Genomic DNA, 288,358 nt, shown 5'->3' with positions numbered 1-288,358 from the left:
AGATAATTTATTCCATTTTGGAATGAGACTGTAACATAACAAAATGTGGAAAAAGAGAAGCGCTGTGAATACTTTCCGGATACACTGTATGTACCTCAAGTACAGAAATATAGGAAAACTGGCGCTCCAACTCGATAGTGCTTCAACAAATGCTGAGGTGGTCACTTTCACCTCCAAACAGTTCAAAAGAAAAAGTTCAGATACTTGCAATTGTGCGCACCCTCTAGGAGATCAGTATGGAGTTATGTCCCAAGTCTGTTCTTAGTCCACCCCTGAATACTATGTCTACTCTAAAATGTTCCGGACATCCAAACTGCAGGTATAATCCTGACTTGTATATACGTACCCTCCCTTCTGGTGGTGTGACCTGTATTGCTCTTAGGATCCACACTCATTCACACATATGAAGAAAGAGAGGGTATATATAGTGAAGTACAGTTTAAATTGACATTGCATAAAACAAATGTTACTTTCTGCAGCGGGGTACACTGGTATTCCACAGTGAATAACATCAAGGTGTAGAGTTGGATCTTGATCCGAGGAACCAACAGGCTAAAGCTTTGACTGTTCCCAGGATGCACTGCACCACCTCCTCTATAGCCCCGCCTCCAGGCACTGGAGCTCAGTTTGTAAGTTGGTGCCTGCAGTGTAGGTCACTTACAGGGGGGGATGCACTAGGCAGCCCTGAAAAGAGCGTTTTTAGAAGACTTCAAGGGCCGTAGCACAAGCATTAGATGCAGTGTATGTCATGTTAACATTCTGTGCTGCGGCTCCATCACCTCCCTCAGCGGCGCTGTATACTCCCGCGGCCTGGTTCCCGGGTACTTACAGCGGAGGCGCTCCGGTCATCAGGCACACATCACCGCTGCTGCTCTCCTGGATCGCGTGGCTGCACTTCAGGGAGGAGGTAAGAGGGTCCCCCAGGTGGGACCTGTTGGTAAATCGTGATCCGGTCGCGGTCCCAGGAGACAGACCGCGCCGCTGGCATGGACACTGTGGCCGTGCACGTACCCCACTATATCCACCGGGGCAGGGAGCACAGGTCGGATTTAGAAAAATCCATTTGCTATAGGCTCCATAGCACTCGGTGGTGAAGTCCAGTAGAGGGGATAAGGTGCTGACCTGTAGCCCCTCCCCCAGCTCCAGGCACCATCTACAGCAGGTGTTCCCGCCCTGGATCTGCATTTCTCTCTCTCTCCCTCACTCCTTGTCAGCGTTTGGGTGCCATTTCACATAGCTGCGCTGATCCTGGGACTGTTGGGCACTGTCTCCTCTGTAAAGCCGCCTGCCTCATCAGCGCTGTGCATTTACAGGACACTTAAGTATTCTACATGTCGTTTAGACAGCGTTAGTTAAGAACAAGTGCACTACTATATGAATATTTAGTACAAGTATTCTGTGATATACATCCAGTGTTTACTGTGCATTGTTATATCTGCATACATACATATCTATATATAGATTTACTAGTCCAGTGCAGTCTTATTGTTTATATGTAATAAAAGCTGCATTGTACCTGTGACTGTGTGTATTATAGTCTGTGTATCACACGTATTGCTATCATTATAATCTGTACCCTAGGGGTCTAAGTGCGTCAGGGTCTCATTTCAAATATAGTGTTCCACAGTATATACTGTTTTGTATTTTTCACTGTATGTTTCAGTCACCTCACACCGCGTAAATCCTCTGTTTTGTGTTTTGCATTTGCTATCACAAAACACAGGTTTTTTTTTGCAGGTATTGTGTTTGTCTGGCTATATTGTACTGCTGCGCCATAAGGCTACATTCCCAATAATGTCTGCTACACAGGGCGGGAAATCAGCAGACGCTCCTGCATCATGCAGTGCTGGCGCTACGGATTTGTCTGAGGAAAAGGTTTCAGCTGAGGGTTCAGGTACTGCGTGCCCTGCACCTTCCAGTCAGTTTGCAGTGCCTGGGGCAAATCAAGACCCACCTTGGGCTGCTTTTTCAAATATGTTGTTGACACTTGTAATGCGGTTTACGCCACCTGTGGGACCTCCTCTGCCATTGCAGCCACATATTGTCCTTGTACTCAACTCACCTTGGGCGGATGCTCTGTCTACCCAGTTAAACAAAAACCTACCCCTTGCTCTGTTGGGGCCAAGGGGTCATCTAAACGGGCCATTTCTTACTCACAATCCGCTAATATTTTGGATGATTCTTCCGATGAGTATGGGGATTATACTGATCCGTCAGACACTGACACAGTTGCTTCTGATGAGGAATCTACAACTCGAGTTGATGTTCCTGACCTAGTGGAGGCTATCAAGCTGATTCTCCAGATTGATGATGATATTGAGCCTCCTGCCCCCCCCCCCCCCACTATGTCTAAGAAACCTGATAGGTTTGAACATCAGAAAGTCGCTAAAGTAGTTCTACCGCATTCTGATCTTTTAATTGACATACGACAGGTATCCTGGTCATCTCCAGGGAAGAAATTTTCCCTGTCCAACAAGATGATAGTTTGTTACCCTATCCCTGCAGAGTTGAGTAACAAGTGGGAAACTCCACTGCCGGTGGACTCTTATGTCGCCGGTCTAGTGGTATCTTCTACTCTGCCTGTCACCACTGTCACCTCACTGAAGGAACCGACGGATAAGCGCGTGGAGGGATGCCTGAAGTTTATTTACACACTTACCGGTGCTGTAGATAGACCCACTATGGCAGCCTCATGGGCTGCAAAAGCTGTTGAAGCATGGGTTCAGGCAATAGAGGAGGAGCTACCTCTAAATTTTTCTGACACTGCCAGACAATATCTGTCGTAGATTACCACAGCCTCTCACTATATTCAGGAGGCGGCCTCTGATGCAGGCGTAGTGGCGGCCAAGGCGTCTACTACGTCGATCCTGGCTTGCCGGATTTTGTGGTTAAGGTCCTGGAAAGTGGACCTGGACTCCAAAAAGACCTTGGAGGTTCTCCCTTTTAAGGGAGACATACTATTTGGAGAGGATCTGAACAAGATCGTGACTGACTTGGCAACAGCTAAGACTGCTTTTCTCCCAAGTATTAATCCTTCTGCTCCGAAGGCTAAGAGTACCACTTTTCGTTCCTTTTGACCTCCAGGTAAAGCAAAGGGTCAGGTGAACCCAAGACAGGCTCATACTTCCAAAACCACCAAGCTCAAGTCTAAGCAATCTTGGGCCGCCCGTCAGCCTGCTTCCAAACAGGACAAGCCTGCGGCATGACGGGGCGGGCCTCCCCCTGGGGGACCCCAGGGTGGGAGGCTGACTTCTGCAGTTCGCCCAGGCCTGGTTAAAGACCACTTCAGATGCCTGGGTGTGGGAAGTTGTCTCTCATGGGTACGCGATCTCCTTCAATAGACATCCCCCTCACCAGTTCTGTTCGACGGTTATCCCTTCGGATCCGCTGAAAGCACAGACTATACACTTGGTTGTACAATCTCTCCTAGATACTGGAGTGATTGTGCTGGTACCTCTGTCTCAAAGAGGCAGGGGCTACTATTCAACCCTGTTTCTAGTCCCAAGACCAAATGGGTCCTCCCGGCCTATCCTCAACCTCAAATCTTTGATCAAATTTGTGAGGGTATCCAAATTCCGTATGGAAACTCTGCATTCCATTGTACTGGCCATGGAACCCAAAGACTATTTGGTATCCCTGGACATGCAGGATGCTTACCTGCACATTCCCATTGCCATGTCGCATCAGCATTATCTGTGGTTTGCTATAGGCAACCTACATTATCAATTCCAGGCCTTGCCTTTTGGACTTACCACAGCTCCTCGGATCTTCACCAAGGTCATGGCAGTCATGACGGCTCTTCTCCGCCCTCAGGAAATCATGATCCTGCCTGGACAACTTCCTGATCCTGGCGAACTCCCCAGAGGTTCTCCTCAGTCATCTGGAACTGATGGTCCAATTCCTACAAGCCCACAGGTGGCTCATCAACTGGTAGAAGTCCTCGCTGGTCCCTGCTCAGAGCATGGTGCACCTGGGGGCATTGTTGGACACACATAACCAACAATTGTTCTTGTCTCCAGAGAAAGTCCTGAAACTTCAGGACAGGATCAGATACTTCCTCTCTCGCCAAAGAGTGTCAGTACACTGCGCGATGCAAGTACTAGGCTTCATGGTGTCAGCATTCAACATGGTAGAGTACGCTCAATTTAATTCCTGCCCTCTGCAGAGGTTAATCCTTTCCTAGTGGGATGGCCTGCCTCACCGGATCAGGTCTGAAATGATCTCCTTGACTCCGGAGGTTCGTCTGTCACTGAGCTGATGGATACAGGACCAACAGTTGAGCAGGGGCCATCCCTTCTGGATAAACAACTGGGTCCTCCTGACAATGGATGCCAGTATGTGAGGTTGGGGCGTGGTGTTGGAGCAACACTCTATCCAGAGTTAGTGGACCAGAGAGGAGTCTATCCTCCCAATAAACATTCTGGAATTGTGGGCAGTGTTCAATGCATTGACACTGGCCCTGCCTCTGGCACAGAACAGGTCTGTTCAAGTACAATCAGACAACGCCACCACGGTGGCATACATAAATCACCAAGGCGGCACTCGAAGCCGCAGGGCAATGATGGAAGTGTCAAAAATCCTCCAATGGGCGGAACGACATCTGCCAGCCATCTCAGCAGTGTTCATTCCAGGAGTCCTCAACTGGGAAGCAGACTTCCTCAGTCATCAGGACGTGCACGCCGGAGAGTGGAGCCGTCATCCTGAAGTCTTTCAACTCCTAGTGGACAAGTGGGGCCTACCAGATGTAGACCTGATGGCATCTCGACACAATCACAAGGTTACGGTCTTCGGAGCAAGGACAAGGGATCCTCAAGCAGCGTTCGTGGATGCACTGGCAATTCCATGGAACTTTTGGCTGCCATATGTGTTCCCTCCAGTGTCACTCCTGCCCAGGGTAATACAGAAGTTCAAGCAAGAAGGAGGAATACTACTTCTAATTGCTCCAGCGTGGCCTAGACGGCATTGGTTCTCAGACCTGCAGGGTCTCTCGATAGGGCGTCCTCTTCTACTTCCTCAATGCCCAGACCTCCTTGTTCAGAGCCCTTGTGTCTACCCGGACCTGGCCAGACTGGCTTTGACGGCGTGGCTCTTGAAGCATCACTCCTGAGAGCAAAAGGATTCTCTGAGGTAGTCATTCAAACTATGCTGAAAGCCCAAAAACCAGCTTCTGCAGTTTTATTACAGGGTTTGGAATTCTTGAGGAGTAACGTATATAAGGTAAAGTTGTACTACTGTGTGATGTAACGTGAATTAGGGACACTATCGCATGATAAAATGTGAAAAAAGTTGCACTACTGTGTGACGTAATTTGAATTGGGGGTACTATTGTGTGGCCCTGCCCCTTCCCAGCAAGAACACATCCCTTTTTGGGCTGTGCGCCGAATGTGCGCACTGTTCCTATTTAAAATATAGGGGATAGGAGCACCAAAATGAGGACTCCTATGAGTGAGGGGTAATGGTGCTGAGAAAGGGATGCAGGGTCAGAAGCAGAACTAGTGCTGGTGCTAGGGGGCACCAGCCAAAATCTTGCCTATAGCATCATATTGGTTAGGGCTGATTCTGGAAGCCAATAAGGTTATTAATAGGAACCAACATGGATTTGTGAAGGATAGATTATGTCAAACAAACTTACTAGGCTTTTATTAAACGGTTAGTGTGAACCTTGATCAGGGCAAGGAGGTGGATGTAATCTTTTTAGACTTCGCTAAAGCTTTTGAAACAGTACCGCACTTGAGTCTTATCTATAAGTTGCAAGAACTAGGGCTAGGGAGCACAATATGCACTTGGGTCAGAAATTGGTTAGATAATAGGGAGCAGCGCGTTGTGGTAAACGGAACTTTTTCAAATAGGACTGAAGTACTAAGTGTTGTGCCACAAGGGTCTGTACTTGGACCACTATTGTTCAACATTTTAATTAACAATCTAGCAGTAGATCTAGAGAGCATGGTGTCAATTTTTTCAGATGATACCAAATTGTGTAAGGTTATAAATACGGGGGAGATGCTGAGTCTCTTCAGAACGACTTACTGTAGTTAAACTGGAAGCATGGGCAGCAAAATGGAGAATGAGCTTCAATACAGACAAGTGTAAGTTAATGCACTTTGGTAGCATGAACAAAAATAACACCTACACACTAAATGGGGTAAAATTAGGGGATTTTGTACTGGAAAAAGACTTAGGAGTTCACATAGATAGCAAACTAAGCAGCAGTACCCAAAGTAGGATTGCAGCAAAGAAGGTCAACAAGGTATAAGCATGTATAAAGCGGGGAATTGACGCAAGGATGAGAGTGTTATACTCCCATTATATAAATCCCTAGTGAGGCCACATCTTGAATACTGTGCACAATTTTGGGCACCATACTACAAAAAGGATATCCTGGAACTAGAAAACTTTCAGACCAAACTAATTAAGGGGATGGAGACACTGGAATTCGAGGAAAGGCTTGCAAGGCTAGCCATGTTTACACTGGAAAAGAGGAGACTAAGAGGGGACATGATCAACATTTACAAATATATAAGGGGACAATACACAGAGCTTGCGGGGGATCTGTTTTTGGTAAGATCAACACAGAGGACACGTGGACACTCACTTAGGTTAGAGGAGAGGAGATTTAACACACAGACTTAAAGGTTTCTTCCCAGTAAGGACAATACGTGTTTGGTATTCCCTGCCAGAGAGAGTAGTAATGGTGGACTCGGTCAACACTTTTAAGATTGGGCTAGATAAGTACCTAATGGATAAGGCTATACAGGGTCATGGTGTAAAGTTACACAGTATAGTTATTTAAAAAAAAAAGAGGAATAAACACAATGGCCAACATTAGCAGCCGACAAAATTAGTCGTAAAAATAATACAGCAGAGAAGACGACAAATAGGTTGCCCTCGATGGACAAATTGTCTTTTTTCAACCTCAGAAACTATGGGGGTCACAGTTGATCATAGCTGTGCTAAATTCTGCACAGCTATGATCACCTTCCCAGACATGCGGGGGACGACCAGCACAGGGCTAGTCCGTCCCGCATGTCAGACCGCCCCCCCCTCCCCACAAGTACAAAATCATCGCACAGTGTCGATGCTTTTGTACTTGAAGAGTAATCCTGGCCGGTGCAGCTCCTGGGGCTGGCTGGCAGTTACTCGTCGCTGCCCCAGGTCGCAGCGGCTGCGTGTGATGTCACGCAGCTGCTGCGGCCCGCCGCCCGCATGGTCCGGCCATGGCGCCCCCTTCCGCCCAGTGAACGCCTCTACCTGTCAACAGGGGCGTCGGAATGGGGAAGGCAAGGGGGCAACTCTCTCCCCCCAAATCATGAGAGAGGCGCCATTCACTCGGACCCACAACTGAATGCCTGTGCAGCCGCTATCAGCGCTGCCTGCGCTGTATACAGCAGGCAGCGCTGATGCTGCCTTACCCGTATGGTCTGGCCAGCGCCGGTGCAAAGCATACGCGGGCTTTGCAAGCCGCGTAGAGCGCCGGTCAGTGGAGGGCACAGCGCGCGGCCGCCCGCCAGCTCCCAGCGGCTACATAGTGATGTGCCTCCTCCGCCCAGCCCTCCTCTCCTGCCTGTCTGTCTGGTCGCCAGCCACTGCTCTCAGCGGCTCCATGATGGCGGTCCTCCTCCGCCCAGCCCTCCTCTCCTGTCTGTCTGTCTGGTCGCCAGCCGCGGCTCCCAGCGGCTCCATGATGGCGGTCCTCCTCCGCCCAGCCCTCCACTCCAGAGGCTCACACTACAGACTAGACACAGGTTAGAGGGGTCTGGGGGAAGGGGACATAAGGAGATGCTGTGGGACACAAAGGCAAAGAGCTTGCGGAGGGACAGGGAGCTGGGACCATGTCAGAGAAGGTCACTCTCTCCCCTCTCTCTCACCCCCCCTTCACTCTCTCACCCCCCCCTTCACTCTCTCACCCTCCCCTCTCTCTCCCCTCCCCCCCCCTTCTCTTTTCCTCTCTCCCCTACTGTGTAACGTAACGGATACTACACTATGCGGTGTGATGTGACAGACGCTACTCTGCGGTGTAATGTGACAGACGCTACTCTGCGGTGTAATGTGACAGACGCTACTCTGCGGTGTAATGTGATAGACGCTACTCTGCGGTGTAATGTGACAGACGCTACTCTGCGGTGTAATGTGACAGACGCTACTCTGCGGTGTAATGTGACAGACGCTACTCTGCGGTGTAATGTGATAGACGCAACTCTGCGGTGTAATGTGACAGACGCTACTGCGCGGTGTAATGTGACGTATGCTACTGTGCGGTGTAATGTGACAGACACTGATGTGCGGAGTAATGTGACAGACGCTACTGTGCGGTGTAATGTGACAGATGCTACTGTGCGGAGTAATATGACAGACGCTACTCTGCAGAGTAATGTGACAGACGCTACTCTGCGGTGTAATGTGACAGACGCTACTGTGCAGTGTAATGTGACGGACGCTACTGCGCGGTGTAATGTGACGGACGCTACTGTGCGGAGAAATGTGACAGACACTGATGTGCGGAGTGATGTGACAGACGCTACTGTGCGGTGTAATGTGACGGACGCTACTGCGCGGTGTAATGTGACGGACGCTACTGCGCGGTGTAATATGACGGACGCTACTCTGCGGTGTAATATGACGGACGCTACTCTGCAGTTTAATGTGACAGACGCTACTCTGCGGTGTAATGTGACAGACGCTACTGTGCGGTGTAATGTGACAGACGCTACTCTGTGGTGTAATGTGACAGACGCTACTGTGCGGTGTAATGTAATGAATGCTACTGCGCGGTGTAATGTGACGGACGCTACTGTGCGGTGTAATGTAACGTACGCTACTGTGCGGTGTAATGTGACAGACACTACTCTGCGGTGTAATGTGACGGACGCTACTGCGCGGTGTAATATGACGGACGCTACTCTGCAGTGTAATGTGACAGACGCTACTCTGCGGTGTAATGTGACAGACGCTACTGTGCGGTGTAACGTATGCTACTCTGCGGTGTAATGTAACGTACGCTACTGTGCGGTGTAATGTGACGGACGCTACTGTACGGTGTAATGTGATGGATGCTACTGTACGGTGTAATGTGACGGACGCTACTGTGCGGTGTAATGTGACGGACGCTACTGTGCGGTGTAATGTGACAGACGCTACTGTGCGGTGTAACGTACGCTGCTGTGCGGTGTAATGTAACGTACGCTACTGTGCGGTGTAATGTGACGGACGCTACTGTGCGGTGTAATGTGACGGACGCTACTGCGTGGTGTAATATGGCGGACGCTACTCTGCAGTGTAGTGTGACAGACGCTACTCTGCGGTGTAATGTGACAGACGCTACTGTGCGGTGTAATGTGACAGACGCTACTCTGCGGTGTAATGTGACAGACGCTACTGTGCGGTGTAATGTGACAGACGCTACTTTGCGGTGTAATGTGATAGACGCTACTGTGCGGTGTAATATAACGAACGCTACTGCGCAGTGTAATGTGACGGACGCTACTGCGCGGTGTAATGTGACGGATGCTACTGTACGGTGTAATGTGACGGACGCTACTGTGCTGTGTAATGTGATGGACGCTACTGTACGGTGTAATGTGACAGACGTTACTCTGCGGTGTAATGTGACAGATGCTACTCTGCGGTGTAATGTGACAGACGCTACTCTGCGGTGTAATGTGACAGACGCTACTCTGCGGTGTAATGTAACAGACGCTACTCTGCGGTGTAATGTGACAGACGCTACTGCGCGGTGTAATATGACGGATGCTACTCTGCGGTGTAATGTGACAGACGCTACTGTACGGTGTAATGTGACAGACGCTACTCTGCGGTGTAATGTGACAGACGCTACTGTGCGGTGTAATGTAACGTACGCTACTGTGCGGTGTAATTTGACAGACACTACTGTGCGGTGTAATGTGATGGACGCTACTGTGCCGTGTAATGTGACGGACGCTACTGCGCGGTGTAATATGACGGACGCTACTCTGCAGTGTAGTGTGACAGACGCTACTCTGCGGTGTAATGTGACAGACGCTACTCTGCGGTGTAATGTGACAGACGCTACTGTGCGGTGTAACATATGCTACTGTGCGGTGTAATGTAACGTACGCTACTGTGCGGTGTAATGTGACGGACGCTACTGTGCGGTGTAATGTGACGGACGCTACTGTACGGTGTAATGTGATGGATGCTACTGTGCGGTGTAATGTGACGGACGTTACTTACAGACGCTACTGTGCGGAGTAATGTGGCAGACGCTACCCTGCGGTGTAATATGACAGACGCTACTCTGCGGTGTAATGCGATGGATGCTACTGTGCGGAGTAATGCGCAGACACTACTATGTGGTGTAATGCAACGGACGCTACTGTGCGGAGAAATGTGACAGACATTGATGTGCGGAGTAATGTGACAGACGCTACTGTGGGGAGTAATGTGACAGACGCTACTCTGCTGAGTAACGTGGCAGACGCTACTGTGCGGTGTAATGTGACAGACGCTACTCTGCGGTGTAATGTAACGGATGGTACTGTGCGGAGTAATGTGACAGACGCTACTGTGAGGTGTAACATGACAGACGCTACTGTGCGGTGTAACGTACGCTACTGTGAGGTGTAACCTACGCAACTGTGAGGTGTAACCTACGCTACTGTGCGGTGTAATGTGACGGATGCTACTGTGCAGGGTAATGCGACAGACACTACTGTATGGTGTAATGTGACGGACGCTACTATGCTGTGTAATGGGACGGACGCTACTGTGCGGTGTAATGTGACAGACGTTACTCTGCGGTGTAATGTAACAGACGCTACTCTGCAGTGTAATGTGACAGACGCTACTCTGCGGTGTAATGTGACAGACGCTACTCTGCGGTGTAATGTGACAGACGCTACTGTGAGGTGTAACATGACAGACGCTACTCTGCGGTGTAACGTAAGCTACTGTGAGGTGTAACGTATGCTACTGTGCGGTGTAATGTGACGGATGCTACTGTGCGGTGTAATGTGATGGACGCTACTGTGCGGTGTAATGTGACGGACGCTACTATGCGGTGTAATGTGAGTAATGGATGCTACTGTGCGGTGTAATGTGAATAACGGATGCTACTGTGCACTGTAATGTGAGTAATGGATGCTACTGTGCGCTGTAATGTGAGTAACGGATGCTACTGTGCGCTGTAATGTGAGTATCTGATGTTACTGTGAGGTGTAAAGTGAATTGGTACTTTTCTGTGGCCATGCCTCTTCCACATGAAACCATGCCCCTATATATTCCATTAAGGAGCGCCAAAATATATTTTCGCTTACCAAAAAAATTAGGCTCGGGCCAGCCCTGGCTCCGCCAACCCCACCCCATTTCCTGAAGTATCTACGCTCTGCAGAGACGTGCTGCTCGTGGCAGCAGAGGTAAGCAGCAACATAGCTGCTGGCTGTGGGGAAGGAGTAGCGAGAGGAGCAAGGAGGAGGAGGAGTCGCTCTATCTAGCAGATGTGTATAATGGTCTCTGTCTGACGTAATGTGTAACATGTGTTTTGGGCTCTACAAGGCGTAATGTGTATAATGGGTAACTAGGCATAATGTGTAACGTGTAATGGGCTCTACCAGGTGTAATGTGTATAATAGGCTCTACCTTGTGTAATGTGTACAAGTGGCTCTACCTGGCATAATGTGTATAATGGGCTATATTTGGCGTAATATGTATAATGGGCTCTACCAGGCGTAATGTGTAATGGGCTCTACCAGGCGTAATCTGTAATATGTGTAATGTGCTCTACCAGGCGTAATGTGTACCATGTGTAATGGGCTCTACCAGGCGTAATGTGTAACGTGTAATGGGCTCTACCAGGCGTAATGTGTAACGTGTAATGGGCTCTATCAGGCGTAATGTGTAACGTCTAATGAGCTCTACCAGGCGTAATGTGTAACGTGTAATGAGCTCTACCAGGCGTAATGTGTAGCGTGTAATGGGCTCTACCAGGCATAATGTGTAACGTGTAATGGGCTCTACCAGGCGTAATGTGTAACATATGTAATGGGCTCTACCAGGTGTAATGTGTAACGTGTAATGAGCTCTACCAGGCGTAATGTGTAACGTGTAATGGGCTCTACCAGGCGTAATGTGTAACGTGTAATGGGCTCTACCAGGCGTAATGTGTAACATATGTAATGGGCTCTACCAAGTGTAATGTGTAACGTGTAATGAGCTCTACCAGGCGTAATGTGTAACGTGAAATGGGCTGTACCAGGCATAATGTGTAATGTGTAATGGGCTCTACCAGGCGTAATGTGTAACATGTGCAATGGGCTCTACCAGGTGTAATGTGTAATGAGCTCTACCAGGCGTAATGTGTAATGGGCTCTACCAGGCGTCATATGTAACATGTGTAATGGGCTCTACCAGGCGTCATATGTAACATGTGTAATGGGCTGTACCAGGCGAAATGTGTATAATGGGCTGTACCAGGCATAATCTGTAACATGTGTAATGGGCTCTACCAGGCATAATGTGTAACATGTTATGGGCTCTGCCTGGCGTAATGTGTAATGGGCTCTACCAGGCGTAATATGTAACGTATAATTGGCTCTACCAGGCGTAATGTGTAACATATGTAATGGGCTCTACCAGGCGTAATGTGTAGCGTGTAATGGGCTGTACCAGGCGTAATGTGTAACATGTGTAATGGGCTCTACCAGGCGTAATGTGTACCATGTGTAATGGGCTCTACCAGGCGTAATGTGTAACGTGTAATGGGCTGTACCAGGCGTAATGTGTAACGTGTAATGGGCTCTACCAGGCGTAATGTGTAACATGTGCAATGGGCTCTACCAGGTGTAATGTGTAATGAGCTCTACCAGGCGTAATGTGTAATGGGCTCTACCAGGCGTCATATGTAACATGTGTAATGGGCTCTACCAGGCGTCATATGTAACATGTGTAATGGGCTGTACCAGGCGAAATGTGTATAATGGGCTGTACCAGGCATAATCTGTAACATGTGTAATGGGCTCTACCAGGCATAATGTGTAACATGTAATGGGCTCTGCCTGGCGTAATATGTAACGTATAATTGGCTCTACCAGGCGTAATGTGTAACATATGTAATGGGCTCTACCAGGCGTAATGTGTAGCGTGTAATGGGCTGTACCAGGCGTAATGTGTAACATGTGTAATGGGCTCTACCAGGCGTAATGTGTACCATGTGTAATGGGCTCTACCAGGCGTAATGTGTAACGTGTAATGGGCTGTACCAGGCGTAATGTGTAACGTGTAATGGGCTCTACCAGGCGTAATGTGTAACATGTGCAATGGGCTCTACCAGGTGTAATGTGTAATGAGCTCTACCAGGCGTAATGTGTAATGGGCTCTACCAGGCGTCATATGTAACATGTGTAATGGGCTCTACCAGGCGTCATATGTAACATGTGTAATGGGCTCTACCAGGCATCATATGTAACATGTGTAATGGCTGTACCAGGCGAAATGTGTATAATGGGCTGTACCAGGCATAATGTGTATAATGGGCTCTACCTGGCATAATGTGTGTAATGGGCTCTACCAGGTGTAATGTATACAAGAGGCCACTCACTTCCAGCTGCTCTAGAGTGCCGTGCAGGTGCAAGCGACCCATCTATGGTGGCCAGAAGCTAGGGGCGCCAAAAAGAGATTTTATCTTGGCCCCCCCCAAGCAAAAAACGTTCTGACGCCCCTGCCTGTCAATCAGGCAGAGGTGATTGCTAGGTAATGATGGCCTTTGGCCATCTGGCATGCGCTGCGAACTGCAGCGTGTGATCGGGTCGGAATGACCCCCTATGTTACTATGTTACAGAGAGATACATAGTCAGGGCCCTCTTAACTTATGGGCACACTGGGCAGTTGCCCAGGGTCCTAAGATTCTAGGAGCCTTCCAGCAAGGGCTGGTGCCCCCGGAGCTTTTTGGGAGGAATGTAGAGAATGCTGCCCAGCCTCACTGATTGGCCAGGCAGCAGTCTCTATCTGCTTCCCAGCCTGCAGCCAGACCGTGAACAGCTGTCAGCATGCTGATTGGTAAATGGCTGGAGCTATCCACCAATTAGTGCTGACAGCCATTCGGTGTATGGAAGCATGTGGAGAGACAGAACAAGACAACAGGTAAGTTATGATTTATTTTTTCATTTAATCCTATGAATGGGTGGATAGAGGTCCCAGTGCATTGCTTTGCCCAGGGACAGCCCTGTATATAGTGGAAGGAGCAGGGTCCCCCAACAGCACAGAAAATATCAGGAGATCAGTGATGCATTAGAGATGACAAGGCTGCATGTGATGGGGCATCGTCTGTCATGGTATACAAAAAAGAATACCAAGAACTAGCGCAATATTTAGATTACAGTAAAACTGATATGGATATTGCCACGTAGAAATCCCCTGTACGGTCTCTCCCCTGGAAAAACACTTACAGGTTGTTTCTTTCACGTGTGTCCATGAAGGTATCTTTTATCAGCACATGGATTTCAACCCACTGGCACCACAGTATTCTTTCACTGATAACTGACAGTATTACAACTTACATTGCACTTCTGTCCCACGTGCCCATAAAGGTATATTTCTCCTCTCCTTTCAAGACTTCTTGAAAAAGGGGAGTGAACTCCCTGAAACGCGTTGAAGCCGTCCTGTGTCTGTGTTTAGAAGGTCCTGGAAGTCGGTGATTCGGACTCCGTACTGTGCGCTGACCTGTCTGCAGCCGGTGCGTTCTTCTACGGGGTTTTCCATCAGCTGCCGATACCCAGTTCCTGTTGATGCATGTGGACTTTTTTTTATGAATTTTGTATTTTAATAAAACCCTTTTGGAAACAAGCTTGTCCGACTGGAAATCAACACACAGAGAGGAGAAAGATACCTTTATGGGCACGCGGGACAAAAGTGCAATGTAAGTTGTAATACTGTCAGTTATCAGTGAAAGAATACTGTGCTGCCAGTGGGTTGAAATCCATGTGCTGATAAAAGATACCTTTATGGACACACGTGAAAGAAACAACCTGTAAGTGTTTTTCCAGGGGAGAGACCGTATAGGGGATTTCTACGTGGCAATATCCATATCAGTTTTACTGTAATCTAAATATAGCGCTAGTTCTTGGTATTCTTTTTTGTATAACCTGTGGAAAATAGGAGGTGTTGGGTGTTTCCTCCACTACCTAAGAACAAGCAGCAATTAGCAAGCGCAGGGCTGCTATCAATCTCTCTTTTGAATGTCTGTCATGGTATGTTGAGGGGAATGGAGCCAGCAGGAAACCATAGACAAGAGTTATATAGTGGAAATATCAGTGTCCCCCTAGTGACCCAGATAACTGATATGAGGCCCCTGTCACACTGATACTGGTATGTTATGGTATCAAACAAAACAAACTGTACACCCATAAAGATGCATACTGTGGGTATATAGGTTTGTTTCTTTTCTCATTTAAAATTTGTGCTTTGAAAAATTTGCTTCCATCTCAGGGTTGGCATCATTATTTGACAGAAAAAAATGCAGAAATTTATTCACTTAGGTTTTATACATTTTAAAAGTTACTATTTTAATGATGGAATACAAAGGATCTTCAAGGTTGTGTTAACTTGCTGAATGATGCAATATAATAATTTACTGCATAAAGCAATGCTAACACTAGCTTTACTTTTCATAAATGATCTCTGCAGTGCCTATAATGTCCTCTACCTTGTCTGTGTCACTGGCAGAGCAAGGTTTCACAGCAGAACTGCAATGGATATAAACAAACATCAGTGAAAGGTTTTTTCATATTATGTTTGTGAGTGAGTCTGCCATATGTTCTACTAAAAAATGCATGTTAATTACTGAAGATAAATTACATCAAAAGAAATGCAAACTGCTACAGATTGACTGAGTTGTTGATCAACAGGACATTACAGATGTGCTATGGGAATAATCATTTTTGTATCTGCCCAAAATGTACAGTCACTATAAATGCCCTCATTTGAAGTAGATCACACAGATTTTTTTTTGGAAAACAACAGTTACAATCTTAATATATTCATTCAGCTCGAAAATTTATTTTCATGCTATATTAAAAATTCTAATAAGCTTATTCTGATCTTACATTGAAGTACACTTTCCGGTCAGGGGCCAGGCTGCCCCTATGCACAACATTATCGGTCGCCCCCCCATCATGTCACTGCCACCTTCATGTTAGGGTCTCCCGACTGACAAAGCAGCACCAACCTCAGTCCCCCCTCTACCACCACAATTTACAGACCATTGCCTCCCCCCCCCCCCGCCCCCTTTCCTCACCAGTTGCAAAAAAAAAAGAAGCTGTAATGGCAAAAACAAAACAAAAATTACCTGGCCACATCTGGCCATCGGTCTAGCAGGGCTCTCATGCAAGTGAGCATGCTGTGCCGCCCCGCCCCCCCTCCCCCCCCCAGCAAGTGTCACCCCTAGGCACGTGCCTCCTGGTACATCCACCACTGATTACAGGGGCATAGACAGAACTTTGTGGGCCCCATAGCAACATTTTGAAGAGGTCCCGTCCCAATGCTTCTAGAGAGACACTTCTCTGCAGCAGTTGTTAATTTTATGCCCTATAATAATGCCCTAGTTCATTTTCTGAACCATAGTAGAGCCTTATTTAATGTTTTGCCCCATAGTAGTGCTCTAGTTTCTTTTATGAATCGTATTAGTGCTTAAGTTCACCCTATGTCACATTTCGGAGCTGCCAGTACACATTATGCCTCACAGGACCCCCAATTCACATTATGATATATAGTGCTCCCCGTTCATATTGTGCCTCATTACAGTGCCCCGGTTCATATTATATAACATTAAAATGCCCTCCAGTTGATTTTATACCACACAACAATGAGCAGGTCCAGGGGTATACCTAGATATATTCCAGGCCCCAAGGAAAAACTTTGAAAGGACCCCTATGTACCACCCAATGGCACAAAATGTATATAACACATGTAACTTTGGCAGGGAAGGTGGGCCCCTCTCAGCTCTGGGCCCCATAGCAGCTGCACTGCCTGCACCTATTGTAACTACACCCTTGACTGGTTATGGTTATAACAGAGGCATCACCGGATGTGGTGACACCCGGAGCACATCCTTGATCTCCCAGCGCCAAGGGAACGCTTGTGGATAAAAGGGGGCGTGGCTGTATATAAAGGGGTGTGACCTCGCTGGGGTCCCGAGGGTCATCTCCGGAGATGCTGGGCTGTACTGGGCTGCCCCGCTTTCGGCTTCTCTTCTATGACAAGAGCCGGGTGCTGTAGGAGACTTTCACACTGCAGCATCTGGCTCTTGTTACTGTTGTGGAGCCAAGATTTTGGTGTCACACCAGGGTGGGTCGCACTTCCAACACCGCCTTGTGACGCCACTGGGTTATAATACAGTTCTTAGACAATATTGACATACAAGAGGTCTGCCAGGTGTTGGCAACTGGTTAAGGAAGGGGGGTTGGCACCTCAGATTTTTTTTTTAAGTTGCAAGCTTTTAAAAATGCTTTCCCTTGTAATAGCAAGTTCTGCAGCTCTTTAATAAGAAGCTGTAGCTGTCATTTTTTTAAACAGTTTAGCTAGATGCACACTATACAATTAATGGACTGATTTGGGAATAATTGAGTGATCATCCTGGTTTTTTTGTATTGTGTAGAAATTAGCATTTTGGCCAAACTTCAATAAAATGGTCCAAGAATGCACAGAAATGTGTGGCTTTTATTGTCAAATCGGTTAGACCTGCCAGAAAATATTGAGCCAATACACTACGATGTTGTGCAGTCTGTGGGCATTCATGTTAATCAGACCATGGGGTAATTCAGACCTGATCATAGCAGCAAATATGTTAGCAGTTGGGCAAAACCATGTGCACTGCAGGGGGAGCAGATATAACATGTGCAGAGAGAGTTAGATTTGGGTGGGGTGTGTTCAAACTGAAATCTAAATTACAGTGTAAAAATAAAGCAGCCAGTATTTACCCTGCACAGAAACAAAATAACCTACCCAAATCTAACTCTCTCTGCAAATGTTTTTGCATGACCGCAAACAAATTTGCTGCTGTGATCAACTCTGAATTACCACCCAGATTTTTTATGATTTTTCCAGTTTGGCTCATCCTCCTTGTGGGCAGACATATGCAATTTCACCAGAAAATTGGCAGATTCTTATAAAAAATTGCTTATTGTGTGCCGCCGATATTGGGTGCTTCCACTGGCAGAAAAATTGTGCTGATTGTCGGTTTGACCAAAAAATTGGATAGTGTGTTTAGCTTTAGAATTCAGTGTTCCCATTGAACTGATAACATTTATTTTCTACATACTGTACATACAGGAAGGGTTAATACTGAGGTGATCATGCTTTATAAAAAAACAACGTAGGCAGAAATTGCATGGAAAAATTACGCAATTTGCAGTGTAAGCAGCATTGCACGTTATAATGCAGTTTCTGTAATTTACACAAATTGTCTAAGATTTGCAACTTATGTTAGTAAACCTAATAGCTTAAGAGACAATGCAGTGTGTATCTTATGATATCAGAGTGGCTCTGTAGTATACTACAGTGGGGATTTCCTAAAGGCAGAGCCGGCCCTAACCAATATGATGCCCTAGGCAAGATTTTGGCCCCCTAGCACCACCGCTGGTTCCGCCTCTGAACTTGCACCTCTTTCCCAGCACCATCTCCCCTCACGTATAGCAGTCCTTATTTTGGTGTTTGTACCCCCTATATTTTAAATAGGAACAGTTCGCACATTTGGCGCACAGCCCAAAAGGGGGCGTGTTTTTGCTGGCAAGGGTCATGGCCACACAATAGTAACCCCAATTCCAATTACACCACACAGTACTGCAACTTTATTCACATTTTATCATGCGATAGTGTCCATAATTCATATTACATCCCACAGAAGTATCACTTTACCTTATAAACGTTACTCCTCACAGTAGAGCGCCTTATTCACATTACATCACACTGAATTGCTCCTTATTCACATTACAGCACACCCTATTGCTCTTTATTCACATTAGATGACACTGTAGTGCCCTTTCTATACACAATGCCACATAGTAGAGCACCTTATACACATAATGCCACACATTAGTAATGCATGTATACACATAATTCCACACAGTAATGCCCCTTACACATATGAGACACATTATTAATGTCCTTATAAACATAATGTGCCTTACACATGACAACCTTTATTAATGCCCTTTTTTTTTTTTTTTTTTTTTGCAAAACTGGTTTTTATTAAGTTTTTCGAGTGCAAATGTAACAATACAATCGACAATCAAAAATACAAGAGCGTTGAGGTAAGTACAACTTAACAGCCTATTGTCTCAGGGTATTGGATCTCTGCGAATAGTGGTGTTATGTAGTTGTAGGCTATCGTAGGTGAGAACCAGACAGTTTGAGGCAAAAAGTTAACAAATAACATCGAGTCTTAGAGAGAGAATTTGGGGTAAGGGGTTTAGAAGGGTAGGGAGGAGAAGAGCGAGGTGAGAGGGGGGGGGGGGGGTAGGTAGAGTCAGAGCACTAACAATTGATGTATACCTACTTGAGTAGGGTGTCTCCCAGGCGTGAACCCGGGATGTCGGGTAAGAGGGGGGATGCTACAACACTCGACATTAATGTTCATAGAGTGAAGGCCGACATATAGAGTTAGAGGTAAATATATTGAGAGTGAGAGTGTAAAGAGAAAGAAAAAGAAGGTATGTGGGTAGGTATGGCATGGAAGCTAGAAAGGTGATATGCCAGGGGTGTAACCAAGGAGGGGAAGAAGGGAGGATGAAAAGTTGTTATTTAGAACAGAGGTATAGTACAATCCTATAAACGGCATCATCTAGTGATTCCTTTAGACATCTTCCAGAGGGGATTCTCAAAAACTGAAGTTATCTGTGCTTGGGTGTCCTGATCAAGTGTGGACAGATATGGACTCCATTTTTTGTGAAACCCCGCAAGGCCGGAATAACCTGTGATAACAGTGGTCTTGCGGTCAAAATAAATATATGTCAACATAACTTTTAAAACTTCAGATAGAGAGGGGATGGATTTAACAACCCAGCGCTTCAGGATCATCTTTTTTGCGATTGTAAATAGCATGGTAAACATAGGATACAATGACTTAACCCCAGGAATGGAGTTCCACGTGGAAAAATTCATACAAAGACATGCCCTCGGGTCAGGCCGTAGGGAGATGTGGAATTTGGTATTAATGAATCCCATTACTTTGTTCCAAAAGCGCTGGATCCTAGCACAACTCCAGAGACAGTGGTAGAATGTGGCTTTAGCCCCTTTGCATTTAGGGCATTTGTTGGGGTTGGAGGGGTTGTCGGCATCCTGATTATAAGGTGGCAAGTATGCCCTATGTATGGTTTTAAGATGTACTTCCTGAAGGTATGCGGAGTTCAAAATGGATAGGGTGCGCTGGTGGTGGCTTAGCAAATGTTCGTAGGAGGTGATGTCTGAAACCTCTGATTGCCATGCGGCAACTAGTTTTGGGAGATATGTTGTGGAGGGAATGTTCACTAAATGAGTATATAACTGTTTAATTTTATAGGGTTTAGTCTCCCATTGCTTCATGACTTTTGCTAGTGGGGATAGGTGAGTTGTAGAAGAGGTGCTGAGATTGAGTGATGTGAGGTAGTGTCTCATTTGAAGAAACATGAAGAAGTGGGAGGAGAGTAGAGAATATCTGTCTCTCAGCGTTTCAAATTGTGTAATGTGTCCACCTGGGTCGAAAACCTGTGAAGCGGAGCACAGCCCCCTCTCCCGCCATTGGAGAAATAGAGTGTTGTGAAGAGAAGGAGGGAAGGATGGATTCCCCCAGAGAGGTATATATGTAGAGGTAGTATGGTCTAGTTTCAATTTCTTATGAATTTTCACCCAGCTAAAATAGGTGTCCCTGAATAGAGGGTGTTCCAAGATGGAGGATGGGATCAGGGCCTTTTTTGTGTGTAGAAGAGCGCCAGGGGAGAATGGGCTAAAGGCGTCAGTGTCTAGTGTAAGGTCTGTATAAGTGCTCTTACCCAGTAGCCAGTCTGAGGCATATCGCATGAAAATTGAAAGGGAATACGATATAAAGTCTGGGACTCCAAACCCTCCTTCCGACCTGTCCATCACCAGCTTCGCAAAAGCTATTTTAGGCTTTTTCCCTTGCCAGATAAAACGGGTCATGGCTCTGCGCAGCTTGGTGTTGTCCAGGTCTCTGAGGCCAATTGGGAGAGACTGCATGATATAAAAGATTTTTGGGAAGATTACTGATTTAAGGACTGCGATCCGTCCCAACATAGATAGGGGGAGAATAGCCCAGCCCTCAAGTTTGGTGAGGACAGCAGAGATAACCGTGGAAAAATGTAGCTCATAGATACGTGTGTTGTCTCGTGGAATGTTTATTCCCAGGTATTTAAAGTGTGATTGAGTGATCGTGAAGGTAGTGGTTTGCGTAAGTGTGGTGAGCAAGGAGGGGGTAATATTTAGAGGAAGTAGTTCTGATTTTTCAGCATTAATCTTGTAGCCTGCTGTTGCACCAAAGTCCGAGATTAGGCGTAAAATTTCGGGGATAGACGAAAGTGGGTTGGATATAAATAAGAGCATGTCGTCTGCAAATAGGGCGACCTTAAGTTCAGTTTTGCCAACAAATATACCGGTGTAAGAGGTAGAGAGTCTGAGGGCAATGGCTAAGGGCTCTAGGGCAATGGCGAATAGGAGAGGGGATAGGGGGCAGCCTTGTCTTGTGCCTTTCCCAATAGAGAAGGGGTTTGAGAGGAAGCCGTTGCAGGATATTTGGGTGGCTGGGGATGAATAGAGGGTACTGATAGCTTTGATAAAGGGATCCGGGTAGCCAAATCGGTGTAGGGTAGCATAAAGATGTGGCCATTCGACTAGGTCGAAGGCTTTTTCTGCGTCTAGAGAGAGGATGGCAGAGTCCAAATTAGGTGAATCTGGTTGACGGGAGTGCAATGCTGCTATCACCTTTCTCACATTGACCACTGAATGTCTGCCGACTATGAAGCCGGTTTGATCCGGGTGTATGGTGTGGGGGAGTGTGAGTTTTAGACGGTCAGCTAAAATTTTTGCAAACAGCTTGTAATCCAGGTTCAGCAGGGATATTGGGCGATAAGAGCCAGGAAGCGACAAATCCCTTCCAGGTTTGGGGAGTAATTTAAGGATGGCTGAGTTGAAATGTGGAGGGGGTGTCTTCCCTAGCAACAAGGAATTGAAAACCTCGACTAAGATGTAATCAAATTTGTGTTGGAGGAGTTTATAAAATTCCCCAGTATAGCCATCCGGGCCTGGGGCCTTATGAGGTTTCAATTGCCCTATTGCCAGGCGGACTTCAGTTAGAGTGATTGGGGATAGAAGTTGAGAAGCTATTTCTGTCGATAGGACAGGGTAAGGGAGAGCCTCCCAAAAGGAGGGGGAGGACTGGTGTGTCCCTGAAGGGGTTGGAGGGTGAGTGGGCTCCGGAGGGTGAGAGAGGGTGTTGGACTGGGGTTTTATTAATTGTGGAGGCACGTTTGGTCCTTTTGACGTATAAAGCTGTGAGTAGAAAGTATGCATAATCTGGGCTATCTGTTTGTTCGTAGAGGTTAGAGTACCTTGTGTGGTGCGAAGGGGGTGCACGATCGCTGGGGAATAAGTGCCCTTTAGTAAATTGGAGAGTAACCGTCCCGTTTTATTGCCAAACTTGTGAAATTTATGATGAACTGAGAACAGATACCTGTCGCCCATTTCCGATAGGAATTCATCAAAGTGGGTTTTGGATGTCAGGTATGCCTGTTTTGTGGTTGGTGAGGGGGATGATTTATATATCTGAAAAGATTGGGATAAGGCGTCTTGTAGTGATATGTATTGAGCCGAGTATTTCTTGTTGGAAGCTGCGGTAAAAGAAAAAATTGCACCTCTGAGTACTGCTTTTGCCGACATCCAGAACAGAAATGGATCGGAATTAATGTGTTCAGAGTTGTTGGTGCAATAGTCGTCCCAGGCAGCCTCCAAGAAGGACTTGAAAGTGAGAGACTTGCAGAATCTGGAGGGGAATCTCCATAGTTTGGTGGTGTCTCTGTCATCAGGGAAATGGGCAGTAAAGGTAACCAGGGCGTGATCAGAGAGGGAAATGGGGGCAATGGTGCATTGAGTGACTTGAGGAAAGAGAGTATGGGAGATAAAGAAGTAGTCAATGCGGGAGAGAGAGCCGTGCGCCGCTGAGAGGCAGGTGTATTCCCTTTCTGTTGGATTTAGGGCTCGCCAGAGGTCAATAACCTGTAGAGTGGATGAGAAAAAGGGGATGCCTATTTTGGGGAGTGTAGTGTGCTGGATCTTACGTGTTGAGGATTTGTCTAGGAGTGGAGAAGAGATCAAATTAAAATCTCCTCCAATGATGAGATTATCTCCCATGAAAGGAGTCAGGAGGGCAATTAGTTGTCGGAGGTAGGACTTGGAGCAAGGGGGGGGTGCATATATGTTAGCTAGAATAAATTTTTTGCCCAACAAATCTACAGATACTACTACAAATCTACCTGAGTCGTCTGCAGTGATGTTGTGTATTTCAAATGGTAGAGATCGGCGCACCAGGATGGCTACACCACGGGCTCTGGAGTTGTAGGAGGAGAATGCCAATACGGACCAGCCTAATATTCCCAGCTTTAATGTTTCAGATGGGGTCAGGTGAGTTTCCTGGAGGAATGCCACGTCAACGCCACTTTTTTGTAAATATATCAGGAGTTTTCTCCTTTTCGCTGGGGAGTTTATACCTCCAACATTCCATGTAGCGTAGCGGAGATCAGGCATCCCTCCTGGAAACAGGGAGAAACAGGAAAAATGGTTTAAAACATAGAGGGTCAAGGGTAGCAGCCTTCAGCATGAGCGTATTATGCATTATTGCAGCATCCAACCATTTCACAGAACTTAGAGTAGTGCTGAAATGAAAAGGGGGGTAAAGGGTGTCAGCAGAAATAGGGGGAGAGATACAGGGAAAAAGGGGAAGAGCATACATGAGAGAGGGCAACCAGATGTTAGAGTCTGGTGCCGCACTTCCGCAATAGTTGAATAATAACAGTGTGCAAAACAAGAAATACATCCGGCGGGGAGGGGTAGATCCGTCCCTGCTCCCCAGTGTGCAACTAAATATATAAGGGTGACCAGGAGGTCCCCGCAGTACACCATATGGTATATAAATGAACATATAAACATATCATAATTCTTAGAACTTAATCTGCATATGCAGCAAACGGCAATGTAGATGCTTTTCATTTAAAAAGTCAAAGCATAGTATAACTAGGTTAGGGCCTTAAAACGTCATTCTGTGGAATCAGTGATGTCGGCTTCTTTCGCCTGGGACAGCTCCTGGAGATATGCCAATGCATCCGGGGGGTTGGAGAAGTCCTTGAATGAGGAACCCTCGTAGATGCGGAGCCTCGCCGGGTATAACAGGCCGAATTTGCGTCCTTCTGCCACCAGTCTAGAGCATACAGGGGAAAAACCTTTTCTGGCGCGCGACAGCTCTGCCGAATAATCCTGGAATATGTGCAGTTTATGTCCCTCCCACGACAGGGTTTTGGCCTTGCGAGAGGCCGACCAGATCTCCATCTTATGTAAATAGTTGAGGCAGCGGAACAGAGTAACGCGGGGTCTCGGTCTGTTAGGGGTCGGTGTCGGGCCCACCCTGTGTACCCTCTCTATAACCATGTCCTGGCAAACTGACTCTATGCCTAGGAGCGAGGGGAGGGTGTTGCGGACAAAATGGGCCAGTGCCGGTCCCTTGACAGATTCGGGCAGACCGACCAGCCTAATGTTATTACGACGCGATCTGTTCTCAATGTCGTCAATCTTGTTCCATAGCTGGTAATTGTCATTAGTGAGGCGTTTTACTGTATGCTGCAAGCCCTCGACGTCATGGGAGACTACAGTGATTTGCTGTTCTGTTTTAGAGACTCTGTGTGTTAGGTGTTGAAGTTGGCTGGTGATGTCAGCTACAGCCTTGGAGAGGAGTGGTGTCATGGTGGCTGTTATGGCTGCCACTACATCTGTGTAGGTCACAGGGGTTTCATTACCGGCACATACTTGGCCCCCAGAAGCAGGTCCCTCAGCTGCAGACTTTTTGTGGAGGGGGGGAGCGCTATCACCAGCGGTGTCCGCCGTCATCGTCCCTGCAGCACGTCGCTTCTCCTGGCGTGGAGGCTGCGGCTGCTGCTGTGAGTCCGGCTGGGGGTGCGCCGTCATCGGGGCCAGAAACTTATCCATTTGCTGCAGGATAGGTAGCTGGGGCACTGCGGGGCACTCCGGAGTCAAAACGAGGCTTTAAAAGCCGTGAAAATGGTATTTGTTGGGGAGCAGTGAGCGGAGCTCAAAACGGAGCTCAGTACTCCATGAGGCCGGAACCGGAAGTCCTATTAATGCCCTTTTACACATAATGTCCCTTACACATATGCCGCACATTATTAACGCCCTTATACACATAATGACACACACAGTGCCCCCTACACATTTGCGCACATTATTAGTGCCCCTATACACATAATGACACACATACAGTAGTACCCTGTTACACATATGCCGCACATTATTAATGCCCTTATACATATAATGACACGCATAGTGCCCCTTACACATATGTTGCACATTATTAATGCATTTTTACATGACACACATAATGCTCCTTACACATACTCCAAACACTACTGCACAACCAACCCACTCACATGCACACAGCACTCACACTGCCACTAACACTGTGACCTCTGCCTCTGCTTGGATACAGATGTGTCCTCATAAATCTTGCCTCAGTGCTAATGTCTGGCATCTTTTTTCTATGAAAATGCATCTTATTTGCATTGCTATGTGGCTAGGATGCACAAGCAGCTTCTGCTGATTAAAATGATATGCAGCATGCCTATATACTGTGTGAGACTGTGGCTGTATCTGCATATGAAATGCTACACACAGAATATAGGCATGCCGCATATCATTTTAATCAGCAAAAGCTGCTGATGCCCCTAGGCATATCAAATGCCCTAGGCAATTGCCTAGTTTGCCTATGCCTATGGCCGGCTGTGCCTAAAGGAGAGGCTGCAAGAATACACCATACACCGTGGTTCTCCACTAGTGGAGAATGATAGGTGTGGCCTATAACACACCTTGTAGCCTAAGAACATGTTTGAATTCTAATATCCCACAGTAAGTAGGTAGCAGTATTTTTAATAAATGGACAAAAAAGATCACTTGCCCAAAGTCCACTGTGACACAATGCTGAACTGGTAATAGACCCTGAAAGTGGAGTCGGTTTTGAAGAGACCTCAGATCCCTGACTTTATAGAAACACTATTTTGAAAGAGGGTCTTCTGTATTGTTATTAGTGATGTGCATCGGACATTTTTCGGGTTTTGTGTTTTGGTTTTGGATTCGGTTCCGCGGCCGTGTTTTGGATTCGGACGCGTTTTGGCAAAACCTTCCTGAAAATCTTTTGTCGGATTCGGGTGTGTTTTGGATTCGGGTGTTTTTTACAAAAAACCCTCAAAAACAGCTTAAATCATAGAATTTGGGGGTCATTTTGATCCCATAGTATTATTAACCTCAATAACCATAATTTACACTCATTTTCAGTCTATTCTGAACACCTCACACCTCACAATATTATTTTTAGTCCTAAAATTTGCACCGAGGTCGCTGGATGGCTAAGCTAAGCAACCCAAGTGGCCGACACAAACACCTGGCCCATCTAGGAGTGGCACTGCAGTGTCAGGCAGGATGGCACTTAAAAAAAATAGTCCCCAAACAGCACATGATGCAAAGAAAAAAAGAGGCGCACCAAGGTCGCTGTGTGACTAAGCTAAGCGACACAAGTGGCCGACACAAACACCTGGCCCATCTAGGAGTGGCACTGCAGTGTCAGGCAGGATGGCACTTCAAAAAAATAGTCCCCAAACAGCACATGATGCAAAGAAAAAAAGAGGCGCACCAAGGTCGCTGTGTGACTAAGCTAAGCGACACAAGTGGCCGACACAAACACCTGGCCCATCTAGGAGTGGCACTGCAGTGTCAGGCAGGATGGCACTTCAAAAAAATAGTCCCGAAACAGCACATGATGCAAAGAAAAAAAGAGGCGCACCAAGGTCGCTGTGTGACTAAGCTAAGCGACACAAGTGGCCGACACAAACACCTGGCCCATCTAGGAGTGGCACTGCAGTGTCAGGCAGGATGGCACTTCAAAAAAATTGTCCCCAAACAGCACATGATGCAAAGAAAAATGAAAGAAAAAAGAGGTGCAAGATGGAATTGTCCTTGGGCCCTCCCACCCACCCTTATGTTGTATAAACAGGACATGCACACTTTAACGAACCCTTTATTTCAGCGACAGGGTCTGCCACACGACTGTGACTGAAATGACTGGTTGGTTTGGGCCCCCACCAAAAAAGAAGCAATCAATCTCTCCTTGCACAAACTGGCTCTACAGAGGCAAGATGTCCACCTCATCATCATCCTCCGATTCCTCACCCCTTTCACTGTGTACATCCCCCTCCTCACAGATTATTAATTTGTCCCCACTGGAATCCACCATCTCAGATCCCTGTGTACTTTCTGGAGGCAATTACTGCTGGTGAATGTCTCCACGGAGGAATTGATTATAATTCATTTTGATGAATATCATCTTCTCCACATTTTCTGGAAGTAACCTCGTACGCCGATTGCTGACAAGGTGAGCGGCTGCACTAAACACTCTTTCGGAGTACACACTGGAGGGAGGGCAACTTAGGTAGAATAAAGCCAGTTTGTGCAAGGGCCTCCAAATTGCCTCTTTTTCCAGCCAGTATACGTACGGACTGTCTGACGTGCCTACTTGGATGCCGTCACTCATATAATCCTCCACCATTCTTTCAATGGTGAGAGAATCATATGCAGTGACAGTAGACGACATGTCAGTAATCGTTGGCAGGTCCTTCAGTCCGGACCAGATGTCAGCACTCGCTCCAGACTGCCCTGCATCACCGCCAGCGGGTGGGCTCGGAATTCTTAGCTTTTTCCTCGCACCCCCAGTTGCGGGAGAATGTGAAGGAGGAGATGTTGACGGGTCACGTTCCGCTTGACTTGACAATTTTCTCACCAGCAGGTCTTTGAACCTCTGCAGACTTGTGTCTGCCGGAAAGAGAGATACAACGTAGGTTTTAAATCTAGGATCGAGCACGGTGGCCAAAATGTAGTGCTCTGATTTCAACAGATTGACCACCCGTGAATCCTGGTTAAGCGAATTAAGGGCTCTATCCACAAGTCCCACATGCCTAGCGGAATCGCTCTGTTTTAGCTCCTCCTTCAATGTCTCCAGCTTCTTCTGCAAAAGCCTGATGAGGGGAATGACCTGACTCAGGCTGGCAGTGTCTGAACTGACTTCACGTGTGGCAAGTTCAAAGGGTTGCAGAACCTTGCACAACGTTGAAATCATTCTCCACTGCGCTTGAGTCAGGTGCATTCCCCCTCCTTTGCCTATATCGTGGGCAGATGTATAGGCTTGAATGGCCTTTTGCTGCTCCTCCATCCTCTGAAGCATATAGAGGGTTGAATTCCACCTCGTTACCAACTCTTGCTTCAGATGATGGCAGGGCAGGTTCAGGAATGTTTGGTGGTGCTCCAGTCTTCGGCACGCGGTGGCTGAATGCCGAAAGTGGCCCGCAATTCTACGGGCCACCGACAGCATCTCTTGCACGCCCCTGTCGTTTTTTAAATAATTCTGCACCACCTAATTCAATATATGTGCAAAACATGGGACGTGCTGGAATTTGCCCAGATGTAGTGCACGCACAATATTGGTGGTGTTGTCCGATGTCACAAATCCCCAGGAGAGTCCAATTGGGGTAAGCCATTCTGCGATGATGTTCCTCAGTTTCCGTAAGAGGTTGTCAGCTGTGTGCCTCTTATGGAAAGCGGTGATACAAAGCATAGCCTGCCTAGGAACGAGTTGGCGTTTGCGAGATGCTGCTACTGGTGCCGCCGCTGCTGTTCTTGCTGCGGGAGGCAATACATCTACACAGTGGGCTGTCACAGTCATATAGTCCTGAGTCTGCCCTGCTCCACTTGTCCACATGTCCGTGGTTAAGTGGACATTGGGTACAACTGCATTTTTTAGGACACTGGTGACTCTTTTTCTGAGGTCTGTGTACAATTTCAGTATCGCCTGCCTAGAGAAATGGAACCTAGATGGTATTTGGTACCGGGGACACAGTACCTCAATCAAGTCTCTAGTTGCCTCTGAATTAACGGTGGATACCGGAACCACGTTTCTCACCGCCCAGGCTGCCAAGGCCTGAGTTATCCGCTTTGCAGCAGGATGACTGCTGTGATATTTCATCTTCCTCGCAAAGGACTGTTGGACAGTCAATTGCTTACTGGAAGTAGTACAAGTGGTCTTCCGACTTCCCCTCTGGGATGACGATCGACTCCCAGCAGCAACAACAGCAGCGCCAGCAGCAGAAGGCGTTACACTCAAGGATGCATCGGAGGAATCCCAGGCAGGAGAGGACTCGTCAGACTTGCCAGTGACATGGCCTGCAGGACTATTGGCTTTCCTGTGTAAGGTGGAAATTGACACTGAGGGAGTTGGTGGTGTGGTTTGCAGGAGCTTGGTTACAACAAGAGGAAGGGATTTAGTGGTCAGTGGACTGCTTCCGCTGTCATCCAAAGTTTTTTAACTTGTCACTGACTTATGATGAATGTGCTGCAGGTGACGTATAAGGGAGGATGTTCCGAGGTGGTTAACGTCCTTACCCCTACTTATTACAGCTTGACAAAGGCAACACACGGCTTGACACCTGTTGTCCGCATTTGTGTTGAAATAATTCCACACCGAAGAGCTGATTTTTTTTGTATTTTGACCAGGCATGTCAATTGGCCATATTCGTCCCACGGACAACAGGTGTCTCCCCGGGTGCCTGACTTAAACAAACCACCTCACCATCAGAATCCTCCTTGTCAATTTCCTCCCCAGCGCCAGCAACACCCAAATCCTCATCCTGGTGTACTTCAACAGTGACATCTTCAATTTGACTATCAGGAACTGGACTGCGGGTGCTCCTTCCAGCACTTGCAGGGGGCGTGCAAATGGTGGAAGGCGCAAGCTCTTCCCATCCAGTGTTGGGAAGATCAGGCATCGCAACCGACACAATTGGACTCTCCTTGGGGATTTGTGATTTAGAAGAACGCACAGTTCTTTGCTGTGCTTTTGCCAGCGTAAGTCTTTTCATTTTTCTAGCGAGAGGATGAGTGCTTCCATCCTCATGTGAATCTGAACCACTAGCCATGAACATAGGCCAGGGCCTCAGCCGTTCCTTGCCACTCCGTGTCGTAAATGGCATATTGGCAAGTTTACGCTTCTCATCAGACGCTTTCAATTTTGATTTTTGGGTCATTTTACTGAACTTTTGTTTTTTGGATTTTACATGCTCTCTACTATTACATTGGGCATCGGCCTTGGCAGACGACGTTGATGGCATTTCATCGTCTCGGCCATGACTAGTGGCAGCAGCTTCAGCACGAGGTGGAAGTGGATCTTGATCTTTCCCTATTTTAACCTCCACATTTTTGTTCACCATTTTTTAATGTGTGGAATTATATGCCAGTATCAATAGCAATGGCCTACTACTATATATACTGCGCACAACTGAAATGCACCACAGGTATGGATGGATAGTATACTTGACGACACAGAGGTAGGTACAGCAGTGGCCTACTGTACTGTAATGCTATTTATTATATACTGGTGGTCAGCAAACTGTGCAAAACTGAAATGCACCACAGGTATGGATGGATAGTATACTTGACGACACAGAGGTAGGTAGAGCAGTGGCCTACTGTACCGTAATGCTATATATTATATACTGGTGGTCAGCAAACTGTGCAAAACTGAAATGCACCACAGGTATGGATGGATAGTATACTTGACGACACAGCGGTAGGTACAGCAGTGGCCTACTGTACCGTAATGCTATATATTATATACTGGTGGTCAGCAAACTGTGCAAAACTGAAATGCACCACAGGTATGGATGGATAGTATACTTGACGACACAGAGGTAGGTACAGCAGTGGCCTACTGTACCGTAATGCTATATATTATATACTGGTGGTCAGCAAACTGTGCAAAACTGAAATGCACCACAGGTATGGATGGATAGTATACTTGACGACACAGAGGTAGGTACAGCAGTGGCCTTCTGTACCGTACTCCTATATATTATATACTGGTGGTCAGCAAAATTATGCACTGTACTCCTACTATATACTACAATGCAGCACAGATATGGAGTGTTTTTCGGGCAGACAACGTATACTGGTGGTCACAGGTCAGCAAAACTCTGCACTGTACTCCTCCTATATAATACTGCTGGTCCCCAGTCCCCACAATAAAGCAGTGTGAGCACAGATATATGCAGCACACTGAGCACAGATATGGAGTGTTTTTCAGGTAGACAACATATACTGGTGGTCACTGTCAGCAAAACTCTGCACTGTACTCCTCCTATATAATATGCTGGTGGTCCCCAGTCCCCACAATAAAGCAGTGTGAGCACACTGAGCACAGATATGGAGTGTTTTTCAGGCAGACAACGTATACTGGTGGTCACTGTCAGCAAAACTCTGCACTGTACTCCTCCTATATAATACAGCTGCTCCCCAGTCCCCACAATAAAGCAGTGTGAGCACAGATATATGCAGCACACTGAGCACAGATATGGAGTGTTTTTCAGGCAGACAACGTATACTGGTGCTCACTGTCAGCAAAACTCTGCACTGTACTCCTCCTATATAATATACTGGTGGTCCCCAGTCCCCACAATAAAGCAGTGTGAGCACAGATATATGCAGCACACTGAGCACAGATATGGAGTGTTTTTCAGGCAGACAACGTATACTGGTGGTCACTGTCAGCAAAACTCTGCACTGTACTCCTCCTATATAATACAGCTGCTCCCCAGTCCCCACAATAAAGCAGTGTGAGCACAGATATATGCAGCACACTGAGCACAGATATGGAGCGTTTTTTTCAGGCAGAGAATGGATAAAACTGGTGGTCACTGATCAGCAAAACTCTGCACTGTACTCCTCCTATATTAATAATACAGCTGCTCCCCAGTCCCCACAATTAAGATATAAGCAAGCACAAATATTTGCATCAACAATGAATAAACGGAGAGGACGCCAGCCACGTCCTCTCCCTAACATTTCCAATGCACGAGTGAAAATGGCGGCGACGCGCGGCTGCTTATATAGAATCCGAATCTCGCGAGAATCCGACAGTGGGATGATGACGTTCGGGCGCGCTCGGGTTAACCGAGCCATACGGGAGAATCCGAGTATGCCTCGGACCCGTGTAAAATGGGTGAAGTTCGGGGGGGTTCGGTTTCCGAGGAACCGAACCCGCTCATCACTAATTGTTATTAAGATAAAACATTTATTCAGTCAAAGTAAGTGGCCAAGGAAGATGTGCTCAGATTAATTCTAGAATAATGCAATGCAATGATGTGGATTCAAGTTACCTTTATTATCATGGGTGCCCAAAGAAACTGTAAGTGTGTTCCTAGGTTTAGTATTAGATGGGACAGACAGTAACAGTGGGGCAGATGTATTAACCTGGAGAAGGCATAAGGAAGTGATAAACCAGTGATATGTGCAAGGTGATAAAGGCACCCGCCAATCAGATCCTAACTGTTAATTTACATATTGGAGCTGATTGGCTGGTGCATTTATCACCTTGCACATATCACTGGTTTATCACTTCCTTATGCCTTCTCCAGGTTAATACATCTGCCCCTGAGTCCACTCAAATAAGGGGAATAGTCATGGTCACTTACAGCACTTTCCAGAGCCTATGTGACATGTGTGGCAAAGGGTTAATCACAGAAAGCCCAACTGGTTTATCTAGCAATAAATGAAAACCGACTTTTTACATCACATGATCACAATTAATTCCAAAACTATTATTTCAAACAAATTCCAAAACACCACCACAAAGTGGTGACAGGAAGCCTTAGGTTACACCCTGACATATCTCAAACTACAAACATTACATGCCTAAATCAGCCAAAGCTAACATTGGGCCTAATTCAGACTGGATCGCTGCAGCGGCAGCGACCACAGTCTGAATCCCTATGTGGAGTGTGATCTGGAGCTCAATGGGGCTGCGATCGCCTGATTGACAGGCAGAGGCAATCGCGGGGTGGGAGGGGGCGTGCCAATGGTGTTAGAATGCCATTGGTGGGGCGTGGTCCAGACAACACAAGCGTGTCCGGACCGTTGGAGGGGGCTGGATGTCACACGCAGACGCTGCAACCTGGGACACGGCTGCGCTGGAAGGGAGCTACTCACCAGGTGCAAAAGCATTGCTGTCGTGCGATGCCTTTGCACCTGTGCGAGGGGGGGGGGGGGTGTAGGGCCTGACATGCGGGAAAGACTAGCCCTGTGCTGGGCGTCCCCCCACATGTCAGAGTAAATGATCGTAGATGTGCTAAATTTAGCACATCTATGATCAGATCTGAATTACCCCCATTAACCAAAGTAACACCCTGTATTACAGTGATATAGCACATATCATATATAAGCTACTTACTTCATGAATTTGATAAGAACACATAAACAGATTGTTATTAAATGGAAATGACTATGGCAAAATAGTCACAATGACTAGAGTAACAATATAAACAATACAGTAATACAGTATTAACTTGCAAATACATACACAAAAAAGGAATAGAAAGATATGTCACTTAGGGCCTAATTCAGACATGATCACTAGCAAGCGATTTTTGCACTGCTGCGATCAGATAGTCGCCGCCCACAGGGGATTGTACTTTAGCTGTGCAAGTGTGAGAACGCATGTGTAGCAGAGCTGTACAAACTGATTTTGTGCAGTCTCTGCACAGCCCAGGACTTACTCAGCCGCTGCGATCACTTCAGCCTGTCCGGGACAGGAATTGATGTCAGGAACCTCCCTGCAAATGCTTGGACACGCCTGCGTTTTTCCAACCACTCCCAGAAAATGGTCAGTTGACACCCACAAACGCCTTCTTCCTGTCAATCTCCTTGCGATCGCCCATGCAAATGGATCCCTCACACAAACCCATCGCTGACCGGCGATCTGCTTTGTACCCGTGATATGCGCATTGCGATGCGCCTGCGCATTGCAGTGCATACACATGCGCAATTTGGATCTGATCACCTGCTGTGTGAAAACAGTAGCGATCAGGTCTGAATTACCCCCTTATTTACATGTAGCTGCGCCTGTGAGAGGTTGGAAAAGTGAACAAATCTTCAATATGAAATTGACTCACAAATAAATTACAATTAACTAACAAATACAGAAGTGGCCTTTTAAACATGCTTCTTCAGCCATCCAGTGAAGTCACTCAGAGAGTCAGTGTATATACTAATATGAGAGAAAATTCTAACTTGGGTGTGAATCAGTCTATTCAGGAATAGCCAGAAAGTGTTACACTGTACATAGGTCATATGTTTCCTCTAGAACAATACAGAATTTACCCTTTAATTTAAATGAGTTTAAATGTATCCACAGATGTGTCTTCATACACTATTGCTCAAGTTTCTTTACATGCATAACCTCAATAAAGATTTAAGGGGACATTTACTTAGCAGTGATAAGAGAGGAGAAGTGAGCCATTGGAGAAGTGCCCATGGCAACCAATCAGCACTGAAGTAACATCTATTTGCATACTATAAAATTATACAGAGCTGCTTATTGGTTGGCATGGGCAACTTCTCCTTAGGCTCACTTCTCCGCTCTTATCACTGCTTAGTAAATGCCCCCCTTAATGTTGATAAAAATAATAAAGTGAATCAAATTTCTTTGCAATCTACAATATCACAAGTTTTGTCTGAGGAAGAGGCATGGCAGTATTTTTTGGAGATTAAAAGATTTAAGAAGCGAAAGAAAGGGAAAAAAATAAAAGGATGTTCAACTATTGCTCAGGTTGCGGCAAATAACCCCTTTTGATGCACCATGTCCCAGGTGTCTTGGCTATGCTGCGCGTCTGTCTCATTCACAATGTGCGACTGGTTCACATAAATAAAACAGCTTGGAGCAACAGATCTACTTTGCAAGATTACGCTTAAACAAAACAAGGGTTGTCTATTGGCACACTTATATGGGTTTTATAGCAAGAAAGGTTCCCCCTAAGATTACAAAATTTTGAATCAAACAAGGAGAAAAAGTACTGTACAATGGGGCTAATTCAGTAAGGATCGTAAAAAGTACAAATTAGCAAAAACTGAGACCAAGCGCAAAATTGCTAAAGAACGCCCAAACGGAAAATCTGCAACACTAATTTAATGTTGCAAAAAAAAGGTGGATGTGTCAAATTTGCAAATTTTGTGATTAGATTTAAAAATCCGCATTTTTTTGCGTAAAAAACTTACACTTAGTTGCATTTTTTGCGTAAAGGTCTCTGATGTCACAATTTAACATCAGCCACACATAACATTGAGCCAACCATGCCTACTGACAGGATGCGTCAAACAACAAGACGAGCTACATCCGCTGGTGAATCCACAAACGCAGGCAGAAAAAGGAAGAAAATAATAGTTTTTTTAATGTTGAAAGTTTACATACATGACATATTAATGTTTCTTTGTTATTATTAACGTTCCTTATGTTATTGTTTAATGTGAAAATATTTTAGAAAAAAAAAAGTGGTGCATAATTAAAATGTCCACAAAATCACAATTATTGTGGTGATGTTATTGAACATATGTTTCTTTGTCAATGGTAAAAGAAAAAAAAAAACTTACACATGTATGTGGGTATGATTTTTGAAGATAATAATTGTTTGTTGTTTTAAATCATAAAAAACTCAGCTTTTAAACAAAAAGACATTAACCAAACAAGAAAAAAAAATCTTGCTTGTAAATGTTATTGTACATGTTTGAAGGAAAACAAGTGTGTTCTTGACAAACCTGCATTGTTATTAACTTCAAGAATTATTAGGTTACTACTAACATATATTTTAGAGTAATACAGGTGTTAAATAGTTTAAAGCTCCCTTACATGTTGTTAAGTTTCAATGCAGCTGAATAAACTGAATTGTGGTCAGCAGTGTGAGCTGCAATGATTGCAGTATGCATCGAACATTCTACAACTGAGGTCAGCTTGTGCAGATTTTAAGGTTGACCTGTAGTCAACCAGAAACTGCACACCATAAATGTGCATTCGGTTGCAAAAAATGTGTATGCTCCGCCTATCTAAAATCTGCATACACCCACAACACACCCCTGCTCGTAGTTTTTGCGAGTCCAGCCCTTTAGTACGCCCCCTACACGCCTAGTTTTCGTAGTGCATATGCAGTTTTTGCTATGTCTCAGAAGTTGTATTTTTTATCTCAGAAATTTTATTTTTTGTCTCAGATTTAATGTATTTTCGGAATTTTTGCGATTTTTGCAGTTTTGCGTTCCTTGTTGAATTAGCCCCAATGGGCGCATACATTTTTGTGTGCCCATTATAAAATACTTTTTCTCCTTGTTTGATTCAAGATTACACTTATCAATTTGATGTGTGACATTTGTATTTCAGTGTGCAAAAGAGTCTGAATCTGTGTAAAATGGTCTCCAATGCAGAGGCCGGGGCTTTTTCTTATGCCAAGGTCTGTTTTGTGTTTCTTCTGTGACTTTGCACTTGTTTAGTGAAATGCAATCTCAGTTTGATTGACAGGAAGTGACCATTTGTGGGTGTTAACATGGCTTTTATGGGGCGTGCATCTGACATCAACTGCGATTGCTGCAATTAAAAACATGGCACCCGGTGCAACTGCATTCTCATTATTCTGAGTCAACCGCAACTGTCAATGGTACTCGATTTTTGCGATGAATTCACAATTCTGCAGCTGTATTCACGGAATTCACGGAATTGCGAATGCATCGGTGGGCGGCTTGTTCTGTGCTGGCCAGACTTTTGAACATGCTGGGCGGCTCTTGCTGTGCGATTCTCAGCAGTTGAAGTTCTGCTATAGTCGCAGAACTGAAACTGAAGCTGAATAAGGTCCAAATTGCAGAATGGAGCGGCTGCACATGCCATTGGCAGCAGATTTCCTACCAACTCTGCTGTGTGTGTGTTTCTGGATATGAGTGCTCAATCATTGCCTCCAGAGAAAGAATCTGGTACGTGGCTTACTGTGATCATTGAGCCTGAACACATTTGATGTACTGTATTATATAAACTGCACTTAGTTTGGGGCAGACTACAGCTTGTTACGGGATCGGTATGAGATCCCGCCGCCCGGGATGCCGAACGTCAGGATCCCGACATCGTCATCCCGAGTGGCAGAATGCCGGCAGAGGGGTGAGTGCAACGAAGCCCCTTGTGGGCTCTCTGCGGGCTCTGTGGAGAGCTACGCTCACCACAGGTTCTATTCTCCCTCTATGGGTGTCATGGACACCCATAGAGGGGGTATCAGTATCACCTACCTCGCCGGTATACCGGTGGCATTATGGTGGCCCTGACGGGATCCCGGCGTCGGTATTGTGACAGCCAGGATCCCGACTATCGGGATGCTAACTGCATACCCTTGTTACATGCTAATTATGCATCCTTCATGGGCCTGCGACAGTCGCTCTAAAATTAACCTTTGGAAGACCCTTGCTCCAGCAATCCTGCATTTGCCCCTGCAGGTGCAACGTTACTCCTTTTTTATTTGCTTGAATCATCTCCGGGGTTCTCACATGTACTCCTTTCTTGGGGAGTGCACGTTTATTTTTCCATCATTTTTATTTAGCATATGGCTAAGCCTCAACCATGACAGTCATATTTAAGATCCCGGCGGTATGAAAAGTAACATTGGGATTCTGTTTGGCAGTTACAGGCAAGCAGCTGAGGTAATAGAAAGTGCCATATGCTATGTGCTGTAAATGCTTCTAAATTTTAGCTGACTGCTCGGCAAAATAATTTTACATATTAAAAGGTTGCTATCTTTCATTATCCTCATCTGGGTCTTGTTAATATAAAGAATTATGACTACAGATAATACATGTCAACATTTTGGGTGAATTTTAAACAAAGATGACACTGATATATTTTTTTTATTATTAAGCCGTTTTATTATTTAATTTTTTTAATGTAATGTTTGTATTTTGTTGTTGTAATTCTTGGTGGTAATTAAACCAGTTGTCTTATTATTATCTCCTATATAATTGCCCAGATCTGTCACTCTGTGACTGTGTGGCTAACGCTGGGCGGAGTCACAGTCACAGAGTCACAGAGCTAGGCCACTAGGAAGAGGAGGAGGAGGACGGCGCCCCTCAGTCAGTGCGCCGCTGTATGTATGGCCGAACTGTCTCCCGCCCCGCCTCCTCCTCTCTCCCCCCGCCCTCTCTCCCCCGTTACATCTCCCCCTCCCCGGCCGGCAGTGACTCCCAGGCTAAGGGCTGTAACACACACTCCGGTTTTTCCCGGATGGCAAAAAGCCGGACAAACTTTGTCCGGCTTTTTGCCATCCGGGAGAAACCAGCAGAGTCTGTCACACAGGACGGCTTTGAGCCGTGTGTGATGCTGTGCGCATGCACAGCATTAGACACGGCTTGGGAAAAAAACGTTGTGTGTGCAAGCTCCCCTTCACACACACGGTTCACTGGCTGCAAAGACGGCCAGGCGCCCGCCCGGCAGCCGGACCTTCCAGTGGTGAGACCCGGCTGCAACCCGGCAGCCGGGCCGGGACCGTGCCGTGTGTAAGGACACATTGCGCTGCATGTGTCTTTACATCACGGCAGCGGTTTAAAGCCGGCCGGGTGTTTGCCGGGCGGCGCCAGCCGCCTCGTGTGTTTCGGCCTGAGGCGGAGAGAAGCCGCCCAGCCGCGGTCAGTCTCACTGCTGCCGCTGGGCGCCCACCGCTCCCCGGAAATCCGCGATCAGCTCTCAGCTACAGGCCGCCCGTCGACCACTGCCCTCAGCCCGTGGACAGCTCTCACTGCTGCCTTGTCCCGCATGCTCCCCTAATTCGGCCACGAACAGCGCTCACTGCTGCCGCGTGCCGCACAGCACTCCCCTGTTTCGCCCGCGGACAGCTACACTGCTGCCGTGGCCAGCCATCCCCGCTCTCCGCAGTGGCATAGCTAAGGGGGAGATAGCACTTGGTACCTGGGCACAAATTGCAAGACCGCAGCTCACATACAAACGGTGGGGGGAGAGTCATGGCGGCGATTCACACAATACATATATATATACATACATACAGTGCACATATACACTACATACATACACTGCACAAATGAAATACAGTATATATATATATATATATATATATACATACATATACACTGCACACGTTGCATACATACACTGTACTGCTGCACACCATCCATATATACATACATACATACATCATACACTGCATTACTATACATAATACATACACTGCATTACTACACACATTACATACACTGCACACCATATCTGCCCCATCCGCTGCACCCCCAGACCCGCCCCTTCCCGACCCGAGGCACCTCAGGACCCCCTAGCCCAGCCGCAACAACCCCACACCCGTCCCTCTCACACCCGCGCCACCCCTGCAACCATCCCTCCCCCACCCACGGCACCCCCGCATCCACTCCTCCCCCTCCCGCAGTGGCTCTGGACTCCCACCCCCGGCACACCCGCACGCGTCCCTCCCCCACCCACGGTGGCTTCGGATTCCCACCCCCACCCACAGCACACCTGCATGTGGCCCTCCCCCATCCGCCGCTCCACCGAAACTGCCCCTCCGCCACCCGCAGCACCCCTGCAACCGCCCCTCCCCCACCCACGGTACCCCCGGACCCCCTCCCCCATCCACGTCTCCACCGCACCCACCACTCCCCCAACCACATCACCTACTAGGTGATTCATCGTCCCCTGCGTGCGGTGTTCACGATGTCACAAGGGGCTACGGCTCCTTAACCATCGCACGCCCTTTGTCCGTGCAGTATTTAACCACACAGAATTATGATCGGAGTAATACCCCATATAAATATTGCATGGCCCAAGGGCGTGCAAGGGTTAAGGGGGTGTAGCCTCTTGTGATGGTGTGAAGAGCGCCCGTAGGGCGCGATGAGTTACCTAGTTTAGTATAAAGATAATTAAAGCCCTACAGTTCGTTTCATGGGCATTTTTACTTTTTGGGATTTGGGATAGTTCTATTTTTAGTGGATTAATTTAAGATTCTTTTATAAATGGTTAAAAAACAATTAGTTTCACTGTAGCTTTTGCGGATTTGCTGGCAAAGGACACTGAAATTTCAGGACAGATATAATACCTTTTCTGGCTGCTCCACCTTCTCCCTCCCCACAGCCCTTCTCTGTCTGCTTCCAGGGTTATACTCAGCCCTGCATCCAGCTTCAACCCCTACAGTGTGTGGCTAGTTACTGTGAGATGGCCCTCTATTAGGACCAGCCCTATGTCCTTCTCACCTCCCACTTCCTACAGGTGAAACTCAGAAAATGTGAATATCGTGCAAAAGTGCATTTATTTCAGTAATTCAACTTAAAAAGGTGAAACTAATATATTATATAGACTCATTACATGCAAAGTGAGATATTTCAAGCCTTTATTTGTTATAATTTTGATGATTTTCATTTACAGCTTAAGAAAACCCCAAATCCAAAATCTCAGAAAATTTTAATATTACATAAAATCAATAAAAAAGGATTTTAAATACAGAAATGTCGGTTCTCTGAAAAGTATAATCATGCATATCTACTCAGTACTTGGTTGGGCCTCTTTTGCATGAATTGCTGCCTCAATGCGGCATGGCATGGATTCTATCAGCCTGTGGCATTGCTGAGGTGTTATGGAAGACCAAGATGCTTCAATAGTGGCCTTCAGCTCTTCTGCATTGTTCGGTCTCATGTCTCTCATATTTCTCTTGGCAATGCCCCATAGATTCTCTTTTTTCTTTAGCCCAGGTAAGACGCTTCTGACGTTATTTGTTGTTCAGTAGTGGCTTCACAAGAGGAATACATTTGAAGCCCATGTCCTGAATCCGTCTGTGTGTGGTGGCTCTTGATGCACTAACTCCAGCCTCAGTCCACTCCTTGTGAAGCTCCCCCACACATTAGAATGGCCTTTTCTTGACAAGAAAAAAAGAACTGGTCTGTTGCTCAGTGGTTCAAAGTCCTCTTTTCTGATGAGAGCAAATTTTGCATCTCATTTGGAAACCAAGGTCCCAGAATATGGAGGAAGAGTGGAGAGGCACACAATCCAAGATGCTTGAAGTCTAGTGTGAAGTTTCCACAGTCTGTGTTGATTTGGGGAGCCATGTCATCTGCTGGTTTTGGTCCACTGTGCTGTATTAAGTCCAGAGTCAACACAGCCATCTACCAGGACATTTTAGAGCACTTCATGCTTCCTTCAGCAGACAAGCTTTATGGAGATGCTGACTTCATTTTCTAGCAGGACTTGGCACCTGCCCACACTTCCAAAAGTACCAAAACCTGTTTCAATGACCATGGGATTACTGTGCTGGATTGGCCAGCAAACTCGACTGACCTGAACCCCATAGAGAATCTATGGGGTATTGCCAAGATAAAGATGAGAGACATAAGACCGAACAATGCAGATAAGCTGAAGCATCCTGGTCTTCCAAAACACCTCAGCAGTGGCACAGGCTGAAAGAATCCATGCCATGCCGCATTGAGGCAGTAATTCATGCAAAAGGGGCACAAACCAAGTACTGAGTACATATGCATGATTATGCTTTTCAGAGGGCCGACATTTATGTATCTAAAATCCTTTTTTTATTGATTTTATGTAATATTCTAATTTTCTGAGATTTTGGATTTGGGGTTTTCTTAGGCTGTAAGGCACGATCATCAAAATGATAACAAATAAATACTTGAAATATGTATCTCACTTTGCATGTAATGAGCCTATATAATGTATTAGTTTCACCTTGTAAGTTGAATTACTGAAATAAATTAACTTTTGCACGATATTCTAATTTTCTAAGTTTCACCTGTATGTTCTTTACCTCTTCCCCCTCAGCTCCCCTTTGTCCTCCCACCCCATTCACTCCCGTCACCCCCCCCAGAAATCAGGGATACCCTTAAAATGTAAGTATCCTTTCATAATATTACAGGTGTTCCGCATCAGCTATCAAAGATATCTGCTGCACTTTCCCTGTTCCCCATCGCAATAGCGATGGCATTAGCAATTGTAGACTGTGGGCTACATAACGCACAATTTACTTGGAGAGGACGCCCCTGTCTCTATGTATAACACATGACCTGATAAGCCAAGTCTTATTAAGGATAACAATACTAAGCACTTGGTTTAAGGTATTACACTCACAGTAGATATCCATTGACTAATGTAGTACTAGCAATGGAGTACAGATGAAGATGACTATGAGGTGAGCGGTAGAAAAGATTTATGTTCAACTTTATGCTTATGTAAGTATTCAAGGACATAAAAACAATTCTGCAGACAAGTATGTTCTTTATTACCATTACAAAGTGACATTACATAAGGAAGAATGGAGGCGGTATATCCTGTACCCTTGTTGTCTTAGTAATTGTACAATGGGGGTCATTCCGAGTTGATCGCTCGCTGCCGTTTTTCGCAGCATAGCGATCAGGCTAAAAACTGGCTGTTCTGCGCATGCGTATGGGCCGCAGGGCGCACACGCCAAGTAATTTCACACAAAACTAAGCAATTCTACACAGGGGACAGTGACGCTTTTCAGTCGCTCTGCTGATCGGTGTGTGATTGACAGGAAGTGGGTGTTTCTGGGAAGAAACTGACCATTTTCCGGGAGTGTGCTAAAAAACGCAGGCGTGTCAGGCTAAAACGCAGGAGTGGCTGGGGAAACGGGGGAGTGGCTGGCCGAACGCAGGGCCTGTTTGTGACGTCAAACCAGGAACTAAATGGACTGAGGTGATCGCAATCTAGGAGTAGGTCTGGAGCTACTCAGAAACTGCAGGAAAAGATTTTCGAGCAATTCTGCTAATCTTTCGTTCGCTATTCTGCTAAGCTAAGATACACTCACAAAGGGCGGCGGCCTAGCGTTTGCAATGCTGCTAAAAGCAACTAGCGAGCGATCAACTCGGAATGAGGGCCATTAGGTAGAGGACACCTTGTAAAAAAGTACAAAGATCATGTAATACACAGGAATGAATAAACATTTTTTGCATTATAGGCCGCTCTGTTTTTGTACATTGTTATGCAATAAACCGTCATGGTTCCAACCCCATTGCTTCCCTTATGTATAAAATGAATACATGAAAACAGGATAGTCCTTAGTAAGTAATGTTAAAGGTTTTTAACATGTAAATAATCAATTACTAAAACACAAAACAGAAAAATAAAAACAATGTACAGTAAATCGAGAGCATCACCTCAGAGTCCCAGACCTATCTGGCCTTTACCCCAATAAGAAAAAAGGTAAATTAGCTGCGCTGATAAACCTGAAATTATTTAGCCAGTGTATAAAATAATAATAATTATAATAAAAGTTATTTCATAGATTATTACATACATAGAAACTAAAATATAAGTTCCGATGAGTATTCCCACTGAAATGAATCTATCATAATGCACATAAAAACATTGTAGCTAGGCACCACTTTAAAGGAACAATGTATTTGTAGCTTTAGCTATGTTCAATCAGGTGTCCAATTAAGCCTTTATAAACCCACATTGATTGTAGAAACATACTTTGCCACGGGATAAATACAACAACAATAAGTGTCATCTGTGTGAAACACTTTTTTTCAATAGTCCAGAGGAAAAAAGGTTAGTGTTTGAATAGTTTATATGGTACTGTATTAATAGTGGGGATGTAGCCGGCCCCTGTCATGGGTTTTGGTGTTGGATCTGTATCTCCTTCATGTTTTGAATCTGTATTTGGTTTTGTCATAACCACTCTTGCGGGTTTTGGTTTTGGACCTGTATTTTTTTACATAAATAATAAAAACGCCCATCTACGATCAAGGGGCAGAAGTATTAAGCCTGAAGAAGGGATAAAGAAGTGATAAAGCAGTGATAAGTGCAAGGTGATAACATCATTTTTAAAAAATCCATAATGATTGGCTGGTGCGTTATCACCTTACACGTATCACTGCTTTATCCCTTCTCAAGGTTAATACATCTGTCCCCAAATTCTTAGACATGCAGGGGATGCCCAGCACAGGGCAAGTCCGCCCTGATGCCGGGATGCCGGATCCAACCCCCCCTCTGCAGACATGTAAAAGCATTGCACGGTGGCGATGATCTTGCATTCGAGCAGCCCCCTGCCTACACAGCCTATGTTGTGCAATGTTTCAGTTTGCAGCGGCTGCCTGTGACGTCACGCAGCCCCCGCGGCCTCCCCCGCAAACAGTCTGGACACACCTGCATTGTCCAGACCCCCAACGCCGAATTGATGACCTTTTAATGCTGTGTGACGGCCCCTCCCACCCCGCGACAGTCTCTGCATCTCACTGTGCGCACACGCAGTTTGGCTGCTGCACGTGCGCACACTTCACTGGGCTTCAGCCTGTGAATGCTGCCACAGCAGCATACAGGTCTGAATTAGGTCCTCTAATTAGGGTAAGGATGTTTAAATCCCAGAGTGACTGGCTGCTCCACCAAAATCACACTAGAAGGTACAGGATCAGTTGTGTTTCTAAGGGAACCTCATGCTCGACTGATTCTGTAGCAGGCTTTGAAACAGTCTCTGTAGCTGACCCAGAGCGGTACATTTTCTCCACGGTGTCAGGAACAGTCTCTGTAGCAGTCCCAGATGGGTATACTTAAACCCCCATATCACTGGTTTGGCTTTGTCCAGCTGTTGACGTACAGTTTGCCTCCCAGCCTTAATTATTTTATCAATGTGGCGACACCACAATTTTTCTCTGACTTCAATCACGTCCATCAGAGAGACAGATTTGGAAGAAACGATTCCCAGTTGCCATTTGTCTCCTCTGTAATCACGGACAAGCAACTTTTGGCCAATGTCAAAGGACCGAGAATGTTTCTGATAAACAGGTTGAAAGTGTTTGTCTGTTTACCTTCCGTATCACATCCGGTTTTATCAAGTCCCACTGAGATTGCAAGTTCAGTTGCATAAAGAGCACAACAGGTGGCTGACCGGTAGTAGAGTGCTCAGTTCTACAATATATAAACAGGAAGTTGTAAATCTTATGTTGCAAAGGTAGATGTGCATGGACTTGATAGCTTTTTTGAATGTTTGTACAAATCTCTCAGCCAAACTGTTAGTGGCTGGATGCCGTGGAGCTGATGTAAAATGTTTAATGCCATTGTCTTGCATTAACTTTTTAAAGTCCATGGACTCAAATTGTGACCCATTTTCACTGCACACTTGCTCCAATAGACCATTTCTGGCAAAGATGGTCGCAGCACAGCAATTGTTTTCTCAGATGTAGTGGATTTCATCTTTATTACCGCTGGACATTTTGAATGAGCGTCCACTGCAATAAGAAACATACATTCCATTAATGGACCAGAAAAGTCAATATGTACCCATTGCCATGGAGATGATGGCCATTCCCAGGTGTGTAACGGGGCCAAAGGTGGTGAATTTTGAACTCTTTGACATCCTTTACACCCTTTTGTGAATGTTTCGATTTGACCGTCAATTCCAGGCAAACATACATAGCTTCTAGCGAGGTTCTTAATTTTTACTGTGCCTAAGTGACCCTCATGTAAATTTTCCAAAACTTTGTTTCGCAGTTATGTGATGTTACCACTCTGGACCCCCACAATAGAGTTCCTTGACAGACAGAAAGCTGACCTCTCCTGCCCTAAAACCTGTAATATTGAGCATCGCCATGTTTAGGCCAACCTTTGAGAGTTACATCCATTACTTTTGATAGTACCGGGTCTTTCCTTGTTTCCTGATTGATCATGTCATTGGTAATAGGTAGTTGTTCCATCAATATATTGTGATGCACTTCAAGGGGGTCTCCACCATTGTTCTCCTCACTTTGGGGCAAGGGAGAACGTGATAGGCCACCAGCGTTGCCATGTAGTTTTGTTCCTTTAAACTCTATGTCGTATGTGTGTGCACCCAGGAATAATGACCAATGTTGAGGATGAACAGCAGCCATGGTTGGGACTCCCTTGTGGGGGTTAAATATTGATACCAATGGTTGATGATCCGTGACTACTGTTAACCTTTGCCAATACAAATATTGATGACATTTCTTTACTTACCATACTAAACTTCCTCTTGATCAATTTGAGCATTATTCTTCTCTGCTGCTGTCAAGGACCATGACGCAAACACTATTGGTTTCTTGCTTCCATCTCTGAGTTGATGTGACAACACTGCTCCAATGCCGTATGGTGAGGCATCACACGCCAGTCTGATGGGTAGTTTCAGATCAAAATGAGTAAGGACTATCAGATGTATTCAATCTTTTTGTTTTGAGAATGCTTTCTCACAGTCTTTTGTCCACTTCCAAGGTGCATTTTTCTGTAGTAGGGCATTTAGCGGGTGTAGTACTGTGGGGAGGTCTGGGTAAGAACTTGTGATAATAATTAACTAGGCCCAGGTAGGATTTCAGTTGTGACACAGACTGGGACTGTGGTGCTTGCAGTACTGCATCACTTTTATCAGTCAATTTGTGCAGGTCTTCTCTATCAATTACATGTCCACAATAGGAAATGCTTTCTTGGAAAAATGCACATTTGTCTTTATTTACTCTGAGTCCATATTCCTCTAGTAGGGTTAATACTCTTTTTACAAATTATTTAAATGGTTCACATAATCTTTGCCTGTTACAATTATGTCATCCAGGTAACATTGCATACCTGGTATTCCTTGTAGGACTTGGGCCCAAATGTATTAAGCCTTTAAAAGTGATAGAGTAGCGATGGAAAAAGCGTGATAAATGACCAGCCAATCAGCTCCTAACTGTAATGTAACAAGCGGTGTTTGAAAAATGACAGTTAGGAGCAGGTTGGCTGGTTATTTATCATCCCCAAATTATCACTTTTTAAGGCTTAATACATGTGGGCCTTGATTCACTGCTCTCTGCCATAGTGCTGGGGCAGAAGATAGTCCAAACACAAGACGTTTATATTGTAATAAGCCTTTGTGAGTATTGATGATTAGATATTTCTTAGATGCCTCCTCAATATCCATTTGTAAGTATGCTTGAGCTAGGTCAACTCTGGAGAAGCGGTCGCCCCCCTGAGAGAGCTGCAAAGATGTCCTCTATTTTGGGCAAAGGATACTGTACAGTCCATAGTACTGGATTTATTGTCATTTTTAAATCTCTGCAAATGCGGATACTTCCCATTTCTTTACTTTCAGAACTATAGGCGTAGCCTAGTCACTCCATCCCACTGGGGAGAGTATACCAGAGTCTTCCTGTTTCCATAGTTCCTCCTCAGCAGCTGGTCGGATAGCATATGGTACTGTACGAGCTTTACAAAACTTTGAAACGGCATGTGGATCCAACTACATTCTGGCCTTAATGCCCTTTAACGTACATCCCTGATTGAAAAATGGGTTATTCAGCAGCTAACAATATCGAAAGTTCCTTAGTAGCTGCATCACTTTTTGATACATTAGGGGGGTCATTCCGAGTTGATCGCTCTCTAGCTGCTTTTAGCAGCCGTGCAAACGCACAGTCGCCACCCGTTGGGGAGTGTATTTTCGCTTTGCAAGAGTGCGAATGCCTGTGCAGCTGAGTGGTACAAAAACATTTGCCCTGTAGTTACTTATTCTGTGCGATGATTGCAGCGACGAAGGCCCCGGAATTGACGTCAAATAACTGCCCTGCAAAGGCCTGGACACGCCCGCGTTTTCCCAAACACTACCAAAAAACGCTCAGTTGACACCCATAAATGCTCTCTTCCTGTCAGTCTCCTTGCGATCGGCTGTGCAAATGGAATCTTCGCTAGATCCAGTGCACAGCAGCGATGCTCTTTGTGCCCGTACGGCACGTGTGCATTGCGGCGCATACGCATGCGCAGTGTTGCCATTTTTTTACCTGATCGCTGCGCTGCGAAAATCGTCAATGAGCGATCAACTCGGAGTGCCCCCTAGATGCGGTAGACGGTAGCATGTGAATGGAATGCCAATCAAGTTGAATTTTCCTTATTCATTCACGGCCCAATAATGCTGGTCCACCCTGTGGAAGTATGTATAAATACAGCTTATGGGTATTGCCTTTGTATTTCACAAAAACTTTTATTTTTCCCAGTGGGGACATTGGTTCACCCTTATATGTGCGGAGTGTTACGGATGTTTTCTTTAAAGGAATCGCAGCAAACAGGCGTTTACAATCACTTGCATTTAGCACTGACAGAACAGAGCCTGTGTCTAATTCCATTTTTAAGTCAATACCTGCTGCTTCCAAAGTGACCCAAATCACTTAACGCTCCTTTTTCAGTTCTAGAGTGCACCTGTAATACCCTGGTAAAATCTGAATGTAACCCTTTGCTAAGTCCCCTGTGTGGGCAATGAATTGTGATAGGATAAGGTTGTAATGTTAATAACTGTGCCTTGAGTAGATAGGGGTAAAAAGAAATTCATATAATTACATCTAGCCTCTCCTTTCAGAATATTGGCAAGTTTAATATAAATTCTTTCACAGAAAGAGGCAATTGTGAATAAGCGCCCTCGCAGAGGGAGATTGGTACTGTTGGCATGAACTTGGGTCTAATAGACTGACACACTGCTTAGCAAGGAGGGGATTGCTGGCACGAGACTATGTGTGAAACAACCAGCTCGTGCAGGGGACCTTTGGCGGGACTGATCCGGGGCTCTACAGGGGAAGTGATAAAAGGAGAGGACCGTTGGTGCGCTGAGGAGAAGGAGATCGGGACCGGAGCTGCGCGGTGAGAGCAACGCGTCTGCCAAGAGATCACTGACGGACAGCGGAAGAAACAGCAAAAGTACCCTGTTGGTGGCTCCAGTGTTCCCCAGCCGTGGAGCAGAGTCCGGGTCCGAGTGAGGTGCGGTCAGCGGTGGTGAACGAGGAGACCTGCGGGAGCTCGGAAGTAAGAGAGTTTGGCCGAGTGACGCCCACCGGGAGGTGGCTGGAGCTGGCTAAACCAACCCGACCAGAGCTGGGCTGCGGCCGGATCAGTGAGTGACATTTGCGGGGAGTGGAGGAGGAGGATCCGGTTATCCCTTATAAGGTTAGAGGTGGGCCTAAAAAGTAATTGCCACAGAGAGGCCCTATATTGAAGTGAAAATAGACCCGGGTTATCATAACAACCATTTCATTGCCACAGAACGGCCCTGCACTGAAGGGAAAATAGCCCAGTGTTATATTAGAGATAATTGCATCTCTCCAATAAAAGGGATTTATTATCAAAAATACACCAGCTGGCATTTATCCTATCTACCAGTGAAGACTTAGTTCTTAAAGTGGTAGTCAGCACTAGAAGAGACAGTATTAATTCCAGTTAAGCCACAAGAGTTAATTAAAGGAAGCTACTGTTTCAGTTGGATTCGGAAATACACTTACCTCAGATACAGTATAGACACATTGAACCAGAGTGACACCGACAGTTTATGTTATCAATTTGGAAAATTGATTTAGATATAGAAATTTCTTCAATAAGCTATAACAATAACATAAGAAGAGGCAATTAGTAAAACCCGCGCAGGCACACTCCAGAAATCTCAGCACAGTACAGTGTCACAAAACTAATTGCAGTCAATTAGAAGTCGTCAGGTACAATTAACTTAAGGATACAGTGCCACTAGCCAAGGATTAACTCCATCTGCGATTATACTGATTTAAGCAACATTGAGAGGCACTGAACCCGGTTATATTGCAGTTAACATCAGAAATCATAACGAATATTCTATTAGGAGTACACATACAGGAGACCAAGAGCTTTTATTTAATGTGCTTCCAATTAATTCCTCAAGGACTTCATGTGCACCAACGTTATGGCCACTAGTCACTGCGCAGTATAGATTTTAATGTGAGGTAATACGGAGTAATCCAGCTTCTGGAGTATATATATATATATATATATGTGTGATAATAGCTTACAAGTGTAATTGTTGGGGATAACCTTATTTATGTTACAAATGTAGGCAGTAATAATATATATGTATATTTATTGTATATGTGATAACCCTGATATTGAGTTAAGGTTGCCACCTCAGGAAACCAAGGCGGAGACTTACTGGAATCGTCAGTTGCTGTGAAATAAAAAGAAACCATCTTTATTTGTTTGAGTGTGTAAATCTATAGATAGTATTATACGATAGTGTTTCTTTAACTAATAAATATTGGTATCAGCATTAGCTATTATTTGTTTTAAGTATTTGTTAACCACAATATCAAGGGATAAGAAGAATATATTACAAAATTTGGCGTCCCACGAACAGGATTGCGAATAAAGAAAATGTCAGACAACGAGCAAGCGACAACAAGCGCAACAAGTTCAGACATGACAAGTACATCCAGCACAACAAGTACAACAAGCACCTCAACAACTATGACCAACACAAATCCCATTACCCTCCCTTATTATTTTGGGGCTCCATGGTTACCTGCATATGCGGGATCGGGGGATACAAGTGGGAAAGATTCAAGTACATTTGTTGAATTTAAAAGGAAATTACAGGCTATATTCAGACTTTACCCATTAACCAACCTTCAACAGGTAGAGATTTTAATCGGTCAATTGAAAGGGTCAGCCTTACGGGAAGTCTTGTCTTGGCCCTTAGATGAAAGAAAGACTGTGGAGCAAGTATTTCAACGGCTGGCAACTATTTTTGACATAAGTACTATCTCGAAATTAAAGTCCCGCTTTTATTCCCGCAAGCAGCACCCTTGGGAGTCATTGCGAGATTTTGCATTGAGTCTACAGGAAGCATTACGTGATATACAAGAAATAGATAATTCAGAGATAAGGGAGGTGGATGAAACTTTAGTAAATCAATTCATTGACGGTACAAATTGTGAGAACGTTCAAACTCAATTGAAACTCCTGAGAATGCAGAAAGCGACCGCCTCCTTTTTGGACTTTAAAGAAGCGGCTATTAAAGTAATCGGTCCAGCACAATCCAAGGTAGTGTCTTTTCCTGAGTTACCTGGTTATCAAGAGTGATTCGGTGAGACAGGCACTCCTAGTCGTACATCTACAGAAATGACAAACCTACAGAAAACTCCTATGCAGGGTATGCAAACCCCGAATGCTGACACAGTTCTCATATTAAAAGGACAAATGGAGGAGTTGACAGCGGGGATGGCTAATATGAACCGAGAGCTGCAGAGGCTCGCTAAACACACTCCATCAGGCCACACCGGATCAAATTGGTGCAGAGACCGTAGAAGAACCGGAGAAGATTGGTGGGAACCTCCTGAGAGAAGGGGCCGTAGACCCACCGACAGATTTGACTCACAAGGCCGTCCCATCTGTCGAAGATGTAATAGGAGTGGCCATGTAGAGAGAGTATGCTCTCAGGAGGAGTCTTTAAACGCCAATGCCCCGAGGCCAGAGACCAACCCTCGGGGAGATCAAGCAGAATAGGTCCTACACCCGAAGAATGGTGCCCTAGATACATAGGGCAGCTCCCCGTTATTAACATCTGGATTAATGGGGTACAAGTACCAGCCACTTTAGATACTGGTTCTCAAGTAACTACCATCCAACAAGGTGTTTTCCATCAGTATTGGGGAAGACTGGAGCTGTTACCACCACCCCCAGCTTGGCTGCGGCTGGTCGCCAGAAATGGGTTAAGTATCTCTTGTCAGGGATACTGTGAACTAGATTTTCAAATTGGGCAGGCCCAACTAGTAGGACAGGGATGTATCATCACGAATGTAGAGGATCCGACGGTGCCCCCCATTATTGTAGGGATGAATATATTGCAATTGTGTCCCACTGAATTGATTGCAGCCCTTCAAATGGAGTTAACTCACGCGTCATCGGCTTGTCAAAAGGCTTTGCATAGAACTATCAAAATTATACAGGGACAACAACATTTGTGTAGCGTCAGTGGTGAAGTGGGCAAAATAAAGATTGCAGATCGAAGGCCCATTATATTACAACCTAATTCAGAGACCATAGTTTGGGGAAAAACCAAGTGTGGGCCGCAAGGATGTAATTATGACGCGGTTGTTGAACCGTGCCCTGGTTCCACCCGGAATAATATAGTGGTTGCGCGGACCTTAGTAACTGTGGAATGAGGAAGAGCGCCAGTGAGAATCCTTAATCCACACGACCATTCTATTAAAATATATCGTCACCAGGTTATTGCCAGGTTATTCTTGGTCACCTTCCAAGAGGTAATAGAAGTACCCTCTCTGAACGCTTAAATAAACCATTGTTCCCACGAAACCGAAAAGAGCAAAGACCAACCCAATTGGTGGCAGGAGCTCCAGATTGGAGATGAGAGCACTCCAGATGCACTGAAAACAGGAATTCTCCGTGTAGTGCAAGAGAACGCTGCCACTTTTAGTACAAGTGTATCTGATTTCGGGAAGGTAGATCGCATTTGGCATTATATTCCAACAGGGAATGCACCACCTATTAAAGAACGGTATCGTCCACTTGCACCGGCTTTATATCAACCGGTGCGCAAGATGTTAGAGGAGATGGAGGCTTCTGGGGTAATTTGTGAAAGCTATAGTCCATGGGCAGCCCCAATCGTCTTGGTCCGAAAGAAAGATGGCACTCTTCGCTTTTGTGTGGACTATAGAAAATTAAATCAAGTAACTCATAAGGATGCCTACCCGCTACCACGTATTGAAGAGTCATTTGCGGCGCTAAAATCAGCCACCTATTTTTCAACTCTCGATTTAACAAGCGGGTATTGGCAAATTCAGATGGCTCCAGAGGATCGAGAGAAAACAGCTTTCACCATGCCCATGGGATTGTATGAATTTGAGCGCATGCCATTTGGACTCTGTAATGCCCCAGGGACCTTCCAAAGAGTAATAGAACATTGCCTAGGTAATAAAAATTTTGAAATGGTATTGTTATATCTCGATGACATTATCATTTACTCCAAGACTTATGAAGAACATTTACAGCATCTCCAGTATGTCTTCCAGTGACTCGCCGAGTATGGCCTTAAGGTAAAGCCATCCAAGTGTAATTTGCTAAAAACAAGCGTACAGTACCTGGGGCATATCGTAAGTGCTGCAGGTATCATTCCTGATCCCGAGAAAATTGCTGCCGTCCAGAATTGGCCTATTCCAAGTACCATCAAGGAAGTACGGCAATTCCTTGGGTTTGTGGGATATTACAGAAGGTTTGTCGAGAAGTTCGCTCATGTGACAGCACCTTTACATGAATTACTCAGAGGAATGTCCAAGAATCCACGTGGAAAGAACATGAGAGTAAACTGGACCCAGACCCAACAAGTCGCGTTTGAGAAATTGAAAAATCTGTTGACTCAGACTCCTATATTGGCTTACCCTGATTATAGTCAACCCTTCCATCTCTACACGGATGCCAGTAACCAAGGCCTTGGAGCGGTATTATCCCAAAATCAAGAGGGAAAAGAACGAGTCATTGCGTACGCTAGTCGAAGTTTAAATAAAACTGAGCGTAATGATGCCAACTATAGCGCTTTTAAATTAGAATTTTTGGCGCTAGTATGGGCAGTCACAGAAAAATGTAAAAATTATTTGGCTGCTACTCCCTTTATAGCCTTCACTGACAACAATCCGTTAGCTCATTTGTCAACGGCTCACCTGGGAGCATTAGAGCAATGGTGGGCTTCTCGGTTAGCAAATTTCCAATTTATCATCAAATATCGAAGCGGTAAAAGTAATTTAAATGCTGATGCCCTGTCCCGAGTACCAAGAGAAACAGACCATAAATTTGATGAGGAAGGATGGGAGGAAGTAGAAATGCCAGCTTTTCATGCCATGTTAACATGCCACCCAGTTTTAGTTACCAGAACTACCGGTATATCTAAGTTCAAAAAGCAAGTAGCATTAGAAAATGGATCAGAAGAAAAATGGAGGCAACTACAACAAGAGAGCCCTGTGCTGGAGCAATTGAAAGCTCTCTTATTCAGAGGAAAGACGATGACCTGAGAAGAGAGACTACAGGCTGAACCCGAACTTCTCAAGCTCTGGAGACAGAGAGAACACCTTAGAATCCGGAAACGACTCGTCATCCGTCATGGAGTCCACCCTAAAACGCACCATCCTATTACACAAATTGTGATACTGTCAGCGCAAAAGAATTCCCTCCTATACGAGTACCATAACCAATCTGGACATTTTAGCACTCAAAAAGTAGAGGCACACTTGAGGAAGCGATTCTTTTGGCCTAATATGAAACAGGACATTGAGAAATGGTGCATGAACTGAAAAATTGTGTTATGCGAAAGCAAGCTTCCTCTACTCAGAAGGCTCCCCTCCATCCTATTGTTAGTCATCATCCATTAGAACTACTAACCATTGACCATGTAAAATTGGAAACTAGTCGAACTGGATACCAATATGCTATTACCATGATCGACCATTACACCAAGTTCGCTGTAGCTTTACCGGTAAGGGATCTGTCCGCAAAAACGACAGCAGAACTATTGTGGAGAGCATTTGTACGGCCCTACGGATACCCAGAAAACATCTTGACAGATTAGGGTCCGGCGTTTGAATCCAAATTGTTTAAAGAGCTGTGTGACTTATACGGATGCAAGAAATTACGAACAACTGCATATCACCCTCAGAGTAATGGGTTATGTGAGAGGATGAATCAAACATTAATCAATACGTTGAGAACTATCCCGTCCCCGGAACGACAAGAGTGGCCTACCCTGCTACCAGAGCTTACATTCCTCTATAACAACGCCGAACACAGCTCTACTGGATATACTCCCTACTACTTACTATTTGGACGAGAAGGGAGACTACCGGTAGATGTTAAGCTGGATCTGCCTCCAGCAGTCGGTCAAGAGGTGATTCCACAGAGTGATTGGGTGAAAGAACATAGGCAAAGATTGAAGGCCGCCCAAAACATTGTAGATCAAAGAATGGGAAATGTACGACAACATCAAGCTGAATACTATAACGAGACAGCCCATCCAGAGCCTCTAAACGTGGGTGACATGGTATGGCGAAGGAAAAATCAGCGTATTAGTAAACTCGATAGTCACTGGGAGACAGTGCCCTATTTAATTATCGAAATTCCATACTCCAATATAGAGACATACCGGATCTCTAAAGATAAAGGCCAGTCTTCCTTGGTAATCCATAGGAATCAATTAAAGCGCTGTTCAAACTTATCCCTGTTAGAGGGTGAGAAACAGGAAGATCAAGCGGAGATTTCTAGTCCATTCACCGATGCCGAAATCAATGACCCTATGGGCATGTTGAGTTGGTGTTGGCCAGTATTGTCTAGCATAAGAATGCCCGCTGCGGAGGAAAATACACCTGAATCGAAAACAGTATTATCTGAAATTACAGAGAGGAAGGATTACATTGATGCGGATTTTCCCTCAACATTACCAGAAACACTAGTGGAATCTGATCACACAATGGTTAGTTCCCCAGTAGAATTAAGAAGATCAAAAAGAATCAACAAGGGAATTTTACCTATTAGATATCAATGTTAATGGTCATTGAAAAACGTATGTACTCAGCAGGACCGAAAAAGGTATATTAAGTTTTTTTTGTTAAATTAAAAGTTTTGTTCTTTCAAGTAATTGTTAAAGTTGTTACAGTAACCGTAAAGAAATGCATGAGGACATGCATAATTCAAGTGGGGTTGTATGTAATACCCTGGTAAAATCTGAATGTAACCCTTTGCTAAGTCCCCTGTGTGGGCAATGAATTGTGATAGGATAAGGTTGTAATGTTAATAACTGTGCCTTGAGTAGATAGGGGTAAAAAGAAATTCATATAATTACATCTAGCCTCTCCTTTCAGAATATTGGCAAGTTTAATATAAATTCTTTCACAGAAAGAGGCAATTGTGAATAAGCACCCTCGCAGAGGGAGATTGGTACTGTTGGCATGAACTTGGGTCTAATAGACTGACACACTGCTTAGCAAGGAGGGGATTGCTGGCACGAGACTATGTGTGAAACAACCAGCTCGTGCAGGGGACCTTTGGCGGGACTGATCCGGGGCTCTACAGGGGAAGTGATAAAAGGAGAGGACCGTTGGTGCGCTGAGGAGAAGGAGATCGGGACCGGAGCTGCACGGTGAGAGCAACGCGTCTGCTAAGAGATCACTGACGGACAGCGGAAGAAACAGCAAAAGTACCCTGTTGGTGGCTCCAGTGTTCCCCAGCCGTGGAGCAGAGTCCGGGTCCGAGTGAGGTGCGGTCAGCGGTGGTGAACGAGGAGACCTGCGGGAGCTCGGAAGTAAGATAGTTTGGCCGAGTGACGCCCACCGGGAGGTGGCTGGAGCTGGCTAAACCAACCCGACCAGAGCTGGGCTGCGGCCGGATCAGTGAGTGACATTTGCGGGGAGTGGAGGAGGAGGATCCGGTTATCCCTTATAAGGTTAGAGGTGGGCCTGAAAAGTCATTGCCACAGAGCGGCCTTATATTGAAGTGAAAATAGACCCGGGTTATCATAACAACCATTTCATTGCCACAGAACGGCCCTGCACTGAAGGGAAAATAGCCCAGTGTTATATTAGAGATAATTGCATCTCTCCAATAAAAGGGATTTATTATCAAAAATACACCAGCTGGCATTTATCCTATCTACCAGTGAAGACTTAGTTCTTAAAGTGGTAGTCAGCACTAGAAGAGACAGTATTAATTCCATTTAAGCCACAAGAGTTAATTAAAGGAAGCTACTGTTTCAGTTGGATTCAGAAATACACTTACCTCAGATACAGTATAGACACATTGAACCAGAGTGACACCGACAGTTTATGTTATCAATTTGGAAAATTGATTTAGATATAGAAATTTCTTCAATAAGCTATAACAATAAGATAAGAAGAGGCAATTAGTAAAACCCGCGCAGGCACACTCCAGAAATCTCAGCACAGTACAGTGTCACAGAACTAATTGCAGTCAATTAGAAGTCATCAGGTACAATTAACTTAAGGATACAGTGCCACTAGCCAAGGATTAACTCCATCTGCGATTATACTGATTTAAGCAACATTGAGAGGCACTGAACCCGGTTATATTGCAGTTAACATCAGAAATCATAACGAATATTCTATTAGGAGTACACATACAGGAGACCAAGAGCTTTTATTTAATGTGCTTCCAAATAATTCCTCAAGGACTTCATGTGCACCAACGTTATGGCCACTAGTCACTGCGCAGTATAGATTTTAATGTGAGGTAATACAAGTGTAATTGTTGGGGATAACCTTATTTATGTTACAAATGTAGGCAGTAATAATATATATGTATATTTATTGTATATGTGATAACCCTGATATTGAGTTAAGGTTGCCACCTCAGGAAACCAAGGCGGAGACTTACTGGAATCTTCAGTTGCTGTGAAATAAAAAGAAACCATCTTTATTTGTTTGAGTGTGTAAATCTATAGATAGTATTATACGATAGTGTTTCTTTAACTAATAAATATTGGTATCAGCATTAGCTATTATTTGTTTTAAGTATTTGTTAACCACAATATCAAGGGATAAGAAGAATATATTACAAAATTTGGCGTCCCACGAACAGGATTGCGAATAAAGAAATGTCAGACAACGAGCAAGCGACAACAAGCGCAACAAGTTCAGACATGACAAGTACATCCAGCACAACAAGTACAACAAGCACCTCAACAACTATGACCAACACAAATCCCATTACCCTCCCTTATTATTTTGGGGCTCCATGGTTACCTGCATATGCGGAATCGGGGGATACAAGTGGGAAAGATTCAAGTACATTTGTCGAATTTAAAAGGAAATTACAGGCTATATTCAGACTTTACCCATTAACCAACCTTCAACAGGTAGAGATTTTAATCGGTCAATTGAAATGGTCAGCCTTACGGGAAGTCTTGTCTTGGCCCTTAGATGAAAGAAAGACTGTGGAGCAAGTATTTCAACGGCTGGCAACTATTTTTGACATAAGTACTATCTCGGAATTAAAGTCCCGCTTTTATTCCCGCAAGCAGCACCCTTGGGAGTCATTGCGAGATTTTGCATTGAGTCTACAGGAAGCATTACGTGATATACAAGAAATAGATAATTCAGAGATAAGGGAGGTGGATGAAACTTTAGTAAATCAATTCATTGACGGTACAAATTGTGAGAACGTTCAAACTCAATTGAAACTCCTGAGAATGCAGAAAGCGACCGCCTTCTTTTTGGACTTTAAAGAAGCGGCTATTAAAGTAATCGGTCCAGCACAATCCAAGGTAGTGTCTTTTCCTGAGTTACCTGGTTATCAAGAGTGATTCGGTGAGACAGGCACTCCTAGTCGTACATCTACAGAAATGACAAACCTACAGAAAACTCCTATGCAGGGTATGCAAACCCCGAATGCTGACACAGTTCTCATATTAAAAGGACAAATGGAGGAGTTGACAGCGGGGATGGCTAATATGAACCGAGAGCTGCAGAGGCTCGCTAAACACACTCCATTAGGCCACACCGGATCAAATTGGCGCAGAGACCGTAGAAGAACCGGAGAAGATTGGTGGGAACCTCCTGAGAGAAGGGGCCGTAGACCCACCGACAGATTTGACTCACAAGGCCGTCCCATCTGTCGAAGATGTAATAGGAGTGGCCATGTAGAGAGAGTATGCTCTCAGGAGGAGTCTTTAAACGCCAATGCCCCGAGGCCAGAGACCAACCCTCGGGGAGATCAAGCAGAATAGGTCCTACACCCGAAGAATGGTGCCCTAGATACATAGGGCAGCTCCCCGTTATTAACATCTGGATAAATGGGGTACAAGTACCAGCCACTTTAGATACTGGTTCTCAAGTAACTACCATCCAACAAGGTGTTTTCCATCAGTATTGGGGAAGACTGGAGCTGTTACCACCACCCCCAGCTTGGCTGCGGCTGGTCGCCAGTAATGGGTTAAGTATCTCTTGTCAGGGATACTGTGAACTAGATTTTCAAATTGGGCAGGCCCAACTAGTAGGACAGGGATGTATCATCACGAATGTAGAGGATCCGACGGTGCCCCCCATTATTGTAGGGATGAATATATTGCAATTGTGTCCCACTGAATTGATTGCAGCCCTTCAAATGGAGTTAACTCACGCATCATCGGCTTGTCAAAAGGCTTTGCATAGAACTATCAAAATTATACAGGGACAACAACATATGTGTAGCGTCAGTGGTGAAGTGGGCAAAATAAAGATTGCAGATCGAAGGCCCATTATATTACAACCTAATTCAGAGACCATAGTTTGGGGAAAAACCAAGTGTGGGCCGCAAGGATGTAATTATGACGCGGTTGTTGAACCGTGCCCTGGTTCCACCCGGAATAATATAGTGGTTGCGCAGACCTTAGTAACTGTGGAAGGAGGAAGAGCGCCAGTGAGAATCCTTAATCCACACGACCATTCTATTAAAATATATCGTCACCAGGTTATTGCCAGGTTATCCTTGGTCACCTTCCAAGAGGTAATAGAAGTACCCTCTCTGAACGCTCAAATAAACCATTGTTCCCACGAAACCGAAAAGAGCAAAGACCAACCCAATTGGTGGCAGGAGCTCCAGATTGGAGATGAGAGCACTCCAGATGCACTGAAAACAGGAGTTCTCCGTGTAGTGCAAGAGAACGCTGCCACTTTTAGTACAAGTGTATCTGATTTCGGGAAGGTAGATCGCATTTGGCATTATATTCCAACAGGGAATGCACCACCTATTAAAGAACGGTATCGTCCACTTGCACCGGCTTTATATCAACCGGTGCGCAAGATGTTAGAGGAGATGGAGGCTTCTGGGGTAATTTGTGAAAGCTATAGTCCATGGGCAGCCCCAATCGTCTTGGTCCGAAAGAAAGATGGCACTCTTCGCTTTTGTGTGGACTATAGAAAATTAAATCAAGTAACTCATAAGGATGCCTACCCGCTACCACGTATTGAAGAGTCATTTGCGGCGCTAAAATCAGCCACCTATTTTTCAACTCTCGATTTAACAAGCGGGTATTGGCAAATTCAGATGGCTCCAGAGGATCGAGAGAAAACAGCTTTCACCACGCCCATGGGATTGTATGAATTTGAGCGCATGCCATTTGGACTCTGTAATGCCCCAGGGACCTACCAAAGAGTAATGGAACATTGCCTAGGTAATAAAAATTTTGAAATGGTATTGTTATATCTCGATGACATTATCATTTACTCCAAGACTTATGAAGAACATTTACAGCATCTCCAGTATGTCTTCCAGTGACTGGCCGAGTATGGCCTTAAGGTAAAGCCATCCAAGTGTCATTTGCTAAAAACAAGCGTACAGTACCTGGGGCATATCGTAAGTGCTGCAGGTATCATTCCTGATCCCGAGAAAATTGCTGCCGTCCAGAATTGGCCTATTCCAAGTACCATCAAGGAAGTACGGCAATTCCTTGGGTTTGTGGGATATTACAGAAGGTTTGTCGAGAAGTTCGCTCATGTGACAGCACCTTTACATGAATTACTCAGAGGAATGTCCAAGAATCCACGTGGAAAGAACATGAGAGTAAACTGGACCCAGACCCAACAAGTCGCGTTTGAGAAATTGAAAAATCTGTTGACTCAGACTCCTATATTGGCTTACCCTGATTATAGTCAACCCTTCCATCTCTACACGGATGCCAGTAACCAAGGCCTTGGAGCGGTATTATCCCAAAATCAAGAGGGAAAAGAACGAGTCATTGCGTACGCTAGTCGAAGTTTAAAGAAAACTGAGCGTAATGATGCCAACTATAGCGCTTTTAAATTAGAATTTTTGGCGCTAGTATGGGCAGTCACAGAAAAATTTAAAAATTATTTGGCTGCTACTCCCTTTATAGCCTTCACTGACAACAATCCGTTAGCTCATTTGTCAACGGCTCACCTGGGAGCATTAGAGCAACGGTGGGCTTCTCGGTTAGCAAATTTTCAATTTATCATCAAATATCGAAGCGGTAAAAGTAATTTAAATGCTGATGCCCTGTCCCGAGTACCAAGAGAAACAGACCATAAATTTGATGAGGAAGGATGGGAAGAAGTAGAAATGCCAGCTTTTCATGCCATGTTAACATGCCACCCAGTTTTAGTTACCAGAACTACCGGTATATCTAAGTTCAAAAAGCAAGTAGCATTAGAAAATGGATCAGAAGAAAAATGGAGGCAACTACAACAAGAGAGCCCTGTGCTGGAGCAATTGAAAGCTCTCTTATTCAGAGGAAAGATGATGACCCGAGAAGAGAGACTACAGGCTGAACCCGAACTTCTCAAGCTCTGGAGACAGAGAGAACACCTTAGAATCCGGAAACGACTCGTCATCCGTCATGGAGTCCACCCTAAAATACACCATCCTATTACACAAATTGTGATACCGTCAGCGCAAAAGAATTCCCTCCTATACGAGTACCATAACCAATCTGGACATTTTAGCACTCAAAAAGTAGAGGCACACTTGAGGAAGCGATTCTTTTGGCCTAATATGAAACAGGACATTGAGAAATGGTGCATGAACTGTAAAAATTGTGTTATGTGAAAGCAAGCTTCCTCTACTCAGAAGGCTCCCCTCCATCCTATTGTTAGTCATCATCCATTAGAACTACTAACCATTGACCATGTAAAATTGGAAACTAGTCGAACTGGATACCAATATGCTATTACGATGATCGACCATTACACCAAGTTCGCTGTAGCTTTACCGGTAAGGGATCTGTCCGCAAAAACGACAGCAGAACTATTGTGGAGAGCATTTGTACGGCCCTACGGATACCCAGAAAACATCTTGACAGATCAGGGTCCGGCGTTTGAATCCAAATTGTTTAAAGAGCTGTGTGACTTATACGGATGCAAGAAATTACGAACAACTGCATATCACCCTCAGAGTAATGGGTTATGTGAGAGGATGAATCAAACATTAATCAATACGTTGAGAACTATCCCGTCCCCGGAACGACAAGAGTGGCCTACCCTGCTACCAGAGCTTACATTCCTCTATAACAACGCCGAACACAGCTCTACTGGATATACTCCCTACTACTTACTATTTGGACGAGAAGGGAGACTACCGGTAGATGTTAAGCTGGATCTGCCTCCAGCAGTCGGTCAAGAGGTGATTCCACAGAGTGATTGGGTGAAAGAACATAGGCGAAGATTGAAGGCCGCCCAAAACATTGTAGATCAAAGAATGGGAAATGTACGACAACATCAAGCTGAATACTATAACGAGACAGCCCATCCAGAGCCTCTAAACGTGGGTGACATGGTATGGCGAAGGAAAAATCAGCGTATTAGTAAACTCGATAGTCACTGGGAGACAGTGCCCTATTTAATTATCGAAATTCCATACTCCAATATAGAGACATACCGGATCTCTAAAGATAAAGGCCAGTCTTCCTTGGTAATCCATAGGAATCAATTAAAGCGCTGTTCAAACTTATCCCTGTTAGAGGGTGAGAAACAGGAAGATCAAGCGGAGATTTCTAGTCCATTCACCGATGCCGAAATCAATGACCCTATGGGCATATTGAGTTGGTGTTGGCCAGTATTGTCTAGCATAAGAATGCCCGCTGCGGAGGAAAATACACCTGAATCGAAAACAGTATTATCTGAAATTACAGAGAGGAAGGATTACATTGCTGCGGATTTTCCCTCAACATTACCAGAAACACTAGTGGAATATGATCACACAATGGTTAGTTCCCCAGTAGATTTAAGAAGATCAAAAAGAATCAACAAGGGAATTTTACCTATTAGATATCAATGTTAATGGTCATTGAAAAACTTGTGTACTCAGCAGGACCGAAAAAGGTATATTTAGTTTTTTTTGTTAAATTAAAAGTTTCGTTCTTTCAAGTAATTGTTAAAGTTGTTACAGTAACCGTAAAGAAATGCATGAGGACATGCATAATTCAAGTGGGGTTGTATGTAATACCCTGGTAAAATCTGAATGTAACCCTTTGCTAAGTCCCCTGTGTGGGCAATGAATTGTGATAGGATAAGGTTGTAATGTTAATAACTGTGCCTTGAGTAGATAGGGGTAAAAAGAAATTCATATAATTACATCTAGCCTCTCCTTTCAGAATATTGGCAAGTTTAATATAAATTCTTTCACAGAAAGAGGCAATTGTGAATAAGCGCCCTCGCAGAGGGAGATTGGTACTGTTGGCATGAACTTGGGTCTAATAGACTGACACACTGCTTAGCAAGGAGGGGATTGCTGGCACGAGACTATGTGTGAAACAACCAGCTCGTGCAGGGGACCTTTGGCGGGACTGATCCGGGGCTCTACAGGGGAAGTGATAAAAGGAGAGGACCGTTGGTGCGCTGTGGAGAAGGAGATCGGGACCGGAGCTGCGCGGTGAGAGCAACGCGTCTGCTAAGAGATCACTGACGGACAGCGGAAGAAACAGCAAAAGTACCCTGTTGGCGGCTCCAGTGTTCCCCAGCCGTGGAGCAGAGTCCGGGTCCGAGTGAGGTGCGGTCAGCGGTGGTGAACGAGGAGACCTGCGGGAGCTCGGAAGTGAGAGAGTTTGGCCGAGTGACGCCCACCGGGAGGTGGCTGGAGCTGGCTAAACCAACCCGACCAGAGCTGGGCTGCGGCCGGATCAGTGAGTGACATTTGTGGGGAGTGGAGGAGGAGGATCCGGTTATCCCTTATAAGGTTAGAGGTGGGCCTAAAAAGTAATTGCCACAGAGAGGCCCTATATTGAAGTGAAAATAGACCCGGGTTATCATAACAACCATTTCATTGCCACAGAACGGCCCTGCACTGAAGGGAAAATAGCCCAGTGTTATATTAGAGACAATTGCAGCTCTCCAATAAAAGGGATTTATTATCAAAAATACACCAGCTGGCATTTATCCTATCTACCAGTGAAGACTTAGTTCTTAAAGTGGTAGTCAGCACTAGAAGAGACAGTATTAATTCCAGTTAAGCCACAAGAGTTAATTAAAGGAAGCTACTGTTTCAGTTGGATTCGGAAATACACTTACCTCAGATACAGTATAGACACATTGAACCAGAGTGACACCGACAGTTTATGTTATCAATTTGGAAAATTGATTTAGATATAGAAATTTCTTCAATAAGCTATAACAATAAGATAAGAAGAGGCAATTAGTAAAACCCGCGCAGGCACACTCCAGAAATCTCAGCACAGTACAGTGTCACAGAACTAATTGCAGTCAATTAGAAGTCGTCAGGTACAATTAACTTAAGGATACAGTGCCACTAGCCAAGGATTAACTCCATCTGCGATTATACTGATTTAAGCAACATTGAGAGGCACTGAACCCGGTTATATTGCAGTTAACATCAGAAATCATAACGAATATTCTATTAGGAGTACACATACAGGAGACCAAGAGCTTTTATTTAATGTGCTTCCAATTAATTCCTCAAGGACTTCATGTGCACCAACGTTATGGCCACTAGTCACTGCGCAGTATAGATTTTAATGTGAGGTAATACGGAGTAATCCAGCTTCTGGAGTATATATATATATATATATGTGTGATAATAGCTTACAAGTGTAATTGTTGGGGATAACCTTATTTATGTTACAAATGTAGGCAGTAATAATATATATGTATATTTATTGTATATGTGATAACCCTGATATTGAGTTAAGGTTGCCACCTCAGGAAACCAAGGCGGAGACTTACTGGAATCTTCAGTTGCTGTGAAATAAAAAGAAACCATCTTTATTTGTTTGAGTGTGTAAATCTATAGATAGTATTATACGATAGTGTTTCTTTAACTAATAAATATTGGTATCAGCATTAGCTATTATTTGTTTTAAGTATTTGTTAACCACAATATCAAGGGATAAGAAGAATATATTACACACCTCTAGGGTGTATAACCCTTTTTCTGTACCAGTACTATTAGTAGAGTCTGACTCAGTGTCGGCTACCTTATGCACCTGGGGTGTTGTATATTTTTCCCCAGGAGCTTTGGATACTTGCAGGAGGTTGGGTGTTTTCCGCAACTGGCACACCCTTTCAATATAGCCTCTTTTCCCACATTTTCTACACACTTTGGGCGGGATGTATTAAAATATATCACCATCCCTCGGCACCCACTGCAGCGATGCTAATTACATGTGTTAACATATGCGATTAACATCGCAATGCGGTGACAGAGACCCCCCGCAATACCTGTGAGAAGGATTGCAGGGGGTCTCTGTTGGGTCTGTCACCTCCCAGCCCTGGGAGATGACGTTTGCTGGGAGTCCCCGGGCTCCTGTGCAGCAGCATGATCCCACGCCTCCTTCTCCCCCGCAGCACAGCCATTTGTCCTTCCGGCTGCAGGGGAGAAGGAGGCGTGGGATCATGTTGCTGCACAGGAGGAGCCTGCCAAGGAGAGAGGTAAAGGGGAGTCGGCGGGTGCGCTGTGGTCGGCGGGTGCGGCGCTCGGTGGCGGGAGTGAAAGAAGCCCATAGGCTTCTATAGGGTATCATCATCAAAAGATTGTGATACCCTTGGTGGCGAAAACCCGGCGGATGGATCATAGTACATATGAAAAACGGGGGAGTTTACAGCATTTTTCCTTTAGTACATCCCGCCCTAAGTCTTTAAACAAGCACTGACTGGCATCCATGATTCCAATGAACTGGATTAGGAGTAGTGATGAGCGGGTTCGGTTCCTCGGAAACCGAACCCCCCCGACCTTCACCCATATTACACGAGTCCGAGGCATACTCGGATTCTCCCGTATGGCCCGGTTAATCCGAGCGCGCCCGAACGTCATCATCCTGCTGTCGGATTCTCGCGAGATTCGGATTCTATATAAGGAGCCCAGCAGTGCCAGATACACAAATAATGCCCCCCCCCCCCCCCCGCAGTGTCCAATACAGTGCCCCACACAGTGCTAACCGTTGCTGGCGTCTTCTACTGCCGCCGATGCTGCTCCTCCTGAATGAGGGACGGAGGGGGAGGAGAGCGCAGCGCGCGCCTCTCCTGTGAAGTCCGGAGAGTGGCTGCGGTGAGGGTGACAGAGTCTCCGGTGGCGGCGGGCATTTAAAATATGGTGCCGGTAAGTGAGCCAATCAAAACTCGCTGTCTGGCAGCCAATCAGGTGCCGCCACAGCCGGACCACGAGCTCTGATTGGCTGACAGCCGGCACCATATTAAAAATGAAGGGAGGAGGAGTGCCAGTGACTGCTTAAGCCCATGCGCTCTGTGAGCTACTGAAAATACTACAAAGAGTTACCAGTTGGAGATCACTGGTTTAAATACTTTTGTAAAATGTCCGCAATGTCAGTAAATGACTTGGTGGCTGGCTTCTCATGTGTTATTAAACTCCTCAACAAACTGTATGTTTAGGCATATATTACACTGACATACCTCCCAACTTTTAGTATCAGAGACCCAGGACTGTCCTGCCCAAAATGGGGGCGTGGCCTCAGGGAAAAGGGGGCATGGCTTCACAGCACAGCATCTATTCTCCGGCGTTACAGGAGACCTCCGAACTGCCCTCCCCCCCACCACCACCACGAGACACTGCGGCACGTGGGTGACACATCGGGACAGTACCAAATAAAGGGACTGTCCCACGAAAATCTGCCCCCTTAAACACCCATTCTGTTTCTGCTGAAAAGTGTGGTATCATTATTTCAGCTCACTACCCCCAGGGTAGCGAGGCCAGTGTCAGACTGGGGCATGAAGGGCCCACCGGCGGTATGCTGTTGTAGGGGCCCATGCTTAAGGGTGTGGCAAGGCTCCACTGGGATGTGGACAGCCACCACAGAGGTTTATCTAACCATTACAGAGTACATGTTCTGTTCCCCTTGGCAAATATATAATAAACCATATTCTTGTGAAGTATAATGTAACATAAGTAAAATGCATAATTAAAGTGCACTAGGATAGAGTCTGGAGCCTGATCTCTAGAGGAGGAGGAGGGCCCACAGGCAGTGGGGCCCACCGGTGGTTTCCCCTGTTCCCTTGTGGGCCAGTCCGACCCTGAGCGAGGCACCCTAACCCTTTACGCAGCTAAACCTGATTACTCTGGGCGTGATATGCATGATAACAGGGATCACTTTAGAAAGGAGAATGGGCGTGATATGTCATTTGAATACTGCCAACAGAATAGATATTCATACGCCAACTATTACATGTTAGGTGCCGTGGTCCGCGGCGCCGCTCGGTCTGCTTCCGAGCGACGCTCACGGCCGCCGCACCTCCCTTCCTGCCCGCCCAGCAATTAGCAACACCAGGACGCCGTGCGCGCTGAGCCGCCGGGTCCCTGGCAACGCCAGGACGCCGTGCGCGCTGAGCCGCCGGGTCCATGGCAACGCTGGGACGCCGTGCGCGCTTAGCCGCCGGACCCTTGGCAACGGAGACGCCACAGACGACCCACGTTCCCCGTTGCTTCCTATCAATCAATAAACCTGTTAGCTCTGGTCGTGCAGCAGGGCAGCTGCACGACATTACTAATTACGCTTCGCTGCAGCTATTGGAGGGCTCCCTGTTATATTCTCCCTCACTACCTGGCACAGACGCCGGTGATAGCTTCCTGTATGCTGTTCCTGCCTTGTAACGTCTGTTCCTGGTCAGCTGTATCTGGTCGATCCTGCTCCCTGTGCTACTGAGTCCTGGAGTTCTGAAGCCGGTCCTGGGAATCCTTCCTGCTCAAGTGAACCTGTTGCAGTCATCTGGGGGTACTCGTTTGTTGGGGTTCTCTCCCAGTTTCGTGAGTAGCGGCTTCTGCCGCGTGTTGCGGCCTAGGCCGCTTAGTCCTTTTGGTACTTTTTTGTATTGGTGGTTTTTGCGGAGGTTTCCGCTTTTCATTGTCCTCCCCGGAACTCGGCGGTGCCGTGTGGGGGAGTGGACAGTGATATCTTTTGTTGTTCTTTTCCTTTGGCGGCGTGCCGCACATATATTTAGTTTTAGGGTAGTTAGTAGCCCCTAGCTTCTGTTTGCTTTAGTTAGAGGTCCCTATGTTATTATCATGTCTCGGTTCACGCTTTGTCTCACTCTAAGACCTGGGGGCATCGGAGTTGGGCAGACCTAATCCGCCCTTCAAACGCGGCTGCCGTGGGCCCAAGAAACCATAGTCACTCAGGCGTGAACTGACCACACGGGTAAAACAACAGAGGTAGGGTGCTAGGGGCTATTCCCGTTCCCTCCCTATTTCAGCGTCACGTCCTGGGGCTCTGGACTCACTTCGCAACATCTTTCTAGTTCTGAGCATCAGGAACGTAACATTACAAACACAAAATAAGATCTGTTGTAACCTTTCACTGGAATATATATACACCAATGGTAACTATATACACCATAATTTCCCCATGTATTGCCTCATATCTGCCCCATTTATTTGTCCTCAGCTGTTTTACATAACTGTTTTACATAAAGGACAGAAGCTAGAAGACAACAAGGGGAGGCAGTGGCGCACGCTGGGGGGGTTTCCGAGTACCTGGAACCCCCCTCCAGGATGATCCATCACAGTGCACCGACGATGATTATTTATTGATTTATGAGAGTAGCCGCGAGCATGGGCTGTGAACTGTGCTGCTGCGGCAGCAGCTCCTCACAGCCCTTTACATTTCCGAGCAGTGCAGGGGACCAGGCAGGAAGCTCCCATGAGCCTTTGCTTGTGACTCATCACTGCAATGCACTATTCCTCGGCAGGCACTACGTCCTCCTCGGCTCCAGTCTACAGCTGCGTGTGCCTCCCATTAATACAGGTCGTCAGGTCAGATGTGTGTGAGCTGCAGTCCCTGGGGAAGGAGAGAAAGGGGGGAGTGTTCGTGCAATGTATTATGCAGTCTAAGTGTTTTTTTGTGTGGCGGTAGGAGACAGTTTGCAATCCCAGTGTGTGTGTGTGTGTGTGTGTGTGTGTGTGTGTGTGTGTGTGTGTGTGTGTGTGTGTGTGTGTTGGGCAGTCTACAGTCCCAGTGTGCATGTGTTTGTAACCTGCAGTCATAGTGTGGTGGGGTAGTCTGCAGTCCCAGTGTGTGTGCTTAATTTGTAGTCCCAGTGTGTGTGTATATGTATATGTATATGTGTAGCTGACCCCATGATGAAGGTGTGACAACCGAAACGGGCCGTTGGGATGGCTGTTCTGCTTGAATACTGCTGAAAGCCTCATGATGAGTACTAAAAACTTTTTTCAAAAGGCCTGATAATGCTACTGATTCATTAAATGTTTTTCATATTTTTTCATATGGTGGTGTGCTGGTCTCCTTTTGTCTAAACCCTTTCAGGGTAAGCATTGGGAACTATGGTATCAATAACAATTGACACGGCACCCTTCTAACATCCTTTAAGTGTGTGCGCTTCACCTCTGGACTTTATATATATATATATATATTCATAAATGACAGAGGTGGCACTCCTGGACTCGTTGCTTAGTGAATAAAATGTGCTTTGAATTCAACGTTTTGGGGCACTTCCCATCGTCATCAGGTTTTTGTGTGTCCTGATGGGGGAAAGTGCACCGCAATGTTGAATTAAGAGCACATTGTCTACACTAAACAACGAGTCCAGGAGTGTCACCTCTGTCATTTATGCCTATGGATGGAGTCTGCCAGCCCCTAGGAGTGAACACTGGCAAGTTAAGGTTGGTATTAACAAGGGAGTGCCGGATAATACACACACGGAAACCCCCCCTCCCAAATCCTGCGTTTGCCCCTGGGAGGTCAGCATTTTCATAGCAGCCCCTTAGTCAAGCTCCCACTCACATGTCCTGCTAATTCATTTCCCAATCGACTCAATAAGTAATGTGCAAGCTACAGTTTGCCAAACATGGTTCTAACAACAAGCCATGGAACAGGTCACAGCCACTTTGCACACCACATACCACTCCACTGGTCACACTTCTCACATTCTTAGTCACACCCACGCACAGGGCCAGATTAAGCCTTGGGGAGGCCGGGGGCGCATAAAACAAGGGGGCCTGGGGGTAAAGGGAGTGTATACTTCCCAGCATGATCCATTCCAGTAGGGACAAAATGCTCTCTACCTGGACTTCCCTCATAATATATGGTTGGTGTCACCTGTATTGAACTATTGAATTGACAAGAAAGGAATTTCAACAAAGGTGATTGCAATCATAAATTAAGAGGGAAGTCCAGGTAGAGAGCATTTTGTCCCTCCTGGGATGGGTAATTTTGGGAGGTATGGATTGTGTATATTAAATGTAAACCAGTTGTGTATATAAGATTTAAACTAATAGTTTAATAATGGCTGGGTACTGTATATAGCTCCACCTACTGAGAGACAACTATTTTATAAAGTTTTCTTGTAGTGGAACAAAGACAACTTAAACAACCTTAAAATACACAGAGCAAAATATAATCTATAGTGTATCTTGTCACATGCAAGAATAGCAGCAGCCTCTCTCTACTACTTACATACTGGGACAGAACTCAGTGGCGCACGCAGGTTTTTTTTTTGTTTTTTTTGCTGCGTGAGTATTATTAATGGCTGTTTAGCGTCCTCTGCAGCCTGCTGTCTTCCTGGTGGCACTTGTAAGTGCTTAATAAAAGTTTACTTTATTTTAATTACAGTACATATATATCCATGTGCATACATATATACACATGTATATACATACATATAAACACACACATATGATATATATAAATGTGTATATATACGTGTACTGTATGTATGTATGTATGTATGTATATATATATATATATGTATGCATGTTTAATATGCTATGTGTATATGTGTATATGTATGTATATGTGTATATATATATATATATATATATATATAGGTGTATATACGTGTCAAAGTCAGAAAAATATCTCTATGCACACTGCCATATTTGCACCGCACTCTGGTCCGCGCTGCGCATTCGTACGCTCTCCCGTGAAGGCGCATACCCGCAATAGCGTGCACCCGCAGGCGCACGGTATGCGTATTTACGGTAGAGTTTATGTAATCGTAGCGTGCGACTCAATCGTTACATATTTTCACAATTAATGTAGTTTGTAGATCATGGTCCCTTTGATAGATTCTGAAAGTTTGGTTAATATAGAATGTCCCTGAACGGAGGAATCCCTCTTTGTATTGTGCGAAGGGTCTAACAGGAGTCATACAGTGGTGTTTGGTACCCATCGGAAGAGTATTTAAATAGCAATATTCCGGTGTTGGTTTGGAGCGGATTAATCGCTCGTGCGAATAGTTATGGACATAAGAAGTTATGTCCATTTATTATTATTTGTTCTTACTTAGTCATGCACCTGAACAGTTGGAGACAGGTATCAGTGGGTCTCAAATGGCTCTTTGACCTCAGAGATCCCCCAAACAATAGTTTGCATGTTGGGAGGGCCTCATATCTTTACATGCATAAGGTAAGCACCGGAATAGTAATTGAAGATCAATTGTACTCCAAATCAGTATCTTTCCCGCAGACGGAGTACAATAGCCTTTAATTACACTGAGCTTTGAGACTCAATGAGGAGGGCCAACACCTGTGTTTACGAATGGATTATGGTTTGTATCCAGGAGAATGAGGGCTGAGATGTCATTGTCTCAACTGAAAGTGGACATCATGAATATAGAACAAAACCCAGACAGGATTCTGTTTTGTATTCGTCAAACAATAGCTCTCCAGAAGACAGGAATGTGTTGGTCATCACCCATTGTGTTGCATAACCAAGGCCACTGATACAAGATAGCCCACCTGTATGAATCAACCTATGACCTTTGTTATAATGCGAAGCCGAATTCCTGCGTCCAATGGACAATGAGATTGTAGGGACCATTGGATTGCATTGTGTGAGTAGCATAAAAGACGGGCCTGTGGCATCCAGCTGGGACTTCTCATCAAACGGTTCTCATTGCTGATAATCGGGAAGCTGGATGTCCAGAAGCGCTTGCGATCGTTACCCTTGTGCGTAAGTTTCTCTCCGTAATCATATTGTCTTACTGTGAGCCATTTCTCTCATCTCTCTCCCTATCTCTCTCTCTCTCTCTCTCCGTCTCTCTCCGTCTCTCTCTCTCTCTCTCTCTCTCTCTCCGTCTCTCTCTCTCTCCCTTCTCTTTTCTCCCATATCTCCCCTTGACTAGTATTGTATTGTATTGTATTAGATTGGTATTGTATTGTATTCTTGTATAGTTATTTGGTTAGGAAGTCTCTGTTATATTGTAGTGTATCATTTGTACTGTGATTCCTTTCTGCAAGTATATTAGTTATAATACATATAATAGGCTTTGGACCCTAAACAAGTATCTGTGTATTTTCTCATAGTGTTAAGTGTTCACAGAGCGTCGGTGACGCTCAAGCAGCTTTGTAGTTAATCAGGTTACACCAGGTTGCACTTACACCCTGTCTCAACACTAAGGTATACTGTGTATTTCATTGTTAAAAATATAGATATAAAGGTATAGCGTTGTGAGCGTCTGCGCCGCTGGTGATCTCCTCGTGGTCTCGAGCGTCTGCTACGCCATAGCGAATCATTACGTTAGTCAACAGCCAATAGCGTGCCTGCCTGTGATCTCTGGGCCGTGAGCGAACGTGACGCTTGAGCGTCTCGCCTACGGCTAAGCGATCGATACGCAACTAGCGTACCCTTACGGTACTTCTTAAGTAAACAGCGTACAGTGTTCTTAGACCTCATAAAGGGTTGTTTATACGATAAAGGAATTCAGCTTTATCATACGGTATATATGTGTGTAGATATGTGTGTGTGTATATATATATATATATATATATATACACAGACACACTAGTTTTACGGACCCAGCATATACTGGGTCACCTCAGTCCCCGCCCCTGTGCTTGGCTCCACCCAGTTCTAGAAACCCCACCATGCAAATCCTGCGTTTGCCACTGGAACTCAGTACTCTCTGTGTGTGTATCTCTCTCTAGACCCGAATGCTCTCATTAGATAACAAGTTACACAGGACCCAGATGTCCAGATGCAATGTAGGAGAAGCTGGGATCCCTGGTCACCTACAGCTCTCTCCCCCTCCTATCTCTCCCCTGTTCGGGAAGCTCCATTGGAAGTTCATGAAACCTAATACTCCTGTTTCTCTGTCTGCACTGCATACTGTTCTGCTCGCATTCTGGCTGCCTGGTTCTGCTGCTGCACAAGAGGGAGAGCTAGTGATGTCAGTGTGCTCTTGCCAGCTGGCCACCTGACAGGGGAGCCAGAGATACAGTATCCCCTGCATCCCCTCTTAATCTGGCTATGCCCCCGCGGCACTAGTCACTCATTCTGCCACATCCTACAATAGGCTCTTCATAAATTTCAGCTCCAGGCCCATGTAGACCTTTATCTGGCACTGGTTCTTTTGCTTGGGGGAGTGGAGGCTATAGGTGCAATAATAGTTTTATATGGAGTTCTTCTAGTGACCATCAAAATGGTTGTGTTTTTTACTTTGCCCTGGCTAACCCAACAATATCAGATTTCTCATACAAAGGGCAATATGCAATAGCCTGCCTGATGCAGATTGTTTGTGAATTTCTTCGAGTCTGCCAGTTGGTTTTGCCTTGTATATGATTGTCGCTTTAAAAATACAGGCAGACTCACAGAAATTCCCGAACAGCCTGCATATTGCATGCTATTATATATTGCCCAATATATCATAAATCTATTTTATTTCTTCCCACTATTTCTTAGTGACTGTGACTGGTAAATGCCATAAACTGTGATGTTGCAGAGAGCTTGCAGAGGAAAATCTGTCACAGGCTGCAGTAAATGGGTAAAATGCTAGAGGAACAGGTGTGTTTTGCCTTTGAAAAATCATTCAGGCATATGAATATGGCACAGCAGCTGGTAAATGTAAAGGCTGAAATGACGCCAAGCTATGTTTTTTTTTAACTTTAGTTATGCAAAATAACAAATTCATTGATCAAAATGATCTTGTGCTTTTATATTTTGATTATCTCTGACACTTATTGTACTCTATTATACACAACTCATCTTTCTAATGTTTAAAAAAAAGAAAAAACATGACATCGCCCAAACAAATGAAAAATTTAAGTTGTATAAAAAGCAGTCACAGTCGCAGACATTCATAATAGGTTAAAAAAAAGAAAAGACTTCCACACCTTAGCATGTAATTTCTAAGATAAAGTTATTTTTAGTCACATGTAAAGCGGCAGTGAGCCTAGATGGCCGCTGCAGCCAAATTTAGGGCCTAGTTCAGAGCTGATCGTAGATGTGCAAAAAAACGCTCAAAATCTATGACATGTGGGGGGACACCCAGCACAGGGTTAGTGCGCCCCGCATGCCAGGCCCTACCATCAGTAGCAGTTCTTGCCACGGGCAAGCAGGCTTTTTGCCCGGGGCACTGCTGTCGCCAGGGTGCCACCGCCGCTGTGGCAAAAGCCGCTACTGATCCCCACTCACCTCTCCCCGGCTGCAGCAGGCGCCATGGGCTGTGTGGGCGCCCGCTGCAGCTGGCTCCAGTGACAGACACTAGAGGTCATAATTGACCTCTAGTATTTGTACGGCGCTGCTATGGGAGAGACGTCATGGCGTCTCTCCCATAGAGAGGAGCCAGCGGCCCAGAGACGGAGGGCAGCGCAGCAGCTGTCCGGAACCAGGAGCCAGCCTGGTAAGTATTGTGTAGTTGTTGGGGTTTTTTTATTGTGTGTGTGTGTAAGCGGCGCTACTGGGGCACAGCTACAGGGGCACAACTACTGGGGCACAGCTACAGGGGGCAGAACTACTGGGGACACTACTATTGCGGGCACAACTACAGGGGCACAACTACTGGGGCACAGCTACAAGGGGCACAACTACTGGGGGCAAAGCTACTGGGGGCAAATCTAAGGGGACACAACTACTGGGGGCACAGCTACTGGCGGCACAGCTACAGGGGGCACAACTACTGGGGGCACAACTACTGGGGGCACAGCTACTGGGGGCACAGCTACAGGGGGCACAACTACTGGGGGCACATCTACAGGGGGCACAACTACTGGGGTCATAACTACAGGGACACAGCTACAGGGGGCACAACTACAGGGGGTCCAGCTACAGGTGGCACAGCTATAGGGGGGCACAAGTACATGGGGATAACTGTGGCCACCTATTTTTGCTCTATTTTACCGGGAAGGAGGGGGGTGCAACAGGAATCTTTCGCCCTGGGCGCCACAAGGTCTAGAACCGGCCCTGCCTACCATCCTCCCGCCCCACAGACATGCAAAATTTGCACCTGCCGAGTAGCTCCCTGCCTTCGCAGCCTAGCTGCCATGTTTTGGGCCGCAGTGGCTGTGTGTGACATCACGCAGCTGCCGCGGCTCGCCCCGCAATTGGTCCGGACATGTCTGCGTTGTCCAGACCGCGCCCTGAAAATGCCGCCGTAACACCGTCCACACGCCCCGTGACCACCTCTGCCTGTCAATCAGGCAGAGGTGATCGCACCAGTGAGATGCCTTCACATCACACGTGTGCGCATGTGCAGTGTAGCTGCTGTGTGTACGCACACAGCATATGGCTCTAGCCTGCGATCGCAGCCGCTGCAGCGACCAGGTCTGATTTAGGCCCTTAGTACCAAATGCAAAAGCAGCAATCTGCACTGCTTCATGCGAGCAGATGTAGCACTGACTGTTTTACCATCCACAGTTGCAACTACCATCATTAGTATTAGCACGTACTCAGTGGCGAATTTCCCATTAGCAGCAGAATTCAAACGAGTATGGGAGAGCCTTGAAGATGATCCCAGTCACGGGAGGCCCATCCTCATTATCACACAAGAAACCATTGCCAAAATCCATGAAATGAGATTGGAAGATCGAAGAATAACAGAGTGTTACATTGCCAAACATCTGTGTATCTCCCAGGAGCTTGTTCATGCTGTTATTTACAAAAGTCTCAACTCGATGGGTCACAAAACTTCATACTGTTGATCACAAGTGTCTCACCATGTTTGCCTGTTTGATGCAGATCCTGAGAGGTTTCTTCAGCAAATTCTAACCATGGATGAGACTTGGGTGCATCCCCCTCATTTACCTATTTTGGCGCCCCCTGACTACTATGTCTTCCTCAAACTGAGGAAAGAGCTCAGTGGTCGATACTTTGCCATGGTCCAAAGCTGTTGATCAGTTTTTGAGGGTACAGGATGCTGACTTCTTCAAGACAGGGATATGTATGTTTCACGATTGCTGGTCTAACTGTATACATCTACAAGGGGATTATGTTGAAAAATTATGCAGTTAAATTGCCTACAAATAAATCCTTGTACCTTAGGCCACAAACGTTCAATCACCCCTCGTATAGATGATTTCCCCTCTCTTTCATATATAATGGATTGTCTAATCACTATTATGGGTATCAAGAATGCTTTACTAAGATTCACTAAGATGGCGCATTTCATTCCCCTTGAAAAGATATCATTGTCTCTGATTATGGTACCCAAGGTATATCTCCATTCTGGAGAGCTTTCTGTAAAATATTACATGTCCAATTGAAGATATCCTCTGCTTATCACTCTCGGATTAGCAAACTGAGGGAGTTATTCAGGTTTGTTAGCGAACCCCAACAGTTAGCCATTGGACAAAACCATGTTGCACTTCAGGTGGGGCAGATGTAACATGTGCAGAGAGTGTTATATTTTGGTGGGTTATATTGTTTCTGTGCAGGGTAAATACTGGCTGCCTAATTTTTCCACTGCAATTTAGATTTTAGTTTGGACACACCCTACCCAAATATAAATCTCTCTCTGCACATGTTACATCTGCCCCACCTGCAGTGCAGCATGGTTTTGCCAAATTGCTAACTGTTTTGGTTTGCTAACAAACCTAAATAACCACCTGAGAGGATAAATCAGTGTTTGGAGCAATAGCACTTGTCTATATTAACTTTCAGCAAGACAACTGGACGGTATATCATCCATTAGCACAGTTAGCTTTAATGATAGCCAGTTGAAGTCAGCCTTCATCCAAATTACCTGTTGTATTTTCTTCTGTAAGCCAGCTAATACATGTGCTAAAATTGTAGATAATTTATTGGCCTGGCACATCACAGATAATTGAATTGCCATGTAAGGGGGGTAATGTATGAAGCAGTGAAAAGAGTGGAGAAGTGTGCCAGTGGAGAATTTGCCCAGTTAGCAACCAATCAGCTTTGAAATAACATTTATAAAGTGCATTCTATAAAATAGTAGCTGATTGGTTGCCATGGGAAACTTCTCCACTGGCTCACTTCTCCACTCTTTTCACTGTTTCATAAATCTTCACCTAAGTCTCTTACCTTGTAGGAGATTTATCAATGCCTGGATAGAGATAAAATGGAAAGAGATAAAGTGGAGAGAGATAAAGTACCAACAAATTAACTCCTATCATTTTTCAAACACAGTCTGTAACATGGCAGTTAGAAACTGATTGGGTGGTATTTTATCGTTCTCCGAAGTTTGATAAATTTCCCCATTTATACCTACTTAGGTGGCACATAGTTTAAAGACATAGGTGTTGGAACAGGGGGCAAGGGGGTAGCTCACATTCCCCCCAACATTTGAGGTTCGACAGGCAATGCACTGGGTCGCAGAGTGCAGAGCGGACACCATCTAGGGTTAGCACAGGCAGTGTCAAGATCAAGATAATCCACTTTCTGGCTGCTCCACCTCCTCTCTCCCCACAGCCCTTCTCCACCCACCTCCAGCATCCTCCTCCCCCTAAACCTAGCTTCAGCCCCTACAGTGTGTGGATAGTTACTGTGGGCTGGCACCTTCTCTGGGACCAGCCATGCACCCTTCTCACCTCCCACTTCATGTGTTTCTCCCCACTCCCCTTAAGCCCCCCTTCATCCTTTCTCTCTCCTCTTTGGACCCAAACACTCCCGCCATCCCCCTTGCGACACTGATATTGTAGATAAAGATGTCTATATAAATATAGATTGATATATATCTCTCTCATCAGGTAGGTGTTGTGGCAAGTAACTCCAGCTGCCTCTAAGGGGGTGGCATTCAGCGATTTACGGGCAACAAAATGAAATTATATCTTGCCCCCAAACCTAAAACATTGTGGCACCCCTGTTTAAAGGTATTGTGTTATTAGGAGGAGATGTATCAAACTTTGTATAAAATATACTGTAGTTGGAAAGGTTATCCAAAGCAACCTATCAGCTTATAGCTATCATTTATCTAGTACATTTCATGAAATGATAGCTGGAAGCTGATTGGTTGTTGTGGTTGGTTGCCAATCAGAATTGAAGTAACGTTTATAATTTGCATACTACAAAATTATACAGAGCAGTTGATTGGTTGCCATGGGCAACTCCTCCATTGGCTCACTTCTCCACTAGTTTTCACTGCTTAGTACAGAGGTTCTCAAACTCGGTCCTCGGGGGCACACGCAGTGCATGTTTTGCAGGTCTCCTCACAGAATCACAAGTGAAATAATTAGCTCCACCTGTGGACCTTTTAAAATGTGTCAGTGAGTAATTAATACACCTGTGAACCTGCTGGGTTACCTGCAAAACATGCACTGTGTGTGCCCCCGAGGACCGAGTTTGAGAACCTCTGGCTTAGTACATCTCCCCCAGAGGGGTCTATTTACTAAGCCTTGGATGGAGATAAAGTGCACGAGGATAAATTACCAATCAGCAACTACCTGGCATGTCACAGGCTGGGTTTGAAAAATGACAGTTAGGAGCTGGTTGGCTGCTACTTTATCTCTGTGCACTTTATCTCCATCCCAGGCTTAGTAAATAGACCCCAGAGTCTCTTATCCTATTGTACAGGCCACTGTAGGCACTATTAATACCCAAAGATTGGGACCACATGAGCTGTGACAGCAGTGGTAGTAGGGGGCCTTGGTCAGATAGGGGCCTATGGCACAGTGGTAGGGTTGGTGCAAGATTCTGGTGTCATTTTGTAATATGTGGGCCTTTTAATATGTAGCTGTGACTGGGATTTATTGGGAGTCGAACAGGTTTCTAAGTTCTTGGCCACATTGACAGGTATTGCCTAGTTTTGGAGCAGTAGTAGATCTGGATGAGCCTTATAACTCAGCTGTTGGGTGTAGGCATCTGTCCCTCTACCTAACAGCTTATTTCTGATGACTGATTGATCAAAACTGGGGCCTTGCTGATCTTAACATTGAGGGTGCTGTTGTGTTTACCAGTTTGGATTCTTCTAAAGAGATCATACTATGTCAGAGATCCTGGTAAGTGTCTCTGAGCACTCTTTTAGATCTGGGCCAGTGTTTTAGGTCGCTCCAATTAGGCTGATTTCCAGGTTCTGTTCCCGAGCAGGCATATTGGGCCACACAGATTAGGAACAGCAGATTTGAAATGTTAGGAGCTACATAAAAAGTGGATTAAATAAGTGTCATTAGTACCCCTGCAACCATTGCATTTTAACATTTTAATACTGCTTTATACTGTAAGTTCTAGATTGTTGCATGGCCTATTTCTCATATGCTAAAGAATACTAAAAATACAATCGTTTATGGGGTTATTCAGGTTTGTTAGCAAACCAAAAAAGCACACTAATGAGCAAAACTATGTTGCACTGCAGGTGGGGCAGATGTAACGTGCAGAGAGATTTAGATTTGGGTGGGTTATATTGTTTCTTGGTAGAATAATATATCCAAGGGAAAGTTTGCTTTTACACAAAGTTACCCAACTTTCCCAGTGCATATATGTGAATGAGATTTAAAACATTTTAAAACATTAGGTATTCTTAGAAAAATAAGTGTATCTGTCTAAGAATAGCCCGCTCTTACATTGTATTTTTGGTTAGAAGATACTGAAAGCAATTGGTTGATATGTACAACAAATAAGGAAGCTGTGCTATGGGGATTCCCCCTGGAAGTTCCCAGACATTAGTAGCAATCACCATCTGCACAGGCCAGTTTGCTTGCTGAAACCTGAGAATTCAGACTTGTTGAATCAATTCCACCGTCCTTCTCATTTTGTATATGTCTAATTTGTGCCGAAAGGAGCCTTGTAAAAGAGAACACAAAAGGTAATTGTCATTTTTTTTCACTTTTATATATTAGTTGTACTGTAATTGTTTATAAAAGGGGCATTTATAATATCAAAGGTGCAGTTTTGCTTCAGAACATGCTTGCAATAATTGGTTAAACTCATTATGTAGCAGTAACAGATAATTTATTGCTATCAATATTACAGTTAATTTGCATAAACAACATTTAATTATTTTAATTTTTTTCATCAAAATGTTTCTTGTGTTTAGTATGATCTCAGCATTATACGCATTTTATAGTATTACATTTTAAAAATATGAATCGATGCTTTTTAAAATATTTTTATAATTATCAACTTTTAATTTTGTTATTACAATGTGATGTTTATTTGCATATTAGATCTTTAGGACCATGTGGAAACTTTACTTTTGCACTAAAAAATATATTTTATATTATTTTCAATTGTAATTCTGGTTGTGATCATGTACAGCAGCTGCAATAAAAATGTTGAGCTGTCTACCCTTTTTTTTTGTTAATAAAGTTTTGCATTAATAAGAAAATAATTTGACAAATGATTTCCAAATTTAGATCTCCATACATGCAGCACAACACTATAACATGTATTGCAGCTATGGATATAGACATTACAAAGCATTGTAGTCTAATGTTCATATTTGAAGTAAATCAGTAGAAAAAGTTATTATTTTTTAATAATATACGGCCATGTGATTTTTATTTTTTTGGCATTTTTTTCATAAACAGTAACAATGTAATGTGCTTTACTGCTTACGCTATTACCTTTCCAAATAAATATTAGCGCTCGACTGTTATTTGTAATATGTAATTAGTGAAATCCTGCTTGTAACTAAAAGTATTTTGCTCTAGAGATTTCACTTGCATGTGAAAACAGGATATGTCCTGCAATGCTTATGGCGGAGGAAACATGATAAGGTATATGATCATAGCTTAAACTGTGGGTAAAATTGCAACATTAAACAGGCGATAAAGTTTTGGTTTGCTTGGCTTTGTTTGAGCTATACAATTCTTCCAAAACGTGCAAATTATTTTTCATTCCAAATTGTATTTCATGAAGCATTTTATTTTATTTGCAAAATGAATGCTTCAGTGTGTAGTAAGGCCCCATTTTAACCTATATGGTCTAATTACAGTGAGAATGAGATGATAATACGAAAAATGACATCCCGGTGGTGATAGGGGTGTCAGAAGTAGACACCGGGCTTGGCACTGCTTTGATGATAAAATGCAAACCACGCAGGCTCATAGCGTCATGGAGAATTAGGGGGACATGCATGAGTGGAGAGAGATAAGGCATCAACCAAACAGCTCCTGTTAGAAGCTGATTGGCTGGTACTTTGTCTCTTATACTTTATCTCTCTCCTAGGTTTAATACATTACCATTGGCACCAAGAGCCTTTACTGTGGAAATTGTTACGTCCAGGGACAGACTAAGACCTACAGTAAACCACCCATTTGTAATGTAAAAAAATAAAATGAATGTAACAATATTTTCTCAAAAACATACATTTTAGATTAGGCCATATGTTAATGCTATGTTTCAGGTATGACAAATATAAACTTTCTCTTTTTCCACACAGGGCCGTAACTAGGGTATGGGCGAGCAGCGCTGCCGCCCAGAGCAAAGGGCCTTTGGGGCGCCACCATCACTGCTCCATGACACAGGGTGCCTGGAACAACACCAGGCAGCCTAGAAAGCCTGGTGTGTCAGCTTCATCTTACTCCAGGTTGCCCGCCACAGAGCCGCCCAGAGCGACCTTAGGAGCTAAGCTTCTCCCCCTAGTGTTGGTGGCCCTGTCCCCTTATTATGACATCATGATGTCACACATTTGGGAAGTGGGGCCAACACAGAACATCCTATGTACTATCATGACCCTGCCCCCCCCCCCATAACAGTGTTATGGAATAGACTTTTGTTTGTACTGTATATTCTCTTATAATATGCAAACAATACAGTATAATACTACTCTAAATATTAAACATGTATGGGTACTGAATTCTGATATCATCAATTTATAATCAGTGAGTTCTGATGTCATCACTTCAGTGTTCATTAGGAAAACTTCAGTATGATAAAGAATAATGCAGCACTTACTGTAAATAAATATAAATATTAGAAGTCACCTTAGATGTCTGTGATCTATTTAAACATACTTGGCCGCTAGCCTTGCGCTCTTATGCAATGACAGCACTTCTTTAATTTTCATATAATTTACAATAGGGAGTTCACTATATCATATATCATTCTAATGAACAATGCCAAGATATTCAATGTGTCACTTAACTTCATTGGCGGGATGTAATGCAGACCAAGATCACCAGAGGTGCGGGTTGCCGGCCGATCTCAGACATTTTTTTAAAAGGGACAATCACAAAGCAAAACCATAGAATCTGGGGTTGGTGGCTAGGGCTAAGACACTGGGGGTGGCTGCTAGGGGGGCTAAGACTCGGGGGGAGGGGTGGCAGCTAGTGCTAACCCCCCCTCTAGTGCCTAATCCTAACTCCTCTGGGCCTTAACCCTAACAGTCACCCCAATACTTACCTTCAGTTGGTGTAACGGCACCGGGTTTCCGAGTGGTGTCGGGATTCTGGCATCGGTCACATGACCACTGACTTTCCGACTGCCAGGATGCTAACCACATCCCAGATAGATAGATGATATATATATAGATAGATAGATAGATAGATAGTAAAGGGGTGGGGGGATAGGCTGCACACACAAAAAAGGAAAATGCACTAAGAACACTGGTAATCAAAACAATTATAATAAACTCTACAATTTAACATGGATTGAAAATGAGGTTCTTAGCTTGATTTTGGCCAAAAATGTGGGCCAACCTACCATGTTACCGTAACTTCATCAGTTGGGTCCCTAACATCCCTAATACTGACATACTGTATATACATTTGTCCAGGTCTTACTTATCACAGTGTTAATATGTAGACAGCAAATGCAAGAACCCCTATTAATTAAAAACACCTAAAGGCAGGTGGGTGGGGTGCTAGTCCAGGTAGAAGGATCTCCAACTTCAAGTGTACATACACACACAACAGTGACGTGCTGAGAGGTGAGGCAGATTGTGACTGTTACGAATGTAACTGAGGTTCTTTGCAGGAGATGAGGTTGTAGATAGTCTTCTGGGCAGTGACCCGTGTACACCCAGGGTTGAGACTAGTAGAACTCCCCAGCGGGTCTTCTTGGCTATAACAGCCACTTTTCCATAATGCGAAACGTGCTTACCGGTACTGGGATCCCACCAGGTCTTACGCCACTGGCGGTAGTACAAGCTCAACCCTGAGTGACCTGGATCAATGCCGGTAAAAAGACATCAAAGACAAGACCAAGAATATAAGAAGACAAGAACAAGACAAGGGAATAATGAATTAATAACTAAGAATAGTAATAGTGTATAGGTACTAATGAGATACCTGACTGTTGAGATACAGAAAGAGTGGTGCACCAATGATAATAGCAATGAGGAAGTAGTCTGGAGAGATGGCAATAACTGACTAACAGACAGGGTAATCTGATTAAAGAGACAGATAAGGATTATATATCAACTGGTACATAAATGACAAGGAATGCTCTATACCAGCAGTAGTAACTACTTCCAATGACCGAAGTAAATGACAGGGAATGCAGAACAGATACACAGATAACACAGAATGCTCCAGGCCAGTGGAGGTTACTCCTGTCAACTGCAATAAATGACTGACAGTAGGAGCAATACTACTGCTAGGAGATGAATACAGCATAACAGGAGTGCTAGGTACTCAGGTGGTGATTGCTGTTTAGTATCCAATGAACAATAGAATGTACTCCTACAGACAGCACATAAAACAGGGGCACAAATGATAAAGTGGTTACAGGAACAAACAACAGGGTTTCTGCAGTGCTGCAGCTGTGGAAGAATGGAAGACAGTATTCCAACAGAACTAGGACCTGACACAGAGGGACAAGGGCTCCCGCTGCAACTAAGTTCTATGACCAGCAAGCAGTGCAAGGCAGATTCAGGAGATAAAGGGAACAGGAGCCAATAAACATCACTAATCCCATGCAGCTGATACAGCAATTAAGCAGACAGAACAGAGCTGCAGGCAGCACATGTCACAGTGACTGTGTAAAGTTTATGAAAAATACAAAGAATATGTTAAAAATATCTTCTTTGTATTATTCTAATCATTTTTATAATCAAAACTCTGGAGTAAAAAGCCTATGGCAGTTGAGGCAGTGCCTCACCTGCCTATCTTTTCTGCACATCTGTGATCAAAACTCACCAAATTTCCAGGAGTTTATACTGCTGCACCTCTTTATAATGCCCACATGAACCCTTTGGCTCATATATTGTGTGTAAATCTGGCTTTGGTACTAGCCAGTGCCTCCTGAGCCATTTACCTCACCACATGTCACTGGTACACAATTACAGAGTAAGGGGGGGGGGTGGACTGCACATCCTCATTTTATACATAAGAGATGCTACCCTGCTGTAACTTTATTATTAATTATTATTATTATTATTATTATTATTATTATTATCCTTTATTTATATGGCGCCACAAGGGTTCCGCAGCATCCAATTACAGAGTACATAAACAAATAATCAAGACAGGAAAACAGCAACTTACAGTTGATGACAATATAGGACAAGTACAGGGTAATTAAACATAGCTATTTCAGCAGATGACACTGGAATAAGTATCAGGTGGCAGAAGACTGCTGGATTTGCTGCAGTTGAAGATTATTAAAGTAAGAAAAAGTATAAGCACATGAGGGAAGAGGGCCCTGCTCGTGAAAGATTACATTCTAAAGAGACTTGTAGTGGAGACCCTTCTACCTGGACTAGCACCTCACCCACTACAAGACCCACGTCTTTCATATCAAAGTGCCCCCTCTAATATGCAGACAGCAAATGCAAACATAATATTGTGTTTATTGTGTTATTACAGAACAGTGCCGTAAATAGGCATTTTAGTGCTGTGTGCAAGAAACAGCATTGGCGCCCCCCGCAAAATATGGGCAGTGCGCGCCATAGGCGCGTGCAAAAAATATTAGGGGCGTGGCTTCACAGGGAAGGGAATAATACCAATTCATGCTACGGTGCACAGTAGTCTCCATTATTCAAATTACCCCGCACAGTAGCGCCACTACACCAGGTAGAGCCCCTTTTACACATTACGGCAGACAGCGTCCCCCTTTTTACACATTATGGCAGACAGTCCCCCTTTTCACACATTACGGCAGACAGCGTCCCCGTTTTACACATTACGGCAGACAGCGTCCCCCTTTTTACACATTACGGCAGACAGCATCTCCTTTTTACACATTACAGCAGACAGCATCCCATTTTTACACATTACGGCAGACAGCTTCCCCCTTTTTACACATTACGGCAGACAGCATCCCCTTTTACACATTACGGCAGACAGCGTCCCCCTTTTTACACATTACGGCAGACAGCGTCCCCCTTTTTACACATTAGGGCAGACAGCGTCCCCCTTTTTACACATTACGGCAGACAGCGTCCCCTTTTTACACATTACAGCAGACAGCGTCCCCCTTTTTACACATTACGGCAGACAGCGTCCCCTTCTTACACATTACAGCAGACAGTGTCCCCTTTTTACACATTATGGCAGACAGCGTCCCCTTCTTACACATTACAGCAGACAGCGTCCCCCTTTTTACACATTACGGCAGACAGCGTCCTCTTTTTACACATTACGGCAGACAGCGTCCCCTTTTTACACATTATGGCAGACAGCATCCCCTTCTTACACATTACGGCAGCGTCCCCTTTTTACACATTACGGCAGACAGCGTCCCCTTCTTACACATTACGGCAGACAGCGTCCCCCTTTTTGCACATTACGGCAGACAGTGTCCCCTTTTTACACATTACGGCAGACAGGTCAAAAATGTGGAGGGTAAAATAGGGAAAGATCAAGATCCACTTCCACCTAGTGCTGAAGCTGCTGCCACTAGTCATGGCAGAGACGATGAAATGCCATCAACGTCGTCTGCCAAGGCCGATGCCCAATGTCATAGTAGAGAGCGTGTAAAATCCAAAAAGCAAAAGTTCAGTAAAATGATGACCCAAAAATCTAAATTAAAATCGTCTGAGGAGAAGCATAAACTTGCCAATATGCCATTTACGACACAGAGTGGCAAGGAATGACTGACATTACGGCAGACATCGTCCCCTTTTTACACATTACAGCAGACAGCGTCCCCCTTTTTACACATTACGGCAGACAGCGTCCCCTTCTTACACATTACAGCAGACAGTGTCCCCTTTTTACACATTATGGCAGACAGCGTCCCCTTCTTACACATTACAGCAGACAGCGTCCCCCTTTTTACACATTACGGCAGACAGCGTCCTCTTTTTACACATTACGGCAGACAGCGTCCCCTTTTTACACATTATGGCAGACAGCATCCCCTTCTTACACATTACGGCAGCGTCCCCTTTTTACACATTACGGCAGACAGCGTCCCCTTCTTACACATTACGGCAGACAGCGTCCCCCTTTTTACACATTACGGCAGACAGTGTCCCCTTTTTACACATTACGGCAGACAGCGTCCCCTTTTTACACATTACAGCAGACAGCGTCCCCTTCTTACACATTACGGCAGACAGTGTCCCCTTTTTACACATTACGGCAGACAGCGTCCCCCTTTTTACACATTACAATAACAGAGACCTCCTTTTTACACATTAAGCAGGCAGAGGTGAGAGAGAGATAGAGAGAGAGAGATTGTGTGTGTGTGTGTGTGTGTGTGTGTGTGTGTGTGTGTGTGTGTCTACTCGCCTGGGGGAAGGCCACAATACACGATCCAGCATCCACACGGAGTCCTCAGCAGAAGACAGCTGGCGCACTTTGAATTCCTCTGCCCACCTGTCAGGTGCTCCCGGTCCATGTGTTACCCTGCCCAGCAAATGGCTGCTGCTGACCCAGCACCCACTGCCTTCCCCGGCTCCTTCCCTGCAGTCAGTGCGGCTGCGGAGGCGCTGGCTTTTAAATCTATCCTCATTAGATTGCCGCTGGCGCAAAGAGCCCAGCACTCAGGCGCTGACAGTACTATGACGGGCGGCTGTCAATGGGTGCTGGGGGGTGCAGGGTGCAGCGCTTTGGATAGGCTGCTGTTGTTAGAGGAAGCACTGTGGCCAGAGAGGGGGAGCAGTGGTCAGCGTCGCAGCCCTGTGGGTTCGGCCGGCGGTCCTGCGCCCACAGTGCTCTTGCACTGTGTGCCAGGCACCGCTGGCCCATAGCTAGTTACGGCACTGTTACAAAACACAAAAGTAACATTTTCTATATAAAATAAAATTAAATTCAATCACCCATACAACTGTCATAGGTTTATAATTGCAATGGAATGTTTAATTCCTGTAAATAATGATATACTATCAGCTGGAGGTTGAATATGCAAATAGCCAGTCATAATCAGTGGTTCCTGAAAGCTTGAGAACACTTCAGAATTTTCTATATTTCTGCTGAAATTTAGTCTAAAGCTACCTCAGCTTTCACATGTCCTAAAAGTAAATAAAGAGAACCAAATCAAACAAATGAGACAAAAAAAACTATATATATTTTTATTGAGGAAAATGATCCAATAGCACACATCTGTGAGTGGCAAAAGTATGTGAACCATTGCTTTCAGTATCTGGTATGACCCCCTTGTGCAGCAATAACTGCATGTAAATGTTTCCAGTAGAGATGAGCAGGTTCGGTTCGTCGAGATTTGAACCCCCCCGAACTTCACGTGGTTTTCACGGGTCCGAGGCAGCCTCAGTTCTTCCCGCCTTGCTCGGTTAACCCGAACGAGGCCAAACGTCATAATCCCGCTGTCGGATTCTTGCGAGATTCGTATTCCATATAAAGAACCGCGCATCACCTCCATTTTCACTCGTGCATTGTAGATTAAGCGGAGAGGATGTAGCTACGTTCTCTGCCTGAAAAGCTCAATATCTGTGCTCAGTGTGCTGCATTGTGGTGACCACCGGTATATAGTAGTACAGTACAGTAGACCATTGCTGTATCTTGCAGCTCCATGTCAGACTCAGTTCTAGTATCCTGATCAGTGCTCAATATCTGTGCTGCATTGTTGTGACCAGTATATAGTAGTACAGTGCTGCATTGTGGTGACCACCAGTATATAGTAGTACAGTACAGTAGGCCATTGCTGTATCTTGCAGCTCCGTGTCAGGCTCAGTTCTAGTATCCTGATCAGTGCTCAATATCTGTGCTGCATTGTTGTGACCAGTATATAGTAGTACAGTGCTGCATTGTGGTGACCACCAGTATATAGTAGTACAGTACAGTAGGCCATTGCTGTATCTTGCTGCTCTGTGTCACTTCTAGTATCCTGATCAGTGCTCAATATCTGTGCTGCATTGTGGTGACCACCAGTATATAGTAGTACAGTGCTGCATTGTGGTGACCACAGTATATAGTAGTACAGTACAGTAGGCCATTGCTGTATCTTGCAGCTCCATGTCAGACTCAGTTCTAGTATCCTGATCAGTGCTCAAATCTGTGCTGCATTGTGGTGACCACCAGTATATAGTAGTAAAGTGCTGCATTGTGGTGACCACCAATATATAGTAGTACAGTACAGTAAGCCATTGCTGTATCTTGATGCTCTGTGTCACTTCTAGTATCCTGATCAGTGCTCAATATCTGTGCTCAGTGTCAGTGCTGCATTGTGGTGACTAAAAGTCCAGTGTCTTGTGCTGCATCTTGCTGCTGTAGGGTGCTGTGGTAGTGTCCTGTCACTGTGCATAGGTCATCATCATTCCAGTCACAGTGATATCTGGTATCTATAGTGGTATCTAATTCCAGACATTACTGCCGTCTAATTCCAGATATATTACTGGCCTATAATTCCACACATTAAAAAATGGAGAACAAAAATGTGGAGGGTAAAATAGGGAAAGATCAAGATCCACTTCCACCTAGTGCTGAAGCTGCTGCCACTAGTCATGGCAGAGACGATGAAATGCCATCAACGTCGTCTGCCAAGGCCGATGCCCAATGTCATAGTAGAGAGCGTGTAAAATCCAAAAAGCAAAAGTTCAGTAAAATGATGACCCAAAAATCTAAATTAAAATCGTCTGAGGAGAAGCATAAACTTGCCAATATGCCATTTACGACACCGAGTGGCAAGGAATGACTGAGGCCCTGACCTATGTTCATGGCTAGTGGTTCAGCTTCACATGAGGATGGAAGCACTCATCCTCCCGCTAGAAAAATGAAAAGAGTTAAGCTGGCAAGAGCACAGCAAAGAACTGTGCCTTCTTCTAAATCACAAATCCCCAAGGAGAGTCCAATTGTGTCGGTTGCGATGCCTGACCTTCCCAACACTGGACGGGAAGAGGTGGCTCCTTCCACCATTTGCACGCCCCCTGCAAGTGATGGAAGGAGCACCCACAGTCCAGTTCCTGATATTCAAATTGAAGACGTCACTGTTGAAGTACACCAGGATGAGGATATGGGTGTTGCTGGCCCTGAAGAGGAAATTGACAAGGAGGATTCTGATGGTGAGGTGGTTTGTTTAAGTCAGGCACCCAGGGAGACACCTGTTGTCCGTGGGATGAATATGGCCATTGACATGCCTGGTCAAAATGCCAAAAAAATTACCTCTTCGGTGTGGAATTATTTTAACAGAAATGTGGACAACAGGTGTCAAGCCGTGTGTTGCCTTTGCCAAGCTGTAATAAGTAGGGGTAAGGACGTTAACCACCTAGGAACATCCTCCCTTATACGTCACCTGCAGCGCATTCATCAGAAGTCATTGACAAGTTCAAAAACTTTGGGTGACAGCGGAAGCAGTCCACTGACAACTAAATCCCTTCTTCCTCTTGTACCCAAGCTCCTGCAAACCACCCCACCTACTCCCTCAGTGTCAATTTCCTCCTTAGACAGGAATGCCAATAGTCCTGCAGGCCATGTCACTGGCAAGTCTGACGAGTCCTCTCCTAATTGAGATTCCTCCGATGGATCCTTGAGTGTAACGCCTACTGCTGCTGGCGTTGCTGTTGTTGCTGCTGGGAGTCAATTGTCATCCCAGAGGGGAAGTCGGAAGACCACTTGTACTACTTCCAGTAAGCAATTGACTGTCCAACAGTCCTTTGCGAGGAAGATGAAATATCACAGCAGTCATCCTGTTGCAAAGCGGATAACTCAGGCCTTGACAACTATGTTGGTGTTAGACGTGCGTCCGGTATCCGCCGTTAGTTCACACGGACTTAGAGAATTTCTTGAGGTAGTGTGTCCCCGGTACCAAATACCATCTAGGTTCCACTTCTCTAGGCAGGCGATACCGAGAATGTATACAGACGTCAGAAAAAGAGTCACCAGTGTCCTAAAAAATGCAGTTGTACCCAGTGTCCACTTAACCACGGACATGTGGACAAGTGGAGCAGGGCAGACTCAGGACTATATGACTGTGTCAGCCCACTGGGTAGAAGAATTGCCTCCAGAAGCAACAACAGCAGCAGCGGCACCAGTAGCAGCATCTCGCAAACGCCAACTCATTCCTAGGCAGGCTATGCTTTGTATCACCGATTTACATAAGATGCACAGCTGACAACCTCTTACGGAAACTGAGGAACATCATCGCAGAATGGCTTACCCCAATTGGACTCTCCTGGGGATTTGTGACATCTGACAACGCCACCAATATTGTGCGTGCATTACATGTGGGCAAATTCCAGCACGTCCCATGTTTTGCACATACAATGAATTTGGTGGTGCAGAATTTTATAAAAAACTACATGGGATAATGGAGATGCTGTCGGTGGCCCGAAGAATTGCGGGCCACTTTCGGCATTCAGCCACCGCGTGCTGAAGACTGGTGCACCAGCAAACACTCCTGAACATACCCTGCCATCAGCTGAAGCAAGAGGTGGTAACGAGGTAGAATTCAACCCTCTATATGCTTCAGAGGATGGAGGAGCAGCAAAGGGCCATTCAAGCCTATACATCAGCTACGATATAGGCAAAGGAGGGGGAATGCACCTGACTGAAGCACAGTGGAGAATGATTTCAACATTGTGCAAGGTTCTCCAACCCTTTGAACTTGCCGCACGTGAAGTCAGTTCAGACACTGCCAGCCTAAGTCAGGTCATTCCCCTCATCAGGCTTTTGCAAAAGCAGCTGGAGAGATTGAAGGAGGAGCTAAAACAGAGCGATTCCGCTAGGCATGTGGGACTTGTGGATGGAGCCCTTCATTCGCTTAACGAGGATTCACGGGTGGTCAATCTGTTGAAATCAGAGCACTACATTTTGGCCACCGTGCTCGATCATAGGTTTAAAGCCTACGTTGTATCTCTCTTTCCGGCAGACACAAGTCTGCAGATGTTCAAAGACCTGCTGGTGAGACACTTGTCAAGTCAAGCGGAACGTGACCCGCCAACAGCTCCTCCTTCATTTTCTCCCGCCACTGGAGCTGCCAGGAAAGGAGCAAATTTCCAAAACCACCCACTGGCGGTGATGCAGGGCAGTCAGGAACAAGTGCTGAAATCTGGTCCAGACTGAAGAACCTGCCAACGATTACTGACATGTCTACTGTCACTGCATATGGGAGGTAATTCCAAGTTGATCGCAGCAGGATTTTTGATAGCAATTGGGCAAAACCATGTGCACTGCAGGGGAGGCAGATATAACATGTGCAGAAAGAGTTAGATTTGGGTGAGTTATTTTATTTCTGTGCAGGGTAAATACTGGCTGCTTTATTTTTACACTGTAAATTAGATTGCAGATTGAACACACCCCACCCAAATCTAACTCTCTCTGCACATGTTATATCTGCCTCCCCTGCAGTGCACATGGTTTTGCCCAATTGCTAACAAAAATCCTGCTGCGATCAACTTGGAATTACCCCCATGATTCTGTCACCATTGAAAGAATGGTGGAGGATTATATGAGTGACAGCATCCAAGTAGGCATGTCGGACAGTCCGTACGTATACTGGCAGGAAAAAGAGGCAATTTGGAGGCCCTTGCACAAACTGGCTTTATTTTACCTAAGTTGCCCCCCCTCCAGTGTGTACTCCAAAAGAGTGTTTAGTGCAGCCGGTCACCTTGTCAGTGATCGGCGTAGGAGGTTACTTCCAAAAAATGTTGAGAAGATGATGTTCATCAAAATGAATTATAATACATTCCTCCGTGGAGACATTTACCAGCAATTGCCTCCAGAAATTACACAGGGACATGTGATGGTGGATTCCAGTGGGGACGAATTAATACTCTGTGAGGAGGGGGATGTACACAGTGAAAGGGGTGAGGAATCGGACGATGAGGAGGAGGTGGACATCTTGCCTCTGTAGAGCCAGTTTGTGCAAGGAGAGATTGATTGCTTCTTTTTTGGTGGGGACCCAAACCAACCAATCATTTCAGCCACAGTCGTGTGGCAGACCCTGTCGCTGAAATGATGGGTTTGTTAAAGTGTGCATGTCCTGTTTATACAACATTAGGGTGGGTGGGAGGGTTTTTTTTATTTATCTTTGCATCATGTGATGTTTGGGGACTATTTTTTTAAGTGCCATCCTGTCTGACACTGCAGTGCCACTCCTTGATGGGCCAGGTGTTTGTGCCGCCCACTTGGGTAGCTTATCTTAGTCATCCAGCGACCTCTGTGCAAATTTTAGGACTAAAAATAATACTGTGAGGTGTTCAGAATAGACTGGAAATGAGTGGAAATTATGGTTATTAAGGTTAATAATAGTATAGGATCAAAATTACCCTAAAATTCTATGATTTAAGCTGTTTTTGAGGGGTTTTTGAAAAAAAAAAAAAAACACCCGAATCCAAAACACACCCGAATCCAACAAAAAATTTTAAGGGAGGTTTTGCCAAAACGCGTCCGAATCCAAAACACGGCCGCGGAACCGAATCCAAGACCAAAACACAAAACCCGAAAAATGTCCGGTGCAAACTTTCCAGTAATTGTTCATTAGAATAAGAGTTTCATAGGGTCAGAGCTGCATGGCTAAAAGCTCAACCCCCATATGAATTACTGGAGTTTCTAGTTAGTTTATAGTCCTTCATCTATAGATAGTAATATTCGAGCAGGGCAGTATGGAATCAGGAGCTGTGTTTTGTACCAGCTGTAAACAGCGCACTTGTTTTTCAGGGAGACCAATGGTAGAGGGCATTACAGTTGTCTAATCAAGACGATACAAATGCATGTATGACTTTTGGCAGATCTTCAGAGAGAATTAAGTGCTTGATTCTGGCTATGTCCCTCAGCTGAAAGAATGAGGATTTGATTGTGGCTGATATCTCATGTTTAAGTGTCAAGCCAATATCCAGGACCACACCAAGATTACGCACATGATCAGTGGTTTGTAACTCTGAATCCTCAAGCGTATGTCCATTGGTTGGCTATGCTGCAATCTTGTCCTTTGATGTTGAGGTTGTATCATAAGGACCTGTGTTTTATCAGTATTCAGTTGCAGCCAACTGGCACTCATCCACTCCTGGAGCTCAGCTAGACAGCCATTTAAGGTTGTTATTGGGTTCTTACTACCCAGAGCAAAGGACAGGTACAGATGTGTATCATCTGCATAGCAATGGTAGACCAGGCCATGGCATCTGATTGTTTCACCCAGTGGTAGCATGTATACTGCAAAAATCATTTCGGGATAGTATAGAACCTTGTAGAACACCACATGGCAGTGGCACTGGTGATGAGGAGTGAACTCCAGACATAACGCTCTGTGACCTGCTGGTGAGAAATGATTTGAACCAACTAAGGACTGTGCTATCCGGTCCACAGAATCCCATGGTCCATGGTATCAAATGATGCACAGAGATCCAGAAGAATTAAGAACGAACTGTCACCTCTGTCTCTTACCATCAGAAGGTCATATAACACACACACCAGGGCTGTTTCAGTTCTGTGTCTTCTCCTGAATCCTGATTGAATGGATCATAAATATCATGGATTGCCAGGTGGGTTTCCAGTTGATTTGCAACCACATTCTCAATAACCTTTCCTAGAAAAGGAAGGTTTGAAACTGGTCTGTAGTTGGTCATGCAGTCAGGATCTAACTTAGTTTTTTTAAGAAGAGGTCTAAAAATCGCTGCCTTTAAGGATTCAGGAAAATTCCCTGTCTGCACAGAGCATTGAACTATTTTTTGCAAATACAGGGCCAATTATGTCCATACACCCTATTAGGAGCTTAGTTAGTAGTGGGACGCAACATTTGGGCAATCTCAGCAATGTCTTTTCCACATATTGGGTCAAAGCTGGTCCATGATAACAGATGGCTTTCATTGGCAGGCTTGGTAGTTTGGCACTCCTTTGATGGCACTGCGGAGATTCCGTCCCAGATGGTGGATACTTTATCTGCAAAGAAGTTTGCAAATTTGTTGCATCTTGCCTCAGAGAGGGCTTCATCGGGTTACAGGCATGCTGGCTTGCAAAGCATCTTCACTGTACGAAAAAGCTGAGCTGACTTATTGTTTGCTGCTGTGATCTCATGTGACAGGAACTCTTGATGTCCTACAGGTGCTTTTGGATTGATATTCTTCATACTGCATTAATAGTTTTATCTTATCCTCTACCAGCTTAGCCCTCCTCCATCGTCTTTCAAGTCTATGACCCCTTTTCTTGAGTTCATTAACCAAGGAGCTTGAAGTTGTGGTTTGCGTGGTCACATATGTACAGGGGCGATAATATCCATTGCAGCCGTCACATCCCTATCACAGTAACAGACTAGGGGACATGGATCTTCACAAGCAAATTATTCATCATTATTATTCATCATTCGTCATGTCCAAAGTAGTACAAAGAATAAAATATTTCAGATTTCAAAAAACAGATTAAAAAAAATATTTTTTATTAAATACTTTTATTTTTAATAGATAAAATGAAAAACTATTGTGATACATACTTCTATTTAGATTTATGTGAGCAAAAAACAAAATATAATATCTCATTGGCTGGTGTGGGCAACCACCTGTTTCCTGTGAGCTAGTTTTAAAAAATGTTTCTAAGTACAGTATAATATTGTCATTTAACTAAACTAATAAATATTCTAAAAAGTGTAATTTGCCTAAACAGTGAAACTGGAGTGAAACTTTGTGCAGTTTTATTCAGATAACCGATCAAGTATTACTTGGTGCAATTGTAAAATGTGCCATTTTTGCCTCATTGAAAATACACCACAATACACTTTAGAATGTTTGGGCAATTCTAAATTACATGCAGTATTGGCAATGATTATAATAATTAGATAGGACCCACATTTATTTTTCACATGCAATTCAAAGAGATATTGGCCCTCATTCCGAGTTGTTCGCTCGCTAGCTGCTTTTAGCAGCATTGCACACGCTAAGCTGCCGCCTACTGGGAGTAAATCTTAGCTTTGCAGAATTGCGAACGAAAGATTTGCAGAATTGCGAATAGAAATTTCTTTGCAGTTTCTGAGTAGCTCGGGACTTACTCTGCCACTGCGATCAGTTCAGTCAGTTTCGTTCCTGGTTTGACGTCACAAACACACCCAGCGTTCGCCCAGACACTCCCCCGTTTCTCCAGCCACTCCCGCGTTTTTCCCAGAAACTGCAGCGTTTTTCCGCACACACCCATAAAACGGACAGTTTCCGCCCAGAAACACCCACTTCCTGTCAATCACACTCCGATCACCAGAACGATGAAAAATCCTCGTAATGCCGTGAGTAAAATACCTAACTTTTGAGTAAAATAACTAAGCGCATGCGCTCTGCGAACCTTGCGCATGCGCAGTAAGCGACTAATCGCAATATAGCGAAAATCAGCAACAAGCGAACAACTCGGAATGACCCCCATTGCTCCCCCACCCCGATAATTGGGAGTTCGCCTAATCACACCTTAAGCCTCGTTAAAATATTTAATCTTGCAAAATAATATTTAAAATTTGCATGTGGTTGCAATTAGAGGCGTTCAAATGCACCTAGCCCAAATTAAGCAATGCCCAGCTCATTTCATTTGAAGATGCTATTTTTTTCAATGATAAGTGTTTGTATTACAGTAAAATGTAGAAAGCATGGCCCCCATTTGGGAGATATTTTGGCTGCATTTTTCATGTAATTGAGATTTTTATATTTTAAATATATTGGTTTATGTATGCAGAATTATCCCTTGCTCTACATTGCACCTAAATAAAGCAAATCAGTGATTTGAAATTGGGTGATAATATCACCTGTAAAGTGGTGTTAAAATCTTTTTCACCCATCTCCAAAAATCAAGGGATCCTTTAATACTGTATGCAAAAGTAGTACCACTATGCAGCATAGTAAGGTGGCATAGAAGCAAATTAAGCATACCCCTTTCAGATGTGTCTTATTTTCAGTTACATAGATCTTAAAATACATCAGTAATAGGACATACATATTGCAGCTGCAAACAACAGGTTTCAAGTTTTGTAGCTGGTGGTGATGATTGTTGCATGTCTGCTAGATGTAAGGTCACAGGTTCTTTATGATGTGTGCAAGTCAGAGCCATAATGATGGGTGTGCAACTGCTAACGCTGCTCAGGGCAGATATTGGTGACACAGTCGCTGCTCTGATGGTACCCATTTATACCATGGCATCAAACCTAGAATCCCACAGGGCACAGCCTCAGGACATGCCCAGCAGCCAACTTCCTGATACCCCAGTGCTTTTGGTTTGACATCATGACCGTCAAAATCGGACACCTGCCCCGGTACTGGGGGTCATTGCCAAATTAGGGAAAAATCGCTTCTGAGGAAGAATCCAGGAGAATTTGAAATGCATTAAGCATAGTGGCTAAATACACTTTTGTATTGAAGGATTTGCACCAGAACTCACCTCAAAGGGAACTATTGAGTATCCGGACCTCTATAGGACCTTTCGAATATTGGTGGATGGGTATATGAGTGCCTCCCTTCGCCAACGAATTTGCTATATGTTTTTTATATGTGAAGTGTTTGTGAGTGCATTTTTTTTTAAATTAAAAAAATTAACCCTTTAAATTGGGTGTCTGCACTATTGCATATTTCTTCACTTTCTAGTTTCCATTGAAGTATTCCTCTAACATTACCAAGAAATCTGATGTCTCACATCTATGCAGATTTGGATAATATTACATGCCCGACAAATTTGAGCTGTTTGTGAGTGCAACTATTTACCACAAATAAAAACTTCACCTCTTTACCTTGGTTGTCTGCACTATTGTACTTCCTTCTGTCATTTCAGTTTAAATTTTTTGGATGTGCTATAAGGTTTTTTGAAAGCTACCACATCTCCCTGGTTTTTGTGAAAAAACAAGGAGAGCAGACTAATTTCTCTGGGAGAAACTGACTAAGAGGAAAAGTCATCTGTGTATTCATGGTACCAGTGTAAGCGCAATTATACATTTCTATTTTTTGTGCATATTGTTATTCATGGGGATTTAGTGAAAATCCTTTAAAGTGTATTTGCTGCTTTCAAATCACTGGTTGATCTGAAAGCACAGAAAACTATATTTAAAATTAGGAAGGAATGACTATTCCCCCCTTCCAAAATATATGTGGAAAAAATACTATGCTGGGGCAAGGGGGGCACGACGCCTTGCAAATGGAGACATTCGTCCTCCTCAGCAGCACCGCAAAAGAGGATAATGGACCCAGGGCCTAATTCAAAAACAAAAAATGAAATGTATAATTGCGCATACCATGTTAACATGGTTACATATATAACGTCACTCATAACATGAATCTCCTGAATGGTATAATGACCATCCTTCATTTCTCAAAAAAGTTCAGAGAAATAGGGGCAACAATCTTTTTCAAAGCAGAATGAGTCCCTCAGAGAAAATCCAACAATGGGATAAATGAACTGCAAGAAAGGAAGGGACGCAATAGTGCAGACATCCAAATATGAAAAAAAAAATACTTTTTAATGGTTTAGATTTTGCACTCACAAGCGTTCAAATTAAAAGGCATGTAGTATATTGCTGGTACATGGAAACACATCAAATCATGTAGATCTCTTGATAGTTTTCCAAATCAGGTTGCTATTCAATAAGAATGCTAGAAAATAGAATGAACGCAATAGAGCAGACACCCACTTATAGGGAAATATTTAATTAAAAATTAAATGCACTCACAAACGTTCATAGATAAAAAAACATATAACAAATCACTGGTAGCAGAGGTACACATATACTCATCCGACAATATATTTCCAAGGGTCCCACAGAGTTCCGGATACTCAAATGTTCACCACAAGGTACAGATGTAGCCTCCATTATCTTGACTGTTTCTCCGCCTAGACGGACGTTTAGTCACGCTAAGGCGATAGCTTAGCTTGCTGAGTTTAATCACGGGCAGGCGCGTTGAGGCGATACTAGATACTCAGCATGCATTACACATCACCACTGGGTGGCTAATGCTCCACTAATCCAGTACTTTCGATCGTATAGCAGCGGACTTATCTACAGCTCTGGCAATTGGTCAGTGACGACTGTAATGTTAATAGATGGTGACCAATGGTCAGACGGTGAGAGTTCTCAATATACTGTAAATACTGTAGTTTATACAGACACAAACGAACACGTTAAAACACTTGTGTATGCAGACGCAAGTTTGTGTATGGAGACGCAACTAATTGTGGAAAAGGAAGAATGTACAATGCATAAACACCGTGCTTTTGAAATACATGTACATGAGTGTCTCAGTTTCCCTAAGGCATAATGGGGATGGTGGAAAATACTGTGCTTTTGAAATGCAAGTATGAGCGTCCGAGTCCCCTAAGGCATAAACCAACACCAATGGGGAGGGGTTGCTTTTTGCAGTACTTTTACACATGAAATTGTGAATCTCTCATGAGGCGTCGTGTGCTAGCGATGAAGGCTCCCACCTCCCACGCTGGGGGTCCAGAGTTTGAGTCCTGAAGTGCCATTTTTATTTTATTTTTATTTTTAATGTGTTCCCGTGACATTCACTTACATTATATATTATTATTTTTTCTTTGTAAGACAATCAATGGAAGGGTGCACACAAGTTTCACATAAATCAGAGTAAATCCGCAGGAGCGATTCTTTATGCTAATTGCAAATACACAGCGGTAATGAGTATAAATGAGTGTATTCTGACGCAACTAACTGAGCAACACAGTAGTATAGATCTTCGGCGTTTGTGTATTGCACATGACCTGAACTCCCTCCCTGTCTACTGCATGACCTGTGCTCCCAGGGGGGAAGGGCGATAGGCTAGCGGGAGGCGGTGGAAAATACTGTGCTTTTGAAATGCAAGTATGAGCGTCCGAGTCCCCTAAGGCATAACCCAACAGCAATGGAGAGGGGATTCCAACCTTTTTTTTAATGTGTTCTTGTGACATTCACTTACAGTACATATTATTTTTTTTCCTATGTAAGACAGTCAATGGAAGGGTGCACACAAGTTTCACATAAATCAGAGTAAATCTGCAGGAGCGATTCTTTACGCTAAATGCAAATACACAGCGGTAATGAGTATAAATGAGTGTATTCTGACTGAGCAAAACAGTACTGTAGATCTTCTGCGTTTGTGTATTGCACATGACCTGAACTCCCTCCCTGTCTACTGCATGACCTGTGCAGGCTCTCAGGGGGAAGGGCGATGGGCTAGCGGGAGGCAGTGGAAAATACTGTGCTTTTGAAATGCAAGTATGAGCGTCCGAGTCCCCTAAGGCATAAACCAACACCAATGGGGAGGGGTCGCTCTTTGCAGTACTTTTACACATGAAATTGTGAATCTCTCATGAGGCGTCATGGGCTAGTGATGAAGGCTCCCACCTCCCATGCTGGGGGTCCAGGGTTCAAGTCCTGAAGTGCCTTTTTTTATGTGTTCCCGTGACATTCACTTTAATATTATTTTTTCTCTCTCTAATACATTCAATGGAAGGGTGCACACAAGTTTCACATAAATCAGAGTAAATCTGCAGGAGCGATTCTTTACGCTAAATGCAAATACACAGCAGTAATGAGTATAAATGAGTGTATTCTGACACAACTAACTGAGCAACACAGTAGTATAGATCTTCGGCGTTTGTGTATTGCAGATGACCTGAACTCCCTCCCTGTCTACTGCATGACCTGTGCAGGCTCCCAGGGGGGAAGGGCGATGAGCTAGCGGGAGGCGGTGGAAAATACTGTGCTTTTGAAATGCAAGTATGAGCGTCCGAGTCCCCTAAGGCATAAACCAACACCAATGGGGAGGGGTCGCTCTTTGCAGTACTTTTACACATGAAATTTTGAATCTCTCATGAGGCGTCGTGGGCTAGTGATGAAGGCTCCCACCTCCCATGCTGGGGGTCCAGGGTTCAAGTTCTGAAGTGCCTTTTTTTTATGTATTCCCATGACATTCACTTTAATATTATTTTTTTCTCTCTCTAATACATTCAATGGAAGGGTGCACACAAGTTTCACATAAATCAAAGTAAATCTGCAGGAGCGATTCTTTACGCTAAATGCAAATACACAGCGGTAATGAGTATAAATGAGTGTATTCTGAAACAACTAACTGAGCAAAGAAGTACTGTAGATCTTCGGCGTTTGTGTATTGCACATGACCTGAACTCCCTCCCTGTCTACTGCATGACTTGTGCAGGCTCCCATGGGGGAAGGGCGATGGGCTAGCGGGAGGCGGTGGAAAATACTGTGCTTTTGAAATGCAAGTATGAGCGTCCGAGTCCCCTAAGGCATAAACCAACATGAATGGGGAGGGGTCGCTCTTTGCAGTACTTTTACACATGAAATTGTGAATCTCTCATGAGGCGTCATGGGCTAGCGATGAAGGCTCCCACCTCCCACGCTGAGGGTCCAGGGTTCGAGTCCTAAAGTGCCAACTTTTTTTTTTATGTGTTCCCGTGACATTTACTTACATATTATTATTTTTTTGTGTAAGACAGTCAATGGAAGGGTGCACACAGGTTTCACATAAATCAGAGCAAATCTGCAGGAGCGATTCTTTATGCTAAATGCAAATACACAGCAGTAATGAGTATAAATGAGTGTATTCTGACGCAACTAACTGAGCAACACAGTAGTGTAGATCTACACAGTAGTATAGATCTTCTGCGTTTGTGTATTGCACATGACCTGAACTCCCTCCCCAGCCCACCCGCCTGCATACACATCTTCCAGTTCCCGCCTGCATATACAGCTTTCCTTGCCCACCCACATCCACACCTGCCCGACCGCCCGCTGCTCAGTATTCGCTGAACTCCACTATGAACAACCCCCGCCACTGAGGGACAGGGAGAAGGACAGCTGATAATAATATTTGTTATTTTATTTCTCCTGTGGGGAACAATAGGATTTCAATAGGATTTATGTGGGGAAAATAAGAATTTATGGATTTATGGGGGGAACAATGTGAACAATTCATGTGGGGAGCAATAGGATTTATGTGGGGAGAAATGTGATTGATTTATGTGTGGAGCAATAGGATTTATGTGGGGAGCAATGTGATTCTTTTTTATGTGTAGGCCAATGTATGTGTTGATTTTTTTTTATTTTTTTTTACTGTGAGGGCCAATGTGTGTGTTTTGTTTTTTTCTGTGGGGAACTGATGGTGTGCCTTGGCAATTTTAAAATATTGTTCGGTGTGCCGCAAGTAAAAAAAGGTTGAAAATCACTGGGCTAGGGGACTTGGCCGCTGACTTACTGTACTGTACCATATCCCTGACTTTAATAGACATCACTGTTGTTTAAACTCCTTGTTTTGGGTCTGTATACTGTACATTATACAGTATTTATTAATTGATCATTCTACGGGACCTCATTGCCTCTGTGTACTGTTATTTTAGCTAGGGGATTGTGACGCTCCTTCAGCATTGCCCCATGGCTTGCAAAACTTATGCCATCTCTCACTCCATATCCGAGCGCTGTCACGTGGTGGGGGTTCAGGGGTGGCAGACATTTTGCCAGTGTGCTATGCGATCGAGTCCAGTGTACCGTAATGTGCATAGACCTCGCTTATCCCTATCGCCCCTGTGTATTTTAGCTAGGGGATTGTGACGCTCCTTCAGCATTGCCCCATAGCCTGCAAAATATGTGCTGTTACTTGCTCCGTAGCCGAGGGCCTCCATGGGGCAAGGAGTCACAGGTGGTAGCCATTTCAATTGAGTCTGCCCTGCTACAGAATTGTATGTGTACCATACGGTGCATAGAACCTTAACAGTAGAACCGCTCCTGCAGCTTTGCCCTGGTTTATGTGAATAAAAAAAATTATAAAGTGTCTGGAAAAAACTGACATGCATTGGTACTTTAGGAATCGAACCCAGGACTTTAAGTATAGGAAGCGGAACACTTCACCACTTTGCCGCAGACAGATTAATTAATCCATTGGTTTTGATTATGCCGTAATGTCTATGGGATTAGGACGCTAACATACTGTACAATATTCCTAATCTCAATAGGCAATAGTGAACTTCTAACACATCCATTTGCGTCAGTGTACACAACTGATTTTATGTTGTTTTGTGTGCGGGACTTGGACGCTCACATATTCCTAAAGTACTGTAAATGGATTATATATGCTGTACTATTTGCATCTGTACTGTATATACTGTATTAAATAATGCAGTGTTATGAGACGCTATATTTACTGTATGCAGCGTAATGAGACGCATTAGTAAAGTAGTCCTTACTATATATTTCAGTATTGTATTTTACGGGAGACCACACGCATGCGCAGTGGTGATTGTAAAAAGTGACATCTGGTGGATGATCACAGGTATTACACATAAAGGTAACGCCAAATGCTCTGTCTGCCTCCGTGCGATTGGGCATGCCTCTCTGTGACTAGGCGCACCTCCCTGCGCCCTGGTACGCTGCGTATGCCCGATCGGGACTAACGCCTCAGCCAGTCAAGATAACGGAGGCTACATCTGTAAGTCCAGGTATAGTTCCTCCGTTTTCAGTATGTAAAAACAAGCCACACCGCTTAATGCATTTCAAACCCTCCTGGGTTCTTCCTCAGAAGCGTTTGTGGCTAAGTGTCCTGGTTGGTATATTTATACCCCCTTTTTTTAATTAACATAATCACGCCAGTAAGCAGTTATTAAGAATTACTTCCCGCTTCCGCCGCTAATACTCACAGATGGGAAGTGACGTTGTGCGTTCCAATGATAGCTATTTATTTCCTGCTTCCGCCGTTTGAGTCCGCGGACAGAAAGTGACATCCTGCGTGTCATCCAGAAACCATATGCGTTCCATTAGAAGGACATCTCCCGCGTGACCGGAAGTGTGCGTTCCAAATCGCATAATGCGTTCCACCATCATTCGGAGTGCACACAGATGTATACCGGGCTTTCAATTATAGATATTTGATGATAGCAGGATATATCACTTAGGGGTATATGCAATTGCGGGCGAATCGCGGCAAATTATCGCCGTTTTTTTAATTCGACACAATTCGACAGGTGAATTCCGGCAGGTGGCTGCCGTAATTCACCATATTCAATGAAAAACGGATTCGACATTGCCGCGGGCGAAAAACGGCCGATTTGCCGGATTTTGCCGCGAATTAAAAAAACGGGGAAAAACGGGAAAACACGGGAAAAAATGGCGTGGGGTCCCCCCGCCAAAGCATAACCAGCCTCGGGCTCTTTGAGCTGGTCCTGGTTCTAAAAATGCGGGGGGGGAAATTGACAGGGGATCCCCCGTATTTTTAAAACCAGCACCGGGCTCTGCACCTGGTGCTGGCGCAAAAAATACGGGGGACAAAAAGAGTAGGGTTTCCCCAAATTTTTTACACCAGCATCGGGCTTCACTAGCTGGACAGATAATGCCACAGCCGGGGGTCACTTTTATACAGCGCCCTGCGGCCGTGGCATTAAATATCCAACTAGTCACCCCTGGCCGGGGTACCCTGGGGGAGTGGGGACCCCTTCAATCAAGGGGTCCCCCCCCCAGCCACCCAAGGGCCAGGGGTGAAGCCCGAGGCTGTCCCACCCATCCAAGGGCTGCGGATGGGAGGCTGATAGCCTTGAGGAAAATGTCAGAATACTGTTTTTTCCAGTAGTACTACAAGTCCCAGCAAGCCTCCCCGCAAGCTGGTACTTGGAGAACCACAAGTACCAGCATGCGGGAGAAAAACGGGCCCGCTGGTACCTGTAGTACTACTGGGGAAAAAATACCCAAATAAAAACAGGACACACACACCGTGACAAGTACAACTTTATTACATACTGCCGACACACACATACTTACCTATGTTGACACGCCGACTGCCACAGTCTCCGACGATCCGAGGGTACCTGTGAAAAAATTATACTCACCTTCCAGCGTCCAGAGATAAATCCACGTCCAGAGTATAATCCACGTACTTGTTAAAAAAACAAACCGCATACCCGACCATGCCGGACTGAAAGGGGTCCCATATTGACACATGAGACCCCTTTCCCCGAATGTGCCGGGACCCCACATGACTCCTGTCACTGAGGTCCCTTCAGCCAATCAGGAAGCGCTACTACGTGGCGCTCACCTGATTGGCTGTGCGCTGTCTGTGCTGTGTCTGCGCATCGCACAGCTCTCTCCATTACTTGCAATGGTGGGAACTTTGCCGCCAGCGAGGGGGTTACCCGCGGTCAGCCGCTGACCGGCGGGTGACCCCACCGCTAGCCGCAAAGTTCCCACCATTGAATATAATGGAGAGGCTTTGCGATGCGCTGTCTGAGCTCAGACGCGCAGAGCCAATCAGCAGAGTGCAAGGACGTTGCACTCGCTGATTGGCTGAAGAGACCTTTCAGTGACAGCTGTCACGGAGAGGTCTCTGCATTCGGGGAAAGGGGTCTCATGTGTCAACATGGGACCCCTTTCAGTCCGCTGGCACGGGTTTTTGCGTTTTGTTATTTTGCCAAGTACCTGGATTATACTCTGGACGTGGATTTATCTCTGGATGCTGGAAGGTGAGTATAATTTTTTCACAGGTACCCTCGGATCGTCGGAGACTGTGGCAGTCGGCGTGTCAACATAGGTAAGTATGTGTGTGTCGGCAGTATGTAATAAAGTTGTACTTGTCACGGTGTGTGTGTCCTGTTTTTATTTGGGTATTTTTTTTCCAGTAGTACTACAGGTACCAGCGGGCCCGTTTTTCTCCCGCATGCTGGTACTTGTGGTTCTCCAAGTACCAGCTTGCGGGGGAGGCTTGCTGGGACTTGTAGTACTACTGGAAAAAACAATATTCTGACATTTTCCTCAAGGCTATCAGCCTCCCATCCGCAGCCCTTGGATGGGGGGGGCAGCCTCAGGCTTCACCCCTGGCCCTTGGGTGGCTGGGGTGGGGACCCCTTGATTGAAGGGGTCCCCACTCCCCCAGGGTACCCCGGCCAGGGGTGACTAGTTGGATATTTAATGCCACGGCCGCAGGGCGCTGTATAAAAGTGACCCCCGGCTGTGGCATTATCTGTCCAGCTAGTGGAGCCCGATGCTGGTGTAAAAAATACGGGGGACCCCTACTCTTTTTGTCCCCCGTATTTTTTGCGCCAGCACCAGGCGCAGAGCCCGTTGCTGGTTTTAAAAATACGAGGGATCCCCTGTCAAATTTTTCCCCGCATTTTTAGAACCAGGACCAGCTCGAAGAGCCCGAGGCTGGTTATGCTTTGGAGGGGGGACCCCACGCCATTTTTTTCCTTGATTTTACCGTTCCAGCTATATAAAAAAAAAAAAAAAAAATATATATATATATATATATATATATATATATTTTTAAAAATATATAAATAATACTTGTGCCTCCAAAAAAGACAAACCAAGTACCTAATCCCTTCTAATATAAATAGATATGCTATTACCAAAAAAAAACCCCAAAAAAACATGTTTTAATTTTTTTTTATTGGTTTCACCCTCCAAAGTGTGGCGGATTGAAAATGACGAATTTACTGTCTAAAAGCACTGTTGTCGAATTTCCAAACTTGAATTGAATACACTTTGGTCGAATTGCAGCACTTGTATCATTGCAGAAAAGTCGAATTTGACAAAAGTCGAATTTCAAAAAGTCGAATTTTGAAAGTCCGTTTTTTTGACGGAAAGCACTGAATTGCATTGAGGATTTTTTTTTTGGCGAAAAATTCCCGAAATTCGACAATTTCGGGAATTCGACCGCAATTGCATATACCCCTTAATGTCTTGACTGATTCCCCAGTTTCTCCCAACAGTAGTAAAATCCATAAATGCGTTGTATGAAAAAGACATAAAAGGAAAAAAGGGGGGTATTAAAATAGTAAACAATTAGCAACATTAATTTCTTAGCAGCATTCTAAATTCATAATATTATATTAAAAAATGAATAAATGGAAAAAAAGTGAATAAATTCTAACAATGATAAACAATAAATAATCAAGCACAGGACAAGGAAAGTTTAATCACATAAAGCACCAATAAATTACTTTAAAAACCAGTTCATCTCGAAATCAGTGTTTAATCCCTTGGGTTGGAGAGAACCTAATTTAAAAATCCATTTCATTTCTGTTTTAGCTACTCTACTTTCCATATCTCTGGTTTTCCATGTAGGTTTTATTTGTTTTATTTTTATGCAGCATTCCTTTTTATTAGAGATGAGCGGGTTCGGATTTACCCGGTTCTTAACGCCAGAATTATCGCAAAATCAGATTTTCCGGATTTTTCTTATTGGCTAACCAAAACACGTGACATCCGAGAGCCAATAAGGAGATTCGAGTAAATCCGAGTAAAACCGAACCCGCTCATCTATACTTGTTATCCTATTTGGTTTTAATATGAGCTGAAAGTGAGTATGTATCTAACCCTTTGCGGATATTGTAAGTATGTTCGGCAAGACGAGTCTTGAGATTTCTACTCTCACAGCAGAGAGGACATAGGGAGCTGCTGCCGTAACAGCGCACCTTCACTCACACACGAGAGACCCAACCCAAGTGAGTGTAGCTCAGCCCCACTCGTATAAATAAATAGTGTTTGATAATAATAGCCCTCCAGTAAAATGTACAATAATGAATTTAAAAGTAAAATAGTTTCTGAACAAATAATAACATATGTAGCAACACTGAATCAACAGCCTAAAAAAATAGCATCAATAAAGTAAAAAAGCACATAAAAATAAACCATAAAATAAAAAAAATGTAAAAGATGTAATTCTCACTTAAAGGGATCTTGCAACACGTTTTCTGGTGCAACTGACAACTTCCCCAGGACTGTGATGTTGGTTTGTAAATGACTCATAGCCATTGACATATAGTGGCGCTGAGAGGGGCCGGGTAATAATTACTCATGCCCAAGCTTGTTTAGGGGGTCTGGGCCAGTTAAGCAGGAGAAAAATGCTCCCTTTCTCAGCACGCATATAGTAGTTTTTACTCATGTTTTCCCCAGATGGTTGTGGCCACTTATCCATGATTTTGCCACACATTCCCCATCAACAGGGCCCATCATTTCTCTGAATGGCCTTGCTGGTGTATCTACAATACAATGCACACTGGCTATGGATCCACTGAGGCCCACACCGCACACCCTATAACCATATAATTATCTCTAGGGTCCTGTGTTGGTGCTGCTGTAGTAGCAGCAGCAGAAATCACCAGGAAAATGGTGTGTCAGCCATTTTCTCAAAGATTTGTGCATGCACAGTAGAGAAGTCACTGGCAACATGGCATGGGCGAACTGTGAATGTGCTGTAGACTCTGGCACTATGCCAGAGTCTGTTGCGCCACAGAGAGGAGGGGGCCCACACGGAGTCTGCACACAGCCCCCTATCTCACTTAAACCACCCCTGCACGTATTGACCTCAGTTTTGCACTCAGTTTTGCAGCCGTAACGTAAATCTAAAAGGGCAGCTGCAAAATTGCGGCCTCACATGTGTATGTTGTTTTGCATGTATTTCAAAATACATGCAAACTATAGTGCTATTAAGTGATGCAGCTAGATTAGGATACATTTGGTTTCATGCTTTGTTTTACTGCTCAGGCTCAGCATTTCTGCAAGAAGGAGTTGGAATTATTACCAACTCTAAAGGGCCCTACACACTGAGCGATGTGTATGGGTGATATGAACGATCTCGTTCAGCAATGAACGATAAATCGTTCATATTGCTCAGTTTGTATGTACCAACGATCAACGATGCGCGGCCCCACGATCGTTCATCGTTGATCTATCGTCGTTTAAACATGCAAGTCAATTTGGACGATACAGATATAATGTGTTATCATATCGTCCAAATTGACCAGCAATATCCTCCAGTGTGTAGGCAAAATCGACCATTGATGTATCATTGAACGATATATTGTTGGTCGATTACATCGCCCAGTGTGTAGGGGGCTTTAATCAGGCCTTCAAGTGTTTCCAATATTTTGCCATTTACAAAGTGTTTCCAATATTTTGCCACTAAGGGGTCTATTTACTATTAGTCTTGGATGGAGAAAAAGTACCAGCTAATCAGCTCCTAACTGTCATTCTTTAAAACCAGCCTGTGACATGGTAGTTAGCAGCTTATTGGCTGATACTTTATTTCTGTCCACTTGATCTCCATCCAAGACTAATACCCCTTTCAGACATGCAGCCAAAGCCTGGGTTTCTGCATGTGTGACAGGACAACACCTGGGAGTAAGTACTGGGTCCTCAACCAGGTCACATGTCTGAAAGGGCTATTAGTAATAGACCCCTAAAGATAAAAATATAAGGAAAAAGTCAGCAGTTCTATTTCTCATCCCTTAATTATCCCAGCAGGTCATGTTTTGAGGATTTGAGTATGTGGAAGCAGGTGGCATGATTACTGAACAAGCAAAAGAGATGAGCTCACCTGTGTACGATTAAAGAAACCCACAAAACATGAGCTGTTCATTGGTACCTGAGGACTGGAGTTGAAAAGCTCTGGGATAAGCAGTTTATCAAGATAATTTCAAAGTGGAAAGCATTTTCCAAGTACTTAAGTACAATATAAGCACTTACCAAGTACTTCAGTACTTAAGCACAATATAAGCAACCTCTTTGTTAATAATAACAAATGCATTTTTCTTCCAATACACTGCTCATATACTATCTATGCGTTGGGTATGGTATGCCGGCGGCCAGGACCCCGGCGGTCAGCATACTGATGCCAGGATCCCGGAAGCCAGAATACATGCTCGGTGGCTTGCTGTGCTCACCACAGTTCTATTCCCCCTCTATGGGTGTCGTGGACATCCACGAGTGGGAACAGCCCCTGTTAGCCGGGATTCCGGCTGTCGGCATTGTCAGTGGTCAGGATTCCGGCGTCGGTATCCTGACCGCCGGGATCTCGGCTTCCGACAATGTAACCGCATTCCCGATCTATACGGTACTACATTATTTTGTTGAACATACCCAAAGGCGACAAATATAAACAACTTTGCCAAGGCAGTATGACTACACCAGTGAACAAAGCCAGAAAAAGAACTCAGTGTAATCCCATAAATCTACCATAACTACTTCCAAGGGGAGAGTCCCTGTCTGTGGAATGTAATTATTATCACTTGCACAATATATATTCTCAGAATCACACCCTATGTGTCCAGTAGTGTGCACAGGAGCCATTTCACTGAACATGAGTGCTGCACCTTTGCAAAAGGGGTTATTATGTCTTGTGGATGCTAAAGGCCAAAGCCAGGATGCTAAGGGCCGTAGGCATGTCACATGGGCAGGGCACATGTCAGGGGGTTCATCAAGTTGGGGGACCTGCGACAGGGCTCAGTAGCTAGTCTGATAATTGTAATCTATTGAGGCCTGAAATAACTAATTCAAACACGCTGCCACAAGTCATATGCCAAAATTCCAAACATCACAAATGTTGTCATCATACTGGTCATGTGACATGTGGGTGGTTCTAATGTTGTGAAACATTGCTAGTTCTCAAGTGAGTCGATCACTGCAGAAACCCAAACTTATTTACAGGTGTGCTGCTTAAAGTAGTTCCTATGAATATATTCTTTTACAGTACAGAAAAAATGACAGTATCATATGCAGTAATGCAGTCTATGGCTCATCTTCTGGCCAGTCGCAACTTGAAATACTCTTTTCAAAGCTTATAATTCTGTGAAATTAGGTATGATATCATGCATAAATATGCTCTAAATTTTGTATTATCAGTTAGAAGTGTAGAGTGCTGCTGCGTAGTCTCCAGCATGGGATGCTTCATTTCCCTTACCAAGATGGATACCATCTTGTTACTGTGTATGATCAATACAGTAAGAAATGGACACCTCCCCCTTAGCTCCAGAGACCTGTGACCATTTACCTACATTGTCCGCTGTTCCAGCACCTGCACCGCTAGCGCATACCTGAGACCGCCGGGCGAGCTATATGACCTCGCTCCAGTACAAGCTCCGCTTCATGCCCTCTTGTGCTTGGATCAATTAAAATTCCACTGATGTGTACATTACTCTGCTAAACCACCAAGTGTACACACATTTCCAACAGTTTATGGGCCCAGACACACAAGTGTAAAATGCCCAGGCACCCAAACACACAGACACACACATAAATATATATATATATATATATATATATAGGTGCACAGTTGTAGAAGACATCAATATACACATGTTGCCATGCTCAGCTTTGCCACGATACATATGCATTATGGCATAGTCATGCATGTGCATACTCACGCGCACTCCATTCATTCCTATGGGGCAAACAACGGGTGTGAAAATTTGCAGCCCGGCGCACCATGCCACAATGCGTATGCTCGTGCATATGCATCGTGGCATGACTGAAGATGTTTACATCTGTACAAATGGGAGAAGAGGCCCCCAAAGCGCACAGAGTGTATATAGAAGTGCCCCAGGCATATTGTGAAGTTTATTACAAATGAAAGAGGAGCACTGAGGCACAATCTTGGCCACATGTAAAAACACAGGGGGAGATGTATCAAAGCTTGGTGAGAGATGAAGTGAAGAGAGATAAAGTGCCAACCAATCAGCTTCTAACTGCTATTTTACAGGCTGTGTTTGAAAGATGACAGGAGCTGATTGGTTGGCACTTTATGCAACAGCACAAAGTAAAACAAGCACAGTGTATTTTAAGCAAAAGAGTGTCACAGCAAACACAGTTTATGGTACTAGTGCTGTAATGAGCGCACATACAGGAGTTACACCTACTGTATTATGGGGTTCATTAAACTTAAAGGTGCAGAAAACCATGCTGCATGTATCAACATTTTGAAGTGCTTTATTTAATTTTCATCAGGATGACGATGTAGACGTATTTATATTGTATGCAGTCTGTGCGGTACACAGGGGCCCCCGGGGTCCAGGGGACCCATACCACACATCCTGCTCCCATTTTTTTCTTCAATATTTACCCTCCGGAGTCCCACGTTGACAGCAGCAGTCCTGCAGAAATCACCTGGAATATGGCGCAGAGACCATTTTTCTTGCATTTTGCACGTGCACACTACAGAAATTACTGGGAAAATGTCCACCGTGCCATTTTCTCAGAGATCTGCGCATGCGCACTAGACTCTGCGACTAGTGACCCTAATACCCAATGACCCTAAAGCCCTGAGGCTACCTGCAACTCACTTTGTTTGATCCCACTGGATATGAGGTATTAGGGGATTCTTGCTTACCATCAGTAACCACCTGTTATTGACTACATCCACTATATAGTGGGCAGGTAAGCTGCCACCACCAGGCTCCTACACTGGCATTTGGAACCACTTACTTCCACTCAGGCTCATACCAGTGGCACCGGAAACTGCCTACTACTGGATATGCGTGGACAGGTGAAGTATGGTATGCTGGCGGCCGGGCTTCCGGCGGCCAGCATACCGGCGCCGGAATCCAAACCGCCGGCATACTGACAGCTGGGTGAGTGCAAATGAGCCCCTTGTGGGTTCGCTGCACTCGCCACTCTGCGGGCACGGTGGTGCGCCACATACCCCATGCTATCTATTCTCCTTCCAGGGTGGTCGTGGACCCCAAGAGGGAGAAGAGGTGTCAGTATGCCGGGTGTCGGGATTCCAGCGCCGGTATACTGTGCGCCGGGATCCCAACAGCCGGCAAACTGAAGACCACCTGCGTGGACATGCTGCTGCAATACTCCTGGTTGGTGTTGGCTGATTCCCACTGGTCCCTCACCAGTCCCTGCAGGGGTAGCTGGCAGAGGGCTCGAGTTTGGAGACACCAGAACAGCTGGATAACGGAAAAGCATCTTGAGCTACTCTGTTGGTCACAGTATCCAAAAGCAGTCTTCTTGAAAGCAAGATGTTTATTGCTCAATGTCTTCAAAAAGACACTTCCCTTACAAACATTGTGTGGGGGTATCACAGCATACAGATGTTACAGAAGTCAGTCCTCTATGAGAGTAAGATGATATCTACCTTTAGGGCTTACAGACCCCACAATACGACAGGCTACAGCCCTGCCTCCCAACCTCTAGAGCAACTAACTTGCATTCTAAAGAAACTGAAATGTCTGCTTCCTTTCATATATATATATAAAACTTTTTCTTGTCATTTTTTAGAGCATTGTAAAATAAAATGTTTTCATTTAAGCGTATATACACTCTAATGTGTTGATAAATTTGGTAGAATTTGTGAGCACCACACCGTTGGTCGCTAGAACCCCTATTCGTTATTCCTATTTTGATTTCCTGCAGCAACACACCATTGCTGCCTTCTTAGGGGACAGCTGATGGCCAGATATTTGGGAGTGTGATTATATATTTGGCGTAATAGTCTCATAAGTGGCGCGGCATTTCTTTGCTAATATATATATATATATATATATATATATATATATATATATATATATATTCTACTGGCAAGCTTGGGTGAGAGTACAGGACATTTTCGCATATATATGCCATCCAATATAGGCCCTCATTCCGAGTTGTTCGCTCGCTAGCTGCTTTTAGCAGCAGTGCAAACGCTAAGCCACCACCCTCTGGGAGTGTATCTTAGCTTAGCAGAAGTGCGAACGAAAGGATCGCAGCGCTGCAACAAAAAAAATTGTGCAGTTTCAGAGTAGCTGCAGCCCTACTCCTACCTTGCGATCACTTCAGACTATTTAGTTCCTGTTTTGATGTCACAAACACGCCCTGCGTTCGGCCAGCCACGCCTATGTTTTTCCAGCCACTCCTGCATTTTTCTCTGGCACGCCTGCGTTTTTTTCACACACTCCCCGAAAACGGTCAGTTACCACCCAGAAACACCCACTTCCTGTCAATCACTCTGCGGCCAGCAGTGCGACTGAAAAGCGTTGCTAGAGCTTGTGTAAAACTGCATCGGCTTTTGTGAAAGTATGACGCGCGTGCGCAGTGCGCCCCATATGCATGCGCAGAATTGCCGATTTTTTGCCTGATAGCTGCACTGCGAACGAAAGCAGCTAGCGATCAACTCGGAATGACGGCCATAGTTTGCTTTCCTAAAAGACGATCTGATTTAGCATATAACTATCACAAATGTATAGAAAATTCTTGAAAACAAACAAATAGTTTTTTCCCCAAACTTGCTTGACATTATATATTTTACACAAAGACATACAGGAGAACCCCTACAGTAGTTTATAGAGCATTACCATATTTGCATTTAAAAGAAAAGGCTTGTTCAGTAACCACCAAACCCTCTTTCTGGTGCAGGGCAATTACCGTATCGCTTGATAATGTCCCATTACAAAATATATATTTGCAGTATATGAAATATGGGAATCAGTATATTTTACAGACAGACGGGATGACGCTGACAGTATACCGATAGTAGAATCCTGTCATTAACCGATCACTCACCATTACGGGTTCTGGGGTCCGTCCGTTGCTGGTGCGGTTGCTTGCGGTGCTGTGTGGCCGTGTGGGGACGTGGCAGGGTCGGTGGCAGAGGTGATGCAGGTTCTGGGAGTCGGGAGTGCGGGGACCTAATGGCCAGAGGCGCCTCTGTGTGTCTGCAGTATAGAAGGTGGCCATGTTGGAGACCAAATGCAGCACCTTTGAGCACCTGTCGGTGTTAGCCAATCCCGTGCTTGCGCTGCCTATAAGTAGGCTGGGATTATTTCACTCCTGGCCAGCACTTTGTTGTAGCTACTCTGTACCCTAGCTCTGTGCTCTCCCTGTGGATTTCTTTGTGATCCCAGTGGTCCTGATATCGCCTCCGCTCCCAGAGGTCTGCCTGTAGCCTTCACTGCAAGTGATCCACCAGCTCCCTGCTGTGCTGTCAGTCAATCGCTTTCCAAGTGGCAACAAGTGCATTCCCAGAGTCCCGTGAGAGGTTACCCTGTTCGCTCAGTGACTGCCTGCTATAATCACACAGCCTGTGGAAGTTTTTACTTAATCCTGGTCCTCATTTAGTCATCTCTCAGTAAACCCGTTCTTCACCATTGTCTTCTGCTGCAGCTCTTCACGGTGTTTCAAGTATAATCTTCACAACCTGCAAGTACTTCTTTCAGTATTGTATCTGTTTTTGCATCCTTTTATAGACAATTCTTCACAGTTCTCCAGTTCAGCCTTTAAGCGTCAGTAACAAGTCTTCACAGATATTGACCTTTGTTTACAATATCCAGTTAACACTTCTTTACAGTTTGGCACCAATCTTTGCTTCATATTGGACAATTCTTCACTAATTTTCAGACACGTTTTCTCTTATTCATATGAACATTTCTTCAATGCATCTTTAATACAGATCTTGCTTATCATTATGCCATTCATTGCAGTACGTCAGTTAACTCCTTACTGGAATTGTAGCTTTCTAATAAATATATGAAACAGAACTTTCTTCGTCTTCCCTGTTTTCACCATACTCCGGCACCAACACCTTCGGTTGGTCCAAGGTTAACTGATTAAAAAAATCAGTCAGTCCTGACAGTAAGCACTGGCCATATGGATCAAATCATATGGATTTTGGTGACCAAACCACAGGAAGCGGTGCTACGGCATATATTCTTTCCTGTGTGGATAATCAGGAGTCCATACAAACACAAATAGTTCAGTTTATGCAAACTAAGGCGGAACGCTTGGATGCTCTTCATACAGCTATAATGACACCACAAGTTCAAGTTCCAGCTCCAGTGGTCCCAGCTTTGCAGCGGTTCCTCCGGTGATTGTGCCTATGTTCTGTCTGCAGTTGCCTTTGCCAAGCAAGTTTGACAGGACCCAAAAGCTTTGCAGAGGATTTCTGAATCAATGTGAGATTCAGTTTGAACTGTTATCTGCTAGTTTTCCATCAGCCTGTTCTAAGATCACATATATCATTGTCCTCTTATCCAGTCAGGACTTGGAGTGGGCGTCGCCGCTGTGGGGAGAGGGGAGACCCTATTCTTTCTAATTATAATTAATTTGTATCATCCTTCCGGAAAATCTTCGATGAACCGAGAAGAACCACCTCAGCGTCTTTGGAGATTCTCCATCTACATCAGGGCTCATGCCCCGTTAGTCAATATATTATTCAATTTCGCACCTTGTCTTCAGAATTAAACTGGAACAAAGAGGCCCTGGTCACAGCTTTCTGGAATGGATTTTCAGATAGAATCAAGGATGATTTAACCATATGTGATGTGCCAACTAAGCTGGACAAATTAATTTCCATCTGCTACAAACTTGATCTAGGTTACAGAGAGCGTTGCTTAAAGAAATCCAAGGTTCAGCGATTTAACTCACGTTCTCAACCTAGACCTCGTCAAGATCCTTCTTTGTCTCAGTCTCCTGTGATTACAGAGAATCCTATGCAGATCAGATGCTCTTGTCTTACGGAAGAGGAACGTATTCATCGTCAATCGGGTAACCTCTACATGTACTGCGGGTTCTCTGAACATTTCGTTAAGTTCTGCATACTTCGGGCAGAAAACTATCACTCCATATCTTAACCTAAGAGAGGTTAAGCTAGGAGTTACCTTGGAATCATGTTCCGGGAAGGAACCAACTTTGCCTATTTGGAAGTTTCGGGTTCTACAGTTAAAGTTTCAGCTCACCTAGATTCTGGTGCAGCTGAGAACTTCATTACTTCAGCTTTGTCATATGGTCTAAAGTTCAAACCATGCCCCTGGAAGTAGTAGTAACTGTTACAGCAATGGATGGAAGTCGAATTCCAGAAGGCATAATTACTCATCGAACCGTATGTCTCAATATAAAAGTTGGTGTGCTCCATTCTGAATATATTTCCTTCCTCGTGATTCCAAAAGCCTTTAATGATGTGATACTTGGATTACCTTGGCTGCAGAAACATAATCCACAGTTCAGATGGCAAACTATGGAAATTCTTTTGTGGGGTGAATCTTGTACCAAGGATTGTTTAGCTTCAGTTAAACCCCTCTGTCAGTGAGTCTTCCCGAGTTACCTTCAGTCTATCAATCTTTTGTGGATGTCTTCAGTAAACAAGCTGCTGACTCATTGCCCCCTTATCGTGAATGGGACTGCCCAATCGATTTGGTGCCAGGCAAACCACCTCCTAGGGGTTGAATTTTTCCGCTTTCCATCTCGGAGACTCAAGCTATGTCTGATTATATACAAGAGAATTTATCCAAAGGGTTTATTAGACCATTTTCTTCACCTGCAGGAGCCGGATTCTTTTTCGTTAAGAAGAAAGACGGTGGCTTGCAACCATGCACAGATTATCCGGGGCTGAATGAGATCACTGTGAAGAACAGGTACCCACTGCCGTTAATTCCAGTATTATTTGACCGGGTAAAAGGGAGCCACCGTTTTTACGAATTTATATCTCCGTGGAGCTTACAATTTAACTTATATCCGTGCAGGGGGTGAATGGAAGACAGCCTTTAATACCCGGAATGGACATTACGAATACCTTGTAATGCCTTTTGGTCTTTGTAATGCTCCTGCAGTTTTCCAAAGCTATGTAAACAAACTTTTTCGAGATCTTCTTTACAAGTGTTTAGTAGTGTTCTTGGATGATATCTTAATATTCTCCAAGGATCTGAAGTCTCACCATCTCCAAGTTAAAGAGGTACTGACCCGCCTGAGGAAAAATCGACTGTATTGTAAGTTGGAGAAGTGTACTTTTGAAGTATCTTCTCTACTGTTCCTTGGTTATATAATTTGCGGATCAGAGCTACGTATGGATCCTGCTAAGGTACAAGCTATCCGAGACTGGTCCACTCCTACGACTCTTAAGGGGATTCAGCGATTCCTTGGTTTTGCCAATTTCTATAGGAAATTCATTAAAAATTACTCTAAGTTGGTCGTTCTCATCACAGCTCTAACACGCAAAGGAGCAAATCCTACAAACTGGTCGTTTGAAGCAACCAAAGCTTTCTCTGATTTGAAGCAAGCTTTTGTATCAGCTCCCATTCTTCGACAGCCAGATTTGAACCGTCCCTTTTTAGTGGAGGTAGACACATCTACGGAAGCAGTGGGAGCTGTGTTGTCGCAAGTCTTTGAAGATAAAAAAGTCCATCCATGCAGATATTTCTCCTGTAAGTTTCTACCGGCTGAACGTAATTATACTATTGGGTAGCAGGAATTACTTGCTATCAAATTAGCGTTCGAGCAGTGAAGATACCTTCTAGAGGGAGCACAACATCCCATCACAGTATATACTGATCATAAGAATCTTTATCTGCAGTCTGCTCAGAGTTTGAATCCACGACAACCTGGATGGGCTCTTTTCTTCACCCGATTTAATTTTAAGCTCACCTATCATCCAGGGTCTCAAAATAAAAAAGTGGATGCCCGTTCTCGGTCCTTTAGTTCCTCTGAGTCAGACAATGCTACCACGAATCAAGCCTTCATAAATCCTACCTCTTTTTCAACGACTCGAACATCTCTGATTCCGGTCCCTCCTCCTGGCAGAACCTTTGTCGCCTCAAATCTTTGTAAACGACTACTTACATGGGCTCACTCTTCGTCTTTCATGGGTCATCCTGTGGTCCAAAAGACTCTTACATTTATTCAACAGTCTTACTGGTGGCCACGTCTTAAAGCTGACGTCCAAGAGTTTATAGCAGCATGCCCTAAATGTGCCCAACATAAGAATCCAAAGGGTACTCCTGCAGGTTTGTTACAACCATTATCTATACCCAAATGACCTTGGACTAATATTTCAATGGATTTCGTAATCGACTTACTTCCTTTAAAAGGGCGGAATACCATTTGGGTGGTAGTGGATAGATTTAAGAAAATGACGCATTTTATTACATTAACAGGATTACCATCAGATCCTTCACTAGCCAGATTATTAATTTCTGAGATCTTTAAGTAGCATGGCCTTCCTCAAGAGATCTTTCTGATCATGGAGCACAGTTTGTAGCAAAGTTTTTGAGGTCGCTTTGTTCTTCATTAAACTTTAAGTTGAATTTTTCTTCCACATATCATCCCCAGACAGATGGACAAACTGAAAGAGTAAATCAAGATCTTGAAACTTTTCTACGGTTATACATATCTTCTTCACAGGATTATTGGATAGACTACCTTCCGTTGGCAGAATTTGCTTGTAATAATCTTTTTCATTCATCTTTCAGTCAGGCGCCATCTCTTTTGTCGTGACGGATTGCACCTGACTGAGGAAGGGGCAGCGGTGCTGGGGGGAAGGATGGTTAGAAGGTTGGAGGAGATTTTAAACTAGGAGCCTGGGGGGAGGGTTTAGCTAGAAACTACGGGTCATGCAGTGAGAATAGTGGGGATGGCGGCAGTATACGAAATGGGGGAGAAGTTGGGGGGAGGGTAAGAGCAGGTGGTAAGGTTACTAACATGGGTACTAAAAGAGAGTTTACCAAAGCACTAACCAATGACGATTACAGGTCATCATTGCTACATAAGGTGAAAGATGTCCCTAACGCAAGGGAAAATACTTTTCTCTATCGTCCTAGTGGATGCTGGGGTTCCTGAAAGGACCATGGGGAATAGCGGCTCCGCAGGAGACAGGGCACAAAAAGTAAAGCTTTAGGATCAGGTGGTGTGCACTGGCTCCTCCCCCTATGACCCTCCTCCAAGCCTCAGTTAGGTTTTTGTGCCCGGCCGAGAAGGGTGCAATCTAGGTGGCTCTCCTAAAGAGCTGCTTAGAAAAGTTTAGCTTAGGTTTTTTATTTTACAGTGAGTCCTGCTGGCAACAGGATCACTGCATCGAGGGACTTAGGGGAGAAGAAGTGAACTCACCTGCGTGCAGGATGGATTGGCTTCTTTGGCTACTGGACATTAGCTCCAGAGGGACGATCACAGGTACAGCCTGGATGGTCACCGGAGCCTCGCCGCCGCCCCCCTTGCAGATGCTGAAAAGAGAAGAAGGTCCAGAATCGGCGGCAGAAGACTCCTCAGTCTTCTTAAGGTAGCGCACAGCACTGCAGCTGTGCGCCATTGCTCTCAGCACACTTCACACGGCAGTCACTGAGGGTGCAGGGCGCTGGGGGGGGCGCCCTGTGCAGCAATGAAAATCCTTTTTTTGGCAAAAAATACCTCACATATAGCCTCCGGGGCTATATGGAGATATTTAACCCCTGCCAGAATCCATTTTTAAGCGGGAGACGAGCTCGCCGAAAAGGGGGCGGGGCCTATCTCCTCAGCACACAGCGCCATTTCCTCACACAGTTCCGCTGGTCAGGAAGGCTCCCAGGCTCTCCCCTGCACTGCACTACAGAAACAGGGTTAAATCAAGAGAGGGGGGGGCAAAATTTGGCGAAATTGTGATTTTATAAAAGCAGCTATAAGGGAGCACTTATTATAAGGCTATCCCTGTAAAATATAGCGCTTTGGTGTGTGCTGGCAAACTCTCCCTCTGTCTCCCCAAGGGGCTAGTGGGGTCCTGTCCTCTATCAGAGCATTCCCTGTGTGTGTGTGCTATATGTCGGTACGTGTGTGTCGACATGTATGAGGACGATGTTGGTGAGGAGGCGGAGCAAATTGCCTGTAATGGTGATGTCACTCTCTAGGGAGTCGACACCGGAATGGATGGCTTATTTATGGAATTACGTGATAATGTCAACACGCTGCAAGGTCGGTTGGCGACATGAGACGGCTGGCAAACAAATTAGTACCTGTCCAGGCGTCTCAAACACCGTCAGGGGCGTTAAAACGTCCTTTTACCTCAGTCGGTCGACAGACACAGACACGGACACTGATTTCAGTGTCGACGGTAAAGAAACAAACGTATTTCCCTTTAGGGCCACACGTTACATGTTAAGGGCAATGAAGGAGGTGTTACATATTTCTGATACTACAAGTACCACAAAAGAGGGTATTATGTGGGATGTGAAAAAACTACCTGTAGTTTTTCCTGAATCCGATAAATTAAAGGAAGTGTGTGATGATGCGTGGGTTCCCCCCGATAGAAAATTATTGGCGGTATACCCTTTCCCGCCAGAAGTTAGGGCGCGTTGGGAAACACCCCTTAGGGTGGATAAGGCGCTCACACGCTTATCAAAACAAGTGGCGGTACCGTCTATAGATAGGGCCGTCCTCAAGGAGCCAGCTGACAGGAGGCTGGAAAATATCATAAAAAGTATATACACACATACTGGTGTTATACTGCGACCAGCGATCGCCTCAGCCTGGATGTGCAGAGCTGGGGTGGCTTGGTCGGATTCCCTGACTAAAAATATTGATACCCTTGACAGGGACAGTATTTTATTGACTATAGAGCATTTAAAGGATGCATTTCTATATATACGAGATGCACAGAGGGATATTTGCACTCTGGCATCAAGAGTAAGTGCGATGTCCATATCTGCCACAAGATGTTTATGGACACGACAGTGGTCAGGTGATGCAGATTCCAAACGGCACAAAGGTGTATTGCCGTATAAAGGAAGAGGAGTTATTTGGGGTCGGTCCATCGGACCTGGTGGCCACGGCAACTGCTGGAAAATCCACCGTTTTTACCCTAAGTCACATCTCTGCAGAAAAAGACACCATCTTTTCAGCCTCAGTCCTTTCGTCCCTATAAGAGTCATATCTGCCCAGGGATAGAGGAAAGGGAAGAAGACTGCAGCAGGCAGCCCATTCCCAGGAACAGAAGCCTTCCACCGCTTCTGCCAAGCTCTCAGCATGACACTGGGACCGTACAGGACCCCTGGATCCTACAAGTAGTATCCCAGGGGTACAGATTGGAATGTCGAGACGTTTCCCCCTCGCAGGCTCCTGAAGTCTGCTTTACCAAGGTCTCCCTCCGACAAGGAGGCAGTATGGGAAACAATTCACAAGCTGTATTCCCAGCAGGTGATAATCAAATTACCCCTCCTACAACAAGGAAAGGGGTATTATTCCACACTATATTGTGGTACTGAAGCCAGAAGGCTAGGTGAGACCTATTCTAAATCTAAAAAAATTTGAACACTTACAAAGGTTCAAATCAAGATGGAGTCACTCAGAGCAGTGATAACGAACCAGGAAGAAGGGGACTATATAGTGTCCCGGGACATCAGGGATGCTTACCTCCATGTCCCAAATTTGCCCTTCTCACTAAGGGTACTTCAGGTTCGTGGTACAGAACTGTCACTATCAGTTTCAGACGCTGCCGTTTGGATTGTCCACGGCACCCCGGGTCTTTACCAAGGTAATGGCCGAAATGATGATTCTTCTTCAAAGAAAAGGCATCTTAATTATCCCTTACTTGGACGATCTCCTGATAAGGGCAAAGTCCACGGAACAGTTGGAGGTCGGAGTAGCACTATCTCGGATACTGCTACAACAGCACGGGTGGATTCTAAATATTCCAAAATCGCAGCTGTTCCCGACGACACGTCTGCTGTGCCTAGGGATGATTCTGGACACAGTCCAGAAAAAGGTGTTTCTCCCGGAAGAGAAAGCCAGGGAGTTATCCGAGCTAGTCAGGAACCTCCTAAAACCAGGAAAAGAGGCTTCCTACGAAGCAATTCCATTCGGCAGATTTCACGCAAGAACTTTTCAGTGGGATCTGCTGGACAAATGGTCCGGATCGCATCTTCAGATGCATCAGCGGATAACCCTATATCCAAGGACAAGGGTGTCTCTCCTGTGGTGGTTACAGAGTGCTCATCTTCTAGAGGGCCGCAGATTCGGCATTCAGGATTGGATGCTGGTGACCACGGAGGCCAGCCCGAGAGGCTGGGGAGCAGTCACACAAGGAAAAAATTTCCAGGGAGTGTGATCAAGTCTGGAGATTTTTCTCCACATAAATATACTGGAGCTAAGGGTAATTTTATAATGCTCTAAGCTTAGCAAGACCTCTGCTTCAAGGTCAGCCGGTATTGATCCAGTGGGAAAAACATCACGGCAGTCGCCCACGTAAACAGACAGGGCGGCACAAGAAGCAGGAGGGCAATGGCAAAAACTGCAAGGACTTTTCGCTGGGCGGAAAATCATGTGATAGCACTGTCAGCAGTGTTTCATTCCGGGAATGGAAACTGGGAAGCAGACTTCCTCAGCAGGCACGACCTCCACCCGGGAGAGTGGAAACTTCATCGGGAAGTTTTTCCACATGATTGTGAACCGTTGGGAAATACCAAAGGTGGACATGATGGCGTCCCGTCTGAACAAAAAACGGGACAGGTATTGCGCCAGGTCAAGAGACCCTCAGGCAATAGCTGTGGACGTTCTGGTAACACCGTGGGTGTACCAGTCGGTGTATGTGTTCCCTCCTCTGCTTCTCATACCTAAGGTACTGAGAATTATAAGACGTAGAGGAGTAAGAACTATACTCATGGCTCCGGATTGGCCAAGAAGGACTTGGTACCCGGAACTTCAAGAGATGCTCACAGAGGACTTATGGCCTCTACCGCTAAGAAGGGACTTGCTTCAGCAAGTACCATGTCTGTTCCAAGACTTACCGCAGCTGCGTTTGACGGCATGGCGGTGGAACGCCGGATCCTAAGGGAAAAAGGCATTCCGGAAGAGGTCATTCCTACCCTGGTCAAAGCCAGGAAGGAGGTGACCGCACAACATTATCACCACATGGGGCGAAAATATGTTGCGTGGTGTGAGGCCAGGAAGGCCCCACGAAGAAATTTCAACTCGGTCGATTCCTGCATTTCCTGCAAACAGGAGTGTCTATGGGCCTCAAATTGGGGTCCATTAAGGTTCAAATTTCGGCCCTGTCGATTTTCTTCCAGAAAGAATTGGCTTCAGTTCCTGAAGTCCAGAAGTTTGTCAAGGGAGTATTGCATATACAACCCCCTTTTGTGCCTCCAGTGGCACTGTGGGATCTCAACGTAGTTCTGGGATTCCTCAAATCACATTCAGTGGCGCACCCAGGGGGGGTTTCCGAGTACCCAGAAACCCCCCTCCACTAAAAAAAAAAAATTTTTTTTTTTTTTTTTTTTTTTTTTTTAGCTGCATGAGTATTATTAATGACTGTCTAGCGTCCTCTGCAGCCTGCTGTCTTCCTGGTGGCACTTGCAAGTGCAATAAAAGTTTACTTTTTTTTAATTATAGTACATATATATCCATGTGCCTACATATATACACATGTATATACATACATACATACGTACGTACATACATACATATAAACACACACACACACACACACACACATATGATATATATATATATATATATACATGTGTATATATATGTGTACTGTATGTGTGTATATATATATATATATATATATATATATATATGTATGCATGTTTAATATGCTATGTATATGTGTATATGGATTCACTACGATCTCCCGGCGGCCGGCCTCCCGGCGACCAGCATACCGGTGCCGGGAGGCCGGCCGCCGGCTTACCAACAGTGTGGCGAGCGCAAATGAGACCCTTGCGGGCTCGCTGCGCTCGCCACGCTACGCGCGCCACACTATTCTATTCTCCCTCCAGGGGGGTCGTGGACCCCCACGAGGTAGAATAAGTGTCGGTATGCCGGCGGTCAGGCTCCCGGCACCGGTATGCTGGTCGCCGGGAGCCCGACCGCCGGCATACTGAAGACCACCCGTGTATATGTATGTGTGTGTGTATGTGTGTGTATATATATATATATATATATATATATATGTGTGTGTGTAGATATATGTGTATATATATATATATGTGTAGATATATATATATATATATATATATATATATACACACACAGACACACTAGTTTTACGGACCCAGCATATACTGGGTCACCTCAGTCCCCACCCCCGTGATTGGCTCCGCCCAGTTCTGGAAACCCCCCCATGCAAATCCTGCATTTGCCACTGACATTGGTTTAAAACCAGTCAAATCTGTGGATTTGAAGCATCTCACATGAAAAGTGACCATGCTCTTGGCCCTGGCCTGGGCCAGGCGAGTGTCAAATTGGTGGTTTTTTTCTCAAAAAAGCCCATATCTGTTTGTCCATTCGGACAGGGCAGAGCTGCGGACTCGTCCCCAGTTCTCTCCCTAAGGTGGTGTCAGTGTTTCACCTGAACCAGCTTATTGTGGTGCCTTGCGCCTACTAAGGACTTGGAGGACTCCAAGTTGCTAGATGTTGTCAGGGCCCTGAAAATATAGGTTCCAGGACGGCTGGAGTCAGGAAAACTGACTTGCTGTTATCCTGTATGCACCCAACAAACTGGGTGCTCTTGCTTCTAAGCAGACTATTGCTAGTTGGATGTGTAATACAATTCAGCTTGCACATTCTGTGGCAGGCCTGCCACAGCCAAAATATGTAAATGCCCATTCCACAAGGAAGGTGGGCTCATCTTGGGCGGCTGCCCGAGGGGTCTCGGCTTTACAACTTTGCCGAGCGGCTACTTAGTCAGGGGCAAACACGTTTGTAAAATCCTACAAATTTGATACCCTGGCTAAGGAGGACCTGGAGTTCTCTCATTCGGTGCTGCAGAGTCATCCGCACTCTCCCGCCCGTTTGGGAGCTTTGGTATAATCCCCATGGTCCTTTCAGGAACCCCAGCATCCACTAGGACGATAGAGAAAATAAGAATTTACTTACCGATAATTCTATTTCTCGGAGTCCGTAGTGGATGCTGGGCGCCCATCCCAAGTGCGGATTATCTGCAATACTTGTACATAGTTACAAAAATCGGGTTATTATTGTTGTGAGCCATCTTTTCAGAGGCTCCGCTGTTATCATACTGTTAACTGGGTTCAGATCACAGGTTGTACAGTGTGATTGGTGTGGCTGGTATGAGTCTTACCCGGGATTCAAAATCCTTCCTTATTGTGTACGCTCGTCCGGGCACAGTATCCTAACTGAGGCTTGGAGGAGGGTCATAGGGGGAGGAGCCAGTGCACACCACCTGATCCTAAAGCTTTACTTTTTGTGCCCTGTCTCCTGCGGAGCCGCTATTCCCCATGGTCCGTTCAGGAACCCCAGCATCCACTACGGACTCCGAGAAATAGAATTATCGGTAAGTAAATTCTTATTATCTTAGTTGTATGTATGTAAACGCCAGAAGCATTACTGGTAAAAAGTGTGAACTAGAAATACTTGCAGCAAGCAAACAGTATGATATTATAGGCATTACTGAAACTTGGTGGGACGAATCTCATGATTGGACAGTCAATCTAGAGGGCTATACACTGTTTAGGAGAGAAAGACTAAATAAAAAGGGTGGAGGGGTGTGTCTTTACGTAAAGCCGTTTTTAAAACCTGATATACGGGAAGATATTCAGGAGGGGACTGTAGACACTGTTGAGACATTATGGGTAGAAATTGCATGCGGGGGAAAAGGAATAAAAAAGTTAGTATTGGGTGTATGCTATAGGCCGCCTGGTATCAACGCATCTGATGAGGAATTGTTACTAAAGCAAATTGAAAGAGCAGCAGGAGTAGGAGACATAGTAGTGATGGGAGATTTTAACTATCCAGAGATAAACTGGAAAAACGATTCATGTGATACTGCTAGGGGCAATATGTTTTTAAACACACTTAATGATAACTACTTAGTTCAACTAATTGAGGAACCAACTAGGTACAATGCAATCTTAGACCTGGTATTAACAAACAATGGGGATTTGGTATCAGGTATTATAGTAGGGGAACCCATAGGAAACAGCGACCACAATATGGTCACATTCAATATCAGTTTCCATAAACAGCCCTATACTGGCTCAACTAGGACTCTAAACTTTAGCAAAGCAAATTTTGATAAGATGAGGGTATTTTTCAGGGATATTGAATGGGAAGGTTTGTTTTTAGGAAAAAATACTACGGAGAAATGGGAGGTGCTAAAATTCCTGCTAGCTAAAAATACACTCAAATTTATTCCTACGAGCAGCAAAAAAAGGAATAAAAATCATAAACCGATGTGGCTTAACAAAAAGATTAAGGAACTTATGGGCAAGAAAAGGCGAGCATTTAAAAAATACAAATCTGACGGGGAAGCAGAGTCATTTCAGCATTATAAGGAATGTAACAAAATATCAAAAAGGAAATAAGAGCGGCTAAAGTAGAAACTGAAAAACTAGTAGCAAAGGAAAGCAAAGCGAATCCCAAAAAATTCTTTAAATACATTAATAGCAAGAGATTAAAGAAGGAGAGTATAGGCCCTTTAAAAGACAAGTTGGGAGTCTTAAGCAAAAATGATAATGACATAGCGGACACACTAAATTAGTTTTTTTCAACAGTATTTACTAGAGAGGACCCAATTCAGGGACTAACATATAATCTCAATAATGAGAATATCCCACTGAAAGGTACTTATTTAAGCGAGGAAGTAGTCTGTGACCGATTAAAACATTTAAAGATTAATAAGTCACCAGGTCCCGATGGTATTTACCCAAGGGTTCTAATGGAGCTTCATTCTGAACTTGCAAAACCGCTATTTTTGATCTTTAAGGATTCAGTAATATCAGGTATGGTTCCCAAAGACTGGCGTATAGTGGAAGTAGTGCCTATATTCAAAAAGGGAAGTAAAGCTGAACCAGGTAATTATAGACCAGTTAGTCTTACATCTATAGTGGGGAAAGTATTGGAAGGTATTCTAAGAGATAGTATTCAGAAGTTCCTTGAAGTCAATAAGGTCATTAAAAGGAATCAACATGGGTTTATGAAGGACAGATCCTGTCAAACCAACTTACTTGGCTTTTATGAAACAGTTGAGACCAAAAGCAAGAAAGGGTCGCACAAGTCAAATATTTTGCAGAGAGGCCCCCTCCAAAATGTTACCCTTATCACTCGTATCAATATACTATGGTGGGGGGTGCTACCAAAGGCAAGATTAGAGTTTAACAAGCACAAAGGAAGAGAAAAGTTGCCTTGAAATGGTGCACAATATTTTATAAATAAAATGTAACTTTTAATAGTAATATTAAAAAGAACTTGCGAAATATTAAAAAAAAAACACACAAATGAAAGGATAGAAAAAGAAAATGTTTTTTAAAAAAAAGTGTATAACTCACTGTGCACAGGTTGTCCACCCAAAATGTGCCATAAAGGTTAGTTATTAATAACTCATCAAAATTATTGTTGTTATTATTAATAATTAAATTTGTTTTGACAAATAAGGTCCATGCAATCAAGCCCAATAAGTATAAGTTAGTACTTATTGTTCATTATTATCTGGATTAATATTCCAAAAGTATGTTTCCATTCATAATTCTACTCCTCTTTGAATTAATGATCTCACTGTCAGACAGGTTTCTCCTTATAGTTAAACTAAATCTTGATGTTAAGCCATAATATGTTTGCAAAATTCTTGCTCTTGTAAAGTTGGTGATGCAGATGGGGTTGATGTCTATAATGAATGATCTATAATTTAGTTTAATATCTTTATAGATATGACTTCTGACGTACCAAATTCTTCTCACAGAGCAGTGAATGTAGGTGGCAGAATTTTAGAATGTACAGTTGTAGCTGCTGTCATAAGAATGTTGCAATATCTGAGGTAAAAGTATCTTGTTACAATGTATCAATGCCTCCTGCTGGCAGCGTGGTTAGATGGCTTTTGCTGACAGATCATGAAAGTGTAGCAGAATCTAAAGGGAAACATATTTTGTTACAAAGTATCGAGGTCTCCTGCTGGCAGTGTAATTAGGTAGCTATGGTATTACTTGTACACAAACACGGCTGCTCAGATCTACATATAGGCTGAGCAGATTGCGTCTTTTGAATTACTGTCTAAGTCAAATATATCATTACAGACCGTTTTCATTCATGTGTAATAGCTTTAATAGTGCCCTATACGGCTGCCATTAGTTAACGACTGAAGCAATTTCTGACCCTAATATCCACAGCATAAACAGGCATTGTATATGTATAACACTTCCAGATACAGTGCTTTTCATAGAGCAGTGAATGTAGGTGGCAAAGTGTTAGAATGTGCAGTTGTAGCTGCTATCATAAGAATGTTACAATATCTGAGGTAAAGAGTATCTTGTTACAATGTATCGATGCCTCCTGCTGGCAGCGTAGTTAGATGGCTTTTGCTGACAGACAGGGCCGGCAACAGAAATTTTGGGGCCCGGTACACTGATATCTCTGCGGGCCCCCCACCCCCCCCCCCCCCCCCCCCCACCCCCAGGAAACAGGACACAAGTATATTAAACACAAAATTATAAACTCTCTAACGTCTAGAAAACAAAACTTTAATGGAACAATACAATACCGATATAATGGGATCATCCCTTTCCAAAATTAAGATTCACAGACCCACAATGGCAGGAATTTTGTAGTCTGTACTGAGCAGCAACTGAGCCTGAATGACCAGTCACCACCACAGCACAGACATTCTGCTCTGATGAGTCTGATCTCATCTGACACGCACATGCATGCAGATGCATCCATGTGCAGAATGCATATGCATGCATAATGTGCCTGCCTACCTGCATCCCACCCCAAACTAATCCTAAAGCCCTAACCCAAACCCAAATCCCATTCCCTATACATAAACATGTATTATGATTTATGAAATGCAAAAGCCTTACCCTGCTTGCTGCTGCAGCAACACACTGACACAGCCGCGCTAATTCACCAGGCTCGCCTCCCCAATTCCCACAGGCCGCAGTACTCTGTCTGTCCTGTCCTGGCAGCTCCTGCTGTGCGCTCCGTGCCTCATTCCGGCTCCTCACTCACACAGCAGAGAGAGACAGGGAGGCAGCGTGCGGTGAGGACGCTGGAGGGCGGTCCTGGCTGGCAGGATAACAGGTGACCTGGGGGCTGGGGGCACTGAGGGGTGAACAGGGCACTGAGGGGTGAGCAGCACACAGGATTCGGGAGAGAAGGAGGGGGGCGGGGGCGTGCGCACGCAAACACACATCAATCACAGGGCACTGAGGGGTTGAACAGCACACGGGACTCGGGGGGGGGGGGGGGGGGGGGGCGCACGCAAACAAACACACACACCTAAATCACAGCGAATCCGCGATGCCGGGAGCAAACAGGTTTTTTTGACAGTTATGATGAACTGCTGCTGCCCGCTGCCTGGACCTTGGGGCCCCTAGCAACGGCGGGGCCCGGGACGGGTGTCCCCTTTGACCCCCCCTGTCGCCGGGCCTGCTGACAGATCATGAAAGTGTAACAGAATCTAAAGGGAAAAATATTTTGTTATAAAGTATCAAAGTCTCCTGCTGGCACTGTAGTTAAATATCTATACTGCCTTTAATGCAGTGACATAGCTGTTCAGGTGTATATATGTAAGCTGAAAGAATTATGTATTTTCCCTTTTATAATTGAGAGATCTATTTATATAGTCATAAATGACTATATAAATAGATCTCTCAATTATAAAAGGGAAAATACATAATATGTTTCCCTTTAGATTCTGCTACACTTTCATGATCTGTCAGCAAAAGCCATCTAACCACGCTGCCAGCAGGAGGCATTGATACATTGTAACAAGATACTTTTACCTCAGATATTGCAACATTCTTATGACAGCAGCTACAACTGTACATTCTAAAACTCTGCCACCTACATTCACTGCTCTGTGAGAAGAATTTGGTACGTCAGAAGTCATATCTATAAAGATATTAAACTAAATTATAGATCATTCATTATAGACATCAACCCCATCTGCATCACCAACTTTACAAGAGCAAGAATTTTGCAAACATATTATGGCTTAACATCAAGATTTAGTTTAACTATAAGGAGAAACCTGTCTGACAGTGAGATCATTAATTCAAAGAGGAGTAGAATTATGAATGGAAACATACTTTTGGAATATTAATCCAGATAATAATGAACAATAAGTACTAACTTATACTTATTGGGCTTGATTGCATGGACTTTATTTGTCAAAACAAATTTAATTATTAATAACAATAATTTTGATGAGTTATTAATAACTAACCTTTATGGCACATTTTGGGTGGACAACTTGTGCACAGTGAGTTATACACTTTTTAAAAAAAAAATGTCTTTTTCTATCCTTTCATTTGTGTGTTTTTATTTTAATATTTCGCAAGTTCTTTTTAATATTACTATTAAAAGTTAAATTTTATTTATAAAATATTGTGCACCATTTCAAGGCAACTTTTCTCTTCCTTTGTGCTTGTTAAGCTTTTATGAAACAGTAAGCACAAACCTAGATCAGGGTAAAGAGGTGGATGTAATCTTTTTAGATTTTGCCAAAGCGTTCGATACTGTACCACACATGAGACTTATCTACAAGCTACAAGAATCAGGGCTAGGAAGCACAATATGCACTTGGGTCAAAAACTGGTTAGATAATAGGGAGCAGCGCGTTGTGGTTAATGGATCTTTTTCAACTTGGACTGAAGTGCTAAGTGGTGTGCCGCAAGTCTCAGTATTAGGACCGCTATTGTTCAATATTTTCATTAATGACCTAACAGAAGGTCTAGAGAGCATGGTGTCAATTTTTGCAGATGATACCAAATTGTGTAAAGTTATAAATGCGGAAGGGGATGCTGAGTCGCTTCAGAATGACTTAGTTAAATTAGAAGCTTGGGCAGCGAAATGGAGAATGCGCTTCAATACAGACAAGTGTAAGGTAATGCACTGTGGTAACAAGAACAAAAATAACACCTACTAAATGGGGTAAAATTAGGGGATTCTGTACTGGAAAAGGACTTAGGTGTCCTCATAGATAGCAAACTAAGCAGTAGTACCCAAAGTAGGACTGCAGCAAAGAAGGCGAATAAGATATTAGCATGCATAAAACGGGGAATTGATGCTAGGGACGAGAGTATTATACTCCCGTTATATAAATCACTTGTGAGGCCACACCTTGAATACTGTGTACAATTCTGGGCACCTTACTACAAAAAGGATATCCTGGAGCTAGAAAAGGTTCAAAGGTGGGCGACCAAACTAATTAAGGGTATGGAGACGCTGGAATACGAGGAAAGGCTTGCAAGACTAGGCATGTTTACACTAGAAAAGAGGAGATTAAGAGGGGACATGATCAACATTTACAAATATATAAGGGGACATTATACAGATCTTGCGCAGGACCTGTTTTTGGTTAGATCAACACAGAGAACTCGTGGACACTCGCTCAGGTTAGAGGAGATTCCGCACAATATGGCGTAAAGGCTTTTTTTACGGTAAGGACGATACGTGTTTGGAATTCCCTGCCTGAGGGAGTTGTAATGGCTGACTCAGTCAACACCTTTAAGAATGGGTTAGATAAATTCCTAATGGATAAGGATATCCAGGGTTATGGGGCATAGTCACGCACTATGGTTATTATAAAAAAGAGGGGTTAATCGGAACGGCAGTCAGCAACTTCAGTCAAAATTTTATACAAAATAATCGTGCATAGGAGACCACAAATAGGTTGAACCCGATGGACAATTGTCTTTTTTCAACCTTAGATACTATGTATGTTACTATGTTACTATCTTCAGAATCTACACCATTTTTCACTAACTTTGGTTTTCATCCTCGTGTGCCAAAGTTCCATCCTTTGCAAGCTCAGGAGGTCCCAGAGGCAGTTCAAGTGCTTCAACGTTTGTCTAAAATCTGGAGTTGTGTGCACAAATCGTTGATTAAATCTTCAGCTCGTTATAAATCTTTTGCAGATAGAAAACGTAAGGCTGTACCTAACTACAAGGTAGGGGACCAAGTTTGGATTTCTACTCACAATCTTAAGTTCAAAGTACCTTCTAAGAAGTTTGCTCCCAAGTTTATTGGCCCAGTTCCCATAGAAAAGGTACTCAATCCTGTAGCATACAAAGTCAAGTTGCCATCTTCTTTTAAAATTCCTAATGCCTTTCATACATTTCTGCTGAAACCTTTGATCCTCAATAAGTTTTGTGCTGCCCTACCCAAACCTCTTAAAATTCACTCTTTGCAAGATGAGGAATTTGAGGTTAAGGAGATTGTGGACTCACATCATCGATATGGACTAATTCAGTTTCTTGTTGTTTGGAAAGGTTATGGTCCAGAGGACAGGTCCTGGGTCTTTGCCAAAGAATGTTCATGCTCCAAGACTGGTTAAAAAATTCTACTCCAAGAATCCTGACAAAGTTCAAAGGTGTTCGGAGTCCACCATTAAAGGGGAGGTACTGTCACGAACCGGTCACGAACCGCTGCGGGTTCTGGGATCCATCCATTGCCAGAGTGGTTGCTGGCGGTGCTGTTTGGCTGTGTGGGGATGCGGCAGGGTCAGTGGCAGAGGTGATGCAGGTTCTGGGAGTTGGGAGTGTGGAGACCTAATGGCTGGGGACACCTCTGTGTGTCTGCAGTATAGGAGATGGCCATGTTGGAGACCAAATGCAGCACCTATGAGCACCTGTGGGTAAGTGTTAGCCAATCTCGTACTTGTGCTGCCTATAAGTAGGCTGGGATTATTTCACTCTTGACCAGTGCTTTGTTGTAGCTACTCTGTACCCTAGCTCTTTGCTCCCTGTGGATTTCTGTTTGATTCCACTGGTCCTGAGGGATACGGTCATTAGGTCGACACAGCTTAGGTCGACTGTCATTAGGTCGACCACTGAAGGTCGACATGCATTATGTCAACATGTCCAATAGGTCAACGTGGTCATTAGGTCGACACATACTAGGTCAACAGGTCAAAAAGTCGACATGAGTTTTTTTTTTTTTATCCGTACTTGACGATCCACGTGAACTACGATTAGAATGGTAACCTTGCACAAAGCATGGTGAGTGAAGTAAGCCATGCAAGGGGACATGGGCCCTCATTCCGAGTTGTTCGCTCGCTAGCTGCTTTTAGCAGCATTGCACATACTAAGCCGCCGCCCTCTGGGAGTGTATCTTAGCTTAGCAGAATTGCGAACGAAAGATTAGCAGAATTGCGAATAGAAAATTCTTAGCAGTTTCTGAGTAGCTCCAGACTTACTCAGCCATTGCGATCAGTTCAGTCAGTTACGTTCCTGGTTTGACGTCACAAAAACACCCAGCGTTCGCCCAGACACTCCCCCGTTTCTGCAGACACTTCCGCGTTTTTCCCAGAAACGCCAGCGTTTTTTCGCACACGCCCAGAAATTGGCCAGTTTCCGCCGAGAAACACCCACTTCCTGTCAATCACACTCCGATCACCAGAACGATGAAAAATCCTCGTTATTCCGTGAGTAAAATACCTTACTTTTGTGTAAAATAACTAAGCGCATGCGCTCTGCGAACCTTGCGCATGCGCAGTAAGCGACTAATCGCAATATAGAAAAAATCGGCAACGAGCGAACAACTCGGAATGACCACCTAGGTGCACTAATTGGGGTTCCCGTCACTTTATGAAGAAAACACCAAAAACAGTCCAAAAACTCATGTTGACCTTTTCACCTGTTGACCTAGTACATGTCGACCTAATTACCATGTCGACCTAGTGCATGTCGACATAATGTCCATGTCGACCTTCAGTGGTCGACTTAATGACTGTTGACCTAAGTTGTGTCGACCCAACGACCCATACCAGGTCCTGATATTGCCTCCGCTCCCAGAGGACGTCAGTTTATATATGGTGTCTAATAATTGTCATTTAACTCCTTACTGGAATTGTAGCTTTCTAATAAATATATGAAACAGAACTTTCTTCGTCCTCCCTGTTTTCACCATACTCCGGCACCAACACCTTCGGTTGGTCCAAGGTCAACGGATTCACAAAATCAGTCGGTCCTGATAAATCCCATCTTTCGGAATCCCGCTGCAAAGCAGAAAGTCCCCTTGCGGGCTCACTGCACTCGCCACGCTTCAGGCCCAGTGCTTTGCTTTCTACAGGATATATTGCCACGTGGTTGGTGATGTGGACCTACCAACCAAGTTGCTATACCCGATGGCGGTTGGGATTCCATCCGGTGGTATTTCACTGGCCGTTGGAATTCCGGGTTGGTCTTTTGTACGCCAGGAACCCCCACAGCCAATATTTTAACTGCATCCTGAAATATGATAGTTCATATAAAAATGTCACTGCAGCACAGGGGATTAATCCCTCTCAGGGTCACAGCAGCCATCTTGAGCATATGGGACAGATCCTCGGCCATATAAAATTACCTCATGTATTGCAGCTGTTGTTTGCCAGCCACAAACACTATCAAGAGGCACATCTGGGAATAACAGCTGATACGCCCTTAATGAAGCCAAAAGCCCGTCCCCACTAGCCAACACCACCATTACAATGCACCATCATGTATAAAAATGTCAACAATCAGGTCAACAGAGCAATTACAAACTCCATAAAGCACTAGCACAAACTCGATCCAAAACACTGCAAACCAAGGTTCTCATTTTATCCTTTAGGTGACAAGGTATTAAGGTGAAAAATCCACTTACAGTACATTCCAGTTGCAGAAGCTTTAAACCACGATCATCGCCTTTTACAAAGCGGGGAACCTGATCAATTATTTTCAGTCTGACACTGGCAACACTACAAAGCATTCATTCAACCTATTTTTGAAGTCTGCAAGTGCCACCAGTCTGCTGCAGTATATATATATATATATATATATATATATATATATATATATACAAACAAATATAAAACTACAGCACTCGCCACCCCAGAAGCGGGGTGCAATGTCTGCACTCACCACTCATAGGGTGGGGTGCATGTAGCCCATGGCCACCTACTTAAATATATACAAACAGAAAATTCAGCACTCACCATAGCAAGCTCACTTGTCCTCACAACATCAATAAATAAATGATGGGGGTTTAGTTAGTGAATTGGCCAATGCACGGAAGCCTGCAAACAGCTCGCCAAGGTACCCCACCTTCTTGCAGGTCCTACACTATCACAGAGTCTTAAAAATTAAAACTTGGCAACTGTATCACACATAATATAACTGCAAATATGCCCACTAGGTTTAATGTGTCCCATATCTTATGGCTTTTAACGGTAACGGTAACGTTAAAAGCCATATCTTATGGCTTTTAACGGTACACTAGTCACCTGACACTGGATGATAAATTACTAAAGAACAGCTGACACAGGTTCAGAACAATTGACTTTACATAGGGGTGCATGAAAAAGCTTGTGGCCACAGTTAATAGGAGTTAACCAAAGATGAACCCTGCAATATACAAACAAATATAAAACCACAGCACTCGCCACCCCAGAAGCAGGGTGCAATGTCTGCACTCACCACTCATAGGGCGGGGTGCATGTAGCCCATGGCCACCTACTTAAATATATACAAACTGAAAATTCAGCATTCACCATAGCAAGCTCACTTATCAATGCTTCCATGCACTGGCCAATTCACTAACTAAACCCCCATCATTTATGTATCAGTCTGAACAGCACTGGGATCACACACACCTGCATACAGCACACTCAGGGCTACACAGAGGTGATCCACAGGTCCGTCATATTAAGCCTAATTAATTATTTATTTACCTGTTTGGAGATACTACCAAAAGTTTTGGGATGATATTACCACTTGCATTTACAAAAAAAACCTGAGGAAGTCTTTTCAGACGAAACGCGTTGGAAGATTAACCTTGATACTAGTGAGAGGACTGGCTGTCTAAAGAGCTCTTCCCGAGCTGCGGAAGACAGCAAGTCCTGTGTACAACATCTGACTCACGAAGGTTAATGTAAGAAATTAGTTTTTTAACTGCAATTTTTTTTTAAAATAAATTCTCTGAAGAATATTGGAACTAATTAGTTTATTCCAGAATAACCAGCAACAATATTTGAATATAAAGTTCCCTCTGATCTCCATCCATAAAAAATACTTGGGAACCTTAAAGGACCATTTGAGAACTTTGGTGTGACTTTAATTGCGGACACTGAGCGCTCCCCTTACCATTTTTGTATAAATATATATATATATATATATATATATATATATATATATATATATATATAAATGCGAAAGCCCTCACTCACTCACTCATCACTAATTCTCTTATGTCCCGATACGTTATGAAGCTGAAATTTAACATAGATATTCTTCAGGGGGAAATAGGAAGATGACAATTAGAATTTTAATAGACCACCCCTAAGGGGATAAAAAGGAAGTTGACATAATGACATCATTACCAATACGTGGCTTGTGTTGCGTGAACGATAATGCCCAAACAGACAATCAGATCAAAATTTGGATTGCACCTCCAGTGGGTAGAATTTAATAAACTACAAAAATGGTCCCATCCCTTATTACCGTATCTGCTACAGGTGGTCCTCGGGTAACTCTAAGTACCATGGTTTAATTTTACTTACATTAAGACATCTCAAATTTACATCTCTAAAGATTTACCACATTTTTAACACCCATTTATAGTTACAACAGTGAACATCAGAAACTCCTGTGCGAAGAACGGATAGAACAGTTACTATATACTGTATATGTATACAGGGTGATTCAAAAGCCGCAGTACACCCTTATCAAAGTCGCAGTACACCCTTTTGTTTAAAAAACAGTGCTGGAAATGGAAAAACTGACTTAGATTCAAGATGGCCAATTTCAAGATGGCGCCCATGTTCGGTACATACCCTAAAAGATAGCCCACCTCACCCATGCCTTACTGGATTATTCATGTCAAATTGCTGGGGTGCCATCCAATGAGGGGGACCCAGATTAATCTCCACTCCAATGTAGTAATACATGGGAGTACTCACCAGTCTTCTCTATGCATATAGTTTAATCAGACCATTAGAGACAAAGGCATGTCCGATACCTGTACAAAGGCTCAGATAGGACCAAAACTTCGATGTGACATGCCTTTTTCTCTGATTGTCTGATTAAACTATATGCATAATGAAGACTGGTGAGTGCTCCTATTTATTAAATACATAAATATATATCTATGCCAAATGTCCTGCACGGTGTTGGGCTGTAAGCACAACCCCCACCTGTGGACGTCGGGCCCTCATACTACCCTCATGGAGTCTGTTTCTGATCGTTTGAGTAGACACATGCACATTTGTGGCTTGCTGGAGGTCATTTTGCAGGGCTCTGGCAGTGCTCCTCCTGTTCCTCCTTGCACAAAGGTGGAGGTCGCGGTCCTGCTGCTGGGTTGTTGGCCTCCTCCACGTCTCCTGATGTACTGGCCTGTCTCCTGGTTACGCATCCATGCTCTGGACACTACGCTGACAGACACAGCAAACCTTCTTGCCACAGCTCTCATTGATGTGCCATCCTGCATGAGCTGCACTACCTGAGCCACTTGTGTGGATTGTAGACTCCGTCTCATGCTACCACTAGAGTGAAAGCACCGCCAGCTTTCAAAAGTGACCAAAACATCAGCCAGAAAGCATAGGAGCTGAGAAGTGGTCTGTGGTCACCACCTGCAGAACAACTCCTTTATTGGGGGTGTCTTGCTAATTGCCTATAATTCCCACCTGTTGTCTATTCCATTTGCATAACAGCATGTGAAATTGATTGTCAATCAGTGTTGCTTCCTAAGTGGACAGTTTGATTTCCCAGAAGTGTGATTGACTTGGAGTTACATTGTGTTGTTTAAGTGCTCCCTTTATTTTTTTGAGCAGTGTGTATGTATGTATGTATGTATGTATGTATGTATGTGTGTATATATATTAATATGAGCAAATATTGGATCTTTCTTACCTGTACCTGCTCCCTTTATTTTTTTGAGAAGTGTATATATATATATATATATATATATATATATATATATATGAAGTGGGACCATCTGTATATATCTATATCTCTAGGTATATATTGCTGGACTTTCAATCTGAGCAATGAACACACTTTGGGGGTCTATGTACTAAAGCCTTGGAGAGAGATAAAGTGGACGGCGATAAAGTATCAGCTATTCAGCTCCTGCCATGTTACATGCTGTATTTGAAAAATGACAGGAGCTGGTTGGTTGGTACTTCATCTCCATCTACTTTATCTCACTCCAATCTTAGTACATAGAACCCTTAGTGTTCAGTCAACATTTCTGGTTTATTCCCTATCTTCAGGACACATTTGATGTGTCCTGATAGCAAGGAATAAACCTGAAATGTTGAATGTACACTAAGTGTGTTCATTGCTCTGAGTGAAACTCTGGGGATTGCCCAGTGGCATATCTATAATGGGTGCAGGGTATGCAGTGCACGCTGGATAGCCATGTGGTCTCCATTTGCAAACATTTGTGATACAAAATGGGTCGTTCTGAAGATCTCAATGGCTTCAAGTATGGTACTGTGAGAGGATTCCATCTTTGCAATAAGACAGTTTGTGAAATGTCATCCCTGCTGAATATTCCACGGTCAACTGTAAGTGATATTATTAGAAAGTGGAAGCATTTAGGAACAACTGCAACTCAGCCATGAAGTGGAAGTCCACGTAAATTCACAGAGCGGGGTCAATGACTGAGAATATGCATGGGGTGTAAAAGTTGCCAACACTCTGCTGATTCCATAGCTGAAGAGTTTCGAACTTCCACTGGCATTAATGAAAGCACAAAAACTGTGCGGCGGGAGCTTAATGAAGTAGGTTTCAATGGCCAAGCAGCTGCATGCATTGACTGGACTGTGGAGCAGTGGAAATGTGTTCTGTGGAGTGATGAATCACGCTTCTCTTTTTGGCATTCAAATAGGCGAGTCTGGGTTTGGCGAATGCCTGGAGAACGTTACCTGCCTGACTGCATTGTGCCAACTGTGAAGTTTGGTGGAGGAGGGATAATGGTATGGGGTTGTTTTCAAGGTTTGGGTTAGGTCCCTTATCTCCAGTGAAGGGCAATCTTGATGATTCAGCATACGAAGACCTTTTGAAAAATGCTATGCAAACTTTGTGGGAACAGTTTGGGGAAGGCCCTTTTTTTATACCAACATGACTGTGCCCCAGCGCACAAAGCATGGTTTGATGAGTTTAGTGTGTAAGAACCTGACTGGACCGCATACAGAGTCCTGACCTTAACTCCATCGAGCGCCTTTTGGGATGAACTGGAAAGGAGATTGCCAGGTCTACTCATCCAACATCAGTGCCTGACCTCATAAATGCTCTACAAAATGAATGGGCACAAATTTCCACAGAACACTCCAAAATCTTTGGAAAACCTTCCAAGAAGAGTGGAAGCTGTTATAGCTGCAAAAGGGGGACCAACTCCATATTAAAGTATATGTATTTGAATACAATGTCATTACAGTCCCTGTTGGTGTAATGGTCAGGCGTCCAAATACTTTTGTCCATATAGTGTGTATATAAACTGTTGATAAGCTATGTTTCTCCATCCAGGCCACTTTTGATGATGGTGTCACGAGACGGGGCTTACCTCCGGAGCCATTGTCCAGGGTTTCCCTATCCAGCTGCTGGCTGTACGATGTGGCCATGGAGAAACGCGGCGGGCTGGCAGTGGTGTTAGTGTGGCTCTGGTGAAGTAGGAGACAGGGGGTCCCAGCGGGGAAGGGGCGTGTTCTTGTGTGTCTGCAGCCCTGGGGGCAGCCATGTGGGAGACCAAGTTCAACTGCATCCAATGGTTGAGCTCTGTGGAATGCTCAGTCCAGTCATAGGCAGCTTCCTCTTACAAAAGGGGTCAGCCCACGCTTGCATGCTGCCAGTGCTTTATATTACTGCCCTGTGCAGAAGCTCCAGCTCTGATTTCCCTCAGGAATTTCCTGTGTTTTTTTGTGCTACAAGGGTCTCTAGCTCCACTCCACAAGTCTTCCCGCTGCCTCTCGCTGCACCATTGCCGACGACTTCTCAATTCCACGGTTGACAGCTGCTCATCCTCCGGCGGCGGCCCTGTGTGCCCGGTGACCGTTGAGGGGCCTCCCAGTCATCCGCAGTGACCTTCAGCTACAACTTTCTGGCACTCTTTAATTAGTCCTCAAAGCATCTTTTTCAGTGTCCTATAGCCATATTGGTCCAGCGTACAAACATCAGTGTTCTTCAGCCACATTTGTTCAACATTCTTTCTCCAGCATTATTCATCAGTGTTCTTCAGTCATGACTATCCAGCATTAATTCTTCTACAGCATTCTTCAGTGTTCTTCAGTCACGACTATCCAATATCCATTTGTAAGCAGCATTTTTCAGTCACATATACTGAGCATTCATTCTTCTACAGCAGGCATTCCCAACCACGGCCCTCAAGGCACACCAACAGTACAGGTTTTAGTGATATCCAGGCTGCAGCACAGATGGTTAAATCAAAATAGCTCAGCTACTAATTAAGTCACCTGTGCCGCAGCCTGGATATCACTAAAACCTGCACTGTTAGTGTGCCTTGAGGACCGTGGTTGGGAATGCCTGTTCTACAGCAATCTTCAGTGTTCTTCAGTCGAGACTATACAGCATCCATACCCAGCAGTGTTCTTCAGTCTCGTCTATTTAGCATTCATTTCTCTATAGCATTCCCATGTGTTCTTCAGCCACGATTGTTCAGCACTCATCCTTCAGCGGCATTCTTCAGAGTTCTTCAGCTGCGACAACCTAGCAATCGTCCTTCTGTTATCAAGCTGTCACCGGTGTCCTTCAGTCACGTGCACTAAATAAAACTCCCTTCGTTCTCTAGACTTTGAGCTCCAACTTCTATGTGAAGGAACTACATCCGACCGCCTCAGTTCCTCCCTGCTGTGGCGTCCACTTCCCCAGCGAACGCCTATTCTCATCACCAGCCCGTTGTGACAGATGGATTCTCTCCAAGGTAAATATTTTTTTTTTTTTTTTTGTGGTACTAGATTAACCTTTACCCATATATCAGGATTTATAAGTTTCCAATATGTCCCATGGTATGGGATGTAGTGAGTGCAGCTAAAAGGAGGACTACTCACCATCATTATTTATAAGGGGATAAACTTAAGGTGTCTCTTAAAACAGGAATGTTCACACTGGATAAAAAAGTTTGTTTAGTGATACAACATAATAAGGATCCCTTACGCTGCACTCTTTCTGTTCAAAATTGAAACAACTAACACAGCTGTAATGTTTCATAATATAAGGCACCATAGGTTTATGGAAACACTAATTAGACGATAAAGAGATTAAAAAATGTTTATGTTTCCAGTGGCGCACACTAGGGGGAAATTTCTGGGCACCCAGAAACCCCCCCTGAGGAACCGAGCTGCCGAGGACCTTGTTTTTTTGGGCATCGACAGGTGAGCAGCAGGATCGGAGCTGCTGTGTGCGGCTTCACAGGGAGGCTCCTCACGCCGGAATAGCACAGTGTATGACGGAGCTGCGGGCACTTAGCAGTGGCGGCAGGCACTAGGGAGCGGCTGTCATCAACAGCAATGGGAGCAGCAGTCACTTGGGATGGGAGCAGAGGGAGCGGTAGGCACAAGTCTCCACTGACGTTTACAGCTGCAGAATGATACTCGGCTGTACTGTTATGCAGTCAGTCAGGAGAGGGCTTCTGTCCCCAGCTCTGCTTAAGTGTGTATGCAGTTGTATGTATGAAGAACATACAGTACATACATATATGTTATATGTGTGTGTGAGTGTATAATATATATATATATATATATATATATATATATATATATAAATAAAACAGAAGAGAACTTCCCAAGGGAGCTAAATGCAATTCTTTGGTATGTTACTAATTTAACTGTACATTAATCAGTCATCATTAAAAAAAAGTTTTTTATTCTATAAAAATACAGTGAATAAAAACTGTTTCAAGTGATCCGTGACAATGAGTGGTGCTTTACATATACTATGATAAGGTTGACATTATTCCATTCTAGTCATACAGCATTATGACAATGTATCTTCCTTGAAGAAACGACAAGATTGCTGTCTATAAACCCAACGCGTTTCGTCCTACGGACTTCATCAGGGGTTTTTATACAATCAAGAAATTGCAATATAGACATTCACCATAGTACATCCTCAATAGGCAGATATAATATTAGAATGGATATCAGACAATAGTTCACCACATGGGATATCAGTGGAATTTTAATTTAGTTCAAAACACTTCTGACAGCTGCAGAGGCTCTGCAGCTGTCAGAAGTGTTTTGAACTACAGAGAGGCACTGCTACAGTCACCCACATTGTTTAAAAAAATAATAATTTTGGCTCTGTTCAGTGGAAAATTGTTATATGGGCTCTACCCAATGAAAATTCCATTGATATCCCATGTGGTGAACTATTGTCTGATAGCCATTCTAATATCATATCTGCCTATTGAAGATATACTATGGTGAATGTCTATATTGCAATTTCTTGATTGTATAAAAAACCCTGATGAAGTCCGTAGGACGAAACGCGCTGAGTTTATAGACAGCGATCTTGGTGTTTCTTCAAGGAAGATAAATTGTCATAATGCTGTATGACTAGAATGGAATAATGTCAACCTTATCATCGCATATGTAAAGCACCACTCATTGTTACGGATCACTTGAAACAGTTTTTATTCACTGTATTTTTATAGAATAAAAAACTTTTTTTAATGATGACTGATTAATGTACAGTTAAATTTGTAACATACCAGAGAATTGCATTTAACTACCTTGGGAAGTTCTCTTCTTTTCTATTTTTTTGTACCCCGTCTAACAGGGGTAATTCTCGAAGGTGTAGCTGATTTAAGTTGTAAGCACGAGAATAGGGTCTTAATATTTAAGTATATATATATATATATATATATATATATATATATATATATAGCTATATATGTATATATATGGGATGTGGTTATGTGTAGTGTGTGTGTGTATATATATGTATATATATATTTATTTTTTGCACTTATCTGGAAGACCCCCCCCACCCCCCCCCCCACCCTTAGAAATCCTGCATTTGCCGCTGGTTTTGAGATGTTACTAAAGGCCCATGGGTCCTGATGCAAATATTATTCCGCAAATCACTCCATAACCACTTAATTTAAACCTTTACCACATATACCATATATTTGACATATCTATATCAATTTCATTATTTTTTTTAATTTCAATTGTTCTAAGTACTAATGGCCTATCCATATTGAAAAAACTAACTGGATATTTTAAGTCCAAATATGAGCTCCAATTTGCATTATCTAACAATGCTCAGATAGAGAGAGGACCTTTTTGCCAGCAGGGTTTTCTATTGCCCAAGCTTCCCTTTTCTCAGGGAAACCCTGGTGACATTGGAGAAATTCCGCTATTGCAGAAGCTTCCTCATTTAGCACACAGACTACAGTATGGCAGTGATCCCCATACATTGAACAGAACAGGTCCTGGCTGCAAGGATTGTTGTTAAACTTTTATTTTGTTATATGTGTCCTTCTCACAAACAGGAAAGAAATGACCAGTAACATGAAGCCAGGGGTGGATTGGTATGTAATAATAACCAGCCCAGGAAATTTATGGAAGCTGCCATAGTGAGGGCAGGGTCTGTTGAGGGATTGTCTGTTGAAGCAGGATTCCTCCTCATAGGGCCTGATTCTTTGTTGGACACAGTTGCGGCTTTCCTTGCGTCTTTTGCTGCAGTTGCATCTGCGACTTTATGCTAATGCCGTTACACAGTCATTCCCTGGTGTACATATGTGCATTCAAATATGCAAGGACATATGTACACCACTTTGTGCTTCTTTAGACGCATTCATTGGCCACACTATTGACAGGTGCAGATCATCCGTCTAAGTATGGCATACAATGTGAGTTATTCAGCATTTCAACCACTTGCAGCAACATGCCTGTATTATGTTACATATGCTTGCATACCACCTGCAACCGCCTAGGAATGCCCAAGACATTTCTAATACACTTTGAGCATATGTCTGAATCTGTACTGCGACTCTGTACAAACACCATCAGGATGCATGCATGGTTCAACTAAGACCAGTGATGGCTAACCTTGACACTCCAGCTGTTGTTGAACTACACATCCCAGCATGCCCTGCTACAGTTTTATTTGGCCATGCTAAAACTGATGCAGGGCATGCTGGGATGTGTAGTTCAACAACAGCTGGAGTGTCAAGGTTAGCCATCACTGACTTAGACAATGCACAGATGAAAAGCACTGCACAATAAAAAATAAAAGACATTGGTCCCCACAGGAAAAGCACACACTGGGGTATATTTACTAAGGTCCCGATTTTGACCGAGATGCCGTTTTTTCATCAAAGTGTCATCTCGGTAATTTACTAAGCAATAATCACTGCAGTGATGAGGGCATTCGTAATTTTTTGGAAGTCCAACAAAAAAAATACGAATGAATACACCATCGGTCAAAACGCGTCTGTTTAAGTATGAATCTCGGTAATTTACTAAGAAGTGCAAAGCAAAAAACAAACAAACACTGCCGTGAAAAATTACAACTCGTAAAAAAGTGCTAAAAAAAACCAGACCTGCTTTTTTAATCCGTGATTGTATAGGCATGCAGGGATCCATGAGATCCGTGCATGTATATCAGTGGGAAGGGGTGGGAAAGTGGTTATTTTCTTAAAAAAAATTGCGTGGGGTCCCCCCTCCTAAGCATAACCAGCCTCGGGCTCTTTGAGCCGATCCTGGTTGCAGAAATATGGTGAAAAAATTGACAGGGGTTCCCCCATATTTAAGCAACCAGCATCGGGCTCTGCGCCTGGTCCTGGTTCCAAAAATACGGGGGACAAAAAGAGTAGGGGTCCCCCGTATTTTTAAAACCAGCACCGGGCTCCACTAGCTGGACAGATAATGCCACAGCCGGGGGTCACTTTTATATAGTGCCCTGCGGCCGTGGCATCAAAAATCCAACTAGTCACCCCTGGCCGGGGTACCCTGGGGGAGTGGGGACCCCTTCAATCAAGGGGTCCCCCCCCAGCCACCCAAGGGCCAGGGGTGAAGCCCGAGGCTGTCCCCCCCATCCAATTGGCTGCGGATGGGGGGCTGATAGCCTTTTGTGAAAATGAAAAGATATTGTTTTTAGTAGCAGTACTACAAGGCCCAGCAAGCCTCCCCCGCATGCTGGTACTTGGAGAACCACAAGTACCAGCATGCGGCGGAAAAACGGGCCCGCTGGTACCTGTAGTACTACTACTAAAAAAATACCCAAAAAAAGACAAGACACACACACCTTGAAAGTAAAGTTTTATTACATCCATCCACACAAACATACATACATACTTACCTTATGTTCACACGAGGATCGGTCCTCTTCTCCAGTAGAATCCAAGGGGTACCTGTTGAATAAATTCTACTCACCAGCTCCATGGTACCAGGCTCCTCGTAGCATCCATTTGTAATCCACGTACTTGATTAAAAAAAAAAAACGGAGAGCCGAGCCACGCACTGAAAGGGGACCCATGTTTTCACATGGGTCCCCTTTCCCCGAATGCCAGAAACCCACTCTGACTGATGTCTAAGTGGGTTTCTTCAGCCAATCAGGGAGCGCCACGTTGTAGCACCCTCCTGATCGGCTGTGTGCTCCTGTACTGTCTGACAGGCGGCACACGGGAGTGTTACAATGTAGCGCCTATGCGCTCCATTGTAACCAATGGTGGGAACTTTGTGGTCAGCGGTGAGGTCACTTTCGGTCAACCGCTGACTACAAAGTTCCCACCATTGGTTACAATGGAGCGCATAGGCGCTACATTGTAACACTGCCGTGTGCCGCCTGTCAGACAGTACAAGAGCACACAGCCGATCAGGAGGGTGCTACAACGTGGCGCTCCCTGATTGGCTGAAGAAACCCACTTAGACATCAGTCAGAGTGGGTTTCTGGCATTCGGGGAAAGGGGACCCATGTGAAAACATGGGTCCCCTTTCAGTGCGTGGCTCGGCTCTCCGTTTTTTTTTTTTAATCAAGTACGTGGATTACAAATGGATGCTACGAGGAGCCTGGTACCCTGGATCTGGTGAGTAGAATTTATTCAACAGGTACCCCTTGGATTCTACTGGAGAAGAGGACCGATCCTCGTGTGAACATAAGGTAAGTATGTATGTATGTTTGTGTGGATGGATGTAATAAAACTTTACTTTCAAGGTGTGTGTGTCTTGTCTTTTTTTGGGTATTTTTTTAGTAGTAGTACTACAGGTACCAGCGGGCCCGTTTTTCCGCCGCATGCTGGTACTTGTGGTTCTCCAAGTACCAGCATGCGGGGGAGGCTTGCTGGGCCTTGTAGTACTGCTACTAAAAACAATATCTTTTCATTTTAACAAAAGGTTATCAGCCCCCCATCCGCAGCCAATTGGATGGGGGGGACAGCCTCGGGCTTCACCCCTGGCCCTTGGGTGGCTGGGGGGGGGTACCCCTTGATTGAAGGGGTCCCCACTCCCCCAGGGTACCCCGGCCAGGGGTGACTAGTTGGATTTTTGATGCCACGGCCGCAGGACACTATATAAAAGTGACCCCCGGCTGTGGCATTATCTGTCCAGCTAGTGGAGCCCGGTGCTGGTTTTAGAAATACGGGGGACTCCTACTCTTTTTGTCCCCCGTATTTTTGGAACCAGGACCAGGCGCAGAGCCCGATGCTGGTTGCTTAAATATGGGGGAACCCCTGTCATTTTTCCCCCCATATTTCTGCAACCAGGGTCGGCTCAAAGAGCCCGAGGCTGGTTATGCTTAGGAGGGGGGACCCCACGCATTTTTTTTCTCCGTTTTACAGTGTTTATTTAAAAAAAAAAAAAAAAATGAACCCCAGCACGGATCACACAGATCCGGCCGAGATTCATTGTGATAAAGTCGGCAGTGTTTTGCTAATCACTGCCGTAAAAAACGGGAAAAAAACACGAATGACATCGACATCGGAACAAATGAAAAATCCGAATACGACAGCTTAGTAAATTAGGCGTAATAAATTCAAAAAGTTGCAGTTTTACACTTTCGATGTCATTCGTGATTGAACTTTGACCTTTTTCCGAAAATTACGAATGTTAGTAAATATACCCCACTGTCTGCCGTAATGTGTAAAAAGGGGGACTCTGTCTGCCGTAAAGTGTAAAAAGGGGACGCTGTCTGCCGTAACGTGTAAAAAGGGGACGCTGTCTGCTGTAATGCGTAAAAAGGGGACGCTGTCTGCCGTAATGTGTAAAAAAGGGTACGCTGTCTGCCGTAATGTGTAAAAAAGGGGACGCTGTCTGCCGTAATGTGTAAAAAATAAGAATTTACTTACCGATAATTCTATTTCTCGTAGTCCGTAGTGGATGCTGGGAACTCCGTAAGGACCATGGGGAATAGCGGCTCCGCAGGAGACTGGGCACAAAAGAAAAGCTTTAGGACTACCTGGTGTGCACTGGCTCCTCCCCCTATGACCCTCCTCCAAGCCTCAGTTAGGATACTGTGCCCGGATGAGCGTACACAATAAGGAAGGATTTTGAATCCCGGGTAAGACTCATACCAGCCACACCAATCACACCGTACAACTTGTGATATGAACCCAGTTAACAGCATGATAACAGAGGAGCCTCTGGATAGATGGCTCACAACAACAATAACCCGATTTGTTAACAATAACTATGTACAAGTATTGCAGATAATCCGCACTTGGGATGGGCGCCCAGCATCCACTACGGACTACGAGAAATAGAATTATCGGTAAGTAAATTCTTATTTTCTCTGACGTCCTAGTGGATGCTGGGAACTCCGTAAGGACCATGGGGATTATACCAAAGCTCCCAAATGGGCGGGAGAGTGCGGATGACTCTGCAGCACCGAGTGAGAAAACTCCAGGTCCTCCTCAGCCAGAGTGTCAAATTTGTAAAATTTCACAAAAGTATTTGACCCTGACCAAGTAGCAGCTCGGCAAAGTTGTAAAGCCGAGACCCCTCGGGCAGCCGCCCAAGATGAGCCCACCTTCCTTGTGGAGTGGGCTTTTACAGATTTTGGCTGTGGCAGGCCTGCCACAGAATGCGCAAGCTGAATTGTACTACAAATCCAGCGAGCAATAGTCTGCTTAGAAGCAGGAGCACCCAGCTTGTTGGGTGCGTACAGGATAAATAGCGAGTCAGATTTTCTGACTCCAGCCGTCCTGGAAACATATATTTTCAGGGCCCTGACAACGTCCAGCAACTTGGAGTCCTCCAAGTCCTTAGTAGCCGCAGGTACCACAATAGGCTGGTTCAGATGAAACGCTGAAACCACCTTTGGGAGAAATTGAGGACGAGTCCTCAATTCTGCCCTGTCCGTATGAAAAATCAGGTAAGGGCTTTTACAGGATAAAGCCGCCAATTCTGACACACGCCTGGCTGAAGCCAGGGCCAACAGCATGACCACTTTCCATGTGAGATATTTTAAGTCCACTGTGTTGAGTGGTTCAAACCAATGTGATTTTAGGAAACCCAAAACAACATTCAGATCCCAGGGTGCCACTGGAGGCACAAAAGGAGGCTGTATATGTAGCACTCCCTTAACAAACGTCTGGACTTCAGGCACTGAAGCCAGTTCTCTCTGAAAGAAAATCGACAGGGCCGAAATCTGGACCTTAATGGATCCTAATTTTAGGCCCATAGACACTCCTGCTTGCAGGAAATGCAGGAATCGACCCAGTTGAAATCCCTCCGTCGGGGCCAGATGCGGTGATAATGCTTTGCGGTTACATCCTTTCTGGCTTTTATCAAAGTATGGGATGACTTCGTCTGGAATGCCTTTTTCCTTTAGGATCCGGCGTTCAACCGCCATGCCGTCAAACGCAGCCGCTGTAAGTCTTGGAACAGACAGGGTCCCTGCTGGAGCAGGTCCCTTCTCAGAGGTAGAGGCCACGGGTCCTCTGTGAGCATTTCTTGAAGTTCCGGGTACCAAGTCCTTCTTGGCCAATCCGGAGCCACGAGAATAGTTCTTACTCCTCCCCGCCGTATAATCCTCAGCACCTTGGGTATGAGAGGCAGAGGAGGGAACACATACACTGACTGGTACACCCACGGTGTTACCAGAGCGTCCACCGCTATTGCTTGAGGGTCCCTTGACCTGGCGCAATACCTGTCCAGTTTTTTGTTGAGGCGGGACGCCAACATGTCCACCTTTGGTTTTTCCCAACGGTTTACAATCATGTGGAAGACTTCCGGGTGAAGTCCCCACTCTCCCGGGTGGAGGTCGTGCCTGCTGAGGAAGTCTGCTTCCCAGTTGTCCACTCCCGGAATGAACACTGCTGACAGTGCTATCACATGATTTTCCGCCCAGCAAAGAATCCTTGCAGCTTCTGCCATTGCCCTCCTGCTTCTTGTGCCGCCCTGTCTGTTTACGTGGGCGACTGCCGTGATGTTGTCCGACTGGATCAGCACCGGCTGACCTTGAAGCAGAGGTCTTGCTTGGCTCAGAGCATTGTAAATGGCTCTTAACTCCAGGATATTTATGTGAAGTGATGTCTCCAGGCTTGACCACAAGCCCTGGAAGTTTCTTCCCTGTGTGACTGCTCCCCAGCCTCGCAGGCTGGCATCTGTGGTCACCAGGACCCAGTCCTGAATGCCGAATCTGCGGCCCTCTAGAAGATGAGCACTCTGCAACCACCACAGGAGAGACACCCTTGTCCTTGGGGACAGGGTTATCCGCCGATGCATCTGAAGATGCGATCCGGACCATTTGTCCAGCAGGTCCCACTGGAATGTTCTTGCGTGGAATCTGCCGAATGGGATTGCTTCGTAGGAAGCCACCATTTTTCCCAGGACCCTTGTGCATTGATGCACTGATACTTGGCCTGGTTTTAGGAGGTTTCTGACTAGCTCGGATAACTCTCTGGCTTTCTCTTCCGGGAGAAACACCTTTTTCTGGACTGTGTCCAGGATCATCCCTAGGAATAGAAGACGTGTCGTCGGGATCAGCTGCGATTTTGGGATATTGAGAATCCAACCGTGCTGCCGCAGCACTACTTGAGATAGTGCTACTCCGACTACCAACTGTTCCTCGGATCTTGCCCTTATCAGGAGATCGTCCAAGTAAGGGATAATTAAAACTCCTTTCCTTCGAAGGAGTATCATCATTTCGGCCATTACTTTGGTAAAGACCCGGGGCGCCGTGAACAATCCAAACGGCAGCGTCTGAAACTGATAGTGGCAGTTCTGTACCACAAACCTGAGGTACCCTTGGTGAGAAGGGTAAATTGGGACATGGAGGTAAGCATCCTTGATGTCCAGAGACACCATATAATCCCCTTCTTCCAGGTTCGCGATCACCGCTCTGAGTGACTCCATCTTGAATTTGAACCTCTGTATGTAAGTGTTCAAAGATTTTAGATTTAAAATAGGTCTCACCGAGCCATCCGGCTTCGGTACCACAAACAGCGTGGAATAATACCCCTTTCCCTGTTGCAGGAGGGGTACCTTGATTATCACCTGCTGAGAATACAGCTTGTGAATGGCTTCCAATACCGCCTCCCTGTCGGAGGGAGACGTCGGTAAGGCAGACTTTAGGAAACGGCGGGGGGGAGACGTCTCGAATTCCAATTTGTACCCCTGAGATATCACCTGAAGGATCCAGGGGTCCACTAGTGAGTGAGCCCACTGCGCGCTGAAATTCTTGAGACGGGCCCCCACCGTGCCTGAGTCCGCTTGTAGAGCCCCAGCGTCATGCTGAGGACTTGGCAGAAGCGGGAGAGGGCTTCTGTTCCTGGGAACTGGCTGTTTGCTGCAGCCTTTTTCCTCTCCCTCTGCCACGGGGCAGAAATGAGGAGCCTTTTGCCCGCCTGCCCTTATGGGGCCGAAAGGACTGCGCCTGATAATACGGCGTCTTCTTATGTTGAGAGGCTACCTGGGGTAAAAATGTGGATTTCCCAGCAGTTGCCGTGGACACTAGGTCCGATAGACCTACCCCAAATAACTCCTCCCCTTTATAAGGCAATACTTCCATATGCCTTTTGGAATCAGCATCACCTGACCACTGCCGCGTCCATAACCCTCTTCTGGCAGATATGGACAGCGCACTTACTCTTGATGCCAGTCGGCAAATATCCCTCTGTGCATCACGCATATATAAAAATGCATCTTTTAAATGCTCTATAGTCAGTAATATACTGTCCCTATCCAGGGTATCAATATTTTCAGTCAGGGAATCCGACCAAGCCACCCCAGCACTGCACATCCAGGCTGAGGCGATTGCTGGTCGCAGTATAACACCCGTGTGAGTGTATATACATTTTAGGATATTCTCCTGCTTTCTGTCAGCAGGTTCCTTAAGGGCGGCCGTATCAGGAGACGGTAGTGCCACCTGTTTAGACAAGCGTGTGAGCGCTTTATCCACCCTAGGGGGTGTTTCCCAACGTGCCCTATCCTCTGGCGGGAAGGGGTATGATGCCAATAACCTTTTAGGAATTATCAGTTTTTTATCGGGAGAAACCCACGCTTCATCACACACTTCATTTAATTCCTCAGATGCAGGAAAAACTACAGGTAGTTTTTTTTTTTTCTCACCAAACATAATACCCTTTTTAGTGGTACTTGTACTATCAGAAATGTGTAAAACATTTTTCATTGCCTCAATCATGTAACGTGTGGCCCTACTGGAAGTCACATTCGTCTCTTCATCGTCGACACTGGAGTCAGTATCCGTGTCGGCAACTGTATCTGCCATCTGAGGTAGCGGGCGTTTTAGAGCCCCTGATGGTCTTTGAGACGCCTGGACAGGCACAAGCTGGGTAGCCAGCTGTCTCATGTCATCAACCGTCTTTTGTAAAGAGCTGACACTTTCACGTAAATCCTTCCATAAGCCCATCCACTCAGGTGTCGACTCCCTAGGGGGTGACATCTCCATTATAGGCAATTGCTCCGCCTCCACATCATTTTCCTCCTCATACATGTCGACACAGTCGTACCGACACACAGCACACACACAGGGAATGCTCTGATAGAGGACAGGACCCCACTAGCCCTTTGGGGAGACAGAGGGAGAGTATGCCAGCACACACCAGAGCGCTATATATATGTTGGGATAACACTATACAGAGTGTTTTTCCCCTTATAGCTGCTGTTTATATTATACTGCGCCTAATTAGTGCCCCCCCCCCCTCTTGTTTTACCCTTTTCTGTAGTGCAGGACTGCAGGGGAGAGTCAGGGAGACGTCCTTCCAGCGGAGCTGTGAGGGAAAATGGCGCCAGTGTGCTGAGGAGATAGGTTCCGCCCCCTTCTCGGCGGACTTTTCTCCCGCTTTTTTCAGGAATCTGGCAGGGGTTAATATACATCCACATAGCCCTGGGGGTTATATGTGATGTATTTTAGCCAGCCAAGGTGTTCATATTGCTGCTCAGGGCGCCCCCCCCCAGCGCCCTGCACCCATCAATGACCGGAGCGTGTGGTGTGCATGAGGAGCAATGGCGCACAGCTGCAGTGCTGTGCGCTACCTTGGTGAAGACTGATGTCTTCTGCCGCCGATTTTCTGGACTTCTTCTTGCTTCTGGCTCTGTAAGGGGGCCGGCGGCGCGGCTCTGGGACCGGACTCCGAGGCTGGGCCTGTGTTCAGTCCCTCTGGAGCTAATGGTGTCCAGTAGCCTAAGAAGCCCAAGCTGGCTGCAAGCAGGCAGGTTCGCTTCTTCTCCCCTTAGTCCCTCGATGCAGTGAGCCTGTTGCCAGCAGGTCTCACTGAAAATAAAAATAAAAACCTAAAACTAACTTTTCCTAAGAAGCTCAGGAGAGCCCCCTAGATTGCACCCAGCTCGGTCGGGCACAAAAATCTAACTGAGGCTTGGAGGAGGGTCATAGGGGGAGGAGCCAGTGCACACCAGGTAGTCCTAAAGCTTTTCTTTTGTGCCCAGTCTCCTGCGGAGCCGCTATTCCCCATGGTCCTTACGGAGTTCCCAGCATCCACTAGGACGTCAGAGAAAGGGGGACGCTGTCTGCCGTAATGTGTAAAAAGGGGTACGCTGTCTGCCGTAATGTGTAAAAGGGGCTCTACCTGGTGTAGTGGCGCAACTGTGCAGCGTAATTTGATAATGGAGACTACTGTACGTAGTATGAATTGGTATTATTTTGTGGCCACGCCCCTTCCCCATGAAGCCATGCCCCTATATATTTTTTGCGCACCAACAGCGCGCACTGCCCCTATCTTGCATGGAGGGGGGGGCGCCAATGCCATTTCTTGCACACAGCGCTAAAATGCCTAGTTACAGCACTGGTGCAGCGCAGGTGAGTCTCTTGCCAGTGTAAGAGTGGCTTGGTGAGGGGATACAGGGCTTTTGGGATGGTGTGGGAGAGTTGTGAATGCAGCATGGAGTCATTGGGGAGAGACAGACTGTAGCGGTCCCAGTAAGAGCTTAGGTGTTATATAATAATGTAGAGACACATTTAAACTTGTTCCCACGTTCCAATGAATGTGATTAGGGAGCAAATAATTTTGGAAATGATATTCAGACGTCTGCAGCTAGCGCTTTATAAAGGCAACAGGTCTGGTGGTAAATGCAGTTACATTTCATGTCCTGACTTTTCAGAAAGGGATTCTATCCTATAACATTGCTATTCACATTAATGTAGAAAGCAGGTGAATATTTTGTTCATGTGTTTACTTGGAATAGAATCTCGTCGCCAGCAATGTTGGAGCTGCAGTACAAGCCAGTAGGCTTAGGGGCAGATGTGCAGTCACTACAGTGTTAGGAAAGTTTTGGAGCTAGGGGTGATCTCTCTCTCCTCCTGTGGCAGCGTGTGCAAAAGAGGTGTATCTGCAGCGTCAGAGGGTGGGACCCGGACAGTTTCTATTTCCTTTCCTGCTCTGACAGACAGAAATCTACAGTCACTTAGTAGCTGCATAATAGCTACATAGTCACTCCTATTATATATCTGCTCTTCCTATCGCGTCCCGGGCAGGGGAGAGCTTCCGCACTATGCACAGCAGCCTCACTGGTGAGTAGTGGGGGTCTCAGCAGCTCAGAACAAAAGGTTATATGGGGGCAACTGTTTGTGTGTGTGACTGTGGGAGTGCCAAGCTGCTCTGGTATGAAGTACTGTTCAGTATGTGGAAGAGCAGTTGTGGTATCCTTTTACCAAGGTTTGTTATATAATAGTAGCAGAAGAGTTTGCTGTGTGTATTACTTTATAAACATGAGTAGGACTGTGGAGGACACATCACTAGTTTGCTTGTAAATAAAATAATACATTCCCCCCAACCAAGGTCATGGCTGTCTATAAATCCACTGCTACATTTCATTCTTGTCAAGTGCAGGTTTGAGTAACCTGTGGCTTGCCAGCTGCTGGGAAACTACAGGTGCCAGCACACCAAGCTGGCAGTGTGAACTAGAACGTAATGATTTCACAACAGCTAGAGGCACATGATGACTGGAGATCCTGTGACTGACAGGGCAGGCTGGTACTAATTGTTCTACAATGCTGGAGAGACACAGCCTATCACCTTATGTGTGTTATATAGACCATGGCGTATTATGATTCTGTTACATTGTAAACTAGGGGCCTATTCATTATAAGAGGCCAATGGGCGGTTTAGTATACAATTTGCTGCTAGGTGTAGCAATGGATATACAATATTGCCTTGGTGCAGGGACAGCGGATTCGAAAATCACTTGTCCCCACAATCTCTAAAGGTGGCCATACACTAGTGCGACTTCTCTGAGAGGAGAAGTCGTATATGTTGCCCTTGAACTGACTGGCAGCTTCCCGGGCGGCAGGATCGCATATGATACATCATATGCAGTCCTTTGGCATATGATGTATCGTATGCGATCCCAGCCAAGGCTGCCAGAACCCGCTGCCTCCACAAATCTGTAGTGCAGTCTCTGCGATCTACAGGATCCGATCTGATGATCACGAATCGCATCAGATCGGATTGATCTACAATTTATAATAACCACTTATAGCCACTTTTAATCCGATTTCTCGGCCCGATGCGTCGAAAATCGGATGAAATCGGGCAAAATCGCATTAGTGTATTGGCACCTTAACACTGCTACTGAAGAAGTATTAATACCACTGCCAGGTCTGCGCATGCGTGACCTGAGGTTGCAAAAGGATCTAACTGAATCCCTCTTCACAACCTGGATCTCCTTCCCGTAGGTAGGAGCTGGGCCCCGGGAAGTTGGCGTAGAATTCCACAGGCAAACTCTGAGTTTGTTCAGTATTCTACAGTCCCTTCAGGCCCCTAATAATGAATGGGTCCATTACACAATTCATAGTTCCGCTAATGTGACAGGCCCGTTAGCGGGAATGAATTTGCCCCTTAATGACATTAAATTATGTACATTTGTGTATCAAGGGCAGGCTGGCGAATGTCATTCCACCTTCTGAGTACTGCTCACTAGTATTCTAACCCCTGGTACAAGTTGCAAGCTAATGGCAGCCACTGCAATTATGTAAATATAGTATAATTGCTGCTGCAATCTAATAGGGTTACAGTGTACTGAACGTTCCTTTTTTTTTTTTTATATGTATTATAAAGCATGATTCCTATTATGTTTGGGAAGGGGTTTTCTGATAATACGAATTAAAGCTAAAACAGAAGTGTCTTGTTTAATTTGCTTATAACAGGCTCCATGTGGCTTGGGTACAGCTGTTATTATCTACACTTTACATGTATTACTGTGTATGAATTGTGTACTGTTCTTTTTCCGCCATTATTTTGTACTCCCAGTGAAACCACACCTCCTGTCATATTCTGGTGCATCTGCTCCTGTTTTGTGCAGGGATGGAAAGAGGAGCTTGCATGTCCTGTTTGTGGACTACTGTATATGTAAGTAGCAAAGTGCAGTTTAATTCCCTGGGTGCATCTGAATGTTTGCATCCAAATCTTGGCCTGTTTCTGAGTGACATGTAATACCAATGTTCATGGAGTTGAGTGTTTTCTGCTGTTGCGCGTACGTGAAAAACCTTTAAAACTCTTACGGCGCATGCAAGTCTGATGATAGAGACACTGCGTATGTACAGAACAGGTCCAGCGTCCTCGCACCCAGTGCCCCCTAAGCCCCAGCCTTATTGGAAGGGTGAGGGCAATTGGGGTCAGGGAAGGGGCAGCGACCGGGTCTATTCCTCAAGGTGGAGGTGTGTTTCCTCCATTTTGTGGGAGTGCTAAAGTCAGTGTCTACGTCTGGCGATGCAAATTTATTGATCCCCGCTGCGGACATGGGTGGTCATTCCGAGTTGTTCGCTAGCTGCATTCGTTCGCTGTGCAGCTATGAGGCAAAAAAAGGCACCTTTGCGCATGTGGCGCAAATCGCACGCACAACGTACTATTACAACGAACAATGTAGTTTCACACAGGGTCTAGCAATGCTTTTCAGTCGCACTGGTTGCCGCAGAGTGATTGACAGGAAGGGGGCATTTCTGGGTGTCAACTGACCGTTTTCAGGGAATGGTCGAAAAAACGCAGGCGTGCCAGGAAAAACGCAGGCGTGGCTGGGTGAACGCAGGGCGTGTTTGTGACATCAAATCAGGAACTGAATGGTCTGAAGTGCTGAGTAGGTTTGAAGCTACTCTGAAACTGCACAAAATTATTTTGTAGCCACTCTGCTCTGCATTACAAACGTTCGCACTTCTGCTAAGCTAAAATACACTCCCAGTGGACGGCGGCATAGCGTTTGCACGGCTGCTAAAAACTGATAGCGAGCGATCAACTCGGAATGACCACCATGAGATGGAAATCTGAGTAACCTGCAGGTTACACATATGATTGATGGTCACACAGAGTGATCTGATTGTGCGTCTTGAGACACAACAGCATTTCACGGAATCAGGCAGGCGGTGTCTATTTACACTAGACGCCTCCTGCAGCATTAGCATATTAGCTTACGGTATTACACAGCCTTTGCCTTGCAGCTGTGCAATATTCTCTGAATCAGGCCCTCTGTTCATACACACGGAGGCATAGTAGCAATTGAGACACGTAATCAAAAATGTATTTGATACGTCGAGCTTGTATCTGGGAGGTGCCTATTCAGATGCACTGTCCTATGGGCAAGGTATGGGAGTGCCAGTGTACTGGTTGCATACACAGGTGCTTACATTGAAGGTAGTGCTCAGGCGGGGAATCTGCCCTTACCATAGGGCTGGTGCAAGATCCTGGTGGTGTCTAAAGTTGCATCAAGTGGTATTGCAGCATCTGAAGATGCAGCTCAGTCCGTGCACATTCACGGAGACCTTACTTCGCGACCAACCAGTTCTGATCCAGTCAGACAACATCACCGCAGTGGCTCATGTAAACCGCCAAGGCGGCACAAGGAGCAGAGGAGCAATGGCGGAAGCCACCAGGATTCTTCGCTGGGCGGAAAATCATGTAAGCGCACTGTCAGCGGTGTTCATTCCGGGAGTGGACAACTGGGAAGCAGACTTCCTCAGCAGACACGACCTGCATCCAGGAGAGTGGGGACTTCATCAGGAAGTCTTCGCGCAGATTGCAAGTTGATGGGGATTGCCCCAGATAGACATGATGGCGTCCCGCCTCAACAAAAAGCTACAGAGGTATTGCCCAGATCAAAAGACCCTCAGGCGGTAGCTGTAGACGCCCTAGTGACACCGTGGGTGTTTCAGTCGGTCTATGTGTTTCCTCCTCTTCCTCTCATACCCAAGGTGTTGAGAATAATAAGAAAAAGAGGAGTGAGAACAATTCTCATTGTTCCAGATTGGCCACGAAGGACCTGGTATCCGGATCTACTGGAATTGCTCACAGAAGATCCGTGGCCTCTTCCTCTCAGGGAGGACCTGTTGCAACAGAGGCCCTGTCTGTTCCAAGACTTACCGCGGCTGCGTTTGATGGCATGGTGGTTGAACGCAGGATCCTAGCGGAAAAAGGCATTCCGGTTGAGGTCATTCCTACGCTGATAAAGGCCAGGAAAGACGTGACAGCTAAACATTATCACCGTATATGGCGAAAATATGTTTCTTGGTGTGAGGGCAGGAATGCTCCTACGGAGGAATTCCATCTGGGCCGTCTCCTTCACTTCCTACAGACTGGAGTGAATTTGGGCCTAAAATTAGGCTCCATTAAGGTTCAGATTTCGGCCTTATCCATTTTCTTTCAAAAATAATTGGCTTCTCTTCCTGAAGTACAAATGTTTGTGAAGGGAGTGCTTCATATTCAGCCTCCCTTTATACCTCTGGTGGCGCCTTGGGACCTTAACGTGGTGTTGAGTTTCCTTAAGTCACACTGGTTTGAACCACTTCAAACGGTGGAGTTAAAATATCTCACTTGGAAGGTGGTCATGTTACTAGCCTTGGCTTCGGCTAGGTGAGTGTCGGAATTGGCGGCTTTGTCTCATAAAAGCCCCTATCTGGTTTTCCATATGGATAGAGCAGAATTGCGGACCAGTCCTCAGTTCTTGCCTAAGGTGGTGTCATCTTTTCATATGAACCAACCCATTGTGGTGCCTGTGGCTACGCGAGACTTGGAGGATTCAGAGTCCCTGGATGTAGTCAGGGCTTTGGAAATTTACGTGGCCAGAACGGCTCGTGTTAGGAAAATAGAGGCTCTGTTTATCCTTTATGCTGCCAACAAGCTTGGTGCTCCTGCGTCTAAGCAGACTATTGCTCGCTGGATCTGTAACACGATTCAGCAGGCACATTCTACGGCTGGATTGCCGTTACCTAAATTGGTCAGGGCCCATTCCACCAGGAAGGTGGGCTCGTCTTGGGCGGCTGCCCGAGGAGTCTCGGCACTACAACTATGCCGAGCTGCTACTTGGTCGGGTTCAAACACCTTTGCAAAGTTCTATAAGTTTGATACCCTGGCTGAGGAGGACCTCCTGTTTGCTCAATTGGTGCTGCAGAGTCATCCGCACTCTCCCGCCCGTTTGGGAGCTTTGGTATAATCCCCATGGTCCTTACGGAGTCCCCAGCATCCTCTAGGATGTAAGAGAAAATAAGATTTTAAACCTACCGGTAAATCTTTTTCTCGTAGTCCGTAGAGAATGCTGGGCGCCCGTCCCAAGTGCGGACTATTTCTGCAAGACTTGTATATAGTTTTGCTTACATAAGGGTTATGTTATAGTTTTCATCGGTTTTGGACTGATGCTAAGTTGTTTTCATACTGTTAACTGGTTAGTATATACAAAAGTTATACGGTGTGATTGGTGTGGCTGGTATGAATCTTGCCCTTGGTTTAACAAAAATCCTTTCCTCGTACTGTCCGTCTCCTCTGGGCACAGTTTTTCTAACTGAGGTCTGGAGGAGGGGCATAGAGGGAGGAGCCAGTGCACACCCATACCTAAAGTCTTTCTTAAAGTGCCCATGTCTCCTGCGGAGCCCGTCTATCCCCATGGTCCTTACGGAGTCCCCAGCATCCTCTACGGACTACGAGAAAAAGATTTACCGGTAGGTTTAAAATCTTATTTTTTTGGTTGGCCCGACAATCGGCTGATTTCAGGAAATTGTAGGCCAATTTTCTTCCACATCACACTGCTTTGCATATGCCCACCGACAAGGCAGATAACATAGTGACAGGTAAACAAAGGAAATATGGGCAGATTATTTAGAATGCACACACTGGTCGATATCGGGAGACTGTGGCCCAGATTTTTGGTTTGGGACGACAGATCGGAAAATCGATCATTCGCGTGTGTGGGCAAGATTTTTCAGAAATAACGCAGAAACAATTATTCATACACTCTATACAATAACTTTGGTGGTTCTTCTGATTATTGCCAAATTGGCCCAATAATTGTATAGTGTGTACCTAGTTTAACGTTTCTTGGTTTTTAAAGCCGTGTGTATTTACTCTGCACAGATAAAATAAATAAATGTATTTTCTCTCCTTGCATTGCAACATGGTTTGTTCCAGATAAAAAATTACTGGCTTTTTGTTTGCTTTACTTCCAAATCAGAATCAAACCCTGGGCACATGCGAGTGTCATATATGCATGAAATTCCGTTCATTAATCAAATCCTTTCTTGTTCACATTCCATTGTGTATATTGTGGGAAATCCCATGTACTTTCTCTGTCCTGTACTCCACAGAGCTCTTTCCTTGTCTGCTTCCAGCTACAATTACCGTATATTTGTGTCTGGACACCTAATGGGACTATCTAGTTCTAATGGGTGACTATATCCTGAGGTAAATGTCTCAAATGCATACAGAATCTGGCATATACTGAATTTAGGGGTCTATTTACTAAACCTTGCATGGAGATAAATTGGACAGAGATAAAGTACCAGCCAATCGGCTCCTAACTTCCATGTCACAGGCTGTGTTTCAAAAATGACAGTTATGAGCTGATTGGCTGGTACTTTACCTCCATCCACTTTATTTCCATCCAAGTTTTAGTGAATAGAACCCTTAATCTGGACTACATTGACGTTTGCTTCTGTTTGATTCTTATAGGCAATTATTACATTTAGTATTCTTTATGTTCAGCTCCCAGGAGGGTAGATCTATCAAACCTTCTAAACAGGACTAGTCGACAAGTTGTCTATAAAAGCCAATCATTCTATAAAATAGGTAGAAGTGGCTTGGCTCTTATGAGCACCTTCTCCACCTAACTTCTTAAGAAGGTTTTATATATCTTTCCCAGGATAAGTGTTGCAACCAACCAGATTCTAGTTAACATTTTTATAGTATGTAACATAGTTTTTGAGGTTGAAAAAAAACAATTTGTCCATCGAGTTCAACCTATTTGTGGTCTCGTATGCTGTATTATATTTAGGACTAATCTAGTCTTTTGCTAATGTCGGCCGCTGTGTTTATTCCTCTTTTTTTTTTTTTTTTATTATTAATTATAGTGCGTGACTACGCACCATAACCCTGTATATCCTTATCCAATAGGTACTTATCTAGCCCATTCTTAAAAGTGTTGACCGAGTCCGCTATTACTGCTCTCTCTGGCAGGGAATTTCAAACACGTATTGTCCTTACTGTGAAGAAACCTTTACGTCTCTGTGTGCGAAATCTCCTGTCCTCTGACCTAAGCGGGTGTCAACGTGTCCTCTGTGTTGATCTTACCAAAAACAGATCTCCGGCAAGCTCCGTGTACTGTTCCCTTATATATTTGTAAATGTTGATCATGTCCTCTCTTAGTCTCCTATTTTCCAGTGTAAACATGCCAAACCTTGCAAGCCTTTCCTCGTAATCCAGCGTCTCCATCCCCTTAATTAGTTTGGTCGCCTTTTCTAGTTCCAGGATGTCCTTTTTGTTGTATGGTGCCCAAAATTGTGCACAATGTTCAAGATGTGGCCTCACTAGGGATTTATATAATGGGAGTATAACACTGTCATCCCTTGCGTCAATTCCCCGCTTTATACGTGCTAATACCTTGTTAGCCTTCTTTGCTACAATTCTACTTTGGGTACTGCTGCTTAGTTTGCTATCTATGTGAACACCTAAGTCTTTTTCCAGTACAGAATCACCTAATTTTACCCCATTTAGTATGTAGGTGTTATTTTTGTTCTTGCTACCAAAGTGCATTACCTTACACTTGTCTATATTGAAGCTCATTCTCCATTTTCCTGCCCATGCTTCCAGTTTGACTAAGTCATTCTGAAGAGACTCAGCATCTCCCTCCGTATTTATAACCTTACACAATTTGGTATCGTCTGCAAAAATTGACACCATGCTCTCCAGATCTACCGCTAGATCGTTAATAAAAATGTTGAACAATAGTGGTCAAAGTACAGACCCTTGTGGCACACCACTTAGTACTTCAGTCCAATTTGAAAAAGTCCTATTTACCACAACACGCTGCTCCCTATTATCTAACCAATTTCTGACCCAAGTGCATATTGTGCTCCCTAACCCTAGTTCTTGCAACTATAGATAAGTCTCATGTATGGTACTGTGTTGAAAGCTTTAGCAAAGTCTAAAAAGATTACATCGACCTCCTTACCCTGATCAAGGTTCACACTAACCGTTTCATAAAAGCCTAGTAAGTTTGTTTGACAGGATCTATCCTTCACAAATCCATGTTGGTTCCTATTAATAACCTTATTGGCTTCAATGAACTTCTGTATACTGTCCCTTAGTATACTTTCCACACTATAGATGTAAGACTAACTGGTCTGTAATTAACCGGTTCAGCTTTACTTCCCTTTTTGAATATTGGCACTACTTCCGCTATACGCCAGTCTTTGGGAACCATCCCTGTTGTAAGTGAGACATTGAAGATCAAAAATAGCGGTCTTGCTAGTTCGGAGTGAAGTTCCATGAGAACCCTTGGGTGAATTCCATCTGGATCAGTATGTCCTTTTAAATGTACTAGAATCAGATTGGTTGCTATGGCCAACGGCTCCATCTGTCCTCTTTAGAAGTTTTGGCCTGTGCAATATAATGTCATTTAAACTGGTCCGTGGCTCTGGATTTCAGTTGTACAGCCATGCAGCTTGTAACTCCTTCAGGAAATAATTTCTTAGTGTAGTTCAGTCAGCGTTCCAACAGTTTATTTGTGATTGTACCATGCTGTTCAGAACAGTGCTACACATGAAAAGGATAACTATGGGGCTCATTTATCAACAACTGATAATACTCACTATGAATGATAAAACTTGTTGCGTGTGATAACTGGTGCTTCAGCCAATCGGCTGGCGTGTTCAGCTTCTGTCAGGCTGGAGCACCGTTTATCATTCTCGCTGAGTTTTCTCATTCACAACAGTTTTATCACTCATGGATAAATAGACATCATTGATTCCTTTTACATTGGAAGCAAGTATTCAAGAGTGTTCATAGGATGGACCATATGCGTGTGCTGCTATCAGTATTCTATAGCCTTAACCTTTAAAATAATCTCCACATACTCAGGGTCATTTTTACAAAACATCCTCTTTGTGCTCCGCAATACACTTTGATCTTGTACTTGTGTGTCTGGATAGCTTGCTCAGCATAGGTCAGGGTGCTCACCCTCTGCTACTAGGAGATGCTTCCGGAAAGTCTATGTGTGTTTAGGTATATATGAGAGGTTGAAAAATCTCCATAGGCTCAAAGTGCACAATTTTTAAACGGCACATCAGACTTCAATTGTGTATCAATTTAGAATTACCCCTTTCATTATTCCATTTTCTGCTTGGTGTACTATTATTATTAGGAAGTTACATAATTACATGGAGGAGACAATAGGAGAGTGGGCCCTACTTGTAAGATCTTCCATTCTATACTATGTTGAATTAATAATGAGAGTGTGGGGACATTGGAATGATCACTCCTGTAATTAGTTTATAATTTTTATTACAGTTTTTAGTGTATCCCTCAGTAAGGCACTTTTCTGTCAACATGCAAACTGAAGAACAAGACCTGAGGAGTTTCGGCACTGAGATGGATCAGGAAATGGGTTTTCATTACCCTTTTGTCATTTCCAGTCGCGGTTCCAGAGGTGGGGCTGTAGCGCAGTTCAAAATTCAAATAGGAGAGCCACACCAACTGCCACCCCAAAATACTGCCAAACATTGATGTCCAGGACTCGCTGGCAGTAGGTGTGGCTCCCCTACTGTGCTGCAGCCCCACCTTTGGAGCCACTGGTCAAATCATTAATTTCTTTGCAAAAGGAGAGCTTGTTTCTTCATTGCTGTTCAAAATTATACATATTGGAGTGCATAGTCCATTCTGTTCTAAGAAGACTCTCTATCCTGTGGTAGAGTATGTGTCGTTGGTGAGCTACTGAATCTGTGCTGTGATGGTGCGACCTGCCCCGACAAGGAATATATACTTTTTACCGGTGGCCAGGATCCCAGCTGTCATGATCCTGGCCACCAGTATCCCGGCAGCGGAGCAAGCGATAGAAAGCCCCTTGCGGGCTCACTGCGCTCTCCGCGCTGTGGGCATGGGTTATAGTCTCCCTCTATGGGTGTCATGGCCCTGCTCCTAGCTTTAGTAGGCCCCAACCTGCCCATTTTGTATCATCTCTTTTAGACGTTATCCATTCCACTCGGTAACCTATGTAGTGTGCCCAAAATGGCTGCCTTGTTTGGTAGTAGCGTTGAACTTCTGCTGTTGACATTGTAAATGGTGATATAGTGACTGCATACCGTACCTTCTGTACTGAAAATGAAGATGATTATTCCGTGTTTTTAAAATTGTATTCTATGGTTAGGAAATGCGTTCTTAACTGATGGCTTTAATAAATGGCCCATCTAAATTTTTCCAGTATATTATGGAAAAGTAGTGTTCCCGCTAGAATGCGGGCAGAGGGGCTAAGGTGTGGGGATGGCATCGCTCCTGAAAAGTGGGCGTGGTTGTTCAGGTGGGAGTGCGGCTCAGTCGTTGTCACTCTTGAGGACATGCCCAGCACTTACGGAGGTGCTAGATTTTCCCCCAAGGGCTCCCCTCACTGTGAAAAGGTGTGCATGCGTCCAGCAACTATTTACCTGGCGGTGATCGCTACACTGCAACTTTTCCCACCTGTGGGTCACTGAGAGCTGCGGATGGGAAAGACACAGGACAGGCTGCTTTAACAGGACACCACTAAAAGGGTAGGGCTCATTTTGCATTTTAAAAATTGGACAGCACACGGCATCCTGCTAAAACAGCCTAGAGAAGCATAAACAGAGGATCTATTTACTAAGCCTTGGACAGAGATAAAGTGGATGGAGATAAAATACCAGCCAACCACCTCTTAACTGTCACTTTTCAAACACAGCATGTGACATAGCAGTTAGAAGCTGATAGGCTGGTACTTTATCTCTGTCCACTTTATCTCTCTCCAAGGCTTAGTAAGTAAACACCCAGGCCTTCTATGACGTTGTTTTATATGTAGTGTGTATGGTTTCTTTGCCCCGTCCACCTCATAAGTATACAAATTAGACATTCTGGTCATGCGAGCAAAATTATCTGCATTTCTCTTACGTCCTAGGGGATACTGGGAATCCATTTAGTACCATGGGGTATAGACGGGTCCACTTGGAGCCATGGGCACTATAGAAGTTTGATAACGTGTGCTGGCTCCTCCCTCTATGCCCCTCCTACCAGACTCAGTTTAGAAAATGTGCCTGAAGGAGCTGGTCACATCTCTGGAAGCTCCTGAAGAGTTTTCAGCATTTATTTTCTAAGGATTTCGGCCTTGTCTATTTTCTCTCAGAAACAATTGGCTTCTCTCCCTGAGACGTTCTTGAAAGGTGTTCTTCACATCCAACCTCCCTTTGTGCCTCCCACGGCACCTTGGGATCGTAATTTGGTTCTGAAATTCCTCCAATCGGACTGGTTTGAACCATTACAGGAGGTAGACGTAAAGTATCTTACGTGGAAGACCGTTACGCTGTTGGCCTTGGCTTCGGCATGGCGCGTGTCGGAGCTGGGGCGTTGTCTTACCAGAGCCACTACTTGATTTTCCATGAAGACAGAGCTGAACTCAGGACTCATCAGCAATTCCTTCCTAAGGTGGTGTCGGCATTTCACATCAACAAGCCAATTGTGGTCCCGGTTGTTACTGACACCTCTGCTACTTCAAAGTCCTTGGATGTTGTAAGGGCTTTGAAGGTATATGTAAAGCGAACTGCCCGCCCGGTGCTTCGTTCTTCCTGCACGGTTACTTGTTTAACTGTTGTTGTTTGGTTCAGCTGTTACTGTTCTGGTTTTCAAGTTTGGTTAGCATGACTTTCCCCTTGTGCTGGTTCGAAATCTCACCACTTTCCTTATCTATATCTTTCTCTCATAGTATGTCTGTCTCCTTGGGCACAGTTTCCTAGACTGAGTCTGGTAGGAGGGGCATAGAGGGAGGAGCCAGCACACGTTATCAAACTTCTATAGTGCCCATGGCTCCAAGTGGACCCGTCTATACCCCATGGTACTAAATGTATTCCCAGTATCCCCTACGGACTAGGAGAAAAGGATTTACCGGTAGGTAATAAAAATCCTGTTTTCCTACATTGCTTGACTAATTAGTGATGTCTGTTCTCATGTTACACAATTAACAAAAGATTCATATAAATCAGATTTATGTAGTCCGGCCTAGTCTGTGTCATCCTGAAGTCAGAAGTCCAGTCTGTCTGGTGGGAACAAAAATCTGATATTGCATTGGTGCAAATGACAATAAAACAATTTGCTACCAAATACTGGGAAACTGACAAAAATGGTTGTTCGGGTAAAAAGTGTTAATTCAAATGGATTTAACCAATGAGTCTGAACGAGCATTGTCTGTTTTCCAGCGTTTGGAAGCATATGGTTGATTGTCATTTGGACAGGTAAATCTGTACTTGTGTACTGGAGGAGGATAATTAAAGGGTGGCATGGTTCATGCAGGGAAATAGTCTATACTAGTTACAGATATACTAAGCCTTGGAAAGTGATATCGTGAAGACAGCTAAGGTACCAGCCAATCCGCTCCTAACTCATATTTATTCAAACACCGCATGTAACAAGGCAGTTAGGAGCTGAATGGTTGGTACTTATCTCTCTCCAAGCTTTGATACATAGGACCCATAATTTAACAATCCAGTTTCTGCTACACATATTTGTTATCAGACAATTTATGACCATTGTACATTACTCGTTGCTATGTGTGTAGCAGTTACTTACACCCCTGTGTACTGTTTTGCTTTTATGATGAGTCTGGAACGTTCGTTATAGAAGTTAATGGAACAATAAGGAATATCAAAATTGTACTTCAGTGACATTAGGAAGGTGATTCAGTTGTTTTTTTGCTATTCAATTTTTTTTTCCGGAACCCTCATTATTACCTGTTAGTTTGCCCGAACTACCATTTGTGCACCCAAAACATGAAGTTTTGACAATTTCTGCTCATCAACTCAGGAGGTGTGTTGAAATCTGTTTGGAATATCTTTAATGTCAAAATGTATTGATCATGTTAACGTGTTTAAGCTGTTTTATTGTATTATTCTGGAAAGGACATATAAAATGTGGCCTTCCCAGTCAAGGTTACTTTGGTGCCATGTAGGCAATATTATGCATGTATTTTGTAGTGGTGGTCATCCCTCTTTGGAAGAAATAGAGTGCTTTCCCGTTATTAGTGCTCACTCAAGGATTTTTTAGGGCAAGGTGCTGATCTGTGGATGTTATGCTACAGCTGTGTGGCACATTCTAAAAAAGTGGGCACTAAAGTGAAGCACAATATTAAATGTAATATTTAAACTCTTGACCACCCCACATGCCCCTTCTATGAGTTAGATACCTGCAAGTGGAGTGATCACCGGTCAGTCTGTCCCCAGGAAGATGAGCTGGTCAGTACCTGACTGGTGTGTTCTCTGCTACTTAGAGGCTGGGTTTGCCTCAGTGGGAAGTAGCAAACCCATCCCTTCTATCACGAGACACTAGTGGAGGCAGCACCAAAAACTGCAGAATCCAATTACAGCTGACTGGACTCTGGAGGTCACCATCTCCTTATTCAGCTGAAGTTCAATGCTGTAAAAGAGTGGAGGGTTCACCCGGAGGTCAGTGGGGCAAATTAGGCCAGGGTGCATTGTACCAGTATTAAATTAGGCAGGGTGTGGTGCAGAGCCGGCCTTAGGCATAGGCAAACTAGGCAAATGCCTAGGGCATTTGGTATGCTTAGGGGCACCAGCAGCTTCTGCTGATTAAAATGATATGCGGCATGCCTATATTCTGTGTATGACTGCGGCTGTATCTGCATACGAAATGCTACGTTGCAGTGTATTCCTGGAAATCACTGTAATGTAGCATTTCGTATGCAGATACAGCCACAGTCGCACACAGAATATAGGCATGCTGTATATCATTTTAATCAGCAGAAGCTGCTTGTGCAGCCTAGCCACATAGTAATGTAAATAAGATGCATTTTCATAAACAAAAGGCGCCCGACGTTAGCAGAGCTGCCAGCTGACTCATGCCAGGCATCTCCTGCAGAACTAGCGGCGGTGCTAGGGGGCACCAGCCAAAATCTTGCCTAGGGCATCATATTGGTTAGGGCCGGCTCTGGTGCGGTGCCCTGCAAAAGAAGCTTAGTGGGAGCACAACAGATGTGTCCTCGTACAACTAGCCTCAATACGCTATGTGGCGCGATAAGCCGGGCATGAGTGAGCTGCCAGGTCCTGTGCAATTCTGCTAGCATTGGCTGTCGTCTTCGCTTCTGTTTACTGAAAATGTGCCTTAGTTGCAATACGATGCGCCTATGATGATGATTAATTTGATATGCAACACTTGTATATCTGTGTATGCAAACACCACACAACGGAACTTGCATGAACAAAAGCACATTTTGGGGTAAAAAAGATGTGAAAAAGGCTGTCACAATGGGGGGAATTCAAATGTTTGAAAAGTCGGTTGGGTGTCTGTTTTTTCCTGTCTATTAGATAGTGAAAAACAGACCCCCAACTGATTTTTCAAACAATTGAATTTCCCCCAATGAGTCACAATGGAGGGGCTGTTTGGAGTAACTGCAGCAATAATGTATGAGGACACATCTGTACTTTAAGGTTTTTGGCCTCCACATATCTTTGTCACCTGATGTAACATTACTGCTTTTATAACCATTATCATTCCCGCATAGCGATAGATATGGTATAGGTTAAGATACCGGCTGTCAGAATACAGACACCTGCCAGAATGCCAACGCCGGAGCCTTAACAGGGTCAGGAGACTGACAGCCGGCATGCTGATAGGTTAGGGTTAGGGGACAGGGGGGGCATACATACATCGCCCCTGTCAGGATTTTAAAGATCGGGATGCCGGCATAGGTATTGTGACCGCCAGCATCCTGTCTGCTGGTCTCCCGGACCAAACCCATTATAGGTCATATTCCTATTTCTACAATAGCTACTGGTTTTAAAAGCGGGAGGAACCCACATTTCTTACATTGGGCACACTGGGTTGGTCCTATTCTAATTCCCCCTAATCTGCTGTGATGAAATGTGGTGTAGTTGGCACAAGTACAGGTTATTACAGAGAAATCCAGGTCTAGCCTTTTCTACAAAGGTATACAGTCAGCATACAGATAGTCGGAATCCCAGCAGTCACAATACCGCCACTGGGATCCTGACAGGGCCACCATACCGCCGCCAGTATACCGGTGAAGTAGGTGATTCCCCCTCTATGGGTGTCCACAACACTCATAGTGGGAGAATAGAACTTGTGGCGAAAGTAGTGTGATCTCATACCGATCCCTCTCCAAAAGTTTTCCAATTCTCTAGATTGCCTTAGACCCTCTGTAAAATGTTCCAGGTAGCGCGATCTTAATTTATTTTTGATTGAAAATGTCTTTTTATCTCTTTATGCAAGTAGTACAACCTGTGTGTGTATGTATGTATGTATGTGTGTGTGTGTGTGTGTGTGTGTGTGTGTGTGTGTGTGTGTGTGTGTGTATATATATATATATATATATATATATATATATGCTATAGGTGTGGTATGAGTTGCCGGCGGCTAGTATACCGGCGCCGGGATCCCGACCGCCGGCTTGCCGACAGCGGGGTGAGCGCAAATGAGCCCCTTGCGGGCTCGCTACGCTTGCCACACTGCGGGCACGGTGGTGCGCGTATCTATTCTCCCTCCAGGGACCCCCAAGAGGGAGAAAAGGTGTCGGTATGCCGGTTGTCGGGATTCCGGCGCCGGTATACTGTGCGCTGGGATCCCAACAACCGGTATACTGAAATTATATATATATATATATATATATATATATATATATATATATATATATATATATATATATATATATATATATATATGTATGTGTGTGTGTGTGTGTGTGGAGTTTTGTATATTCTCCCCGTACTTGCGTGGGTTTTCCCCGGGTACTCCGGTTTCCTCCCACAATCCATAAATATACTGGTAGGTTAATTGGATTCCAACAAAAAAAAATAACCCTAGTGTGTGTGTGTGTGTGTGTGTGTGTGTGTGTGTGTGTAGTAGTGTAGTAGGGAATATATAGATTGTGAAAGTCCATAAAAACTAATTATATAAAATAGTTATGAAAGTACATCTCTGAATCAGGCCCTCCGTGTCTCTGGCTGTGGTCTCACTCCTACAAGGGCCATGTAGTTACGCTTGCCTAACGTTCCGGCTATGTCAGAGTTTCTCAAACTGTGTGCCGTGGCACCCTGGGGTGCCTCGGGATACTGGCAAGGGTGCCTTGGATTGGTGGCCCAGGACCAATTCAAACTATTTATGGTAAATGTGATAGGCAAAGCCAGTGCAGGAGGCTATCAATCATAAAATATGTGGGCAAACAGAAGCACATCTTGTCCCTCACCACATAGCTAAACCTAAGGATGGTATAAAAACACAATTTGCTTAATTTAATATTTCTTTTAAAATTTCTCAATAAGAAACCTTTGGGCGAGGGGTGCTGTCTCAATAAGAAACCTTTGGGCGAGGGGTGCTGTGAACCGTGATTCAAAAAAGTTTGAGAACCACTGGGCTATGTATTACAGAGTAGTGGGGTTAAACTAAGAAAATGTGTTGCCTATTTATGATCTAGTCAGATTGCTTAGATTTTAAGCAGCGATCGCTCCGTGAGTACCCCCCTTTAGTTGTGCAGCAGATCCTCCATTTAACCCATTATGGTGCAGTTCCCTATACATGAAAGTTGTCCATCTTCATTACAATTTTTTTTAATACAGTACTTGTGCATGTGCTTCTGTAATGTGTTTTTTTATTTATTTATTACTTTTTTAATTCTCTATTTCTCCTGGAATGCAGATATGTATTGAATAGGACTGTATTAGGGTGAGGGGCATATTGGGAGTTCTAAGATGTGCTGGGCATGCACCTGGGTGGCACTATATATGCCCCATTTGTGGTGCAGAACATGCCCTCTTGGCATCTTGCTACATGTGGTACATTCGTTTTAAGGATTTAATCTATTTGAATTAATGTTTTAAAAGTAGGCAGGGATGGACTACAAACGTGCACCTAAACCTAAGGATGGTATAAAAACACAATGCTTAATTTTTTTTTTTTTTAATACATTTTATTGAGTTTTCAAAAAAATTGTGGACATTCCAAATTATTGCAATACAAAAAACATACAGAAAATATAATAATAAGACAGAAGAGTAGAAAATATCTTAATATCGTATTGGTCATTAGCCAAGGAGATAATACTGTTCCCTTATACAATTCTGTCAGAGCATAATGTACATGTTAGGACAAAGTAAAAGAAAACAATCAGTCAAATGGCGAATTGTTGCAACCACTTTGGACACATATGAAAATAAAACAAAAATCAGGGGGTTATCAAACACATAAAAGGTAAGAGGAGACGGGAAAGAGGGGGAAAGGGAAAATAGGTCACCAGAAGTCAGGTGTTCCATCTTGATCAGTCTAGTGTAGTCAGAAGAAATTTAAATAAATACATTTTCAACCAAGGACAAAAGTCATGTATCAGTAGAAAGTCTCCTAAGTAAGTTCCATGAAGTGTTTTCAAATAATTGAAGAATATGGTTCTGCGAATGCTCGTCTAAAATATTAATAAAATATTCCCATTTATGATAACATTTTTCAACTCCATGTTCAATATCAGGCATAGTAGTGCGTCTATCATAATATAGTATGTGTAACAATTTGTGTTTGACTTCCGATATGGAGGGAGCAGTATGGTGAGTCCAATGAATGAGAATGATTTTTTTTTTGGCAACAGTAACAATCGTAATTTCTCTAACGTCCTAGTGGATGCTGGGACTCCGTCAGGACCATGGGGAATAGCGGGCTCCGCAGGAGACAGGGCACATCTAAAAAAGCTTTTAGGTCACATGGTGCGTACTGGCTCCTCCCCCTATGACCCTCCTCCAAGCCTCAGTTAGGTTTTTGTGCCCGTCCGAGAGGGTGCAATCTAGGTGGCTCTCCTAAAGAGCTGTTTAGAAAAGTTTTTTTTTAGGTTTCAATCTCAGTGATTCCTGCTGGCAACAGGATCACTGCATCGAGGGACTTAGGGGAGAGATTTCCAACTCACCTGCGTGCAGGATGGATTGGAGTCTTAGGCTACTGGACACTTAGCTCCAGAGGGAGTCGGAACACAGGTCAGCCTGGGGTTCGTCCCGGAGCCGCGCCGCCGATCCCCCTTACAGACGCTGAAGAGACGGCAGAACGGAGGTCCGGAAAGCAGGCGGCAGAAGACTCCTCAGTCTTCTTGAAGGTAGCGCACAGCACGGCAGCTGTGCGCCATTGTTGTCACACGGCTCACTGACTCAGTCACGGAGGGTGCAGGGCGCTGCTGGGGGCGCCCTGGGCAGCAATATAATTACCTTTAGTGGCAAAATAAATACATCACATATAGCCATTAAGGCTATATGTATGTATTTTAACCCAGGCCAGTTTCTTAAAAACCGGGGAAAAGCCCGCCGAAAAAGGGGCGGAGCTTATTCTCCTCAGCACTCAGCGCCATTTTCCTGCTCAGCTCCGCTGGTGAGGAAGGCTCCCAGGTCTCTCCCCTGCACTGCACTACAGAAACAGGGTAACAAAGAGAAGGGGGGCATAAATTGGCGATATTTATATATTAAGAGCGCATATATAGTAAACAACACCTTCTAGGGTTGTTTATATACATTTATAGCGCTTTTGGTGTGTGCTGGCAAACTCTCCCTCTGTCTCCCCAAAGGGCTAGGGGGTCCTGTCTTCGATTAGAGCATTCCCTGTGTGGCTGCTGTGTGTCGGTACGTGTGTGTCGACATGTATGAGGACGATGTTGGTGTGGAGGCAGAGCAATTGCCGATGATGGTAATGTCACCCCCTAGGGAGTCGACACCGGAATGGATGGCTTTAGTTATGGAATTACGTGATAATGTCAGCACATTACAAAAGTCAGTTGACGAAATAAGACGCCCGGCTAACCAGTTAGTACCGGTTCAGGCGTCTCAGACACCGTCAGGGGCTGTAAAACGTCCTTTACCTCAGTCAGTCGACACGGGTACCGACACAGATGAATCTAGTGTCGACGGTGAAGAAACAAACGTATTTTCCAATAGGGCCACACGTTATATGATCACGGCAATGAAGGAGGCTTTGCAGATCTCTGATACTGCTGGTACCTCAAAAAGGGGTATTATGTGGGGGGTGAAAAAACTACCTGTATTTTTTCCAGAATCAGAGGAATTGAATGACGTGTGTGATGAAGCGTGGGTTAACCCCGATAGAAAACTGCTAATTTCCAAGAAGTTATTGGCATTATACCCTTTCCCACCAGAGGTTAGGGCGCGCTGGGAAACACCCCCTAGGGTGGATAAGGCGCTCACACGTTTATCAAAGCAAGTGGCGTTGCCGTCTCCTGATACGGCCGCCCTCAAGGATCCAGCAGATAGGAGGCTGGAAACTACACTGAAGAGTATATACACACATACTGGTGTTATACTGCGACCGGCAATAGCCTCAGCCTGGATGTGCAGTGCTGGGGTAGTGTGGTTGGATTCTCTGACTGAAAATATTGATACCCTGGATAGGGACAGTATTTTATTGACTCTAGAGCAATTAAAGGATGCTTTCCTTTATATGCGAGATGCTCAGAGGGATGTTTGTACTCTAGCATCAAGAGTAAGCGCGATGTCCATATCTGCCAGAAGAAGTTTATGGACGCGACAGTGGTCAGGTGATGCGGATTCCAAGAGGCATATGGAAGTATTGCCATATAAAGGAGAGGAATTGTTTGGGGTCGGTCTTTCGGACCTGGTGGCCACGGCAACTGCCGGCAAATCCACTTTTTTACCTCAGACCCCCTCCCAACAGAAAAAGACACCGTCTTTTCAGCCGCAGTCCTTTCGCTCCTATAAAAAGCGACCAAAAGGACAGTCTTATCTGCCGCGAGGCAGAGGAAAGGGTAAGAAAGGGCAGCAAGCAGCCCCTGCCCAGGAACAGAAGCCCGCCCCGGCTTCTACAAAGCCATCAGCATGACGCTGGGGCTTTACAAGCTGACTCAGGAACGGTGGGGGGTCGACTCAAGATTTTCAGCAATCAATGGGTTCACTCACAAGTGGACCCGTGGGTCCTGCAGATAGTATCTCAGGGTTACATGCTGGAGTTCGAAAGGTCTCCCCCTCGCCGGTTCCTAAAGTCTGCTTTACCAACGTCCCCCTCAGAAAGGACGTCGGTTTTGGAAGCCATTCACAAGCTGTATTCTCAGCAGGTGATAGTCAAGGTACCCCTCCTACAACAGGGAAAGGGGTATTATTCCACACTATTTGTGATACCGAAACCGGACGGTTCGGTAAGGCCTATTCTAAATCTGAAGTCCTTGAACCTGTACATAGAGAAATTCAAGTTCAAGATGGAGTCACTCAGAGCAGTGATAGCGAATCTGGAAGAAGGAGACTTCATGGTGTCCTTGGACATAAAAGATGCTTATCTACATGTCCCGATTTACCCCTCACACCAAGGGTATCTCAGGTTCGTGATACAAGACTGTCATTATCAGTTTCAAACGCTGCCATTTGGGTTGTCCACGGCCCCTCGGGTCTTTACCAAGGTAATGACCGAAATGATGGTTCTTCTACGAAGAAAAGGCGTATTAATTATCCCTTACTTGGACGATCTCCTGATAAGGGCAAAGTCCAGAGAACAGCTGGAAGTCGGTGTAGCGCTAACACAAGTAGTGCTTCAGCAACACGGGTGGATTCTAAATCTTCCAAAATCTCAATTGACCCCGACAACACATCTGCTGTTCCTGGGCATGATTCTGGACACGGTTCAGAAAAAGGTATTTCTCCCGGAAGAGAAAGCAAGGGAGTTATCCGAACTTGTCAAGAACCTCCTAAAACCAGGAACTGTGTCAGTACATCAATGCACAAGAGTCCTGGGAAAGATGGTGGCTTCGTACGAAGCGATTCCATTCGGCAGATTCCATGCACGAACATTTCAGTGGGATCTGCTGGACAAATGGTCCGGATCGCATCTGCACATGCATCAGCGGATAACACTGTCACCGAGAACAAGGTTGTCTCTCCAGTGGTGGTTGCAGACTGCCCATCTGTTAGTGGGCCGCAGATTCGGCATACAGGACTGGGTCCTGGTGACTACGGATGCCAGCCTACGAGGTTGGGGAGCAGTCACAAAGGGAAGAAACTTCCAGGGCGTGTGGTCAAACCTGGAGACGTCTCTTCACATAAATATACTGGAGCTAAGAGCGATCTACAATGCTCTAAGCCTGGCAAAATCGCTGCTTCAGGGTCAGCCGGTGTTGATCCAGTCCGACAACATCACGGCAGTCACCCACGTAAACCGACAAGGCGGCACGAGAAGCAGGAGTGCAATGGCAGAAGCTGCAAGGATTCTGCGCTGGGCGGAGAATCATGTCGTAGCACTGTCAGCAGTGTTCATCCCGGGAGTGGACAACTGGGAAGCAGATTTCCTCAGCAGACACGACCTTCACCCGGGAGAGTGGGGACTTCATCCAGAAGTTTTCCACATGATTGTGAACTGTTGGGAAAAACCAAAGGTGGACATGATGGCGTCTCGCCTCAACAAAAAATTGGACAGGTATTGCGCCATGTCAAGAGACCCTCAGGCAATAGCTGTGGACGCTCTGGTAACACCGTGGGTGTACCAGTCAGTGTATGTGTTCCCTCCTCTGCCTCTCATACCAAAGGTACTGAGAATTATACGGAAAAGAGGAGTAAGAACAATACTGGTAGCTCCGGACTGGCCAAGAAGAACTTGGTATCCGGAACTTCAAGAGATGCTCACGGAGGATCCGTGGCCTCTACCTCTAAGAAGGGATCTGCTTCAGCAGGGACCTTGTATGTTCCAAGACTTACCGCGGCTGCGTTTGACGGCATGGCGGTTGAACGCCGGATTCTAAAAGAGAAGGGCATTCCTGAGGAAGTTATTCCTACTTTAATTAAAGCCAGGAAAGAAGTGACCGCACAACATTATCACCGCATTTGGAGAAAATATGTTGCGTGGTGTGAGGCCAAGAAGGCTCCAACGGAAGAATTTCAATTGGGTCGATTCTTACATTTCCTGCAAGCAGGATTGTCTATGGGCCTCAAATTGGGGTCCATTAAAGTTCAAATTTCGGCCTTATCAATTTTCTTCCAGAAGGCGTCAGTGCCTGAAGTACAAACTTTTGTCAAAGGTGTACTACATATACAACCCCCAATAGTGCCTCCAGTGGCACCGTGGGATTTGAACGTGGTTCTAAATTTTCTCAAATCTCATTGGTTTGAGCCTTTAAAATCGGTAGATTTAAAATACCTTACATGGAAGGTAACCATGCTGTTGGCCCTGGCTTCAGCCAGGAGAGTTTCAGAGTTGGCAGCTTTGTCATACAAAAGCCCATATCTGATATTCCATTCGGACAGGGCAGAATTGCCTACACTCTCCATGTGGGGAGCTGTCCATATACGAAAAGCCTTTCAACATCAGACGCGTATGCGTTCCACGACGGAACCGCCGTGGAACGCATAACGCTATTGAAGATAGGAAACGGAAGTGCGTCACCGGAAAGGACCGGTGGAACGCATAGAACTTCCGCATACGACGATTGTGGAACGCACAGCGTTCCGAATTTTATTCAAACTAAATCTTTTATGTTGGGGCATTCAGAATTAATGTTAGGAAATAACAAAGCCCTTCATCATGACCTTTTGAAAGGGGAATATATACGTGCCACAGACATGGAGGTCATTTCTTGATGAAATTGCACTTTGACCACCAGGAAACACTTATTATGGCTTATTACATTTATATAAAAACATGATTTTGACTAGTTGTATTTGATATACTATTGATTTATATGTATGTAACCATGTATACATTATAGAAACCTGAATTTTAAAGAAAATGTGTGAATGTACACACAATTTACATCCGGGTCATATTTCAGTATAAATAAGGACACTCACAGGTATGGGATCATTCTGCCCTGAGGAAGAGTTGAGAACTCGAAACGCGTTGGCGGCATCCAGTGATCCTTTACCTGTACCTAGAACCAGAGGGGAGCCCTGCCAGGTCCAGCGGTCAGCAGTTTTGCATGAAGGGAGGAGGGAGGAATTCCGGAACCTTCCGATTTTACTTTCTTCACTGCTCCATGCTGGGAGCTTGACACGGTACGGTTCCAATTTTATTAGAGAGTGGAGTTATTATTTTAAAATTATATTTTATGCCTTTTATTTGAATAAATTCCATTTTTGAGCCCAAACTACTACACTATATGTGCCATTTCTTTCTCTTTATGATTTATACCACCATATAAGAAAATCAATTTGAAGAGGAATGAAAATTTAGAAGAAAGAACAGTGCAAGTGGAGCAATTGACTGTTTCACTTTTGGGACTATTGAGAACATTTCATGACATCTAGAAAGTGGTAGCGCCCAAAGGTGTATTCAATATTTTTTGTTGTGTATTAGCTTTCAGTGATTGGGAGTCACTAGAATATACCTTAGGCTGCTTTGTTTCCACTGAGCGCTATTTTCTATTCCACCTGTATACATCTTGTACAGAATTGAGGACACGTCCTCAATTTCTCCCTAAGGTGGTTTCGGCATTTCACTTGAACCAGCCTATTGTGGTGCCTGCGGCTACTAGCGACTTGGAGGACTCCAAGTTACTGGACGTTGTCAGAGCATTAAAAATATATATTTCAAGGACAGCTGGAGTCAGAAAATCTGACTCGTTGTTTACATTGTATGCACCCAACAAGTTGGGTGCTCCTGCGTCTAAACAGACGATTGCACGTTGGATATGTAGTACAATCCAACTTGCACATTCTGTGGCAGGCCTGCCACAGCCTAAATCTGTAAAGGCCCATTCCACAAGGAAAGTGGGCTCATCCTGGGCGGCTGCCCGAGGAGTCTCGGCATTACAACTTTGCCGAGCAGCTACGTGGTCAGGGGAGAACACGTTTGTAAAATTTTACAAATTTGATACTCTGGCTAAAGAGGACCTGGAGTTCTCTCATTCGGTGCTGCAGAGTCATCCGCACTCTCCCGCCCGTTTGGGAGCTTTGGTATAATCCCCATGGTCCTGACGGAGTCCCAGCATCCACTAGGACGTTAGAGAAAATAAGAATTTACTTACCGATAATTCTATTTCTCATAGTCCGTAGTGGATGCTGGGCGCCCATCCCAAGTGCGGATTATCTGCAATGCTTGTACATAGTTATTGTTACAAAAATCGGGTTATTACTGTTGTTGTGAGCCATCTGTTCAGAGGCTACTTCGTTTGTGTTATCATACTGTTAACTGGGTTCAGATCACAAGTTGTACGGTGTGATTGGTGTGGCTGGTATGAGTCTTACCCGGGATTCAAGATCCTTCCTTATTGTGTACGCTCGTCCGGGCACAGTACCTAATTGAGGCTTGGAGGAGGGTCATAGGGGGAGGAGCCAGTACGCACCATGTGACCTAAAAGCTTTTTTAGATGTGCCCTGTCTCCTGCGGAGCCCGCTATTCCCCATGGTCCTGACGGAGTCCCAGCATCCACTACGGACTATGAGAAATAGAATTATCGGTAAGTAAATTCTTATTTTTTGATTTCTTATTGGGGCCTAAATCCCAGTTTTTTAAATTTCCACAAAGACATGCTAAAGAGTCAGGGAGTACAGTAGACGAAAACATGGAATTGATTAGTTGGCTCAATTTGTTCCAGAATTTTCTTATTTTACCACATTCCCAAACGCAATGAATAAATGTAGCATGAGACATTGAGCATTTAATACAGGCCCCGGTTTCTAGGGTTGTCATATATCTCCTTTGAGCAGGGGTGATATACACTCTATGTATCATTCTAATATGGACTTCTTGTAAATAAGAAGATTGTAAAAATTTTAGGGAGGTGTCATATTGAGAGATTAGGTCTGGTAATAGGCTGAATCCAGGGACGTCTATGGACCATTTCTGTAGAGAGGATTCCCAATGAGATGAGGCCGATATGGAAGCCAGAGGCTCATACAATGGCCCTCATTCCGAGTTGTTCGCTCGGTATTTTTCATCGCATCGCAGTGAAAATCCGCTTAGTACGCATGCGCAATGTTCGCACTGCGACTGCGCCAAGTAACTTTACTATGAAGAAAGTAATTTTACTCACGGCTTTTTCTTCGCTCCGGCGATCGTAATGTGATTGACAGGAAATGGGTGTTACTGGGCGGAAACACGGCGTTTCAGGGGCGTGTGGCTGAAAACGCTACCGTTTCCGGAAAAAACGCAGGAGTGGCCGGGGAAACGGTGGGAGTGCCTGGGCGAACGCTGGGTGTGTTTGTGACGTCAACCAGGAACGACAAGCAGTGAAATGATCGCACAGGCAGAGTAAGTCTGGAGCTACTCAGAAACTGCTAAGTAGTTAGTAATCGCAATATTGCGAATACATCGGTCGCAATTTTAAGAAGCTAAGATTCACTCCCAGTAGGCGGCGGCTTAGCGTGTGTAACTCTGCTAAATTCGCCTTGCGACCGATCAACTCGGAATGAGGGCCAATAAACTAATTTTGTACGGTACAGAGGGGAGAAGTTTAAGAAGAGAAGCAAATGTTGACATCGTATTGTCTGCGGTTGAAGGGGCGGGTAGGGATTGAATGTAATGACGTGTTTGAGGTACATATAAAAATGATGAGGTGGAATAGAAAATCGGGATTGGAGGTCGGCAAATGAGAGTAAGTTGCCACCAGGGTCAAATACTTTTGCTATCGAGGACAGGCCCTTCTCCTTCCACTGAAGAAAAGAGATATTAGACAATGAAGGGGTTCCCCCACAGTGACGTGTATGGGGAGTAGCTAGGATTAGCGTGAAATTTCTTATTTATAATAGTCCAGGACCGATATGTGTCCATAAATAAGGGATTATCTTTAATAAAAATCGGAATATCAGACAATTTAGAACTCAACAGGGCATTTGGAGAATAGGGAGTGAATAACGCAGAATCCAATTGACTATCAGTGTAAGAACTAGTGTTGAGTAACCAATCACTGATATAACGAAAAAATATAGCATTAGAATATAAGGCTAAGTCAGGGAAGCCTATGCCTCCATGTTTACGGGGCAGTCGTAATTTGGTATAGGCTATTCGAGGACGTTTCCCTTGCCACAGAAAGCGGAAAAAGAGAGAGTTTAAAATTTTAACATCTTTTGTGAGAATTCTAATCGGCAGCATCTGCATTACATAAAAGATTTTTGGAAATAAAACACTCTTTATGGCTGCTAATCTGCCTAGGAGGGAGATGGGTAGAGATGTCCAGTTGTCTAAATAGTTTTTAATCTTGGCAATGATTGGGGTAAAGTTTAGTTTATAAAGATCCGTTAAATCTGCTGATACATGTATACCCAGATATTTAACAGGGGAGTGAGAAACATGAAAGGACTGAAAAATAGGTAGTGATTAAAAATACGAGGGAGGGCCATGGATAGGGAGAATTACTGATTTGTCTAGGTTGACTTTATAGCCAGAAATGGAGCCAAAAGAGGAAATGAGGTTTAGGACAGCTGGAAGAGAGGATGTTGGATTAGAAAGGAAAAGAACCATGTCATCTGCGTATAATGATGCCTTGAGTAGTTTAGAACGAATAGCAATCCCTTCAACTAGAGTTGAGTTACGTATTGCAATCGCCAATGGCTCTATGGCTATAGCAAATAAAAGGGGGGATAGAGGGCAACCCTGTCTTGTTCCGCGGGAAATAGAAAAGGATGAAGAAAGAGAGCCATTGCAGGAAATTTGTGACTGGGGGGAATGGTATAGAGTTTGTAGAATGGATATGAAAATGGGGGGGAAACCAAATAAACGCAGAGTGGAGAAAAGGTAATTCCATTTTACTAAATCGAATGCCTTTTCGGCGTCAAAAGAAACAATCATCTTAGGGGGAGCAGAATTAAGAGAGATCGAGTGATGAATCACTGCCAAGATTTTACGGACATTGACAACTGAATGTCTACCTAAAATGAAGCCAGTCTGATCCGGATGTATAATCTGGGGTAAATACAATTTCAATCTGTCAGCAAGAATTTTAGTAAACAATTTGTAATCAAAATTTAGTAAGGAGATTGGTCTGTAAGATCCCGGTAAGGATAGATCCTTACCCGGTTTAGGGAGTAGTTTAATGATTGCTGAATTAAAGTAAAGAGGAACAGATTGAGTATTGATTATATTATTATAAAATGCCACCAAGTTTTCCCCAAACCTAGGTAGTAAAATCTTATAGAATTCTGCGGTTAGGCCATCCGGACCAGGGGCTTTCAGGGGTTTGGATTGTCGAATAACTCTCGTGACTTCGTCAATGGAGATAGGGGCCTCCAATAAATGTGAGAATTCCTCAGGGAACTGCGGAAGGGAGGGAAACATCCAAGAATGGGAGGAGTCATTATCAGTTAAGGGAGAATTTTTGTGAAGCGGGTCAGAATATATTTTTTCATAAAAAAATGTCATAATATCAGTGATCTGGTCTCTCGAGTTTGCTATGGAGCCATCCTCACAACGGAGAGGGTGGACTAGCATTGGTGGCTGTGAGCCTCTTAGTAAATTGGAAAGAAGACGTCCAGTCTTGTTTCCAAATCTGTGGAATTTGTAGTTGGTGGTGAAAAGTGAGCGATCACTTTTAAGTTTAAAATATTCATCAAAGTGAACTTTCGCTGTGGTATATGTTAATTTGTTAGATGGCGTAGGGGCAGATTTATATGTTTGGTAAGATTCAGTTAATTTGGATTGTAAGTCTAAATAGGTCGTAGCTAAACGTTTATTCTCAGCAGCTATATATGAGATAATGACACCCCGAAGGACCGCCTTACCCGTTTGCCAGAATAAAGAAGGATTCGAGGACTCGCAATCCAAATTAGCATGTTTAAAGTCCATCCATGCGGACTCGATTTTCTGATGAAATGTTATGGATTGAGACAGATAATTAGGAAATTTCCAGAGTCTAAAAGGGCCTTTATCTATTGTAGTCTGAAGTGTAATCCATACTAGAGCATGGTCCGACAAACCTATAGGTTCAATTGAGGCTTCATGTATTTTGGGAAATAAGGAGGTAGCTAATAATATATAATCAATGCGAGAAAGAGTTTGATGAGCCGCCTACAGGCACATATAATCCTTTTCGGTCGGATGCATTGCTCGCCAAACATCAACTAAGCAGAGTTGTTTAGAAAGGGCAGGGACACATAATTTTGGGAGGAAGGAGGGCGATTTTTGTGATGTGGATTTGTCAATTATAGGAGAGGAGATAAGATTAAAATCCCCTAATAAAATTAGAGGGCTAGAGCTATATGGTAACAGTTTGGCTAGTAAGCTGGTAAAAAAGGATTTCCTATAAACATTCGGAGCATAAATCGTACATAGGACATACGGGGAATTATTGAGTACAATATCTGCAATCAAATAACGACCTTCAGGGTCAATCACTGAAGCAGAGATAGAGATGGGTAAGGATTTTCTGACTAATATGACTACTCCACGTGATTTGGAATTAAATGGAGCAGCTGCTAATAATTTCCAACCCAATATCTGCAGCTTCAATGATTCCGGGTGAGTTAAATGCGTTTCCTGAAGGCTAATAATGTCTAATTTCAACTTAGAGATATAAGTAAGTATCTTACGTCTTTTAGCTGGGGAGTTGATTCCTCCCACATTCCACGTACCTATTCGTACTGACATTTTCGTAATGGGGGGGTAGAACAGAGACCAGAATGGAACATCCCGACTCAACCTGTCAAAGAGAAAAAGGGAGGGAGGGGGAGGAACAAAAGGAAAAAGACAAACAGACAGACAGGGGAAAAATAATGGATAACAAATGCAAAACAGAACAAGTAGATTCAATATCATTAGGAGAATGATAAGTAGTATATGAGTATATCAACAAAATACAATGGGCATGATAAGCATTGATAAGTATGGTATAGTAAAGACAAATTAGACAGGCCCCAATCATAGTCATGAAATAATACAGATAACCGTTAAACCTAAACAGCCGAAAATGTGATAAGATGTCAATATAATTCTAATCATGTCCGGCGAGCTGGAACAGTGAGGAGGAGAAGTGGTATAGTCTGACCTGAAAACCGTGTAGATTAGTGAGTAGTAGGAGGAGGGTCAGTAATGTCAGCTTGGGAGGTAGAACAGCCGTCCTCGGCCAAGAAAGCTTCTGCATCAGCAGGGGTGTTGAAATCTTTGTAAGATGATCCATCAAACAGTCGGAGTCTAGCCGGGTAGATCAGAGCGAATTTCCGTTGTTCTGCCACTAAACGGGAGCATATGGGAGAGGAGGCCTTTCGTGCTCGAGATAATTCGACTGAAAAATCTTGGAATAGATATAGTTTAGATGATTCCCATAGAATGGGTTTCTTGTTGCAGGAGGCCGACCACAGTGTCTGTTTATGTAAGTAGTTGAGGCAACGAAAAAGAACAACCCGAGGGCGGTTAGTAGCAGGAGGAGACTGGTGACCCACTCTCTGTATCCTCTCAATGATGAGGTCACGGCATTCAGATTCAACCCCCAAAAGGGTCGGGAGAGGAGAACGCACAAAGTGGGCTAAAGCTGGGCCCTTGACTGATTCTGGGAGTCCCACAAGACGGATGTTATTTCTTCTTGACCGATTCTCCAGGTTGTCTACCTTATTCCAGAGATGATAGTTATCCTTCTCCAGTTTGGGAACCACATGAGTAAGATGAGAAACGATTTGAAACAAGGTGCCGACTCTATGTTCCGTTTCTTCAACACGATGAGTGAGACTGTTTAATTGCGAGGTGATATCAGATACTGCTTGTGATAATAGTGGCCCCATGGTCGCTTTGATCGCCTCCACCACATCATTGTAAGTAACATAGGAGTCTGGAGGAGCAACTGACTTTTTGGCAGCCGAAGACAAAGCTATGGTATCCGTGTCAGAAGTTAAATTTGTGTCCGCTCTACGTTTCTCTTGGCGTTGCTGAAGAGGCTGCGTGGATGCAGAGGACGTGAGGTATTTTTCCATATAAGCAGCAACAAGTACAAAGGGGCTAGTGTTGGAGTTATAGTGTCACCACCAAATTGACCAAGATGAGGCCTGCGAGGAAGGCTATCAGCGCATTGTTTAAGCGCAGTTACATATGGGGAGACTTTGAATGCAAGAGGTAAAATGGCTGCCGTTGCTGTAGAGGCCAGTGTGAGTGAACCGCAGCTCAGAGCGACTCTCACCTCCTTTGCTGTGATGCAGCGCTATCTGCCCTGTGTGCCAGAGAAGTCCGCCGGGTCACAGGAGGGGAGACAGACACTGTGATGCCGCAGGGAAGTATGGCAGCGGCGTCCGCAGCTCCGTTTACCCGCAATCTCCGGCGTGGAGCTCAGACGCCAGGTAGAAGCGGAAATTGAGTCCCCGGCTTGGTTGGAGAGGAAGGCCGCAACCCGCAGAGACCTATAACAGCGTCTCCGGGCTCTGCAGCTCGTCTCAGAGGTGGTGGCAGGAGGCAAGGGGATCAGCGAGAGGGGCGCAAAAGCAGGGCTATAGTAGGCAAAAGGGGCACTTTCATATGACTGAGAGTGAGAGCTCTGCAGAAGTGCTGCTGTCCTTCATCCCGGTCAGGCCACGCCCCCCAATTTGCTTAATTTAATATTTCTTTTAAAATTTCTCAGTAAGACACTTTTGGGCGAGGGGTGCTGTGAAAATAATTCTGATACTCTAGGGCGCCGTGATTCAAAAAAGTTTGAGAACCACTGGGCTATGTATTACAGAGTAGTGGGGTTAAACTAAGGCAGTACCACACTAAAGCTGGGTACACACGGGACAATCTAGCCAACTATTTTGGCTAGATAGGTCATTGAATGATAATATTGTTCCATGTGTACAGGTTAGATTGTTCACTAGGCGCTCTCCCGCTGGTAAACGACAAAATCGTTGATAGACTGTGCAGCAAGGTCAATTTTAGCTAGATCGTTCATGATCGTTCACTGTCTAGAGTGAAGAAAATATTTCTAGCCAATATCTTTGAAAGACTGATAGATGTGGCTAGATCTTTCCATGTGTACACTCTAGATCAGGGGTCAGGGAACTTTTTTACCTTTTACCCCAAAATATATTTAGATACGCCGACGTTACCCCCTTGATGTGAAAGGAAGGAAATCATATATTATTGTGCATATATACTGGTTATCACTTTTTTTATGGCAATGAAGGGGGTTAATTAACACTTTCTACCCAAAACACCAGAATGAATGTAAGAAAGATGGATTAGGGGGGGAAGGGACACTACTTTTAGAAGACAGATGGTCACATCCTCCCCTCAGTAATGTCAGTGGGAATTTCCCACTGTTAAGTGTGCCGCTGTCTGATCCTGCGGAACTCCGTCAGTGGTCAGCCACAGAACACTTCAAGTTCTGTGTGTGGGTTGGTGGGCCACGGGCGGGAGGACAGAACAGTGCAGGACGGGTGAGCGTGAGGGAGCGCGGTGAGAACATCAGCACGTCACACAATGGCCAGGAACACGGCACAGGGCAGCCAGGAGCACAGCACAGGGCGGGCAGGAGGGAGCGCGGTGTGATGTCACATCGCGAGCCAGCCGGTGCTGGACGGGGTTGTGTCTCGGCAGCGCGACCGTCCATTACCCCTAGGAATTTTTACCCCATTTAGGGTAATTTACCCCTGTCCCCTGACCACTGCTCCAGATCATTGAGTCAGGAACATGGAGCTGAAAGTGAAAGCTTTTATCTTTCGGTCTTTGTCTTTGTGTACCCAGCTTAAGATCATTTACGATTTCCCTTAAAGGGCCGTGTTCATGGCCCGATTTGGGGAGAGATGTGTCCTGAGCGAACCACGGCACACATCTCTCCCCCCACTCAGCACAGCGCAATGTGTGCTGAGCGTGTGGGGGGAGACCGCTCATTTCACCCAGCGGGTGAAATTAGCGACCTGCTAGATTGAGCCTGCATGCAGGCTCAATCTATCACCAGCGTTAGCGATGCGCGGGGCTGCGCATCGGTATCGCTGTGGGGGGTACACACGTAGAGATCACTGCTTAAAATCTAAGCAATCTAGTCAGATTGCTTAGATTTTAAGCAGCGATCGCTCCGTGAGTACCCCCCTTTAGTTGTGCAGCAGATGCTCCATTTAACCCATTATATTTTTTTAATACAGTACATGTGCATATACTTCTGTAAGGTGTTTTTATTTATTTATGTATTTATTTATTTATTTATTACTTTTTATTTGAATTAATGTTTTAAAAGTAGGCAGGGATGGACTACAAACGTGCACCTTTTCATGGGATGAGCCAGTAGGTGAAAGCATTCTTTGCCGGATGTGAAATAGGTGTGGGGTTGTGAAAGCACGCTGTGCATAAAGACACTTGTGATCCTTCGCCCCAGTTCTCTGTACTCTGAATTGTCAGTGTCTCGCTGTCTTACAGTTAATTGTCATTTGTTGTTCCTATGTGTTGGTTAACATATGTTATGTTATAACATGCATATTTTTGTTAATTGTTCTATAAATTAGACAAGTTATTCTTAAATGTTGCCAGGTGGAGTGTTTAATCAGAATTAGGAGAGAACAAGAGGTATGGGTTAAACAATTAGCATATGCAGTCTTTCCATGTTTAGATGGCAAAATCATTGTTATTCTAGTATCCTGGATTAAATTCCTAGGCACCTTCACCCCAGGGATCCAATGGTCACCAACCATCATGGGAGAGGACACTCCGCATCAGCCGCCATGGGGAAAGGACACTCGGAATACAGGGGATATTTAATAAACTTCATTATCTCAACAACAACAAAAAAGGGATAAATATCACCTGTGTGTATGCTGTACCTGCAAATAAATTGCATCTGCATACCTCTAAACTTTAAAAGTTTCTGGGCCAGGACCTATCCAAAAAAGCAGTGGGGCCTCGGATAAAGGGGCAGAGCCTCACTTCTCGACCCCCGGTAGCGTCACTTTGGGGGCGTGCCCAGAGCTCCCTGAGCAGCTAGGAGACCAGCTAGGAACTGTTAGAGTTGGCATGTATTCATTGAGCAGCGGTGATCACAGGCTCTCCCAACCTGCCCAAACGCCGGCCGCGGGCCACTGCGGCCTGCAGGCTGGACAATGGGATAGTGTTCGAACCGCAGAACTGTCCCGCTGGAGTATGGACAGTTGGGAGGTATATGTCTTATATATAATATATATCTGTCTTGTATATCCACATCTGTATTGCCATCTACAGAGTAAACTGTTTGGCTGTAACAATCTGCTGGATGATTTAAAAGAACCCAATAGGACGTACAGTCCTCCTACTGAGACTTTATGATGCAACACATATTTAATTGAGCTTCGAATGATTACGATTGTGGGCTTATCATGGAAGACCTGGTGTAGTGGCAGCAGCATAGCCTGCACCCTGTTACACATGATGAGGTGGACTTCGCTTACACATGAGAAAGAGCTCTTTTTAAGTATGATAGAATCAGACATGAATTGGGAACTTACAAACAGTAGTATAAAGGAACTGCTGTACGCCAAAGTGAATAACTATGATGCTAATCACATTCTCTGTGGGATGAAGACATCCCCTCTAATAGCTGGTTTCACCCCTCTGGTGTTTCGCTACCCACCCTTTCTGGTGACTGGCCATGCAGCATAAAGGGCCCCTATGATTACATTCCCTGGTGGGCCCTTCGTGTGTGTGTGTGTGTGTGTGTGTGTGTGTGTGTGTGTGTGTGTGTGTGTGTGTGTCAGAAACATGCTAAAACACACACCACATGGTGTGCTAAAGGTAAATAAGTGCTGTATCTACCCTAATGAGCTCATACTTCTTCGATGTCAAAATGTTCCCCAAACTTTCCCATTTGAGCTCCATAGTAGTTCACTTAATTAAAATGAGTAAACAGGAAGCCTTTCAATTATTTCGTATTGTGGAAAGACAGCATATTATGCAACTAGTGTTTCTTTGGCATTCCTGAAACATGACCCATTTACGTATCTAGTTCTGGAATGCTGTGCCTTGCAAATCTATGCGGACCATAGAAAGTTGTGGTGTCTGCATGCAATCCTGTATCTCTCGCCCAGTAGGTTAAAGTTAGAAGGGTTTAACAGTGGACTGACAGTGATGGTTTCAGGAGACCATCAAATATTCTTTGGTTAGTCTGGTATAGTGCACAGATTGTCTTAGGACAGTCTGTTCCATGTATACTGGTATCACAAATAGGTGGATGCAATCTACAATTGGCTGTTAGTTTGAACAGATATAAAAGAAAGCAGAAGCAACTGCAGTCATCATGAAATTGCTGGGTGTTATACAGGTTGCTGAAACAACAGGAAAAGCAGGTAATACTGCTTTATTAACTGTTCTGTGAACATCTACAAACCTATATGTGTTCTTGCATGATTTCTTTACAGGAAGTATTTGCCTTATACATTTATAGTTTGTTCTGTAAGAATTGTCTTATTTAATTTACGTATTGTGACTGCATCAAGCGAGTACAGCTACAAATCCTCTTTCTGTATTTCAGATAGTCTAACAAAACCGCCAGTAGCTCCTCTTATTGGATAAAGTTACATGTATATAGGCCCTCATTCCGAGTCGTTCGCTCTGTATTTTTCTTTGCATCGCAGCGTTTTTCTGCTTAGTACGCATGCGCAATGTTCGCACTGCGACTGCGCCAAGTAATTTTGCTATGAAGATAGTATTTTTACTCACGGCTTTTTCTTCGCTCCGGCGATCGTAGTGTGATTGACAGGAAATGGGTGTTACTGGGCGGAAACACGGCGTTTTATGGGCGTGTGGATAAAAACGCCACCGTTTCCGGAAAAAACGCGGGAGTGGCTGGAGAAACGGAGGAGTGTCTGGCCGAACGCTGGGTGTGTTTGTGACGTCAAACCAGGAACGACAAGCACTGAACTGATCGCAGATGCCGAGTAAGGTTGAAGCTACTCAGAAACTGCTAAGTAGTTTGTAATCGCAATATTGCGAATACATCGTTCGCAATTTTAAGAAGCTAAGATTCACTCCCAGTAGGCGGCGGCTTAGCGTGTGTAACTCTGCTAAAATCGCCTTGCGAGCGAACAACTCGGAATGAGGGCCAAAGATTCTATCCATAAAACACAATATAGTACTCTCTAGTTTGCACATGGAATTTCTTTTTCAAGTTAAACAGAAGGTTCAATAGCTTGCAGACCAATCAGCTCTAGGGTAAATGTCTAGAATAGGTTTAAAAATATTTTGTGGGATATTTGCTGATTGTCTGTTTTACAAACCAACGATTTTCTATCGTTTTAATATAATAGATGCGGGATGCCAACCGATCTCAGAATTTTTTATTTTATTTAAATCATTATTTTGCCTTGTAAATGATTGCCAATAAAACGCACCTCCGGCAAATTCAGATCCTATTACGTATGCCCCATGGTCTAAAAAAAACAAAGGGTCTATTTACTAAGCCCTGGATGGAGGTAAAGTAGACGGAGATAAAGTACCAACCAATCAACTCCTAACTTCCATTTTTCAAACCCAGTCTGTAACATGGTAGTTGGGAACTGATTGGTTGAGACTTTATCTCCATCCAAGGCTTGGTAAATAGACCCACAGATTGGTAAGTAAATTGCTTTCTCATACGTCCTAGAGGATGCTGGGGTCACATCAAGAACCATGGGGTATAGACGGGATCCGCAGGAGACATGGGCACTTTAAGACTTTCAAAAGGGTGTGAACTGGCTCCTCCCTCTATGCCCCTCCTCCAGACTCCAGTTTAGAATTGTGCCCAGGGAGAGTGGATGCACTCTGAGGAGCTCTACTGAGTTTCTCTGAAAAGACTTATGTTAGTTTTTTTATTTTCAGGGAGAACTGCTGGCAAAAGTCTCCCTGCTTCATGGGACTTAGGGGAGAGAAGTTAGACCTACTTCTAGTGAGTTTAAAGGCTCTGCTTCTTGGCTACAGGACACCATTAGCTCCTGAGGGTCTGATCGCTAGGTACGCCTAGATGGTCGTTCCCAGAGCCGGCCGTCACCCCCCCTTGCAGAGCCAGAAGTCAGAAGCCAGGTGAGTAGAAGAAGCAAAGAAGACTTCACTGACGGCTTCTGAGGTACCGCACAGCGATCGCGCTGCGCGCCATGCTCCCACACACAGCGGCACTACAGGGTACAGGGCGCGGGGCGCCCTGGGCAGCATATAAACCTCTATATGAGACTGGAAACAAGGGACATAGTACCAGGGCACTGTCCTAACCCCCGCCAGTATAAAAGTTTTGAAAAAATTGCGGGACTGAAGCGCGCCATTACTGGGGCGGAGCTTGGCCCTCACAGCTCACACAGCCCAGCGCCATTTTCTCTACACAGGCTGCAGAGACGCTAGTCCGTCCTCTCACTGCTGCATAAGTATCAGGGTGAAAAACGGTGGGGGGGGGCACAGTAAATTTGGTGCAATATATGTTGATTATAAAAGCGCTGCAGGTCTGGGGCATTATTTAGTGTTTTCAGAACCGTTGGTGAAGCGCTGGGTTGTGAGCTGGCAAACTCCCTCTGTGTCTCTCTGACAGACTTTGCTGTGGGTCTGTCCCCTATATGCCCAGTGTGTCTGTGAGTGGTGAATACACGTGTGTCGGCATGTCCGAGGCGGAGTGCTCTTCCTAGGAGGAGGCTGTATTAGGGACACAAACCACTGTGGGAATGAACCTGTCGGCACCGCCGACTCTGATTGGGCAAATGTGTTGAATGCTTTGAATGCTAATGTGTCTCTTATTAATAAGAGACTGGATAAATCGGACTCTCAGAACCAGGCATGGAAGAAATCTGTGGAGGATGTATTGTTACAAGTCCAGACCCCCTCGGGGTCACAAAAAAGATCATTTGCCCAGTTGGCAGACACGGATACCGACACGGACTCTGACTCCAGTGTCGACTATAGTGATACCAGATTAGATCCGAAATTAGCAAAGAGCATTCGGTACATGATTGTGGCGATAAAAGACGTATTACATATCTCGGAGGACCCTCTTGTTCCTGACAAAAGGGTCTGTATGTATAAGGGGAAGAAGCCTGAGGTAACGTTTCCTCCCTCTCATGAACTGAACACCCTATTTGAAAAGGTTTGGGAAAATCCTGACAAAAAGTTTCAGATTCCAAAAAGGATTCCGGTGGCATATCCGTTTCCCTCTGGGGATAGGGAAAAGGTGGGAGTCACCACCCATTGTGGACAAGGCTCTATAACGGCTGTCCAAAAAGGTGTCTCTTCTGTCGCCTAACATGGCAGCCCTTAAGGATCCGGCGGATCGTAGGCAGGAAACTACATTGAAATCCATTTATGTCACCACAGGTACGCTGCTCAGGCCAGCCATTGCATCTGCGTGGGTGAGTAGTGCTATCGAAAAATGGGCAGATTACTTGTCATCTGATATAGATACCCTGGATAGGGATAGCGTTCTCTTGACACTAGGTCATATCAGGGACGCTGCAGCATACCTATAGGAAGCTGCAAGGGATATTGGCCTTTTGGGTGCTAAGGCCAATGCCATGGCACTCTCAGCTAGACGAGCATTGTGGATTCATCAATGGAATGCTGATGCCAACTCTAAGAAAAATATAGAGTCTCTGCAGTATAAAGGTGGTGTCTTGTTTGGTGACGGCCTCACAGATTTGGTATCTACGGCTACCGCGGGTAAGTCGTCCTTTTTACCTTATGTTCCTGCACAACAAAAGAAAACACACCACTATCAGATGCAGTCCTTTCGGCCCAATAAATACAAGAAAGGCCGAGGTTCTTCCTTCCTTGCTACTAGAGGAAGGGGGAAAGGAAAAAAGTCACCGGCAGTGGCAGGTTCCCAGGAGCAGAAGTCCTCCCCGGCTTCTGCCAAATCCACCGCATGACGCTGGGACTCCTCTGCGGGAGTCCGCACCGGTGGGGCCGCGTCTCAAACTCTTCAGTCAGTTCTGGGTTCGTTCGGCCCTGGACCCATGGGTTTTAGAAATAGTATCCCAGGGGTTCAAACTACGAGTTTCAAGACGTTCCCCCTCGCCGATTTTTCAAATCGGCCTTACCAGCTTCTCTTCCGGACAGGGAGGTTGTATGCGACGCAATACAAAAGTTGTGTCTAAATCAGGTCATTATCAAGGTTCCCCCGTCACAACGGGGAGAAGGATTTTATTTGAGCCTGTTCGTGGTCCCGAAGCCGGACGGCTCGGTCAGACCAATCCTGAATCTAAAATCCCTCAATTTCTACCTAAGAAAATTCAAATTCAATATGGAATCTCTCCGGGCGGTGATCTCCACTCTGGAGCAAGGGGATTTTATGGTGTCGGTAGACATAAAGGATGCCTACTTGCACGTTCCCATTTATCCTCCGCATCAGGCTTACCTGAGGTTTGCAGTTCAGGATTGTCATTACCAATTTCAGACATTGCCGTTTGGTCTGTCCACGGCTCCGAGGGTTTTCACCAAGGTAATGGCGGAAATTATGGTTCTCCTGCGCAAGCAGGGAGTCACAATTATCTCCTGATAAAGGCGAGATCCAGGGACCAGTTACTGCAGAACATTACGCTCTTCCTGACAGTTCTGCAACAACATGGTTGGCTCCTAAACTTGCCGAAATCACAGTTGGTGCCGTCGACACGGCTGTCGTTTTTGGGAATGATTCTGGACACAGAATTACAGAGCGTTTTTCTTCCAGTGGAAAAAGCTCTGGAAATTCAGAACCTGGTCAAACAAATTCTGAAACCAACAAGTGTGTCAGTCCATCAATGCACTCGGTTACTGGGGAAAATGGTGGCAGCCTACGAGGCCATTCAGTTTTGCAGATTTCATGCCAGAGTGTTTCAGTGGGACCTGTTGGACAAGTGGTCCGGATCCCACCTGCACATGCACCAAAGAATAATCCTGTCTTCCAAGACCAGAATCTCACTCCTGTGGTGGCTGAACAGCTCTCACCTCCTAGAGGGGACTGGATCCTGGTAACCACGGATGCGAGTCTCCGAGGCTGGGGGGCAGTCACACAGGGGGAAAACTTCCAGGGAAGATGGTCAAGCCAAGAAACTTGTCTACACATAAACGTTCTGGAGTTAAGGGCCATTTACAACGGCCTTCTTGAAGCGGAACATCTTCTGCGCAATCTGCCAGTCCTGATTCAGTCGGACAATATAACAGCAGTAGCGTACATAAACCGCCAGGGCGGAACAAAAAGCAGAGCGGCGATGGCAGAGGCCACAAAAGTTCTCTGTTGGGTGGAAAGGCATACAAGCACTCTGTCAGCGATCTTCATTCCAGGAGTGGACAACTGGGAAGCAGACTTCCTCAGCAGACACGATCTCCATCCAGGGGAGTGGAGTCTTCATCAAGAGGTCTTCACAGAAGTGACAAGTCGTTGGGGAATTCCTCAAATAGACATGATGGCGTCTCGTCTCAACAAGAAACTGCAGAGATATTGTTCCAGGTCGAGGGACCCTCAAGCAATAGCAGTGGACGCACTAGTAACACCATGGGTGTTTCAGTCTGTGTATGTATTCCCTCCGTTTCCTCTCATTCCAAAAGTACTAAAGATCATAAGAAGAACAAAGGTTCAGGCGATCCTCATTGTTCCAGATTGGCCAAGGTGGGCTTGGTATCCAGATCTTCAGGAATTACTCATAGGAGATCCCTGGCCTCTTCCTCTACGAGAGGATCTGTTACAGCAGGGGCCGTGCGTGTATCAAGACTTACCGCGGCTACGTTTGATGGCTTGGTGGTTGAGCGCCGGATCCTAGCCCAAAAGGGTATCCCCTGTGAAGTCATTCCCACACTTCTTCAGGTTAGAAAAGGGGTAACGTCTAAACATTACCACCGTATTTAGAGGAAATATGTGTCTTGGTGTGAGTCCAAGAAGGCTCCTACGGAAGAGTTTCATTTAGGACGTTTTCTCCATTTTCTACAAGCAGGTGTGGATGCGGGCCTAAAGTTGGGCTCAATTAAAGTACAAATTTCAGCCTTATCGGTTTTCTTTCAAAAACAATTGGCCTCCCTTCCAGTAGTTCAGACTTTCGTGAAAGTCGTGTTGCACATCCAACCTCTCTTTGTGCCCCCAGTGGCTTCATGGGATCTTACCGTGGTGTTGCAGTTCCTTCAATCACATTGGTTTGAACCTTTGCAGAAGGTAGAGTTGAAATTCGTCACTTGGAAAGTGGTCACTTTGTTGGCCTTGGCATCCGCGAGGCGGGTGTCTGAATTAGCGGCTTTGTCTCACAAGAGCCTATTTGATTTTCCATGAGGATAGAGCGGAGTTGAGGACTCGTCAGCAATTTCTGCCGAAAGTGGTTTCGTCATTCCACATGAACCAACCTATTGTGGTGCCAGTGACTACTGACACCTTAGTGGAATCGAAGTCTCTCGATGTAGTCAGAGCTTTGAAAATTTATGTCGCCAGAACGGCTCAGATTAGGAAAACGGAGGCTCTGTTTGTCCTGTTTGCTCCCAACAAGATTGGGGCTCCTGCTTCCAAGCAGACTATTGCGCGCTGGATCTGTAATACGATTCAGCATGACCATTCTACGGCTGGGTTACCATTACCGAATTCGGTGAAGGCCCATTTTACCAGGAAAGTGGGTTCGTCCTGGGTGGCTGCCCGAGGGGTCTCGGCATTACAACTTTGCCGAGCAGCTACTTGGTCGGGTTCAAATACCTTTGCGAAGTTTTACAAGTTTGATACCCTGGCCGAGGAAGATCTCATGTTTGGTCAATCGGTGCTGCAGAGTCGTTCGCACTCTCCCGCCCGTTCTAGAGATTTGGTATAACCCCATGGTGCTTGATGTGACCCCAGCATCCTCTAGGACATATGAGAAAATAGGATTTTAATACCTACCGGTAAATCCTTTTCTCTTAGTCCGTAGAGGATGCTGGGCGCCTGTCCCAGTGCGTACTGTATCTGCAGTTATTAGTTGTGGTTACACACATGTTGTGTAACGTTTATAGTCAGCCTGTTGCTGATGTTGTTCATGCCGTTGACTTGCGTTGTGTTGAATGCCATGTTGTACGGCGTGCATGAGGTGTGAGCTGGTATGTATCTCACCTTAGTTAAAAATTAAATCTTTTTCCTCGAAATGTCCGTCTCCCTTGGCACAGTTCCTGTAACTGGAGTCTGGAGGAGGGGCATAGAGGGAGGAGCCAGTTCACACCCCTTTGAAAGTCTTAAAGTGTCCATGTCTCCTGCGGATCCCGTCTATACCCCATGGTTCTTGATGTGACCCCAGCATCCTCTACGGACTAAGAGAAAAGGATTTACCGGTAGGTATTAAAATCCTATTTTCTCTTCTTTAGGTAACATATCATCAATGGGTGATTCATTCGGCCATCTCCATTTCAGTTAGGAACTTAGTCCAGTTTAGATCATGGTCTCTATCACTTGCATAAGTTCATGGGAGTCCCCTCATCTCAGGGATATTTTCAACCAGATCACTTACTGCAGATAAGTAATACCCCTTTTCCACCAAAACCTGGGTACAACAAGGGTAAGTGAACTTGGTTTCAAGCATGAAATCCCATTTACACTGCAGGCTAGGCTTGGGTTATTGTCGGGACTCCCCTCTGCCGGCCCCGACTCTCCGTAACCCAGGTTGGATGTTTCGGGTCACACTTTTCATATTGCATGCTACCAGGGTCGAATTCCCAGGTAATGCCACTCGGATTTTTTTAAACTGACCCTTTCCCACCAAATCTTGTCCCGGGTTACCCCAGCAATAACCCTATTGGTGGAATAGGGATATGAGAGTCATAGGGACAGGCATAATTTTGTGAACCAGCTTGTTCTAGTGGAAACTTTCTTAGCGGTACATTATGTTGTCTTGCGGTGAGCCTCTTGACCCTTTTTGTAATGGACTAAAAGAATTAGCATTGCCTGAATGAGAAGGCACATACTGTATATTCCAGTGTGTCTTGGGTTTCCGGCGTGTCTTGGGTCTCCAGTGGAGTCCAGGAGTGGATTGCTGCATGAAGAGCTACGTGTACAGTACCTGCATTACAGTTGCCCATTGTTCTGCAATATTCTTTGGCTAGAAGAAATAGATGATACAAAAACAAGAGCTCCCAGTTGGAGGATATTTCTTGCTGTGATGTAAGATATGACTTTCCCTCCCCCTAAAGTTTCTTCGTCTTCATGCAATGACTCATTAGTTTTGATTGTTCCAATCTTTATTATTTTCATGTTGCCAATTAAAATACGCTTTCTGTTGAGGAGTAAGGATTCTAAATGATTTTTCTGCAGCGGGGTACACTGGGATTCCACAGGGAATACATCATGGTATAGAGTTGGATCTTGATCCGAGGCACCAACAGGCTAAAGCTTTGACTGTTCCCAGGATGCACTGCACTGCCTCCTCTATAACCCTGCCTCCGGGCACTGGAGCTCAGTTTGTAAGTTGACTGCAGGTCACTAACAGGTGGGGCTGCGCTAGGCAGCCCTGAAAAGAGCTTTTTAAGATGACTTCAAGGGCCACAGCACTGTTTATGTCATTCTGACATTCTGTGCTGCGGCTCCATCACTTCCCCAGCAGCGCTGCATACGCCCGCGGCCGGGTTCCCAGGTACTTGCAGTGGAGGCGCACCGGTCTTCAGGCACACCACCGCTGACGCTCCCCTGAATCGCGTTGCTGCACATCAGGGAGGAGGTAAGAGGGTCCCCCAGGTGGGACCCACCGGTAAATCGTGGAGACGGGCCGCGCCGGTGGCGTAGACACTGTACTGCACAGGGACCCCACTATATCCACCAGGGCAGGGAGCATAGGTCGGATTTACTAAAATCCATTTTACATAGGTTCCACAGTACCAGGTGGTGAGGACCAGCATAGGAGATAAGGCGTTGACCTTTAGCCCCTCCCCCAGTTCCGGGCGCCATCTACTGCTGGTGGTCCCACCCTGGAGCTACATTTCACTCTCCTCACTCCCTGACAGAAATTTTGGCACCATCTTTACACAGGTAGCTGAGCTGATCTCCAGAACTGCAGGGACTGTCTCCTCTGTAAAGTCGCCTGTCTCGTCAGCACTGTGCATTTACAGGCACTTAAGTATTTTACATGTAATTTTAGACAGCGTTAGTTAAAAACAAGTGTACTGCTATCTGAATATTTAGTACAAGTATTCTGTGATATACATCCAGTATCTACTGTGCATTGTTATATCTATATGTAGTTTTACTAGTCCAGTGCAGTTTTATTGTTTATCTGTAATAACTTCTGCATTGTACTTGTGACTGAGTGTCACTATAACTGGCTATATTGTACTGTTACGCTCTAAGGCTACATTCCCTATAATGTCTGCCACACAGGGCTGGAAATCCGAGCATGCCCCTGCATCATGCAGTGCTCGCACCAAGGATTTACCTGAGGGGGAAGTTTAAGATCAGGGGTGGGGATCCTCAGACCAGTGGGCCGTATAAGGCCCACAAAGCCACTTGATCCGGCCCTCCCAGGCTCACCTAACCAAAAGAGATGCCGGGCGCCCGCTGAGATTTTGTTACTAGCGGGTGACCGTATTCTTCCCCTCAGCAGCAGCCGGAGGCAGGAGCTCACTCCTGAGCTCCGGCTTCCGGCTCTGCAGTGTGCGTGTATGCCTGTGCGGTGCTATGGGAGAGATGTTATGACGTCTCTCCCATAGTTCTGAGAAGCGGGCAGCCAGGCAGAGGGCAAGGGTCCGGAAGCAGGTGTGGGGCTGGTGAGTATTTTGTTTTTTCTTTCTTTTAATTGTGTGTGTGTGTGTAAGCGGCGCTACTAGGGGTCATATCTGATCATTTTTGTATGGCCCCCGAAGGATTTTATAAATATCCAAATGGCCCTTGGTAGAAAAAAGGTTCCCCACCCCTGTTTTAGATGATGGTTCAGGCACTGGGTGCCATACATCTCCCAGTCAGCCCGCAGCACTTGTGGCCAATCAGGAACCACCTTGGGCAGCGTTCTCAAGTATGCTAAATATGCTTGTGACACGTCTTACGCCCCCTGTGGAACCTCCTGTGCCATTGCAGCCTCATATTGTCCCTGTAGTTAATCCGCCCTGGGCGGACACTCTGTCTACCCAATTACAACAATTAATCAATTTTTGGTTAGACAAAAGTCTACTCCACGCCCCTCTGGGTTCAAGGTGTCATCTGAGCGGGCCATTTCTTCCTCACAATCCACTAATATTTTGGATAATTCTTCTGAGGAGGATGGGGAATATACTGATCCGTCAGACACTGATACAGTCACTTCTGATGAGGAATCTACAACTCAGGTTGATGCTCCTGACCTAGTGTAGGCTATTACCCTGATTCTCCAAATTGATGATGAGATCGATCCCACTATTGCGTCTAAGAAACCTGATAATTTCAAACGTCAGAAGGTTACTAAAGTAGTCTTACCACATTCTGACCATTTGATTGACATATACGTCAGGAATCCTGGTCGTCTCCTGGAAAGAAATTTTCCCTGTCTAAAGAGATGCTGGCTCATTATCCTATCCCTGCGGAGTTGAGTAACAAGTGTCGCCCATCTTGTGGTGTCATCTACTCTGCCTGTCACCACTGTCACCTCACTGAAGGAACCAACAGATAAGCGTGTGGAGGGATGCCTGAAGTCTATTTACTCTCTTACCGGTGCTGTACATAGACCCACTATAGCAGCCTCCTGGGCCGCGAAAGGAATTGAAGCATGGGTTCAGGCAATTGAGGATGAGCTGCCTCAGGATATTTCTGACACTGCCAGACAGTATCTGTCTCCTGTTACCACAGCCTCCCACTATATTCAGGAGGCAGCCTCTGAGGCAGGTGTAATGGCGGTAAAGGTGTCTACTACGTCTACTGGCTCGCCGAATTCTGTGGTTGAGGTTCTGGAAGGTGAACCTAGACTCCAAAAATACCTTGGAGGTGTTCCCTTTTAAGGGAGACATCCTTTTTGGGGAGGATCTGAATAAGTTCTTGACTGACTTGGCAACTGCTAAGACTGCATTTCTCCCAAGTACTAGATAGAAAGTACAGCACAACTTCTAAATCTGCTAAAAATCCCCATTCAAAAGTAGTAACTCAGGATTTTAAATTGCGGTATTTAATACGCATATACAATTATTATCCTAACCTGACTTTACTTTCTAAAACTGGGAACTTCTGTAAGTCATCCAAGTCAATATTGACACAATTGTTGCAAGACATTCTCTTGGTGTTTATATGGGAGAAGCAAATCTCCAACAGCAAGGCGCACCATTAGATACATAGTTTCACAAATAAGGTATTGAAAAGCAAAGGAACACTCTAGCTCTAAAGCTGGGTACACACTGGCAGATATAGCTGCAGTTCAATCGATCTGCAGATATATCTGCAGATGGTGGTTGTTCATACACACAGAAAGATGCACCAATATATCTTTAAGATATATCTGCTGTTCAATCTATCTGCAGCTATATATGCAGATGGGGATTGTTCATACACACTGAAAGATTTGGTTCACTACGATCTGCCGGCGGCCGGCCTCCCGGCGACCAGCATACTGGCGCCGGGAGGCCGGCCGCCGGCTTACCGACAGTGTGGCGAGCGCAAATGAGCCCCTTGCGGGCTCGCTGCGCTACGGCCACACTATTTTATTCTCCCTCCAGGGGGGGTCATGGACCCCCACGAGGGAGAATAAGTGTCGGTATGCCGGCTGTCGGGCTCCCGGCGCCGGTATGCTGGTCGACCACCCGAAAGATGCACTAATATATCTGCAGATATATTGGTCATCTGCTGTGTTGCACAGCAGATGCAATATATCTGTGAAAGACGTCTTTCACAGACATATTGCTTGTACACACCTGCAGATCAGCAAAAGATATATTAGACAACCAACTGATTGGCCAATATATCTGCCAATGTGTACCCAGCATTAGTTTTCAGGCATAAATTATATGAGCCAGAAATTATTATTAGGTCATGTGAGCCAGAAATTATCATTGGGGGATGTTATATAAGTGATATCCATAAGAAAGAACAGGACACTGAATATTTTTAAATACTTTATTCACGAATATACATACATTTTTCATCACTTTTTTTTTTTTTTTTTTATTTAATTTTCTTTTACACTTCGCTTTACTTAGCCTGTAACTAGGCTAAATAGTTATCAATAAACAAGAGTCCCCACAGGTTATCAGAAAGTGGTGGTATGTCAATATCCTTTTTCCTTTTAAAAATAAAGTAAATAAATTGTATTTTAAACCATAGCAAAATTTAAAGGGACGGAGTGCACCCATTCAATCCGATTCGTTTACTCCTTGCATACTGCTAACTTGTTTAATCGGAGCGTAGCACCCATATAGGTGGCCAATCATTAAGACATCATAGGGAGTAAGTTGCTGTTTTCCTGTTTGATTATTTGTTTATGTACTCTGTAATTGGGCGCTGCGGAACCCTTGTGGCGCCATATAAATAAAAGATAATAATAATAATAATCCCGAAAAAAGACCATCATTCCCTGAAGTGAATTTATAAGTATCTGGTGCGGATGAAAACCCCCTTCTCTATCCTCCCAAGTACTAATCCTTCTGCACCGAAGGCAAAGAGTACCACTTTTCATTCCTTTCGACCTCCAGGGAAGGCAAAGAGTCAGGCTTACCTGAGACAGACTCGTACTTCCAAATCCACTAAGCCCAAACCTAAACAATCCTAGGCCGCCCATCAGCCTGCTTCCAAACAGGACAAGCCCGCTGCATGACTGGGCGGGCCTCCCCCTGGGGGATCCCAGGGTGGGAGGCCGACTTCTGCAGTTCGCCCAGGACTGGTTCAAGACCACTTCGGACGCCTGGGTGCGGGAACTTGTCTCTCACGGGTACGCAATCTCTTTCAAGAGACGTCCCCTCACCAGTTCTGCTCAATGGTTATCCCTTCAGATCTGTTGAAAGCGCAAGCTCTACACTTGGTTGTACAATCCCTCCTGGACACATGAGTGGTAGTGCCGGTACCTCTGTCCCAGAGAGGCAGGGGATACTATTCGACCCTGTTTCTAGTTCCAAAGCCGAATGGGTCCTTCCGGCCTATACTCAACCTCAAATCATTGAACAAATTCGTGAGAGTGTCCAAATTCCGTATGGAAACTCTGCGCTCTATTGTACTGGCCATGGAACCCGAAGACTATATGGTATCCCTGGACGTACAGGATGCTTACCTGCATATACCTATTGCCATATCACATCAGCAATATCTGCGGTTTGCTATTTGCTCTGCCATTTCGACTGGCCACAAACCCTCGGATCTTCACCAAGGTCATGGCCGTGATGACGGCCCTTCTCCGCCATCATGGGATCAGGATCCTGCCAAATCTGGATGACTTGCTGATCCTGGCGAACTCCCAAGATGTTCTCCTCAGTCATCTGGAACTGACGGTCCAATTCCTACAAGTCCACGGGTGGCTCATCAACTGGAAAAAGAATTCGCTGGGGGCACTGCTGGACACACCCAGCCAGAGATTGTTTCTGTCTCCAGAGACGGTCCTGAAACTTCAGGACAGGATCAGATACTTCCGCTCTCCCCCAAGAGGCTCGATACACTCGGCGATGCAAGTACTAGGCCTCATGGTGTCTGCTTTCGACATGGTAGAGTATGCTCAATTTCATTCCCGACCTCTGCAGAGTTAATCCTTTCCAAGTGGGACGGCCTGCCTCATCGAATCAGGTCTCAAATTATCTCCTTGACTCCGGAGGTTCGTCTGTCTCTGAGCTGGTGGCTACAGGACCAAAAGTTGAGCAGGGGCCGTCCCTTCTGGAACTCCAACTGGGTCCTCCTGACAACGGATGCCAATCTGCGAGGTTGGGGCGCGGTGTTAGAGCAACACTCTCTCCAGGGTCGGTGGACCAGGGAGGAATCTCTAGTCCCGATAAACATTCTGGAATTGCGGGCAGTGTTCAATGCATTGACGCTTGCCCTGCCTCTGGTGCAGAACAGGCAGGTTCAAGTACAATCAGACTACGCCACCATGGTGGCGTACATAAATCATCAAGGCGGCACTCGAAGCTGCATGGCAATTCTGTAAGTATCAAAAATCCTCCGTTGAGCGGAACACCATCTGCCAGCAATATCTGCAGTGTTCATTCCCGGAGTCCTCATCTGGGAAGCGGATTTCCTCAGTCGTCAGGATGTTCACTCCGGAAAGTGGAGTCTTCATCCGCAAGTCTTTCAACTCCTAGTGGACAAGTGGGGCCTACCAGATGTAGACCTGATGGCGTCTCGACACAATCACAAGGTTCCGGTCTTCGGATCAAGGACAAGGGATCCTCAAGCAGTGTTCATGGATGCACTGGCAATTACATGGATCTTTCAGCTGTCATATGTGTTCCCTCCAGTGTCACTCCTGCCCAGGGTACTACGGAAGTTCAAGCAATTAAGAGGAATACTACCTCTAGTCGCTCCAGCGTGGCGCAGACAGCATTGGTTCTCAGACCTGAAAGGTCTATCAATAGAGCGTCCTCTTCTACTTCCTCAACCCCCAGACCTCATCATTCAGGGCCCTTGTCTCTATCCGGACCTTGCCAGACTGGCTTTAACGGCGTGGCTCTTGAAGCTTCACTCCTGAGGGCCAAAGGATTCTCCGAGGCGGTTATTCAAACTATGTTGAAGGCCCGCAAGCCGGCTTCTGCGCGGATTTATTACAGGGTCTGGAACTCTTACTTCACATGGTGTGCTGCTAAGAATTATGATGCCTATTCGTTCTGAACTTCCAGGCTTTTGGCTTTTCTGCAACAAGGCCTAGACTTAGGCCTTCGTCTGGCCTCCCTCAAGGTTCATATTTCTGCCTTGTCGGTGTGGTTTCAGAGGAAGATTGCATCTATTCCTGGTGTTCATACTTTCACTCAAGGCGTTTTACGGATTCAGCCTCCCTATGTCTGTCCTGTGGCTCCATGGGATCTGTCTGTTGTCTTAAATGCCCTACAAGAGTCTCCATTTGAACCTCCTTGAGTCTGTGTACCTTAAATGCCTTACGCTTAAGGTCGTGTTTCTGCTGGCTATTGCCTCTGCTAGGAGAATGTCGGACTTAGGCGCTTTGTCCTGTCATCCACCCTTTTTGATATTTCACCGTAACCAGGCAGTTCTTCAAACTCCCCCCCGGTTATCTACCGAAAGTGGTATCTTCTTTCCTTCTTCACCAAGAGATTGTGGTTCCGGCTTTTATCACTTCTGGTTTGTCTTCCAAAGAACGGTCTTTGGATGTGGTACGGGCTCTCCGTATCTACATGGAGAAAACTGCCTCTATCAGGAGGTCAGATACCCTGTTTGTACTTTTTGGTTTTCACAAACATGGCTGGCCTGAGAATAAGCAAACCTTGGCCAGATGGATTAGAATGATGATTGCACAAGCCTATGCGCAGGCTGAACTCCCAGCTCATGCTGCTATCAAAGCCCATTCTACTCGGTCTGTTGGACCTTCTTCGGAGGCCCGCCGTAGTGCGTCCGCTAAATAATTGTGCAAGGCTGCTACGTAGTCCTCGGTGAACACATTCATTAGGTTCTATGCCTTTGATACTTCCGCCTCCCAGGATGCATCCTTTGGAAGCTGGATTCTTGTGCCCGCTACAGTGCGTCCCCTCCCATGAGGAACTGCTTTATGACATCCCCGATGTTATTCCCTGTGTAATCCCAGTGTACCACGCTGCAGAAAAGGAGATTTATGGTAGACTTACCATAGTTAAATCTCTTTCTGCGAGGTACACTGGATTCCACGGGGCGCCCACCTTGACGCACTTAGCTTCTTTGGATTTGTATGGCATTAGCCGCTGGTCCCTTCTCCTGTTGTGAGAATGTGGTTCTATGTGACTAACATCTGCCGTCTTTTACCTGCTACTGCGTTGGACTGGTTAACGAAACTGAGCTCCAGTGCCCGGAGGTGGGGTTATAGAGGAGGGGGTGCAGTGCATCCTGGGAACAGTCAAAGCTTTGGTGCCTCGGATCAAGATCCAACTCTACACCCCCAATGTATTCCCTGTGGAATCCAGTGTTCCTCGCAGAAAGAGATTTAACTATGGTAAGTCTACCATAAATCTCCTTTTTTCTGTGACTCTAGAGAATGTTTGTTTGAGGTAATAATGAATCCATGCCTGTAACATGAAGTTAGGAGCTGGTTGGTTGGTACTTTTGCTCTGCCGACTTTCTCTCTGCAAGGCTTATTAGGGTGTAGTATGGTATGCCGGTGGCCGGGCTCCCGGCTACCAGCATACTGGCACCGGGAGCCCGACCGCCGGCATATCGACAGCGTGGCGAGCGCAAATGAGCCCCTTGCGGGCACGGTTCTCCCTCCAGGGGGGTCGTGGACCCCCAGGAGGGAGAATATCTGTCGGTATGCCGGTGTCGGTATACTGTGCGCCGGGATCCCGACATTCGGCAACCTGAAGACCACCCGCTTATTACATAGACTCCACTGTTTGAAAAATTACCGTTGGGAGCTATTTGGTGGTTTATCAGGACTGTCTTTTATATGGGCTCAGTGGGCAGTTGACCAAGGGCCCCATGAGTTGAAGGGCCCTAGGCCGATAGCTGAGGGTCCCCTTTTTCAAGGGGTACCAAATTTTTGATTATAGGCCCTAGGGAACCGGAGATATCCAACTTCAAAGCAGTGTAGGGAAAGGAAGGTGAGGGTTAGGTACCAAGCGGGAAGGGTTAGGTTTAGGCAGCGGAGAAGTTAGTGTTAGGCACCCCCGGGAGGGTTAGAGTTTGCCCCCACTGGGAGGATTAGGGTAGGGGACAGGGGAAGTTTAAAGGGTTAACTACCGGGCTGTCAGGTATCCCGTCCATCAGGATTAAAAACTGAACCCCCATCAGAGCCTGTTAATTACTCTTCCCAGCCAGATATCTCGGGTTCTATCTGTCTTAGAGTTTTTATGAGGCTATATTCCAAAAGCTGGGACTCTTCCCTTTCTGCGGACACTGGCAGCTTGTCCAGAAACAAAGATGCCCAGAAACAAAGATATCAGCCTTCCAGCAACTGGTCCCTGCTCCACATGCCTGGTATGCAGTTTTATGCTTTGGCTCCTGAACTCTGATCCCTGAGTCCTGAGTAGCTCCTGAAAGGTGGGACTCTCTAATTTGGTTCCAAAGCTAAGAAATCTATTTCCAGGAACTGGAGATACCTTCAGTCAAGCTAGCTGCCCTCCCACCGGAAAATGATGATTGTTAAGCCCACTCCACTATCCACCCCTCCCCTTCGAATTAACACCCCCTACCACCCTGGAAGTCATGTACTGGGGCCCTTTATTCAGCGCAATGCCCACTTCTACAGTTTAGTGTTCTCTCTCCTGCCCCATCTCCCACCATCTGTGCAGTAAAGGTGTAATTAGCAGAAATTAATGCTCCAGGTCTTACATGGTGAGCAGAATGTAGAACACCCCCTACCGCCCATGGGACATCAAAGCTGTTGCTGATAACACCCCTGGATGATGGGTAGGGGCCCCAGTGCATTGCTTTGCCCAAGGGCCTACACTGCTGTTAAGCTGGCCCTGTGGTTTGTATCTCTTCTGTTTAAAATATAATGTTTAATAACGTTATTAGAGTAACAATAATTCCTACAATAATTACAATTTAAGACTATACAGTAGAATCTGTGTCTATATAATCCACTATGCTCAATTTGAATCTGGACATAACAAACTACTTTCAGGGAGTGTCTACTCTAAACCCCTCCAAAAAAATTCAAAAGGCCTCTTTCCTAGGATGCGTACTTGCGGTAGTCCAGCATTGCTCTTCTCTCCTTCTCCATGTTTCTATATCTCACTCTAACATCAGGTGGAATAAATCAAGAAATAAGTTGGAAGGCAGCCTGAGTTTGCTAAAGTGTTGATTGTTTTTTTTCTCCCAAATTTTTACAGCGGGATTTAAAAGATTGCTGATTTAAATCCAGCTGTAATGTCAGCGAAAAATCTGTACTTTTGCTAAAATCGGAGCCTATTACATTTCCATCCTTGAGGCTGCTATATAGTGTGAATGTTCAATGTCATGTTTATTTAGAAATCAGATATCACAAGAGCATTTAAATTAACATAAATTTTCCATCCAAGTTACAAGATACTTTACTTAAATATGTGCAGACTGAATATAATATAATGAGCTTGTACTCTGCTCTATACACACAACATAGTGTATCAGAGTAGACCTAATCCTGCAGACAAATACGTAATTTCTTACAGATATTAGTGCTGACAGTAGTATCCTCAAATTTACAGCAATCCTCATGAAGGTCTGGCTATTAAAATCTTCTTGACATGAGGAGAAATATTAGGCCAACTGCAATGGTTCATGAAGGTTCCCAGATTTCCAGTTCATTCTTCAAACTCTCCATGAATGTTGGGAGACGCCCTAAAAAGGTGATGCTCTGCCTGAAGAGTCTAGCAAGTTTCTAGAGTCCATGCTGGGTGAGCGCAGCAGTTAGAACATCATCACGCTCTGCCCACCATGGAGGGAATAGGATGTGTGCTACAAAAAAAGGTGTTCGCGGGGCGGAGGTGTTGAAGCAGCTTGGTGGGGGGTCGCGTCATGGACAACGGAGACGTGTCCTGATGTTTGCGGGGTGGGCCGCTGCGTGATGTCACACACAGACGATGCAACCCAAAACATGGCGGCAAGGCGACTGCCTTCGCAGCTGCGGAGGCAGAGAGCTACCCTTATGATGTGAGCGCATCGCTATTTAGTGATGCACTCTCATTTCATTGGGGGGGGGGACCCAGCATGCGGGGTGGCCTTGCCCTCTGCTGGGCGACCGCCCGCATGCTAGAGAAAGGAGTTGTAGTTTTGCAATTTCTTGCAAAACTACAGCTCCTATTAATCTTCAAGACAACTAATACTTCTTATTCTACAATGGACAAGCCAGTAGTGCATATTTGCCTAATGTACCGGAATAGCTGGGCACCTCTGAATCTGGGGAGGTGTTCCCTCTGCTCGGAAGAGTGTTCCAAGTCTCTCGGAGCTGGCCATGCCTGCCCAACCAGCTCAGTGTCCAGCCGTCCAATGGAGCAATTCATGCTAAATTGCGTCATCCTAGCCCTGCCCTTCCTCCCCCCCCCCACACTTTACAATGGGGGTCATTCCGAGTTGTTCGCTCGTTGCCGATTTTCGCTATATTGCGATTAGTCGCTTACTGCGCATGCGCAAGGTATGCAAAGCGCATGTGCTTAGTTATTTTACTAAAAACTGTTTTGCTGCAGCGTCTGCGGCGCTTTTCAGTCGCACTGGTGTTCGATAAATGATTGACAGGAAAGGGGCGTTTCTGGGCGGCAACTCAGCGTTTCCCGGCGTTGGCTAAAAAAACGCAGGCGTGTCAGGGAAAAACGTGGGAGTGTCTGGAGAAACGGGGGAGTGGCTGGTCGAACGCAGGGCGTGTTTGTGACGTCAAACCAGGAACGAAACGGCCTGAGCTGATCGCAGTGTAGGAGTAAGTCTCGAGCTATTCAGAAACTGCTAAGAATTATTTATTCGCAATTCTGCTAATCTTTCGTTCGCTATTCTGCTATGCTAAGATACACTCCCAGAGGGCGGCGGCCTAGCGTGTGCAATGCTGCTAAAATCAGCTAGCGAGCGAACAACTCGGAATGACCCCCAATGTCTGTAATCTCATCAATGCTACAATCAGAAAGTCGGCAAGTATGTAGTATTGCCTGGTTTCACGTTGCTATCGTGTTCTGATTCTGTGTTGCCCACTAATTTTCCAGCCTTTACAAGCCACATATTTTGAAGCGCTCCTGCATTAAATATATTTGGCATGGCAAATTTATCGTGGCCCTAGTTTGCTTTACAAAGAGTAACAAAACAATAAAAAAATAAAGCAAACCTATAATCGTTTTATGTCCCCCCACAGTATAGGTTCGCTGTATAGTTAGTGAGTTTCTGTCATGTTTAGTCCTCTGGTAGCATGTATAGAATCAAGCAGGAAATAATTTAATCGGATTGACAGATAAAAAAATATTAAATAGTTGACAACAAACAAAAGGGTGTGAAAAGTACTTTGTGTAGACATATGCATTATCCCCATCAATGTGTATGGACTGTTTCCAGGCAATTTCAAAGACGATAACACATGTTCACAAATGTTTTCTGCCCACACTTGCATATGGCTGATGAATAGAGAAAATTTACTGGCTAACAACCATGGTGCAGCTATAATCACCTTATTTCTTTATTAGCATTCATTTATATAGCGCCAACGTGCTCCGCACCACTTCACAATTTGACTTTTGCAGACACTACAAAGAAGGTTGTCTGGGAATTGATTGATTTTTTATTTATGTGGTTCTTAATCTAGGGACTGGGATGACTTTACAGTACTGGGCATTTTATTTACAGAGATGCATTAGTTTGTACACAATGCTAACAGATCAATGGTTCTATTGGGGTTGACTGTACAGATTATCAAGCTGGTTTTAAACAGGAAAATGAAGAGTCGTATGCAGAATGTAATAATAATAATTTATAATAATAATTTTATTTATATAGCGCTCTTTCTCCAAACAGGACTCAAGGCGCTTTACATCAAAACAAGCATAATACAGAAGATTAATACAGCAATACACAGGCCACACAGGCATAAAAATGAAAGCCTAAAATGCAGAGAGTAATCATTATGCAGGGTTGGTGTAGGCTAAAAACCAAATGGTTATTTTATTTAGTTCCATCCTACCCTTTTTTGAATGTTCGTTTATTTCAATGCTACAACGAATAATCTGCTGTGGTTGGTAATCTGTAAAATTCTGATGCATGGCTTACACGTTCCTCATATTTATACATGCAACAAAACGCTATTTTCTCTGGCTGTTAAGATAAAGAAAACAATCCTTTTCCTATCACCATATGTAGTAATCTGAAAAGATGGGCGTAATAACTTTTTATTTATTTTTTTCTTGTCTCTTCATACCACTTCTAATATACAGCAGCCACCATAGCTCGCAATGGCTGTGCAGATCTGCAATTAATGGAGATGAGAGAAGCTCCTCAGACAGCACAAACCTATTTATGCCTATGGAGATCTCCCACAGCCTCCGCCCGCCTCCAGAAACTGACACTGGGCGTGTGCGCATTGTCAGATTCTCAGGAGGAGTCTTTCAGAAAAGTGAAAAACTCCTGATGTGGGTGAGATAGAACTTGCAGGAACAGCTGTTCTCTCAGCCATTGTTACTGCAAGTTACATTTAGTACATATAGAGGAGGATTTTGTTAAAAATGATAGTCTGTTACAGTATGGACTGATTATATTACTACCCCTAAGTGCCCGGAGCGATTCAGTTACTGCCCATGACTTGTACTGAGAGTGGCTGTGAGGAAAAGTCGGTGTAAGTGCACCCTTAAGTCGCAGGTTTACCCCAGGTAGTATTTGAATACCTCCAGCACTTAGCCCAGGTCCGAAAGCTATTCATGGGATAACAGCGTAAAGTAGTTGAATAACTCCAGGCACTGGGGCTACAGCCTTGCTAATTGTATCTGGTATTGCTGTACCTATAATGGGTGCAGGGTGTGTATTGTAGGTCCAGGGGGGAATACACCGCACACCCTGCACCCATATAATTACACTTAGCCCCTCTGGAGTCTCATGGCAGATGATGCTGCAGACACAAATCAACTGGAAAATGGCACTGTGGCCATTTTTCCTGTGACTCGCACATGCGCAATAGATATGTACTTAGGAGTAAGGCATGGGCGCCATATTCCCGGAGACCTGTGCATGGACAGTAGACTTTGGGTGCTGTGGCTGCTGCCAGAGAGGCATTGACCCACATGGGGCCTCTCCTCTCTTAATCTACCCCGGCACCAGGATATATCTGAAGTTTGCATTTTTATCTAATAATAAATTAATTAATTTATTAATTAATAATTAATTGAGTTTTATCACATCTACATACCTTGTTATGTGAAATTTTTGTCTGTATATCCACTTATAAAATTGTATTTGAGGTTTGTCCAGTATCAACATAAAGAAAGTAAACATTTGTAAAATAACATGAAATGTAATATGGATTTTACGTTTATTATCATTAAAGTTAAATCATAATTTCATTCCTTTTTTTTTCTTCTTTTTTTTAACTTGCAGACCCAAAACGGTAACATGATTACACATCCTGACGATGACTTAAATAAGGACAATACAAAATACAGTTACCGGTATCTTGTGTTCTAGTTACTTTTCAGGTGAGTTGTGTCATTTTACCTTGTGCTGGTGGTATGAATCCATATTCTACAAATGTATGCAAGATCATGCTAACTTTTATTTGGTTCCTTTTAGATTGCTGTTATTTTCTACAACCTTTTTAGTGATGATACAGGTTTGGGAAATATGGATAAAAACACAGGAGATCAGCTTAATAGAGCCTACGAAGCCTTTCGTCAGGCAACTATCGAGAAGGAAAACTTCAGAAAAGACCTGAAGCAGAAGGTAAATGCCAACTAGGCCGTTGTGCAATGTTGTCTGATTCTTTTTTAAATAATATGTCCATCTTTGTGTATTTGTTGTAGTTGTTATTATTACTTAAACATGTATTATAGATTGTAGTGTTCTATTAATTAGGTCCCCTTTCTCAAAGTAAGGGGTCTATTTACTAATCCTTGGATGGAGATAAAGCACATGGAGATAAAGAACCAACCAGCTTCTAACTGTCATTTTTCAAATGTAGTCTGTGACATGCCAGGTTAGTGGCTGATTGGCTGGTACTTTATCTCCATGCACTTTATCTCCATCCAAGGCTTAGTAAATAGACCCCTCAGTGCTAGGTATTTGTCATCAGTGGGACGCGGTTATCTGACCAGCAGTCTCCTGACTGCTGGTCACAATACTGACGGCGGATTCCCGGCATCTGGAAATCCCGCCGGTCAGCATGTCGACCAAGAGGGACTATTCCCACTCATGGGTCTCCACAACACCCATAGAGTGGGAATAGAACCTGTGGCAAACGCAGCGAGCCACTGAGCCTGCTGCGTGGCAAGCGCAGCGAGCCTACAAGGGGCATCTTTGCGCCCCCCCCCCCTCACCATCAGCCATGTAACACATGGGATCCCGCCGTCTGTATTGTGATCGGTGGTTTCCTGACCGCCAGTCACACGTACCCAACCGGTCATCAGTGGGTTTGGTGTCCGCTGTCGTCTCCAACTGACCGACCACCGCTGTAAGCAGACATTTACGGGTCAATTAAATTACAGGCAAAGTGTTGCTACAGTGATCGGCTGAACACATATTAGTCAGTTACGGGGCCTTCAAATTTGTTACTTTTTTCTAAGGGTTGTGGGAAAAAACATGTGAATGATGAACGCGATATGCTGTCCTGGAGCGGCACTGTGCGTGAATTGCCTGTAATTGAGCGCTGCTATGTTTTCTTTGTTCTAATTCTGCGCTACTGTGTATTTGAAGTAAATGTTTAGAATATGCCATTACTTTCACCTGACCTTTAAAAACTGCTATTCTGTTTTTTAGACTGAGTTTTATGAGCAGCAGTTACGTGATCAGCACAAACAGATAGTCAGCCTGAAAAGTTGTATCTCCCTGCTGACATCTCGGCTATCATCTCTTGCTGGTACAGGTAAAGCTCTCCAATCCCTAATCTAGTACTCTGCTATATTGCAACATACAGATATTTTATTTGGAAAGAGTTGCAGTAAATTCTTGGTGCTAGATGAGAGAGGAGCAGAAATACACTTTGCAAAAGGTTTTGAAAGCCAGGAAGTAAAAAAAAAAAAAGTAATTGGGTGCTGTAGTATTTTGTGGCATGGTGCTTTTAAATCAGTGGTTCTCAACCGCAGTCCTCAAGTACCCCCAACAGTTCATGTTTTCCAGGTCTCCTTACAGGACTGCAAGTGAAATAATTTGCTTCACCTGTGGGTCTTTTATAATGTGTCAGTGAGTAATGAATACACCTGTGCACCAGCTAGTTGACGTGGAAAACATGAACTGTTGCGGGTACTTGAGGACCGAGGTTGAGAACCATTGCTCTAAATTACAGACCAAATAGTCAAGTGAACCCTGATTACCAATCAATGGATATTGGATCCTTCACATGTACAAGGTTCTCATATACAGACTACTTATAGCATAACTCTCAACTTTTGAGGTGATAGGGTTGGAACGGCTCGCCGTTTGCTACCCAAAAAGGGGGCACGGCACAGCCAGGTGGGCGTGGCCACGCTCACGTGTCCGTCTTACAGCATTTTGGGGAAGTGCCCAGCCCTCCCCGAGCAGCTGGGTAGCCCTCTGCTCCCCTCCCAGCACTGAATAGATGCTGTTCGCAAGATGAGGAAGCCTCCGCTTACTCAGGCTTGTCGTCGTAGGGCAGCTTGCAAGGTCAAGGAAACTGCATTGCGCGACGCAGTCCTTGGCCTCGCCACTCCCAGAAAATGGAGACGACATGCCCCCGTTTCTGGCCTTTCCTTCCCCCCTAACACCTCTGCCTCAATCAGGCTGAGGCATTCGCAATCCTGTGATGCGATCGCAGGACCCATTCTGCATATGCACAGAACGGGGCCTGCATAGTTTCCGATAATCTGGAAACTGCGCAAGGGAATTGCTGATGCGATCCCCTTAGACAGAGAAACTGTACCTGCCATAGTGGTGCAGTTTTGATAGTGTGACCAATAGTGGCGTCTAAGGACACATCAGGTGGTATTACTCTGCGTACAGACTCTGGCAATGGCCATTTCGGTACTTGCACATTCGACTGTTCGGATGTACACCAGGGGCAGACTTTGTAGGATTTGCATAAAGTTGCAGATGGCTGACTGCCAGTAGATGCAGCTGCTGGCACTCCTGCATCCACCTCTGAATTGGATCCTTAGTTGCTATTGGTCCTAAGGTAAAGTTGTATAAGTTGGGATTTGTGTAGGAATATTATGAGAACTTCTTCCTTCATAAGAAGTCTAAGGAGGCAGGAACAGCTATGATAGAGTAATATTTACTTATAATCCATGTTCTAGTCTTCTACAGCTTCACCAAGGTGAAGCTCTTCTACCTGATGGATCCTGTGATTATTATATAGGTGTTGCCTACATGACAAATAAGGTTTTTGTCAACTGTGAGAATCACCATGCTGTAGAGGACCTAGGAAACTCGAGAACAGGCATTCCCAACCTTGGTCCTCAAGGCATACTTGACAGTCCAGGTTTTAGCGATATCCATGCTTGAGCACAGTTGACTTAATTAGTACTTCAGTTATTTTAATTTAACCATCTGTGCTGAAGCCTGGATATCACTAAAACATGCACTTTTAGTGTGCCTTGAGGACCGAGGTTGGGAATGCCTAGATTACATCCCAACTCCATTACTTCAAACACACACTTAGGGGTCTATTCATGAAGCAGTGAAAACAGTGGAGAAACAGATCACTGGAGAAGTTGCCCATGGCCACCAATCAGCATCTCCCTTACATTTTATAGAAGGTACTTGATAAAGCTTTCCTTCAAAGCTGATTGGTTGCCATGGGCAACTTCTCCACTAGTCCTTTTCTCCACTCTTTTCACAGCCTCATGAATAGACAATTTAATATTGCAATGTATATTCTAGCTGGAGAAATGACCTTGTATGTTTTGCGCCCCATCCTGTCTCCTTTTATGACATAGATGGAATAGAATAACTATTTCTCTAACGTCCTAGTGGATGCTGGGGACTCCGTCAGGACCATGGGGAATAGCGGCTCCGCAGGAGACAGGGCACAAAAAGTAAGCTTTTAGGATCACATGGTGTGTACTGGCTCCTCCCCCTATGACCCTCCTCCAAGCCTCAGTTAGGTTTTTGTGCCCGTCCGAGCAGGGTGCAATCTAGGTGGCTCTCATAAAGAGCTGCTTAGAAAAAGTTTTTTAGGTTTCTTATTTTCAGTGAGTCCTGCTGGCAACAGGCTCACTGCTACGAGGGACTTAGGGGAGAGAAGTGAACTCACCTGCGTGCAGGATGGATTTGCTTCTTAGGCTACTGGACACCATTAGCTCCAGAGGGATCGAACACAGGCCCAGCCATGGAGTCCGGTCCCGGAGCCGTGCCGCCGACCCCCCTTGCAGATGCCGAAGTTGAAGAGGTCCAGAGGTCCGGAAACAGGCGGCAGAAGACTTTCAGTCTTCATAAGGTAGCGCACAGCACTGCAGCTGTGCGCCATTGTTGTCGGCACACTTCACACCAGCGGTCACTGAGGGTGCAGGGCGCTGGGGGGGGCGCCCTGGGCAGCAATGTATAATACCTTTTTCTATGGCTAAAATACATCACATATAGCCCTTGAGGCTATATGGATGTATTTAACCCCTGCCATATATCGCAAACTCCGGGAGAAGAGCCCGCCGTTTTAGGGGGCGGGGCCTATTCTCCTCAGCACACAGCGCCATTTTCCTGCTCAGCTCCGCTGTGAGGAAGGCTCCCAGGACTCTCCCCTGCACTGCACTACAGAAACAGGGTAAAACAGAGAAGGGGGGCATATTTTGGCGATATTTTTATATATTAAGCGCATATAACAGAAACAACACCTTGTAGGGTTGTTTATATACATTTTTATAGCGCTTTGGTGTGTGCTGGCAAACTCTCCCTCTGTCTCCCCAAAGGGCTAGTGGGGTCCTGTCTTCGATAAGAGCATTCCCTGTGTGTCTGCTGTGTGTCGGTACGTGTGTGTCGACATGTATGAGGACGATGTTGGTGTGGAGGCGGAGCAATTGCCGGTAATGGTGATGTCACCCCCTAGGGAGTCGACACCGGAATGGATGGCTTTAATTATGGAATTACGTGATAATGTTAGCACGCTGCAAAAGTCAGTTGACGACATGAGACGGCCGGAAAACCAGTTAGTACCTGTCCAGGCGTCTCGGGCACCGTCAGGGGCTGTAAAACGTCCCTTACCTCAGTCAGTCGACACAGGTACCGACACAGATGAATCTAGTGTCGACGGTGAAGAAAGAAACGTATTTTCCAATAGGGCCACACGTTATATGATCACGGCAATGAAGGAGGCTTTGCATATCTCTGATACTGCAGGTACCTCAAAGGGGGGTATTATGTGGGGTGTGAAAAAACTACCTGTAGCTTTTCCAGAATCAGAGGAATTGAATGACGTGTGTGATGAAGCGTGGGTTAACCCCGATAGAAAACTGCTAATTTCAAAGAAGTTATTGGCATTATACCCTTTCCCACCAGAGTTTAGGGCGCGCTGGGAAACTCCCCCTAGGGTGGATAAGGCGCTCACACGCTTATCAAAACAAGTGGCGTTACCGTCTCCTGATACGGCCGCCCTCAAGGATCCAGCTGATAGGAGGCTGGAAACTACCCTGAAGAGTATATACACACATACTGGTGTTATACTGCGACCAGCAATAGCCTCAGCCTGGATGTGCAGTGCTGGGGTGGTGTGGTCGGATTCCCTGACTGAAAATATTGATACCCTGGATAGGGACAGTATTTTATTGACTATAGAGCAATTAAAGGATGCTTTTCTTTATATGCGAGATGCTCAGAGGGATATTTGCACTCTGGCATCGAGAGTAAGTGCGATGTCCATATCTGCCAGAAGAAGTTTATGGACGCGACAGTGGTCAGGTGATGCGGATTCCAAACGGCATATGGAAGTATTGCTGTATAAAGGAGAGGAATTATTTGGGGTCGGTCTATCGGATCTGGTGGCCACGGCAACAGCCGGAAAATCCACTTTTTTACCTCAGGTCACCTCCCAACAGAAAAAGACACCGTCTTTTCAGCCGCAGTCCTTTCGTTCCTATAAGAACAAGCGGGCAAAAGGACAGTCATATTTGCCCAGAGGCAAAGGAAGGGGTAAGAGGGTGCAGCAAGCAACTACTTCCCACGAACAGAAGCCCTCCCCGGCTTCTACAAAGCCCTCAGCATGACGCTGGGGCTGTGCAAGCGGACTCAGGGGCGGTGGGGGGTCGACTAAAGATTTTCAGCACACAGTGGGCGCGCTCACAGGTGGACCCTTGGATCCTGCAGGTAGTATCTCAGGGTTACAAGTTGGAATTCGAAAAGTCTCCCCCTCGCCGGTTCCTAAAGTCTGCTTTACCAACGTCTCCCTCAGAAAGGGCGACGGTATTGGAAGCCATTCACAAGCTGTATTCTCAGCAGGTGATAGTCAAGGTACCCCTCCTACAACAGGGAAAGGGGTATTATTCCACACTATTTGTGGTACCGAAGCCGGACGGTTCGGTAAGACCTATTCTAAATCTGAAATCCTTGAACCTGTACATACAGAAATTCAAGTTCAAGATGGAGTCACTCAGAGCAGTGATAGCGAATCTGGAAGAAGGGGACTTCATGGTGTCCCTGGACATAAAAGATGCTTATCTGCATGTCCCAATTTACCCTTCACACCAAGGGTATCTCAGGTTCGTGATACAAAACTGTCATTATCAGTTTCAAACGCTGCCGTTTGGTTTGTCCACGGCACCTCGGGTCTTTACCAAGGTAATGGCCGAAATGATGGTTCTTCTACGAAGAAAAGGCGTATTAATTATCCCTTACTTGGACGATCTCCTGATAAGGGCAAGGTCCAGAGAACAGCTGGAAGTCGGAGTAGCACTAACCCAAGTAGTGCTTCAACAACACGGGTGGATTCTGAATCTTCCAAAATCTCAATTGACCCCGACGACACGTCTGCTGTTCCTGGGAATGATTCTGGACACTGTTCAGTAAAAGGTGTTTCTCCCAGAGGAGAAAGCAAGGGAGTTATCCGAACTTGTCAGGAACCTCCTAAAACCAGGAAATGTGTCAGTACATCAATGCACAAGAGTCCTGGGAAAGATGGTGGCTTCTTACGAAGCAATTCCATTCGGCAGATTCCACGCACGAATATTTCAGTGGGATCTGCTGGACAAATGGTCCGGATCGCATCTGCACATGCATCAGCGGATAACACTGTCACCAAGAACAAGGGTGTCTCTTCTGTGGTGGTTGCAGAGTGCCCATCTGTTAGAGGGCCGCAGATTCGGCATACAGGACTGGGTCCTGGTGACTACGGATGCCAGCCTACGAGGCTGGGGAGCAGTCACACAGGGAAGAAACTTCCAGGGCGTGTGGTCAAACCTGGAGACGTCTCTTCACATAAATATACTGGAGCTAAGAGCGATTTACAATGCTCTAAGCCTGGCAAAACCGCTGCTTCAGGGTCAGCCGGTGTTGATCCAGTCGGACAACATCACGGCAGTCGCCCACGTAAACAGACAGGGCGGCACGAGAAGCAGAAGAGCAATGACAGAAGCTGCAAGGATTCTTCGCTGGGCGGAAAATCATGTCATAGCACTGTCAGCAGTGTTCATTCCGGGAGTGGACAACTGGGAAGCAGACTTCCTCGGCAGACACGACCTCCACCCGGGAGAGTGGGGACTTCATCCAGAAGTCTTCCACATGATTGTGAACCGTTGGGAAAAACCAAAGGTGGACATGATGGCGTCCCGCCTCAACAAGAAACTGGACAGATATTGCGCCAGGTCAAGAGACCCTCAGGCAATAGCTGTGGACGCTCTGGTAACACCGTGGGTGTACCAGTCCGTGTATGTGTTTCCTCCACTGCCTCTCATACCAAAGGTACTGAGAATTATACGGCTACGGGGAGTAAGAACAATACTCGTGGCTCCGGATTGGCCGAGAAGGACTTGGTACCCAGAACTTCAAGAGATGCTCACGGAAGAGCCGTGGCCTCTACCGTTAAGAAGGGATCTGCTTCAGCAGGGACCTTGTATGTTCCAAGACTTACCGCGACTGCGTTTGACGGCATGGCGGTTGAACGCCGGATTCTAAAAGAAAAGGGCATTCCAGAGGAAGTTATTCCTACCTTGATTAAAGCCAGGAAGGAAGTGACCGCACAACATTATCACCGCATTTGGAGAAAATATGTTGCGTGGTGTGAGGCCAAGAAGGCCCCAACGGAGGAATTTCAATTGGGTCGATTCCTACATTTCCTGCAGGCAGGATTGTCTATGGGCCTCAAATTGGGGTCTATTAAGGTTCAAATTTCGGCCTTATCGATTTTCTTCCAGAAAGAATTGGCTTCAGTGCCTGAAGTACAAACCTTTGTCAAAGGTGTACTACATATACAGCCCCCGATTGTGCCTCCAGTGGCACCGTGGGATCTCAACGTAGTTTTGGATTTTCTCAAATCCCATTGGTTTGAGCCGCTCAAATCGGTAGATTTGAAGTATCTTACATGGAAAGTAACCATGCTACTGGCCCTGGCTTCAGCCAGGAGAGTATCAGAGTTGGCGGCTTTATCGTACAAAAGCCCATATCTGATTTTCCATTCGAACAGGGTAGAACTGCGGACGCGTCCTCAGTTTCTGCCTAAGGTGGTTTCGGCTTTTCACTTGAACCAGCCTATTGTGGTGCCTGCGGCTACTGGCGACTTGGAGGACTCCAAGTTGCTGGACGTTGTCAGAGCATTGAAAATATATATTTCAAGGACGGCTGGAGTCAGAAAATCTGACTCGCTGTTTATCCTGTATGCACCCAACAAGATGGGTGCTCCTGCGTCTAAGCAGACGATTGCTCGTTGGATCTGTAGCACAATCCAACTTGCACATTCTGTGGCAGGCCTGCCACAGCCTAAATCTGTAAATGCCCACTCCACAAGGAAGGTGGGCTCATCTTGGGCGGCTGCCCGAGGGGTCTCGGCATTACAACTTTGCCGAGCAGCTACGTGGTCAGGGGAGAACACGTTTGTAAAATTTTACAAATTTGATACTCTGGCTAAGGAGGACCTGGAGTTCTCTCATTCGGTGCTGCAGAGTCATCCGCACTCTCCTGCCCGTTTGGGAGCTTTGGTATAATCCCCATGGTCCTGACGGAGTCCCCAGCATCCACTAGGACGTTAGAGAAAATAAGAATTTACTTACCGATAATTCTATTTCTCATAGTCCGTAGTGGATGCTGGGCGCCCATCCCAAGTGCGGATTGTCTGCAATACTTGTACATAGTTATTGTTACAAAAATCGGGTTATTATTGTTGTGAGCCATCTTTTCAGAGGCTTCTTCGTTGTTATCATACTGTTAACTGGGTTCAAATCACAAGTTGTACGGTGTGATTGGTGTGGCTGGTATGAGTCTTACCCGGGATTCAAGATCCTTCCTTATTGTGTACGCTCGTCCGGGCACAGTACCTAACTGAGGCTTGGAGGAGGGTCATAGGGGGAGGAGCCAGTACACACCATGTGATCCTAAAAGCTTACTTTTTGTGCCCTGTCTCCTGCGGAGCCGCTATTCCCCATGGTCCTGACGGAGTCCCCAGCATCCACTACGGACTATGAGAAATAGAATTATCGGTAAGTAAATTCTTATTTTCTGGGCCACGATGAAAACTTTTTTTAGAAGATTTGAAGTTTTGGTAAACATGCAGAAGGTTTGACATTCCTTTTCAAGTGAAAATATAATTTTGGGGTTAAAGGTTGTCTGTGTGTTCTAGGAGGTGCACCGTTCCCACCAATCTCCCCTAAACTGGAGAATACAGATGGTTGTAAAAGTGAGAGTACTTCTGATTTATCTGTTGAACAACTTCAAGAACAGCTCAAAGCCAGCCTGCTGCGAGAAAAGAATTATAAGGTAACAGTAGCTGATTTGGTCAGAGTACTACCTATGGGAAGACAGACCTGGGCAGTTACTTATGAGACCTGGTTTAGGTGTCACATGCAGTACAGTACATTACCAGTAGGTCCCTGCTGACATGGATATAATTGTAACTGCTGGATTAGTAACTATTTCATCCAGTTTTCACTGGATCTGCTATTACTGAATGTAGAGGTGACTAAAATTAAAGAAATAAGAATTTGCATATCAAGATACTCTTGCAGCAGCCTGATGATTACTGCAGTTTATACTGATAGCATTACTTATATATAATATATATCTAACAATAATAAAATGACATAAACACTTCCTTTTCCTCCCTTAAAGTAACCAGAACCAGTGCTGGGTAAGCTGAGCTGTTACAGGTAGTCAAGGAGAACGACAAGTTACTATATACAGTATACTATCATCTAGATTCTACTCCATTCTCCCTACAACGGAACCTAACCCTTGGGTTCTGCCACCTTGTTGCTTGAGTGTTATGACCGCTGATGCATCAAGGTTTATATACCATGTACCTGTCCCACATTGTCTTGTACTGTAAATTGCTGTTTGTTTGTTTGTTTTTGTTTGCTCATATGCTTATGTAGTTTGTTAGCTGCTTCAGAACCCTTGTGGTGCCGTATAATAAAACAATCTAATAATACACTGGATCATGGTTCTTACAGTTTTTTTACAAGTTTTTTATTTTTATTTATTTCAGGAACAACTAGAATTCGAAAAGCTCAGATTTTTGGAAATGGAAGTAAAACAGGTTCATTTGGAGCGTAGTCAAAATGAAGAAATTCAACATCTAAAAAAACTGTTGAAAGACGCCAGTGAGAGGAGGGATTCTAGAATAGCCCATGAAATCGAGGTGAGGGAAAGTAAAGCTGACATAAATTAACTCTGCTGCGTTTGCTGTTGTGTGTTGGGCAACTTCAAGATTGTAAGCTCCAATGGGGCAGGTACTGATGAATGGCATATATTCTCAGCACAGTACTATGTAATATGGTGGCAATATATAAATAATTAATAGTGAAAATAATATTGATTGCATTGAAAGAGATTATTAAATATACCAAGTGATCTGCTTACAGATGAGTTGACTCTATCATTTGTAGTGGTCATTACTATGAAGGGGAGAAGGAGCTAAAAGGTCATGTCACTCTCCTACTAAGCTACAGGAAAGTTGCAACCATTTATTTTCTAACTAATGTACAGACTTTACAATACAGGTATCAAATTGGGCAACTCCAGGTAAAATTACTTTATATAGATTTAGTAGTTTCTATGCCACAATATTTTAAAAATAGTTTCTCTAATGTCCTAAGTGGATGCTGGGGACTCCGTAAGGACCATGGGGAATAGCGGCTCCACAGGAGATTGGGCACAAAGTAAAAAGCTTTAGGACTACCTGGTGTGCACTGGCTCCTCCCCCTATGACCCTCCTCCAAGCCTCAGTTAAGATTTTGTGCCCGAACGAGAAGGGTGCAATCTAGGTGGCTCTCCTGAGCTGCTTAGAGAAAAAGTTTAAAGTAGGTTTTTTACTTTCAGTGAGACCTGCTGGCAACAGGCTCACTGCATCGAGGGACTAAGGGGAGAAGAAGCGAACTCACCTGCGTGCAGAGTGGATTGGGCTTCTTAGGCTACTGGACATTAGCTCCAGAGGGACGATCACAGGCCCAGCCATGGATGGGTCCCGGAGCCGCGCCGCCGTCCCCCTTACAGAGCCAGAAGACTGAAGAGTCCGGAAAATCGGCGGCAGAAGACGTCCTGTCTTCATTAAGGTAGCTCACAGCACCGCAGCTGTGCGCCATTGCTCTCAGCACACTTCACACTCCGGTCACTGAGGGTGCAGGGCGCTGGGGGGGGGCGCCCTGAGACGCAATAGAAATACCTTTTTTTTTGGATAAAAATACATCACATATAGCTCCTGGGCTATATGGATGTATTTAACCCCTGCCTAAATTACAATAAAAAAGCGGGAGAAAGGCCGCCGAAAAGGGGGCGGAGCCTATCTCCTCAGCACACTGGCGCCATTTTTTCCTCACAGCTCCTTTGGAGGAAGGCTCCCTGACTCTCCCCTGCAGTCCTGCACTACAGAAACAGGGTAAAACAAGAGAGGGGGGGCATAAAATTGGCATATAAAGATATACAGCAGCTATATTAGGGAAAAACACTTATATAAGGTTATCCCTGTATATATATAGCGCTCTGGTGTGTGCTGGCAAACTCTCCCTCTGTCTCCCCAAAGGGCTAGTGGGGTCCTGTCCTCTATCAGAGCATTCCCTGTGTGTGTGCGGTGTGTCGGTACGTTGTGTCGACATGTATGAGGAGGAAAATGGTGTGGAGGTGGAGCAATTGCCTGTGTTAGTGATGTCACCCTCTAGGGAGTCGACACCTGACTGGATGATCTTATGGAAAGAATTACGTGATAGTGTCAGCACTTTACAAAAGTCTGTTGACGACATGAGACAGCCGGATAATCAGTTAATACCTGTACAGGCGTCTCAAACACCGTCAGGGGCTCTAAAGCGCCCGTTACATCAGGTCGATACAGACACAGACACGGACACTGACTCCAGTGTCGACGGTGAAGAAACAAACGTATTTTCCAGTAGGGCTACACGCTACATGATCACGGGAATGAAGGAGGTTTTGAACATTTCTGATACTACAAGTACCACAAAAAAGGGTATTATGTGGGGTGTGAAAAAACTACCCGTAGTTTTTCCTGAATCAGATGAATTAAATGAGGTGTGTGATGAAGCGTGGGTTTCCCCCGATAAAAAACTGCTAATTTCTAAAAAATTATTGGCATTATACCCTTTCCCGCCAGAGGTTAGGGCGCGCTGGGAAACACCCCCTAGGGTGGATAAGGCGCTCACACGCTTATCAAAACAAGTGGCGTTACCGTCTCCTGATACGGCCGCCCTCAAGGAACCAGCTGATAGGAAGCTGGAAAATGTCCTAAAAAGTATATACACACATACTGGTATTATACTGCGACCAGCAATCGCCTCAGCCTGGATGTGCAGTGCTGGGGTGGCTTGGTCGGATTCCCTGACTGAAAATATTGATACCCTGGACAGGGACAATATATTATTGACTATAGAGCGTTTAAAAGATGCGTTTCTATATATGCGAGATGCACAGAGGGATATTTGCACTCTGGCATCAAGAGTAAGTGCGATGTCCATTTCTGCCAGAAGAGGATTATGGACGCGACAGTGGTCAGGGGATGCGGATTCCAAACGGCATATGGAAGTATTGCCGTATAAAGGGGAGGAGTTATTTGGGGTCGGTCTATCGGACTTGGTGACCACGGCAACGGCCGGGAAATCCACCTTTCTACCCCAAGTCACCTCGCAGCAGAAAAAGATACCGTCTTTTCAGGCTCAGTCCTTTCGTCCCCATAAGGGCAAGCGGGCAAAAGGCCACTCATATCTGCCCCGGGGCAGAGGAAGGGGAAAAAGACTGCAGCAGACAGCCTCTTCCCATGAACAGAAGCCCTCCCCCGCTTCTGCCAAGTCCTCAGCATGACGCTGGGGCCTTACAAGCGGACTCAGGCACGGTGGGGGCCCGTCTCAAGATTTTCAGCGCGCAGTGGGCTCACTCGCAAGTGGACCCCTGGATCCTGCAGGTAGTATCGCAGGGGTACAAATTGGAATTCGAGACGTCTCCCCCTCGCCGGTTCCTGAAGTCTGCTTTACCAACGTCTCCCCCCGACAGGGAGGCGATATTGGAAGCCATTCACAAGCTGTATTCCCAGCAGGTGATAATCAAGGTACCCCTCCTACAACAGGGAAAGGGGTATTATTCCACGCTGTTTGTGGTACCGAAGCCGGACGGCTCGGTGAGACCCATTTTAAATCTGAAATCCTTGAACACTTACATAAGAAGGTTCAAGTTCAAGATGGAGTCACTCAGAGCAGTGATAGCGAACCTGGAAGAAGGGGAATATATGGTGTCTCTGGACATCAAGGATGCTTACCTCCATGTCCCAATTTGCCCCTCTCACCAAGGGTACCTCAGGTTTGTGGTACAGAACTGTCGCTATCAGTTTCAGACGCTGCCGTTTGGATTGTCCACGGCACCCCGGGTCTTTACCAAGGTAATGGCCGAAATGATGATTCTTCTTCGAAGAAAAGGCGTCTTAATTATCCCTTACTTGGACAATCTCCTGATAAGGGCAAGGTCCAGAGAACAGTTAGAGGTCGGAGTAGCACTATCTCAAATAGTACTACGACAGCACGGTTGGATTCTAAATATTCCAAAATCGCAGCTGATTCCGACGACACGTCTGCTGTTCCTAGGGATGACTCTGGACACAGTACAGAAAAAGGTGTTTCTCCCGGAGGGGAAAGCCAGGGAGTTATCCGACCTAGTCAGGAACCTCCTAAGACCAGGCCAGGTGTCAGTGCATCAATGCACAAAGGTCCTGGGAAAGATGGTGGCTTCTTACGAAGCGATTCCATTCGGCAGATTCCACGCAAGAACTTTTCAGTGGGATCTGCTGGACAAATGGTCCGGATCGCATCTTCAAATGCATCAGCGGATAACCCTGTCTCCAAGGACAAGGGTGTCTCTCCTGTGGTGGTTACAGAGTGCTCATCTCCTAGAGGGCCGCAGATTCGGCATTCAGGATTGGGTCCTGGTGACCACGGATGCCAGCCTGAGAGGCTGGGGAGCAGTCACACAGGGAAGAAATTTCCAGGGCTTGTGGTCAAGCATGGAAACGTCACTTCACATAAATATCCTGGAACTAACGGGCCATTTACAATGCCCTAAGTCAGGCAAGGCCTCTGCTTCAGGGTCAGTCGGTGTTGATCCAGTCGGACAACATCACGGCAGTCGCCCACGTAAACAGACAGGGCGGTACAAGAAGCAGGAGGGCAATGACGGAAGTTGCAAGGATTCTTCGCTGGGCGGAAAATCATGTGATAGCACTGTCAGCAGTGTTCATTCCGGGAGTGGACAACTGGGAAGCAGACTTCCTCAGCAGACACGATCTCCACCCGGGGGAGTGGGGACTTCACCCAGAAGTCTTCCACATGATTGTGAACCGTTGGGAAAAACCAAAGGTGGACATGATGGCGTCCCGCCTCAACAAAAAACTGGACAGATATTGCGCCAGGTCAAGGGACCCTCAGGCAATAGCTGTGGACGCTCTGGTAACACCGTGGGTGTACCGATCAGTGTATGTGTTCCCTCCTCTACCTCTCATATCCAAGGTATTGAGAATCATAAGAAGGAGAGGAGTAAAGACTATACTCGTGGCTCCGGATTGGCCAAGAAGGACTTGGTACCCGGAACTTCAAGAGATGCTCACGGAAGACCCGTGGCCTCTACCTCTAAGAAAGGACCTGCTCCAGCAGGGACCATGTCTGTTTCAAGACTTACCGCGGCTGCGTTTGACGGCATGGCGGTTGAACGCCGGATCCTGAAGGAAAAAGGCATTCCGGATGAAGTCATCCCTACCCTGATCAAAGCCAGGAAGGATGTAACTGTGCAACATTATCACCGTATTTGGCGTAAATATGTTGCGTGGTGTGAGGCCAGGAAGGCCCCTACAGAGGAATTTCAACTGGGTCGTTTCCTGCATTTCCTGCAAACAGGACTGTCTATGGGCCTAAAATTAGGGTCCATTAAGGTTCAAATTTCGGCCCTGTCAATATTCTTCCAAAAGAACTAGCTTCAGTTCCTGAAGTTCAGACGTTTGTCAAGGGGGTACTGCATATACAGCCTCCTTTTGTGCCTCCAGTGGCACCTTGGGATCTCAATGTAGTTTTGGGATTCCTAAAATCACATTGGTTTGAACCACTCACCAATGTGGACTTAAAATATCTCACATGGAAAGTGGTAATGATGTTAGCCCTGGCTTCAGCCAGGCGTGTATCAGAATTGGCGGCTTTATCCTATAAAAGCCCTTACCTAATTTTTCATACGGATAGGGCAGAATTGAGGACTCTGCCTCAATTTCTTCCTAAGGTGGTTTCAGCGTTTCACTTAAACCAGCCTATTGTGGTACCTGCGGCTACTAGGGACTTGGAGGCCTCCAAGTTGCTAGACGTTGTCAGTGCCCTGAAAATATATGTTTCCAGGACGGCTGGAGTCAGAAAATCTGACTCGCTGTTTAGCCTGTATGCACCCAACAAGCTGGGTGCTCCTGCTTCTAAGCAGACGATTGCTCGTTGGATTTGTAGTACAATTCAGCTTGCACATTCTGTGGCAGGCCTGCCACAGCCAAAATCTGTAAAAGCCCATTCCACACGGAAAGTGGGCTCATCTTGGGCGGCTGCCCGAGGGGTCTCGGCTTTACAACTTTGCCGAGCAGCTACTTGGTCAGGGGCAAACACGTTTGCTAAATTCTACAAATGTGATACCCTGGCTGAGGAGGACCTGGAGTTCTCTCATTCGGTGCTGCAGAGTCATCCGCACTCTCCCGCCCGTTTGGGAGCTTTGGTATAATCCCCATGGTCCTTACGGAGTCCCCAGCATCCACTTAGGACGTTAGAGAAAATAAGAATTTACTTACCGATAATTCTATTTCTCATAGTCCGTAGTGGATGCTGGGCGCCCATCCCAAGTGCGGATTGTCTGCAATACTTGTACATAGTTATTGTTACAAAAATCGGGTTATTATTGTTGTGAAAATGGAAAGAGAGGTAATGATGGCGCTGGCAGGCCTGTGTATGTGTGCACCCTGGGATTAGCTGCCACCTGGTGAGGAGGTAGCCGGCCTCCTCAGCAAACAGAGCAATTAGGAAAAATTACCAGGTAGGCGCTTAATACCAATTGGTGGACACAATTTTTTATCATTGTGTCCACCAATTGGTATTAAGCGCCTACCTGGTAATTTTTCCTATTATTGTTGTGAGCCATCTTTTCAGAGGCTCCTTTTGTTAACATGCTGTTAACTGGGTTCAGATCACAAGTTGTACGGTGTGATTGGTGTGGCTGGTATGAGTCTTACCCGGGATTCAAAATCCTTCCTTATTGTGTACGCTCGTCCGGGCACAGTATCCTAACTGAGGCTTGGAGGAGGGTCATAGGGGGAGGAGCCAGTGCACACCAGGTAGTCCTAAAGCTTTTTACTTTGTGCCCAGTCTCCTGCGGAGTCGCTATTCCCCATGGTCCTTACGGAGTCCCCAGCATCCACTACGGACTATGAGAAATAGAATTATCGGTAAGTAAATTCTTATTTTTTACTGTTTTTGACTATTCACCAGTGACAATTTTATAAAGATATTTTTATTTATTTATTTTTTTACTATAAACTAGATTACATTTTGACAATTCATGGTTGTCCTTTTAATTTGTCAGGATTCCAATTGCTGCATTTGTCTGCTATACATAAATTGACCACTAGGAGGAGATAGAACACTGCACCTTGTTTTTAGAGAATCATTTACCCTATATTAACATTTACTTTTCACTGTGGTCTCTTGAACATACTACAGTGAACACTTAAATGTATTTATCTCCAGTCAACATGAAGTCAATTTAAATTTGTATTTATTTAGGTTATACATCACAACTTTACCTGGTAATAACAGAGTTTCGGAAAAGACTATGGAAATATCCTATTAGCCTTCTCATGATTTATGTCCGATGGTCATTTTCATGGCTATCCAATTATAGCGTGCTTTTTCTGTGAGAAAATTACCCTTTTGCACGCATAAGGTCCGTCTAAGGCAGGCGAAATAAAATCCCTGATAAGTGCCAGCATTGGGACTAATAGGATAGCCCCAGGCGAGTTAACTACTGCACCCTAGAACACAAAGGTTAACTAGTATCAGTCTGCGATAACCTATATCCAATTACTGGACAACATTGATGTAAATATAATAACAATTGTGCTTTTTTTTTTTTTTTATTAGATGAGAAGTTCAAACATCATTCAAGAACAGCCTGCAGCGGCATCTGATCTCGGTGAGAGTGCAAGGTACATATTATTGCACAGTAACACTGTAATGCTAGTCTTACATTTCTACATATTTACAGTGTGTGTATGTATGTATATATATATATATATATATGTGTGTGTGTATATGTATATATATATATGTGTGTGTGTATATGTGTGTGTGTATACACACACACACACACACACATATATATATATATATATATATATATATATATATATATATATATATATATATATATATATATATATATATATATATATAGAAATGTGGACCCAGCGCTCGTTTTGCCTACAATTGGTCAAATGGATTAATTAGATCCACATCTGTGGCCACCATAGGTATTAAAAGTTTTTTTCTCCTCATATGCTGATCACTAGAAAGTCCAATTTAAATTTTCCTGGACAGCAGCTCTCCCTCGTTCTGTTTCCCCGGAACTCCTTCGGGTAAATGGATCTAGCAAAAGAATGTGAAGAGGGGGCGCTTCATAGTGTAAAATCGTTTTATTCAAAAAGAACTCTCAGACAACGACAGTACGTTAATTAGATTTCAAGACTCGTACCGCAAATCAACCAGGGTGGGCTGGTTACCACATGATATAATCAATTACAACTCCCGGCATACCCCGAACCTCGTCTCGTAGGTCACTGGACTCCTGCCTTCCACGTCTAACCGCTAATCAGCGGTGGTCGCGGGTCGGATCACTGGACCACTTGCTTCGGGACGGATGCAGCCGGAGGATGATGACGGAGCTGTTCTGACGTCATCATCCTCCGGCTGCATCCGTCCCGAAGCAAGTGGTCCAGTGATCCGACCCGCGACCACCGCTGATTAGCGGTTAGACGTGGAAGGCAGGAGTCCAGTGACCTACGAGACGAGGTTCGGGGTATGCCGGGAGTTGTAATTGATTATATCATGTGGTAACCAGCCCACCCTGGTTGATTTGCGGTACGAGTCTTGAAATCTAATTAACGTACTGTCGTTGTCTGAGAGTTCTTTTTGAATAAAACGATTTTACACTATGAAGCGCCCCCTCTTCACATTCTTTTGCTAGATATATATATATATATATATATATATATATACAATTTTATTTATTTTTTTGTATTAAAATGTTTGTATCGTAATCTCTGTGCACCCGCTGCTATGTTTTCAGTTGTTGGGGGACACACTGGAATTCTCTGAACCATATAAGTGTAACTGGATGTACGACCTTTTAGTGGTTTTATAAGCCTTTTTTTAATTTTTCTCCAATTTTCAATAGACTTTTTAGGTATTATTAAGATCTCTAAAACACTCGTGCACATATGTATTTAAAAACATTAACATTTTGTGATGTTTAAAAAAAAAAAAATGAAAAGAAAAGAAAAAAACAACCCATCAAGCTGCCAATTAAAACGCGTTTACATCACATATGATCACTGAGGCGGATGAGACTGAGGGTTTTCACTGCTCATCTCGCTGTATTGAGACTTTTCTCTATTCACATTACATGGAATTGGAGACATCTAAAATTGCTGAATATTTACATAGGGCAACTTTAACAGCTGTTGCAAAATCTGGTACTTTCATTCCAATTGTTATACTCCTAGAGCTGTTCCATCTACTTCATATTGTACTTCAGTAAGGACAGCATTAAGCAGTTGTTGAGGCGGCAGTGTAATATTATATTGCATAGACCTGTATTATATTGCTTTCTTTGTGTTATATTGTATTGCGTTACAATGCAAAAAAAAAATATATATATATTATCCAGTTTATCATATGGAATTTCCCTGCTCCCCCATTTTTCCACTTCCAAAATATAATTTCTTTATTAATCATTAGCCTTAAAGGGCTTCTAGATGCCACTAAACAAATTCTCTATTAACGTTAATAAATATTATTTTTTATGTCACATTTGTTGCATCAGACAGGGTATTTTTTTTATTTGCTGCCCAAAAAAATAAACCAACATTTCACCACATATGGGCCAAAAGGTAGAGCGGACAATGAAATGGGTACATATACAGATTGTGGCTTTGATAAGCCACCATTGGTTGCAATTAATGGTCCCATTGTTAATTGTTCTTTAGCCTGTGCAGTACAAGTCCTGCGATGAATCTCGCATTGCCTGGACAGCCATAGCCTAATTGACAGTTTGCAGCCATTTGGGAAGGGGTGGGGAAGTGGGTGGTGCTGGCTAGCGTTTTTCGAAAATGGGGGCGTGTCACTCCCTCTTTGGGGGAGTGCCGAGAACAGAGTCTGCACCTGCCAACACAGATTTCCTGGACTTGTTCTAGGAGCTGTTGGCCGATTGGTCCCGCAGAGTTATCCGACGCGGCATTCTCGGACGCACATCGGATCATACATGCATGCAAACTCTTACTTATACATTAGCATATGTTAGTTAACACTGGTAAATCTGAATTAGGCCCGAAATGGGCTGCAAATCGAATCACAGATCCCCTTCCCACCCACATTGTAAAGCCATGATTCACAGAATTGTGTTGCAGAGGCCGAGCCAAGTTGATGCGGTTCACAGCGAATTGCGTCCCCACATTCCCGGCTACTTCACTGGAAAAGTGGAGAGTAGTGGGAGAGTTGTCTATTCTCTAGAGTGTAGAGTGCGCAGAAAGACACGACTCCCCCCACTCAAATTCATAAGTCTGCTGAAAACCTGAGAGAGTAGGCAAGTTACACATAGCAACCAATGAGACAATTGCTTTCATTTTCTTTTTCTGTAATGAACAACAATCATGGCAGGCAGAACATATATTATATTATATTAGATTTTATACGTTTTGTTTTTTTACATTAAATGTTAAGCTTTACACAATGCACTAAACTTAATTCCTTTTTTATTTCATGCTTAACAAAAAGCTTAATTAGCCACCGTTGCCAAACATCCTCCATCATTAACATTCCTGGTGTTTTTTTCCTTCTTCTTTCCAGTTGGTTCTTTGCAGTTACATTGCATATGTTAGCACACATCAGTGTTCCCTGATTTCCCTGCCTTTTCCTAGCATATCGTACTTTGATATTCTATAATTAGCATTCCCAAGTAATCTGTTTGGCACTAACCAGCCACTGGTAACACTAATTAGCCTACACTATACTTTGTTAATGTCCATTAATACTCACAATTTTTTTTTTTTTTTTTTTTATTAGTTTTCATTAGCATTTACTAGAGTTAGTTGTTAATATAATTCTTCGCTTTTGAAAGTTTTTATTAACACATTACTCCATTGTCTAACAGATCGCAGCACCTGCTGGATGTATTTGCTAGCGTTTATTAGTAATCCTGTCATCCATAATTAGTACCCACTAACATGTCAGCTACCTTCTTACATTCATTTATTATTCATTAGCACAGACTTCTACTGATTAACTATAAAGATTGGGGTCATAATTATTAGTATTTTTATTAGTAATATTTATAGCATTGATGGCAGAAAAGACCCAACCAATGCATGAAGTATGCCTTTTTATAGGGTATGTTTGGTTGTTGTTTGTTTATTTGGGAGAGCTGCTGGTACAGATATTCTGTCCAGAACGGGATTTAATATGTTGTGTGCACTGCCCGAGAAGTCTGCGGCTTTACCTAATGGAGTAATCTTCACTTGTTGTTATATTGACGTCTCTAACACGCGTTCATTATTAATATTCATCACCATAGTCTGCTGGTAGTTTTCATCCCTTGCAAATATATTCATATAGTTCCAATTGTTTTGTTACTGATGACTAGCTGCCAAATTTGGCCAGGATTGAACATATCTACGTCTACAATTGTAAATATAAATAAGTGAAAGTTGATGATCGCACGTTTGCAGGATCTTTACTGTCCTCCATTTTTTACTGACAAGTGAAAATGTTTTTTTGTTTTTTTTAAATTGGCCGTCTGTAAGCTTGTAGCTAATGGTTAGAATCTTTAAAAAGCCCATATACAGTTCTAGTGGACAATTTTTAATAGTGTTTAATATCCAGTATTAGTAGCGTGTATATACTGTTAATCTGTGTCTATTCTATTGGTGTTTTTTTTTTTTTTTTTTTGTGAATACTGTTGTATGCACTTGTAAAAGGAGTTTAAATATGCAGAGTGTGGTCATAGACACTGCAGTATTTACAGCGTGATGACAACTAATATGTATGGGGCTACTTGGGCTTTTTTTTTTGTGTGTAGCAGACTGCTTCAGTAAAAAGGTTTAGATTTTGGGGCATTATCAGGGATATGTTTTCTTTAGCGTATGATACCCTTAAAGTTATGGGTTACACTTTCATTCTGAAAAGAGATTTGCACATCTGAACGCTCCTCAATGAAATTTTCTATATGCAGGCAAGGTGTTGAACAGATTTTCTCCGATCTAAAGGAAGAATTCAATCGGATTTGCAAGTTAACAAGAGAACAAAGCAGCCAGCTGAATACGTTTTTCAAGAAAGAAATTGCATCTGATAATCGTATGATGTCTTTATATTTTAGTGTGTATGAAGAGCAATATTTCTACCAAACTGTAACCCTTTCATGCCACATTCCAAAGCTCTATCTCTGCATGTAATATTTTATCAAGGTGACTTTGTGCATTGATAGTCATTATGTGTTCTTTGTTTACAGTGGCAACTCGAAGTTGAAGGTAAATCCATCTAATCATAGTAGTGGCTAGATACAGAGGTCACCTACCTTGCCCATAAGTATGAGTTGCAATAGCCCTAATAGAGTAAGAGGTGGCCAGACACAATTCTCTTTGTAGAAATTCCCAGTTACAGTGCTGTTTGCATATTTAAAAGGAGACAGATCGTCAGCTGCAATGGGGAGCAGCAATGGGGAGCGTAGCTTTCCAAAAAGCCGGTTGCAGTATTGGATGGGAGTGTTGTGTAATTGGCTCACCGTTGTTGCGGAGTCACTTGGCTAGCCACAATAAATGTGAATATGTGGTCATTAAATTCCTTACTCTTTTGGGTGAGTTATAATGAATGAAAATGGGTTTTGGTTTCCATGATCATCCTGAATAATTCAACAGTTTTATTTCACAATGGGCACACTTCTACCCAAGCTAGCAGAACAGCAGAGGTCCATGTCCAAAGCTGGAGAGACACTGCAGTGTTAGTGGTGGCAATGGTCACTCCTTCATGGCTGACGCCAGGGCTGATTATGTGTACACTGTTATTAGCAGTATGTGTGGGATAAACTGATTGGATGGCTGCCATTTCCATTCAACCTAACCATCGTACGAGCCAGCCAAACATGAGGGATAAGGTTCATCTGTAAAATAAAACGTGTTGGACATCTTAAACAAATGGAAATTTAGCCCAAGTCTGTATACCATGATGTGCTGCTAATTGCACACTATGAGCTGATAACAGCAGCTTGTGCCTTATTGAATATGTCCCTTTGTGTCTGCCTGGAGGGTACTCTGCATAACTGCACTTGGCCAGTTTGGTTGTTTCCATCTTAATAATATACTTTGTAAATGAAATATATAATTATACTCAATGTTTTGGTTCCTTGCAGATGTTCCTCTGCAGTTTTCCATGCCCGTCCAGTGCACGGACGAGGAAAACGAGGAAGCGCCCCCCACACAGAAGCCAAATGGTAAGATGGTAAGATCACGGTTTGCACCAATTACTCCACGGGGCATTGGACCAGATGACGAAGTTACCACCTCTGTGGAATCCCTCTCAACCTTCAGTGTTAAGTTCCCACCAAGCAGCAATGAGTCTGAATTTTTAAAGAGTTCTACAGAAAATCTACCAGTTCTTATTCCTGCTACAGGAGAGAACATGAATTGTAACAAAATTAACTCTGAAGCTCCCCTTCACCTGAAGAACTACAATGCGGCCAGGTGCAGCCCACCCTACTCTCCGCGCTCACCAAAAACACCAAGCCACTTGGACAACCATAAGCTTGTTGGGCTAGAAACAAACTATAAAGACACGGTTGTGCCAGCTGCAGAGGATGGCAGTCTTTTATTGCTGGCTAAAAGCCCAGTTGGGACATGCACAAACACTTTCAGCATTCCAGATATTCCTGGCGTGGATGAATTTGCAAGAGCGACAGAGAGGACAGTTCGGGGACCTCACCGGGTAATTTAATGTTTATATGTTATCAATGAGTCATTTATGTTTGTGTAGAAGTCATGATTTATGTTTGTATATAACCTGCGTTATTTTTTAATCTGTCTTTATTTCTTATCCGTATTCTGTAGTGTAAGGTGAAGAGGGCAGGTTTGAAATAATTGTGACTTTGAACACACATTTTTTTTATAACTTTGACCAAATCATCACCAATTAGATTGCAAGCAGTGCAGTGTCAATGGGGGTAATTCAGACCTGATTGTAGCAGCAAATTTGTTAGCAGTTTGACAAAACCATGTGCACTGCGGGGAGGGGGGGGGGGGGGGGGGGAGATATAACATGTGCAGAGGGAGTTAGATTTGGGTGGGGTGTGTTCAAACTGAAATCTAAATTGCGGTGTAACAATACAGCAGCCAGTATTTACTCTGCACAGAAACAGAATAACCCACCCAAATCTAACTCTCTCTGCAAATGTTATATCTGCCACACCTGCAGTGCACATGGTTTTGCCCAACTGCTAACAAATTCTCTGCTGCGATCAGATCTGAATTATTACCAATATACGGTGACAAAAAAAGCTTGTAATACTGTACATTGCGTAAGAGCGTCCAGGACAAACCAGTTGTCCATGGACAAACCAAAGATGTTTGCTGTTGATATACACCATGGGCCGGATGTAATGGAGTGCGAGACGGCCGGAGCTCTGAGATTCTGGCCGGACTCGTGATTTTTTTATTTTATTTTTTAACGCAGCAAACATTTACAAGGCAAAACCAGGTTTGTTTTACCTTGTAAATGTTTGCTGCTTTAAAAAATGTTGAGTTCCACCAGAATCTCGGCGCTCTGGCCGTCCCACACTCCATTACATCCGGCCCCATAGATCAAGCCCTTATATTCCAAAAGGTGGCTACAGTTGTCATTCTGAAATAGTTTAAGCTTAGAATACTAATCTATGAAACGTACTATACTGTCATTTTGCTACAGATGAAAACAAAACATAATATGGGTATATATAGTCAGATAGAAAGTAAAGTCATTTCATATTAGTAAACAGTAGGTGCTCAGGAACATTCACATTTAGGAACAAGGAAAATATGGTAATGAATCAGGCTTTCTTATATTTTCCACAGTATTTATGACTAATCTGTTAGATAATTATGGTGTGGTCTTTGGCAGGGGTGCACATAGCTATTCTCGTGTATGATGTACAGTAGCTAGTGAATTTGTGCCTGCTCAGCCTATAAATCATCGCAAACATCTATATTAATCTAGGAGAAAAATATGGTCACAGTCATCACTGTTGGCTTTAGAAACAACATGCTAACATAGTCTACATTATGCTGCTCCCCCCCTTAACCCTGACATGGTTACAGGCACACCTTGGCCTTTGTGGTATAACAGTACATTCTAAATACTTTGGGGTAAATGTAATAGGGTGCGAGAATCCGAAGGTGGGGGAGCTTGTGTGAAAATGCTCAGGTTTGTAAAATGCCAATCATTTACAAGGCAAAACCAACCTGGTTTCACCTTGTCAATAATTGCTACTTTAACAATAACAAAAGCCTAAACAATCCTTGTTACAGTATAATCCTTTACAGTTGAAAAAAAAAATTATATATAATATTAAACTAATTGATACCGGACATAATATTTAGTATTTACATACATTGGTGTACATTACTTTAAATAGGAGATTATTGTGAACACCATAAAATACAGAAAAGAAGTATTTCTATTTTTTTCTTAATCAAAATTCAAATAGATATTTTTTTTAGCTTGTTGAAAAAACATAGTGTGTACATGAAACACAGTGTGATGCTATGCATTTTTTCTTCCATTTAAACACGCACTAGAAAGCCGTCTGTGTGTACTTGAGGAGCTTTCAAGGGGCACTTTCACTGCACAATGTATGGAGCTGATCTCTATTCACACCTGAAAAAACGGTTGGGTGGATCGGAACAGGTTTAAAACCCAAACCAAACTATCCAGAGCAATTTTCAGCAGTTTTCAGGCAGTGCACGTTAGTCACTCAGATGAATATGACAAATAGTACTGAGGGGGAGATGTCTCAAACCTTCAAGAGAGATAAAATGGAGAAGATGCCAGTAGCCATCAGCTTCTATCTATCCTTTCACTTGCACAGTCTCTAAAATTACATCTGATTCGTTGCAATGGGCAGTTTCTGCACTTTATCTCTCAAAGGTTTGAGACTTCTCCGCCTCAGTATCATTCGCTGAATAATAATCATTCAAACCAGTCATTTGTTCACCTGGTTTAGATTATTATTGTGCAGTGTATGCCCAACTTTTAATTGTAAATCCTTTTTTTTATTAAATAGTAACTAAGCGCTGAGAATAAAAATAGATGGTGAACCTACCATCCTTTTTTTATAGGGGCACAAACTAGGACTATCCTAGCACGCTAATAAACAATATATTGTATTTGAAACCTACAATAAGTGTAAGAATATCTCTCTATATGGTTATACTGTTTGAAGCTTTGTACTAGTTTATTGAATTGATTTGCTAAATTCTCTCTTCATCAGGCACCTTGTGCTGAAATAAGAACCTTTATACAATTATGTAGTATTTTAAAAATAATGTGGAACGTTCGCTAACTTTTATGCTTTTGTTCCAGTTAAGTTTTCAATGTGTTATTGTTTAGAATTGTGGTGCTTTTGTCCTGCTTTATCCTGTTTGTCCACTAGGTGTCAGTATGCATTGTATATTTTTCCCATACCGAAACACAAGAAACAGCTGCTATGTAATTACAATTTGATAGAAAAGTAGGCAGCTTTAAAAAAAGAAAAAAAAAAAAGAAAAAAATGCAAGTGAATTGGTGTTGAGCTGTCAAAAGGCACAGGGCAGAAGGTTAGATAATTGACTTTCGCACCAGGGTGAAGGGGGGATCTTGAGATGACTTTGTGAGCTTCAAAATCATTTGTGAAAGAATGTTTTTTTATTTTTGTATTTCATTTTTTCCCATAACTTGTATTTCATTTCCTGCATTTGGGTCCATGGTTTATGAGCAAAATAAATAATAATTTTCTATAGACTGATTATTAAGTTTAGAATTTACAGTATTCAATAACTTAAAACAATGTTTTTTAATTATGGTGAACTATTTTCAACACTAACAGTTGTTGAAATAATAATCTCAATATGCTAGAACATATTTTTACAGCAGTGAAATTGTTTATCTGTCCACACCCAGTTAATAAGTACCCCCATATGTGACCATAGGCAAAGGGTGGTATCCTATTAGCGGCATTGAATTACCGCAGCTAACGGATTCCCCCTGGGCTATCCGCCTCGGGCACGTGCAGCGGAAGACCCGATATCGCGCGGTAACACATGGGTCCGCTAACTTATCACGGATCCCATTTGTTGTCACCCGGTAATCGGTGATTTAACACACGGTAAAAATGGGCTGTAATTGGATAGCTAGATAGTATTATCGGGCTGAAAGACTGTTATTGTGGTGCGGTAAATCACTGCATGTGATAGGATATCTCTCTGAATGGTAAGTATATTGAGATTTCAGTCAGTCAGCCACCATATTTATTACGTTATCTATATAGTGTATACACATTCAAAACGAGTATTTCAGTCATTTAACTCAGCCCCTGCCCCGGGATCCGGTCTGAAGATCGACACTGTCTAGGTCGACAGTCACAAGGTCGACATGTGCTAGGTCGACAGGTCAAAAGGTCGACATGAGTTTTTCACATTTTTTTCTTTTTTTTTTTACTTTTTCATACTTAACAATCCACGTGGACTACGATTGCCTTGCCCGGAGCATGGCGAGCGAAGTGACACAGTGCACTAATTCGGCTTCCCGGTCACTGTACGCAGAAAACAGCACAAAAAAACCAAAAACCTCATGTCGACCTTTTGACCTGTCGACCTAGCACATGTCGACTTAAAACCCCTGTCGACCTTCCAACCCTGTCGACCTAGTGACTGTCGACCTATAGTGGTCGACCTAAACATTGTCGACCTAGACACTGTCGATTTGATGATCCACACCCCCCTGCCTCAGCGTAGCTTATAAACTATACTGTCACATAGACACACATACACACTAGGGTTCATTTTTTAAGTCCATTAACCTACAAGTATTTTATTGGATTTTGGAAGGAAACCCACACAAATATGCAGAGAGCATCAAACTTCATATAGATAGTGACTTCATTAGGAATTTAAGAGGCAGCAATGCTAACCACTACACCAACTATGTCCGTGGTTTATACACTTATGCATCATGCCCTTATTTTTAACAATTTGTATTATTTGCAACAATCACAAAAGATATTAAACATAAGTAAAATTTTAAAAACCTCTTTAATACAGCAGAAACACCTCCCCATCTTATGTGCACAAACAAATAAATCACAAGCAATTCACGTGCAGAGGGTACGGCATCACCAGTAAGTGCAGCATTGACGTGGCATCCTGTTCACAAGGTGACTGCATACTATGAAATCATGCCTACCCAAACTGCACTAGTATTCCCACTCTATCGGATGCATATTAGCATAACACTGTCATTTATTATTTTGTAGTGTACTCGGGTTAGAGCTTGGGGGAAGTAAGTACAACTCTTATTATAAAATTACCACTCATAGGGACAGATTTATTAGAAAGTGTGTAATATAGCAATAAGGTTTTTTGTTTTTTTTCTGGGTTACGTACTACAGTTGCCAAACACGGACTCTGATGAAAGCACGTCCTGTCGATGACTAAGAAGTACCGTGACAGTTTCTGCATATTTAATGTTAGAATTAGGTTGATATATTAGAATGCATTGTATATACTGCCTGAGTATATACAAAAGTAATGTTGTACTGGGCCAGGAAGTGCCCACCAAGGAATGCAGTGGTAGGGCCTCAAGCTTAAGAGGTGTGGCCAGTCACCTGAGGGGGTCTGGCCAGCCATCACAGAGGGACTTGGCCAACCATTAGAGAGGACATGCAAAGAACAAGGCCCTGACAGACCACCCACCTTGATTGGCAAGAGTGTTAATTTTAAACTGAGTAGAGACCAACAGATTTATCTGCCTGGTGGAAACAAAAATCTGGTATGAGAGCAAATGACAATCGTCCATTTGCTCCCAAACACTGCAAAACAGTTAGTGGTTGTTCAGACAAATTGGTTAAATGTGTTTGATTTATCAAATTTATCCAAACATTCATTTTTGGCCATTTTCCAGCATTTGGGAGCATATGGCTTATTGTCATTGCTCCCATATATTACAAGATTTTTGTTACCACCAGACAGATAACTCTTTAGGTGTATACCTAGCTTTAGTGTAGTTTCCATAGAAACAAACCAAGCCCTCAAGTTTGTCCATGATCCTACTCCACAAAGTTACTGATCCATAGAGGAGGGGTTGGGGCCCTCAAGCAGTGAGGCCCACCAGGGATTTCCCCTATAGACCTATGGGTCAGTCCGACCCTGTACTCGGGGAAGATGCTCTCATTGGACTGAGATGGAGATGATGTGGAGGGAGAGTTTAGTAGGAGGATACTATGTTACCACTCTATAATGACAACCATTGTAATACTTGTGCCTACCCGATCATTTTCAAGAGTTATTGTTCTAGACCAGTGGTTCCCAAATTTTTTTGAATCATGGCACCCTAGAGTATCAGATTTTTTTTTCACAGCACCCCTAGGCCAAAAGTTTCTTACTGAGATATTTAGAAAGAAATATTAAATTAAGTAAATTGTGTTTATATGTCATCATTAGGTTCAATTGTGTGGTGAGGGATAAGATTTGATTCTGTTTATCCACATGTTTTATGCTTGACAGCCACCAGCACTGGTTTTGCCTATTACATTGACCATAAATAATTTTAATTGGTTCTGGACCACCAATCAAAGGCACCCCTGCAAGTGTCCTGACGCACCCCAGGGTGTCACGGCACACACAGTTTGAGAACCACTGTCCTAGACGATCAAAATATACATTTTCTGTATTGTCTACTTGGGACTTAATTAATAACCTGGTGCAATGATGTAATCCATATGAGCCAGCTGACTTTGTTTTTATCTGTCTAGTACTATGATGGTCACAGATGTCCCTCCAAGCCCTCATCTGTGGCCCCTAGTTCTTTGCTGTTTTATTGCCAGATTAGTTTGTTAGAACCTTTGCAGGGTATCCCTGGTCTAGTGTGATCAGGTTAATATGATAATGAACCTCGTTGCTTTGCATGATAGCACGTATTCCATTTACGAAGCTATTAAATAATCTCCATTAGTGTTTTATTTTATATGATAGCCTGTGGTTTGTGGACCAGAATAACGACAATCACAGCACCAGGAATTGTGGGAAAGCAACACTGTTGAAAAAATATCTAAGACAAAAGTTTTCTGACAACTGAAAACACAATTGGGAGCAACACGCATTATTTCTGCAGATAATGGAGGTCCATGCAATGCTTCAACATGTAGTCATCACATTAACATACTGCCAAGTAATTCCCTTCTCCGATCTCAATATGCTTTAATCTGTTACTTAAAACATCCAATACAGACAGCTGTACTCAACTTTCCTCCACTCTGGAGGTTGACATATTAACGTGGACATCTCACGATATGCTCAAGAGATCCCATATGGTCCATATGTTTGTGCCCCAACCCATCGACAGAAAAAAAAAGCTCTGTTACAAAACAAAGTTATTTATAAAACTAAGCAGCGCGGGTTATTTAGCTGTAAATGATGATAGGGATACATAGCAACTCTGGTAGACTGTGATACTTTTCCTAGCAGTGATGAAAATGATCATCAACTGTTACATGTTTATACGTACCTTTTGGGAAAAAGCATAAAATTGCATTAATATGGCAAAGGCTTCGTTTTTATTTTTTTTCTTGTAAATGTGAAGAAGAAACTTGCTAAACACTAAAAACTGAAAGCTTTCATGCTGGACTGTAATGGCTAGCAGTGGCAGCTCCAGAGGAGGGTCTGCAGCACAGTCCAAAATTCAAGTAGGGGAACCACACCTACTGCCAGTGAGTCCCAGCTGGTAATGTTTGGCAGCATTTGGAGTCGCGCCACTGATTGGCTAGTGTGGTGCTACCAAACATGTTTAAAAAGTGAGATCCGCTATTACCCCCACTCTAGCACATCAGTGAGTGGGTGGTCTTTCTATCATCACAGTAGTTTCCAGATGAGAGAACTATTGTTTACTATCCCCCCCCCCCCCCCCCAAATAGTATATCCAAAATGTTCCATATTCCAGTTATTAGAAGCGAGTTGTGCTTATTTATCCATCCCCTCCCTTTTTTTCCACTTTAAACTATATGCCCTTTACAAACTTCCTGTTGTCATTCCATGGTATGAATTGTGACTGTGGTTCTTTTTTTAGCTCACATGTGCTGAAATGTTCAACCCTTTCTTTTTCTTTATTTTTTATATTCTATAGTGTCACATACAGTACAGAAATAGTCTTTTATATGGTTCCAACCATCCACCACCACCTGACAGGTTCTTTATTATGCCAGAAGAATGCCAAATAGGAGCTTTACAATGTTTATTCCTTTAAAGGTTTTATATTTCGCCCTACTAATCTTATTCATGAAAAAGAAAAAATCTTGAACAGTGCAGACGTAGTCAAATTTGATGGTACCCTTCTACAAAAAATGAAGAACATTTTTTTTTCTCTGATATAACTTGATAGTAACTAAATAAATTGACATCCTTATTGTTTATTCCATAATTAATAGAAATCAGACTTTGTGTTTGATTTGTGATTCAACAGAATATTTTAAATAAAGCACATGAAACTAGCATGGACACAAAAGATGGGGCCCTTAGCCTAATATTTTGTTGCACTGCCTTTTGAGTGAGACTTCTGCATCATCTGTATCAGGTTTGATGGGTGCCTTCTCCAGACGGCACATTTCAGCTCTTTCCACAGATGTTTGATAGGATTCAGATCAGGGCTCATAGAAGGCCACTTCAGAATAGTCCAATGTTTTGTTCTTCTGCATCACTGGTGCTTTTAGCTGTGTGTTTTTGGCCTTTTTACTGTTGAGACAGTACTTTCTGACACTGGGCAGTATATTTTGTTCCAGAATGCCCTGTTAATCTTGAGATTTCATTGTGCCATGCACAGATTCAAAGCACCCCATGCCATATGCAGCAAATCACCCCAAAACATAATTGAGCCTCCTCCACCAGGGTGTAGCTAAAGTGGGTGCCAGGGGAACAGTTGCAAAAGCGTCCACATAGCCTCCGGGACCTGCCCCTCACCTGCAAAATATGGACCGGAGGGGGGCTTTGACAATTTTGCTCTTGTGCCTGCTAACTTCTAGTTACGCCCCTGATTCTCCATGTTTCACAATAAGTATGGTTATCTTTTCTTTAAAAGCATCATTTATTTTATATCTGTGAACATAGAGCTCATGTGATTTGGCAAAAAGCTCCAGTTTTTAATCATCTGTTCAAATGGTACTGTCCCTGAAGTATTGTGCTGTGTCAATATGCATTTTATCACATTCCAGTTTTCTTTTTTATGGGTTTTGTTATTTCAAACGTGGAGTCCTCCTAGGTCTTCAACTGTTGCTCAAAAAAGGTGTTTAATGATGTGATCAGATCCTAATGTACCTTGGCATTCAGCTTGTATCTCCTATGGAAGTTTTTCTTGGCTCTTTTTCTACCATTCTCCCTATTCTTCTGTTTAATCTAGGGATGATTTTTTCCTCTTGCAGCCACATCCAGTGTTTGAATACAGTCCTATTGACTTTAAACTTCTTAATAATTGCAGCTGCAGTCATTGGAACATCAGGCTGTTTGGAGATGATCTTAAAGACTTTCCTTTTAACATGTGTGGATATAATTTTCTTTCTGATCTCCTCAGACAACTCTCTGCTTTGCTTTCTCTGGTCCATATTCAGTGTGGTGCACAGGATGACGCCAAGCAGCAGAATGACTACTTTTCTGATTAGAGGAATGAAGACATCTTAAAGACTTGAATTTAGCATGTGTGATGCTAATTCAAGAAAGCAATTCATTTGAAATATCATTAGAATCCAATTAATTATACATTTTTCTTAGGGTTTCCAACAAACATGCCCAGGCTATTTTAGAATATCTTTGGAGAATAAGCAATAATTTCTCTCTTTACTATTTCTTTGCTTTATTTTGTGACATGGAACATGCATGCAGGTATACATAAGACAATAGCTTTTAATTTCATGACTTTTTAGGAGGAATTAAGCATTGTTTCAGTGAGCTATAAGTGTACCAGCAAATTTGTCCTTGTCTGTATCTTGGTGCATCACATATATCAAATATGGTCACTTCTATGGTCTATATAATGACAAAAAAACAAACAAACCATGATAAACTACAAATAGGCAATTCGGATTTTATAAGAGTAGCTTGTAGTTTGCTATGTATTCATAATAAATATTAGCACAGTATAATCTTTGTTGTGTACAGGGACAATCTCACTTTAGCAATTTAAAGGACTGATTCAGTATTGTTAGCAAAACAAAAAAAGCACACAACTGGGCAAAACCATGTTGAACTGCAGGTAGGGCAGATGTAACATGTGCAGAGAGATTTAGATTTGAGTGGGTTATGTTGTTTCTGTGCAGGCTAAATACTGGCTGCTTTTGTATGTAGTTGACAACTGTTAAACAGCTTTATTTTTACACTGCAATTTAGATTTCATTTTGAACACACCCCACCCAAATCTAAATCTCTCTGCACATGTTACATCTGCTCCACATGCAGTTCAACATGGTTTTGCCCAGTTGAGTGCTTTTTTTTGTTTTGCTAACAATACTGAATCAGTCCTTTAAAGTGCAGAAACTGGGGTGTTCTCATTTAAAAAAAAAAAAAATCCAGTTATAAATATTCCTCTGTGTTGTTTGTTTTCATTTTTTATTCTGTCCTTATCCTTTTTAGTCCTGCAATTGTAGCCTACTTCGGCTTTAAAACACCATGATTGTCTTCTTGACTTCCCTTGTTTCTTAAATGTCACTTAAATTGCCACGCTGATTCTGTATTTGTATAGAATGAACGGTTTGTCAGTAAAATTAAATTTTAGTACCCGATTCTAATGTATAAAATAAATCTTTCCACTCTGGCTTAAATATTGTATCAGAATTAATGGTTCATGTTGAACATTCCACACCTCGCAATATAAATTATATTTCTTCTCTTGCAGTCTGTTTGGGAACCATTGTCGCCTCAAGAAGACGACCTATCCATTCCAACCAATGAGAAGTGTGAACAGGTCTTTTCGGATGTATGTGAATTCTGCCAAGCTGTTTTCCCACCATCGACTAGATCAGGAGAAGATTTTCTAAGACATCTTAACTCGCATTTTTTTGGACCGTCTTAAATATTTTTTTCCTTACAAATCATTGTGATCAAACAATTATTATTTAAAATGAATATAGTTCAATTGTTTTGTATGAAAGGGAACAGAAGCCTTTGTAAATAATTCCGTTATAAGACCTTATTTATATGGTCTGTTATGCATTTTTTTTAAACTCGCACCAAGTTATCGTCCTTGTATGAATTCTGTAAAAGTAACCCCTGAATCTATTGCATTATGTTTGTAATACAACTGTTCCAATACAACTGGCATTTGCATATAATGTAAGTTGTAATACATTCATTACGAATTATTCTCCTATAGCTTGAATAAAAAGAACTAGCAGACAGCAGTCACTATGACTGCATTAGTAACACTTATTATTTGTATCTTTCAAGTATATTTTTACTTTTAGATGTATTCAGGTAGAATTCAATTGTTGTAAAGTTCTTCAATTATACAGAAGATGCTTCTATGTCTATTATGAAGATGTAGATTACAATTTTTGTAGAGGTACGACTTATTATGATAACTGAGAATCTCTGGGTTAAATGTAATATTTTCCCCAAGCACATTTTTGATCCTTAATAAATACTGCTCTTGTTTTTTCTGTTTAAAAAATAAAATAAAAAGCTGAATAAAAATGTTCCTGAACATAACACAAAAACCCTTAAGCATAAAGCTAATAGCATTACTTTGTTTGTTTGTTTGTTTGTTTGTTTGTTGATTTAGCAGTAGTATCCACTTAATGATCTACACAAATGCTTAAATGCATGTAGGTGTGTCTCTGTATTGTGAATTTATGCTAGAACATCAATAAAATGTGGTAAATAAGAGAGAATGACCCTACAGCAGATCTAAGAAAACGTGATGTGTTTTAATTACCCTATTATTACAACCATTATAAAATATATATGTATTTAAACAGTTTATATTTGTATTATATTATGTATAGATTGTATGTTTTACCTTTTTAATATTGCACCTCAAAAAGTAAGTTTTTATGTTTGTTTCCAATAAATATGTATTTTATGCTAAACAATGGATTAAAATTGGGATTCTAGGACTCCTATATTAAATCATTATTTTACTTACCCAAAATTTCTACTTTCTTCCAGTACTAGTCGGTTATTCTAAAGACATTCTCAGTGATACAAAAGAAGAAATTGAATTCATTTGATTTAAAAAAAAAAAAAAAATGTTAAATTTAATAACCTTTTGTGTTTGGCAGCATTTTGCTGTACAGTACATGCTGATAAGCAAGCTTGTTGGAATGAAAAACCTCTATCTCTATACAGTATGCTAGTGTGTATCTGTAACAATAGTAGTGTCACTCACTGTAGGTCTTTGTATCAGTTTAGAGAATATTTCCTTAATATCAAGACCATTAGTGTGTGTGTGTGTGTGTGTGTGTGTGTGTGTGTGTGTGTGTGTGTGTGTGTGTGTGTGTGTGTTATTTTTTATATGCTGCAAGGTATTTTGGTAAACTGTCCACATTGTGTGAGTGAGGGCTTGTGGTGTCATGTGTATGCGATATACATATATATATATATATATATATATATATATGTATATATATGTATGTATGTATGTATGTATGTATGAGATGCTGGTTTGACATGGAATATTGTCAGTTGCTGTAACGGATGATGAGATGTTTGTCCTGACGAAGGTCCGGATTGGACTGAAACGTAGACTCACAATCATGTTGTCACGTTGTTTACTGAAAAACGATTTGTTTATCTGGTGAGTGCACTTCTCTATTCTCTATATAGAGAGAAAGATATCTGAACAAAATTATACAATCTCTATTAAATTATTGTTATTAAGCTATCAAATATAAACCGAAATCTCTTGGAATCAAATAAAATTCTCCCAAACAACCTTGTGCTGAATTCCAAAACCCTTAGTTCTCAATTTAGTTCTACTACCGCAGCATCCTTCCTCTTATACCTAGAGACCTTGTTTATTGTGAGATGTTCTAGTGAGAAGAGCGATGCTACTTAACCCACCTCTTCTTGCCCCTGCTTAAGAGGAACACCACTAATTATACCACGTCTGATAAGGAACAAGCTGGTAATGCTGTTATGCAAAAGCAATCTCAAGTTTACAGCCACAGTGAAGCCTGCCTGTCACATAGGAAGTGTGCGAATAGTGGTCTTTCTGTAAACGGTATATTATATGTAATAAATACATTTCTTTAAAAAATAAAATAAAAAAAATAAAAATCAAACAAGCACATATGACGTATACCATGTATATAAACAATGAGATACAGTATATCTGGAGAAAAAAACAACAACCTCTACACCTCAATGGCAGCAGTATATCCACTAAACTTTGTAAGACAGAAAATTGTATTGCGCTTTGAATTGCAGTATCTAGATTTGGGCCAAATAACTGAGCTTTTACTTATTTTAAATATTGTAAATGTATGTACCCATTGAAAGTCATTCCTTTTCCTATCCTGTAGACCAGTGGTTCTCAAACTCGGTCCTCAGGACCCCACACGGTTCACGTTTTCCAAGTAAACCAGTAGCTGCACTGGGTTCACTACGGCTGGCCGGCGGTCGGGCTCCCGGCGACCAGCATCCCGGCGCCGGGAGCCCGACCGCCGGCTTACCGACAGCTTGGCGAGCGCAAATGAGCCCCTTGCGGGCTCGCTGCGCTCGCCACGCTACGGGCACGGTGGCGCGCTACGCGCGCCACACTATTTTATTCTCCCTCTATGGGGGTCGTGGACCCCCACGAGGGAAAATAAGTGTCGGTATGCCGGCTGTCGGGCTCCCGGCGCCGGTATACTGAGCGCCGGGAGCCCGACCGCCGGCAAACAGAAGACCACCCGCTGCACTGTGTATCACCAACTGTCACATTTTCAAAATCTCAGGTGACCTGGAAAACATTAACCGTGTGGGGTCCTGAGGACCGAGTTTGAGAACCTGTGGTGTAGACTGCTGATCAGGATCTAGTAGAGAGATGGGTTTTTCAGAAATTATTTAATGATGTGAGTGCTGTGGGAGAGACTGGCTCGGCAAATTGGGGAATTCCTTTGGTGGGTATCTGCAAGGAAGTTTTGTAGGCAGAAGGTACAGGAGGTTATTGGAGAGTCAGGTTTAGGAGGGCAAAGGGAGAGTATTTTGAGAAGATGTTTGAGCTGTATGAAGTGGTGATGATGGCATTGTAGGTAAGCAGGAGTATATTGGATCCTGGAGAATATGGGGGCCTAGTAAAGTCATTTACAGAGTGAAGCAGCAAGAGTGGAATATCAGCATCTCTGCCTCTGTATGTACTCACTAACATAGAACCACGTGTGTACATTGCTCAGTGCTATATTCACAATCACTTTTTCAAATACAGAAAACATTAGGAGCACTCAATTTCTTCCATTTCTGTTTTCCATATGGGTATAAATACCCTGGGGGTGATTCACTCAGACAGGAGATTGGGCACGCAAAAGCCATTGAATCGCCCCCACTGGTCCTAATTCAGAGGTGGATCTAGCTGTGGCTCATGCCGCAAAGTACCAATATTTTGTACTTTGCAAATGCGCTGGTCCCATACTGCGCATGTGCAGTACAGGTCTTTAATGTCAGCAGCAGATTAGCTGCAGACTGACCGTGATTGACAGTCTGCTACTGATTTGGGGGCAGCGATGGCTGCACTTTCCCAAAACGGAGGTGTGGCGCCTACGTTTCAGGGAAGTGACAAGGCCAGGATCTCTGTCAGAAGACAGAGAGGTCGGCCTGCGTGACCTTTGAACCCGTTCGCCCTCAGTTGAATTGTCTCCATATAGTATAAGCAGCACAGTGGTAGGGTATGATTTGAAGTATTCTCTGTAAAGTGCTGTATAATATGAGTGATTTCTGTACAAAACTGTTAATAAATAAATTATGGAATTAAAATTCAACATGAATGTGAGACTGATTTGACAGATTTCATTTACCTGTGGGCATCCCTTAAAAATAACAACACAGGAAATGTACCTAATATACATCAAATATAATTTCAACTCCAATATATATGTTCTGTAACACTCTCACTTTCAATACTAAGATGTCTGTATTAATGTGAGACACATTCTTGCTTATATATAAGGGATCGTGTAACATAAACATAACTTGCTTTTTGTCACTGCAAATTTGGTAAATTTTCAGCTGCTCATTCGCAACAAAACATCCTATGCATGCTCTCCCATAACGAGAGAGAGACATTTCATACTGACAATATAACATGTGCAGAGAGAGTTATAGACCCTATGACTGAAAGATCTGAACGATCTTGTTCATTATTGAACGAGATTCCGTTCATATCTTTCAGTGTGGAGGCACAAGACAAGCAATGAACGATGCGCGGCCCCGCGCTCGTTCATCGCTGGTGCCCCGTCGCTTGTGCATGCAGGCCAATATGGACGATCTTGTCCATATTTGCCTGCAGTGCTATGGAGCCGGGTGAAGAAACTTCACTCCCCAATCCCACCTCCCCCCCGCCGCCGGGTCACCCGTTGGCCGCATCCGCCGTCGGGCAGCTCAGCAGCGGATCACGCTGTGCGTAGGGCCCTTAAGATTTTGCTGGGGTGTATTGTTTCTGTGTAGGGTAAATACTGGCTGCTTTATTTTTACAATGCAATTTATATTTCAGTTTGAACACACCCCACCCAAATCTAACTCTCTGCACATGTTATATCTGCCCCACCTGCAGTGCACATGGTTTTGCCCACTAGAGAACAATTTTGTTGCTGCGATCAGGTCTGAATTAGGCCCTTACTCTGTTCTTAATGTCAAATTAGTGCGCTTTCGGATTTATTTGGATTTTTCTTATTGGCTATCCAAAACACATGACAGCCTGATAGTCAATAAGATGATGTGTTGAGATCCGGGTAAATCCAAACCTGCACATCTCCAATTAGAACATTCTTCTAAAGAAATTAACTCACAATTATTTCTTTGTCAGAATTGTGTGTTGCTGGGGCAGGCACTATGTGGAGTTTGCATTTTTTTCCCAGTTGGGTGGGGTTTTCTCCAAGTGCTTCTATTGCCTGAAGAAGTCCAAAAACTTACTAGTAGGTTAATTGGCTTGTGAAGAATTTGACCTTATTGTGTATGAATATGTGGGTAGAATATTTAAATTGTACTACTACAGAACTATACTGTATGTTTGAAAGAGATGCGTTTGGCATCCCGGCAATCAGGATACCGGCAGTCATGTGACCGACGCCGGAATCCCAACACCACTCAAGACAGCGGCGCCGGAACACCAACACCCGACATCTTGAAGGTGAGTATCGGAGTTAGAGCCTGCTGGGGGGAGGGTTGGGCACTACAGGTGTGGTTTGCCATAGCTGCTACCCCCCAAGGGTTAGCCGTAGACTCCACCCCTAAAGGGTTAGGGGAGAGCACTCACCTCACCAGCAGTCGGATCTTCAGTGTTCGAATGCCTCTGTCGGTCATGTGACCGCCGGCATCCCGACCACAGGGATTACATACCAAACCAGTTTAAAATATTTACAGTGTTTGTGGGCAAGAACCGTGTTTCTCAACCTTTGTACTATGCACCCAGTTTTACTGCTAATCTTTTTTTTTTTCTCTTCTGCAGAAGTTTGAAAGTGCCAGAAATTGCTTGTGGTTTCTACCTCCAAACCAGTTTAGAAAGAAAACTGCATGTGAGCCATCTAGCCAATAATTATTTATTGATTAATTCATTAATGATGTCGGTACCAATTATGCTGCATACTTGTGGTACTACAAGTGCCAGCATACATATGCACACATAATTAATAAACTTATATGGCCTCAAATAGCATCCAAATATCTAAAAAATATTTTATTATCATAAAATTATCTCCCCCTTCCTCCATATGAAGTTATCACATAATTCTGCCCCCATAAGCAATAATTATCTACTCTTTAAGTGCACATATGTAAAAAAATAAGAATTTACTCACCGGTAATTCTATTTCTCTTAGTCCGTAGTGGATGCTGGGACTCCGTAAGGACCATGGGGAATAGCGGCTCCGCAGGAGACTGGGCACAACTATAAAGAAAGCTTTTGACTACTGGTGTGCACTGGCTCCTCCCACCATGACCCTCCTCCAGACTTCAGTTAGGATACTGTGCCCGGAAGAGCTGACACAAGAAGGAAGGATTTTGAATCCTGGGTAAGACTCATACCAGCCACACCAATCACACCGTATAACTCGTGATACAATACCCAGTTAACAGTATGATAACAACTGAGCCTCTCAACAGATGGCTCAACAATAACCCTTTAGTTAGGCAATAACTATATACAAGTATTGCAGACAATCCGCACTTGGGATGGGCGCCCAGCATCCACTACGGACTATGAGAAATAGAATTACCGGTGAGTAAATTCTTATTTTCTCTAACGTCCTAAGTGGATGCTGGGACTCCGTAAGGACCATGGGGATTACACCAAAGCTCCCAAACGGGCGGGAGAGTGCGGATGAATCTGCAGCACTGAATGGGCAAACTCTAGGTCCTCCCCAGCCAGGGTGTCAAACTTGTAGAATTTAGCAAACGTGTTTGACCCCGACCAAGTAGCTGCTCGGCAAAGTTGTAGAGCCGAGACTCCTCGGGCAGCCGCCCAAGAAGAGCCCACCTTCCTCGTGGAATGGGCTTTCACTGATTTAGGATGCGGCAGTCCAGCCGCAGAATGTGCAAGCTGAATCGTACTACAGATCCAGCGAGCAATAGTCTGCTTTGAAGCAGGTGCACCCAACTTGTTGGGCGCATACAGGATAAATAGCGAGTCAGTCTTTCTGACTCCAGCTGTCCTGGAAACATAGACATGCAGGGCCCTGACTACGTCCAACAACTTGGAAGCCTCCAAGTCTTTAGTAGCCGCAGGCACCACGATAGATTGGTTCAGATGAAAAGATGATACCACTTTAGGGAGAAACTGGGGACGAGTCCTCAATTCTGCCCTATCCATATGGAAAATCAGATAAGGGCTTTTACATGACAAAGCCGCCAATTCTGATACACGTCTGGCCGAAGCCAAGGCCAACAACATGACCACTTTCCACGTGAGATATTTCAAATCCACGGTTTTTAGTGGTTCAAACCAATGTGACTTTAGGAAATCCAACACCACGTTGAGATCCCAAGGTGCCACTGTGTCACGATCCGGGTATCTGGACGCCATTTCTTACCCATCAGATGCCTCCTAAGGCTGGCTCAGCGCTCCAGGACCGGATCCCATCTGTTATCCTGATGTGTACATTCCTGTATCCTCTCCTGTCACTCTGGGACGCTGTCACAGTAAACGCCATATTACACCTGGCATGGCGTCTCCCGCGGCCTCCGCCGCCGTCCCTGAACTTCTGCATGCAGAGTGTCTGAGTGGCGATTACGTCAGCCGCGGCCTCCGCTGTGTCCGCGTGGTTGGATGTGCATCTGTCAGCCTGGCGCCTCCTGTCTCCAGTGGCCGGCGCCGCCATTACTGTTTTCATTACCACATGGATTACAAACCAAACTTCCCTCCAAGTGTCTGCATGGGCGCAGCCATCTTGGATTCTGTCACCTGTTCATTTCCACCAATCTGTTGTTACCATTGTAAATCTGCATAATTGCCTAGCCAATCCCTTCCTTGCTGCAGGTATAAGTATTCTGTGCCTGAGCAAAGAAGGCGTCAGTGCTTTGGTTGTCAAACCTAGTTCCTGTTTGTCTCTCTCCTGTGATTGTCTTCCAGGTTCCAGCTCCTGTCTCAAGACTTCCACCATAGAGACCCGCACCAGCATTCCACCTGCGGTGTAGCCTTACTCTCCGATCCATTTTGGATTCATCTGTTTCCAGCTACAACATTACCTGCTTCCAGCCCAGCTTCCAGCAGAGTACAGTTTCTCTTAAAGGGCCGGTGTCCTTTCTACAGTTTACCACTCTCCACCGGTATTATTATTTCTCCGCTCTCAAGCTCTACATTTCAGCTCATATTTCATCGCTCCCAAGTTCATTTATTATTTAACTGGTTCCAGCCAGTATCCACTCCGTGCTAACAACAGTCTGGTTCCAGCCAGTATCCACAGCAGCCGTTTTATCTACAGCAGCCCAGCTTTTCCTGGAACACCAGCTGGTACAATCCTGGGTTATCTCCATTGCTACAGTCGGGCCTGGTAAGGACTTTCCATCTAGAAGATTATTAGAACTATCTCACACTACCAGTGCCCTGTGGCTCCTGCCACCCTGTAGTACCCAGGAACTGTATTTATTCTTTGCTGACTTTTATGTTTTCTTTTACTGCTGCTGTGTTGCGGAGTTGTCATAATAAACATCATTGACTTTTATCCAAGTTGTCGGGGTCACGCCTTCGGGCAGTTATTATTCATGTTACTTACATGTCCAAGGGTCTGATACAACCTCCCAGGTTCCGGTACATCTCAGCCCCTACAACTGAGGCTGCCTCCCGTCAGCTCAGGCCCTCAGTTGTGACACACTGGAGGCACAAAAGGGGGTTGAATATGCAGCACTCCCTTAACAAAAGTCTGAACTTCAGGTAGTGAAGCCAGTTCTCTCTGGAAGAAAATCGATAGAGCCGAAATCTGGACCTTAATGGAACCCAATTTTAGGCCCATAGTCACCCCTGACTGCAGGAAGTGCAGAAATCGACCTAGCTGAAATTCCTCCGTTGGGGCCTTCCTGGCCTCACACCACGCAACATATTTTCGCCAAATGCAGTGATAATGGTTTGCGGTAACTTCTTTCCTAGCTTTAATCAGCGTAGGAATGACTTCCTCCGGAATGCCCTTTTCCTTCAGGATCCGGTGTTCAACCGCCATGCCGTCAAACGCAGCCGCGGTAAGTCTTGGAACAGACAGGGCCCCTGCTGTAGCAGGTCCTGTCTGAGCGGCAGAGGCCATGGGTCCTCTGAGATCATTTCTTGAAGTTCCGGGTACCAAGCTCTTCTTGGCCAATCCGGAACAATGAGTATAGTTCTTACTCCTCTTCTCCTTATTATCCTCAGTACCTTTGGTATGAGAGGAAGAGGAGGGAACACATAAACCTACTGGTACACCCACGGTGTCACTAGAGCGTCCACAGCTATCGCCTGAGGGTCTCTCGACCTGGTGCAATATCTTTCTAGCTTTTTATTTAGGCAGGACGCCATCATGTCCACCTGTGGCCTTTCCCAACGGTTTACAATCATTTGGAAGACTTCTGGATGAAGTCCCCACTCTCCCGGGTGGAGGTCATGCCTGCTGAGGAAGTCTGCTTCCCAGTTGTCCACTCCCGGAATGAACACTGCTGACAGTGCTAACACGTGATTTTCCGCCCATCGGAGAATCCTTGTGGCTTCTGCCATCGCCGTCCTGCTTCTCGTGCCGCCCTGTCGGTTTACATGGGCGACCGCCGTGATGTTGTCTGACTGGATCAGTACCGGCTGGTTTTGAAGCAGGGGTTTTGCCTGACTTAGGGCATTGTAAATGGCCCTCAGTTCCAGAATATTTATGTGCAGGGAAGTCTCCTGACTTGACCATAGTCCTTGGAAGTTTCTTCCCTGTGTGACTGCCCCCCAGCCTCGAAGGCTGGCATCCGTGGTCACCAGGACCCAGTCCTGTATGCCGAATCTGCGGCCCTCTTGAAGATGAGCACTCTGCAGCCACCACAGCAGAGACACCCTGGTCCTTGGAGACAGGGTTATCAGCCGATGCATCTGAAGATGCGATCCGGACCACTTGTCCAATAGGTCCCACTGAAAGGTTCTTGCATGGAACCTGCCGAATGGAATTGCTTCGTAGGAAGCTACCATTTTCCCAGGATCCGCGTGCAGTGATGCACCGACACCTGTTTTGGTTTTAGGAGGCCTCTGACTAGAGATGACAGCTCCTTGGCCTTCTCCTCCGGGAGAAACACTTTTTTCTGTTCTGTGTCCAGAACCATCCCCAGGAACAGTAGACGTGTCGTAGGGATCAGCTGTGACTTAGGAATATTTAGAACCCAGCCGTGCTGTTGTAGCACCTCCCGAGATAGTGCTACCCCGACCAACAACTGCTCCCTGGACCTCGCCTTTATCAGGAGATCGTCCAAGTACGGGATAATTAAAACTCCCTTCTTTCGAAGGAGTATCATCATTTCGGCCATTACCTTGGTAAAGACCCTCGGAGCCGTGGATAGACCGAACGGCAACGTCTGGAATTGGTAATGACAATCCTGTACCACAAATCTGAGGTACTCCTGGTGAGGATGGTAAATGGGGACATGCAGGTAAGCATCCTTGATGTCCAGTGATACCATGTAATCCCCCTCGTTCAGGCTTGCAATAATCGCCCTGAGCGATTCCATCTTGAACTTGAATTTTTTTATATATGTGTTCAAGGATTTCAAATGTAAAATGGGTCTCACCGAACCGTCCGGTTTCGGTACCACAAACATTGTGGAATAGTAACCCCGTCCTTGTTGAAGTAGGGGCACCTTTACTATCACCTGTTGTGAATACAGCTTGTGAATTGCCTGTAACACTGCCTCCCTGCCTGAGGGAGTGGTTGGTAAGGCAGATTTGAGGAAACGGCGGGGGGGAGACGTCTCGAATTCCAGCTTGTACCCCTGAGATACTATTTGAAAGATCCAGGGATCCACCCGTGAGCGAGCCCACTGATTGCTGAAATATTTGAGACGGGCCCCCACCGTACCTGGCTCCGCCTGTGGAGCCCCAGCGTCATGCTGTGGACTTAGAGGAAGCGGGGGAGGACTTTTGCTCCTGGGAACTGGCTGTATGCTGCAGCTTTTTCCCCCTACCTCTGCCTCTGGGCAGAAAGGACGCGCCCTATACCCGCTTGCCCCTATTGGGCCGAAAGGACTGTACCTGATAATACGGTGCTTTCTTTGGCTGTGAGGGAACATGGGGTAAAAATGTAGACTTCCCAGCTGTTGCTGTGGAAACGAGGTCCGAGAGACCATCCCCGAACAACTCCTCACCCTTATAAGGCAGAACTTCCATGTGCCTTTTGGAATCTGCATCTCCTGTCCACTGCCGAGTCCATAACCCTCTCCTGGCAGAAATGGACATTGCACTAATTTTGGATGCCAGCCGGCAAATATCCCTCTGTGCATCCCTCATGTATAAAAGTGCGTCTTTAATATGCTCTACGGTTAGCAATATAGTGTCCCTGTATAGGGTATCAATATTTTCCGACAGGGAATCTGACCACGCAGCTGCAGCACTGCACATCCATGCTGACGCAATAGCTGGCCTCAGTATAACACCTGTGTGTGTATATATAGACTTCAGGATAGCCTCCTGTTTTCTATCAGCAGATTCCTTCAGGGCGGCCGTATCCGGAGACGGTAGTGCCACCTTCTTTGACAAGCGTGTGAGCGCTTTATCCACCCTAGGGGATGTTTCCCAGCGTGACCTATCCTCTGGCGGGAAAGGGTACGCCATTAGTAACCTCTTAGAAATTACCAGTTTCTTATCAGGAGAAGCCCACGCTTCTTCACACACGTCATTTAACTCCTCAGATGGAGGAAAAGCTACTGGTAGTTTTTTCTCTCCAAACATAATACCCTTTTTTGTGGTACCGGGGGTAACATCAGAAATGTGCAACACATTTTTCATTGCCTCAATCATGTAACGTGTGGCCCTATTGGAAGTTACATTAGTCTCATCGTCGTCGACACTGGAGTCAGTATCCGTGTCGACATCTGTGTCTGCCATCTGAGGTAGCGGGCGTTTTAGAGCCCCTGATGGCTTTTGAGACGCCTGGGCAGGCACAGGCTGAGAAGCCGGCTGTCCCATAGTAGGTATGTCGTCAAACCTTTTATGCAAGGAGTCGACACTGTCGCGTAATTCCTTCCACAGAACCATCCACTCAGGTGTCGACCCCGCAGGGGGTGACATCACATTTACAGGCATTTGCTCCGCCTCCACATAAGCCTCCTCATCAAACATGTCGACACAGCCGTACCGACACACCGCATACACACAGGGAATGCTCTGACAGAGGACAGGACCCCACAAAGCCCTTTGGGGAGAGAGAGAGAGAGTATGCCAGCACACACCAGAGCGCTATATAATACAGGGACTAACTGAATTATATCCCCTTATAGCTGCTATATATATATATATATATATATACTGCGCCTAAATTTAGTGCCCCCCCCCTCTCTTTTTTACCCTTCTGTAGCTTGTAGACTGCAGGGGAGAGCCAGGGAGCTTCCTTCCAGCGGAGCTGTGAGGAAAAAATGACGCCAGTGTGCTGAGGGAGTTAGCTCCGCCCCTTTTTCGGCGGACTTCTCCCGCGTTTTTGAAACTCTGGCAGGGGTATTAATTTACACCTATATAGCCTCTGGGACTATATATGGTGTATATTTGCCAGCCAAGGTGTGTAATATTGCCCTCAGGGCGCCCCCCCCCAGTGCCCTGCACCCATCAGTGACCGGAGTGTGAGGTGTACATGAGGAGCAATGGCGCACAGCTGCAGTGCTGTGCGCTACCTTGGTGAAGACCGAAGTCTTCTGCCGACGATTTTCCGGACCTCTTCATGCTTCTGGCTCTGTAAGGGGGACGGCGGCGCGGCTCCGGGAACGAACATCAAGGTCGGGTCCTGCGGTCGATCCCTCTGGAGCTAATGGTGTCCAGTAGCCTAAGAAGCCCAAACTACCACCTGTTAGGTAGGTTCGCTTCTTCTCCCCTTAGTCCCTCGCTGCAGTGAGTCTGTTGCCAGCAGATCTCACTGTAAAATAAAAAACCTAAAATATACTTTCTTTCTAGGAGCTCAGGAGAGCCCCTAGTGTGCATCCAGCTCAGCCGGGCACAAGAATCTAACTGAAGTCTGGAGGAGGGTCATGGTGGGAGGAGCCAGTGCACACCAGTAGTCAAAAGCTTTCTTTATAGTTGTGCCCAGACTCCAGCGGAGCCGCTATTCCCCATGGTCCTTACGGAGTCCCAGCATCCACTTAGGACGTTAGAGAAATAATCATTGCCACCATAACAATCATTGCCAGCAGTCAATGATGCCTCCTCAACTCCTGAATGGCCAGATAGCTGAGAAGGCATACATATTGAGCCATCTCACGGACCAGAACCCCCGGGTTTTCTTGCAGTACAGTATTTCCTGTGGGTATTTGAAACCACAGATTAATAAATCCATTGATTTATATTCAGAGCATGAACATTTGTGGATGGCTATTTGCTGCTGGTCATGTTTGAAATTCAATTATTTTTTGTGATTTTAAGCAAATTTGATTGAATTGCTGCTTAATACATCGCACTTGGATGATGGTGTAGGATGTGAAGTCTACTTAAACAAGAGTTTTAAAGCTCGGGGTATATTTACTAAGGGTCGTATTTGTGGCGATTTGGTGGGAGTTTCATCTCGATTAGTATCGGTTGTGTTTTTTTGCAACTATTTGAATTATGTTCATGTAATTTACTAAGCTTCGGAGTTGAAGAAAATCATGTTTTCCAATGTCGATGCTAATCGTATTGTCGGGCAGTGTTTTACGGGAGTGATTAGTAAAACCCTGCCGGACTTAACACAATGAAGCCCGGCCGGATCAGTGAGATCCATGCAGGGCTTCATTGTGTACATTATAATAAGTGATGAAAGTGTTCAAAATAGAAGAAAAAAATGTGTGGTGTCCCCCCTCCTAAGCATAACCAGCCTCGGGCTCTTTGAGCCGGTCCTGGTTGTAAAAATACAGGGGAAAAATTGCGTAGGGTCCCCCCATATTTATACAACCAGCACCGGGCTCTGCGTCCAGTCCTGGTTCATAAAATACGGGGGACAAAAGATGTGGGGGTCCCTCCGTATTTTTCAAACCAGCACCGGGCTCCACTAGCCAGAGAGATAATGCCACAGCCGGGGGACACAGGAAGGATGTGGCCACAGTGTGATTGACCGTGGCAGCCGTCGGAGGGGTGTCGTTGGGGGTGCAGGGTGTACTGTACGGAGATGCGTTGGGACTGTTTCCGGGGGGGGGGGGGACTGCATGATGTCACACTCAGCCGCTCCGAAATAAAAATGGCCGCTGACAGTGCAGACAGGCTGTGCTGCCAGGTTGACCCCTAGATCCAATGACTTCGTAATTAGATTGCGGACGCATCGGGAGGCAACCCCACACATGCTGGGCGGCCCTGCCCTGTGCTGGGCAGCCCTCAGTGTGTGCAGAGATGAACGCAGATCTGGCTGCGTATACAACCATCTGCGTTCATCTCTGAATAACTCCTATATCTTGGTTTTAAAAACAGTAATTTTCCAGGGCATTGTGCCTTTAATATCCCCAGTAGCGTCAAAGTTAATGAAGGTGGTTTCTTACATCCTTTGCAGGACACTCTTCCCTCCTGTTCAGGAAAAAAGGAATGCAAGATATAAGATGCTGGAAGTGACAGCATTCCCACACCTTGGGCTGCTTATTATTTTGTCAGTGTCTAGCTATAATGCCACGCACAGCCTGTGGCACACCCATTCTCTCTCTGGAATCACAGACAGCTGCTTGTAGATAATTATACTGTCACTGCTTGTTATATTAGAGAGGAAAACAGCGCTGTGACAGACTCCAAGACACTCCATTTTGTCATGGATTTTAGTATATTAGTCTATTATTATTATTACTGTATTTTGTGATTCTGCATCTCTTATTACTGTTGTAATTATGTAACAACTGACAGCTCTGCAGTATAGAACATATGTTGTGTTCTACAGTTCTTTTAGGGACAGAAGAAATCTTTAAATATTAAAACTGTATACTGATGTACTGCCACATGTATACTTATGTTGATTCCCTGTATCCAATGTTGTATTTAAAATACAGATGTGTCTAACACAGTGGTTCCCAAACTGTGTGCCGTGGCTCCCTGGGGTGCCTCGGGACACTTGCAGGGGTGCCCTGGGTTGGTGGTCCAGGACCAATTCAAATTATTTATGGTCAATATAAAAGGCAAAACTAGTGCTGGTGGCTGTCAGTCATAAAATATGGGGACAAACAGAAGCAAATCTTGTCCCTCACCACACAACTGACCCTAAGGATGACCTATAAACACAGTCTACTTAATTTAATATTTCTTTCTAAATTTCACAATAAGAAATTATTGGCCTAGGGGTGCCGTGAAAAAAATTCTGATACTCTAGGGCGCCGTGATTCAAAAAAGTTTGGGAACCACTGGTCTAACAGAACAGTGTTTAGGTTTAGGTGCCAAACTGACTTCTATGCATTCATTATTCAAATGACTATAGTTTCTGGTCTTACATCTTATTTCTTTCTGCAGACATACACTGCCACAGCTTTACCTGACTGTGGGGGAGATTTATCAAACCTTGGAGAGATGGCTCCCCGCCACTGAGAGATAGCTGGGATCCGGTCTTTAGGTCGACAGTAAGTAGGTCGACACTGTCTAGGTCAACCACTGTTGGTCGACAGTAAGTAGGTCGACATGGTTTCTAGGTCGGCAGGGACTCTAGGTTGACATGCTCTAGGTCGACATGACAAAAGGTCGACATGCGGTTTTCACTTTTTTATTTTTTTTACTTCATACTTTAGAGTCCCTGTCGACCTAGAAACCATGTCGACCTACTTACTGTCGACCACAGAGCCGGCCCTAGCCAATATGATGCCCTAGGCAAGATTTTGGCTGGTGCCCCCTAGCACCACCGCTTGTTCCGCCTCTGACCCTGCACCCCTTTCCCAGCACCATCACCCCCCACCCATAGCAGTCCCTTTTTTGTTTTCCTACCCCCTGTAATTTAAATAAGAACAGTGTGCACATTCGGCACACAGTCCAAAAAGGTATGTATTTTTGCTGGCAAGGGGCATGGCCACACAATAGTACCCCCAATTCAAATTATGCCTCACAGTATTGCAACTTTATTCACAATTTATCATACGATAGTGTCCCTTATTCACATTACATCACACAGTAGTACCAATTTACCTTATATACGTTACTTCTCACAGTAGTGCCCCTCATTCACATAACATCATACTGAATTGCTCCTTATTCACATTACACCACACCATATTGCTCTTTATTCACATTAGACCACACAGTAGTACCCTTTCTATACGTTATGCCACACAGTAGAGCACCTTATACACATAATGCCACACATTGGTAATGCATTTATACACATAATACCACACAGTAATGCCCCTTACACATATGACGCACATTATTAATGTCCTTATAAACATAGTGCACCTTACACATTATGCCAACCCTTATTAATGCCCTTATACACATCATTTTCCTTATACATATGCCGCACATTGTTAATGCCCTTATACACATAATGACACACATAATGTCCCTTACACATATGCCACACATTATTAGTGCCCTTATACCAATAATGACACACATAGTGCCCCTTACACATACAGTATGTTACACATTATTAATGCCCTTATACAAATAATGACACATATAGTTCCTGGCGTGAGTCAACTGGCAGCTCTGCTAACGTCGAGTGCCTATTTTTTTATGAAAATGCATCTTATTTGCATTGCTATGTGGCAAGGATGCACAAGCAGCTTCAGCTGATTAAAATGATATGCAGCATGCCTATATATTGTGTACGACTGTGGCTGTATCTGCATACGAAATGCTGCACACAGAATATAGGCATGCCGCATATCATTTTAATCAGCAGAAGTTGCTTGTGCCCCTAGGCATACCAGATGCCCTAGGCAATTGCCTAGTTTGCTTATACCTAAGGCCGGCTATGGTCAACCAATAGTGGTCGACCTAGACACTGTCGACCTAAGTCTAATCTACCTAACATACCACACCCGTGATAAAGTACCAACCAATAAGCTCCTAACTAATTTCTCAAACACAGCACACAGGTGCATTTTAAGAGAGGAGGGGACCTAAGTGCAGCCTCCATTGCATGTGCAGGTCTCCGGGAACTGTGCCTTGTTTCCGGGGACATCTCCAGTGTGCATGCTCAAATCACTCAGAAATGGCCTCGGCGGCCATTTTCCAAGTGATTTATGCACACACTGCATGGCTGGTGCCGTGGGACTCAGGAGGAGTAAGTATACCAAATATGGGTGCAGTGTATGCCTCCCTGGACCTAGAGGCCTGTGTGCACCGCACACACTTCACCCATTATAGAAACACCTATGACAGTATGTAAAATGACAGGAGGTGATTGGCTGATACTTGGATTGATACCCCATGTTAAAAATAGAAAATAACCTATATAAATGTCTTACTAGTCTTCTAAACAGAACTACAGTGATGTGCACCTTTATTCATTTTTACATTTCAGAAAATACTTACTGCAGATTTAGGCATCCTATGACTTTTCATCTGCTGAGGGGCTACAAGTCCCAGCATGCTCATATTCAGAGGATCACATGTAATACTGGAACTTGTAGTGCTGCAACAGCATGGGAGACACAAGTTGCCTTGCTGTGGCATACGGTATCTTTTCCTCCCACTAATTTGCATCATGTCTTAGTGGTAAACGAGATGAGAACCCTGATAACAAGTTAGTAAATATTTAATAAGCATGTAGAGAAATAGCTTTCTGCATACAGTAGTTCATTTCATATACTTCTTATCTTGTGCACTTTAGTAGAAAAAAATACTCTATTTATAAACTGATTTGGATACATCTCATAATCCTAGCAGCAATACTAGCAGCAATGTCATGTCACTTGCTCAGTATCTTTATCTTCATCTAGGTTTCCCCTAGTGATGAGCGGGTTCGGTTTCCGAGAAACCGAACCCCCCCCGAACTTCACCCTTTTTACACGGGTCCGAGCCATACTCGGATTCTCCCGTATGGCTCTGTAAACCCGAGCGCGCCCGAACGTCATCATCCCGCTGTCGGATTCTCGCGAGATCCGGATTCTATATAAGCAGCCGCGCGTCGCCGCCATTTTCACTCGTGCATTGGAGATGATAGGGAGAGGACGTGGCTGGCGTCCTCTCCGTTTATATAGTAGAAGACAGTTTCATTTGATTGGTTGTTTATTGCTAATTGTGGGGAGGATTGGGGAGCAGCTGTTAGGATTACAGTGCAGAGTTTTGCTGATAATAAGTGACCACCAGTTTATCCGTTCTCTGCCTGAAAAAAACGCTCCATACCATATCTGTGCTCAGTGTGCTGCATGATATATCTGTGCTGAGTGCTCACACTGCTTAATTGTGGGGACTGGGGAGCAGCTATAGCAGGAGTACAGTGCAGAGTTTTGCTGACAGTGACCACCAGTATACGTTGTCTGACTGAAAAACACTCCATATTTGTGCTCACAGTGTGCTGCTTTATTGTGGGGACTGGGGACCACCAGTATAATTAATATTATATAGGAGGAGTACAGTGCAGAGTGCACTGCTGTACCTACCTCTGTGTCGTCACTCGTCATCCATTAAGTATACTATCCATCTACATTGTATACCTGTGGTGCATTTTAGACTAGTTTAGCAGTTTGCGGACAGTGTCCACCAGTATACTATATATAGCAGTACGGTAGGCCACTGCTGTACCTACCTCTGTGTCGTCACTCGTCATCCATTAAGTATACTATCCATCTACATTGTATACCTGTGGTGCATTTTAGACTAGTTTAGCAGTTTGCTGACAGTGTCCACCGGTATACTATATATAGCAGTACGGTAGGCCACTGCTGTACCTACCTCTGTGTCGTCACTCGTCATCCATTAAGTATACTATCCATCTACATTGTATACCTGTGGTGCATTTTAGACTAGTTTAGCAGTTTGCTGACAGTGTCCACCGGTATACTATATATAGCAGTACGGTAGGCCACTGCTGTACCTACCTCTGTGTGGTCACTCATCATCCATTAAGTATACTATCCATCTACATTGTATACCTGTGGTGCATTTTAGACTAGTTTAGCAGTTTGCTGACAGTGTCCACCAGTATACTATATATAGCAGTACGGTAGGCCACTGCTGTACCTACCTCTGTGTGGTCACTCGTCATCCATTAAGTATACTATCCATCTACATTGTATACCTGTGGTGCATTTTAGACTAGTTTAGCAGTTTGCTGACAGTGTCCACCAGTATACTATATATAGCAGTACGGTAGGCCACTGCTGTACCTACCTCTGTGTCGTCACTCGTCATCCATTAAGTATACTATCCATCTACATTGTATACCTGTGGTGCATTTTAGACTAGTTTAGCAGTTTGCTGACAGTGTCCACCGGTATACTATATATAGCAGTACGGTAGGCCACTGCTGTACCTACCTCTGTGTCATCACTCGTCATCCATTAAGTATACTATTCATCTACATTGTATACCTGTGGTGCATTTTAGACTAGTTTAGCAGTTTGCTGACAGTGTCCACCAGTATACTATATATAGCAGTACGGTAGGCCACTGCTGTACCTACCTCTGTGTCGTCACTCGTCATCCATTAAGTATACTATCCATCTACATTGTATACCTGTGGTGCATTTTAGACTAGTTTAGCAGTTTGCTGACAGTGTCCACCGGTATACTATATATAGCAGTACGGTAGGCCACTGCTGTACCTACCTCTGTGTCGTCACTCGTCATCCATTAAGTATACTATCCATCTACATTGTATACCTGTGGTGCATTTTAGTTATGCGCAGTATATATAGTAGTAGGCCATTGCTATTGATACTGGCATATAATTCCACACATTAAAATATGGAGAACAAAAATGTGGAGGTTAAAAAAATAGGGAAAGATCAAGATCCACTTCCACCTCGTGCTGAAGCTGCTGCCACTAGTCATGGCTGAGACGATGAAATGCCATCAACGTCGTCTGCCAAGGCCGATGCCCAATGTCATAGTAGAGAGCATGTAAAATCCAAAACACAAAAGTTCAGTAAAATGACCCAAAAATCAAAATTAAAAGCGTCTGAGGAGAAGCGTAAACTTGCCAATATGCCATTTACGACACGGAGTGGCAAGGAACGGCTGAGGCCCTGGCCTATGTTCATGGCTAGTGGTTCAGCTTCAAATGAGGATGGAAGCACTCATCCTCTCGCTAGAAAAAAGAAAAGACTTAAGCTGGCAAAAGCACAGCAAAGAACTGTGCGTTCTTCTAAATCACAAATCCCCAAGGAGAGTCCAATTGTGTCGGTTGTGATGCCTGACCTTCCCAACACTGGACGGGAAGAGCTTGCGCCTTCCACCATTTGCACGCCCCCTGCAAGTGCTGGAAGGAGCACCCGCAGTCCAGTTCCTGATAGTCAAATTGAAGATGTCAGTGTTGAAGTACACCAGGATGAGGATATGGGTGTTGCTGGCGCTGGGGAGGAAATTGACAAGGAGGATTCTGATGGTGAGGTGGTTTGTTTAAGTCAGGCACCCGGGGAGACACCTGTTGTCCGTGGGACGAATATGGCCATTGACATGCCTGGTCAAAATACAAAAAAAAAATCACCTCTTCGGTGTGGAATTATTTCAACAGAAATGCAGACAACAGGTGTCAGGCCATGTGTTGCCTTTGTCAAGCTGTAATAAGTAGGGGTAAGGACGTTAACTACCTCGGAACATCCTCCCTTATACGTCACCTGCAGCGCATTCATCATAAGTCAGTGACAAGTTCAAAAACTTTGGGTGACAGCGGAAGCAGTCCACTGACCACTAAATTCCTTCCTCTTGTAACCAAGCTCCTGCAAACCACACCACCAACCCCCTCAGTGTCAATTTCCTCCTTACCCAGGAAAGCCAATAATCCTGCAGGCCATGTCACTGGCAAGTCTGACGAGTCCTCTCCTGCCTGGGATTCCTCCGATGCATCCTTGAGTGTAACGCCTACTGCTGCTGGCGCTGCTGTTGTTGCTGCTGGGAGTCGATCGGCATCCCAGAGGGGAAGTCGGAAGACCACTTGTACTACTTCCAGTAAGCAATTGACTGTACAACAGTCCTTTGCGAGGAAGATGAAATATCACAGCAGTCATCCTGCTGCAAAGCGGATAACTGAGGCCTTGGCAGCCTGGGCGGTGAGAAACGTGGTTCCGGTATCCATCGTTAATTCAGAGCCAACTATAGACTTGTTTGAGGTACTGTGTCCCCGGTACCAAATACCATCTAGGTTCCATTTCTCTAGGCAGGCGATACCGAAAATGTACACAGACCTCAGAAAAAGACTCACCAGTGTCCTAAAAAATGCAGTTGTACCCAATGTCCACTTAACCACGGACATGTGGACAAGTGGAGCAGGGCAGACTCAGGACTATATGACTGTGACAGCCCACTGGGTAGACGTATTGCCTCCCGCTGCAAGAACAGCAGCACCAGTAGCAGCATCTCGCAAATGCCAACTCGTTCCTAGGCATGCTACGCTTTGTATCTCCGCTTTCCAGAATAGGCACACAGCTGAAAACCTCTTACGGCAACTGAGGAAGATCATCGCAGAATGGCTTACCCCAATTGGACTCTCCTGGGGATTTGTGACATCGGACAACGCCAGCAATATTGTGCGTGCATTACATCTGGGCAAATTCCAGCACGTCCCATGTTTTGCACATACCATGAATTTGGTGGTGCAGAATTATTTAAAAAACGACAGGGGCGTGCAAGAGATGCTGTCGGTGGCCCGAAGAATTGCGACCCACTTTTGGCATTCATGCACCGCGTACAGAAGACTGGAGCACCACCAAACATTCCTGAACCTGCCCTGCCATCATCTGAAGCAAGAGGTGGTAACGAGGTGGATTTCAACCCTCTATATGCTTCAGAGGATGGAGGAGCAGCAAAAGGCCATTCAAGCCTATACATCTGCCCACGATATAGGCAAAGGAGGGGGAATGCACCTGACTCAAGCGATGTGGAGAATGATTTCAACGTTGTGCAAGGTTCTGCAACCCTTGCAGAAACTGGCTTTATTCTACCTAAGTTGCCCTCCCTCCAGTGTGTACTCCGAAAGAGTGTTTAGTGCAGCCACTCACCTTGTCAGCAATCGGCGTGCGAGGTTACTTCCAGAAAATGTGGAGAAGATGATGTTCATTAAAATGAATTATAATCAATTCCTCCGTGGAGACATTCACCAGCAGCAATTGCCTCCAGAAAGTACACGGGGACCTGAGATGGTGGATTCCAGTGGGGACGAATTAATAATCTGTGAGGAGGGGGATGTACACAGTGAAAGGGGTGAGGAATCGGACGATGAGGAGGAGGTGGACATCTTGCCTCTGTAGAGCCAGTTTGTGCAAGGAGAGATTGATTGCTTCTTTTTTGGTGGGGGCCCAAACCAACCAGTCATTTCAGTCACAGTCGTGTGGCAGACCCTGTCACTGAAATGATGGGTTCGTTAAAGTGTGCATGTCCTGTTTATACAACATAAGGGTGGGTGGGAGGGCCCAAGGACAATTCCATCTTGCACCTCTTTTTTCTTTCATTTTTCTTTGCATCATGTGCTGTTTGGGGAGTATTTTTTTGAAGGGCCATCCTGCCTGACACTGCAGTGCCACTCCTAGATGGGCCAGGTGTTTGTGTCGGCCACTTGTGTCGCTTAGCTTAGCCATCCAGCGACCTCTGTGCAAATTTTAGGACTAAAAATAATATTGTGAGGTGTGAGGTATTCATAATAGACTGAAAATGAGTGGAAATTATGGTTATTGAGGTTAATAATACTTTGGGATCAAAATATCCCCCAAATTCTATGATTTAAGCTGTTTTTTAGGGTTTTTTGAAAAAAACACCCGAATCCAAAACACACCCGAATCCGACAAAAAAATTTCGGTGAGGTTTTGCCAAAACGCGTCCGAATCCAAAACACGGCCGCGGAACCGAACACAAAACCAAAACACAAAACCCGAAAAATTTCCGGTGCACATCACTAGTTTCCCCACACTGAGCATCAGCCACTTACAGGGCCTAATTCAGACCTGATCGTAGCAGCAAATTTGTTAGCAGCTGGGCAAAACCATGGGGGTCATTCCGAGTTGATCGTAGCTGTGCTAAATGTAGCACAGCTACGATCATTCACACTGACATGCGGGGGGTCCGCCCACCACAGGGCTAGTCCGCCCCGCATGTCAGTGCCGCCCATCCCCTGCAGAAGTGCAAAGGCATCGCACAGCGGCGATGCCTTTGCACTTCAAGAGTAGCTCCCGACCAGCGCAGCTTTAGCGTGCTGGCCGGGAGCTACTTGTCGCTCCCCGGCCCGCAGCGGCTGCATGTGATGTCACGCAGCCATCGTGGGTCGCCCCCCCAATGGTCCGGCCATGCCTGCGTTGGCCGGACTGCTCCCCCTAAATAGCGATCGCTAGGCAACGACGGCTGGCATGCGCAGTTCCGACCCGATCACTGCGCTGCGAGAAACTGCAGCGAGCGATTGGGTCGGAATGACCCCCCATGTGCACTGCGGGGGTGGGGGGGGGGGGTAGATACAACATGTGCAGAGAGAGTAAGATTTGGGTGGGGCATGTTCAAACTGAAATCTAAAATGCAGTGTAAAAATAAAGCAGCCAGTATTTACCCTGCACAGAAACAATATAACCCACCCAAATCTAACTCTCTCTGCACATGTTATATCTGCCCTCCCCTACAGTGCACATGGTTTTGCCCATCCGCTAACAAATTTGCTGCTACGATCAGGTCTGAATTAGGCCCACAGGGAGGAGCTACTCCTCCTCCATGAGGTTAATGTGCTGGCAATGTAGAACTGGGCTATGTTGTCACAGCCCAGGGCCACACTCTCATGAAGAAAAAATGCCAACCCCGTTCCCACTCTACAAACACAAGGTAAGAAAGAGGGGGCAGGGTGGAGCCTGAGTGGTGGGTGTGCAGTGTTTGGGATGCACTCATCCTAGGCAGTGATTACCTCTCATAGGTTGGTCCCAACACTACATATTATATACAGTATACATAATATATATAGTAGTATGGAGGTGCGGCATGTACGGCATTAATAACGTAGAAGACAACGTCACGTCTAAATAACGTTTCAGTGCCCCAACACTGTCGTCAGGTTTTAATGTAATAACAAAAAGTGTACATACCTTTATAACCAACAAACTGCAGGTGAAAAACGCGCCAAATCCGGAAGCTGGGACTGAGCACCTGTCCGGCAGCCGCACATGATTACATCATTACATGGAGACCATGCATAGCACATCACGTGACTACAGCGGTTACCATAGATACACAACAAGCAGGAAACGGCTTGGAAAGCTAGACACGGAATGAAAAAAAGGAATCACATTCAGTACATAATAATCATGAGTAATGGTAGAGCAAGAAGGTGTTTTGAAATAAATTAATAAAAACAGGAATAGGAGATGGTATCATTGAGACCTTTAGGGGCAAGTACATCTAAGCACATAATCCAGCGAGTCTCACATTGTAAAAGTTTGCCGGCTCTATCACCACCCCGGATAGAGGGGGGAATATGATCAATCATACGGTAGCGTAAGCTATTCAAAAGATGGTTTAATAGCACAAAGTGACGGGCAACCGGCTGATCACTTTTACCTGTGCTAAGCACATTTCTGATGGCAGAATGGTGAGCAGACATACGTTCCTTAAATTTGCTCTCAGTTTTGCCCACATAACTCAAACCACATGGACAAATTAACTGATAGACAATAAAGGAGGAATTGCATGTAAGCAAATGATTTATAGAAATCTTTTTTCCTGTATGAGGATGTGAGAACATGTTGCCAACAAGCAAAAATTGGCATGTGACACAGGCGCAACATATGTAACCCGTCTGTTTAGTAAGTAGAGGTTGTTTACGCTAATACTGTAATGTTTGCTGTGGACATGCTGTACTCCCTCTGCAAATGTTATATCTGCCATACCTGCAGTGCACAATATAGTTACCGTATATACTCGAGTATAAGTCGACCCGAATATAAGCCGAGGCACCTAATTTTACCACAAAAACCTGGGAAAACTTATTGACTCGAGTATTAGCCTAGGGTGGAAAATGCAGCTCTAGCCGTACACAGCCCTCATAGTGCCAGATATGCCCTCATACTGCCAGATATGCCCCCACAGTGCCAGATATGCCCTCATGCTGCCAGATATGCCCCACAGTGCCAGATATGCCCTCATGTTGCCAGATATGCCCCACAATGCCAGATGTGCCAGATATGCCCCACAGTGCCAGATATGCCCTCATGCTGCCAGATATGCCCCCACAGTGCCAGATATGCCCTCATGCTGCCAGATATGCCCCACAGTGCCAGATATGCCCTCATGTTGCCAGATATGCCCCACAATGCCAGATGTGCCAGATATGCCCCACAGTGCCAGATATGCCCTCATGCTGCCAGATATGCCCCACAGTGCCAGATATGCCAGATATGCCCCACAGTGCCAAATATGCCCTCATGCTGCCAGATATGCCCCACAGTGCCAGATGTGCCAGATATACCCCACAGTGCCAGATATGCCCCACAGTGCCAGTTTGTTACTTACCCTCCGTCGCTCCCGCGCTGTCCCGTCGCTCCCGCGCTGTCTTCTGAAGGAGGGACACGGAGACCACAGCGCGCGGCTCTCCTGCGTCTCCGGCGGCAGCGGCGTGTGTGTGTGTTAAAGGAAGTGCCGGTTTCCGGCACTTCCTTTAACACACACACGCCGCTGCCGCCGGAGACACAGGAGGGACACAGGAGAGCCGCGCACTGTGCCCTCCATGTCCCTCCTTTAACACACACACGCCGCTGCCGCCAGAGGGACACAGGAGAGCCACGCGCTGTGCCCTCCCATGTCCCTCCTAAATACTCACTCATGTATTAGCCGAAGAGGCTTTTTCAGCAGTCGGCTTATACTCAAGTATATACGGTATATCTGTTATATCTGCCATACCTGCAGTATACAATATAGTCAAAATCGTAAGAAGAGTTAGTGCAGATCGCAAGGTTAAAGTCACCTTGCGATCCCGAGCCGATGCGCGGTCCCGCGTGGTCGGCATCACAAGACTAGATAGACTGTGCAGGCAAGTCAATTTTGACTATCTCTATAGAGAGATAGTCAAAATTGACACTTAGGCAAAATCGCACATAGTCAGTATCGCAAGCACACTCATTATGTGCTTGCGATACTGACTGTGCAGACCTGGCCCCTGTCGCATAGTGAGAAACGGGCATTGCCCGAATCTCACCGTGTGTATGGGCCTTAAAGCATATGTTATATTTATTTATTATTATTACCAGCTATTTATACAGTGCACATATTCCACAGCGCTTTTACAGAGAATATTCAGTCCCTGTCCCAGTGGAGCTTACTATCTATGGGGGTCATTCCGAGTTGATCGCTCGCTGCCGTTTTTCGCAGCATAGCAATCAGGTTAAAAATTAGCTGTTCTGCGTATGCATATGGGCCGCAGGGCACACGCGCCAAGTAATTTCACACAAAACGAAGCAATTTTACACAGGGGCGAGCAACGCTTTTCAGTCGCTCTGCTGATCGGTGAGTGATTGACAGGAAGTGGGTGTTTCTGGGCGGAAACTGTCAGTTTTCCGGGAGTGTGCTAAAAAACGCAGGCGTGTCAGGCTAAAACACAGGAGTGGCTGGAGAAACGGAGGAGTGGCTGGCCGAACGCAGGGCGTGTTTGTGACGTCAAAGCAGGAACTAAACTGACTGAGGTGATCGCAATCTAGGTAGGTCTGGAGCTACTCAGAAACTGCAGGAAAAGATTTTCTAGCAGTTCTGCTAACCTTGCGTTCGCACTTCTGCTAAGCTAAGATACACTCCCAGAGGGCGGCGGCTTAGTGTTTGCACTGCTGATAAAAGCAGCTAGCGAGCGATCAACTCGGAATGAGGGCCTATATTCCCTACCACATGTACACAAACACACATTCATTCTAGGGTTCGTTTTTGGGCAGGAGCCAATTAACCTGCCACTATATTTTTGGATTGTGGGAGGAAACCGGAGGAAACCCACGCAAGTACAGAGAGAATATACAAACTCCACACAGTTAGGGCCATGGTAGGAATTGAACCCATGACCTCAGTGCTGTGAGGCAGTAATGTTAACCATTACACCATCCGTAGCATTTTTATGTGATACTAACTTGTACTTTATTGTGCTATATATCTACAGATTTTTTTTTTATTGCGATGTTGTATAATACCTGGTTTAGGTTATTTTTACTCATTTTTTTATTTATCTTTAAAGCATGTCTCACTGATTCATGTACGTTTTCTGTTATAGGACCTTATTCAGAGATGAACGCAGATCGCTGCATACACAGCCAGATCTGCAATCATCTCCTCACATGCTGGGGGCCGCCTAGCACAGGGCAAGGCCGCCTAGCATTTGTGAGGCTGCCTCCCGATGCATCCGCAATTAGATTGTGGATGCATCGGAACTAAGGCTAACCCCTGGATGTCTGCCGCCATTTTTTTCAGAGCGGCTGCGTGTGACAACACCCGATGACGCCCCTCCAATGGCCACTGCTGTCAATCGCACTGTGGCCGCATGGATGCGGGCAAAATGTGTAAGGTCGGTGCGCGTGTACAGACCACCTTGATGCATACATGTCTGAATAACCCCCATTATTACAAGTTTACTAATGCAGTATCACAGGGTTCTATATTAGTATGTTTAGTTGATAAGTGAGCGATACACACAATCCTATTGAAACCATGACGTGGTAGGTCAGCCACATTTTTGTCCGAAAATTGTGCTAAGAACCTCAGTTTTACTCCATGTTATATTGTAGAGTTTATTCTAATTGTTCTAAGTGCTTTGAGTGCACCTGCATTTCCTTTTTCTGTGTGATTCTGTGAGGAGACCTGCAAAACATGAACTATTTGAGAACATATGTGCTAGAGATATATGAAATTATGGCAAACAGTTACCAAATTTCTTAGTGGAAAGGAACTTTAGCAGAGGATCAACCACAGAAACATAAAGTTACACTATTATGCATGCTGTATATGAAAATGTCCCTTTTTGCAGACTTTATTGTCTATGAATTGATTTGGGACGGCAACAGCTGATGCATTCTGCTGTGTGTAAAAAAGGCGAACATTAAACATTTTGTGGGACAGCTTTGGAAATGTCATTCATCTCTGCTTACGTTCATTCTTCTTGGATGGGTCTAGGAGTACGTGTCTTTGGATGCTACTATCTTGCATTATGCTTGTAACTTACCACATGACCTGTTGAACAGATGGCCTAACATATTCCTCTAGAACATACTTGCCTACTTTTGAAAATTCATTTCAGGGAGATTGTGAAAGTAACACCTATCAGCGCGGACATGTTCTGCTACATCAGAGAGGTGTGTCATGAAAATGACTTACATCCAAATGTAAATGAGCCCCAAAGTTAGTAAGATCTACTTGTTGAAGAAATGACACTGATATTTAGCAGGATTTGTTTGTGTATTGTGTTTGACAAGAGGTTCCATATACTGTAAGTGGCCACGAGAAACCTTATTCAAAATGCACCTATGTACCTATAGGGATAATTGTGCCTTATAACTAGTGATGAGCGGGTTCGGTTCCTCGGAAACCGAACCCCCCCCGAACTTCACCCATTTTACACGGGTCCGAGGCATACTCTGATTCTCCCGTATGGCTCGGTTAATCCGAGCGCGCCCGAACGTCATCATCCCGCTGTCGGATTCTCGCGAGATTCGGATTCTATATAAGGAGCCGCGCGTCGCCGCCATTTTTCACTCGTGCATTGGAAATGTTAGGGAGAGGACGTGGCTGGCGTCCTCTCCGTTTATTAATGTTGCTGCAAATATTTGTGCTTATTGCTTAATTGTGGGGACTGGGGAGCAGCTGTATTATATAGGAGGAGTACAGTGCAGAGTTTTGCTGACAGTGACCACCAGTATATATAGCAGTACGGTACGGAAGGCCACTGCTCTACCTACCTCTGTGTCGTCAAGTATACTATCCATCTAGATTCTATACCTGTGGTGCATTTTAGTTTTGCAGTTTGCTGACAGTGACCACCAGTATATATAGCAGTACGGTACGGAAGGCCACTGCTCTACCTACCTCTGTGTCGTCAAGTATACTATCCATCTAGATTCTATACCTGTGGTGCATTTTAGTTTTGCAGTTTGCTGACAGTGACCACCAGTATATATAGCAGTACGGTACGGAAGGCCACTGCTCTACCTACCTCTGTGTCGTCAAGTATACTATCCATCCATACCTGTGGTGCATTTCAGTTGTGCGCAGTATATATAGTAGTAGGCCATTGCTATTGATACTGGCATATAATTCCACACATTAAAAAATGGAGAACAAAAATGTGGAGGTTAAAATAGGGAAAGATCAAGATCCACTTCCACGTCGTGCTGGAGCTGCTGCCACTAGTCATGGCCGAGACAATGAAATGCCATCAACGTCGTCTGCCAAGGCCGATGCCCAATGTCATTGTAGATAGCATGTAAAATCCAAAAAACAAAAGTTCAGTAAAATGACCCAAAAAAATCAAAATTGAAAGCGTCTGATGAGAAGCGTAAACTTGCCAATATGCCATTTACGACACGGAGTGGCAAGGAATGGCTGAGGCCCTGGCCTATGTTCATGACCAGTGGTTCAGATTCACATGAGGATGGAAGCACTCATCCTCTCGCTAGAAAAATGAAAAGACTTAAGCTGGCAAAAGCACAGCAAATAACTGTGCGTTCTTCTAAATCACAAATCCCCAAGGAGAGTCCAATTGTGTCGGTTGCGATGCCTGACCTTCCCAACACTGGACGGGAAGAGCTTGCGCCTTCCACCATTTGCACGCCCCCTGCAAGTGCTGGAAGGAGCACCCGCAGTCCAGTTCCTGATAGTCAAATTGAAGATGTCACTGTTGAAGTACACCAGGATGAGGATATGGGTGTTGCTGGCGCTGGGGAGGAAATTGACAAGGAGGATTCTGATGGTGAGGTGGTTTGTTTAAGTCAGGCACCCGGGGAGACACCTGTTGTCCGTGGGACGAATATGGCCATTGACATGCCTGGTCAAAATACAAAAAAAATCAGCTCTTCGGTGTGGAATTATTTCAACACAAATGCGGACAACAGGTGTCAAGCTGTGTGTTGCCTTTGTCAAGCTGTAATAAGTAGGGGTAAGGACGTTAACCACCTCGGAACATCCTCCCTTATACGTCACCTGGACCGCATTCATCATAAGTCAGTGACAAGTTCAAAAACTTTGGATGACAGCGGAAGCAGTCCACTGACCACTAAATCCCTTCCTCTTGTAACCAAGCTCCTGCAAACCACACTACCAACTCCCTCAGTGTCAATTTCCACCTTACACAGGAAAGCCAATAGTCCTGCAGGCCATGTCACTGGCAAGTCTGACGAGTCCTCTCCTGCCTGGGATTACTCCGATGCATCCTTGAGTGTAACGCCTACTGCTGCTGGCACTGCTGTTGTTGCTGCTGGGAGTCGATCGTCATCCCAGAGGGGAAGTCGGAAGACCACTTGTACTACTTCCAGTAAGCAATTGACTGTCCAACAGTACTTTGCGAGGAAGATGAAATATCACAGCAGTCATCCTGCTGCAAAGCGGATAACTCAGGTCTTGTCAGCCTGGGTGGTGAGAAACGTGTGTCCGGTATCCACCGTTAATTCACAGGCAACTAGAGACTTGATTGAGGTACTGTGTCCCCGGTACCAAATACCATCTAGGTTCCATTTCTCTAGGCAGGCGATACCGAAAATGTACACAGATGTCAGAAAAAGAGTCACCAGTGTCCTAAAAAATGCAGTTGTACCCAATGTCCACTTAACCACGGACATGTGGACAAGTGGAGCAGAGCAGACTCAGGACTATATGACTGTGACAGCCCACTGGGTAGATGTATTGCCTCCCGCAGCAAGAACAGCAGCGGCGGCACCAGTAGCAGCATCTCGCAAATGCCAACTCGTTCCTAGGCAGGCTACGCTTTGTATCACCGCTTTCCATAAGAGGCACACAGCTGACAACCTCTTACGGAAACTGAGGAACATCATCGCAGAATGGCTTAACCAAATTGGACTCTCCTGGGGATTTGTGACATCGGACAACGCCACCAATATTGTGCGTGCATTACATCTGGGCAAATTCCAGCACGTCCCATGTTTTGCACATACATTGAATTTGGTGGTGCAGAATTATTAAAAAAATGACAGGGGCATGCAAGAGATGCTGTCGGTGACCCGAAGAATTGCGGGCCACTTTCGGCATTCAGCCACCGCGTGCCGAAGACTGGAGCACCAGCAAACAGTCCTGAACCTGCCCTGCCATCATCTGAAGCAAGAGGTGGTAACGAGGTGGAATTCAACCCTCTATATGCTTCAGAGGATGGAGGAGCAGCAAAAGGCCATTCAAGCCTATACATCTGCCCACGATATAGGCAAAGGAGGGGGAATGCACCTGACTCAAGCGCAGTGGAGAATGATTTCAACGTTGTGCAAGGTTCTGCAACCCTTTGAACTTGCCACACGTGAAGTCAGTTCAGACACTGCCAGCCTGAGTCAGGTCATTACCCTCATCAGGCTTTTGCAGAAGAAGCTGGAGACATTGAAGGAGGAGCTAAAACAGAGCGATTCCGCTAGGCATGTGGGACTTGTGGATGGAGCCCTTAATTCGCTTAACCAGGATTCACGGGTGGTCAATCTGTTGAAATCAGAGCACTACATTTTGGCCACCGTGCTCGATCCTAGATTTAAAACCTACGTTGTATCTCTCTTTCCAGCAGACACAAGTCTGCAGAGGTTCAAAGACCTGCTGGTGAGAAAATTGTCAAGTCAAGCGGAACGTGACCCGTCAACAGCTCCTCCTTCACATTCTCCCGCAACTGGGGGTGCGAGGAAAAGGCTAAGAATTCCGAGCCCACCCGCTGGCGGTGATGCAGAGCAGTCTGGAGCGAGTGCTGACATCTGGTCCGGACTGAAGGACCTGCCAACGATTACTGACATGTCGTCTACTGTCACTGCATATGATTCTATCACCATTGAAAGAATGGTGGAGGATTATATGGGTGACCGCATCCAAGTATGCACGTCAGACAGTCCGTACGTATACTGGCAGGAAAAAGAGGCAATTTGGAGACCCTTGCAGAAACTGGCTTTATTCTACCTAAGTTGCCCTCCCTCCAGTGTGTACTCCGAAAGAGTGTTTAGTGCAGCCGCTCACCTTGTCAGCAATCGGCGTACGAGGTTACTTCCAGAAAATGTGGAGAAGATGATGTTCATCAAAATGAATTATAATCAATTCCTCCGTGGAGACATTCACCAGCAATTGCCTCCAGAAAGTACACAGGGATCTGAGATGGTGGATTCCAGTGGGGACGAATTAATAATCTGTGAGGAGGGGGATGTACACAGTGAAAGGGGTGAGGAATCGGAGGATGATGATGAGGTGGACATCTTGCCTCTGTAGAGCCAGTTTGTGCAAGGAGAGATTGATTGCTTCTTTTTTGGTGGGGGCCCAAACCAACCAGTCATTTCAGTCACAGTCGTGTGGCAGACCCTGTCGCTGAAATGATGGGTTCGTTAAAGTGTGCATGTCCTGTTTATACAACATAAGGGTGGGTGGGAGGGCCCAAGGACAATTCCATCTTGCACCTCTTTTTTCTTTCATTTTTCTTTGCATCACGTGCTGTTTGGGGAGTATTTTTTTAAGTGCCATCCTGTATGACACTGCAGTGCCACTCCTAGATGGGCCAGGTGTTTGTGTCGGCCACTTGTGTCGCTTAGCTTAGTCACACAGCGACCTTGGTGCGCCTCTTTTTTTCTTTGCATCATGTGCTGTTTGGGGACTATTTTTTTGAAGTGCCATCCTGTCTGACACTGCAGTGCCACTCCTAGATGGGCCAGGTGTTTGTGTCGGCCACTTGTGTCGCTTAGCTTAGCCATCCAGTGACCTCGGTGCAAATTTTAGGACTAAAAATAATATTGTGAGGTGTGAGGTGTTCAGAATAGACTGAAAATGAGTGTAAATTATGGTTATCGAGGTTAATAATACTATGGGATCAAAATGACCCCCAAATTCTATGATTTAAGCTGTTTTTGAGGGGTTTTTGTAAAAAAACACCCGAATCCAAAACACACCCGAATCCGACAAAAAATTTTCAGGGAGGTTTTGCCAAAACGCGTCCGAATCCAAAACACGGCCGCGGAACCGAATCCAAAACCAAAACACAAAACCCGAAAAATTTCCGGTGCACATCTCTACTTATAACCAATACATTTGAATGTATATATTTCTGATTTTTTCCCCCCAAAAAATTGTAACAGCTATATAATGGGTGTAAGGTGCAATCAGGGAGATTGCTGGACTATTCAGGGACTCAGGGAGATTGCCACTGTTTCAGGGAGTCTCCTGCAGAATGAGGGAGGGTAGGCAACTCTGCTCTAGAATACTCTAGTATAAAGTAGAGATGAGCGGGTTCGGTTTCTCTGAATCCGAACCCGCCAGAACTTCATGTTTTTTTTCACGGGTCCGAGCGACTCGGATCTTCCCGCCTTGCTCGGTTAACCCGAGCGCGCCCGAACGTCATCATGACGCTGTCGGATTCTCGCGAGGCTCGGATTCTATCGCGAGACTCGGATTCTATATAAGGAGCCGCGCGTCGCCGCCATTTTCACACGTGCATTGAGATTGATAGGGAGAGGACGTGGCTGGCGTCCTCTCCATTTAGATTATAAGAGACTGAGAGAGATTTACTGGAGCTGACTAGGAGGAGTACTGTTACTGTAGAAGTGTAGAGACTGAGTGGAGAGAGTTTACTAGTGAGGACAGTGCAGTTTACTTTATAATCCGTTCTCTGCCTGAAAAAAGCGATACACAGCACACAGTGACTCAGTCACATACCATATCTGTGTGCACTGCTCAGGCTCAGGCCAGTGTGCTGCATCATCTATTATCTATATATAATATTATATATATATCTGTCTGACTGCTCAGCTCACACAGCTTATAATTGTGGGGGAGACTGGGGAGCACTACTGCAGTGCCAGTTATAGGTTATAGCAGGAGCCAGGAGTACATAATATATTATATAGTGAGTGACCACCAGACACACAGTGCAGTTTATTTAATATATCCGTTCTCTGCCTGAAAAAAGCGATACACAGTGACTCAGTCAGTCACATACCATATCTGTGTGCACTGCTCAGGCTCAGGCCAGTGTGCTGCATCATCTATTATCTATATATAATATTATATATATCTGTCTGACTGCTCAGCTCACACAGCTTATAATTGTGGGGGAGACTGGGGAGCACTACTGCAGTGCCAGTTATAGGTTATAGCAGGAGCCAGGAGTACATAATATATTATATAGTGAGTGACCACCAGACACACAGTGCAGTTTATTTAATATATCCGTTCTCTGCCTGAAAAAAGCGATACACACAGTGACTCAGTCAGTCACATACCATATCTGTGTGCACTGCTCAGGCTCAGGCCAGTGTGCTGCATCATCTATATATATTATATATCTGTCTGACTGCTCAGCTCACACAGCTTATAATTGTGGGGGAGACTGGGGAGCACTACTGCAGTGCCAGTTATAGATTATAGCAGGAGCCAGGAGTACATATTATATTAAAATTAAACAGTGCACACTTTTGCTGCAGGAGTGCCACTGCCAGTGTGACTGACCAGTGACCTGACCACACTGACCACCAGTATAGTTAGTAGTATACTTATATTGTGATTGCCTGAAAAAGTTAAACACTCGTCGTGTGACTTCACTTGTGTGTTGTTGTTTTTTTTATTCTATAAAAATAAAACTCATTCTGCTGACAGACAGTGTCCAGCAGGTCCGTCATTATATAATATATAATATATACCTGTCCGGCTGCAGTAGTGATATATATATATTTTTTATATCATTTATCATCCAGTCGCAGCAGACACAGTACGGTAGTTCACGGCTGTGGCTACCTCTGTGTCTCTGCACTCGGCAGGCAGTCCGTCCATAATTGTAATACCACCTAACCGTGGATTTTTTTCATTCTTCTTTATACATACATAGTTACATAGACATCTTCTCTTTATCAACCAGTCTATATTAGCTGCAGACACAGTACAGTACGGTAGTTCACGGCTGTGGCTACCTCTGTGTCTGCACTCGGCAGGCAGTCCGTCCATAATTGTATACCACCTAACCGTGGTTTTTTTTCATTCTTCTTTATACATACATAGTTACATAGACATCTTCTCTTTATCAACCAGTCTATATTAGCTGCAGACACAGTACAGTACGGTAGTTCACGGCTGTGGCTACCTCTGTGTCTGCACTCGGCAGGCAGTCCGTCCATAATTGTATACCACCTAACCGTGGATTTTTTTCAGTCTTCTTTATACATACATAGTTACATAGACATCTTCTCTTTATCAACCAGTCTATATTAGCTGCAGACACAGTACAGTACGGTAGTTCACGGCTGTGGCTACCTCTGTGTCTGCAGTCGGCAGGCAGTCCATAATTGTATACTAGTATCCATCTCCATTGTTTACCTGAGGTGCCTTTTAGTTGTGCCTATTAAAATATGGAGAACAAAAATGTTGAGGTTCCAAAATTAGGGAAAGATCAAGATCCACTTCCACCTCGTGCTGAAGCTGCTGCCACTAGTCATGGCCGAGACGATGAAATGCCAGCAACGTCGTCTGCCAAGGCCGATGCCCAATGTCATAGTACAGAGCATGTCAAATCCAAAACACCAAATATCAGAAAAAAAAGGACTCCAAAACCTAAAATAAAATTGTCGGAGGAGAAGCGTAAACTTGCCAATATGCCATTTACCACACGGAGTGGCAAGGAACGGCTGAGGCCCTGGCCTATGTTCATGGCTAGTGGTTCAGCTTCACATGAGGATGGAAGCACTCAGCCTCTCGCTAGAAAAATGAAAAGACTCAAGCTGGCAAAAGCAGCACAGCAAAGAACTGTGCATTCTTCGAAATCCCAAATCCACAAGGAGAGTCCAATTGTGTCGGTTGCGATGCCTGACCTTCCCAACACTGGACATGAAGAGCATGCGCCTTCCACCATTTGCACGCCCCCTGCAAGTGCTGGAAGGAGCACCCGCAGTCCAGTTCCTGATAGTCAGATTGAAGATGTCAGTGTTGAAGTACACCAGGATGAGGAGGATATGGGTGTTGCTGGCGCTGGGGAGGAAATTGACCAGGAGGATTCTGATGGTGAGGTGGTTTGTTTAAGTCAGGCACCCGGGGAGACACCTGTTGTCCGTGGGAGGAATATGGCCGTTGAAAATACAAAAAAAATCAGCTCTTCGGTGTGGAGGTATTTCACCAGAAATGCGGACAACAGGTGTCAAGCCGTGTGTTCCCTTTGTCAAGCTGTAATAAGTAGGGGTAAGGACGTTAACCACCTCGGAACATCCTCCCTTATACGTCACCTGCAGCGCATTCATAATAAGTCAGTGACAAGTTCAAAAACTTTGGATGACAGCGGAAGCAGTCCACTGACCAGTAAATCCCTTCCTCTTGTAACCAAGCTCACGCAAACCACCCCACCAACTCCCTCAGTGTCAATTTCCTCCTTCCCCAGGAATGCCAATAGTCCTGCAGGCCATGTCACTGGCAATTCTGACGAGTCCTCTCCTGCCTGGGATTCCTCCGATGCATCCTTGCGTGTAACGCCTACTGCTGCTGGCGCTGCTGTTGTTGCCGCTGGGAGTCGATGGTCATCCCAGAGGGGAAGTCGTAAGCCCACTTGTACTACTTCCAGTAAGCAATTGACTGTTCAACAGTCCTTTGCGAGGAAGATGAAATATCACAGCAGTCATCCTACTGCAAAGCGGATAACTGAGGCCTTGACAACTATGTTGGTGTTAGACGTGCGTCCGGTATCCGCCGTTAGTTCACAGGGAACTAGACAATTTATTGAGGCAGTGTGCCCCCGTTACCAAATACCATCTAGGTTCCACTTCTCTAGGCAGGCGATACCGAGAATGTACACGGACGTCAGAAAAAGACTCACCAGTGTCCTAAAAAATGCAGTTGTACCCAATGTCCACTTAACCACGGACATGTGGACAAGTGGAGCAGGGCAGGGTCAGGACTATATGACTGTGACAGCCCACTGGGTAGATGTATGGACTCCCGCCGCAAGAACAGCAGCGGCGGCACCAGTAGCAGCATCTCGCAAACGCCAACTCTTTCCTAGGCAGGCTACGCTTTGTATCACCGCTTTCCAGAATACGCACACAGCTGAAAACCTCTTACGGCAACTGAGGAAGATCATCGCGGAATGGCTTACCCCAATTGGACTCTCCTGTGGATTTGTGGCATCGGACAACGCCAGCAATATTGTGTGTGCATTAAATATGGGCAAATTCCAGCACGTCCCATGTTTTGCACATACCTTGAATTTGGTGGTGCAGAATTTTTTAAAAAACGACAGGGGCGTGCAAGAGATGCTGTCGGTGGCCAGAAGAATTGCGGGACACTTTCGGCGTACAGGCACCACGTACAGAAGACTGGAGCACCACCAAAAACTACTGAACCTGCCCTGCCATCATCTGAAGCAAGAAGTGGTAACGAGGTGGAATTCAACCCTCTATATGCTTCAGAGGTTGGAGGAGCAGCAAAAGGCCATTCAAGCCTATACAATTGAGCACGATATAGGAGGTGGAATGCACCTGTCTCAAGTGCAGTGGAGAATGATTTCAACGTTGTGCAAGGTTCTGATGCCCTTTGAACTTGCCACACGTGAAGTCAGTTCAGACACTGCCAGCCTGAGTCAGGTCATTCCCCTCATCAGGCTTTTGCAGAAGAAGCTGGAGGCATTGAAGAAGGAGCTAAAAGGGAGCGATTCCGCTAGGCATGTGGGACTTGTGGATGCAGCCCTTAATTCGCTTAACAAGGATTCACGGGTGGTCAATCTGTTGAAATCAGGGCACTACATTTTGGCCACCGTGCTCGATCCTAGATTTAAAGCCTACCTTGGATCTCTCTTTCCGGCAGACACAAGTCTGCTGGGGTTGAAAGACCTGCTGGTGACAAAATTGTCAAGTCAAGCGGAACGCGACCTGTCAACATCTCCTCCTTCACATTCTCCCGCAACTGGGGGTGCGAGGAAAAGGCTCAGAATTCCGAGCCCACCCGCTGGCGGTGATGCAGGGCAGTCTGGAGCGACTGCTGATGCTGACATCTGGTCCGGACTGAAGGACCTGACAACGATTACGGACATGTCGTCTACTGTCACTGCATATGATTCTCTCAACATTGATAGAATGGTGGAGGATTATATGAGTGACCGCATCCAAGTAGGCACGTCACACAGTCCGTACTTATACTGGCAGGAAAAAGAGGCAATTTGGAGGCCCTTGCACAAACTGGCTTTATTCTACCTAAGTTGCCCTCCCACAAGTGTGTACTCCGAAAGAGTGTTTAGTGCCGCCGCTCACCTTGTCAGCAATCGGCGTACGAGGTTACATCCAGAAAATGTGGAGAAGATGATGTTCATTAAAATGAATTATAATCAATTCCTCCGCGGAGACATTGACCAGCAGCAATTGCCTCCACAAAGTACACAGGGAGCTGAGATGGTGGATTCCAGTGGGGACGAATTGATAATCTGTGAGGAGGGGGATGTACACGGTGATATATCGGAGGGTGAAGATGAGGTGGACATCTTGCCTCTGTAGAGCCAGTTTGTGCAAGGAGAGATTAATTGCTTCTTTTTTGGGGGGGGTCCAAACCAACCCGTCATATCAGTCACAGTCGTGTGGCAGACCCTGTCACTGAAATGATGGGTTGGTTAAAGTGTGCATGTCCTGTTTTGTTTATACAACATAAGGGTGGGTGGGAGGGCCCAAGGACAATTCCATCTTGCACCTCTTTTTTCTTTTCTTTTTCTTTGCATCATGTGCTGATTGGGGAGGGTTTTTTGGAAGGGACATCCTGCGTGACACTGCAGTGCCACTCCTAGATGGGCCCGGTGTTTGTGTCGGCCACTAGGGTCGCTAATCTTACTCACACAGTCAGCTACCTCATTGCGCCTCTTTTTTTCTTTGCGTCATGTGCTGTTTGGGGAGGGTTTTTTGGAAGGGACATCCTGCGTGACACTGCAGTGCCACTCCTAGATGGGCCCGGTGTTTGTGTCGGCCACTAGGGTCGCTAATCTTACTCACACAGCTACCTCATTGCGCCTCTTTTTTTCTTTGCGTCATGTGCTGTTTGGGGAGGGTTTTTTGGAAGGGCCATCCTGCGTGACACTGCAGTGCCACTCCTAGATGGGCCCGGTGTTTGTGTCGGCCACTAGGGTCGCTAATCTTACTCACACAGCTACCTCATTGCGCCTCTTTTTTTCTTTGCGTCATGTGCTGTTTGGGGAGGGTTTTTTGGAAGGGACATCCTGCGTGACACTGCAGTGCCACTCCTAGATGGGCCCGCTGTTTGTGTCGGCCACTAGGGTCGCTTATCTTACTCACACAGCGACCTCGGTGCAAATTTTAGGACTAAAAATAATATTGTGAGGTGTGAGGTATTCAGAATAGACTGAAAATGAGTGTAAATTATGGTTTTTGAGGTTAATAATACTTTGGGATCAAAATGACCCCCAAATTCTATGATTTAAGCTGTTTTTTAGTGTTTTTTGAAAAAAACACCCGAATCCAAAACACACCCGAATCCGACAAAAAAAATTCGGTGAGGTTTTGCCAAAACGCGTTCGAACCCAAAACACGGCCGCGGAACCGAACCCAAAACCAAAACACAAAACCCGAAAAATTTCAGGCGCTCATCTCTAGTATAAAGAGGAGTTCACAGAGGACTCAGTGGTAGTGATATGTTGGGTTCCTGCAGCTACAAAACAAGTCCAAATCCTCACTCCACCAACAGTATATTGGTAATATACGGTTATTGTGATTCTCTGGGGTTGGTTGTAGACAAACATGACACTGTGCATTAAGACTGAGCAACTCCTCCTTTAACTCATCTGTGCAGAAGGCGTACATTTTGTTAATTCAATCTACAGCACTGAAAACATAAGCTGTAGGTTCTATTCTCTACCCTTCCATGATAGCCAGGTATTGTCTTTTTTGGATGGTAGAGCCAAGAACTTTAACTGTCACATGTTGGCATAGCATAGACCCTGTACACCCATGGATGCTTTTGGATAAGTAGCAACAGTTATCTATTTGAAATAACTGCAGCTATAATTTATCCTTCAAACATTGCTAACACAAACCTAAATGCTCCAGGTGGAAGCTCCTTCTGATGATCAAATGATACAGTACACATGATTAGCTGCACCTGGCTAAAATGACATATTTTACTGAGATTAAAGCAGCAAGCCATACTTCACACATAGCTTATTTGTATTGGCTTACTTTCTACTGTATAGAAAATGACAGTGAAAATGCTTGTAGTTTATTTATTACCAGATACGTGACACCCCCACAGGGTATTGCAGATATATCAAGTTGTAAGGTTTTGGAACTTATTCTAACTCGGACACAAAGCGCTTGCAGCAGCCAGTTTTACTACATTATGCTGATGCAAATATCTGTGCACAGGGCTGCCATCAGAAATTGCGGGGCCCGGGACTGACAAAATAGGCAGCCCCCCCCACTGTGGAGGAGTCAGCTTTAGAATTGCACCAGTTAATGAATGTGTGTGTGTGTGTGTGTGTGTGTGTGTGTGTGTGTGTGTGTGTGTGTGTGTGTGTGTTGTATACATGCATAGATGTTCCGCTGTCGGGAGGGCTCGGGATGCTGATGCTGCTGCCTGCCCGCCTCCATCCCCGCTGTTCTGCTGCTCTCCTCCGTCCTCCTGCAGCTGTATTGAAAACGTCCCTCCCAAAATGGCCGCAGTCTCAGAGGAGACAGTTATTCAAGATACTAGAGGGCTTCTCTAGTATCTTAACTAACTGTCTCCTCTGTGGCAGTGGCCATACAGAGCTGCTCGAGGGTCGGAAGACAGCGGCAGAACAGTGGGGATGACCGCGGAAACGGCGCGGACAGCGGCGGGCGGGCAGGTGGCAGCATGAGCATCCCGGGCCCTCCTCTCTCTGTCAGAGAGGCTGGGCCCGGGACAGATGTGCCCCCAGCACCCCCCCCCCCCTCCTGATGGCGGCCCTGTCTGTGCGTTGCATCACCCACTGTTTTTCTGGCCACAGTCATCATTAGTATCAGTATTTGCACTCTGCCTTATGCTGGGTGCAAAAGATTCTATTGAAACATGCTTTCACACGCCTCCCACAAGCACAGAAGTAGTGCTACATGTCCATGACACTCCCATGAGATTCATCTGTTCCGTGCCTTCACATGGTAACCGCCCAGTTGGCGTCCAGGATCTCCCACTCTATAGGCTGCTCCAGATGTGACTTGTACGGAACTCCTTGCATAGGCAAACGCAGGAGTGGAAAGGGGGGGGGGTTCCATCTGAGCGGAAGCCTCCCTTCCCCACAGCCCGGACAGTGGGCCACTACATGCAGGAACAAGGGCTGAAAGGAGCTGCTGCACATGCCCAGTTGTAGCAGATTTTACTACTGAGCCTGCTGTGTGTGTCTGTGGATGTGATGTGGGAGAATCTGGTAAGTGGCTTACCGTGATCATTGGGCATGTATATGTCTGAAGTACTATCACATAAACTGCACTTAGTATGGGGCAGACTATAGCTTGTTACATGCTTATTATGTATCCTTCATGGGCTGGTGACAATCGCTCTTTAAGTAAACATTTGGAAACCCACTCAAGAAATCCTGCACTTACCCCTGCCTTGTCATTTTGGATGCTTATGCAACGGGTGTAGTATGAGTGACTGGCGATCGGGATCCCGGTGCCCAGCATACCAGCGTCGGAATCCCGGCAGCGGAGTGAGCGCAAATGAGCTGCGGGCATGGTGGCGCGCTATTTATTTTCCCTCCAGGGGGGGCGTGGACCCCCAAGAGGGAGAATAGTTGTCGGTATGCCGGGTGTTGGGATTCCGGCGCCGGTATACTGAGCGCTGGGATCCCAACAGCCGGCATACTGAATACCACCCTATGCAACACATGCACAGACATCATTTGCTGTTTTCAGCACATGCACTATCTGCAGAGACACGTGAAATGTGTCTGCTTTTTGCACTTGCGGCTGATTCATAATTAGGCCCTTTCTGAGGATGAGAGGAATTTTAGCTATGGGCCTGATATAAGTTGTACACTAATATATGCTAAAGCCATAGGAGAAGTCTGAGGACAAAAGATGCAGCAGAGGCAAGTAAATCTGCATCAGAAGACTCAGACACTGGCCGTAGCACGACCAGAAAATGGGTCCGACATGCCCTCGTTTTCTGAAACGCCCACACTCCCTGCCACCAAATGTCCGCAGCCTGTCAATCAGGCTGCAGATTCCCCAGCACTGCAGCCGGAGCAACAGCTGCATTGCAGCATATGCACACTGCGGCTTGGCGCATGCACTCTCCACCCACCATTTGAATTGTACGCAACCCATTGGGTATACAAGCTGGTTTATATTTGGAAATGGACATCCTGTTATATGTACAAGTGTAAATAACCTTTTTTGAGTTTTAAAATATTTCAGGAGCAACATTATTTAAAGCACTGCCACATTCACTGCTTGAGGGCCGTTGTCACTACTGTATGTAAGGTGTTTATATCACCTTTTGGTTTCGCAAAAACTTCCTTTCCCTTATAATGAAAATTTTTCATCCGTCATATAACTTTTTTATACAAATTTGCTGTCTACACTAAGTACAATTGTATCAGATTAGATCTGCCTCTTAACTCACCTCACGGGCCATATGTAATGGCTTGCGAGACGGCTGGAGCTCTGGCCGATGGCTGGAGACAGCTCCGAGACTCCACCCGAACTTGTATGTTTTTTTAAAGCAGCAAACGCTTACAAGCCAAAAAACTTACGAGTTCAGCCGGAGTCTCGGAGCACTGACTGTCTCGCAAACCATTACATCCGGCCCCATCTGATAACCACAACTCACTTCACCAACAAGACGTCGCTCTCAGTCACCCGCTATGGAATTCTCTACTGTGACTGGGCAGACTGTCCCCTAGCATTCAAATTCCTAAATGTATTGAAACCCATCTCTTCCCTATCCCCACAAGTACTTGCGATTTGTATATTATCTGACCCCTCTATACCCTACACTACATCCCTAACCCCTCCATACCTTACACTAAATCCCTGACGCCTGCATACCCTACACTTCATCCCTGCCCCTCCATACCTTACACTACATGCCTGACCCCTCTATACTGGCCCCTTTTTACCTCACTCCACATCACTACCCCAGTATTGCCACATACACATAATGTTCCCAGTACTGCCAGATACACATAATGTACCCTGTATAGCAGAGATTTTCAACCTTTCCTGACTCGCGGCACGCCTAACAAGACTTTAAAATTCCCAAGGCACGCTATCAGTTACCCATGGGGGGGGGGGGGTGTAACACATTAGTCCCCACAGATATCAAATACATTAGCCTCAACATTTATCAAACACACTGCCCCCCCACACACACACAGTAATGGCACACACACTGCCCCCCTCACAGCCCCCACAGTAATGGCACACACACTGCCCCCCTCACAGCACCCATTGTAATGGCACACACACACTGCCCCCCCCCCTACACACACACACACACACACAGTAATGGCACAGACACTGCCCCCCTCACAGCCCCCACAGTAATGGCACACACACACTGCCCCCTCCTCCCCTGTAATAGTATAGTACTCACAGCCCCACTGTAATGTCTGTCCGGAGTCCTGTATATCTGAGCTGTAGTAGGATTAGGATGAGCACAGCAGTTCAGGGCAGTCCGCACGCTGCAGCATACACCAGCACCAAGCGCGGGCGGAAATGAGACGTAGCATGAGTGACCAATCAGCACGTCACCATAGGTCACGGACTGGGCAGCAGGAGAGCTGACTGTGCTGCCCGTGCACGACGGCAGGAGAAGGATCCATGTATCTTTGGCGGGCGGCGGAGCACTGTCGGCTGGCGGCGGAGCACTGTGCAGGGCATCTCTGGTGGCCGGTGAGCCGCGCAAGCGGCAGGCTGCGGCACACCTGACAACTGCTGGCGGCACACTAGTGTGCCGCGGCACACCGGTTGAAAAACGCTGCTGTATAGTGACAGTTATACACATTTCCCCCTCTATAGTGCCAGTTACACATAGTGCCCCCAGTATAGTGCCAGTTATGTATACTGCCCCCAGTATAGTGCCAGATACACATAATGCCCCCTGTATACTGCCAGATACATATACTGCCCCTGTGTAGTGCCAGATACACATACTGCCCCTTGTATAGTGCCAGATACACATAAAACCCACAGTAGCTGTGACACATAATGTCCCTCCCCAGTAGTGCTCACTGCCCCAGACCTCATCATCTACACTGCTGCTGAGCTGCCTCTGCTTCATCCATATCTGGGGCAGGAGAGTGCAGTACATGCCTCTCCTGCTCCATCGCTGAGTCCAGTCTCCAATGGCCATTTTAAATGTGGCACTGGCTCGTGAGCCAATCAATGCTCATGGTCCAGCAGCCAATCAGGAGCCACAGCTGCCGGACCGTGATCTCTGATTGGCTGATGGCCAGCACCACATTTAAAATGGCGAAGTGGTGTCAAAAGCCGTCCCTGGACATGGCGCTGGTGGCAGAACGAGAGCGAGCAGGCACTATCAGATTGACAGCTAATGTTCACTACCCAAATCTTCTAGGGCAGAGTGCTGGGCACCAAGGAGGGTACAGTTACATGCGTCGCCTTGGAAAGGGGTGTAGCCCCATGACATGCCCCTCTTTCCAACACTCTGTGTTCCTGCTAGGCTGGACACAGCACCAAATTAATACAAGGAAAATGATAATTAATATCGGGTATGGGCCTCTCCTGCAGTGAGTCGGGGCAACAGTCTGTTTAGGTTGCACCTCCAGAGTCCGCAAGCCAGTCTGTGAAGCCCTTATCTCTCAATTGCATGAAGCACTAATGTACATAAATAAACCTTAATATATGTGAACGAAAGGTGAGGTAATAAAAGCGACCAATGGTGCTAAAAAATTATAGCAGATCTGGGCAGTTATATAAAAGGATATACAAATTTATTACAATCTATAGCACAAAACAAAAATGAGTTAAAAAGTTGTACAAAGGATACAGATAAAATAGTCTAAGAACGCATATAAAGCTTAAAACACCTATAAAAGAACATGAGATCTAAAATATACAAGGGTAAAAAGTTCAAAAAAGTTCAAAAAGAGAGAGGAGTAAAAATTTCCTACTATCTGGACTTCATCATGACCCCTTGATTAAGTCCAGATAGGACGAAACGCGTTGGGTGCTACCTTGATCTAAACCTCATTCACTAAAAGTTAAGAAATTTTTACTCCTCTCTCTTTTTGAACTTTTTTTTAA

The 288,358-nt window shown here is 44.9% G+C and overlaps 1 protein-coding gene across 2 annotated transcripts; it reads left to right on the top strand.

Moving 5' to 3' along the window:
- The first annotated feature begins 79,656 nt into the window (after window positions 1–79,656).
- On the top strand, window positions 79,657–244,194 carry TANK (TRAF family member associated NFKB activator). 2 transcript variants are annotated; one of them, XM_063933643.1, is made up of 10 exons: window positions 79,657–79,833; window positions 209,344–209,441; window positions 209,536–209,685; window positions 210,718–210,823; window positions 218,669–218,805; window positions 219,533–219,685; window positions 226,695–226,759; window positions 231,058–231,179; window positions 232,231–232,802; window positions 242,976–244,194. In XM_063933643.1, the coding sequence occupies exons 3-10, from the start codon at window positions 209,587–209,589 to the stop codon at window positions 243,150–243,152; spliced, it is 1,431 nt and encodes a 476-aa protein (XP_063789713.1). In that variant the 5' UTR covers window positions 79,657–79,833; window positions 209,344–209,441; window positions 209,536–209,586; the 3' UTR covers window positions 243,153–244,194. The 2 variants fall into 2 exon arrangements, with proteins under 2 accessions (XP_063789713.1, XP_063789712.1); XM_063933642.1 differs by lacking the exon at window positions 79,657–79,833 and adding an exon at window positions 153,395–153,559.
- Window positions 244,195–288,358: the final 44,164 nt, after the last annotated feature.

Source organism: Pseudophryne corroboree, chromosome 7, assembly GCF_028390025.1.
Source record: "Pseudophryne corroboree isolate aPseCor3 chromosome 7, aPseCor3.hap2, whole genome shotgun sequence".
Lineage (NCBI taxonomy): Eukaryota > Metazoa > Chordata > Amphibia > Anura > Myobatrachidae > Pseudophryne > Pseudophryne corroboree.
Note: the sequence above shows the minus strand (reverse complement) of the source record. Positions and strands in the feature narration are given on the sequence as shown.

Excerpts from the sequence above, each read along its gene's own strand:
- TANK (XM_063933643.1), top strand. The coding sequence starts at position 209,587 with ATGGATAAAAACACAGGAGATCAGCTTAATAGAGCCTACGAAGCCTTT. Across the intron at positions 226,760-231,057 it reads GATCTCGGTGAGAGTGCAAG|GCAAGGTGTTGAACAGATTT; the intron begins GTACATATTATT and ends TTCTATATGCAG. Across the intron at positions 232,803-242,975 it reads CAGTTCGGGGACCTCACCGG|TCTGTTTGGGAACCATTGTC; the intron begins GTAATTTAATGT and ends CTTCTCTTGCAG.